The sequence below is a fragment of the Watersipora subatra genome, chromosome 10, assembly GCF_963576615.1.
Source record: "Watersipora subatra chromosome 10, tzWatSuba1.1, whole genome shotgun sequence".
Lineage (NCBI taxonomy): Eukaryota > Metazoa > Bryozoa > Gymnolaemata > Cheilostomatida > Watersiporidae > Watersipora > Watersipora subatra.
In genome coordinates, this window is record NC_088717.1 from 2,495,066 (window position 1) to 2,750,499 (window position 255,434).

General features: G+C 36.5%; 7 protein-coding genes across 9 annotated transcripts; 4 read left to right on the top strand and 3 right to left on the bottom strand.

Annotated features, from left to right (window-relative positions):
* Positions 1 to 28,055: 28,055 nt before the first annotated feature.
* LOC137405965 (growth hormone-regulated TBC protein 1-A-like) lies at positions 28,056 to 54,701 on the bottom strand. Its single transcript, XM_068092451.1, has 10 exons — positions 54,482 to 54,701; positions 53,817 to 53,974; positions 52,064 to 52,110; positions 42,296 to 42,407; positions 36,176 to 36,303; positions 34,928 to 35,024; positions 31,287 to 31,359; positions 30,553 to 30,661; positions 30,273 to 30,458; positions 28,056 to 29,004 (listed from the first exon to the last, which is right to left on the bottom strand). Exons 1-10 carry the CDS (start codon positions 54,499 to 54,501, stop codon positions 28,909 to 28,911), a joined length of 1,026 nt encoding a protein of 341 aa, XP_067948552.1. The 5' UTR covers positions 54,502 to 54,701; the 3' UTR covers positions 28,056 to 28,908.
* A 271-nt stretch (positions 54,702 to 54,972) lies between these two features.
* On the top strand, positions 54,973 to 65,068 carry LOC137406349 (mediator of RNA polymerase II transcription subunit 27-like). Its single transcript, XM_068092919.1, has 7 exons — positions 54,973 to 55,123; positions 56,979 to 57,157; positions 60,354 to 60,468; positions 60,702 to 60,875; positions 62,453 to 62,574; positions 63,278 to 63,373; positions 64,416 to 65,068. The coding sequence occupies exons 1-7, from the start codon at positions 55,021 to 55,023 to the stop codon at positions 64,563 to 64,565; spliced, it is 939 nt and encodes a 312-aa protein (XP_067949020.1). The 5' UTR covers positions 54,973 to 55,020; the 3' UTR covers positions 64,566 to 65,068.
* A 2,136-nt stretch (positions 65,069 to 67,204) lies between these two features.
* LOC137406210 (protocadherin Fat 4-like) lies at positions 67,205 to 147,881 on the bottom strand. Its single transcript, XM_068092745.1, has 56 exons — positions 146,339 to 147,881; positions 142,917 to 143,075; positions 141,363 to 141,516; positions 140,968 to 141,163; positions 138,370 to 138,642; positions 137,153 to 137,317; positions 132,051 to 132,347; positions 128,788 to 128,963; positions 126,992 to 127,140; positions 123,136 to 123,426; positions 120,707 to 120,870; positions 120,075 to 120,215; positions 118,892 to 119,276; positions 115,501 to 115,745; positions 112,638 to 112,814; positions 111,126 to 111,332; positions 107,325 to 107,525; positions 106,158 to 106,427; positions 105,323 to 105,515; positions 104,438 to 104,781; positions 103,498 to 103,702; positions 102,132 to 102,310; positions 101,067 to 101,276; positions 99,983 to 100,214; positions 99,157 to 99,296; positions 98,195 to 98,347; positions 97,223 to 97,424; positions 95,998 to 96,234; positions 95,200 to 95,312; positions 94,900 to 95,098; positions 93,405 to 94,426; positions 92,064 to 92,204; positions 91,282 to 91,519; positions 90,690 to 90,982; positions 89,937 to 90,126; positions 89,528 to 89,759; positions 88,579 to 88,795; positions 87,576 to 87,822; positions 87,105 to 87,344; positions 86,100 to 86,338; positions 84,536 to 84,700; positions 83,385 to 83,559; positions 82,479 to 83,220; positions 81,432 to 81,550; positions 80,205 to 80,488; positions 79,742 to 79,940; positions 78,812 to 79,075; positions 78,489 to 78,700; positions 78,178 to 78,388; positions 77,873 to 78,043; positions 76,036 to 76,312; positions 75,339 to 75,580; positions 74,653 to 74,908; positions 73,522 to 73,755; positions 69,755 to 69,920; positions 67,205 to 68,055 (listed from the first exon to the last, which is right to left on the bottom strand). Exons 1-56 carry the CDS (start codon positions 147,879 to 147,881, stop codon positions 67,714 to 67,716), a joined length of 14,718 nt encoding a protein of 4,905 aa, XP_067948846.1. The 3' UTR covers positions 67,205 to 67,713.
* An 814-nt stretch (positions 147,882 to 148,695) lies between these two features.
* On the top strand, positions 148,696 to 162,868 carry LOC137405717 (ribosome-recycling factor, mitochondrial-like). 3 transcript variants are annotated; one of them, XM_068092078.1, is made up of 6 exons: positions 149,220 to 149,242; positions 152,647 to 152,996; positions 157,040 to 157,223; positions 157,310 to 157,503; positions 161,465 to 161,590; positions 162,699 to 162,868. In XM_068092078.1, the coding sequence occupies exons 2-6, from the start codon at positions 152,718 to 152,720 to the stop codon at positions 162,771 to 162,773; spliced, it is 858 nt and encodes a 285-aa protein (XP_067948179.1). In that variant the 5' UTR covers positions 149,220 to 149,242; positions 152,647 to 152,717; the 3' UTR covers positions 162,774 to 162,868. The 3 variants fall into 3 exon arrangements, with proteins under 3 accessions (XP_067948181.1, XP_067948179.1, XP_067948180.1); XM_068092079.1 differs by lacking the exon at positions 149,220 to 149,242 and adding an exon at positions 151,398 to 151,508; XM_068092080.1 differs by lacking the exons at positions 149,220 to 149,242; positions 152,647 to 152,996 and adding an exon at positions 148,696 to 148,765.
* Positions 162,869 to 170,860: 7,992 nt separating this feature from the next.
* Positions 170,861 to 192,527, bottom strand: LOC137406666 (serine/threonine-protein kinase PAK 1-like). Its single transcript, XM_068093278.1, has 13 exons — positions 192,420 to 192,527; positions 191,647 to 191,732; positions 190,395 to 190,492; positions 189,092 to 189,248; positions 187,895 to 187,956; positions 187,663 to 187,737; positions 184,854 to 185,008; positions 181,369 to 181,648; positions 178,077 to 178,176; positions 177,817 to 177,913; positions 176,754 to 176,853; positions 175,319 to 175,456; positions 170,861 to 171,489 (listed from the first exon to the last, which is right to left on the bottom strand). Exons 1-13 carry the CDS (start codon positions 192,479 to 192,481, stop codon positions 171,409 to 171,411), a joined length of 1,491 nt encoding a protein of 496 aa, XP_067949379.1. The 5' UTR covers positions 192,482 to 192,527; the 3' UTR covers positions 170,861 to 171,408.
* Positions 192,528 to 194,914: 2,387 nt separating this feature from the next.
* Positions 194,915 to 196,789, top strand: LOC137406213 (piggyBac transposable element-derived protein 4-like). The gene is made up of 3 exons (XM_068092747.1): positions 194,915 to 195,013; positions 195,361 to 195,511; positions 195,630 to 196,789. The coding sequence occupies exons 1-3, from the start codon at positions 194,915 to 194,917 to the stop codon at positions 196,787 to 196,789; spliced, it is 1,410 nt and encodes a 469-aa protein (XP_067948848.1).
* Positions 196,790 to 238,643: 41,854 nt separating this feature from the next.
* Positions 238,644 to 254,758, top strand: LOC137406217 (uncharacterized). The gene is made up of 9 exons (XM_068092753.1): positions 238,644 to 238,886; positions 243,525 to 243,723; positions 244,228 to 244,291; positions 245,205 to 245,279; positions 248,016 to 248,131; positions 248,792 to 248,863; positions 250,724 to 250,843; positions 252,839 to 252,940; positions 254,316 to 254,758. Exons 1-9 carry the CDS (start codon positions 238,644 to 238,646, stop codon positions 254,537 to 254,539), a joined length of 1,215 nt encoding a protein of 404 aa, XP_067948854.1. The 3' UTR covers positions 254,540 to 254,758.
* The last annotated feature ends 676 nt before the right edge of the window (positions 254,759 to 255,434 follow it).

Below are 255,434 nucleotides of genomic sequence, written 5' to 3' on the forward strand. Positions count from 1 at the left end.
ATGTCAGTAATGTTTTATGTGCTTCTACCAACAATGTGATAATGAAAATGGCATATAAATACTAAATAATTAGCAATAACTCAAGTTGGAATCAATTATGATAACACTAGCATATTTATTATTGAAATATTATAATAGTATTATAATTGTATTATATAATATTGTATTCCCAGTTTGGTTGATATTGTGGCAGCTTTACAGTTTTTCCTTGTTACCCACAACTTCTATATCATTACAGATCTGCAAAACAGAATGAATAGTATTTTTAAAGACTCAGACCATGTATATATAATATTTTAGTGTACATATATTCATAATTAATGCTTATTATGTTCAACCGTGTACTGTACTTTATTATGGAAGTGTAATTGCAATTAGTCAGTCTTTTACACGGTATGACATACACGTATATGTATTCTAATCAAACATTAAGCACACCTCTGGTTACAATACCACTCGAATACTAACCTTCTAATTCTTGTCATCTGAGTCTTCTGCATCACTACTTTCATCTCTATCCTCTTTATTTCTATTGTTACAGCCGCTGCATCCACACATGTCTGTACACTTGAGATCTGTATTGTTGCACTGACAGCGACGAGATTGGCACCCAGTTTTGCATCGATAAAACATGTCCATGAGCACATCAGGAGGTGCTGGTTGTTGTGTCATCCATTTAGCTTTAAGCTCTCCACCTTCCATAAACCATACATATTGCTTGGGGGATGGGGCATTGATGATGGTTTGCAGCTACTAAAGGATGACACTGTTGCTATTTGTACTACAGCATCTAAACATCCCTACCGGTGTAGTTCATCAACTTAGTAGTCACAAAAAGAGACCAAAGAAGAGAACAGTTGTTGTACTCATCTCAAAATTCTCTCCATGGTTACAGTATCAAAAGTGCCATGTAAGCGCTCTCTGCACCCTTTTCGATTGCACCCCTCTCTGCACCCCTTTCAACTGCACCCCTCTCTGCACCCCTTTCTATTGATATAAAAATACTCCTATCTAGGCACCTAAAAAAGCAGGGTGCATAGAACAGGCCACAAAAAATGAAAACACACACACCCGCGCATGCACTTTTACGCACACGTGCAAACACACACATGCATACCTGCACACCCTCACACTCATTGCATATGATAAAAAAGTGCTAAAAAGCGCAAGGTTTAGATATAGCTTACGCTTCAATGGTGAGACGCCGTTGTCTGAGGTAAAATTCTCTAGCGCGAACATAACTGAGCGGTCGGGTTTGTGCTTCTATATGGGAAGGCAAGTGTTATCACTGGTGTAATGAGGCATATTTGAAGCACGTGCAAAACCTATACCTTGTGTTTTTTTTCTTTTTGTTGTACTTTTTTCTCTTACTGTATGCGATGAGGGTAAGAGTATATCTAGGTACAAATGTGTGTGTTTGCATGCATGTGTAAATGTGGGTAAACACATATGTAACTTTTGTTTTATAGTTCTCCTGCCTACAGCGGTATCTTATTATTTAGAGACCAGTACCGGTTCCATGTACCCTGTATTATTAAATAGCTGATTAGGAGCAATTTTGAGTGCACGGAGATAGATATAGACAGTGATTACGTAGTAGCTTTAGCTCCTCTCCTTCTCATCGTATGCTCACACTTATAGAGAGAATTCTGGGAAGAGTACAGCCACTTGTCTCCTCAACCGTTCAGCTCTCTCCATCAGTTTGCTTTTGTGGCTATCAAGTTATTGGAGTACACTGGTAGAGATACTTGGACAGTAGAGAAATGCTGTGTAAGGGCCCAGCGCCTGGACGTCGAGTATGACTGTGTTTGCATTTTATTGTAGTGTCATTTTCAGACCCAAGGGTGTAGTGCAAGCCCTAATGGCTTGATCCTATGAATTATATTCACCTTCTATTATTATTATTACACTCAGTGTTTTTTAGTGCTAGTACATTCAGATTAAGTGTGACAGAGAATAGGTATTCACCCCTTGCAAGACCGGCTAGTACAAATAGAGGAGGTGTCATCTTTTAGTAGCTTATTTGATGTATTTATATCCTTGTTGTGTTTGTATCTTTCACACAAGCACATGCACGCACGCATGTACGCATGCAGACACACACACACGCTACACCACACCACACACACACACTCATTTTGTCTTATATTTCCACAGAATGTCTACAATATTAATGCCACTTGGCGTAGTGGTGGAGAGGTTGAAAAAAGAAGCTCCCCCACAAGAGGAACGAAAATTTGAGGGGAGTACCAGTAAGCGCATCACCATCGTGAGTAGAAGCAGCTTCAGAAGCTATAATCTTGCTGCAATGAGGTAATTAAAATCACCGCTTATTGATTTTACAATGTATATTGAATGGTGTTAACTTTAGACATATCCGCATTAGTGTAGCAGTTGCCATTGTATTTGTTTGTTGCGGATCGCGACATCTTTGTTTGCAAGTGTGCTGCTCACCTTCACCTTCATTTAGAGCAACTTAAATGTCCATCAGTGAGAACAGGCACATGGTTGTTTAGCGCCAATGCCAGTGACACAACCTGCAGCAGTATGGATGCTCAGTAACTACACTCAAACAAGTACGTAATAAAAACGGAGATAAGGAAGCTTCAGAGATCAAACTGGTTGTTGGTCTTTAAAAGTATGTCGCTTTTCTAGCCTGGTTACTCTGAACAGAGAAAGGCAATGTTGTTGCTCACTTCCTTGACGAGTCTCCAAAACATCTCCTTTATTCATCCACATACGGTAGGTTAGAATTGTGGCAATCAGATCATCACTGGCCAGCCTATTCCAAGAGTTTCAAGTTTTGTACTGCCAATATATTTAGTACTGTTTTGTACTGCCAAAATAAAAACAAATAAATAAATCTACACCGTTTCATCACTTTATGAACAGGTGGATGGATTGGACTCATCATTTTAATTCCACGTATTTGGATCTGTCCTCTCCACCACAGATTCCAGACTAGGGGTACCATACAAAGCCATTCAAAAATCAGAGTAGTTCCCAAGCAAAAGTAGTTCAAGTTATAGAATTGAGCTAATCAGATTAGAGAAACAGTAGTTTCGTTTTAGAAAAGTGACCAATCAGAAATTTAAAAAAATGCTCACAAAAAATCAGGCTAATTTTATATTTAACCAAAACTAATATACGCTGATCGTGAATTTTAAAGATACAGCTTTCTGATTGATGACACCCAATCGGTCATCAACTGCTCTTCCAATAGTGCTAGGGCGGTTGCATTCATTCTTTTCATTAGCTATGGTTTACACACAAAATTGCTTTCGCTTTTCCAATCTAACCATATTTTTAAAGCATTTGCTCAATTCAATATATTTTTGTCAGTTGTCAGTAAAAATTTGTCAGTTAATTTTCTGTTTGGTTTTGAGAAATTTGGTAAGTAATTAGCACTGATAACAGAAACAAGATAACCTGCGTCAGTGTGAGGTTGGAGAATAAATATATTTGTTATAATGACGAAGTGATAAAAGAACAAACAAAAATGGAATAGCGGCAGGGCCCAGTTTGTAAAAATTGGTCTGTCAGTAGTCACATTGTCAGTCGTCATCTCCTTGTCAGTCAGAGTAGTCTGTCTGAATAAAATTATTTGTCATTCTAGTAATAGTGGTCATCTATGTCGTCTCCTTCCATAAGTCTAGTCCTCAAAGTCGGGTGCTAGTTGAACATTCAAGTTGAATTGGTCATCGTTGAGGGAAGATATATGCTGCAAAATTATGGAAATTGATGCAGTCATGATATATTTCATTAGACTGGGCTCTGCCGCTGGTGGTGGAGTAGATAGAAATGAGGAAAGCAAAGAGAGTGAAGTAGAGGTTGTTAGAGTTCGATAATAATTGGTTGCAGGTTGGTGTTATCACTGGCTCTCATATCTTCAATGTGACCCATCAATATAATGTAATAGTGTATTGATGCTGCTGGTCTACCCCTTTTTAGATGATTATTATTTAGTGTAATATAGTGTAATATACATTATATAAAATGTGTATATTAAATACAAATTTTATATATGTATATATAATATATATTGTGTATATATAATATAAATTGTGAATATATATAGGCCTATATATACAACATATGTTATATATACACATATACAGTGTATATATATATACATGTATATATATATATATATATATATACATGTTATATACATATATATATATACATATATATATATACATATATACTCATGCTACAGACAGTACTGTTTCGGCTATTGAAGCCTCATCAGTGCAGCTCAAAGCTTAGGCAAGGGACATGAATCCCATTACCAATGAGAGTTGACTTCCTGCCACGAAACAACTAAGTTGCCTCGCAGACTTTAAGAAAGTCAATGTGCTGGCACCAGAGTGCTCAAATCACAAAAGTGATGAGCTTTGCTATATATATATATATATATATATATATATATATATATATATATATATATATATATATATATGATGCACCTGAGACCATCCAACACATCATCAGTGGATGCAGACAGCTAGCAGGGAACGCATACACTGAGCGGCATAATCATGTCGCAGGTATTGTGTATAGAAGTCTATGTGATGAGTATGGCCTTAATAAACCACAACACTGGTGGGAAGCTCCTGGTAAGGTCAATGAAAATGACCGCGCTAAGATCCTCTGGGACTTCTACATCCAAACTGACAAGCATGTCCTAGCAAACCAACCAGATATAGTGGTGGTAGACAAGGAGAACAAGAGGGCTACTATAATAGATATAGCAGTACCCAATGACTACAATATAGCCAGCAAAGAAAAAGAAAAGGTAGAGAAATATCTCCCTCTTGGAGAAGAAATTGAAAAATGCTGGAATGTAAGAACAACCGTAATCCCAGTAGTGATTGGGGCACTGGGCGCAATAACACCGGCGCATAAAATGTGGCTTGCCCAAATACCAACAACAATCAACTCAGGTGAGTTGCAGAAAAGTGCGCTATTGGGAACAGCTAAGATCTTGAGACGAGTGCTCAAACTCCCAGGTCTCTGGTAGGAGACCCGAGTTAGAGCAGAATTTACCACCCATACGGGGTATCCGGGGTGAGGAAACAATTTTTTTTTTTTTTTTATATATATATATATATATATATATATATATATATATATATATATATATATATGATATGATATATATATGATATAGCAACTCGTAAACTGCTGACCATGCATGGAGCACTCCACCCAAAATCTGATACTACTAGATTGTATCTCGATAGGAAAGATGGCGGTAGGGGACTCAAAAGTGTACAGCAGACAGTGAAAGAAAAGGAGCAAAGCATCAAAGCATATGCAGCCTCCATGGTCATCTCAGATAAGTTGCTAGCTGAATTTCAATCGGCTGCTCTTACAACGGACCTACGCCCTGATGATGAGGAAATTGACTGGCACACAAAACCTCTTCATGTTGCTCACAACCAACAAATATCTAAGGTTGGCGATCTTCACCAGACATATATGTGGCTGAACAAAGGAAACCTATCAGCCATTACAGAGTCACTAATCATGGCAGCCCAGGAGCAAGTGCTCCCAACAAGGCAACTCCAAACGAAAATCTATCACACTAGAGACGATCCTAGATGCAGACTGTGCAAAGATGCACCTGAGACCATCCAACACATCATCAGTGGATGCAAGCAGCTAGCAGGGAACGCATATACCGAGCGGCATAATCATGTCGCTGGTGTTGTGTATAGAAGTCTATGTGACGAGTATGGCCTTAATAAACCACAACACTGGTGGGAAGCTCCTGGTAAGGTCAATGAAAATGACTGGGCTAAGATTCTCTGGGACTTCTACATCCAAACTGACAAGCATGTCCTATCAAACCAACCAGATTTAGTGGTGGTAGACAAGGAGAACAAGAGGGCTACTATAATAGATATAGCAGTACCCAATGACTACAATATAGCCAGCAAAGAAAAAGAAAAGGTAGAAAAATATCTCCCTCTTGGAGAAGAAATTGAAAAATGCTGGAATGTAAGAACAACTGTAGTCCCAGTAGTCATTGGGGCACTGGGCGCAATAACACCGGCGCATAAAATGTGGCTTGCCCAAATACCAACAGCAATCAACTCAGGTGAGTTGCAGAAAAGTGCGCTATTGGGAACAGCTAAAATCTTGAGGCGAGTGCTCAAACTCCCAGGTCTCTAGTAGGAGACCCGAGTTAGAGCAGAATTTACCACCCATACGGGTATCCGGGGTGAGGAAACAATTTTTTATATATATATATATATATGGCCTATATATACTTGACATGATTCAAGCCTTCTGGTTGAAGAAATTGACATCACTTCACACTAGAATGACTAAGCAGATGGAATGCCTAATAGAAGAAGGCGACCATCCGGAATGGCTGACCAAAGGACGAACTGTACTTCTGATAAAAGATCCAAAGCAGGGGCCGATTCCCAAGAACTATCGACCAATAACGTGCTTGCCCCCCACCTGGAAACTGCCCTCAGAAATAGTTGCAGACAAACTGGAAGAGAAAATGAGTCACTATATGACCAGTGCTCAGAAAGGAATTGGGCGCAACACTCAAGGAGCCAAACATCAGTTACTGGTGGATCGGGCAGTCTGTCAAGACAGCAGGAGAAGGCATACCAATTTTGCCATGGCTTGGATCGACTACAAAAAGGCCTATGACTCAGTTCCCCATAGTTGGATACTTGAGTGCCTCAGTATGTACAATGTTCACCCTGCTCTTGTGGCATTCATCAAAATTTCAATGACCAAATGGAAGACGGAACTGGAGGCTAATGGCAAAAAGCTGGCGACTGTAAAAATTAAGCGAGGCATCTATCAAGGTGACTCCTTATCACCGCTGCTCTTCTGCATATGCCTAAACCCTCTAAGCAATATGCTGAAGGAGACTCAATATGGGTACCAGTTTAAGAGTGGCACCAAGATAAACCACCTCTTCTACATGGATGACATTAAGCTGTACGCTAACAAAGAAAGGGACATTGATTCGCTAATACACCTCACTCAGGTATACAGCAAGGACATCGAAATGACCTTCGGTATTGAGAAATGTGGAAAGCTAATTCTTAAGAAAGACCATTCTATGCTCACAGATGGCCTAAGAATGCCAAATGGTACCATCAAAGATATAGAAGAAGGGTACAAGTACTTGGGGATTATGCAAAGCAACATCAACCACGAAGCCGAAGTACGTCACAAAGCCATTACTGAAAACAAGAAACGCCTTCGGCAGGTCCTACGGAGCCAGCTCAATGCCAAAAACCAAGTCATGGCAATAAATACCTACGCACTGCCAGTAATAAGATATCCAGCAGGCATAATAAAGTGGGCTGAGGAAGCCATCAAGGAAACAGATATAGCAACTCGTAAACTGCTGACCATGCATGGAGCACTCCACCCAAAATCTGATACTACTAGATTGTATCTCGATAGGAAAGATGGCGGTAGGGGACTCAAAAGTGTACAGCAGACAGTGAAAGCGGAAGAGCAAAGCATCAAAGCCTACGCAGCCTCCATGGCCACTTCAGATAAGTTGCTAGCTGAATTTCAATCGGCTGCTCCTACAATGGACCTTCGCTCTGATGATGAGGAAATTGACTGGCACACGAAACCTCTTCATGGTGCTTACCACCGACAAATATCTAAAGTTGGCGATCTTTACCAGACATATATGTGGCTGAACAAAGGAAACCTAACAGCCAATACAGAGTCGCTAATCATGGCAGCCCAGGAGCAAGTGCTCCCAACAAGGCAACTCCGAACAAAAATCTATCACACTAGAGACGATCCTAGATGCAGACTGTGCAAAGATGCACCTGAGACCATCCAACACATCATCAGTGGATGCAAGCAGTTAGCAGGAAACGCATACACTGAGCGGCATAATCATGTCGCAGGTGTTGTGTATAGAAGTCTATGTGACGAGTATGGCCTTAATAAACCACAACACTGGAGAGAAGCTCCTGGTAAGGTCAATAAAAATGACCGCGCTAAGATCCTCTGAGACTTCTACATCCAGACTGACAAGCATGTCCTGGCAAACCAACCAGATATAGTGGTGGTAAACAAGGAGAACAAGAGAGCTACTATAATAGATATAGCAGTACCCAAAGACTACAATATAGCCAGCAAAGAAAAAGAAAAGGTAGAGAAACATCTCCCTCTTGGAGAAGAGATTGAAAAATGCTGGGATGTAAGAACAACTGTAGTCCCAGTAGTCATTGGGGCACTGGGTGCAATAACACCGGCACATAAAATGTGGCTTGCCCAGATACCAACAGCAATCAACTCAGGTGAGTTGCAGAAAAATGCGCTATTGGGAACAGCTAAAATCTTGAGGCGAGTGCTCAAACTTTCAGGTCTCTGGTAGGAGACCCGAGTTAGAGCAGAAACTACCATCCATACGGGTTAACCGGGGTGAGGAAACAATTTTTTATATATATACAAATGTATATATATATATATCTGTATATATTTACACAATGTATACATAATATAAATATAATCCGTCTTGTCTCATGTTGTTCATTGCTACTACAAGTATAAAAATCAAGTACTGCAAACAAAACATTACAACAAACTACTATTATTGTCTTTAGAAGGTAGTTAGTTAAAAGATTCTTAACAGTAAATTACAAGGAGTTGTCTGACTTTCATATCAATTAACTTGATATATTCATCTTACAACATACATTACTAAATGGTTCAGTTATTACTCTCTGGCAATAAAGTAAGGAGGATTGACTCCTTGGCTATATTAGTCTACTACTCTAATTTGGTTTTTATCTAATTGGTTTGAATTTAGTAGGGATGGCCACTCAGTTAACATACTTGCTGGAGCAAGCCTTTAGGCTCAACTCACAAATGAATTTAATTGAATCAATTATCTTGTATCTTTTACTTACTCTGGAATTCAATTGAGTTGTCGCATCCTACCAGCAAAATTGACCAATTGACTTGGGTATCTATTTTCAATTAGCAAAATGACTTGAGCCCTTTATTATTTGATCCTCTACGATTATTTATTGCTGAATTCACAAAAATCCATCACGAACAGTGATATTCTATGTAAACTGACAAGCTATTTGATGAGCTCTGAGTGGAGATGTCAGCCCAGTCACGTAATGCCAGCCGCAAACTTTTTCACTTGACTTTGGTTTTTCATTTTATAAAATATATTTGCATATATTTTATTGGTAGATAATATGTACTATTTACCATTATAATATAAGCAATAAGCTTAGCTGTAGCAAAAAAATGTAACATCATCTCATTCAAACATCACATTTTGTCCTACACAGTTGTCTCAGGTTTATCAGTCAGTTGTTGGTTAGTTAGTTCACTAGTCTAGTAATTCTCTGTTTGTTGGCAAGATTATTTTCTTGTTTGATAAATATTCTGGGAAATAAGTAACTTATTCAGTACTTTTTATTAACTAAAAACAACATCCAGGCTAGCTAGTGGACATGTCTTAACTTAAATTGATGGATAAATGGTTTCATTTATTGGGTTAATTGAATTGAACTGATTTTTCAAAGTTTGTGGTTAGAATAGCTAGAAACATGAGTCTTGCATTGTACTCATTTTTCTTAAATAGTGAATTGAGTCAGTTTTTACACAAACTGTGATGCAAAAAAAGTTGAGAATTGAATTGTTAATTTCTTGATAAGAAATGAATTGATGCAAGAGATTTTTTTAAATCTGTAAAAACATTTCTGGACGTTAGCTTGAAACGATCTGCAGCATCATTAGGTGATAACAGCGAGTGATAAACCTGTCTCATTTTACTTGTCATTTTAGTACTCAAAGTTGAGAGAATTTTTAGAATTATTAAAACTAAAACTTTAAAACTAAATTAAAAGCTTTAGTGTTGTAAAGTTTTGTCAATTAAATTTCTGATATAAAACTGTTTTTTGCTTACACCTAATAGAGCAACAAATCTTTTTAAGGTTCTCTAACACTAGAGAACTCTCACGGCTCAGGAGACTGTCAAGGTACAAGTTTCTATAATTACTATCTATCTGAGTCATACTCTCCAGTTTTATACCATTCTGTAAATTAAATTTTTGTTGCTTCACAACGCTTCGTTTGCAATACATGAAGAAGATTTTTAATAAGCTAGAACTCAAGAGATATTATTCAAATTACAATAAACCAACAGCTTATATTTCAAGTATGATACGCATAGATCTATGCATTATCTCTAACGAGTGCATGGTATGAGTCTACACTTGAGCACATGGCAAGGTTTTGCAGTGCTGCACGCATTGTTGCATCTACAAGAGCAGAGCTGAGTAGCCTAAAAAAGTTCTTGTTAGCGAGTCCATTTCTAACTCGTGCAAGTAGAACAGCAGCTTTCGTTTTACCTCCCAAGTTACCAGAAGGTATATAGTACATCCATGTTTTGACTCTGGCTGTTCTTTTCGCTGCCTCTAGAGTAGAAGATGCTAGATATTCTTCAGCAGCTAGGTGACCAACTACAACTTGCTGTAAAGGAAGAGAATGAGTTGTATAGGAACTTGAGCATTTTTCAGCCAGTAATTGTCAACTGCTATTGACTAATTGACATTTGCTAATTGTTATTTCTTAAACTCCTGCCTTCCAATTGTCTAAATATTTTTTATGTGAAAACCAATCAGGAGTGAATTTTATGGTTTGGGATTGTTTCAAGCTAAACATAAATTTAGGCATTGAATTCGTTTAAAAATTGTTCTGTTTTCTGCGTGTCAATTAGGAGCGTCTCAGTTGCCTCCTTTTGAAAATATACAGAGTCATTTACACATGTCTAATTAACTCATTCACTACCGCAAGCCAATGTATCGGCTTGGGTTATCTTCTCTTTGTGGCCGGAAACCGATACATCGACTTTTAGACAGTTCGTTAGTTTATTTATAATTCCTCAGCTTACATTCCAGATAGACCAATAAGATCTAATCTCTATAAAAACAAGCTTGTTTCTAAAAATATTGACCAATCAGCAGGCCTCTCACTAGCAGCTCCAATTTTACACTGATTATCAAACAGAAAGATCATCCCAGAAAAAGCACGGACTAAAAAGAATACCACGATCGCTTACAGCTGCAGAAGCTTCTAATATTCTTAACCATTGGGACTCCAGTAACTTTATATCGAGTGATGCTGACTTTTCTAGCAATGAACCTTGCTATGAAATAGCCCAGTGTAGTAGTAGGAACAGCAGTACCAGTAGCAATGTTAGCAGTAGGAGTGCTGCTGGTAGTAGTAGTAGTACTGCTAGTAGTTGTCGTAGTAGTAGTAATAGTAGTAGTAGTAGTAGTAGTAGTAGTAGTAGTAGTAGTAGTAGTAGTAGTAGTAGTAATAGTAGTAGTAGTAATAGTAGTAGTAATAGTAGTAGTAATAGTAGTAGTAGTAGTAGTAGTAGTAGTAGTAGTAGTAGTAGTAGTAGTAGTAGTAGTAGTAGTAGTAGTAGTAGTAGTAGTAGTAGTAGTAGTTCGTGTCATTCTTTAATGAAGTTAATTTAAGATTTTTATCTATTTCCTAATAAAGTTATTTCTTCTCAACAACCAGTTTTTAAGTTAAGTGAATATTTTCATTCTTCCCAAGTTATCACAAAATTAGTAACGTTATGTGAACATTTATTTGTGTGAATAGAAAAAAAATTCAGTCAGAGCTAAAAATAAATTAGGTAGTGAATGAGTTATCTAAGAGCTGATCATTTGCACGTCTATAGCTGAACTTTTTTCCAAAATATTTTTACAGCTGGAATGTTATTGTATAATTGCTTGATCAGAGACTGGCATGTTTGTCATCTGTGGTGCTATTGTATAATTGCCATGTGAGAGACTGGTGTGTTAGTCACCCGCATACCTAAAAACCTTCATCTGGTAAAACTACTACTAACCAAGTCTACTAATAGCAAGGTAAATGCAGCTGCTATCTCATGTAGAACTAGTAATATACAAATTAAATTAGCATGACTTGGAGCTGGGTTCATGAACTGATTTATCAAACAACCTCTAGGTTTATAAACAAGTTTTATTAGCGACAAATCAAATAGCTCATGCTAAAAAAACCCTAGTAATTGTAACCATGCAGCTTCATTTTAGTTTCAAATGCTTTAATGTTGAAAAGCTTTAGAAATCATTGAATTTGAAGCAGGCATTGCTCATCCTCCTTGCTGACACATATTGTACAGAATGTTTCGACTTTTATTGTAAACAAGAAATGTGTGAGCTGCTAGAGGTCATAGGGTCAACTTACCTGGCCTTCTTTTGTATCCAAGAAGTTAAGAACAACATTTTGTGATGGCAGGTACATCAAATCACCATCTACTTTAACTCCTAGACTTGGATTAACATGGTTGTCTTCGATATCTCTTTTCCTTTTCTAAAGATTCAACCAATCTTTTAACTAGCAAATCCCAATTTATACTGTTTGAATAATATCTTAACGAACTATCTTAGCCAATTCTGTCTTAGCAGAGTCTATTTAATGAAGCATACAAGTGTCATCCAAATAAAGAAGCACAGGCTAAAGAATCACAACGCAAACCACGAGCAAGTTTGGATTGCCAAAGATTGGTCATAGAACAATATTGGAAAGAGGTACAACCAACGGTTATCACTCTAGAGAGGAGACAACTCTATGGGTACAACCAACAACAGTATAGACCAAAAGTTAAAATAGAAGGATTAAAATACAATACAAGATCATGAGGTGAATAGAACAGAAATGCAGTAAAAATAATGATAAAAATGAAAGTTTGTTGGCAGACGATTGCTGAGGACAGAATCGGACATTAGATTGTAGCCGACCCCGAGACGGCCGATGCAACGACCGGGCCGAGTATTGACTCGGTGGACGACAATGCCCCGGTAATACTTCCGGGTAATACTGCTGCTGATCCTTACTCGCAACGTAACAACTATTAAGCCATCCGCAAACACAACAATTGTTTTAGCAAAGATCACTAACTAGCTTACCAAGTGAACTGCTCAAATTTAGTGAGCAATTATTTTATTGCTTGGGCATTTGGCTAGTCGTTATTTATTTGCTGAAAAATATATGAATTCATTGCCTTGCACTCGAGTAGTTTGTTCCTTGGTGGAGCTAGCAGAGAAACTCAGTTACTTTACAGTTTGATAGATATAAGAAATAAAGAAAACCTGGAAAGGTATTACAAACATACAAACAGATACAAATAAAACAGAATTAGAAATATGTAGGAGTTTGAAGCGCTGTGGTGCTTAAAAAATAGCACAAGGTAAAAAAACAAAAATCTCCATAAAAATTTATTTAAAAATCTAAAAATTTTGAGAGAAAATCTTGAAACTTTCAAATCGCAAAATTTAAATGGATGAAATTTTGCCTAAGAAAAAGTAAGTAATCTTAAAGCATCAAAAATTTAAATAAAACGAAAAGTAAATATGGTGGTGAAGTTGGAAAGGTGATGACAAAAAGAGAGATAAAAGGAAAGATATGAGAAAAAGAGAAAGGGAGAATATAAAATGCAGGAGATGAATGTAAATAAACATAATTTATTATTTTAAACATACATACCCCACATTTCTTTTTTGACAAGGTATACTTTCTTGCTTGAATATTTGAAGCTGAGACCCGGAAATCATTTTCTTCAAAGAGTTTTACCAGCCCATTTCCTGCAGGTGATCGATATAGAAGCACCGTTGCTAACTTCAATAGCTGTCAAATAAGCAATACTAATAACATTTAGTAACAAAATTCTACTGTGAAATAAAATATGGATTTCTTTTACGGCATAGAATGCTAATTCTACTGTAAAACTTAAAACAGATGCTAGCAGTACATCAAAACATGGTAGGATGAAACAAACGCAGAATACTGAATACATTTACTAACTTGGGTGGCCTTGTTGTCAGCAGCCTGTGTTGTTGCAGTCAGCTGCAGGATTAGAAGCAGCAGAGGAAAACAGAAGCATTTTAGTGGAGACATTGCTGAGCTAGTTGATCAACTTACAGTGAGAGACAGCAGCAGATCAGACTGTGGGAACTGACATTTGTCGTTAGCAGATTCATCCGTTCTAATCAAGGCTCGTTGCAAAATTCATATAAATAGATTTTAAAAACTACTCTTTTGTCTTTTGTATTTAGCATCTTTTTAGTTAAGTACTAAGTTACTACTCATATTTCAATAAAGCAAGTTTCTTTAAAATAAAAATTTAAAAAGAATAGTTAAAATAAAATTTAATAGTCATAAAGCGCAAAATCAAATGAAGCTGTTGCATTTCTTTTACCTTTCCTAAAACCCACTGTTTCAACCCACTCATTTTTACATCTCAATCAAAGCATTTACAGCTAATTACTAAACATGTCTCCTTTATTATTCCTTTATTATCAAGTATTTTCACCATTCAGTGTTGCTGTTTCCTTTTTCAAAACTGAAAAAAAATTTTTGTAGGCAAAGTTTCATATCAGCTTTAGCTTACTGGCTATAGCTATAGCTATAGCTTACAGGTTATAGTTAGAGATTGCAGACTATTGCTATAGCTTACAGAATATAGCTAGAGCTTACAGAATATAGCTAGAGCTTACAGAATATAGCTTATAGAATATAGCTAAAGCTTACAAAATATAGCTAAAGCTTACTAACTTTAGCTGGAGCCAAAATACTATAAGTCAGGTAAAAATAAAACAAAACGACAAAAGGATGAATACAGTATTTTAATACTTTCTAAATGTTTAAAAACAGATCAACGAATCTTTTTTGCTTGAAATATCTTTGGCTCTGCAGCCAGACAAACCTAACAGTCATAACTTAGATTAGTGGTCAGTTGTTTAAATAATACCCCTATGAATTACTCTGAATACATAAAAAATTTTCCAGCATCATAACTATTACTTTATCAGGATGTTAAACTAATTTACCATCCTTGTAGGCAACTTTCGACTGATCCAAAAGCTAAAATACACTTTCTTGTTTGACAGATGATCTAAACTACTAATATACACATTTGAATTTAGCTGATTAAATTGAGAGTTATAATTTTAGAAAGGAAATTGAACGTACTTCATTTAAGCTGCACATTTTATTGCAAAGCAAGATAACAATTAGCATTCATGTTGTAAGTTGAAAATAACATATGTTTGTGATGAAGTCTGATTCTATGTTTTGTTCGCTGGTTTTTGCACTAAAATATCATTCACCTCATTGGTCAAAATAATATAAGAATTGAGCAAAATATGATGACTGAAGAATCGCTGTTGAGTGTGTACTGTTCCTAAAGTATGCATGTGCGTTTATGTACATAAAGATAAAGATAACTTGTAAAATCAGAAGGTTTCAATTCCTAAAGGTGTATCTAGTCATTCACTAACATCAAATGTCAAAATTAAAAGCAATATACAATAAAGTTACTCTCCGAGTATTTTACATGCAAGTTAGTTACAGTGATCTATCAATAAGACCCATTGCTCCACTATAGTACAGTTATTTGTACAAAAAACTTTGAAGCTTATAAAAGCTGACCAGAATCAAATACTGCAAAAGGAGAGGGTGGATATCCAAACATTTCCATCTCTATGCTATAGAACTTGGAAAACCGATGAATGAGTGTCTTATCTATAAGGTTACTATAGTATTTTGTAAAATTGCTAGATAAATTTTTCTTTTCCAAATCTCGTATAGTTTTTGCTCTCACCAGATTCATAGTTTTGACAGCGTTGGGTACACCTGCAGCTGTCAACAAGAAATCAGCTTCTTGTCTCATGTTTTCAATTGCTACTACAAGTATAGAATATCAAGCAGCGTAAACAAGACATAGTATAACAAACTACTATTATTGTCTTTAGAAGTTAGTTTATATATATATTTGCTTATATATATATATTAATTAACTTCTGAAGACATATATATACATACATATAATTATACGTATATATATGTAAATATATATATTTATATATACATATACTTACATACATATAAATTTATATGAACAAAGCCATAAAATCTGAGCATAGTGCTAGATGATAAAATCAGAGCAAGTTAAAGTTAGTTCAACAGACTAATAACTTTAGGTAAAACACTTCATTACTAATAGTTTCATGCTTGCTAAGAGCAATCTTCAGATAAAGATCAGCTTATAAACAATGAGAGGTAATGACAGCTGCCTGCCACTTGCTATTAGCCTGGTACATTGTCAATGGCTAATTTGAGTAAGCTTACTAATTAGAGCTACCACTTCTCATGACGCTGTGTCGTAACGGAAAGCGGTAGCGTATTTGCTCTCATATACCGACATATATCGCTTAACTAATCTATCATGCTCGTGTGGCTGAATTAGTAAGTCTTTAGACTGGCCTAAGTAAGCACACACGCATACACACACACACATGCACACACGCATGCACACACATACACACACGCATGCACACACATACACACACGCACACACGCACACACGCACACACGCACACATGCATGCACGCACACACACACATACACACACACACATGCACACGCATACACGCACGCACACACACACACATGCACACACGCATGCACGCAGATTGTGTCACCACAAAGAAGCTGAATTGAGTCTAACTAAAATGAATTTCCTACTTGTAGATGCTGTGGGTTTTCATGGGCTTGAAAATAAGAAAGACCTCAATGTAAGGTTGGCAATATATTTGCTGTGTTTTTTTAAACATAAACTTCGAGAGTAAACACACATAAAAAGCTACACTTTTTATTCAAGTATTAAGTCAATTTTATCAGATCTTGCGAAGAGAATATGACTCCGTCTCAAACAAAACTAATTGGGTCATGAAATTAGCTACGATGACTTTTAAACCTTTTCTATTTGAAGCAGACAAGTTGTCTTAACTTCTATTTGCCAAACTAAATTTGCTCTCGTTAAATTATAACTGTTCAAAGAATTATGTTGTGTTGTCTACCTTATTGTTAAAAATATGTCAGCGCTGGCTTTGAAATATGCACTTAGATGGGGTTTTTGCTGGCATGATGAGTTTTATATCTAACCTGACCATCTCTAGCATTATATAAAGTTATTTACAGAAAATTGAATAGTGATACATTTTTTCACCAGTAAAATATTATAAATTTATACAAATCTTTAAAGCACATAAATTACATAATTTTTTTATTGTATATTTCAATACATCAGAGTCTTGGCTTTCGAATGAGCTATTGTTTGCCATGGTGAGACAGACATTGGTTAGTGTTTATAGGATTTTCCCAGATATCTACCGCGAAAGGTTTACTGGCATAGTCTCGAAAATTGTGACATCACAATTCTCATATTCGTTGTTGTGTGCTCTTACGGCTTATTTATCAACTACGAAAGTGACGATAATGACGCTAGTGGCAGGCGAAGGTAGGACAACTCTAGAGAACGAATGAAGATAACAAAGGAATCAGTGTCATTAGTTCTCTATGTACATATTATTTCTATGATAAGTACCTCAGACTCCAAGAACGATACTACATTTTTCCGATGATATTATGCACTAGCTCTTTATTTTTATTGCGATGTTAAGGGTGACGACTGAGACTAATTAATTTCAAGCATTGCGTGATCTCGCAAAAGTGCGATTGACATTTAGGCCTAGGGCCACGCAACCGCAGGTCATAATTTAATCGATGTGATTTCATTACCTTTATCAACGACAGTACATTTATTGAAGCATAATCAATTAACCCAGAACATGTGTTTGTATTGGTCGGGCGTTAGCACGATCGCGGGCATTGTTGATTATCTAGAATCTTAGTTTATTATTAGCGCTCTCCGGGTTTAACAGCACCGATTGTCACAGAAAAACGCAGCCTCAATGGCAGCGAAAAGGATTGACGACCTAAGGCTAAATGAGAATTATGACGCCACATTTTGAGTACCTGAACCAAGTGTTTTTTTTGCAGGACGTACTTTTGACACCCCGTTTTTCATAGTTCTATTATTTTTTGTATATTGAATATAGGCTCATTCGAAAGCCAAGACTCTGATGTATTGAAATATATAATAAAAAAATTATGTAATTTATGTGCTTTAAATAGTATTCAGGCTTCGCTTGAGTTAGTGGTCATGCTGTATTATTCAGTAACCTGCTAGTATTAGCGCTGTGTGGTAAAATTGATGAAGTAATTATACTAACTTGGATGAGTGTAAGTGTGACTGCATATGTCACATCGAATGAAGACTGGCTCCCAGTGTCTGTTGAACTCTCCATTCTCCATCATAGAAACTGCACAGCGTAAGAATTCCTCAAAGTTCATATTGTTCCGTGATATTTGGTATTTTGAGCAGTGGTAAAGGAATTTGCGCTTTTCTTTTATCGGAGCTAAAACACAGACTCATCAATAAGCTGCCAATGTTCTGTCTCTTATTGATTATGCTGTCAGTTCTCATGGTTAAAGCACAGTTTACCAGCTGTAGAAAAGGTGAGTAAAGATATGCTCACACATTATTAAGAAAAGCTTTGTACCCAACAGCAGGCTAACTAAGCATGGTTTTGATGTGCCTACTTGTAGGTGTAGGTGGTTTGTGGTATACAGGAAATATTCACATTCCGATCTTTTACTTCTCTTCATTTTAGTAGAATCACAGTAAGTTTGATTTGATTAGGGTGCAAAAGTTAACAGCTTATATCATAAAACTCTCTATCATAGTTCATTCACAAGGTGGAAGCAAAACTCACCTTGTGGAGAAACCTTTTGCAGATAGACACTCACGAATCTGTGCCACGGGTTCCTCGTAAAGTAGGCTATACGGTTAGTCAATACACCATTAGCAGACGTTTTCTCCTGTGACAGCAGAAGACACCAGGTGAGAGCAGATACGCATATTAATGTGATATCAGTAATGTCAGAGAGGTAGAAATACTCTGAGCAAGCACTCGTGACATCAGTTTTACATAAGAACTGCAGCCCAAAGGACTCCGTTAATGTTAACACAGTCTCGTGACACATTGCTCTGGGTGCAGTAGAGTATATGGAGTAGTCCTTGTTACTATCATTAGTATCCCAGCAGACTCAACACATGAGAGATCAACCGCCGTGCCACTGCATGTTAAGGCTGGTACTCACTATATTGCTGTATCTCGGTTTTGATATCACAATAATTTGGTGATGATAACGATGTTTACACTATCCCAAATCAAATCCATCCGCGTTTGCATCAGCAAATACTTCGTGGTTTCACTTCTTTTGCTAAGAAAGCTATGTAAGAAACTGCAAGCTAGAATCAAATACAACACCTGTGAATTACTATCGCTAGTTACTATTACTGAAATGGTTCAAATTGTACAGGCGGTCGTCGATTCTCGGCAAAATATCACGAAAGTTTGACAGCTGCAAACTTTCTTGATGTGTCTGCATTGATTGTTGATGCCATCGACATAATTTACAGTTACAGTTCACATAATCGACGATGAGCGTCAAAAGGAAAACGCCCATATAAGGCGATATAATGTGAACCAGCCTTAAAGCACAGCAAATCAGTATACATGTATTCGTATTGATTCTACTGGCCTGGAAGGTGAATGCTGATTAAAAGTCTAAGTTAGAGTTCTCACCCCTTGTGATGCAATCTTTTTTCAAACATCCACCGTGGCTTCAGATGAACACAGCTTTATATTAGTAAAAATTACTAACTTCTATGTTGTTATTACAGTCGTTACACAGCACACCAGATTGGCATGATTCGCTGAATAAGACCTTTGAAGGCTTTTCTGGAATCTTTTTACAGGCGAGTAACCAACTAGGTCTCCAGCTAGTTACGCTCTACTATGAGAGAAAGGTCTATACGACTGCTATGCTCGTTCATAATTATGACATAAGAACCTGATCTTTGGTAATTCCTGTAGATAGCGAATATAACTGAACCACTTGATTACTATTACTAAAATTAATAGTAACATATGAATGTATTTATAACATTTCCATTGGTTCACTCTACTGTAAATATATTAGGTAGTTTTGGATTTTCCCAAACATAGTTGCCTGGCTAAGGACGCGATAGTTAGGGGCGGGCCTGAGGGTGCCTCGCAAACCATTATATTAGTGTGTCGCTATTATGGGCTTTACTCTTCTATCTCATAACCTTAAATTCTACCCTCTCTCTTCTAACTTATCTCAAAACTAACTTTACATGTGATATAAATTATTTTGGTAGCAGCTGAAGTCTCACCAAGGATCTCCAGAAATTATTAACACTCTGTCCAAACACTCTGGATATGGAACTTTGCCCAGGGCCAAGTACGCTTCCTAGATATTTCATAAGGCTTGTCCAGAAAGTACTTCCAGCTTTTGGCAGTAGGCAGACACTAAGTCGGTGCCTGACAGAAGTGATAACTCGCATCTACAGCACAAGCATTGACTTGAATTTTCAGCACCTACCAAATTATCATACCACATGTTTACAATTGTGTCAAACAATAGGTTGCTCAGTGTAGATGAAGAATGTAAATAACTCATCATTTTATAATCTTACAATCATGGACCTAAAGAAAGTTCAAGTTGTGGTTGTGGTAAAATAAGGAGCAATACTTCCTATTGTTAAATAACAGATGTTAAATATGTTAGATTATTTCCAGCTGTTGTATTGAAATCAAAAACAAAAATTATATTAAAGTTCATTTGGTGCAATTTAGAATAGCTTTGTATCTTTATAGTCATCTATATATCTACTCCTTGACAAGCTTTTGTATCAACAAGCTTATACTTTCACTCATCTGTTTTTGATGTGAAGATTAAGTGACATTAAAAGTCTCTTTTAACAAGTATTACTTTATTATTTTAGTTTCCTACACACAAAATAGTCTTTTTTATTTATATTTTACATAGTTTTATATAATACACTTGTTTCAATGTTATTATTAACTGCTTGAAAATTTATCATTAATTTATTGAACGAAATAGAATGTGTGCTAATAAGAATAATTACTCCAATGTGTGGCAGTCTTGATATTTGAAACAAACTGTGGAACAAATTAACTTCACATGTGTCAAGTTTTAACTGTAATATTATTTCAACAAATATTAAACCATTAAATGCATTCTAAAAAAGCAACTGCTTGCTAAACTCATATCCATTTGTCAATATTTGAAGCCAATGAGTTTAGTTTGGCTTTCAACGCTGGGTCCCGTCATGGAAAGCCCAGCAATTGTGTCACGGGCTTTTCACAATTAAGGTCAGTTCTCATTGGTCAATCTATTTATTAATACATCATTTAGTAGTGCTGGTGTGTGTAGTCACGACAAGTACCTTCACAACCTGTCATTATTGATGCATTTAGTTGGTGTATGTAGCCAGGCCTTTAATATGATGATGCAATTTGATTGGGTATTGAGCAACTTTTTGCCACTGATGTCTTATGATATAAAATGGATAGTACACTTACATCAGAGTCGAGAGTGTATGAGTACTTGTATGAATCGTTTACAAATGATTGTATCTTCCTCTCATGTGTTGTACAAACTTTTCTACAAGCATATCATGGCTTCTGTTCCTCAGACATATTCATTCCTTAGGTGCTAAAGAAGTCCTAATCTTAACACAACTTTAATAGCTTTGTTTGGTCTATTTGAGTAAATAAGTATAATAAGTATAATAATAATAAGGGTGCTTTTGACTTTTGTATTTGGGAACCAAAGAGGTAATCCTAAATTTTTCTTCCTATTGAATGATGTAAAAACCATTCAATAGTAAACAACAAGCAATGACAACTTTGCAACAAGCAAAGGTTAGGCTACGCTTCCATGCTTTTTTATGTTGTTCACTTATTTAGGAAACACCAAAACATTAAGATACTGATTTTTTAATATATACTTTTTCACAAATCATTGATTAAAGTTTGCTAATATTGTAAAACCTCTATTTGAATGCCACCTTTTAATTGAACGCCACCTCTGTTTGACCGCCATTGTGACATTCTTTGATCTTTACAAACTCGTTATATAAAGTGATCAATAGATGTATCCACAAAATATTACTAATGACTGGGTTACATCAATAACAATTAATTCTTTTGTTGTTGTTGTTAGTATTGAAGACTATTTTTTAACTCCAAAGCTTACGATGTTTTATTTTTGTTAACTTTATAAACTTTATAGAAATAATTAATAACTGTATCAGACTAATAGTAGATCATCGTTTAACCCGGTCTTGATGCTTTGATGTATGTGAAAAACGATTTACATTTATGATGGAATCTATAATACTACTTTTAGGCTATAACTTGTGCTAAGCGTCTACGCAGATAAAGGTTTATAATTATTTCCACCAAAAGTCTTTCAAATAGCAACGTGAAAAAATTTTGCTTGACTAAAAAATTGTTTGGACGTTAATATCGACTAGTTCAACAGTGCAAAAGAAGAATTGAGGTCAATAAATATTGAGGAAAATATTGAGCAGCCAGAAGAATATGAAATGATTCCATACGAAAGCAACAATCGGAATGCAACCTGCTGAGCAAATGATGCAAATATTTTTGTTTAAAAATGTTAATTTTTGTTTCTGCATATATTGTAATCATAGACCTATTAACTATAGTATAGTTAATAGGTCTATGATTGTACTGATGGTTTATTTATGTCACTGATTTTTAAATACATGTTGTAGCATTTGATAAATTATTGTTATATAACCTATAAATTTGCAGGCTTATAGCATAATATTTGATAGCATCATAGTAATTATCTAAAGTTGGCTTCCAATGGATCAGCGGTCATAACTCGTCTTCTATTGCACATAACAAGCCAGTTTTGGCTGAAAACTGTAGCGCACATATTAAAGAATGCAATGAGCTTTTATGCAACTTTGTTAAATATAGTTATAAAACAAAAATTTGCCTTGAAATGTAGAATAAATCAAAAAATTGAAAGCTCCAACAAATTGTAATGCAGGCTATGGGATCAATGTAGGTTAATTGCAAGCAATAGATATCAACTGGTAAAGATATTTCTCAGCTTACCTATATATACTGTCATTCCACTCGAAAGAGAGTGCAAAATATAGGTGACATTCATGTCGCCCGTAAAAGGGTTAAATTTGATAATAATAATATTAAGGATAATAATAATAATATTGATTACATTGATAATAATTAAATTAATAGTAAAGGGTCTAATTCATTAGTTAAATAATTAATTAAAATTAAATTAATAGAATGGGTCTAAGAGTGGTATAGTGTTGTTCCTCATCAGCGATGTAATAAAACCATGCATTGAGTAATACTATCTCATTTCATGAAATAAAGCAGCCACAGAGAAGTTTGAAATAGAACATAGTTAGGTAAAGGAAATTTCCATTTATTTGAGACTTTTTGCTCAAACTTGCCTATTTTCATTCACACCTGCTCAAATGTTTAGTTGGACATATATTATATTATATATTATATATTATAAACTTGAGTTATAGTTGAAAATAGTCTTGTAGTTTAAGTTAAGTTGATATCCGTTATCAGAAGAGTTTAATCTCACTTATTAAGCTGCTCAAAAGATATATTCAAGTGAGAATTGCTTTAAATTGCTCTGGCAAATGCAGCCATACGCCATACTAGGAGAAAGACAGTTGAAACACAATTGTTGCTGTCTATCCAATCAGTTTGCTACAACAGCACCTTCCCACCCTCTTCGCATGCTTTAGTGCAAATGCTATCAAACGCTAAACTTAACTACTGGTATAGGTAATCAATTAGCATCAAGTGGCGGCCTGAAGGCAGCGAGCTAATAATAATCATGAATCCATACAGCTTATGGCAGCGGCTGCTTATATATAGATCTAGTCTCGCTGCATATTATATTGCTACTATTTCAACTTTCTAAACATAGACAGGCTTAGCAGAGCAGAAATGCGTGCAATTATTTGCTGCAGGGCAACACCACATTGTACATCATTTGTGAGACAGTTTGGTTAATTTTTAAAGCCTTGTTTTGAGAAAAATACTTTGATTTGTTAAGGAAAGAACGTCTCCAAGTATGGAGTAACTATCGCATCTCTAGTCAAACAAGGAAGATAGTAGCATGTTGCAGAGAAAAAGACATGCTACTTTCAAATATATACAGTAGTCAGGTTGGTTGAATGAGCCTTTCTGTATTTTGTATACATGATGTTTCAAACAGGACGAAAGATTAAACTCACACATACTAGGAAAGAAATTTCTAGTTGCAGACAAGCATAATAGGGAATGAGCCCTGAGCACGACCTTTACGATAAAAGGTCAAGTTTATTTCAAAGAAACAGCAAAGAGTTATCAAGAGTCAAGTGATTTATGATGAAAGGTCAAACAAAGCTAGCAGTCACCTTATGGTCAACAGATGCCGTACTAGCTTGATCTTCAATCGAGATACAAAATTCAATATAACTTCAATATACAATGTACATTGTAGATAGTAATGTATTCATTTGCATTGTATATAATGACTTTTACTAATTTCAAAAATTCGTAGAGTGTTACTGATTTAAACTATTGTAATCCTGTCTACTAACAATTTGAAAGTACAAATTATTTTTGCAATAATTCCCTCATTTTATATTTTTTAGTTATATTGAAGGCTATAATGAATAAGTTATAACATACATTCAAGTTATTGCTACACGACCAACTTCAAAATCAAAATAAAATAAATAGAATAGTTTTTTGAAAAAAAAAACCGTTGAATGAAAGTATTGGTAGAGCAAAAATTAAAACAAAAAACCTTATCTGTGAGTTTTGCAAAGATAAGGTACTTATTTGTCACATGTTAATCTTTCTAATTGCTAATGTTTTGTAAAACTTACAAAAATAAATTTTGTGAGAAATGATCTAATGACCTTGACTACTGACCTTTACAATTTGTTACTAGCTTACTATTTTACTAATGCTATTCATAAAAGTTAACAAAAATTGTTTGCGTCTTTTTGTGACTTCCTGTTCTCATCAAAGAACCGTGGCCACAATCTTAAATATAATGTATCATTATATTGGCACCGGATAATCATCAACAAAATGAAGCTTTTCATTACATGCCAAAAGAGAAAAAATGAAAGTGCTGAAATCAGAAATTGTTGTGAGTTGAACAAATGTGTTTTAAAAGTTGGTAATCTATTAGTATTGCGGAGGATTCAAGAAAGTGAATTGTAGGTTGTAGTGACAGAAAGTTCATAAACTGATACAAACGATGGTGGATGCAGTATGTTGGCGTCACAGAATAAAAAGAGTCTTTTTTTAATAATTGTTTAATTATTTTCAACATACTCTGTAAACCTGCTACAACAGTTACACTAGTGAAGTAGTTCACACAATGCAGCCATACATTGAAAATCAAATTGCACAACAACCATGTGCAAATCTTACCTCACCCTTGCATTCCTCGTGTTAAATAGTTCCTGCAAATCAGATGCGTTGACCCAATCAGGTCTCCACTGTAGAGGCTGTTGGGTAGAATGTCGCAGGACTTGAGAGGGTACAACTCTCAAGTTATCTTTCAAGACTGTGAAATATCCAATGGCTATTGTTGCAAGAACTAGTAGGCAAAATGTTCTTCGGCTGCAGGTAGGATTTGAATAACTAGTGTTCTCCATCACTCCTATCTAAAGCTGATTTAGTCTCTATCTGCTCCCTACAGCTAGTGCTGCCGTAGCCAGATTACTACTGAAGACTGTACACGCATGCTCTCACTTCCTTTGATGGATCCTTTATAGAGGGAAATCCTTTGTGCAGTTCACCTGCTATTATTGATTTTTGAATAGCTCATATTTCACGTAGTGCCGCCCTCAAAGGCATTGAAAATTAGCTTCATGTGTAACGCAATGCAATCTGCTGTGCCCATATCTCTACTGATCCTAAACTAACAGACAACAAAGTCATATGGCTGTCAATGGCTGATATTATTTTTAAGCTTTCTTATGTTTCTATGCTTCGAAGTTTGTCAACTTCGACACTTTGTAGATGTCGTTAGTGTTTGGCTATTGCTAATTGGCTTGATGAACAATTTTTTAAAATTCTAGTTCATTATCATTCCAAAACCAAAATACAGTAAGTCTTCCTATTGTGCAGGGGCTAGAATGTAACTCGCGCAATGATAAGTTACGCGAAATAAAAACTACTTTTTAGGTATGAGCCATAATTTTAACACTCTAGAAAACTTGACTGCTTTTGAAATTTTAGCGCTTAATATAGAGGTAAGTACGTGTATGTGTCTTTCTACACGCGACGTACTTGTATAGTACACTGTATATGCAATACTGAAATCCGTAAGGGATTACCAAAAACTGAACTGAGAAGTAGGACTGAGAGAGAATCCAAAAGTCAATGCTAAATAATTTTAGCCAATCAGATAAGATTGGTCAAGAACCAGTTAAGATAATAAAATGACAGGAAAGAATTTAGTGGCAATTCTCTGAAGTTGTAGGCTAAATGGTCAAATTCCATTCAAAAGTTGAAAGACGGTTTTGAGCTACTCTTGTAATACTGTAAATTCAATTTTAATTGCCTTCATCGACTGGCACATTGCTAGGGGTTTTATACCATTAGACTGTGCACTCCATAATCATGCTTTGAAGAAAAGACTGACAATGTACCGTATTGATATATTTATCCAAAAGGAGGTCACCAAAAACTGCAATAACCGAAATAGCCAAGCACACACACACACACACTCACTCACACACACGCATGCACACACACACTCATGCACACACACACTCATGCACACACGCACTCATGCACACACGCACTCATGCACACACACACTCATGCACACACATACACACAAATGCATGCACACATGCATACAAACATACACACCCATACGCTCGCGCACACAAGACATACATAAGATTGGATTTATTAATAGATTATCTTTTATCATCTCTCCAAATGCAAATAAATATGAGTGTTATTTTAATCCTGAAAATATATAATTCACAGTGCTATTTAAACTATTCAAGCAGACGGAACTAACTGGTACTCGCATATTCTAGCTATACCTTAGCAAGAAATGATGTGATGAATTCCCTACGCTTTAATTTGTGAGAAGGGAACCAATAGAGAAGTAGAGTACAAGTACCTGCTAGAGGCAATCTGTTGACAGGAGTGTCTCTCCACACTTCATTACCAACTCTGATGCTTAAGTTATACAGAGGCCATCACATGTCATATAATTAAGAATGTCATACATCTGGGATAAGCTGGTTGTTTGTACAATACTGCTAGGAGGCCAGTATCAATACACTGCTATCGTTTTGACATGCTTACACAACAATTATGCATTACTATCATATACAGCTTCAAGTGTGGATCGCATGCAGCAACGTTGTTGTGATTTAGATGTAACATTTTTAGTAATATCAATGCAAGTAATTTTGGAACTTTGCAAGCTTTAGGCATATTTTTATGCTGGAATTTTTTACAATCAAGTTCAAATCCAGGAATGAAACTGCGTAAACACAGTAACCTTGACACCTTGTTTCTAGAAGATATGCTATTCCGAGCTACTCAATCACCATTCGCGATTATGAACACTGAGAGTGGTTGCTGTGCTGTGTGTGTAGCTAGCATATCCTCTCAGACTAGGTAGAATACTAGCCAACTGTTACAAGGTTACGATAAGGGTCTTACAGTGCGCAAGGCTCACATAGGTCCTATTATATAGGTTTGTTGCTCTGCTTTTCCTTTTCTTATATAGCCTGAGTTCTCGACTGATTAATCTTGGCTAGATTAAACTTATCAGTGGTCGTTTGTTTTTAAATATTTTAGATCACATGCCATGAGGAGACAGCTCGAGCAGAAACACGTAATGGTAGTGTTGCTGAGAGACAATCGAACATCTGAATAAAATAAACTACCAGCGCAGAAAGCACTGCCAAAATGAAGACTGTTCTGATTGTAGCTTATTTACTGATCAGCCGTTGGCCTGGTAATCCTAGACGGAGTTAACCTGAGCTTAATTGTAGGTTCGTCGATGTACAAGTAGGCCCTATCGCTAGATGCCCTGATGGTATTTTTCTGGCTCTCATAAATATGCTGTATCTGTATCAATTGTAATAAAAAGTGCTTAAGATAGTACATTATTTTATTTGATGTGGTTTCATTTATATAAAATGCTGTTAAACCTAGGAGCACGAAGTCCTGAAATATTTGTTCAACACAGTCACAAGAAGCATTTGCTGAGATATTAAGCATACAATATTGAACTAGTATGTTATTAGATCAGCCAGCCAGACTAAAAGCAGTTCCAGGGGTTGATATAGCAAAACTAAAAGAAGCCCACTACCGACCTGTCTACTTCCTTCCTAACAATGTCGTAAACGTTCCTAATGGAGGGCAACTCCATATGCTAGTGGTAGCTATTAGAGCTTCACAACGTGGTTGACCAATTCTTTGCGAATAACCTGAAGAATTACTTACTTTTTAGCGCAATTAGAAACCTATCACAGGTTTTGAAACTGTTAAACACCTTTCATATAAAAATATAAGTCAAGACAAGACAGGTTTCATGCTCTATGGAATATATCTCCACATGACATATAGTATCCTTGTCTCCTTAGACTCTAGGGAATGCTCATGACCAAGAAAAATGATTTGACTAGATATAAACAATTAAACGAGACCAGAGTTGAAATATATGTCGAATAAAAGTGTCAACTGCTAGGCTTCTTTGAGCAAATATGTAATAAAATAAATATCTTCACAACAGATTTTCTAATAAATATATATAATTATCTGACAATTTCTTGGATATTGATTTAAACAATTTCTCTATAATGCTGACACATTTGTCACAAAATTCAAAATATTTATAACCTAAATACATGTATGTATTGGTTCAAATTACCTAGATTTGGCACAGCAGTATTACTTGGACAAAGCCTATGGCTGAACTCTAGAAATGGAAATCTCGCAGAAAGAAAAGAGAGACTGGATGGTGAAGGCAGCACCTCTACTTGCTTGCCATGCTGACAGCTTTCAAGTAGTTCTGCTTGGTTAGTAGGTTCAGATGCTGACTCGTTATCTCTCCCGAATCATCATAGACTTTCTGTTAGACATACAGACAGATCAGTGATCTGTGGCAGGTGGCACGCTTAATCAGGTAACAATGTGGATGCACATCACATATTTTACAATTATGTTGAAAGACTTGAAACTATTGTCGTACTTTATAGGCAAGTTGTGTATATGACCAGCATGCCGCTGTTTATCTGCTGCTTTCCTTTCATATACCCGGTTGAACATCGAACTCTTAAGTTCCGAAGTACCATTTAAACACAACCTTAGAGTTAAACGAACGCGAGGCTGGACAGTCGTAATACGCAAACAATAAAATTAGAACAGATTAACTGTTATCTTTTCTCTCTTGGTTCCCTTAATTGTGACTGTATATAACTGCATATTAGCCAGCTTTAAGAAACTCCTCCATATGAGGCTTCTCATAAAAACTGACACAATAACAAACCTCTCAAGGCAGCGGTGTGATGATTGGACCAATAGCAACAAAATATCGATATGCAACACATTGATGAAAGCTGCTATTTTCTGAATTCAACTTTTATTGACACAAAGAAACTGCAAAGTTTCATATGACCAGTACAGATGAGCCACTCGATTGACCAATCATCACTACTTATTGTGATCAAGTGATTACATGAGTATTGAATGAGAGCTTGAAGAAGCACACTGAGCTCAAATAGATGGTATCACGTTGTACTACAATTATTAGTCAAATAGAGTATTAATTCACCAGAGGTAACATGATCTCATGTGGCCTCAATCTCCATAGCTGCTTGCATGATTTAGTGGTCTTATCAGTGACAGTACTCTAGCATCACAGAGAGTCATATACCTCGCATCACAGTGAGTCATATAGCTAGCGTCACAGTGAGTTATATAGCTAGCATCACAGTGAGTCGTATAGCAAGTGCCACAGTGACTCACTTGGCTAGTGTCACAGTGAGTTATATAGCTAGCATCACATTGAGTCATATAGCAAGTGCCACAGTGACTCACTTGGCTAGTGTGACAGTACTAGAGTGACTTACCTAATGTCAAAGCCCCGGATTCACATATTTCGTGTGCAATTCCCAGAGTCGCACTTCTAGTGTCATAGTCCCACAATCACATATCAAATGTCTATATATTATTTGCTTTGGCAGTAAATACCCTACGTACATGTATGTATTTATTTATTATATATTTGTATATAGAGCATTTTATCAGCAGACCAATTTCAGATAAATTTATGTACACAGGCACCTGTGACACCCTGTCACTGAAGGTTCTAGAAGATTAATATAGTCATGTATGTACCTCCATGAAGTGATGACTATACCAGGTATATATGTCACTGCTCGCTGTCTGAAAGGCACCAATCATATGGGTTAGTTCCGAGGTGGCTACTATCGTCACCTCGCCATTCAGTATCAGAGTGAGAGCGACGCGAAAAAGAACCTTTCTGCCTTCATTGAAAAAGGCATCCCAGACTCGAAGCACCGTCTGTAAAACACACGTTGCTCTAAACATTAGCAAGTACCACAAAGAAGAAACAGTCAGGCTTCAACAAATAAGTTCATGAATGAAAAAGGAGAACCTCAGTTGGCAGAGTGTCGATGAAGAGGCAGACAAACCACTTGGTGCAGACTAGACCCCAGTCGGCTCTCTGGGCTCGCATCAATGAGTCTACTGCAGGTGACTTCTCTCTGCAACAAATGTATGCTGGAGTAGTACTATGCACCACAATAACAATACAAACAATAAGATGAATAATAGCTCTTTAGATATTTAATGCAGACAGATTACTCCATGAAACTGTATATACAGTTTAAGTGCAAGAAAAAGCATAGCGAGGTATGCTTGTAGAAAAGTATAGCAAGGTATGCTTGAGAAAAAGCGTAGCAAGGTGTGCCTATGGAAAAGCATAGCAAGGGATGCTTGTGGAAAAAAATAGCAAGGAATGCTTGTGGAAAAGCATAGCAAGGTGTGTTTGTGGAAAAGCATAGCAAGGTATGCTTGAGAAAAAGCATAACAAGGTATGCTTATGGAAAAGCATAGCAAGGGATGCTTGTGGAAAAAAATAGCAAGGAATGCTTGTGGAAAAGCATAGCAAGGTGTGTTTGTGGAAAAGCATAGCAAGGTATGCTTGAGAAAAAGCATAACAAGGTATGCTTATGGAAAAGCATAGCAAGGAATGCTTATGGAAGAGCATACCAAGGTGTGCTTGTGGAAAACATCCCAAATGCAGAGACTGAGCAAACTAGTCAGATGAGCCGTAAAGCGAACGAATCACTTTTAGAAAAGTTAGTGAGAAATAATAGAAGTACTAACTTGACAAGATTAGAGAGAACACCAAGGTCGGTCTGTAGTCCTACCATAGCTACTGGTTCATGCACATAGTAGTCTGAAATGGGGCAAAATATTAGAGCAACCAGGAAGACAAAACTCTAACAATTAGAGATTCTTGTGAGGTTTCAAATGCAAGCTTAACACAAAGTATTAGAACCATGCTATGAATATAACACAACCTGAATATAGTGTAGTGCTCAGTACACTATAGTTATCAATATAACACAGCTATGAATATAACACAACCTGAATATAGTGTAGTGCTCAGTACACTATAGTTATCAATATAACACAGCTATGAATATAACACAACCTGAATATAGTGTAGTGCTCAGTACACTATAGTTATCAATATAACACAGCTATGAATATAACACAACCTGAATATAGTGTAGTGCTCAGTACACTATAGTTATCAATATAACACAGCTATGAGTATAACACAACCTGAATATAGTGTAGTGCTCAGTACACTATAGTTATCAATATAACACAGCTATGAATATAACACAACCTGAATATAGTGTAGTGCTCAGTACACTATAGTTATCAATATAACACAGCTATGAGTATAACACAACCTGAATATAGTGTAGTGCTCAGTACACTATAGTTATCAATATAACACAGCTATGAGTATAACACAACCTGAATATAGTGTAGTGCTCAGTACACTATAGTTATCAATATAATACAGCTATGAGTATAACACAACCTGAATATAGTGTAGTACTCAGTACACTATAATTATCAATATAATACAGCTATGAATATAACATATCCTGAATATAGTGTAGCACTCAGTACATTATAGTCATCAATATAACACAGCTATGAATATGACATATCCTGAATTTAGTGTAGTACTCAGTACACTATAGTTATCAATATAACACAGCTATGAAGATAACATATCCTGAATATAGTGTAGCACTCAGTAAACTATACTTATCAATATAACACAGCTATGAATATAACATAACCTAAATATATTGTAGCACTCAGTACATTATAGTTATCAATATAACACAGCTATGAATATAACATATCCTGAATATAGTGTAGCACTCAGTACACTATAGTTATCAATATAACACAGCTATGAATATAGCATAACCTGAATATAATGTAGCACTCAATACACTATAGTTATCAATATACCACAGCTATGAATATAACATAACCTGAATATAGTGTAGCACTCAATACACTATAGTTATCAATATAATACAGCTATGAATATAACATAACCTGAATATAGTGTAGCACTCAGTACACTGTAGTTATCAATATAACACATCTATGAATATAATATAATCTGAATATAGTGTAGCACTCAGTACACTGTAGTTATCAATATAACACATCTATGAATATAATATAATCTGAATATAGTGTAGCATTCAGTACACTATAGTTAACAATATAACACAGCTATGAATATAACATAATCTGAATATAGTGTAGCATTCAGTACACTATAGTTATCAATATAATACAGCTATGAATATAACATAACCTGAATATTGTGTAGTACTCAGTACACTATAGTTATCAATATAATACAGCTATAAATATAACATAACCTGAATATTGTGCAGTACTCAGTACACTATAGTTATCAATATAACACAGCTATAAATATAACATAACCTGAATATAGTGTAGTACTCAGTACACTATAGTTATCAATATAACACAGCAATGAATATAACATAACATGAATATTGTGTAGCACTCAGTCCACTATACTTATCAATATAACACAGCGATGAATATAACATAACCTGAATATAGTGTAGTACTCAGTACACTATAGTTATCAATATAATACAGCTATCGATATAACATAACCTGAATATAGTGTAGCACTCAGTACACTATAGTTATCAATATAACACAGCTATGAGTATAACACAACCTGAATATAGTGTAGTACTCAGTACACTATAATTATCAATATAATACAGCTATGAATATAACATATCCTGAATATAGTGTAGCACTCAGTACATTATAGTCATCAATATAACACAGCTATGAATATAACATATCCTGAATATAGTGTAGTACTCAGTACACTATAGTTATCAATATAACACAGCTATGAAGATAACATATCCTGAATATAGTGTAGCACTCAGTAAACTATACTTATCAATATAACACAGCTATGAATATAACATAACCTAAATATATTGTAGCACTCAGTACACTATAGTTATCAATATAACACAGCTATGAATATAACATATCCTGAATATAGTGTAGCACTCAGTACACTATAGTTATCAATATAACACAGCTATGAATATAGCATAACCTGAATATAGTGTAGCACTCAATACACTATAGTTATCAATATAACACAGATATGAATATAACATAACCTGAATATAGTGTAGCAGTCAATACACTATAGTTATCAATATAACACATCTATGAATATAATATAATCTGAATATAGTGTAGCATTCAGTACACTATAGTTAACAATATAACACAGCTATGAATATAACATAATCTGAATATAGTGTAGCATTCAGTACACTATAGTTAACAATATAACACAGCTATGAATATAACATAATCTGAATACAGTGTAGCACTCAGTACATTATAGTTATCAATATAATACAGCTATGAATATAACATAACCTGAATATTGTGTAGTACTCAGTACACTATAGTTATCAATATAATACAGCTATAAATATAACATAACCTGAATATTGTGCAGTACTCAGTACACTATAGTTATCAATATAACACAGCTATGAATATAGCATAACCTGAATATAGTGTAGCACTCAATACACTATAGTTATCAATATAACACATCTATGAATATAATATAATCTGAATATAGTGTAGCATTCAGTACACTATAGTTAACAATATAACACAGCTATGAATATAACATAATCTGAATATAGTGTAGCATTCAGTACACTATAGTTAACAATATAACACAGCTATGAATATAACATAATCTGAATATAGTGTAGCACTCAGTACACTATAGTTATCAATATAATACAGCTATGAATATAACATAACCTGAATATTGTGTAGTACTCAGTACACTATAGTTATCAATATAATACAGCTATAAATATAACATAACCTGAATATTGTGCAGTACTCAGTACACCATAGTTATCAATATAACACAGCTATAAATATAACATAACCTGAATATAGTGTAGTACTCAGTACACTGTAGTTGTCAATATAACACAGCTATGAGTATAACACAACCTGAATATAGTGTAGTACTCAGTACACTATAATTATCAATATAATACAGCTATGAATATAACATATCCTAAATATAGTGTAGCGCTCAGTGCACTATAGTTATCAATATAACACAGCTATGAGTATAACACAACCTGAATATAGTGTAGTACTCAGTACACTATAGTTATCAATATAATACAGCTATAAATATAACAAAATCTGAATATAGTGTAGCACTCAATACACTATAGTTATTAATATAATGGCTATAAATATGTCATACGTCTGCATTAACTATTGGTTAAAAAGTAATTATATGATTTATTCGATGAGAACTTGTGAATGTTTGTCAGCAAGAGACAGAGCGTATTACTACATACCCGGGAGCATAACTCCAGTAACTGTTTGCAATAACCAGAAAGTTTTTTCTTCATTGCGCATGACTAGCAACATAAGCGCTGCTATGTAGTTGAGACCCTGTAAGCAGATACGAGTCACACAATCAGAGGAGTACAATCAGAGGAGTCATAATATTATCACAATATAACAGCATATAATGATTATATAGAGCTGAGCTCAACAAGGAATAGTATACGCATAATATTTAAGGGTGTATGAAAATATATAGCAGCATAAAAAGGATATATAGAGGTATATACTAGATATAATTATACAGTATATACAAAATATGTAAAAGTATACACAGAACATAAAATGATATATACAGAATACATATTGCTATATATGGAATATATAGCAATATACACCAAATGTATCAGTATACGAAAAATATATAACGGTATAAACAGAATATAGAAGTAGTATACACAGAATATAGAATGATATATACATAATATAACAGTATACACAGAATATATAGTGGTATACACCGAACATTGAATGGTATACAGTATATATAACAGTATATAAATAATGTATAGTGGTATACACCGAATATAGAATGATATACAGAGTATATTCAGAATATATAGTGATATACACCAAATATAGAATGAAATACAGAGTATATACAGAATATATAGTGGTATACACCAAATATAGAATGATATCCAGATTATATAACAGTGTATACAGAATATATATGTTATAAAAGTATACACTGAACATAGAATGATATACAAAATATATAGCAGTATTTGCAGAGTAGAATATATAGCGGTATACACAAAATTTATTTACATTAGCACAAACTGAAAAACTATGTAATCATACAAAAAACACAACTTGAATTACTAGAAATTAAAGTTGTCCTACTCCGTATGTGGTATGTGATAACTCCAAACTATAAAACGACTGAAAACAAACACTTGTTTACTGACATTGAAATGAAGCGAAAGGCGTTGTACCCATTGGAAGTGAACGGTCAAAACTAGAAACAAATGGTCCAAAGTACAAAAAGCTTTTCAGCCTTTGGTATATAGAAACCTCTCTCATAAGAAGTTCTCTCTCCCTACCCAAAGAAGTTTCGCAACTAGGAAATTTCGTATGTTTTCGTTTGCAACTAGAGATTCCACTGTACTAATACATCAGCAGAACTTTAGTAAATTACAAAGTGTTTTAAAACTAAATGAGATTGAGAGTTCTTTGTAAAGTCATTGTAGACTCACCTGACAATAACCAATAGACGGATGTTTGATAGCGTGCGCTACCAAAACTCTGCGTAAAGCTGGCCTAAGGCTATCTGGACCCTGCTCATCCTTGAAGTGTAGGTTTTCGGGGAATGTACGAGGAATGTCTGTAAGCAAAAATTAATCAACTATAAAGACAGTAGTAGGTTAAAGAGAGGGTTAAATTTCTATAATGTTGTTTGAACACAGTACAAACGCTTCCAGAAGATAGTCTGAAACAAAGAAAACTGCAATTAGTTTATCAAATGTAATTTTCTCCTTGATCGACGATCGAAAATACATCATTCTGATGTCATTCTAACTACAAGAGTAAAAAATCCCTCATAAAAAATACAACCAAATATTATCTGAATGAGCATGATGTCATAAAGGTTGTAAGAATATTTAAACTACAGAATGAAATGCCAAGTTTGGGTCTTTGTCTTAACTTCCTGTTCAAGTGTTGTCAGCTTGATTTGATGCTACAAAAAGCGTTAAATAGCCATGGCACTGCTCAGCATTGATGAAACTCGGACATGACAAACTCTTTCCTACAAGTAGGATGAGCATCTTATAAGAAGAATAGATGAGATAAGAGAGGCCGGTCAAAACATAAAGCTATGACAATAGCTGTGCTCAAAATACAGATCGCAGAGACAATGGCGGAAGAAAAAGTCCGAGCTGTCTCTGGTTAAGTTAAAACCAAAGCCAACGTTAGATCTGTGCAGAGACAGCATATTAAGTTAACAAGCTCTTGCTGACACGGGTCAAGAAGTTATCATACAAACTGACAGGAAAGACAAGAGGATAGCAGCTGGCCCCAGCCTACTGATGCTTGTGAATGCTCTCTGCCAGCCAGTCTAGAGGGTAACAGATGGTGTTGGGTGATATAGAGATGAGCCTATTATCATAGGTGTGTCATAAGTCCTGGAGAGTTGTTGAACCCATCCAAAATGAATAGATAGATTATTGACAGACCATGGGTAAGTGCACCTTCTGCATGAAAGGGTATGAGAACCTAACAAGCATTAGACAGCATTCAAATACCAATTATTAGGATGTGAAACTCATATTTGAAAACTGAACAACTCAACTCTTAAATAGCAAACGTTTTCAAGTTTTTTTTCTATAGATATAAAGAAATTCCCGAACAATTTGACAAAAGATGTTAAGATTTGCTGAGCTCAAACTAACCAACCATTGCAGAATAGCATTTGGCCAACCAATCATTGTAGAGTAGTGTAGTAACTAGCCTATTATTGTAGAGTCTGTCCAATTGGCCAGGTGAATTTTGTTTCCATTTGGTAACTTGGTATTGGTGAGGTGATAAAAAATGGTGCATTACCAAGTTAGCAAATGTTTCTAAATAACTGCAAAACTTTTTACTACTTTCACAAGCTCTCGAGCTAAAAATATTAAAAATGAACCAACAGAGAGTGGTTGAAATGTTAACAAGACAGCTATTATTTGAAGCAGTGTTACAACCAATGCATTACACGTTCTACCTTGAACTTTGCGGGATAATAGTAGAACACAAAGGTTGATCGGCCAATTTTTGTAATTTTGTCAAAAATAGATTAATAATGATCCTTTCATGTATCTTACCATTGTAACAATTTGTTAGTGAAATATTGAAATATTGTATACAATATGAATGGCATGAAAACATCATAAAACTGCCTTACAAGCTAAAGCGCACCACTTTCTCCGCTTACTAGTAACTTGCCAGCTCTGACAAATTTCTAGAACATTCCAAAAACTCACTCATTCCCTATCAGGTCACCTCTAAGCACTTTTGTAGCAATGATAATACGAGTTTGCTGTCAGGTGACTACCTTCACTTAAATGTCATTGATGGAATTTCTGAAAGCACAAAAGCTTTTTTACAATAGCTTATCTACAATGTAGACTGTATTGATTTGTGTTAGAAATAGGATGCGACACTCTACGTGTGAGTGAGGCATCAATGCTCAATAAAATCATCTACGAAAGCAAATGAGAGAGCTGCCAACGATACTAAACTGTCAGAGGTGATGACCAGGCAGCCTGCAATGCGCTCTCTGACCAATTTATCAATACATAACTAGAGTCGGGTAGTAATTGTCAAGCGCTAATCATGTTATATTCAGCAAAGGGGCTGCCTTGTGTACAGCGAGTTACACGAGCGATGCTGCCAAGCATTCTACAACCCGACTTGCTAAAGTGCATCCTATGGATATTGAGTACCACAGTCCTTATAAACCTGAAATAAAGTGCTGTTAAAGATAAACATTCACAAACATTTTATAGATTTTATTAGAAAGTATGGTATCAGTATTTTCTATCATTTGTGATTGTTTTTTTGTATTTTTATATTTGTTTTTCATATTTATAATTTATACTTGTTTTTATATTTTATATTTTTATATATTTTTATATATATTTTTTATATTTGAGGTGATCTGATGGCCAAAATGTTTAAGATTACAATCAACAAAACTTGATCGCGGTTGAAACACTCAGAAAAAACTGCTGCAAGATGATGTCACTAGTTGTTATTGTTGCAATAGTTGATATCGGCTATTGCTTTCAAGTTGCAGCGTTACATGGCTCTATTCTCTCGGTCTCTTTGCAACTATACAGATGCCACACTTTCACATGCCACATATATCACACTTTCGATTAATCTGAACATTTTACCCGCTATCAGGTTTTATCAATTTTAACCATAGACCTATTTAACTATACTTATATAGTTAATAGGTCTATATAGTTATTAATATAGTAATAGCATAGTTAATAGTATAGTTGATAGGTCTATATAGTTATTAATATAGTAATAGCATAGTTAATAGTATAGTTAATAGGTCTATATAGTTATTAATATAGTAATAGCATAGTTAATAGTATAGTTAATAGGTCTATATAGTTATTAATATAGTAATAGCATAGTTAATAGTATAGTTGATAGGTCTATATAGTTATTAATATAGTAATAGTATAGTTAATAGTATAGTTGATAGGTCTATAGTTTTAATCTTGAAAAATCCAGGCAGTCAGATCACCCCAAACATAAAAAAAAACAATCGAAAATGATAGAAAAATACCAATACTTTCTGATAAAATCTACTGAAATTTTGTGCACGTACATCTTTAAAAACCCCACTATATAGCCTCAACTCACTAGTCACACCATACACGTATTATATAGCCTCAACTCACTAGTCACACCATACACGCATTATATAGCCTCAACTCACTAGTCACACCATACACGTATTATATAGCCTCAACTCACTAGTCACACCATACACGTACTATATAGCCTCAACTCACTAGTCACACCATACACGTATTATATAGCCTCAACTCACTAGTCACACCATACACGCATTATATAGCCTCAACTCACTAGTCACACCATACACGCATTATATAGCCTCAACTCACTAGTCACACCATACACGTATTATATAGCCTCAACTCACTAGTCACACCATACACGCATTATATAGCCTCAACTCACTAGTCACACCATACACGTATTATATAGCCTCAACTCACTAGTCACACCATACACGCATTATATAGCCTCAACTCACTAGTCACACCATACACGTATTATATAGCCTCAACTCACTAGTCACACCATACACGTATTATATAGCCTCAACTCACTAGTCACACCATACACGCACTATATAGCCTCAACTCACTAGTCACACCATACACGTATTATATAGCCTCAACTCACTAGTCACACCATACACGCATTATATAGCCTCAACTCACTAGTCAAACCATACACGTATTATATAGCCTCAACTCACTAGTCACACCATACACGTATTATATAGCCTCAACTCACTAGTCACACCATACACGTATTATATAGCCTCAACTCACTAGTCACACCATACACGCATTATATAGCCTCAACTCACTAGTCACACCATACACGCATTATATAGCCTCAACTCACTAGTCAAACCATACACGTATTATATAGCCTCAACTCACTAGTCACACCATACACGTATTATATAGCCTCAACTCACTAGTCACACCATACACGTATTATATAGCCTCAACTCACCAGTCAAACCATACACGTATTATATAGCCTCAACTCACTAGTCAAACCATACACGTATTATATAGCCTCAACTCACTAGTCACACCATACACGCATTATATAGCCTCAACTCACTAGTCAAACCATACACGTATTATATAGCCTCAACTCACTAGTCAAACCATACACGCATTATATAGCCTCAACTCACTAGTCACACCATACACGTATTATATAGCCTCAACTCACTAGTCAAACCATACACATATTATATAGCCTCAACTCACTAGTCACACCATACACGCATTATATAGCCTCAACTCACTAGTCACACCATACACGCATTATATAGCCTCAACTCACTAGTCAAACCATACACGCATTATATAGCCTCAACTCACTAGTCACACCATACACGTATTATATAGCCTCAACTCACTAGTCACACCATACACGTATTATATAGCCTCAACTCACTAGTCACACCATACACGCATTATATAGCCTCAACTCACTAGTCACACCATACACGCATTATATAGCCTCAACTCACTAGTCACACCATACACGCATTATATAGCCTCAACTCACTAGTCACACCATACACGTATTATATAGCCTCAACTCACTAGTCACACCATACACGCATTATATAGCCTCAACTCACTAGTCAAACCATACACGTATTATATAGCCTCAACTCACTAGTCACACCATACACGTATTATATAGCCTCAACTCACTAGTCACACCATACACGTATTATATAGCCTCAACTCACTAGTCACACCATACACGCATTATATAGCCTCAACTCACTAGTCACACCATACACGCATTATATAGCCTCAACTCACTAGTCACACCATACACGCATTATATAGCCTCAACTCACTAGTCACACCATACACGTATTATATAGCCTCAACTCACTAGTCACACCATACACGTATTATATAGCCTCAACTCACTAGTCACACCATACACGCATTATATAGCCTCAACTCACTAGTCAAACCATACACGTATTATATAGCCTCAACTCACTAGTCACACCATACACGCATTATATAGCCTCAACTCACTAGTCACACCATACACGCATTATATAGCCTCAACTCACTAGTCACACCATACACGCATTATATAGCCTCAACTCACTAGTCACACCATACACGTATTATATAGCCTCAACTCACTAGTCAAACCATACACGCATTATATAGCCTCAACTCACTAGTCAAACCATACACGTATTATATAGCCTCAACTCACTAGTCACACCATACACGCATTATATAGCCTCAACTCACTAGTCACACCATACACGCATTATATAGCCTCAACTCACTAGTCACACCATACACGCATTATATAGCCTCAACTCACTAGTCACACCATACACGCATTATATAGCCTCAACTCACTAGTCAAACCATACACGTATTATATAGCCTCAACTCACTAGTCACACCATACACGTATTATATAGCCTCAACTCACTAGTCAAACCATACACGCATTATATAGCCTCAACTCACTAGTCAAACCATACACGCATTATATAGCCTCAACTCACTAGTCACACCATACACGTATTATATAGCCTCAACTCACCAGTCAAACCATACACATATTATATAGCCTCAACTCACTAGTCACACCATACACGTATTATATAGCCTCAACTCACCAGTCAAACCATACACGTATTATATAGCCTCAACTCACCAGTCAAACCATACACGTATTATATAGCCTCAACTCACCAGTCAAACCATACACGTATTATATAGCCTCAACTCACTAGTCAAACCATACACGTATTATATAGCCTCAACTCACCAGTCAAACCATACACGTATTATATAGCCTCAACTCACTAGTCAAACCATACACGTATTATATAGCCTCAACTCACTAGTCACACCACTTAGCGGTGATAAGCGTCAGCTCTACTGCATTTATCATTCTAAAATCAACTGGAAGTAAATGAAGGTCATGGGTGTTAGCGTATACATGTAGATAAGTGGGACAGGTCAAGGACAGCTGAAAGACGTACACACCCATGTCAATAGACTCTGTCACTTCGCTGTCAGCAGTTTGGCCCTTTAATGAGTCATATAGTCCAGGGTTCTTCTTCATCAAGGCTTTGGCACCAGATAACTTCATCCACATCTACACAAGACAGATTGGGAGTTAAACAAGCCCCAGCCCCGCGAGTCTATAACTTTGTAGTACAATAGATGCTCCTATGACGTAAATAACCCGTTCCAGGAACGTTAACATTGTAGGGAATTTATGTTATATGAACAGTAAAATACATGTAAATTGCCTAATCTGTTTTAAGATCTTTACAAACTCACTCCTTCAGCCATGCTAAAAAAAAACTTCCTTAACTCTTTTAATTAGTGGGCTGTACCGTAACTGCAGTATTATTGGTTTCCATCGACAACTTTTCTCCTTTAATGATCATTCTCACTGGTTTTATAGACCATGAGTGCGGTAAATTTACAACTTGATAGGGACTGCACATATTCAACATTCATTTACAAAGAGTTGTTCATTTTTCTAAACAGCAAAGTCTATTCTGCAAGGAAAAGCTAATAACAAATATTTTGTACATCTACAGTAATCCAAAACAACAAAATCTTTTTACTATAAAAAGCAGTTCTACCTGTTCATCGTCTATCACTATTAATGAGTCAAGGTTAGGATAAAGATAATTTTTGACGATACTCGAACTCGTGACATTAAAATGGTAGACCGACGCTGTAACACCTGCACCAATCGATCGCCTTTGTATTTATGAACAATGCGCAGCCATCCTATTCGCCTTTCTGTCAACGCATTTAACAATCCATTATGACGAACTAGAATGTCCCGAAAGTTATATATAATAGATATAAAAAAAAACACATGGCGGCTTTTCTTCCGCAAGTGCGGCGAAATAAACCAACATTCAAATCGATTTGAAAACTCACGCGACGTGACACTTTACATTATATAGAACTTTTTTACATAGTAAGAAGCAAAACCTTCCCATAAATTTTCTACGTTATCTGGAATATACGTTATAGGAGGTATATGTTATAGGAGCTTCTACCGTATTTTAATCATGAAAACTTGGCTATAGGAGTGATTATTCGTCCGTATAAATATAAAAGCTGTACCATTATGGAAGCTGACATGGCCAACAACAATACAGTATTACAGAGATTAGACTTAGATTAGATTACGTGATTCGAAGCATCTAACTTCCTAATTTTATTCCACTGCAATAGCGAGCACCTAAATGGTTGCATAAACTTGTTTTCAAATAAACCACTACCATGCCTTAGCTTGTTAATACTTAGATAAAATAAATAAACAGTTTTGTTTTATTCTCCATAAAAACTCTTAAAAAAAGTTCCAACACCATCAAAAGAAATTAAGTTGAAACATTTCAAGCAAGAATGAAGGCTAATTTCTAGCAATATCTAGTACCAAACCACTTCTAGCTATACTGTACCAACATTACTAGACCAATTATACTACACCGACTATACTACACCGACTATACTACACCGACTATACTACACCGACTATACTATACCGACTATACTATACCGACTATACTACACCGACTCTATACCGACTATACTACACCGACTATACTACACCGACTATACTATACCGACTATACTATACCGACTATACTATACCGACTATACTACACCGACTATACTATACCGACTATACTACACCGATTATACTACACCGACTATACTACACCGACTATACTATACCGACTATACTACACCTACTATACTATACCGACTATACTATACCGACTATACTACACTGACTATACTATTATAATACCGACTATACTACACCAACTATACTACACACATGTGGCTTGTAATCAGATTCACATGCATCTAGGACAAAATATATAGCTAGTGACCAGCTATATGGCTACTGGCAAGCTATGAAGCTAGTAAAATCTATAGATCTAATACTAGGCTATAAAGCTAGTAGCAAGTGAGAAAGCTAACAACAAGCTACAAAGCTACTGGCATGCTACATAGCTAGCAGCAACTTGCCTCCATCTGGTGTTCAGAGAACTATCCCATCATGCCTTGTTCACAATTTTAATGCCAACACGTTGGAAAAAGAATATTGAAGACAATTACTCCGAACAACAATAAACCAATCCCTCGCTGTCGCATACTCTTTAATGCTATGCTTTGAAATATAATAATAATACGATGAGCATTGCTAAGATGTTCAAAAGTACATGTAACTAAGAAACACCGATGTACGGGAAACTAAATTTTGTCCTACTGGTTGACTAGGAGGATCTTGCACTAGTTATGAACAATTAACACAACATATAGTATAGAACTCATGATTAACACAACATATACTATAAAGCTCATGATTAACACAAAATATACTATAAAACTCATGATTTAACACAACATATACTATAGAATACATGATTAACACAACATATAGTATAGAAAAAATGATTAACACAACATATAGTATAAAACTCATTATTAACACAACATATAGTATATAACTCATGATTAACACAACATATAGTATAAAACTCATGATTAACACAACATATAGTATATAACTCATTATTAACACAACATATAGTACAGGATACATGATTAACACAACATATAGTATAGAACTCATGATTAACACAACATATAGTATAGAACTCATGATTAACACAACATATAGAATAGAACTCATGATTAACACAACATATAGTATAGAACTCATGATTAACACAACATATAGTATAGAACTCATGATTAACACAACATATGGTATAGAACTCATGTCTATCAAGCACTTAGACAAAGCAATATTTAGCTAAGCAATAATCTATAGATGCCATGAATTATGCACATTTTATTTACTATGTGATATTGTCACTGGCATTAATCCTATGTCTAGCTACACGACGAGCTTTACATTTCATCCATAAAACAAGTTTATAAATGCCTATCTAATCTGCAATGGAACTTGTAATTGTAAGCATAGAATGAGATAGACCAGGATATTAGACTATGAAATACACTGGCCACTAAGAGGAAGGGCCGACTCCAAATTAACATAACATGACCAGAAGCTAAGTTCCTGTTTAACTGTGACTTGTATTTTGGTGAGTTTTCTGCAATTAGATAACATCTCCCTTGTTCGCCGATGTTCATCTATACCACCGTGGAGACTAACTACCATAATCCATCCAATGTTTATATATATAAGCATACCGCAAAACCTCTAATAGAACCCCACCTTCATTTGACCGTCAATCTGACTATCTTTGGTCTTTATGAAATCACAATATCAATTAATCAGTACAAGTGTCCACAAAATCATAGTAACAATGAATCGTTTACATTAATAACAATGAATTCTCGCATTTTCAAACTCCACAGCTTTTCGCTTTGTCTCGTTAAAACTTTGAAAGCACACCATAGAAATAATCAATAACGGCCTCAGGCTACAAATAGTTCCTTGTTAAACGTGGTTTTGTTACTTCGAAGTACATGTACCTATATAAATAACAATTTAAATTTACGAAATTTACGTTGGTAGATGAACTTTGAAAGCAACACCATAGAAATTACTAATAACTGTCTCAGGCTAATAGTAGTTTCTTGTTCACCCCGGTCTTATTACTTCAAAAAACATGCATATAAAATGGTTTACAAGTTTTGGGCTAAAGGCAAAGGTTACGTTTAGCGAGTAAAATTTTACGCTTTGCTTTTGTGCTAAATGCAGCGTGTAAGTTTTGCTCCGCCAAAAAAATTGTTTGGACACTAATATCGACTAGTTCACCAGTGCAGAAAATGAGTCGAGGCAGGAAGATATTGTAGAAGGTATTGGACAACTAGAAGATGTGTGTTTCATCGAAAGCAACAATCAGAACGCAGCTATCCGAGCAAGCGATGCAAATATTTTTGTTTTAAAAACGTCCATTTTTGTTTCTGCATGTAATATAAGTATGGTTCGTTTATGTCACTTGTTCATGAATATGTATTTGTTTTATTTGATAGATTATCATTATATAACTTATAGATATGCAGATTTATAGCATGCTATTTAATAGCATCTTCGTGGTTATTTTAACATGGCTTACAATGGATCGACACTCATAACTCCTCTTCTATTGCACATAGAAAGCCAGTTTTGGTAGCAAACTGTAGCGGAAATACCAATGATCGCAAAGAGCTTTTTTGCAACATTTTTAAATATAATAATAAAATTAAAATATGCTTTAAAATTAAGAATGAAATAAAAAATTTGAAAGATCCAATGCTGGTTTCAAGATCAGGCAGACAAATTCCAAGGCAGGCTTTAAGATCATCATAGGTTAATTGCAAGCAATACATATCAACTGGTAGAGATATTTCTCAGCTTCTCAGTGCATACTTATTTAGAGATTTACCACAAGTTAGAAATAAGTTGTAGGAGATTTCTAGCATCCCAAAGGGTTATTGTCATTTCACCCATAGGACAGTGTAAAATATAGGCGACGTTCGCTTTGCCCATAAAAGGGTTAAAATTAACTTCCCAAAATTTTGATGGGCTATTCTAAAAATACAACGCCACCGTCTACTTGAAGATTACTGTTAATAAAAGGCCACTATAGGAGAAGGGTTGAAAAATAGGACGCTATGGCGATCAAATAGAGGTTTTCAATATATATATATATAAAATATGTATAAGTGAGAATTCACTCTATAAGTTAAACACTTTATTACTAATAGTTTCATGTGGTACAATAAGTATCACACTCTTCAGATAAAATGTCTAAAATGAATCTCATACACCAGTAATATGCTGTTATACAGAGTTAGATAAGCTGATGATGGGGGTTATAGAAGCCAAAAGCCAAATAGTTAAGTGATACAATTACGTAGCAAGAACTTGATGAATGTCTGCATGATGATAATAGCTCGTTAGGTTTATTAAGGGTGCCTGGTGATGGTCTGTAAATGATAAAGAATTTCTCCCATAAGCATAAGTTACACTTGTTGGAGATAGTGTTGTGTGCTTTAGCATGTCGTAGAGTTTTCCATGATATTGAGTAGTTGGTATTATTGTCCTTTAGTGACCATATATATTTGCTTAATTCAGTAGAGTTTCTCTTAGATGGGTGGTTGAAAGAAGCTTTATGGTTAGTGAATCGCGTCTTGAACGTGTTCTCTGTTAGTCCAATGTATGTTTGGTCTGGTGAATCGGTGATGATTTTCACAGTAGTCTGGTATATTAATGATGTTTTCAGGCATTCTCTACTCATCGGGCACTGTTCTCTTTTTCTACAGTTGCATGTTCGGTCTTCATTTGCGGTGTTGGTAGTCAGTATAGTTTTGTTGTGAGCATTGATGGACTCTCTTATATTGTTCATACAACTGTAGCTAATTTTGATAGTGTTGCTGTTGAATATTTTATGTAGCGGGTCCTTGTCGTAAATTCCTTCTTGACTAGTTTGATGAAGAGTTTACCGACGTTAGTAAACTATATACAGTAATACTTCAACTTACGAATGCTCCAACGTACGAGAAACTTGAGATACGAGCCAGCTTTTAAGCAAGTTTTAGCACTAACATACGAGCCATATTTGAGATACGAGCACGTGAGTCAGTTGCCAAGTATGCCGGAGGTGCTTTATGACAACAGCATCAATCTGTATTTTTCAACTGCACAGGTTATACTTTTGTACCGTGTTTTTGTGCACGCTTTTCAGTGCAGAATTATGTGAATTAAAAGTACTGTGCGTAGACCGAAAGTTTGCCAGTAAAATGAAAAATAATGCAAAGAAAAAACAAATGATAACAATTGATGTTAAACGGAAAATTATTGTAAAATATACGAAATGTGTATGCGTGATTGAGCTAGCTCAGCAATATGACAGAAATACATCCACAATTATCAAACAGAAGGATTATATTCAGGGCATTTAGCTCGGAAAAGTACTAACCGTAATTTCTAAACGGCGCGGCGATCTTCACCACCGCTGATGGAGAGACCGCTCAGGCATTGGATATAAGATAAACAATTGGCCGGTGACAGCGTAACTGAAACGACGCTATTTGAAAAGGCCGTTGCTATCTATCAAAACTATAAAAATAGACATTCGGACAAGTTGGCTAGTGATCGTGCATCAAACCTTTGTGACGACACCTGTGTTCGTCCTAATCGCGACATGTTGAAAGGGCGACAAAGGCAAACGTCCTTAGATAGGTTCATCTTAAAACGGCCGGCTAGACGTGAAAGCGAAACAAAGGAAAAATTAGCTAACTAGCGAGAAACTTCAGACTATGAACGCCGAAGAAATTTTAATTACGTTAAGTTAAAAATGATAGTTTGCTTTTAGATTTGCTTCTAAGTTTGTCTTTTAAGACTTTGATAAAATCCAAATTTATCAAAGTCAACTGTTGTAATGAAGGATAGCTTATATATCTCTCTCTGGCAAATGCTAGCGTTAGCTGCTATTGTATGTATTTAATTTTACATTTTAATTTAACACATTTCCTGGCATTATTTTTTATTTGTTGCTTTTTGAAAGCAAGTGGTAAGTTAGGACAATAACTAACATGTTCTTTCTGTTACAATATCTTGTTTTGAGTGTTTTATTTGCATTTTACAGAGTATGGAAACCAATAAATATATATTTAATTGTTCTATATATAAATAAATTGCACCAACATGCGAGTAAATTGACATACGAGCTCAGTCTCGGAACGCATTAAGCTCGTAAGTTGAAGTATGACTGTATACTATATATACAGTACATATATATACTATATATACTATATATATAGTATATATACTATATATACTATATATAGTATATATATATATAGTATATGTACTATATACATACTATATATATAGTATATATACTATATATATACTATATATACTATAAATATAGTATATATACTATATATAGTATATATACTATATATATTATATATACTATATATAGTATATATATAGTATATATACTGTATATATATACTATATATACTATACTATATAGTATATATAGTATACTATATATACTATATAGTATATATACTATATATATACATATACTATATATATAACATATATAGTATATATACAGTATATATATACTATATATATACTATATATATAGTATATATACTATATATAGTATATATACTATATATATAGTATATATAGTATATATATATAGTACATATACTATATACAGTCAAACACGGATAGCTCGAACACATGGTTAATTCGAGCGGTTTCTTTGGTCCGTTCCCACATAATGATAAATTGCTATAGATAACTCGAACTCAACACTATTAACTCAAACTGTTTTTTGCCCAACGGCTACCGAAACGGTTGTTATCGCTTTAGAAAATCACTTTATTCCAAGCCATAGAGGTAAACCTCAACTTTTCGTAATTCATAAGCGTCGTTATTACCACCATCGGCAAAATATTTTTGTCAACGACTTTTCTAAAGGTTTGGTGAAATTTGATTTATACCAAACATCCGCTTAGCGATCGCCCTTCGGAAGCAAGGTTAAGTGAGGTAATCTTTGCATAAACTTCAAGAAAAATCGGCAAAATTGATCATGGGTAAAACGTTCAAAAGAAAAAGATGTCTTTTCTTTTGAGCATTTCAACAACGATCAAGTTTTGCCAATGTCAATCTAAAAAACGTCCTGGCAATAACATCACCTCAAACAACAAACCAATCTCAAGTGATAGAAAAATCTCTATACTTTTTGATAAAAACGTTTTAAACTTTACATTAGAAGCGTTTAATTTGAAACAAGCCATTTGTGCTTTTGATTTATATTATAGTTTGTATATGTACATGTATCTACTAATAAATAAGTAAATACATGGACTTGTGACAGTGCTCTGCTAACTTGAACGCTCTGATAATTCGAACACTTTCGCTCGGTCCCGTGAAGTTCGAGTTATCCATGTTTGACTATATATATATATATACTATATATATAGTATATTTAGTCTATATATATAGTATATATAGTATGTATACTATATATATAGTATATATACTATATATATTATATATATAGTATATATATAGTATATATACTATATATATAGTATATATAGTATATATACTATATATATACTATATATAGTATATATACTATATATATACTATATATATATAGTATATATAATATATATATAGTATATATACTATATATATACTATATATATTATATATATACTATATATATACTATATATATTATATATATACTATATATATACTATATATAGTATATATACTATATATATAGTATATATAGTATATATACTATATATATACTATATATACTATATATAGTATATATACTATATATATACTATATATATATAGTATATATATATAGTATATATACTATATATATAGTATATATATATAGTATATATACTATATATACATATATACTATATATACTATATATAGTATATTTAGTCTATATATATAGTATATATACTATATATATTATATATAGTATATATAGTATATATATAGTATATATGTATATATAGTATATATATATAATATATATACTATATATAGTATATAGAGTATATATGTATATATAGTATATATACTATATATATAGTATATATACTATATATAGTATATATACTATATATATACTATATATATTATATATATAGTATATACATATAGTATATAGGTATATATAGTATATATACTATATATATACTATATATAGTATATATAGTATATATACTATATATACTATATATATAGTATATATATAGAATATATACTATATACATATATATACTATATATTGAAAAGATAAGTAGAAAACAAATAAACTTCATATATAAGTTCATTACTAAAGAAATTATCAACGAAGATCATTTTTATTGTTACTTTACACCAGAGACAAATGAACAGAAATGGTAAGTTTGGTGATACAGAAGATGGATAGCAAGTAGAAATGATAACATTGGTACTTACTATAATGTACTTTACACGACTTGACTATGTGAGCTTTAAATTAACTTACTTTATTTAATTTCATTCGATTCATATTTCAGATTTTTTATTTCTCCTTCATAAGTTACTTTTGCTTATGTTCGGTTATAGAGTCAGCTATGCGCTCGAGCCTTACGTTGTTATGTTAGAAAACTGAAATGCTAAGGCAACCACGAGTAGGGACTTGCCTGGATTCATATCCAGCATACGGAGCAGTCGTGGTTCAGTGTTTAGTGCGCTGGTATACAATCAGTAGGTCAGCGGTTCAAATCTCAGAAGGACCATTGTTGGTGTTAGGAAGGGCATCCAGCCACAATTTCTCATGCGCAGATGGTCACAGAATATTTAGATTCACAATAAATCTAGTTCAGAATAAAGTGCCGTACATGCAGTAGAGAGGGAATAAATCTAGTTCAGAATAAAGTGCCGTACATGCAGTAGAGAGGGAATAAATCTTGATAATAAAATAATAATAATAAAACACAAGAGTCATCCAGGAAGGAGTCTAATTATTTGAGACAATGGGCTTAAGTAAATCTACCAGCTGTGGCTTTGTTAACACCTTTGTTAGAAGTGTATTTACATGGCAATTTCATCTTAAACATTTTAGCGTCTACCTAGAAATGTGTTCAGAATAAATTGCTACACACGCAGCAGAGAGGGTAGAAATATTAATGATGCGATTAAAAAACCTCCTATATGTATATCGCTATACTTGATGAATATAACAGAGTAACAACTTTACAACAGACACTGTGTGTGGCTACTCACTTTGCAACGATATTCATTTGGAATTCCTTTTCGAATAAACCTTCGCACTAAAATAGAAAAGTATATTTAGGCTAAAACGTGATTATTTTAGTGGTGAGTATTCAATTGAGTGAATACTGACAGGCAGTGACAAGTGTGAGTCATGTGAGATGATAAGACCCTGAGAAACACAAACAAGTTGACTTTAGTAAATACATAATATATACAAAAACAAATGAATCATTTGAATTGGAGATAAGAATGGCTTAGACTCAATGTTGTGTATGTTGATGCTTATAAACATTCATGAACATGTATAACGGCTATGACTCTCTATAGTCTGTCAACAGAGAGGCTTTTTGTAATAAAATTGAGAGCTGTCATTGATGTCACTTACAATTGTGATTGGAATGATAACAACACACATTTATGAAAATAGACTTAAGGTTGTTTGAAAATGTTGAAAAATGGTTTTTATTCCACAAAAATCTTTAGCTAGCTAGTGAAAATTCTATACACATGTTGAAACAGAGACAGAAAAATGTGATATAGTCTGATGGTTAATTATCGCTGACTAAACTTTTTTATTAATATAAACAGATCTGAAATGTCAAAATGCTAAAAATAGAAAACTAATAATGAATGATTGGTCCAAATAAAAAGGAATCAATCATGATATTGTTATGTACACAAGATACTGAGTTAGGAAGCACTCTAATCAAACGGTCACCAATGTATGGAAAGGTCACCATTGCATCGGAAGGTCAAACAAAGGTGAAATTTCGGCTAGACACAGCATAGCTAGACAGACCCTAACACACGACTAGCGAATGACTGTTAAAAGCATAGGACTATTAAAAGCACTCAGTTAGCCTGCTACGGAACAGCCTACTCAGTTAATTGTGTTTGTTTCAGGATACGAATTACTGTTGTCAGCGATTCTAAAGCTTTTTGTGAAATGGCCAGTTTCAATCTTGTTAGTAGAGCCAGACTAGATCATTGAATTCAATTCTTGCACTCCAGCAAACCATAATAATGGATGGTCTCACTAATAATAATTAATCACCCATTAATAATAATAACAATAATCTCACCTAATTTCACGATAGCCTTTATTGGCAAACTATGTCTATTAATATTAGCTACTGGTGGACAGAGTTGATAGTTGTTCTACACAGTTGGACACCTTCTTGCTTTCTGTATGCTGCTTGGCTAAATAGACAACAACGGTAGGCCGAGTTTTAATTTTTTTTAAACAAAAGCTAAAAGATATGTCATTTCTATTGCATTGGCAGCATGGAAGACAAAATCTAATGATATAATAACAAAAAGGTCAGTGGTTACGTTTATGCAGGTAGTGAAGTTGCCTTCTCTTGTGATAAATAATACTAATAAAAACATAATACAAATACATAGTTACAGAAATTGGAAAAAGTCTGACTATCGTACAGCTTTTTAATCTCTTCAGATGGTGCACTAATGAAACATAATTGCTGTTATATTTTGCTATTGTCTATTTGCAAAATAAAAAATGAGGGTGAATGTAGAAAAGCAATTTTTAGTAAAAAACTACACCGAACTATCGCTTCAAATAATGCTTATTATACTGAAGTTTATGCCTATTCAATGATCTTACCTTCTGTTAAAATTCACAAACTGCTTCACAGAGTTCCTGGAAAAGGTTTACAAACTGTATTTGCGCGATTGTAAAAAATACCATGACAATTGAATTTTTAGTGACAAAAATTTTTTATGTTAACATTTATTTACTTACATTTCCTAGGATCCGTTTTGTCTTGTCCAATGCGTAAAAATGTTTTCCATCTCTGTGAACGTTTGTATAGAACTTTCAAATATTCAGCTTGCGACTTTTCATAAAGCCGCCAAGCGACTTCATCATCGATAGCAAACCCCAAATGATCTACTGTTTGTCTGAAAAGAAACAATCTATATCATTGGTGGTATTTTAGCAACAAACTGTAGTTTAATTAGCTTACAGATTGGAGTATAATAATCAATTTTATTTTTACTTGTTAACAATGTTTTGAGTCTAGAATTTAATGCAACAAAGGGTGTTGTGCTTTTGAATATTTATAGTACTAATATTTAATAACTTGACGTGTAGACTGCCCTTTAAAAAATTACAATTAGGGACTATTGAATTGAAATCTTAGAAAAGATGCATTTACAAGTTAATTAGAAGGAAATATTTTATCCATGTACTGCAACAATAACTTTTGCACAAAGATTTGTACCAGAAAATAACACTTGTATTTGTTTTGATAAAGACAGGCATTAGCTATCATTCTATCACACATATACGAAAAATTGGCTGGTTGTTTCTAAAACTGCAAAACTCACCAGGTTTATTATAAACTGTGATAATAGCAAACACATTGTCAAGCATTATTGTTCCATTTGGTTTGATAACACACTGACCTGTATGGGTGTGCAGTCATGATTTAACAGCAAATGTGTTCCCTTTATCACCATTTAGAAACACATGGGAAGTTGTTACGTAAGGAGCGCAATCAACTTAAATGTGCATTTTAAAAACGTCTGCGATTAGAAATAAGCCAAAATCAATACGATGAAAAATCATATTAGAGCGATAAAACAGTTTATATATTATTCTGTAGGCAGACTATAACTGACGAGCGTGATAGGAGCTTTTAAATGCGGAAATGTCGCATAGGTTAAGAACTTGCTGAACTTAGTGAACTTGTCTGTTATTAACCCACATGAAACGTCGCTATATAAAGTTAGTCTAAAAGATCACGAACTAAGGGCGAGGTTGCAAATTGTAATTTAGCCTCAGATCTTAGATATTAAATGGCGCTAGTGAGTTTTTTTATCGAACTGCAATAACTAAAATTGGTACACGAAATAAACTTTTAGCGATACTGTTTTTCTCAATGTTTAACATTTTAGCTTTATTTGTTTTTAAAGTTCGCCAGTTTCAGACATTTTTGTAAGCGATGGATAGCGACGCTGAAGCTCTGACAAACTTGAGGAATTCTTTGAAGTATCTTCATAAATTGAAAGTTTCTTTGCATTCATTGTTTGAAAGCTTAGCAAACGGTGCGTATCTACTAATTATTGTGTAACTATAATACACATAAAGAGAGTGCGTCTTGGATGCATACACGATTAGCAAACAACGATAGCAATAATCGTAATTATTACATACGCTCAGGCTTGCCAACCGTGGAGTGGGGAAATGAGTGAGAGTTTATGTTGGGGCAAAATTCATGCGAGGATTTAATAAGTGGGGTAATTTTTCATAGCGTGTAAAAACACCACAGCAAAAGATAATATAACTCCATATTGCTACTTGAAGATTGGGGCAAAAAACAGGTCTGTTTGGGTGGAAAAAGGCAATTGTGTGACACGGGCCGTATGTCAATTATTTTAAATACCTCGGAGTTATTATAGACAATAAACTCAACTTTAACCTTTACATAGAAAAGACTATAACCAAATCTTTATCCACACTATACATGCTCATGAGCTCCCTCAGAAGTTGCTCACCTAAAACAAAAACCCTTTCTTTTAAAAGCATCTGCCGCTCAGCTCTTGAATATTCATCCCCTGTCTGGTCTCCATTTTTATCCAAGCACATAGACTCCCTCGAGTCTGTGAACAGAAAAGCTTTTAGGTGGGTGTTTAAACTTAAAAAAAATGAGAGGATTTCTGTCCTCATGTCTGAGTGGTCATGGGCCACTCTTGCAGAGCGTCGGAGGACAGCCGACCAAAATCTAAAAAACAAAATAAGGGAAAAAATTGCAATACCAACCCATTTTTTCTCAAATGCCCACTTACACAATACACGCCACAAAAGCACTAAAGGTGCAATCAACACCAATGTTAAAAAACACTCTTTTTTTGTGCTAGCTCCCTTTTTTCTTTTTTTATTTGCGCAACCCTACTAAAAACCTTCAATATTTATTAAAAGTTCTTGTCCCCGCCTAATCCCTACCCTCCACTTTAATAACAACATTGCCCCAACAAACTTAATGGGCTAGATCGCGTGGCGTGCCAACCTAAACTATTAATAAAACAGCCAAAAGCAGATTGAGCTTTTTGTACTCAAACAGTCTTTTTCCAGACAATTTTTTGGCAGATATTGTCTTTTGTAGCCACATTTTACAACTATTTATGTCCTACAGTTAAGTTACTGAACATGAGTCAGCAGTTATCAGTTCTAGCTTTTATTGAAACATAAATTTACTCTACTCTATTTTCATTGTATTTTGAGTTGTCATCGTACTTCGTCAAGTTCCATCGTCTGTAACTGAGGCTTTTTTGCAATTATAGTGATGAAATTTTTAGACATGGTACAAAAACTGAGTAGCAAATCAAAAATTTCAACTTTTTTTTGTTTAACATTTCATGTACTGTAGTCTTACATTTAAAAAGTACAGTAAGTCTCTTACCAACTTAATCAGGAAATGCATTAGGCCTTGCTTAGTTATTCATACATTGAGTTAGTTGATTTCAACATTTGCCCCTTGCCTTTTTTGAAATGGTTTCTTCTGGCTCATATCTTATGCACTTTTATGGGTAGTATTTGGTAATTTCATTCGGGATAAAGGCATTCAGATTTTATCGCATTGATAGTTCAGAGTCGAAGCCGCTCCACACTCATTCGAAGCATTGTTAAATAAGGTTTTTGAGCTGAAAACAAGGCTATTTGACATTTCTATGCATTGATAGGCTTATCAGCAATCCTTGGCTTTTTACTATTCCCATGCTTTGGTTCTTTTGTTTTATAATTAGAAACTTTCTTGCCTTTACAGATGTAACTCACTAGAAACATGTGCGTATTTTTACAGGAAAATATGTGGTAGAAGGTTCCAGTATTTCGGAGTAGTGAAGTAGTTGTCATCAGCCATTTTGTGTTTTATTTTGTAAGATGCCACGGTATTTGTTTAAGGGCCATCCGAAGGACAAGAAAACAATGCATATCTGCGGGGCCTTCAGCAGAGGCTTCTTACCATGGATAATGCTTTCACCGACCTTGAAAACTCTGGCAACATGCTGCCAACTAGCAATCCTGCTCCTAGCACAAACACTATGAGTATTCCTTTAGAGCCAGAAGATGAAAACTACGAGGTTAGTCTGCTTTGCATGATTTATTTATAAAACACTTATTTATTTTTATTCATAGTTAAAAGTGTGCTGTAGTTCTGGATTATAGGCATATATATATACAGTCAAACATGGATAACTCGTCCACGGATAGCTCGAACACATGGTTAATTCGAACATTTCCTTTGGTCCGTTCCCACGTAATGATAAATTGCTATAGATAACTCGAACTCAACACTGTTAATTCGAACTGTTTTTTTGCCCAACGGTACCGAAACGGTTGTTATCGCTTTAGAAAATCACTTTATTCAAAGCCATAGAGGTAAACTTCATCTTTTCGTAATTCATAAGCGTCGTTATTACCACCATCGGCAAAATATTTTTGTCAACGACTTTTCTAAAAGTTTGGTGAAATTTGATTTATATTGCGATACGATGAATAGCACGGGCTAGCCGGGTCACGCGCGCAAGGATTTTCGCCACGCACATACAAAACAAAAATCGCATGTTGTTTTGTATGTGCGTGGCGAAAATCCTTGAGTGCGTGACCCGGCTAGCCCGTGATGAATAGTTTTCCGACGTTGATTCCGTGTTGAATCAACGTCGGAATGTTGAATGTTTAAAACGTCTTAAAAAATGTTGTAATTAAACGTATACGTTGTCTGAGCTACAAAAAACTATTCATCGTTTGACCTAAACACAGAATACATGTGTACATTCAATAAGTATCTATTAAAAAAGCGTGAGTGATATAGAATGTACTGTAAAACCTCGTAAAACTTCTAATTGAACTGCCTCGGAGTGTTGCTCTTAACGAATCCCAGGTAAAGTAAGGTAATCTGCATAAACTTCAAGAAAAAACGACAAAATTGATCGTGGGTAAAACCCCAAAAGAAAAAAATGTCTTTTCTTTTGAGCATTTCAACAACGATCAAGTTTTGCCAATGCCAATCTGAAAAACGTCCTGGCAATAACATCACCTCAAACAACAAACCAATCTCAAGTGATAGAAAAATCTCTATACTTTTTCATGAAAACGTTTTAAACTTTACATTAGAAGCATTTAATTTGAAACAAGCCATTTGTGCTTTTGATTTATATTATAGTTTGTATATGTACATGTATCTACTAATAAATAAGTAAATATATGGACTTGTGACAGTGCTCTGATAACTTGAACGCTCTGATAATTCGAACACTTTCGCTCGGTCCCTTGAAGTTCGAGTTATCCATGTTTGACTGTATATATGTATATATACACAGTGGAACTTTGGTTCGCCAACACAATCCGCTCCAGAAGGTTGGTTGAAAGACGAGTTGTTCGCGATCCGAAACAGGTTTTCCCATTAGAATTAATATATGTAAGTTTTAATCCGTTCTAAATCAATTAAACATGTCATATGCTTTGCTCTTAAAAGATGGAAAACATTAAATGTTACGATACCAAAAATACAATACAATACCAAAAATAGCAGAATTTGATAATGAAACAGCAAAAAAACGCAACAGATCTGTTACATAAAAATCGTGTGAAAAAGAAAATAGAAACAGCAATGGCTCGTTTACTTCACATCTTTGAAGAAGAATCCTCCTCCAAAACAATTTAGGGTAACTCGACTGGCGGAGTTGTTTCACTAGAAAATCTCTTCGGTAGAGGCGGCGTCCTCTCAGATGGCTCCTTTTTGTAAAGAATTAATGACGCAAAACTTCTCCCTTTTTTGAGAACCCTCCGTAAGTGGCTCATAACAACGTCGTTAAACGGCTAAACATGCTGTTTCCGGAATGTTCCGAGCGTTTTATTCAAATGTGCATGTTCCGGTTTGGTTGAGAGCCAAATTTATGGTCGAGATCCGAGACGAACAAATCTCAGATTGTTTGGTGGAAAACCGAAGCGTTCAAGAACAGAGTTTCCACTTTATATATATATATATATATATATATATACATGTATATATAAATATTAGAGCTGCACAATGATCGCGTTAATTAAACGATTAACGCGATCACTACAAATAAACGATCAACTGAGTTGGGCCAATTAATCTTCAATTAAAATGCAACCGAGGTGATGATCTTGATGTGGTTCCTTTCCTTTGTACTGTTTAGTACCATACGTTAGTAATACTAACGTAGCATGTTACTACCATTTAATTTACTAGCAAATAAATATTATGACAAGCAACAATTTCTTACCAATAAATTACAACCACACTTATTTTGCACTCAACTATGAAACCACAAATTGAGTCGCTAACGTTAAACTTGTTTATACAATGCAATGCCCAAGCGCCGTGCCGATCTAGCCGTAAGCGGCTATGTTGTTAGCTGTTCGAACATGTTTCTAGGTAATAGCAACAAAAGCGATTTCAGTATACACTAATTATTTAATACTTATCTTACAGTCTATTTTTTGTTTATTTTTAAAAACTTTCTCATGTAAATTATACATGTATTTTCATTTTTCAAAAAAATCACAATCATATTTCAGCTTCAGAATATTAGTCATATAAGATTGAGACTTTATTGGAACATGAAAGCAGAAAAATGTCTTCCACCCTAGGTAGCGAATTTCTGTAAGTTGTTGGAAGCGTAAACAAGAAAGCGAAGTATAGTATATGCCAGAAAGAATTTGCCTACCACCACAGCACATCATCATTAAGATATATTTTAACTAATTTTCATCCTACCGCGCAGAAATCATCACTGGCTGTCACAGACAATAACTACTACTACCGTCCCCTGCGAGTGGCTATTCTCTAAAGCTGGCAATATTGTATGTAGGAAGAGGGCATCTCTTTATTCAGATAATGTGAATAGACTGTGCTGCCGCAACTTTGACTGACTTAATTATAGCCTTCCATAGACAGTTTTCATACTCATAATAATTATTACATTGTAACTTATGTACATTGTACATAACATGTACTACTGCTAACAATTGTCTCAAATATAATTAATTTATATGTAGCTGTATTATGTGTTTTTGAATATGCAGGTTTTTGCTAGATTAATTTTAAGATTAATCGAAGATTAACTGGTTCAGACCAGTTATTAATTGCGACTAATTTTTATAATCGTTGTGCAGCTCTAATAAATATATAATTGTATTTATATATACATGTATATATAAATATATAATTGTATATATATACATGTATATATAAATATGTGATTGTATATATATGTATACATGTATATATGCCAGCAAAGTACGTTGTAGATATTCCGACAATTGACCAACTGCTATACATGGAACAGAAGGGTGCAAGAATACTCGACAAGCGTTCACAGTTTCCTCAAAGAGAACCAGTTAAAACGGACCGCTCCTTCCACTGGTTAGTAATGCCTTGTTATTTATAGTATTACAAGGTTTTATTCTATTGTTTAAGCTATATAATTATTAAACGACTCTGAAGCTAGTGGGCTGCAATGGCTCAGGAGTGAGAGTAGACGGAATGTCTTTAGTAATTCGTGAAAATTGGTTAACGTTTCCTTAAACTCCTAACTCTACATCTTAGCTGTACTATAAGAGCGTCATAGAATAAGTTGCTATGCTTCTATGACTCAGGATCCCTTGCAAAGAGAGCGAGAAAGGCTAGTCTGGACACACACAATATGCAGACTACTTCAGTAGATAAGGTGATATTACAGCTGAACCAAAGCCTCAATCAAAAACATCCTGAAACAAGCATACAGATCTACCGACCAATGGGAATGTCCACAGTTCTGCTTGTGACTATTGGTACGCTCTATCGGTACACTCTATTGCTTGCGTTGTAAGAGATCGTCATGTGTAATAACTATGTGTACAATTATTCCGAAATGCAGCAAGGTGGTTGAGTAGTGCAGTTGGTAGCATGCCGCGCTATTAAGCTGGATATCTGAGTTCGATAACTGTGTGATGAATTTTTTGCGTCCCTTGGACGGATGGCCATGGCTCTTATTATAGTAAAGATTATTTAAATGTGCTGTAGTTGTTGGCTCGCTAGTAGACATGAATTTTCACTGTCTTACTAATAGCTTGTTAAAGCATCCTTTAGTTCAACTGAATAACAGATGCCTTGCTGCCGCGTAGTTAGTACCGTCTCAACATCTTATGGCTCGTCAAAGCCTTCATGGAAAGCTAATACATGTAGTGCAATTATTATTTAGCTACCAAATTTTGCATTAAGCAAATTAAGCATTTGCTAATTCGATTGCAACACTAAAATAATCGTCATAAAACTTATTAAAAGACTACCATAACTATTTAGGAACAGTTTAGACACAGCCGCGTGTTCATTGCAGACGTTTTGGATAAGTGCTAGCATCAAAATCAAGGCCAACAAATTTTTTCGCTACTTAATATGTTCGAGGTTTGTTTACAAAGCTCGCAATAGTTGTTTAAGATGCTGGTAATAGAGTTGCCCTGTGTGTTTCCATTTACTACATACCGAGTCGCATTAGTGTGAAGGTCGAGTTTGAATAGAGCGCTACTGTGAGAACCACCTATCCTTGTTTTCACCGCGATATCTCAAGTCTCTTTTTTATGGATCGGTGTGCAGCTCCAGTTTGTGTAGGCTGAGGCGGTTCAATTGTAAAGTTCTTATGTTCAACAGTGGCGGTACTATATTGTTTTGTTTTGACTGCCTCCAGGCCAGTGCAGTTATTTGTCTTCAGTTGTCCAAGTGGCTCTTGCTAATCATCAACTTGGACAAAGCTTTAGTTGATTTTATCAGAAAGTATCAGTATGTTTCTATTATTTGGATTAATTTTATTTTTGAGATGATCTGACTGCCAGGATGTTTCAAGATAAATTCGACAAAACCGGATCGCGGTTAAAATGCTTACTAGGAAAATACGTGCAAAATTATGTCACTAGTTAATATCGGCATTTGCGTTCAAGTTGCAGTGTTATGTCTCTATTCTGTTGATCTTTTCGCACTTTCACCGACTATGTCATAGTTGGTGAAAGTGCGACTATGACGTCTTTTTAAATCAAAGTCGCACTTTCGCTTGATCCGAGCATTTTAATCGTGATTAATTTTAACGATTTTAATCTTGAACTAGCCATCAAAAATTCAAATCAATCGCTAATGATGGAAAATACCGATACTTTCTGATAAATATCGATACTTTCTGATAAATATCGATACTTTCTGATAAATTTTACCAAAGGTTGTGTGTAAGTTCATCCTTGAACACAAAAGACTTCTCATGCCAGGATCTGTAAACAGCTCTATCTTGGGAGTTGGCTACCCCTGTCATGCTCATGTTATCGTCTATCCCAGTGTTTATGGTTTTTTGATACTCTGAAATACTGAAGAGAACTTATTTCAGGAAAGATTATGAAGGTGATCATGGTATTCCGTGGGCTGCACACGGAGCGAATAATAGTCAAGGGTTATGGCGAAGCTGCCCAGCATGAGAATGGACAAGTGGACATGTGGAGCGAGTCTAAGGTCAGCCGTTGCTATGTAGTTCTTTGCTCGAATATGTGCTTTACATCCCTGCTTACTGTATCTGCAGCGATTTTTTTTTTCACAGCACTCTAAACATTTTAAGAAGTTATCATCTTTTGTAGCAGTAGTGCCTTGGCAGATGACATAGCCTAGACTCTAATTCATTCTTTTTAACAACTTCAGCATTTTACTCACTGCATGTTATCATGTGATAAGTGTTTCGATGGACACTTGCATGTTGCTTATTAATACGGGTGTTTTGTTAATAAAGATGGGGTTTTCTAGGTCATAGGTCATAGCAGCGCAGTGGAAGATGTTTAAAATGAAATAGCTTGCGGGGCATTTTTTTACACATCGTCTGCAGGTGTCATTTCCATCTTTCACAAGTTTGATACCTTCTGTAAAAATTGGAAAGTAGCAAAACTTGCTTGATTAGCAAGATTAGCAAGTAAAAATCTGAGAGTTTTTTAACCGCTTGAGATCTCATTATCTCATTCTGTATTTATCATTTGACAGCTCCTAGCTTTAGTTAACAGCCTCTTTAGCCTAGTTGTCTCCTCTTGATCTTACTGGGCTGTTCAGTTGTCTCCTCTTGATATTACTAAACCTAGCTTTTTATCTCCTTGTATACCGCTATTATTGTTAATAATGCATGTCCAGGTTGGAGTTGACCTCTCGTGTAACCTATCTGTCTTTGTTGCAGTACAAGGTCTTCCAGCTAGTCACACACTGTGCTCAGGCAGCCATATTGCACTTTCACTCGGCTGTCTTTCCAGAAATGGCCCTTTATTCTCTCGTGGTGAGCTATTTTACCACCTTCTTTGACTGACGTTTACTCAATTATGTTACTGTTTATTGTATTTTGATTTTCTTTTTTACTGACTTTGTGTATAAAACAACATCTTTGTTCTTTTGGATGTTGGCATTGGTTGCCAACATCTTGAAAGTGTCAAGCCAGTCTTTGATTTCCTTACCTACTAGCCATGCTTTTTCATACATAAGATGCATTGTTTGCTGATTAATAGAAAGTACATTTAAGTTAGTTCAGCTAATATGTATACTAGTACGCTGACAGTTCCGTGCACCATGAAAGATTGTCATATGTAATAAGTATATGCATAGTTATGCCCAACTGCGACAAGGTAATCAAGTGGTGCAATTCGTAACTCGATTTGCTAAGAATTTAAATATCGCGGTTCGATTCCTTTTTTCCTAACACTCCTATCATAGCTACGGACAAACTTGGCTTCAGACACGGCTCTTGTTATAGTAAAGAGTACTAGTACCCTGGCAGTATCGTGCGCCGTGAGAGATCATCATCTGTAATAAGTACGTGTACAAATATTCTTAGATATGAAAAGGTGGTGGAGTGGCGCAGATGTTAGCGTGCTTGGCTTGGAAGTCAACAATTCAGGATCAGCTCCTGCGAGATGCAATTTTTTTCCTAACGCTCTTAGCGTTGCTTCAGACTAACGAATAAAGTTCTTATTGTAGTAGAAATTACGTTTGACTAAATGACATTGCAATTCACTCCTGCTTAATACTTCAAGTATCAGCTCAGTAGACTTACTGATTTGGTGACTACTTGAAGTACAGCGTGCGAACTTGAAGTTCTGGCTGGACTCAAAATCAAAAAACTCTAGTTTACTAGGTGTCTTGCTATGTATGAGCGCCACCCCATTAGACTTGTCCATCAGGCCGGAAGTTTTTAGTTTATGGCAATTGCCTCCATCTGTTGAAGTTTTCATGGTAATAAAAATATGTTTGTCTTGTTTATATGTAAGCCGATTTTGTGATTTTCCTTTTTGGAAGGCATCTCCTAAGTCTTCCTGTAATTGTAGCAATGGCTTCATACATACACAAACCTTTTCTCTGATTGCTGCAACTACTGCCAGAGAATTCTCAACAACAATCTTCCTCCTACAGGAAGGGGCTTTGAGAAGGTGCCAATCCGATATCATCCACAGTGTGCATCTTCGCAAGCTAGGTGATACATGTATGAAACCCCTGGACACTATCAAGCGATGGCCTTGGCAACACCTGTTTGCGACTGTGAAATAATGAGTCATATTTATGGGTGGAAGTACAGTAGGCCGGCCACTCTTGAACAGCAGTAGCCAGCCATGTTATATGACAAAGGGATAGAAAGGAAACTTTCTATGATTTCAGGCCAACTAGATAACAAGCAATAACTAAACGATTATTTCCAGCATCGCTCACAGATTGAATCTAAGAATATTTTACTATGAATATAAATCACTTTCAGCGTTTTAGGTCTTGAAAATCATTTGGTTATATTCCTGAGCTGAAAGGCTCAGCTGCATGTGAAGAGGTCAAGTGAAGTTCTATCGCAGAATATGAGCTTTTGCAGTATTGTGTGATGTTACAACAGGGTAGTGGCTTTAACAAATTACAGCACATAGTTGTGAGAATATGCAATTTTACAGGTCAAATACAATGCTGTTAAATGACAAACTTTCTGTCTCTTACAAGCTTATCACAGCTCAGATAACATTTCATTTTGTGTCTTTTATGATTTGAATTAAACAACAATGATCGTTTTAAAGTTGATAAATTTCTGTAAATAGTGGTTGTTTTTAAAGAGTTTATAGCACCATGCTTGTCTGCTATTTGGATCGTATATTTGATACATCTGTGTTATAGCAATCTTTATTATATACTAGCCGAACGCCCGACGTTACACAGGTAATAAAATAATTACTCAATGAACTTGGGTAACTTAACTCATCAGCTAGCAACATTACTAAAACAATTGCCATGTTAGCCGACTGTGCTAGTTAATGACCCCAAGCGCTTTAAACGTTAGTATTCTAACCAACTTAATGAATGTCATATATCGTTTAGGTGCCGTAGTTTAATGGTTGAGTTTGCGGCATCAAGATCTGGAGAGCCAATCCGGTGCCAATTTTTCATTGCTAGATTCTAATTCCTATAAGTAGACACAATGATGAAAACAAGCTAACACCGAGATATATATACACTACCCGGCATTGTACGGGTAATAAAGCCTGGTGTTGCAAAGGTCATTTCCACACCATCCAGAAGGTAGACAAATGGCGCATTATCCATTTTTCAGGGTGGTGGGTTTCCCAGTAGGCACATTAGCTACCGACTTTTTATACGATTTGCTATATTTGAAGAATTTGGTTGGTGTACACGAGGTTTATTATGTTTATTATGAATATTAACTTCATTATGATTATGAAGTTTTAGAGGATTTCTTGAACGAATGAAAAAATTTACAGAAAAATTTAGACAACAGTAAAATGCTTAAAGGTTGACTTGCAACAAAACTCACATTACAGTTATTCGGTATCAAAGGATTCACCATGCCTTACTCTGCTGTGTTGTATGTGCCAAATATGTGGAAATGTGATTACAAGCTCTTAAAAGCTCAAAAACAAACAGTTAATCGCTGCCATCACAAAACTGCCATAGATTGGACACTGTAGCGCAAATAACATTTTGATGATAGATTTTTGATAATTATTCTTGTTCCATTACAAAGTCTAGATAAATCCAAATTTCGTAGAAACAACTGGGGCCCCAACGCGTAGTTAAAGATTATGAGGAGGCATACAGGCAGGCCGTAAAGAGTTTAAGAATGCAGCACAATAATTGACTGAGTCATTCTCCTCAACAACACAGTCTAGGTATGCTAAGGATTGAAGTCGTAGCCCCAAAAATTGTTTCGAGAAGTAGTTGATTTATATGGTCTACAATGTCATTTTTAGCCAGTATTACCCTTTTTATTAGCCATTGGTGCTGAAAATGATTTTCTTGAATATTTGGGTAAACTTTTTGTTGTAAGTCGTCTTCTGTGTATACAATAAATCCGCAATTTTCAGGAAGAGATATTAGCCCATTGTTAGCTGGTAGCTTTCCATCAGTGATATTTAAAAATTGTGCCGAAAACTCTCCCAAAGCACCACAGCCTCGCAAATGCACTCTTTCCTCAGTTTACTCACTTCTACTCGATGCCACATATAAGAATCCTTTTTTATTAGGATGATGAACTATTTTTAGTAGCATGATTATTTTCCATTTGTATATTATTTCAAATAGTATATATATATATATACATGTACATGTAATTTAAAGTTTTTGGCCATCTAGTTGAGTGGCTGTGATGTAATCATTGGAAAAGGATACTAACCAGTCTAGACGCTAAATAAAAGCCATACAGCAGCTTTCTAAATATGTTTCAGGAAACGATTGAGAACATTTTTGTCTCAAATGCTTTCCAGTGCTACTGGTTATATTCAAGAGAAAAACTAAATGCTTACTTGAAACTAAATAACAAGTAAAAATAATAAAAACAAATTAAAAACTTTACCAAAGATTTTAAATGGCAGAATAAAGGAAACAAATGGGACAACGACTAAACTAAAATGGATAAAAAGATTAATTTGCATCCCGGTGTATTTATATCTGATGTAATCAAAATGAGCTTATAGGCTTTAAGAGAAGTTGTTGAGCTAAAACAGAACTCAGTCTATTCAGATACTCAAACACTCATAGCTTTAAGAGACTCTGTGAACTTGTCAATAGAAAACAAAGAAGTAAACTCGGCGTATGATTTTTAGGCGTTTGAGAAAAAATGCAACCATTTCAGATGTTTTATTATTTTATTTTCATTATCAGACGTCATTGAGCAAGAGTGCTCTGAGTAAATCCTTGCATTGTACAACATATATATGAGAATACAATGCCTCCTGGTCAGAGTACAGTTTCATAGTTACATTACGGTTTGTTCATCAAGTTTAAAAGCAACGGTATGCATAAATAACAAAACAAGCAAAAATGTATTAGGAATGAAAGTACAGTATTCGTGTACATTTGGTTTGGAAGAATAAAAAAAAACGTTCAATGCATAGACCGTGTCATGATACAAACATTACAATTCACAGCTATATACAAAATATTTTACAAAGTAGCAAGCACCATGTATCATATTGATTAGGCTTTAAAGTCACATAATAATAAATAAAAAACTATTAATTTAATACTTGATAAACATTATGCAAAAGGTAACAGCTTACTTTAAAGAGTATTGCCCTGATCATGGGCAGCATCAATAATTTTTCATTTAGTCATGTGTCAATAAGTCAGCGATCATCATACATAATCGCTGCTGTCGTGTGTAGGTTGGGTGTGATACTCTTGAGGCAGTTCAGCGATATCTGCAAACACACCAACTAGCTTTTCAAAACTTGGTCCCCATGACAGGAAGTGGTCCCAGCGTAGCGTTGGTTGAAGTTTCTTTGTTTTCGTCATTGAGTCTAAATCAGTGTTGGAATCAGAATGGTTGATGAACCGTTGCAGAGAGTTGTCGACGTTACGTAGACCATCCCAAGAGAACGTGGTGCGATAAGCGTTGGGATCACCCGTGTCACTTTCATCTTCCACTTCTTGTAGTTTAGTAAACATCATGTTGGTAGGCTGGTAGTCATTCCGTACCTGAGGATAAACCAACTCAGACTCAGCTAAATCGTAACTAACAGAAGTTAGTTCGTGCCAGATCTTTGATACATGCTGGCTTTTTTCAACTGTCTCTTGCACCCAAAGAAATAAAACTAACTGAACACTTTTACATCTATGATATTATCCAGACAATAACACAAACATTGGCCGAGCTTGGGAACATTCTACAGGAAAAAACAATTGAGCACTGTTTTTGTCGACCATATATAGCTGGTTTTGTCATCAACGGATATTAATGCATGGTAATATCAAGCACTATATATCACATACAGGTAGTGCTAAATCTTTTAGCAAAAACATTCATATAATCAATAACTATAATAATAATAATAAATAATAATAATAACCCATAACTAATGAAGTGAAACTGCATTTACATTAGTCGATAATCTGCAGTTTTTTTGGCAGATTCTTTGCTTACAACTAATTTACATGGCATATGAGCACTTCGACCGATCGAAATTGACGACAGACATTGACGATGATTACACACAACAATTTCATTTATGATTAAGGTATTAACAAAAATTATAAAATTTATATTTATGTAGGCAAAGTGAAACTGAGCTTGTTCTTTGCGAAGCAGTGAAACCGCTATCGACCAATTATGATTGGTTGTCACAACTAAACAAGCATCAAGAAATGAACGAGTTCCAACTGCTGAGCGATTCCAACTGCAACGCTTTTCATCGATCATGCATACAGAGCTTTGAAAATTTATCGGCCGATAAAGTTTTGGATTATAAAAAATAGAAATAAAAATATGAAAATAAAAATGTGAAAATGATTCAAAAAGATTTCGACATTTTGATTAAATGCTGGAATAAAAATCAACCAAACATTTTTGCCCGCTCCGCCACAAATATGCCAGTTTTTTACAGCAAGTCTATTTGTTTTATGCATAGAAATAAGCTTTATGCCACAAAAAACTGGCACTTCAGTCCAACAGAAGGTATAGAATCTTTGATATTTCCTTGTAGCATGATCAGATAAAAGTGAGATAATCGCAACTACACGTAGCACAGCACATCAAAAACCTGATCTTAGGCTACAAGTGGTAGGACACAAAGTGGTTCACACGGTGTTTGTGTGACTATAACATAATATGAATCATAGATGTGAAATAATGACTATTTTTCAATTAAAAACTCAAAGTAGCCAATCAAACAGCGTGCAACCAATAGGCCACACCCCTACCTCCTCCATAATTCCATGTATGTTAAACTGGAACAACAAGTGCAACTTCACATGGTACAACTAAAGACAGCGAAACCAATAGCATTCGATTTTTTAACTACATATTACATCACACACTATTTCATATTAATATTATTTGATATTAGCCTATTTTTATTTTTATACTATTTTATACAATACGGGTATGTTATATACTATATTATACATTATTTTATTTTTTATTATTGTATATTGTACAGCAATATATATATTAATATGATCTCATATTATAATATTTTACACTATATATGTTGTTAAGAAGACAATAGCAGCTTTGTTCAGTTATTCTATCACAAGTGGATAGCTACAGTCTAACTTGGTTTTTATTGATTTTTTTAAAATATTTTGTGATTATCTTCCCTCGGCGACAACAATATTAATCAGGTATTAGGATCAAAGTTGCTCAAGGAATTTTCTCTGCTTGTCAATCAAAGCCTACCTTTGGCTCATCAGCTTCAAACTCGCTGGCGGTGAATGAGTCATTGCTGCTCTCATCGGAACTTGAATCTCCGCCTTCACTGTATATATTCCTCTCCATTGGCTGGCGCCTTGCCAAGTCGTCGTCACTTTCATCTATGCTACTAGATCCGGATCGATGTGACAGCCTACATTGACCAATCACATGTAGTCAACTTGAACAAACTTAGACTGATTTATGACCAAAATTTGCACTAATTGAATTTAAATTGACGAATGAAAAAATGGTTGTTTCGCTACCGACGCAGGGATTTCTCGATGCCTGTCTTAAGCTATGAATGAAACCAAATTTCAGCTCTGCAGTCAATATATTGTCTCCTATTCGGAATGAGTTTAGCCGACAAACCCTAAACTCCATCTAGTCCACATGTTTTCTGATGGATGTATTTGGTAAACAGGATGTTCACTAGCTTAAGAGGGAAGACGACTGCTGCATTCAAACACGAGGTTAATGAGACTTGTTTTGCACAAATAAAACCAATATTGCATAAAAGCTGAAGTTAGATAAATTTTGTACAATTTATTCTATTTTGTATTTACCATACATAGCCTACTGAAGCAATAATAGGGTAATTGTTATTTCAACTATTTATCATAGGCCAATGAATAGATCCACAGACTGCACGCAAAATCGTTGGAATATATATTAGTAGGAGCTGAAGCCAGCAGATATCTGCTATAATTGTTGCTGTCCAATTAAGTCATAAGGTCATTATGGAGGCAGTACAATCTAATTCCTCCTGAATGAATAGAAAACTGATTTTCTCCTTACTGCGAATCTGCATGATATAACTTTAAATTCTTTTTCTTGTAGTACTTTACGCGAAGTAAACTAAGGCGCCTGGTGATATTAACTGAGAAATATTTTCTTCCATCAAGAATTCAACCTATGGAGCTAGTGAACCAATAGTGTCAGTCAAACTTCAACTATAATTTTCTCTATATTCACATCAAAACTTTAGCATTTGTCACAAAATTGAACATTATTTTAATAGCTAATTTCTAAAATTTGTTAAAATGTTACAGTTATTCAAATAAAAAACAATTGAAATTAACAATAAAACACAGGATATAGTTTACATCAACTTAACTGTCCCACACATTAATATGATTTAAACCAAATTTTTTTGTAAATTACAGCAAGCCATGTCGAGTTTTTCCATCACTCACTCTTCTGCCAATTTAAGCGCTGCTGTGCCTGCACTCTTTTCACTGCTGTTTGCTTTATGAATATAGTTTATACATGATAGTTTAAATTCCTAAATTTAATTTTTTACGCAATTTCACAAAATACATTAGTTGTAAAGTTTGATGTAATATGTTTTTAGGCGTTAGAATAAGTCAAACAAACTGCAACATATGCAGCGCTCCGTTGCACCTTCGTGGTTCACCTTTAGCGACTTTCCGAGGGAAAATATTGATTAAAAAGTGGGGGTCCTACCACACAAAGCTGTCGTCAGAATAGTCACTTTTAAAATCACTGTCGTCACTTTTAAAATCACTGTCGTCACTTTTAAAATCACTGTCGTCACTTTTAAAATCACTGTCACCTTTTTCAAATTGGTAACCAAAACAACCTCTTTCTTCACATTCGTTATTTTAATACAAATATCTATACTGGTGGCACTGGGTTGCGTTAAAAATCTGAAATTCGCTAGGTTTGAACTTCTGCTAACCAAAAGCATGGCTCAACCAGCGACCTTCACAAACATATTAGTGATGTTTGGGAGCGTTGCTGATTACTCCGCGAAGAGTGACAGCCGTCTTAGGTTTTTAGAGCTATATTTCTTGTACGGAAAATAGACCGAGATTGCCTTTAATAATCACTGTCAGTCACAGACTTGGAAACGGATTTGCTGTCAATGTCGTGGCATTTCATTGCTTTAATTATTTGGCAGTCTATAAATGCTGGGCCAGATGCTTCAAACCAAAACTAGTGAAGTTTCGGTTGACCGTGGTGATTTATGAACAAATAATAAGTTAGTAACGGTACGGCAACACGTAACAAAATTTCCGTTGGTTCTAACCAAAATCACGAAATGATTGAAACACACAGAATTATTCTGCGCTGCTAGAATCGTGCTAACGAGCACGATCTCAGCAGCTTTTGCAATTAGTATAGTCAAAGAGACGTATAATGGCACACAATAGTAAAAGTATAAGTGCAAATCAACATAGTACACACGATGCAATTGCTTAAATTGCGTTATTGAATGATTTATTGTTTGGACACTATAGCTACAATTTGTTTATTTTTTAATTATATTTCCTTTTTAGCAGCAAAAGTTTTGTGGAAGAGAATGTCGACATATCTAGCGCAAACAAGTCAGTTGCATCGTATTTACTATCATAACTTTCTGTAATAATTTTCTTGTGTGTCGCATTATGTTTTCGGACTACGTATATCTTAAAATTTGCTAAAGTCGTGTTTGCTAACTAATAATAGCGCGACTTAGACAGTTACATCGTGTGTTCTATGTTCAAATGCTTCGGTATTTTTATTGTGTGTCACGGTACATGTCTTGGACTATACTAATTGCTAAAGCTGCTAGAATCGTGCTCGCTAATAATTTGTTTAATCTGTTAAAAGCGTTTCGTCGACGAACTCGGTGGGCATGCACAGCTCAAATAATTCTGTGAATTTTGACCGATTAATTCTGCGTTTTTCGTGATTTCGGCCAGAACTCCGAACCAACGAAAAATTCGTTACGGGCAGCCGTACCTTTAGTAATCCTATTTACGCAATCCTCGTCACCTACATTGGTAAATGGTCGTCTCGTCTGTCACTTTTTAAATATCCCTGTCGTCGGGTCGTCAGAATCGTCACAAAACATGGGAGGACCCCCAAAAGTTAAACATTGATGAAAGTCTATCTCATAGTCTGACCCTCCGCAAGCATCACTATGTCAGCAGCCGTAGAAATTCATTATCTTCCTGACAAGTTTCTGTTACATGAAGTGTTTAGGTGCAAAGTAATTGTCACACCCTTCATTATGACCATACCATGACTCTCAGTATTGTCTCTCGAACACAATAAAATTCTTTACGATTAATGAAAAAGTATATATATTATTATTAAATATTTATTAAATATATTAGTATTAAATATTTATTAAGAATATTAGTATTAAATATTAGTATTAAATATAATATTAAATATTTATCAAATATATTATTAAATATTTATTAAATATTTATTAAATATATTAGTATTAAATATTTATCAAATATATTATTAAATATTTATTAAATATATTAGTATTAAATATTTATTAAATATATAAGTATTAAATATTTATTAAGAATATTAGTATTAAATATATTATTAAATGTTTATTAAATATACTAGTATTAAATATTTATTAAATATATTATTAAATATTTATTAATAATATTAGTATTAAGTATTTATTAAGTATATTATTAAATATTTATTAAATATTTTAGTATTAAATATTATCATTATTAAATGTGAGTTTATTAGTCTCTATTCCGTGTATAGAAATAGGAGACTCATTGCTGGGAGTGCTGGTCCTAGTTAACCTCGAAAAGTGACTGTACTTACAAAAATATTTGCCTAAATATACGGTTTCAACGGATTCTATGTGTGAAGTGAATGTTGAAACAGATTTACTTTGTATGATGAGGTTTGATACTGCATCTCGCTGCAGATATTTACAGTATCAGGTCATCTTATAATGAAGAAAGAATGCAGACAAAATTTCTTACTTGTTAAGGTCCTGCTGTCTTTGAGTGGAGATATGGCCGGCCATATGAGGCGTATGCTGTCGACTGCCGGGTCGATTATTCTGACGGCTAGCAGACCTACTGTTTGGTCTTGATGTAGGAGTCGGAGCAGTTCTAGTGTGGGTCCAGTGAGGCTGGCGCGCCACTGAGCTGTCAGTTAGGCTTGACTCACTGTCTCTTCGCGTCACATCTGCACGCTGATCTATGGCTATCCTCCTACAAACAATAAAATGAAACAGGTGTTTCAAAATGGCAAACGAAGCACCTCTTAACCTAGATTAATTGCAATGATAGGAGATGCAGGGATAAAAAGACCAACACTTTGAGATATATCGATGCAGGATGATGATTAGATGGAAAGATGCTCCAATCGAAAAGACGATCCAATCAATTGGCCACATTCAGTAACAACTCACCTGATTCAAATACCGATCAAAATATGTTGTTGCATAGTTGATTGTTTTCTTAATTAAAGAAATTATAAAATAACTATTCATTTGGTAATATAAACAAAAATAATCCTCTTTAATTTCTTAACGCTAGTAAATAGAAGTATTACACTGCAATCCTTACTTGTGATTGGTTGTCATTATCTTTGTCGCTGTAAATGGGAAATAAAGCACATACTGTTGACATCCAGTTTAATGGCTGAGACATCCAGTTAGTGGCTTGGTTTTCAACAAAATTATTTTACCAAATATGTAATCCATAAGGTATTAGCATTTGAGTGATCAAAAACTTCATTTTATTATATTTGTTACTGTGGAAAGCAAAGATGCTTTTAACGTGATTCAAAGCTGATTTAGAAAAAAGTGTCCGAAGTTACAAATTTATTCGAGGATTTAAATATTTAACCTTCTACACTGGCGCATACAGCGATATCGTGATCAGGGCATCTCTAATGACATCTCTAACAAGCCATTTAATGTTGATGTATTCTATCAATCGTCCTACTGATACAGAACATGAGAAGCAACCTGACCTATATAAAGAACATGACTTATATAAAGAACATGACCTATATAAAGAACATGACCTATATAAAGAGCATGACCTATATAAAGAATTTGATCTATGTAAAGAACATGACCTATAAATAAAACCTGAACCCACCTATTCAGTTCATCTATGGGTGTAGCATGACGATGGTGTTGCAATTGGCTGATTGGAGTTTCCTGCCTGTTTGGGTCATAGCCTCCATTTATTAAATGCGGGCTATGTCTATGAACGGGAGACGCTGTATATTGTCTTTGTTGTTGGCTCTGAGTAACTGGGAGAGTTGGGCTAATTCTGTTTAAAGACCTGCTGCCTTGCTGCCTCATGTGTTGAGGTATCATCTGCATCTCCATGTTATCTCCTTTTCTATAGCCTGTGAAAGAGAAAATTTTGCATCAATAACCAAAGGACCAGCTCCAGCGCATATAATTGTAAAATTGTTTCCATTATCATATTATTTTACAATTTACCATCAAACAGAAAAAGATTTTTATGTTATCCAGCTCCTGTGAGCGACATAATATAAATAAAATACTTCATAACTAAAAATCCTAATGCTCTTTTCACATTGATTCATATGTGAACTATTTACCTTTCGCACAGCGGGATAAAATCACCCGCAAACACCTGCTATTTGTCGTACCCCATCATTCGCTGGATGATGCAGCAACCGATCTGATTGTTAATCAAGTTTGCATTCTTTAATAATTTATGCCAGAGTGAATGCTAAGGAGTCAAAATTGGCCACAGGAAGTGAATGCATGACAATAGGTTAAATATGATTGTACAGTAGCACCAACTACCTTTGTAGTACTTTCGTATGTCGACATCAGAGGTGGCTATACTCGAGGCTTCATCAAAGTCATAGAACTGCTCGGAGTTTAATTTGTTACTGTTTATGCCACCCTTCACGCTGCCAAGTCCTCCTGTAACGCTGCCTTCAATAATAACTGTCGAGTCTTCGAGGGGCTGGTATGGTGATGGGACAGTTCGTGATGCCTGCAGTGCTGGTATGGCGGGTGACATGTTGTTGAATGTTCGTGTCCTGCAAAATATAGCAATACATATGCAAGTATGCCTGAACACGCAGGTATGCCTGGACACACAGGTATGCCTGGACACACAGGTGTGCCTGGACGCATGCCAGTACACATGCAGGTATGTCTTCAACCTCTGGTTGAAGACATACATGCATGTGTATGTCTTCAACCAGAGGTTGAAGACGTACACATGCATGACATGAAAATACCATATTATGTTATTCTTTATCTTCAACCTATGGTTGAAGATAAAGAATAATATAATATGGTATTTATCACAAGTAAGAAAACATAACACTTTCAATAGAACTTTAAAGCTTCAATTTTCTGTGCAGATCTTTAATATTTTCAATTCAATTTTCAATTTTAATTCAGCCAATGTCAATAATCAAAAGAGGAAAATGACAATCTTAGCTCCAACTAGTTGAGATGGAGCAGCCATCTTGAAGAGAGAACTCACATCTTAGGCTGCTCTGAGTAAAGTATTTCCGAGTCAGCAAAGTTATCGTGTCCGTTATGAGAACAACTCTCACTGAGTTGCGATGTCATTATAGGTTCTGTCGGCTTTATCGTGCCTGAACCTTTCTCCTTGCTGTTTCTTTTGCGACAGCAGTTGATCAGACATACAGCAGCGAATATGATGGATAGGGTGGCGACTACAGCAACCACAATAATAATAGCGAGCAGCCATGGCTTCATGCCTTGATCCGAGGTACTTATGACGCACGAGGCCTTCCCTGAAAAATGAGAAAATAGCCTTAAAAACTAACTCTTGGAGACTCACTATGGTGAAGGTCCCGATGTCTAATCTGGAATGTTTAGACTAACAACTACAAATTTCCAAGTCAATATAATGCTAACAAATCAAAATCTGTCAAAGTTGGATTCACAAATAGATCTTGTTGGCAAAAGTTGCAATTTATAATGCTGAAGCTGCAGCAATGCAGTACATTTTATATGCAAAACCATAGATGAAGCCAAATTCTTGGTCGGTATTCATGAATCGGCTTTACACCAACCTTGAATGACATAGAGAAAACAACTCCGTAACACATAAATTTTTGACTCGTAATTATTTACATATTATTCATTATGTTAAGCAGTAAAAACCATACAGCAAGGTGTCTAAACATATACAATTACCTTAGCGTACAAAATAAAGTTCAGCCGAATCTTCGATTCTACGATTTTAAAGTAATTTTTCGGATACAGTGTTAGAAGTTTTGTAAAACTTCAGTTACATGAGTATAAGTGGAAAGTCTGACAAAAAAAAATTAAAAATAAGCCATAATGAAACATAAAATATTAAAATACTAAATACAAATAAAACCAGGGAATGGAACAAAACTAGAAGAAAAACGCCTCCATTTCTCTGTCTCTACGGTGACAATAAGACAAATTTATAACACTAATTTTTATATATCTTTTATATAAGCAATTTGTTTGACTGTTGAGTACTTTAAGGAAATATGGTATGTGTTTGAGCAGTGAAATGAATTCACCAAATTATGAAAATATTGATTGCTATACCAGTTATATTATGGTACTTATAATCAAAAGTCCAGATTTTTCAATAAGACACTAAAAGTTATTTTTACAGCTTTTCGATATAAAAAACCTTTAGTAAATCAACTCTGCTTGGCAAGCCATGACATTTACCCTGTCATAAACAAACCATTTATCAATCAGCATCTTCATCAGCTTATACAGAGCTGTATCAGTTTTAGATATATATGACTGTGTACACCAGAACGATTTATCGGAGTTGCTTCCACGTCAACAAAGTTCGTTTGGTGTAAAACAAAAAATGGTTGTAAAAATGATTTTTTCAAAGTGGAATGGATGTCGGGGTTGTATTTCCTTGGCTAAAAATATGTATTTTTTTATTAAGTAAATTTAGCCAGAGAATTTATCACAAGCTCAAGGGCAGTACATTGATCTCACCAAGTGGCTAAATAGTACAGGTTAGTAGCATTAGCAAGCAGTGCAATGTTGTGTTCCATAGGCTAAAACTGTGACCCATTTTGTAAAGTCATAGTATGAGTTGGTTTAGGGTAACTTCTTTGTAAACATGTATTTGAAATTGAAAGCCGACTAGCAGCGTTTTTTATTCTCACTTTTCAGTGGAAACACAACTCAGACAAATCTTTCTGGTGTGAAAGATCTTTCTGCTCTTTCCTAACTTTTTGTGAGATACACAACAGCTTATTCATGCAAGCCAAGCGAATTGTAAAAAAACTTCAATAGTCGGAAAATTCCAAGTGACAGATTTTTAACGAATAAAATTTATTACTGACCTGCAGTGTCCTCACAAGTTTGCTGAATGCCACAAAAATTTATATTTTTTTGGCAGCTGTCACATCCCGCAGAGACGGCATCAGATTGTCTCACGGTAATGTCAAACTTTTCAGTTACCGCACTCGACATGGGCAGTTGATCCTTGTTGATCCTCACACCCCTTATACAACCTAAAATCACAGCAGTTGTGTGCACCTGTTAAAATGAATACTGAGCCCATCTTGGAGCACTAATTTGACATGAAATATATGTACAGCTTAAAAATTTATAGATGGAGTTTAAAAGTTTGGAAACTAGTACACACCTTCATAGTCACCGGCTATGACTATCTCCGAGACTGTGAGTATATCTGAAAAGTCGACAGGAGTCGTACTGTTGTCAGATACTGGCTGGCTATCCACAGAAAGTACAGTCACTGAATCCCCGACCACTAGTGATACGTCATGCCAACTTCCGTCTGTTACTTTCACCAATTCGTTAGTCAAGCTTCCATAAGTCACAAAGCCATTGGTAATCTGAAATGAAAAATTACTATAAAAACTCTAAAATTAAAGTCTTGGCAGACACTAAATGCAACCACTTATACAATTGTATAGCCTAGAAGCTACGTCATACCGTGAGGGCTCGTGATGGATCAGCTGGAACTGTCTGCATAATATCTGCATCATTTCCTGTCCTGACACCTAACTCAATAGATTTTTCTGATAAAGTCGCTCTTTTACGACGGCTTGGCCCTGAAGCCAGCAAGTGGCTGCTCGTATAACTTTCCCTGTACTTGTAAATAAGCGCTGCCTTAGCCCCAATGGACACGTCTGCGTTTATCAATGCTACAAAAACAATAAGGTATTATAACTTGAAATATTTGAAAAAACTCATCATGCTTATCTGCAAATACTTTTTTGTTTTGCACTTTGAAAAGATTATAAAAACCAACTTACTATCATCGCAAGAACTAGGAGAACCATAACCATCACAAGCGCAGACAGTCGAGAACCAGGCATCGCAATCGATTCCTTGACCACACACGTCATTACATTCTAAAGTCATCAAGCGCGGGCAAGAGTCCTTGACATCCTGTTTCTGAACTGCTTGGTCGAAGCTTACAGAATTGCCATCCAACTGAAGGTCAGCGATACAGCCAACAAAGCTCCCAGACTTAATGAACCCGGCATAAGGCAGCAGAAGGTTAATACTGGATACTCCTGCAAGCAGTCAATACGCAAAAGGTAAAGTTGATTGCAAATAGTTGTACCAAAGCCAAACTAAATTAGTTTCAATATTACATAATCTATGGACTACTCGCTTCCAGCAAGTTATCAACTTCTCATGCTGCATCTGCACACTATACTAAACTAATGGCTCGTTTTCTAAAAATTACAGGCTTGAATCAATTATGCTAAGTTGTTTCTATTACTATACCTAACACAATAATTGACCTTGACACCGCCAGTATCCTGATATGAGCTATAATTTCTAGATTGATCCGTTATAGCATTATAGATAAAGTTTAATGTGTTGATCTATTGCACTTAGGGACATTGATTGCATGCAGAGAGCAGATATTTTTAGTTCTGAGTTTTCAACAAAGAAAAGATAACTCCTTAGGTTTAACTTCTAAGTATAAACCAAAGGCACAAAATTCTGATGGTTGAAGTGATAAAAAATCATTCGACAAGTATAAATAGTATACAGAGAGTAGATAACTCTTGAAGTTTGAGCAATATAAAGCGATTAGATATTTCTCCAGGTTAAATAACTTTTTTGTAACACGAATTGGAGAAACATTGAGGTTGTAGAAGTTCGTAATGGCTGCTATTGGCTAAAGGAAAGAAGAGAGAGAAAGCAAGAATGATAGAAAAGCTACTGACCACCGAGGCTGACATGTTTTCCATCAGTTTCTATCCTATTGCCAGAGACTTGAGGAAGACTGATAGATGAGTAACAGTCTGCTCGCTGTTCGCAGAGACTAGTGCAAGCAGTAAGCGAGTCACAGCGCACGACTTCTAAACTGGCTTCAGTAGAGCTGCGGGTGGCATGGATCCTGTACCAGTCCCCAGTGGAAACAGTCTACATGCACATAACAGTTGATATATACTGTAATTGAAAAACTTTGGCATATAAAAGCTAAATATTTTGTAAGTGTAAGTAGATAATGTCTACATACAGGTTCACAATAGCTGAGTGGAGGTAGATTATACCTTCATACAGGTTTACAATAGCTAAGAGTAGGTAAACTTTGATATAAATAGTTAATTGCTGTTCAGCATCGAGTATTGCAATTGATATTTAGACTCATAAGTTTAACAACTTTTTAGCAAAGCAAAAACTCACCTTTGAAACTGCTACTCCGTTCCTCTGAGAGCCTGTCAGATAGAATGTAAACACAACGCTACCATCGATAAGCTCTAATGCCATGTATTCCGACCCTACGCCTTGTTGGAAGAGCAGCAAGGCGTCCTTCGTCTTTGTTGATAAAGTCATGGTGATATCGTTGGATTCGGGATTCATAGGTAAAAACTCCATGTAGGAGCTTTCCTCAAACCCATAGCTGGAGAGCTCACACCGGTCACCATAGAACCCATATGAGCAATGACAGGTGTAGCTGCCAGAGGAGTCTGCGAAATACAAATACAAAGGCTGATTGAGTGTCGGATAAGGTCATAGTAGAACTGCCAATAATGCACATCAAATATGACATTTACAGCAATACCTCGAGATACCGGTGTCTCGACAGACGACAAACTTGAGAAGCAAGGAAAAATTTGAGCAAATGCTAGTTTTGAGATATGAGAAAAATTTGAGACACGGGGCGGTTCCCAATACGCCCGCTAGGTGGCTGAGTATGCAAGAGGCTGCTTATGGGAATAGCATAATTTGGTCTTTCTCGTCAGATCTAAACGGATTTAAAAATGCTGGCTAAAAGTGGAGGTGAAATTGTGTCTAAATGCTCGGCAAAAGGGACCAAATCAGAAGATGACACAGAAAGAATAAAAAAACGAAATTAAAATTAAGTTTGGTACAAAGATTAAATTTTATTTTAAATACGTGTTTAGTAAGTTAAATTCATTTGAGTTAAATTTAACATCCATATTATGATACATATTGCCACAAAAGTGTACTGTACCGAATGTGTTGCCATGAAGTCTCTCTCATACTGTTAACCACTACCATCTGTTTCGAAGGTACTATCTGTTTCGAAGGTAAGAACTTCATACAGTACTGTACATAATATTGCTATATTTTATTGCAGATCATAACTAGTAGATAAGTATTTGTTACTTTTTAAGCGTAGGTGCTTACCTAGACACATTCAAAACATGTTTTTCCATTGTAATATCCTGTTTTAATTGGTCTTTTTCCAGAAATTGGTAATGGATTATCTAGTATTTAGTTTTTTATATAGGAAAATTGATTTGAGATACGAGCGAATTGACATACATGCACGTGATCAGTTTTAAAATGCATTAAGCTCATATCTCAAGGTATTAGTGTACTTTGATATCAACATTAAAAACACCAAAAGCCTAAAATCCTGTAAATCATAGAGTTAACCCTCACCAGTGCAGCTTGCACCATTCTCACACGGATTCCTGTCACATTTGATTGGTTCCTCACACCGTGGGCCAGTAAAGGCTTTTGTGCACTCACACCTATGTGATCCTTGCTCATTGAAACAGCTGCAAGAAACACAAGAACCAAGTTTTATTGAAACATACTGCTAGAGCTTGTCCATACAACTGAAAGAAATAATGCATGGCCAGCAAGAGCCATCCCGGTATAAATCATTTAAGGCAAAATTTGAATTGCCTAATGAATGAGAATTTGCATTTAATTGGTGGTTGTAAGATGATTTGAATTGACTATTGTAAGATGATTTGAATTGAACAAGCTGCTGTTAATGATTTGAATTGAGTTGACGTGTGAGCCAATTTGAATGGAACTGGCTGTTATAAAAGAACATGGGAAGATGGTTGGTAAAGTCTTAGAAAATTGCCAGATGGGTTAAAAAATATCTGAACTTTAGGAAGTCGATAAGGCTGATAGTCACTCATCTGTCAACTTGGCATTAGTTTCTTCAAACCCAACTGTTTCAAGAACACATGTGGCAGAAACAGCTACAACCAAGTTGTTTTGCATGAATTTCCTTTGATACGCACATCTAATACAAAAGCTTCAAATTGAAGGAAGAATAATTTTTAGACATGTACATATAACAATTTAGTAACATGTTGTACAATATCTTGTAGCATTATCTTGTACAATGCTAGGAAGTGAAGCCATCACAATTTATATGAATAGTAATCATAAAACGTCACATGTCGAGGTCGAATACATGATAAATTTTAATTGTAAAATCCACAATCTTTTTGCTGCCCTCCACTACTTCATAATTAAAATAATGTATAAGGGGAAAATGAAAAACTGCAAACACAAAAACCCTTCTCAGAATTAACATCATTTGCATTAGTCTAAGTTATTCACAGTAAGTAACGCAGAAAAGTAAGTTAGAAAAGAAAACTGGAGACACGCTATTTATAGCAGATATTTATAGCCAATTCATCAACACAACAGAGAGAATAAATGACAAACACCATCATGACTCACCTTCCTCCATTTTGGCACATTTCCACGTTTCTGCTGCATTCATCTATGTCATGCTGACACAGGTTGCCAGACCATTGAGGAGTGCATACGCACTGGAAGTCACTCACACCCGACGGAACACAGTAGCCACCATTCATACAGGGAGCACTTCGGCACGCTCCTGCATCTTCCATACACTTTTCTCCTGCATACTCTGGCTCGCAGGTGCACTTAGGCATCAGCGAGGCTTGATGGTAGGCGAGAGTCAGCGAATCTGTAGACATGTATTCTAGCTGCCTACTCACAACAACTAGGGAGTTGCACTGCCCTCTGTTTGAGCAGCTCTGTGATGAGCAGACACTTCGCTTTACATTAGCTATAGTGACGCCAGATGCTCTCTCTATATCACCCTTGTTGAGAGACAGGACAGAACCAAGAGAGGCATAGGAGTAGTCCGCCCGCTGTAGTACCATGTACACATCTACAGAAGGTCCTGCATTTTGTATAGCGAGAAGACGACTTCTCTCTCCAGTTGCGAGGTGTTGATCAATTGCGCTGAGAAATGTCATGGAGCTTTCAACAAACTGTTTAGAGGTGATACCGCTGATCCTTGTTACAGTAGCTTTCTCTAGAGTGCTATTGGAGTAGGTCCTGACCTTAACATGCACAGACGAGTCGACTTGATCATGTACTCCATCGCTGCCAGACACTTGCATTTGCGTGTCTCTTGTTAGATTCACAGCTAGTAGATTGCAGGTTGAACCTGCAAAGACGATTAGAATGTAGCAAGGATGCTACTCAGTATCTGGCCATCAACGATTTCACATATGAGAAAGACTTGTCCAAGTGTTCAAGAAAGATCAATCTAATTATTGATATTGATTATTGATTCATTTAATCAAAGTGCAGTGATAAATTAAATCTGACCTTGAAGTTTAAAGTGAGGCTGATCGGGTAAACTACAGCTGTAGTCGCCAACCAAATCCACATCAGACGGTTCAACGGTGCCAATCAGACCGTTGACCATGAGCTCATAACTCTGCACAACAATTGTCAGGTCTCGAGAGGTCGAGGATTCGTCATTGATATCTTTTATCAGAACCTGAATAGAAATGGTTAAACATGAACTAATACAAAATCTTAGTCGATTTTATTAGGAAGTATCGGTATTTTTCGATCATTTGCGATTGTTTGTGACTGAGGTGATCTGACTGCGACGATGTTTCAAGATTAAAATCAACCAAACTGATCGTGGTTAAAGCGCAAAAATTCAAGCAAAAGTGCGATTAAGACGTCTACAGTTGAAACGAGACCGATAGAACAAAGACCCGTAATGCTGTAACTTGAACTCAATAGTCGACATCAATAAAGAAAGAAACAGGCAGCCCAGCAACTAGTGACATCATTTCAACAGCGACACCTAGTCGTGCCTGTGCAATAGCGCTATGCTAAGCTGACAAGCAGATCACATTTCCATAAGGCCCCTTAGCCGAGCGATGGTTGCGCGACGCCTTATGTCAAAGTCGAGCAAGATGCTGTCGATGCTGTTGGTTGCAGAAAGCCTCTCAATGACAGAAAGGTGGCGCATCACACGGGTGTCTCATTTCCAAACTAAGACACTGAATTATGACAGAATGAGAGTGACATGGTTGTTTCCGTGTTGGCATAGCAGCACCATATGGCGGTGTGTCGCTAAGCTATCGCTCCTTGGAAACAGTATATCAGGCATACAGCCAATCAAACAGCTCCTTAGCCACAAATAAAGCTAACTAGCTATCTACTAGTATAAAAAGTAACTCTATTCCAATAAAACAATTCCACTACTACAATTCTGCTTGACGAGCTGGAAAACCAACTATTGAACTATTAAAAAATGAAAAATTTTTAATTATAGAGCTATTTACCTACCATGTGATTAGCCCTCGAACCAGAGAATCAGAAAGCTATGTGATGACCATCGCATTAGCTACCTCATAAGGCATAATTATACATAGTTCAATTATAGCAATAGGTCCGAGGTATATTCTACCTCCAACCAGCACTGCGTACACTCAGTATCGCGACATTGAAAAACATACTTTAGCCTGCAGTTCTGCTAGCATATCTCCCCTGTCCTTGACTTTGACATTCAGAGCAAACTCTTTTTTAGCTTCATAGTCAGTATTTCCATTCATAGTGTAAACGATTCCACTAATAGAGTCAATGTAGAAATACTGTGAAGAAAGCTCATAGGTGAATGGACCCTGGAATATAGGAAACATTCAATCAAAACTTACTAAGAGGTAAATACTCAGCACGCATATATGACATCTATACAGAACAAACTTGCATGAAATTTACTCGGATGACTTTACTATCGACAGTATAATGTTAATGAGTTGATGACAAAAGTAGATAAAAAAGCTCATGAAAGGTACACATTGGTAGTTCTCTATTTGAGTTGTTGCATGTTTGTCATTAGGAAACATACAGTGGCGCGCAAACTTATCGCAACCTCAGTGTTCATCGTTGACTGAATGATCTTCTCTTCTCATATCTCAGCTTAGCTCTACGCGCTCGTGTCTATACATCATTTGCCATTTTAAAGCGTAACGTATACTCTTTTCATCTACTTGAATAAAGATCTTTTGTCCTTTGATTACAAAGAGTTACAAGCTAAGCTGAGCTCTAATCCCAAAACTTCAAAGAGACTTGTCAATCAATGCGTGCCTCGATAAGCCTCGGAGTGATACAAAGAATGCGGGAAACATCTGAGGAGTTTAGCAACATTGCAGAAATATCTCAAAGCAAAGAGCTGGTTATAAATTTGGGCTCAAACCCCTGCGAAGTCATTTCAAAGTTTGTTTGCAACACGAGACATGCATCAGGTTTTGTTGAATGAAAACAATAGAGTCGAAATATATAAAGTTTCAATCGCATATCTGAACTGCTCACAAATTCTGGATAAAAATGATATATAGAATTGCTTAGTTTGAGTGATTTTCAGCAGAGCAACCTTAAATGAAACAACATATGTCGTATTGTTTAGGGGGTTGCCATTATTTTGCTCACCCTTATCCCTAGGGGTGTAGCATAGTACTATTCATTGATACTCATATCAAAGAAGCTTTGTATATTAAAATTATTATAGCACGTTATTGCGTTAATATTATTATAATACAATGCTAAGTATACAAATAATTTCTATTTGTTTAACTAGATAGCTCTGATCTAGACAGAAGTCTTATCCACCGTTTTAAGGTTTCAAGCCATGCCTACAAAAAATTGGTTGCACCTGATTTATGCAACAACTTACACACACAGCAAGTTTACTAGTACAGAACCTTCTTTCCAGCCAACTGGGAATCAAGGCTACAGCTGTACTAGTCAGTTGCCGTTTGCTAGTAGCCTGTGGTCACACAAATCTGATATATCAGTACTGACAAGAGAAGACAAAGTTGAACATAGGCTAAACAAAAGCTTTTTGTATTGGAGTCGGTGAGATTTAATGTCTTCCTCTCCCCAGCCATAATTATTGAGCTAACACTGCACTCGACTTGATCTTGTATTTCATAAAAATCGACCAATCAGCTCCTGCCTTAGGTTTAGGCATGCTTGTGCAAATTAGTCTAGTATTAAAATAATATTCATAATAAGTCTCACCTGATTCGGAGCTATATCCTCATCAAATGTATACTGAGCCAATGAGAGAACAGGCGTGTTGACCTCTGACCCCTCAAGAACTTCCCCTTCTGGTATCGTTGGTTCAAAGTAAGGAGCATTGTCATTGACATCAAGGACTCTCACATTAACTACTGCCTGGCCTGTTCGAGGAGGAGTTCCTTGATCTATGGCTTGTACAATGACCCTATACACTTCTTTGCTCTCCCTATCTAATGAACCTACAACAGAGCAAACCTTCCTTATATATGAAACTACCTAATGAATTTGAGTAACTTACCTGGAAAGCTAGATCTTTATTAAAACATTTACTAAAACAATACCCATCTTTAGGGTCAGTTTAACAATCGTTACGCGTAACGGTCAATGGTGCTAGTTATTAATCCCAACCAATCAGCGCGAGTGTCTTAACCAATGTAATGAGACTAATGACTATTTTTCCAATCAACCCACTGCATTCCGTGTAGTTTTATGGTTAAGCTCGCCACCTCTAGATCTAGAGGTCCCAAGATCAAATCCAGTGCCATGTGGGTTTTTCATTGCTAGATTTGAATTGTTATAACTGGACACAGGGTTTAACAGAAAGACAAACACTGAGAATTAGTTATGTAGACTACAGGCAGTTTTTGTAGCAGTTGTTGACTGAACAAATGATTAAACAAGTTTCTGAATTAAACCTTCTTCTCATTTATATTAAAGGTAAATTAAATACCACAAAACTAGGGAAAATAGGAATGTCAATTTGAATTGCGCACAAAAAAGCGAATTTATTAACAGCTTAATTTGAAGAGACCATAAAGCTGAGCTATAAGCACAAAAAAGTTTATTTTATTATAATAAAAACTGCATAGTTTGAAGAGACAAAAGTGAACACGCTTCTATACAATACCAAGCCTATGTAATATTAATTTGGACAGAGTGCTCAGTTTAGGCAAGAAATTCGATATCATCCAATCAAGCGCCACTCAAAAACCTCCTTTCACTAACCTGTGGTGGTGAGCTTGCCATTGCCTGGCTGGATGTGAAACAGTCCGAAATCATTTTCGAGGGCATAACTGAACTGACGGTTGCTGACTTGTTGGTCCGTGTCAGTTGCCTTCACAGTAAGCACATCCCTTGGACCTGCGTTTTCCTCGATGCTTGTGTTGTACATTTCGTGTTCAAACTTAGGGCTGTCATTCGCATCACCAAGATTAATCCAGATTGCAACCGTGTCTGTATCATTTCCTGTGCAATGGGAAAAATGCACTATTGACAAAATGACAAATCAACTATTTCAAAATTAACCCATGCGCATTTATTTCAGAGATTGTTGAGCAAATCAGTTATGATGGCAGTAGCGGGAATAAGGTTTTGAGGAACTGGCATCCTATCTTGCTGATTTCCTTAGCATCTATATCCACATTGATCTTACTAGAACACAATAAGCATATTTATATAAACAACGTGCTCACTTACCAGTAATTGGTCCAGGATTCTTCACAAGGGCTCTGAGATAAATGAATTCTACCCTTTCCCTATCCAAAGTTCCTGAGACCAAAAGCTCTCCTGTTTCTTTATTTAAGGAAAAACCTTTATCATTGCTATCTCCAATCAGCAAGAATTCCAGCTCACCATAAACACCATGATCTAGGTCATCGGCATGGAGTTGTCCTGCCCTTGAGCCTATTTCTGCATTCTCACTCACATCGAATGAGTATTCATTCTAATGCAAAAAAAAATTTTTATATACTAGAGTCTATGTGTACTAATCTGTGTAATGACAGCAAATAAAAAAGAAAAAAAAATTGTCAGCAATGTCTTGAGCATCAAAAAGACAGCGCTGACAATGTTACAGATGATGAACAGTTAGTGCTTATTGAAACTACGTGAACATAAAATAGCGCCCATGCAAGTAGGTTGATTATACACATAAGTCAAGGATGAAACATTTTTATTTGATGTGCTCTAAAAAAATCGCTAGCAATCAACGAAAGACCTTAAAAATGAATTTTTCCAAACTTTTTTTAAATTTCTGTCAAAAATTATTGGAATTTTTCTATCATTTGCAAGCGTTTTTGATGTTTGAGGTGATCTGACTGTCAGGATGCTTATAGATAAAAATCGACAAAACTTGATCGCAGTGTAAATGCTCAGATCATTTGAAAGTGTGATTATGGCGTCTAAAATTGCAACAAAATTGACAGAACAGAAACGCATAATGCTGCAACTTGATTATAATAGCCGATATCAGCTACAGCAATGATAGCAACTAGCGACATCATTTCGAACATTTTTTTTCTGATATTTTTTTAACTACAATCAAGTTTTATTAATTTAAATCTTGAGACATCCTGCCAGTCAGACCACCTCAAACATCTAAAACAATCGCAAATGATAAAAAGTAGCGATATTTCCTGATAAAATCTTCAAAAATTATGTGTAAATTCATCTTTAACAAAATGTCGATAGTGACTCTCACCGAGATAAATCTTGGAGCAAACTCATTGACGCCCTTGACCTCTACTCGAACTTGGACAGTTGTCTGATGAACACTACTCAACGGGTTGTCAGCCTTTACATTGAGACTGTATTGAACTCTTGTCTCGTAGTCAAATGGAGTTGTTGTTGTGATTTGTCCCGAAGATGGGTCGATAGCGAAGTATCTCTGTGATTCTGTTGGACCCGTGATGGAATACCTAACAGCACAAATACTGGTTGCTAAAACTACAAGACATGAGTTGTGAAATACTGCAGAGAAGACAACTACAAGACATGAGTTGTGAAATACTGCAGAGAAGACAACTACAAGACATGAGTTGTGAAATACTGCAGAGAAGACAACTACAAGACATGAGTTGTGAAATACTGCAGAGAAGACAACTACAAGACATGAGTTGTGAAATACTGCAGAGAAGACAACTACAAGACATGAGTTGTGAAATACTTGAAAGAAACAACAAATTTCTAGGATTAGTGCTTATCCGGGTTCCCTCAATATGTGCCCAATAGACATAAACACTACTTTTCCATTGCGGGATGATGTGGATTTGCAATTGTACGCATGTGGAGTCACAATGTCATAAGTGTTATATGGATATTAGCATGTTGCACATTAAGCCTAGGACTTTGGTAAAAAATGAGGAATTTTATGTCAGAGGTCAAAGTGGCAAACTTCTGTCTGGCTTAGAAACACGGTTTCAAAATAAAATGCCAAAAATGTGGAAATGTTTAAAATTGAATAGCTTGCGCAGTATTTTCTCGCCCATCATCCACAAGGGCCGTTTCCATCATTCGCAAGCATGAAACATTGGATAAAAATTTGTGCCTAACAAAACTCGTTTGACTCGTGGGTTTTTGCCGTTTCATCCCGAGCATGGTTCAAACTTGTGGATTAACTGCGCCATAGAAACACAGACATAAATTAACACCTGATTCGACTGTAGGGCAGCTGATCAGCATCTGTCGCGCTCACTGTGATGACAGGTGTATCTCGCGGCTCATTTTCTGCCACAAATCCTGTGTACATTTTCTGACTAAATAAGGGTGGGTTGTCATCCGCATCCACTACATTAACTGTCAGAACTTTGGTTATGATTCTAGGATTGAAGGCACTGTCTCGAGCCTGTATGTTCACTTTATGCTGGATCGTCCTCTCATAGTCTGCAATGCAAACCACAGCATGTCGAATCGCTAAACGATACAGCCTTTAACTCTGTAGCATGACTTATGGCAGCCAAAAGACAAAAGCTTTTGTACGCTGGTAGTCTGGTAACAAAGTGATGTCTGCTAGAACCTCAGGGTGACATTGCAGAAGCAACAAATAGGCTGTTTATTTACCTAAAGGCTGAGAGAGGACAATCACTCCAGTTACAGGGTCGATGTGGAATAGCTCACTGCTAGGGTTGATTGAGTAGGCGACGAGGCCGTTGACTCCATTGTCCGCGTCTGTCGCCTGAACTGTGGCTATTTCATAGCCTGACTCCTCTGATTCTGACACACTCACAGTGAGGGCGGTTGCTGACACCCACTGTAATACAACCAATCATCAACAAGTACAAACATTTGTTTAAAGCAATACAAATAAAAAAAGAGTGACAAAAATTAATAAGCCTTAGATAATTTATGTTGAATCAGTGACCTACACATCAGTGTGAGTGAAAAGTTATACTAATCATAGCGATAGTATTTGATTCCTCTGATCTGAGGCTATGTTGAGATGCTACAAAAGCTCTCACTGTGATACCCTCTCATATTACCCTTTTCGTTCGTGTGACCAGGACTATTTTAGACCTTTTTGATTCTTGCGTTCAACCCCGTTCATGGTAACTTTTATTGTCAAAACTAATTCTTTGTTGAGAAAATAGAGCATTGGCACTGGATTACCAGTAGTGGTAATCTGCAGCAGAAACCGCTAATAGTAATAATTATGTTTTATATGTAATTCAACCATCAGAACACATCGGGATACTTCAAAATCTCAAGTGTCATATAGAACTTAGCAAACACAATTTTTTGTTAAAATAGTAACCTCTAATTATTCTCAGTGCTGCCGGGCACAGGCGTTAAAGAGAAGAAGCAAGAATTACGTACTGTAGGAGGTGACTGGTTATCAGCCGTGATCAACATTGTGACTGTGACGGTCGAGTGCAAAGGAGGTGAGCCAAGATCGATGGCTTTTACGAGGACTGATCTGTACTCCCCGGTAACGTCTGCTAATGGACTCTTTGCGTATACGGAGCCATTGGATCTGGTCACACCAAAGAGTGAGCTACCGTTACCCTCAGATACGCTGTATTCCACTAGAGCATTGTCTCCGTAGTCTAAGGCGTCTGATGCTCTTACTGTCAATATCTCTTGTCCAATAGTAATGCTGTCAGGTACCGCTACAAGCACAGGAGTGGACGTAAAAACCGAAATCCAAGATAAATTGACAATGTAATCGCTACAATGATTTAGGTGAAGCCAAACAGGTCAAGGAAAATTTACACAACAGTCATTTGGCAGTTACCAAGGCTTTGAAATCAGCCAGTTCGGAAGGAGGTAAAATTAGAGTTGCCCCTAAAAATAGTTGGTAACAGTGTCAATGTATGCTGGCAAATCATCAAGGTCTACACTTCCTGTCTGAAATATGTAGCTCTTCAAAAAGAGAAGACGGCAATGCGTGCTCATTGTCAATGTTTACCTGTAAAATACTCAGCCTTGGCAAACACCGGAGCATGGTCATTGGCATCAAGCACAGTGACGTTCACAGAGGCTATAGCTGAGTGGCTAGGAACCCCACTATCTCTGGCCTCCACAAATAGTGTATAGATATTATGCGTGCCAGTCACGTCATATTGGAGAACACCCTTGGAGCGAATGGCAGCTGTGTCCGCGTCGATCAGGAAGAATGAACTAGGGTTGACTAGCTGATATCGAATCTGAGAAAGGCATAATATTACTAATAAACTGCTCATTGTACTAGTGCTATTGCTAGTGCTATAGCTATTGTACTAGTGTTATAGCGATTGTACTAGTGATATAGCTATTGTACTAGTGTTATAGCTATTGTACTAGTGCTATAGCTATTGTACTAGTGCTATAGCTATTCCATATAAAATAACAGAATCTAGTAATGAAATTTTATATGCTGATTGAAATAATAATTGGAGTGGTCTGCATCGTATAGCACTAATAGTGGTAATCTGCAGCAGATACTATTAATAGTAGCGATCCGAAGCAGATAGCAGTCATAGCAGTAATAGTGGTAATCTGCAGCAGACAACACAATTAATAGTAATTTGCTGCAGATAGCATTAATAATAGTAATCTGCTGTAGATAGTATTAATAGTAGTAATCTGCAGCAGAAAACACTATAGTAATAATCTGCAGATTAGCAGTACCCGTCTGCAACAGTAAAATTTTGTTGTAACATCAATGTACACCTTAGCACACTGAAGGTACAAAAACAGATTTTCCCTTACCAAAGAGTTAGGGCCAACAGCATCAGCATCTGTAGCATTGATGACGGTGACAATGGTACCAGCTTGCTGCAGTTCAGCAAATGTTACACTGTACTGGGCGGAAGGAATGAACTGGGGGGCATTGTCATTTACATCACTGATCTGTAAAAATGTTAGTAAGTTGTAAATCTTTACTATAATAAAAAGTCAGGGATGAAGGTTAGAAAAAAGATTGCATCTTGTGAGATTCGAACCCACGACACTTTACTTGGCAGCCACCACCCTCACTAATCATTCACCTTCACGTATTTAAGAGAATAAATTGTGCATATAATTATTCCCTTGTGCTTTATCGGCCCACCTGACGATCTCTCACGAACTCGAGACTGCCAGGGTATTAGCTGTAATAAATTTACCACATGGCTAAGAAACAAGTTGTTCTATTAAACAATACAATCATTGTTGCATTATAGTGGTACAACAAACTCAATTAAAACAAATCTGTACAGCAATATTGTGATGAATAGTGATGACGGAACGCGGATTATTTATTTACTAAAAGTTACAGCAGAATGTATATTTCAATTATATTATAAAGCCTACAGAGACATAACTTTGTATTTTTATATTTCTGCTCAATATACAAATAAACAACCTGAAACAATATTATACAATATTTTTAATGTGAAGGACTCAACGATGAAAGATAGAAATGTTTTTGTGCTTGCCGTTACATGTGGTCCTTAGCATGGTATAACTTTTATCTGAGAGTGACAAGGCTGGATTATAACGTATCCAGAATGCTGCAGGCTCATAAATCAATGAGTTTGTATTTGAACACTGTCAATGTCATTTTAATAAAATTTTAAATTGTCCTAGCCTTTGCTCCTTCATCACGTAGCTTCTCCTACGTGTTTGACCTTCACACTGTTGAACTACGGAATGAAAAAAGTTTTTAAAAAAGTTTAAGATGTATTATAACAATATTTAATAGCATTCATGTCTTTTATTAAATTAAGGCAGATTATTTATCTATTTTTAGTAATTTATATATAAACCTTCATGAAATGCTTCCATGGTAGCCAACATATATTTTAAAGAGAATATTCAACATGATCCGCACATTAATTGATAATTTATTGGCAGCCTATAATCGTATTTATCGACAGCCAGACTAAAATTCATGCTCGCAACCTTCAGAGGTTATAAAAGTTTGAACAAATATTGCATCCAAAGTTGAGGCTGACATTTGTTTTATTTAAAACAGGAAATGAACCATTTATCTGGACTATCTTTACAAGAGGTTTGTCATAATTAGCTAGTTTCAATGATCAGGGGAATGAAATGACTAGAACAACTCACCGTAACTCGAACTGTAGTTGTGCCAGTTAGTGCATCAGACCCGACATTTTTTGCAATGATGACTACTTCGTACATAGCCTGATCTTCTCTGTTTAAGGGTGCTTTCACTGTAACATTGCCTGTTGAAGTAACATCAAAGTGTGTGTTCGGTACATGCATTGAGTAGCTAATTTCTGCATTAGGTCCGACATCATTGTCGATGGCGTGTACCGCCGACACTACAGTTCCTACTGGCGTATCTTCGGAAATTTCCCATCTGTATATCGATTCAAATTTAGGAAACATATCATTAATATCGTCGACGTAGACGATGACGATTGTTGTTGAGTTCAGTCCACCCCCGTCAGTCGCTCGTATGACCACATTATAACTAGGAATCGATTCTCGATCGAGTTTTTTCGTGAGCTTAAGCGTTCCGTCTGCGCTTAAAACAAATGGATTGCCGATGTTACCTTCAACCAGAGAGTACGTGATATCACCATTGACCCCGGTATCAGGATCGTTAGCTTGTACTTTTACTAGTTCTTGGGCTGTTACGATGCTTTGCTCTTCCAGTGCCCTTGTAATATACAAAGCTCTTTCAAACTCGGGGATGTGATCATTGATGTCTGTCACGTTAACCTCAATGTTCTTGTACGCACTTAAGCCGCTAACAGAATCTCTAGCTTCTATCCACAAGTCGTACCGAGACGCAACAGCATAGTCAAGTTTCCTGAGAAGAGTTACCTTACCGTCAGTTTTAACCGAGAATGTATCGGCGACGTTCCCTCCAACAATGGAATACTGGATGTCTCCACTGCCAGGTACAGCAATCACTTTTGTGAGTTCGGTTTCCAGACTTTGATCTTCACGCAGCTCTAACTGAGAAGGAGAGTCACGGAACTGAGGTATTTGAGAAGTGTCGAAAGAGACGAAGGTGACATTGATGGACGCATCCGCACGCCTGTGTCCTCCATCCGTAGCTCTAACAGTGAATGATATGGCATTCGGACCCTGCAAGCGGGTGCTAGCCCGTATGACACCTAAAAGAGGCAAATTTAAACAAACATGGAAAATATATATTTGAATGTGATGATTCTGTAGAGGGTTAGTTATGTTATATATATAAACAAAATGGAGTGATATATATATATAGTTATATTAATAATATTTATAAGATATTATAAATATAACTATATACATGTATATAGAGTTATGTAGTTTATATTTATATAGTGGCTATATATAGTTATAATATATAGAATATGGCTATATATAGTTAGATTATTATTAGTTATTATATATAATATAACTATGTATATATTGTTTTAACCAAAATACAAGTTTGTCAACTTTAATCTATAAATATTCTGGCAGTCAGATCCCCTCGAAACATCGAAAACGATGACATCACAAATGATAGAAAGATACCAATAACTTTGACAAAACTTTTTAATAAGCCAGAATCATCATGTTTTTCAATATCAACATTCTGTTCCGTTGGATGCCAACTCACCTGTTCCGGTGTCAATATTGAATGAGCTAGCGGCAGGCCCGATCAAGGAATATGAAACAGCGCCATAACTTCCATCATCTCGATCGACCGCTGTTGCGCCCAAAATGAAGCTGCCTGTCGCGGTGGCATCGTGTATACGAACACTAAATTGCTCCTGTATGAATGCTGGGGAGTTATCGTTCACATCAGTTACATATATCTAAAAACCAAACAGCAACATAAATATAAAAAATTGAGGCAATCCCTGAAGACAACCTATGGCAGGAGTAAAAGAAGAGGTGTTTAAAAGAGTATATATACCTTTACGCTAGCCTCTGAAGACTGAGAGACACCGCCCAAGTCATATGCCACTACAATCAGCTCAAACAGGTCTGAAACTTCTCGATCTAAGGGTACCCGGTTGCTTATCCATCCTGCAAAATTTCATTTTCAAATTATTTCAATGAATAAAAAACTATGCAGACATAACAATGTTATTGCGCATTTCGTTAATAGTTCTCCAAAAAGAGTAAAATATAGCAAAGCTAAGTTATGCACACTTGATCTATACTCCCAATATTTTTTTCTGAGCTATTCCTTGTGCCCTTCAGTGGCTCACACTTACTTCTAGTATTATTGCAATATATCTTAATCCAGTTACGTAATCAAGCATGAAAATATATATTTCACAATCATCAAATAAAAAAAATGTTGCAAAAATTAGCAAACTTTGTAATAGCATATTGTACTAATATATATAAATTCAAACTTTATGTTCATTTTTTTATTTTGAAATCCATTTCATCAAGACAGAAAATACATCACTTTTTATTGATCAAATTAGCCATTTAGATGTTAATAATGTCCTGTTCACCCGAGTATATAATTGGAAATAAAATTTATAAAATTTAATATAATTTTCATTTTAAACTCCATAATGTTATTAAGGTTTATTTTCAAAGCTGTAAAAGTGTATGAACAAATAAAAGCTAAAACTTGGCCTGATCAAATTGTTTTATAGGAAATTGTTTCAAAAAAGTGCACTATTCATTTAGTCAAACTCCTCTACGTACTTGACAAGCTTAAATAGGTGGAAAAAAATGAAACGAAATACTTTACCTGTGAGTGAGTCTATGTTGAAACTGTCAGCCACCGAATTGTTGACAAGAGCGTATCGGACCTCGGCATTGCTGCCGATATCCTCATCGCTGCTTGTCACTTGTAATATCCGTCGCCCGACTTCAGGTCCTTCTGTCTCACTTGTTGAGTATATGGGAAGATCAAAGGTCGGGGCGTGGTCATTTATGTCCTTGACTATAACATGTACTGTGGCTTCACCTGACAGCTCTGCAGACCCTGAGAACAAACCAACTACCTTAAAATAAATTATTACATTTCAGAGAGTTGCTTTAGCTCTCCTGAATGATATTATATTACCATAACTCAAAAGACTTTCCATTAGGCCCATAAACTTCATCAAATACCGATTAAAATAAAAAATTAATTTAATGTTGAAAGAGTGTGGCTTGAATAGGGTTTATGGTGACAAATAAGATTACATTAACAAGTTTTAACTCATCCAATGAAACATAAGTGATGGAGAGTTACCAATTCAGCCTTTCAAAAACTTTTGAACGGTTTTGAAAAGTTTGTGCATTTCAACTCAGTACTTCACAATTTATATTAATAAATATATATAAATTATATATAATATTATTATATATAATTTATTAATATAAATTAATATTAATTAATTTATATTAATAAATCTCGCTTTGACATTGTCTGTCTGTTAGTCTTTTGTAAACACTGCTTTTCCATTTTCCTGTCTGATTTCGTCCAAACTTTACGCATACATGCTCTGTGCCCTCCACTACTTGCCAAAAGTATGCGCTTTCAAAACTGTTTGGTTCCTGAAAACCAGCCTCCTAAAAATCTGATTAAAAACTCAAAAATGAGCCTTTACGTGCATTAAAGGCAATTGCCATCAATGAACACATTCATAGAATGTTGTAGTGAAAGCGGTGTAGTAATTTGCATAAAATTTCGCGTTTGCTGCTGGCTATCTGACAAAAAGAAATCCTGAGCAATGCCAGCCTAATGCCAGTTATGAATAGAGTTGAACAGTTTAAAAAAAAGTGTTTCATTGAAGACAACAAAGAAAACAAAAAACCGTTACTAGCATCTTAATTATCAGCATGTCAGTGTAATACATGAGTCTGCAGTAAGTCTAGCGCAATATTTCATTTTAAATAACTTTTAAACTTGGCAGCTAAAATCTGCTGAAAAGAAATCATCTATTAATTATTTTTAACACAATATTTTTTGCGATGAGTGTGTTTACCTGCAGCTGTGTTTCGAGCTATCACTGTCAGCGTAAAGCTTGATTTGGCTTCTCTGTCTACAGATCTAATAGCTGTGAGAACTCCCGAATCTCGATCAATAGAGAAAGTATTCCGAGCGAGTTCTAACTCATCATCGAGGTCAAAGTTCAACTCGTATGTCGACTGGTTGTAGATGTATGAGTCAGCATCTACGGCTTTCACCTAACAAAATCCATGGTCGCTGTCAGGTTGAAAATTTGTATCCACTTGAAAGCATAACAAATTAACCAAGGGGAAAAATAGATGGAAAATTATTTTTATACACCAAAATATTTTTTTGACCTTTGAATTTTTGACCTTACAATTCTAAAGAAGTGAAATAACATACCGCATCAGTAACTTCAACTAGTTCCGATAAACAAGGTTGTGAATTCATAAAATAAGAAGATGTGCCAAATTAAACTATCAGTTGATATCTTGGCAAAGGGTTTTACAAGCATTTAATTATCTAAAAGGACGTGAAGTCGCATTAAAGTTCTAAAATACCGAGTTCATCGTCAAATATTGTTCCCTAAATACTAATTATCTAGAGTCTTGCACATATCATAAGGAGGCAGTAAAAAATTTGAATTTTAAAATGAATGAATGGCTATTATATAGGCCGTCAAAAGTTAAATATATATTGTTAATCAATACTTCGATATCATTCTAACATAGTTTTGTACAAACATTAGTGTATAAAGCCCAAGGTTGGTGCCATGTTGAAACCTTCTCATTGGGTATATTTCTACATTTTTCCCCAGGAATCTAACTGTGGAACTTATAAGTTGGTATAGAACAAAATACAACAGTGTTAAAATACACAATTAAAATGTATGCCAAAACTTGTTGACTTGGTTATAGCCTTTATATGGTAAACAAACAAACCTCTCACTGTAGCATCTTATGAACAATTTTATAACGAACACCTAATAGATAGAGGCTAAACTTACAGTAATGAGCTCAACCGGAAGGTGAGTTGATTCCTCCTGAAGGTAGACATAATAAGGTGAGTGGTAAAAAACTGGAGGGCAATCATTTGAGTCGAGCACTTTCACTTGAATATTTAGAGTAGAATATCTAGCATTTTGTCCAAGGTCTTCAACCTATGAAAGAACGCAGTATATTACCATTTTCGGATCTGTAAAAACGATAACAAGTTTGTATAGCCGGGTATTTTATAAATATCCTAAAATAATAACTTTAGCATCAGCCAATAGACCAGCGGGTAAGATATATGTAACTAAGCTCAGTGATAATTTTTTGCGGACACTCGATCTTTTCCCAAGATACATAGCATCAGCCTTGCAGTAAATACATATTTAGAAATTGAAAAGGTTCCCTTTTTAAGCACGTATTCAAAAATATATGCGAAAAGATAAACCATAAATATGTTAACCTCTACTAATATACAAAACAAATGATTTTATATATTTAGAATATTAATGCAATTTCTGACCCATAATCCTCGGTAAGATCTAAATACTGTTGGGACAATAGCTTACTTAAGGTGGAAAAGAGCAGTAAATTAATCTACAGCTATCTAACGGAACTAAAGCTATTCGCTAGTACTAGCACTATTAACTACTAACTCCCAGCCTCAAACAGTTTAAAAAGCTTCCGCTTTCAGCCAAAAGGATTTTGTTATAAATGCTAATAATCAGCTTAACCTTGACCTGTCACCTTGATCTTGGAAATATCCCAATTAGTACAAGTAATTTAATTCAGTGAGTAGAAGCAAATTTAGGTAAAGATATTTAAAAACTCAGACCAACTCTACTTTTTGATCTTGACGTGACATACTTTCAGCAAAGAGAAGATGGTCAATATTGAGAGAACTTATATTTAAACAGTCAGCAAGTCTGAGACCCTCAAGCTGCCAACTGCCAGCCATGGCAGAGTTACGAGCACATACCTGAACTGTCAGGCTGTACTCTTGCACGCGCTCAAAGTCTAGACTACGGCTGACAGACAACGAGCCGGTCAGCTGGTCCAAATGGAAGTCTTCGTTAGGGTCTCCAGCTATTATGTAATAGCGGAGCTCAGAGGCCAAACCTAAATAACAACATGCAGAAAATTTTTCACTATCGCGTTGACAACAAAATTCGGTAATATACAAAAAATACTAGAAAAGAAGACAACTCCCAATAACAATTAGGTATTCTACAATTCAAACGTCACACAACATTCTTTATCACCCAGAGTCTTAGTGAATACACACAGCACGTCAAACCGTTATGACGTTTGTTGCATTGAGTTATATAGAATTCTTAGCCCAGAATGTAGAGAAATTAGAATGTGCCACGATTACTCAGCAGAATTCCACACTGTGACACGGTTAACAACTGGTTAACTCAACACACAGTTTAACGGTTAACTCTCCATCTTACCTCGCCTGTAATCTAAGCAAGATAAAACATCAATGATAGGGGTTAACATGACCAGCCGCTACTAGAAATAATAAACTAAGGCGGTGTTTCATATGATATGAAGAGCTTGAAACTAAATTTTAGACAGCTAAAAAAATCATGACATAGATCATTAAAAAAGCAAATTTAATTACATGCTATTTAAAAAGCAATGAAGTTCCAAAAACTCTTGATAACAACTGCAGACCAATTCTTGCATAAGGTTTACTTGAATATAAATAACACTTCTTTTCTCTGACTGCCTCTGTACGGCGGAAAAATAAAAACCGCAAATTCATATAAAGACTTCCATTGAAAAGAAATTCTTAATACCTGTGTCAGCATCAGTAGCGGAGAGAGTCAGCAGAGTTACTCCGGCAGTCTGGTTTTCCACAACTTCCACAGTTGTTAGTTGGTTCACATCAAACTGTGGACTGTTGTCATTGTCATCTTCCACAATTAGAGAGAAGATCGTTTCGGTAGACCTGGGAGACATCCCTCCATCTTCGGCTTTCACTCTGAGGCTATAGTTGGCTGTCGCTTCACGATTCAAAGAGCTAAGGATCTGGTATAAGCAAAGTATATATAAGCAAATGTGAAAAGATATGTCTATGTCTGTATGTTTTAATCCTGAATAATGAAGAAAGGCATTGTGGATCCTTCAATAGACCCTGACTACGCCTCAACCTACCAACTAGTGACATGAAATGCCAAGTTTCATGTATTTAAAGGATGTCGTTTTAAAAAGTGTACAAACAAGTATTTTAAATGTATAATTTTGTTGGAAACTTTTTCGGCATTTATGTAAGTCTCTTAGCAAGATTAAGATGACATAATAAAAACGTAAGAAGGAACTCCAAATTTCAAATGACTCAAATATTTGATAGCTCTTACGGATTCATTGTAGCATCTTGCTGATCTTACAGAAAAACTCTAATCAGTCTTGTACTTTTTTATGGCTTTTTTTTAAATTTCAGTTTTTTTCTAGAATAAAAAATAAAAAAGAGGGAAACTTGAGCATTTTTATTTTTGCGATTTAGGCCAAACTACATTCTAAATCTATATAATTGATTTACCTTAACATAGAGCCCATTGGACATGGGTTCTGTGATACCAGAGTAGATACAATAGATTGACTAGCTGCAAGCAAAGTGCTATCAGATGCTATAAAATTCATTTTTTAAGCTGAGTCGGAAACACATTTTCAATAGTATTTGTATTGTTATATATTGCTATTAAAATTCAAACCTAACCGGCACACTAGTTCGTCAACGTATTATTAAACTTTTAAACTGTTTATTGTGATTTGCACGATAATAAGGCATGGAGCCTTTCACATCCTTATAGAGTGCATCTGGTATTGCCAGAGGTCTGAGTCCTAACCACTTGTAGCAAAGATAATCATACTTCCCCTTACCTTAAGGTTTCCATTTGTGAAGCCAAGGCTAAATATGTCTGTATGGGAGAGAAGAGAATAAGTAACAGCGCCGTTTGCTCCGATATCAGCGTCTGTGGCTACGATGGTGGCTACGACAGCATCAACCTCAGCTGCCTCATTGACTTGTACAACATAAGGAGGAGTGAACACCGGATCATTATCATTTTTGTCCTCAATGCTCACAGTAACCTGGATACAGAACACCAATACAATTTCCCACATTTTGTATTGATGGAATTTCATATGTTATATATAGTCATGATCAAAAATTTTATCCCCCCTGCATATTTGCAACTGTTTCAGGTTTGTTTGTATTGTTTTGATTAGCAGTACCGAACTGAACAGATTTGGAAATTCGCTAAATACCTCACACTGTTTTCAGAGGAATACAAGTCTACCTAAATTTTTGTGTTTTATTTGTATGTGGTTAATTACATAGAACAGAATCTCAGCTTTCAGATGACATATCGAATGGATATTTTACACAAATACTTTCGCAATTATCGTTGATGCAATGCTGCCATACACACACTTATAATGGACGGGCTAAATTTCTAAGGGTGCATTTATGGTCGAGACTGTAGTTTGACAAAATCGTAATGCTACCATAATTCATAGTTATCTAACCAGAAGAAAGCTATTTGGTATTCGTCTTCTCCATAAACTAAATGGGTTTAGCTAGTATGTTGTCCGCTTAGTTTACTGCAAGCAGATGTTGTGTGTGTTTTAAGAACTTTATTGCATAAGCAATGGCTCTGCCATCATCACTAGACACGTCTGAGTCCAGTGGCAGGGAACCTCAACTACTGGGGACATGCCCAGTTGCAGAGAGCTAGTTAAGTTTGGATATCATTTCTGTCACCACCAGTGGCTTTTTAGAGGATTGAACCTCAACCTGTTGTTTGCAGGTCAGGTGACGACTGGGTCAAGGCTGCTCCTTTACTCATCCAAGGCCCAGCCTAGCTTTGACAGCTCTCTCCGTTTTGTTAAGTCATTTCCTAATATTTGTTGCAACTTCATGCTTAGCCCTAACTCCACACTCACCCGCACTGTGCTGCTTCTAGGGTTGATGAGAGCCAAGTCTTCAGCCTGTATGATGACATTATAGAGGTCAGCCGTCTCTCTGTCAAGCTGTCGACTAGTGTATACTGTACCGTTGCTGCTGTCGATGGTGAACGGCAAGTTAGTGTTCAATATGGAGTAGTGAACTCGCCCATTCATCCCTAGAATAAAACATTTTACTAGATTCTGGTAAGAAACTTGTTGGTTATCCAGCAATTTCCCTCAGCCTGCTAGTCCGTGCAAGTCAGCAACTCATAATGAGGAGGAAACTGCATTTTCCTTGTCAGAATGTAATATGGCTGAACATATTGTAAAAAGCTTTTTACTAACATCAACTACCCGTTTGCTCTATGTAGTTTGTGGCATAATAGCAGTCTAAAAATAGCCTGTAATCTACTAAAACACAGAAAATCTAATACGAGCTAGGGTTAAGCCAGGAACTGCTCGAGATTCGTTTATTTTCGCCAACGATTGCAACACCGCTTTCACGACAACAACTCATGGACCCATTCAGTAAAGGCAATTGTCCTTACTGCATTCTTGAGTGTCTTATCAGATAGATTATAGGCAACGCATGAATTATTTAACTCCATGGACCACCCTTATTATTATACTAAAGATCATTCCACAATTTTGAAAGGGGGCTGATCAGCCCAGCTGCTAGAAAGTCGGTCTACTAAGCTTGATGTAAGTAGTTCAATACCTGTGCACGGTTATCTTTTATGAAGCCCTCGATGGTTTCAAGCGAGATTACAAAATCATAATTTTATAATATAGTAAATAATTGCGGAATATATTATTCACGTTTCAGAATGTGTCACACTTTCAGTTGGTGACTCAGCATGAGTTTGAATGCTTTCCTCGCAAGCGGCTAGTGAGGTCGCAGTTCATAAACAACTGCATGCAAAGAAGATACATTGGACTTCTAAATTTTTACCCAATTGCAACATTTCATATTGTAATACCTCATATTCTTATCTGATATACTCAGCTTTAAGTTGATGGGAAAATACTCAACAGTAAAGTGGCACAAGGGCTGCTATCCGCGTGCGCTACTCTATTTGCACTCCCCACCAATAAGCAAACAATTATCAATGAAAACACAAATCAAATCAACAGTGAGTCAATGTTTGATTTGTGAAATAGGAAACCCTTTACGGCTCTCCTTTCATCAGCTGCTGCGAGAATACGTAAAGCTGGGTTACTACTGAGAAGTTAAATAACACCCGCTATTCACTTGTGTCGTTAACAAGAGCGGCGATCAAACGGGTCCTAAGGAGTACGGGACAACAATTCAGACAGCTAGGTAAATGAAGAGCAAATATTAAATGAAAAAAAATAACTTTACCGGCATCATAATCTATAGCAGATACTGTAACAACAGCGCTGCCGGTAGCGGCACTCTCGGTTATCACAGGGTTGTATGTTGATGGTATGAACACAGGCTCGTTGTTATTCTCGTCAATAACATTGATGTAGAGAGTGAAGTTGGTTGCAAGAGGATTGCTTGTATCTCTGTCTGTAGCTTGAATCTCAAAAATGTAAAGCTCCACCTGAAAGATCCATGAAGCAAATGACAAGCGAGAACTGAATTCTGGTAAAGTAAAATACTTGTAAATGCAAAGGTACAGGAGGGTAACACTAAGATAATATTATCAATGTTGAAAAAAAACTCATTATGATAGCTCGGCTGTTTGACACACTTTTACTATGTGGTGTGGCCATTGCAGTATTTATATAGCCTCAGGCCTAAACTAGTGAGGAGTTGAATATTTTTTCTTTGTAGACAATGAGTAGATGTATCCATTAGCTATCAGCATGCTGATGCAAACACGCTCTTAGAAAATACGTGACTGCATATAAATATATATTTATATATGTATAAGTAGTTATTCTACGCTATGTTCAAAAGTAATTTTAATACTAAACACAAATAAGATAACGTAAAATTCAAAGCTATAAAAGAACTTTACATTAATGCTCATAGTTGGAGTAATCGATTATGCCAAAACTTATCGGAAAAGTTGCATATTTCTTCAGCAGAGACCTGTTGCGCGGAGTCGCTCGTCATTTCAAACAAAGACAGCCGATGAGCGACACCGCAAAACAGGTTTGCAGTGAAGAAAAATTCAACTTTACAGATAAGTTTTAGTCTATATATAACTGTTATATCGAATTTTATAATTTTTTCGAACAGACTGAGAACATTTTTTGACAAATGAAAAATAAAAAATGACCAAAGTATAATCTATGAACTTTTTCATATTGATATTTACGTGGATTCTTACCATTTCATAGTTGAGGGAACCCTCAAGTCTGACAAGGCCAGACTGCTCATCGACACTGAACAGATCACTGCCCCACTGAGTGACCAACTCATATGCGACTTCACCCCCTACTCCGAGATCGGCGTCGATTGCAAGAACATAGCCAACTGGGTCGCCTGGACTCGCGAGCTCTGAGATAGAGAGAGGCTGCGATGGTGCAATGAAAACTGGCGCTTCATCGTTAACATCGATGATAGTTATAGTTACTTGAATCGATGTAGTATGGGTTCCATCACTGACATGGACTGTGAGCAAATGCTCGGGTGTAGTCTCTCTATCCAGAGTTCCAGCCACCTTTATTTCGCCTAAATGGAAATATTCCGGAAAGATATTACACTGAAAAATAATTGACTATTTTTTCAAACAAAATTAATAATTGCTATTTCATAAATATATTAGGCAAAATCTAGTAAAAATCATTTTTTTACAAAAGAAAGTTTTTGCTAAATTCATAGATAATTGAGAGAAGGCAGTAACCCTGCAGGTGCAGTAGAAGCCTGAGTATAAAACACAATAGACCATTAAGAATAGTAAAAAATTAAGCTGTTAGCTTAGTACCTGAAATAAAGTTATTAAAATAAACAATTTTAATCATTTCAAATAAAGTCTCAAGCAACACCTCCTCGTTCCATTCCAATAGTCACTGTGTATTTTTCCGTTTAAATAAATTAACAAACTGCTAAATCCGAGCCCAGCACCATGGCTAGCTGCGCTACTGTACATGTAGGTCCTCATTGCACATCAACTCTTTTCTATTTCTCACTATTCTGTTTTTTTTTTCAATGAAATAGAACAAAGGACCCAAAAACTTTAACAAGAATTAATCCATGTCAACAGATGCCCTACCGTTATTGTTGATGGTGAAGAGACCTCCGGTGCCAGAAACTGTGTAGTTTAAGTTGGACGATTTATCTGGATCATTAGCTGTGACTGTCTTTACTGTGAAGCCAACAGCAGCATCCTCCATGCAGCTGGCTTCATACGAATAAGAGGAAAAAGTGGGAGGGCTGTCATTAACATCGATTAGAGTTATCTCCACCTTAAATAAAAATATGCAAACAATAGTATAATACATAATATTCTAGTAAAGAGTAAATTTAAATTTAACTATTTATCAGGTTAGTGGGGAGTCTCTATTGAATTCTGTCCAAAAAAAGGTAACGTTTGGCGCAAAAAGATGGGGTCCTCAGGTGATACTGTGTTTATATGATCATCATCGCCAAGTACAATAGGATACCAGAGACTGGAGAAGAGCTATCTGACATCTGAAGCATCTCAAGTAAGTGGTGATGAGGCCTAAATGTTCCATAACTGTAGATAAACAACTAGACGCTACTTAAAACGATTCACACACCTCAGCTTGAGGCAAAACTATTTTTAGAGTATCAGTTGATTTATTGTTCTAATGAGCCAAACAACAAATCATCACCAAACAACACAAACGCTGTCGGCTTTTCAGAGAGATAGATATATGGATGAATCCATGAGACAAATTTTGGTTGTACAGCGTTTGTAAATATCATGTAAACAAAGTAGTGATATCGCGAATTTAATAAAAGACACTTTGTGAGTCTTCCAACTTTTCAAGGTCATTATTCCAACTTAATACAGAGATGCTTGTGATAGCTCAGTATTTCTCACGTCGCGCTAAAACCAATAGCGTGTTGACATATCATCATACCTCAGTTCTCGCAGTGTTGGGTGATACAGAGCTTTTCTCTCTCACATAAACCTCAACCGTATACTTTTCATAGCCTGAGTCCCTATCTAGTGGCATTGCGGTCTTCATCTGCGCATTTGACATTTTGAAGAATCCAGGCTGAGACACGCCCTCAGATGTAACAGCCGTGACATAGTACTCAGCATTGTTGGCATCAGATGAGAGCCGTATGACATCACTTCCTACTGGCAATGTCTCCAATAGAGAGTTTGAGGAGACATCATTGGTGAACTAGAACAAATGAAAGGAAATGAAGTTCTATAACTTCAGGAGATTGATTTCTTTTCTTAACGACAATAATTCCAGAGAGAAGGAAGTTATAGCCATGTAAACTGCTGAAAAGGCAATTAAATAAAAGTGTACCGCTTGTATGAAATGATGGGAAGTGGAAAGGTAGCCTAAGGTCTTTGAAATTATGGAAGTGTAGTAAAATCCTAGTCATTATTCATTATTGCGTAAGAGTATAAATGAGACCTTGCAAAAAAAACAAGTGGTGAGACACAGCTGAAACTGGCTCGTACAGCTATATTTTAATGATTGACTGTGACCACAACACACACTTGCACAACCTATAATCACTCTTAATTTCCGAATAAGGACATCAAATTTCAATTCCAGACAGCATTCTTAACTTGGCAAGTCTCAAGGACTGAAACCAAAAACTGTCATTAGCTTGGCAGGCCTGGTGTCAAGTCCTAGGGCCTCCAATATATCGCCCTAGCGCCTTTACACTAGGACGATATAACGGAGTTGCTTTCACGCCGACAAAGTCTACTTGGTGTAAATTAAAAAAAGATGGTTGTAAAAACGACTTCGTCATAGTCGGAGACGCAAAATCAGTAAAATGCTGCATACAATGCTGGTCCGTTAGAACTAACCAATCATATCTCGCAATGCCAATAGTGCCGAAAATACAAGCAAATGAAATGGATTACATTTCATTGGCTACAAAGGTGACTCATTCCATCTTCAACTATCTCAGAGGAAACACAACTCTGAAAAATCGTCCTGGTGTAAATTCACCCTAATATGTAAATGCATGCAGAATTCTGCTGCAAGTACTTCAAAAACTTTGGATTGCATGTCAACCCTCCTTGAATAATTGGGTGGGGGTTTGCTGGTACTTACGGAGAGACCAGAGGAGGCGACAGAGGAAAGTATGATCTTGATACTCTGCTCAGAGCTGCGTTGAGGCTCTCCCTTGTCGGCAGCCATGACCGTGATGTGGTGAATAACTGGAGTGGTAGAAACTGATCGTCTGGTGATGATGAGGCCCGTTGAAGGATCGATTGAAAAGTAACTTGTGCCTGACTTGAGTGAGTATTCAATCTAAAACATTCATCATCTAGTTATATATCCGATTATATGATACTAAATGTCTTTGGGTGAATTCTAGCTAATAGAGTGAAAATAAACTATTAAAAACACGATGGTGTCTATCCTACCAAAGACTTGTTCAACTGCATGTGATTTCTTCAACATGATTCGTGGCATGAGAATACTTAAGCTTGTTGTTGGACATTAAAATTAAATATCGTAAAAAGTGATCAGGGCTTGTCGTACATATTTCCAATTATATATCAATTAGTAATAAATAAACAGGGAAAACGGCAAGGCAACTAGCGAATGTAAAATAATACATATTAAATTGGTGAAAGATGATAGCAATCTATTAAATTAAGTAAATTATCTTAACTCAGTTTAACTTAACTATATTTTTGCAACGACATTCCTTGGTTGTATTTTTGAAAAGAATGAAATCTTTAGTAAGCTGTGTGCTGCCTTTATAACTAGAAGTAAGCTGTGTGCTGCCTTTATAACTAAAAGTGAGCTGTCTGCTGTCTTTATAACTAGAAGTAAGCTGTGTGCTGCCTTTATAACTAGAAGTAAGCTGTGTACTGCCTTTATAACTAGAAGTAGGCCAGACAATGCCTAGAATTTTTTTAATTTTCAATGAGATAGTCCTTAAAAGGCTGGTTCTCATGAACCAGACGATGGTTAGCGACGAAAGGCTTCTAGCGACCTGGTGGAAAGCATGCAGCATATGTGAGTGAAATTTGGAAAGGAAATGTAGAAACGCATGGCTTTTATGTGGACTAAATCACACATGCACAGTGGAATTGTGGGATTTATTAATATAAATAATATTAGTAATCTTTACTATAATTTATATATAAAAATCTTGACGTTGGCCCCTGTCTTTCTTCCTTCGGTGTTTTTCCTTCTATAACTATTAAAATCCCTGACCAAAGAAGATTTGATCTCAGAACCTCCCGCTCACAAGGCAACAAGCTAACCCGCTAAGCTAGCGGAGATTCAATCAGTTCATTGGACGATACGAGTCATTATCTGGGTTAAAATACACCTAGCGACTCTGCACTACTTGCAACGTCACAAAAGCTTGCTCTCACAGTTCTTATTAGTAAGTTTAGCAATATGTATACTAGCTTGCTCAAATTAGTCAATGGCAACTACATTACCTGCCACTGTTTATAAGCTGTTTTTAATACTCGTGCAACGCCGGACGTTTGACTAGTCTTTATTATAATAAGAACCATGTATGTCTGTCTGCCTGTCTGAAGCTATAGTTGAAAGTTGGAAAAAAGATTGTACCGCACATGATTCGAACTAATAACTTTCAGCAAGCTAAAGGTAGAGCCACACGTATCGTGTAATTTCAACTAATCTTGGAAATTCCATTCATACGAAATTTCTGACCTGCCACACGGAGTTTCCCCAATACGGATTCGTACGAAATTAACTTTCAACTAGCCAATCAGAACGCGGTGATAAATTGAAGCCGATTCCGTTTCAATCATTTCAATCATTTCAATCAACTAACCTTTTCAACCGACCAATCAAACAACGATTCGTAGGAATTTCTGACGTAACGTCCAATTCAGGATTCGTTCATCGTGCGCAACCAACGATGGACCAATTCGTTTAAATGTCAATTCGTACGAATCGTTTCGTCCAAATTTCGCCGATTTCGTGAGAATTTTGTCTTGTGTGGCCCTACCTTTAGCCAACACCCTGCACCAGTTAACCTCCTCCTGGCATTCAAGAATATTTGTACAAAAAGTTATCACACCCGACGACATCTCCCGGCAGACTAGACAGCCAGAGTACTAGCACTAATAATACTAAGAGTAATGATAATAATAACAGCGAGCAATTTTAATATTAATTTTACTTGTTGTAATAGAAATGTATATAAATTATGAGCCAACTAGTTGAGAGAACTTCTACCAATCATAAGCACTATACTATCATTAATTTAATTCTGTTAGGTCGGAAACTCACAACCGACGACTACACGTAGTTCAGTAAGAGACATAGATATCCTATTAATAAAAGTGTAATAACAACCAAAGTTAATTTTTCAGCTTCTCAGGAAACTTGGCCACAGTCAATAATAATCTCACCAGGTGAGACGGCTTATCGAATCAATTTGTCATAAAAACGATAACATTAATTTTGACAGTTTGAATGATGACATCAGAAATAAATAATATATTATTATTTGTCATCAGAGACCGGTGATTAGATAGAAAGAGGCTAGGTACTTATTACGCAACTGAATACAGGTTCTCAGGCTATTGATAAGAATTATGTATATAGTATTCTAAACAATGAATTAGAAAATAAACTGCTTTCACCTTTTGACCTTTTTAATCATTGCTGCCGACGCATTTCAGAATTATTTCTTAAACGTTATGAAGAAATCATGGCTAAACTTGTCTGAGCGGAAAGAATGCCGATAACCCGTAACCTATATTAATAAACCTCACATTGTCCTTGCGTGTGTGCTAGTTTCCCTATGTGTTTCTACATGTTCTGACTGAGTTCATTCGAACTGCACATAAATATGCTCGATACCTCCTTCAAGAACGGCATGAAAGGTTTTTCAAAAGCCAGCCGAATCCTGAAAACCAGCTTCTTAAGTACCTACTTGCTGGCTATCTGAGTGACAATGAGCGCACAACCTGACATCGCCGAGTAACAGCTAATCTAGTTGAAAATGGTATATCTAAGGCTATGATTTATTTAGACACAATCCATGCTAAAATGTATCGATGAAATATCTCAAAGCGGATTTGACTATGCCCGAACCAATCACAGATAAGTGGGAGACTATAATTACTCTTGCAAAATCCAAAACTGTCATACGCTTTAATCTGGTACATTCCTTAACAAGCGGCTGTATCACCGGAAGACAAGGTGTTACGAGTATCTCAGATTATGCTGAAAGGCCTGAGACTAATAATAAATGAGTGAACGCAATTGACATGACCCGGTGTCACTAAGATCGAGCTTTTAAACCGGTTGGATCTCTCTCTAAGTACCATTTCCTGTGAGGACGTAGTCACAATACTGTCACCAATACTCGAGTTGAAAAAATTATATTTTACTTGACAGTATTTATGTGTAACGTGATTAGCCATTAAAAGAAGGAAGCTCAAACAGTTGTCCGAAGACACTCAAATTGACCTCTAAAGGTGGCGGACCTGTCATTCAGCCAGCTATAAATTACAAAGAATACTGAGAGGACATCCTTGTAAGGGCTAAGTAGCCTACACAGTTGCTTTGAAAATATTTTTATGAGCAAAAAATGCTGGAAAGATGAAAAAACAAAGTTAGTAAAAACCTGCGCTTGTAGAAAGCTCAAAAGGTAAATATTTTAAAGTTAAACATTTAGCATTTTAAAATTAACTGATTTGTACCCACCTAACAAACAACTGGTGGTGACTGCATTCTAGGATTAGGAGCTAGTAAAATGACTCATCCAATAAATACTTCAAGTAAGTCAATGATAACAAATTGACCCATTTTATGGTTTCATAAACCCTTTAAACATTGAGTGATGGCTATGTACAATAGCTTGTGTTCCATAAGATACTTTGAGAGTGACCACGAGCTGCAGCCCACCTGAGCATTACGTCCAGCGTCCTTATCTCTTGCCCGAACCGTCATCACCTCTGTTCCGTCAGCTGAGTTCTCTTGCACCACGCCATTCGGCAGTGAGAGAAACTTTGGAGAGTTGTCATTCACGTCAGCAATCGAAATCAGCACTGACTTCTTTACCGAGAGCCTACTGGAAGGCGGTTCTGCCTGGTCCGTCGCCTTGATAACCAACTAAAAAATTCACAGCTACATGAAAAATGATTTTGACATCTCAATAAAACACGGTTTTTTTAAAAACATGCAGACACAAAAGCTAAAAACTCTCCGAACAACACATACGCGCAAGAGGTTTGACTCTTGATGCAGGCATAAAAATTTGGACGTAAATATGTAAAAAGAGAATAAGTCGGTCAAGACAATGTTACATTATGCAAAAATCACAATGAAAGTTTACACTTTATCAAAACCAGAGAAAGATGAAGGGTAAAACAAGGTGAACGTCAATTACTCCCCTTTGAACTGTCAAAAAATATTTCCTAGAACGAATATCAATCACAAGAACTGATGAGCCATTAGCATACGAGGGGTTCAGAATCCACACAAGTTATTAAATTGGTGTAAGCTTAAGGCCACTGAGTCAGTAATACTCTCCCCAACATGGCCGACGACTAGCCACTATTTGTATACATATGCCATTCAGTTGATCAATAAAGATTGTAGAGACTTGATACAACATACTTATTATGTAGAGACGTGTTTAAACAGGTCGTTCATCTGGGTACTTTCCCTTCGAGTGCTACTCGCTGTATATTGAATACCTTCTAGTCTAGTGATATGGCTAATATAGTCAAATACTTTGAGTACTATTATGTGAATGTGTCTACTATTGGCAGCAAATGAAATAAAACTGTAAGTCGAGGTCTGACTGCGTGCTACTGCATGTATATATTGCCAGTTACCATCTACTAGTCTAACTGGTCTAGTCTACTAGTAAAACTGTACCCTCTATATATGTTATAATAAAACACGAGGAAACTAATAGAAAACTAGATTGAATATTCAAAGATGGACTTACACAAAATTTTAGTAGATCTTACCAGAAATTATCGGTATTTTTCTATCACTTGCGATTGTTTTCGATGTTTGAGGCGATCTGACTGCCTGTATGTTTCAAGATTAACATCGACAATACTTAATGGTAGTTAAAACTCTCAGAAGAAGAATATGTGCCGAAATGAGGTCACTAGGTGCTCGGCTGCCTGTCTCTCGTTTTTATACCAGCTACTGCGTTCAAGTTGCAATGTCATGCATCTCTATTCTGTTGGTCTCTTTGGAACTATATATGTCATAATCACACTTTTGCTTGAATCTGAGCGTTTTAACCGCGAGCAAGTTTTGTCGATTTTAATCTTGAAACATCATGGCAGTCAGATCACCACAAACATAAACTAATTGCAAATCATAGAAAAATACCGATAATTTCTGATAAAATCTACTAAAATTTTGCAAAAAGTTTATTTTTAAACAACAACTTACAGTATATGCGTCGACGACATCGTACGAATCCTCACTCTCTCTGTCTAGCAGCGCATCTGTTTTGATCTCTCCATCAGCATTGATGACAAACTTAGGAGGCATCGGCTGGCTGACAATAGCATAGCTGACTTTCCCGTTCAATCCGCTGTCGCTGTCATTGGCAGTGACCTTCAGAACCTGCACAGTGAATAAGCAACTCGGTGAAACTACCCATAACCAAGTTTCGCGTTCACAGTCCTTGCGCAGGTAGTAATGCTTTATGAAGTGTTTAAATTATGAATCTATACTGTTGGTTGGTGACGTAATGGTGCCACTACAACTCACAGTTTTTTTGCCTGAACATTGGCAATTTCATAAAATTCTTCTTCAATGTGGCACTATCCGATGAACGTTGTTAAATTTATTGTTTGGTCTATTCGCAATATGACAGAGAAAGCTTGATGATAAGGCAAGTACAGTGCGCCACGGGGTTACGATGTCCCTTTTAAAGGCTTTTTACGCCTTCTAATATCAACAAAAAAAATTTCTCAAAATTAAAATTTGGCAGTTGGTGTGCTGAATACGTCGAAATTACAAAGATGCCGATATGCTATTTGCCGAAATTCCTCTCACAATGTCTAAAGAGATACGATTGTCGTTCTCTCTCAGTTCAGCGTTATTCGTTAAAAGTTACATTGAAAACGAAACCGGAAACAGGTAAGTGATAAAATTTTAGATGATGACAAAGTTGAAGTTTAGTTTAGTAAAATACATACTAAAGCTTAGCTTCAAGCATGTGTTTAGTAAACTGAATTCATTTGAGTTAAATTCAACATTTATGTTATACGTCTGTCTCTAAGGTAAGAACTCTCTACGGTACGTACTGCACGTAGTACATTGTAATGTTACATTTTATTGCAGATCATAACCACTAAATACACTAAAGTTACTGTAGGTACCTATAGTTACTAAGGTTAACATCCTGTTTTGTCACTAATTTTTAATATTTACAGCACATATATAAAATTTTGATGTTTTTTACCAGGGGGTGTTTGCATTACATAATTACTATGGGTTTCTATACTCCTCCACACAAAACTTTCGCCTACAATGCCAACACTGGAATGAATTAGAATAGTACGGCGAGGGTCACCTGTACTAAGCTTTGGAAGTGGAGATAATTTCAGGGCTGAACCAGTGATGAAAAATCGCTTTCATCGAAAAAATTTTCAGTGATGAAAAATCGCCAAACTGCCAGAAATTGACACTCGTACAGCTTATGAGTCTAAATAGAAATTACAGGTTATACTTGTACAGCTCTAGCAGCCTAGTATAGAAAATTCAAAAGAGACTAACTGTTTTTTTTAAGCGAGTTATCTCCTCGACAATTTTGTACAATGGATTCCAAGAATTTTCCGTTAAAAATGACAGACATCTGACCACAAAAGTCGGTTTTACACATTTTTCTCTCAATGATTTCCTCTCTGATTACCATTGTGTTAGATGCAGATGGTCAGACAACAATAAACAGGCTGGACCACATGAAAGCTGCCTCCTCCCCGAGAGCACTATATATAGAACTTGTGTTATCTTTAGAATAATCTAAGGCTTCCTGGCCAGAGAAATAATTGTCATGCTGTTAGTTAGGCCAGTTTCGATTATCAAACAAAGCTACATAAAAACCTACTTTTCCTAACAAGCCAAAGATAGTTCAATACTAAATAACATTATTTTTTGATTGAAGTCATATAAAGGAATAATTAATGCCGGTATTAAACATAATTGAGAATTTATAAACATACAAGTTACTAAATATTTTCTAAAAGCACTTCTGTTTGCGTGTTGGAAAAAAACATGCACACTAGTAGTTATCCCCACCTGAACATATGTGCAGAGTTCATGGTAGTTATACAGCACTGCAGCAGTTGAAACAGCATCTATAAACCACACGCTTGCTATGGGAGTCTAATGTCGACTCTGCACGCACATTCCATGATTAAATTTATATGAAACCAGACAGGTCATAGATTATTCATATTTTAAGGCTGACGATGTTATGACTATATACGACGTTTTGCTGACGTAATCAAACGTTACGTCACTGACTAGTTAGCATTGTAAGATAGAGTTTTTGCTCTGGATCCACTAGCTGGGTGTTTTGCAAGTTTCAGGAGCTATATATAATTATCAAAAAATTGCAATTTGAGTGCGTAGCAGTAATTTTTTATCAAACTAACTTGGCGCATTGTGTAAATTTCTACTATAATATGAATGATGGCTGTCCGTCTGTTCGCAGTCACATTTGACAGTTCGGATAAAAGATTGTATTATACAGGAATTGGAACTCGCAACTTTCAGCATGGTAGACCAGCATTCCAACAACTGTAATACTCCACTGCTCACTGTCATCTCCGAATTATTGTACGTACGCTTATTACACCCGATGATATTTCACGGCGCGCAAGACTGCCTGGTGCTAGCAAATGATAATTGAAAGCAAGTGCTTTGTGCTGACACAATCAACCAATCAGAGCAAACTTGCTGCTGATTTTCAGTTACCTAACGAATTATCATTTACAGGAGATGGTCTCTCAAACTTTTGAAAGAGGCTTTCACTTTAGAAACAAAATAAAGAATCGTCATCGACCGTGCCTTTAGACTGACTCCAGTTCATAATCTACCCTCCCCTATTACAGACCATTTATCAAGTTGATTTTGTCCTAATCTAAGCTCCACTAATATTTATCATTAAAGCCCAGCGCTATAATTATGATATTAGAAGCTGATATTGAAGTCAATGAATCATACAACCCAAACAGCTTAGGAGAAACACACTTAGGCCAACCATGTCACTGGTTTAACAAGGGCTAATATTACGACTTACCAGCGTCGAAATACTGCTGTTCTCAGAGATCGTAGCGGTGAGCAAATCTTCCGTAAATTTTGGCTTATTGTCATTTTCGTCTTCTATGTTGATGCTGAACCTCGTTTGGTGGTAGAGAACACTCGGGGGTCTGTTCGACGCCCGGATCGTCAGGGTGTACAACTGCCTATGCTCATAGTCTAAAGGCCTGACCAACTTTATTTCACCTGTCTCCCTCAAAATGTCAAACGTGCCGTCTTCATTGCCTGCATTCCAAACAAATCATTCGGCCAATTACTAACATCAGAGGCAATCAAATACTAATCACAGAGCATGATATGAAAGAAGAAAATCTTATCGCTACTCACTGCGGGCTACAAGAATTGCTTTTGAGAGATACTCATCTATGAAACGTGGCCTGAGGGCATCATAAGCCATCCATCATAACAATATACTTCCTAGAGTTCATTTGGATTCTGTTTGTTTAATAGATTTTCTTGATAAAACGTCATTTTGGACCATCTTTTTCTGTTTTATAATCTCATACAATTTGTCATCATTGAGGCAGAATCTGCTTTGGAAACTTTCCAATGACTGAAAACTTCATTAATACAAACTGAATTAGCCAATAAACTAAAGAACTAGGAGTGATGTAAAAAGAATCAAAAAATAATGAGGATGACAGATGCAGTCTGAAAGTTTGATGACTATGAAGTTACATAACACATCTGAGTGAAATGTACCCTTATTAGCCATTCCCCATGTAGTGCATTCACTTACTGTATTCCTGGTTATTTACAATCATATTGCCTTCACTACTGCCTGTAGAGACAGACCTGCACTACATAGCAAGCTGACAGCCTTGCGCTATATAGCAATCAGACAGTCCTGCGCTACATAGCAATCAGACAGTCCTGCGCTATATAGCAGTCAGACAGTCTTGCGCTACATAGCAGTCAGACAGTCTTGCCCTACATAGCAATCAGACAGTCCTGCGCTATATAGCAATCAGACAGTTGTGTGCTATATAGCAAGCAGAAAGTCCTGCGCTATATAGCAATCAGCCAGTCCTGCAGTATATAACAAGCATACTTTGAGCACTCAATGATTAGGTAACCCTTTCGACTATTATATATGATCTGCTAGACAAAAACCAAATGAATAAACGGTAAATTTCCAACACATTCAACTCAGTTCCTGTGGCAAAAGGGCTACATATTTCAGTTCAATAAGTTTTCTTCATACTTGGTAGTTTTTTGCAGCAATGACAATGAACTTAGTAATAAACTTCAATGAATTGCCCCGGTGACTTTTGGGATGCATTCAGATGGCGCCAGCCTCTCTATAGCTGTTTCAACGTGAGTATTAAAGAGAGGCAAAGCAAATTCACCTTTCTTGATTTATGACACTCCATGACTAGTAGCGTTTAGCAAGTTTGACTTGGTATTGGCTGTGCACAATGTAGCTTGCGACTCCCACACACTTATTCTAGTTCTGCTAAAGAATGAGACCTTCAGATCGACCTTGTAATCGAAAGAGGGACATATTGTGACATGAAAGGGGCTGTGGAGACAGGCCACAACTTGAGGCCGGAGTGACGCGGCACCTGTCAGTCAGACAAGCACATGCTAATGGAGGGGTTAAACTGGCAGCAGTTCCATTCAGTCCATTCTAATCTACTTATTTTAAAGAGATTACAAGATCGTTGCCATGTGACAGTAAACCTACACGCTGGCACCAACCTAATTTCATTATAACTATGGCATAACACTGGGTGGCACCGGGTACTCCTCTCTCTTCATCCCGTTTCCAGTTGCGCCATGGAGACTTGATAATGTCCTTCCATTTACAAGTGACACAGTTGTAAAAAGTGACCAATGCTTAGAAGGTTGTCATGGAGCCAATTTAGCTCACTCGTGATGGGCTAGTTCGTTCTAAGCAAATGCACCATTCACTTTTTTCAAAAAAGTTGTTTAAATAACTATCCAAAACGCAACCAATAAAATTATGTAATAATAAGACGAGAAATAGCTAAAACAATTTTAATTTTCTGACGGATGTGACTACTTTTGGCTGGTTTTTCGGAGTTATGTTCATTTGGTAGATTTAGTCTCACTACAGTGTTGCCACCAAAACCAGACAGAGTGTCACAGGTGGTTCTATCCATATACAATATATAAATTATCATATAGATTAATCGCGTTAATCGCGACTTTTGACAGCAGCGCTGCTAACCTCTCAGACTCCAAACTGGGAAATAATGCTTAATGTTCCTTCTCTAGCAACTGAATAATGGGACAATACTAGTAGTGAGTAGAGGTCAACTTTCAAACAGCAATCTCATCAAATATATATGCAAATTAATCAAAATAGGAACAAGTTTATAACCATGGTAACTGCACTAGTTAACCTAGCTTAAACTATAGATGATAAGTTGAAGTAGAACCATGGACTATCAACCCCTACCCTCATACATTGTTGAAAACATGGTCGTATATTTCAATAATTTTAGGTTGCAATTAATACGCATTTAAACACGATGTCACCATTTCACGGTTGGCTGCTAAAGATGGTACACGGTGTACCTAATAACAAAATTTGTAATTTGAATGAAATCCTAATTACTCGACAAAAAGTTAGTTGCGACCTCTTAAAAAAGTCAAGCTATTTTTCATGAATCATAATAACACTTTTGGCGTGTCATCCAGTCCAACAAATCTTTCGTAACATCACCTTCCAGCAAAAAAGGAGGTTGTTTTAGCTCGAAAACGTAATCGTAATCGTTGTTGAGAGAAAGGAAGGCAGCGGCTAACCATTGCTGCTTCTCCAAGAAAACAATATTTTAGTTAGGAAAGAAAACATGTTTATTAGCAGCTGTATTCCACAACAAACAATATTGTGTTTGTGACACGCTATTTACTATCGTTAGCCAACATGTGTGACATCACAAACCAAAAGGATATGATAATCTCAACACTGATACCTTAAGGTCACTGAATAGGTCAGAGTGGCAGCGCAGTAGAGCCGACCAAAGAAGACCTAATAACCGTATAAACGTTTTTGTACAAAACCCTTTTTCTGACAGAGGTAAGTGATATGAATACTTTGTGTTGAAACTGCAAAATTTCGCTTCATCGAGAGTTTTTACACAACCAAATCAGTTTACGAAGTGAAGGAATAAAAAATGGAAAAATGAATTTGTAGTTTCATTTGGACAATCTGAATATGGACCAAAGTCAAAATGATGTTCTCTATTGTTTTAGCCGACATATCAATGAGATATACTACCAATATCATCACACTATTGCCTACTCCTGACAAGATGAGCAACTACTCCTGTCCCAAGAGTAGCCGCCTGCATCGTGATGCGGGCATGATGCAAAGTTAACCAGAAGTGCTAATAGTTTCTTACCTTCAGTTATAGAGAAGATGATGACTGCATTGGCTCCGATATCATCATCAGTAGCTGTGACAGCTCCCACGATAGTGCCGATCTCTGCGCTCTCTTTAATATTTACTGAGTAACTCGATGGATCAAAACTTGGGCTACGATTGTTGGCATCAGATAGCTTTATATGTACTGTAGCCTCAGAATCAAGAGGTGGCAGGCCATTATCCGAGGCCTTCACCAAGAGTTTGTACTCACTCTGAATGTCACGATCGAGAGCGCTGTCTACTTTTATTACCCCACTATTCTCGTCTATTTTGAAGTTGTCATCTCCATTTCCGGCGATAATGGAATATTCAAGCATGCCATTTACGTCCAGGTCGGGATCAGTAGCTGTGATTGGGTTAATCTATAGGGTAAAATATCACCAATGTAACCCGCTGCTTTGAGATAGAAGCTATACTTTTAAATAATCCACTTTTTTGTTTTATAAATGACTAGAAACTGGGTGTGAACATAAAATTTTATGAATTAATTATTTCTTATTGCAAAACCGAAGCACATGAGAGGTTAGTAACATCAAACGCTTTTAAGTATATGTAAAAACTACATCACAAAATGTAGTAGTGAGCAGCTACTGTCACCCCCCATGATCTTCCCCAGACAAGTCCATTAACAACCAATAGAGTGGTCTCAAGGAATTCAGTCGCAAAAATATGCTAATCATCCTACTGTTTCATGTTGCAGGATTAATTTGGACATGAAAGAGTTTGAACTGTAGATGACAGAAACTGACAGACTTGGCAGAGGTCAGAATGCTAACGCAGTGGAAAGAATGTACCGACTAGCAGACAGCTGCTGATGTCATGACAACAACCCTTAACCTCGGCATAAACACTATGATAAAATGATTATCAACAAAATGCTTGCTGCCAATCTCAACACAAAAAAATGAGAAATTAATTAGACGTTTCTATCTACAGAGAGAAGCGCTGTTTAATAACCTTTGCCTCCAACGAAATGCTCGACTTTCACGAGACCCTGGTCAAAGGCTAAAAAAATCAATGACTGTAGCTACTGGCAGGGGATCTCTAACAAATAATAACAATTCTCAAATGCTATTCGAATGCATAAAAAAGTGAGTCGGAGATCGGATGCGCTGCCAACAACTTACTATTTACGTCAGTGCATGTTTTCGGAAACTTACCATATGTCCGACTTGAACATCTTCAGCGATGACGACATCATATACCGACTTGCTGAACGTCGGACTGTTGTCATTAACGTCTCCGATGATGATGGACACAGTGGTCTCCGCACGAAGTCTAGTGATTCCATTGTCTATGGCCTATTATATATAGAAATAGAAAACAATGTGTGGTGGAGTACCTGCTAGAAATACCATGCCACTAACAACCAAGGAGGTACTCACCTCCTCAAACTAAACAACATAAGCAACTGACGCTATCTATTATAGCCTTAGGCCTTAGCATAAATTAAACCGATTCTGATATTTATGCTAACGCGTTTGACTTGAAAGTAAATTCAGGGCAACAAATCAAGCACTACATGTTTGGAGTTCTGTTCTATTGTACATGGTACATTCAAGAGCAATTTTGATTTCAGTTTGTTGCTATAGTATCTATAATAAAACTTTTGTCTAAAAATGACTAGCCTAAGGGTATAAGCTTCCGAGTTCCAACTATCCAAATATATAATATTGAGAATCCCGGTTTACAGGAGCTTTCCGTTTAGTGAAAAGGCTTATCTCTGGTTTCGCTAATCAGCCATCAAGGAATGCTATCCATGCAGGTCATAGGTCATACAAGAACCACTTACGATGATAGCGAGCTGATAATTGGATCTAGCTTCTCGATCAAAGGTAGTCCTTGACCTCATCTCACCAGTAAAAGGGTCAAGATCAAAGTTTGGTTGATATGATGCAAAGAAGTACATTAGATCCGAGTTCCTCCCAATGTCAGCATCCCTGGCACTTACTGAGCCTGCAAGTAGACAATTTCATAACACTCAAATACTGAACAACCACTGCAACACGGCATATAAGCAGATGCTTTCTGTCCTTAGTGTTACATCATTAGCTAGTTTGGTTCAACTTGGATTCTGCTGATATTTTTTACTATAATAAGTGCTGTGTCAGTCTGTCCGTTCGTCTGTCTGAAGCCATGGCTGAAGGATGGAGAATAGAGATTGTGCTGTACAGGGTTGAAGCCCCTGACAATGGGATTGTACTGTACAGGGTTGGAGCCCCTGTCAATGGGATTGTACTGTACAGGGTTGAAGCCCCTGACAATGGGATTGTACTGTACAGGGTTGAAGCCCCTGACAATGGAATTGTACTGTACAGGGTTGAAGCCCCTGACAATGGAATTGTACTGTACAGGGTTGAAGCCCCTGACAATGGAATTGTACTGTACAGGGTAGAAGCCCCTGACAATGGAATTCATCATCCAGTGCCCTACCACCTGAACCAATTGTTCTCCTGTTATATTTTAGCATTATTGTCCACATACTTATTATCTGCGCCTGACAGATGCTCACAGCACACCGGGCTGTCAGGGTCTTAGTATACTTTATGAGGGCATCTAGCCTTCCCCTCATGAAAACGGTTAACTGCATGTAAGTTCAAAGCCTATAGGAGGCAGTTTATCATACAAAGAAGTTAAAAGATCTTTGGCCATCAACTACTAACTTTACTTCCTAATTTTAAAGCAACAAATAGAATTTACCAGGGTTGTGTTGAAAGCATTTATGTTACGAAGGTATTACACAATCTTTATATCTAACAGATTATATGTGACACGTAATGAACCACACCACAACTCTTCGTACATTTAGATGAAGTTGGCTTATGGCTGAGGTATTGCATACCGATTACATACATTATTTTGGTACATATGGCAGTGTATTGTATGTTATCTATGCTTTATAGTACCGTTGGATATAATGGAAATGTTCGGTAGCGGTATTTTATTGATGGTAATTTAAGACAACAGACGGACTTAAATCATATTTTGCATAACTTCTTTACAGCTGTTTAATTAAAGAACGTCACATCTATTTCACGTAAAATATGTAGGCAAAATTGAAGGAGCATTTGATTGAAGAGTTGACCGGGTCATGGTAATCTATCAAGAACCTAGACTTCAAGAAGGTTAGGTTAGTACAGGCTGAACGCTAGGTATTTCAGCTGTTGTTGATTCTAGCATAAGGGTGACCACAGAATACACCAAAAGTGTTGAGGCTAAAGGTCGGCCATACATAACGAATTATTCGTTCAATCTGACCGAATTCACGAATTTCACAGAATTCACAGATTTATTCGGCCGAATATCACAGAACTGTCTGAGCTGTGCATGCATACCGAATTCGTCAACGAAACGCTTTTAATTGGCTAACCAATTTTTTTAGCGAGCACGATTCTAGCAGCTTTGACAATTGGTATAGTCCAAGACACGTACGACGACACACAATAAAAGTATCAGCGCGACATGACCTGATACATACGATGCAACTGCCTATACGCGCTAGAGATAGCGGCTGTTTCTGCGACGGAGCTTTTGCTGCATAAAGAGAAATTATTATTATTGAAAAATGAACAATTTATAGCTTCTAAAACATCTAAAAGAAAATACTGGATACACGATGAGAAGTTCCTGCCATGGTGAACCAACAAGAGAGAACCAACAATAATGCATCTAGGCAGTTGCATCGTATGTATCAGGTCATATCGCGCTGATACTTTTATTGTGTGTCGTTGTACGTGTCTTGGACTATACTAATTGTCAAGCTGCTAGAGTCGTGGTCGCTAAAAAAAATTGGTTAGCCAATTAAAAGCGTTTCGTTGACGAATTCGGTGTGCATGCACAGCTCAGACAATTCTGTGATATTCGGCCGAATAAATCTGTGAATTCTGTGAAATTCGTGAATTCGGTCACATTGAACGAATAATTCGTTACGTGTGGCCGGACCTTTAGACAGCATATGAAATTTTAGATGTGAATATGGTGAGTTTCGCTATTCGATCTTGCAGCTTTGGGTGTGGCCCAAACTCACGAACTACATGAGAGATAAAAAGAAGGCTCCATTTGTTTTGCAGTCAAGCAGGATTAGTAGATATTTGTGTGCAAACCAAAGGTTAATTTCAAAGTAATTAAAATGGAAATTTAATGATTTAAGCATTTGCCTTATAAAACTATTTTCAAAATATAATCGAAATCAAAAAGTTTTTAGAAACTGTTCGAACTTACCAATGTATGTTCCAGAATCCTTGCCTTCTTGAACAGTGAACTGATAGAGTGATGTGCTGAACTGGGGAGAGTTATCATTGTCATCCAAAACTTTGACATGAACAATAACGCTGTCAGACCGACTCAATGGGGATCCGCCATCTTGAGCGGAAACCAGAAGTTGATATCTGTCTTTTACCTCTCTGTCAAGCTTCTGCGCTATGTATAGCCATCCATCAGGAAAAACCCCAAACTCTGGTCTGGTTTTGTTCACTCCACCAATGAGAGAATAGGTAATGTCAGCATTGGCCCCTAAATAGCAATGAGAAAACCTCAAATAATTTGCGAACAATTTTACAACCATTAAATGCTAGTACAAATGTATCTGCATGTAGAATATCTATATAGTGGAACCTCAGAGTTCGACCTCCTTACTCGAACAATTAGGTGCTTAACTAAATAATTTGAGTACAAATTCGAACAGATTTTTGGTTCACGAATTAGGCGAATCAAGTCGGAGAATGCCGAGTGAGAACAAAGAGAGTCGAGTCGACTCGAACGCACTCATTGGTTTTTCTCGACCATTTAGCGAGCGTCTAGTTAACTCAGACTCCTAGCAGAGTTTATTCAAGTATTTTTGCCAGTTTTCTACTTCTTGCATAAGTTTATTATGTACACATTTAGTTCTTTATTGCTGTGCGGATACATCCTTTTATAACAATAAATAAATTGTTTATCAAGTAATCTGATTTTTGTAAGATTTATAAAAAATTGTTCTTTTAATATTTAGGTCTTTTTCTTACGGTTGAAAACATTGTTGACGCACTGAGGTATATCGGCAAACAAACAGTATCACAAATTAATTTATGGTAAGACCCCATTTAAAGAGAATCATGGCTATTAATGATTATTTATGTAGAGTTTGGGTGCCCCACACTACATATGAGTAAATATACAGGAGGCGACAGATGGATGAGAGACTTGATATAGAGCCAAACAAGCTGCAGTCAGTGCATTGTTCAGTCTTTTGTCTTAGGGATATGCGCAGCATTGTGGAAAGTTGAAACTGATAAACAGTCAGGTTCCTTCTACGAACAGGCTACACAACTGATACTAAATAATTCTAAACACTGAATAGAGCTTATCGCTCTATCTAATGGATGAATGCAAGCTCACTGCAGATACATACTTTCTCAATGAGTAAGAGCCAGACATTGGCGTAAGGCGTCTCACTTCTACCCTCATTCAAAGCAACTAATATCGAAATAAAGAAGCATTGTTTAGCTGGAGCCAAAAATGGCCTAGTAATCAGTTGACTCTTTCTATCGGTTTGAATCCGTCAAAGTGCCGAAACATGATTAATAACACTTTCTTCGCGATCAGCATTTTCCTGTAAGTGTTTCTTGAAACCTGTTTGAATCGCAGCTTGGCAGGAATGACAAGTTTGACTGAATGCTACCCAAGTTGGCATAAAACATTGAGCATCACTCTGCCTCCACGTATAAAAAATATAATTTAGGATGTAGAAGAGACATAGATTAAAAACTAATTAGTACTTTTATGCTAAAACTTAGGAAGTGAGTAGGAAGAATAATGGACATGTGTCCTCAAGTAGATAAGTTGGTGGGTGTATGAGAAAGTCCGAGTGGTGAATCATGCAGTGCTCTATAGGCACATCATTGGCATGATTCATAAAGGTATGTTTATCATGATCCTGAACATTTTACCTATGACTTGTTTGTGTGCTTCAGAGCGTTAGACCTACAGTACATAAAATGTACTTCCAACAGAAAACTAATTGTTCTACTCTCAACCGGTGAGCATTAGAATAGCAAAAAGGATGAAATGATAATCTGTCATAAACTTTTCTTTAGATGTTTGGTAAGTGGAGGCTATCAGACCAACAAATGTTTTAGGCATGGCAGACATTAAAAATTAAAATGTGTCTGCGAAAACTCTCAGACAATTACCAACCAGGTATCTTGTCACTAGCATCTATGCGCTATCATCTGTGGCAGATGGACAAACCTGGAAAAACGTGTGTATGACCAAAAATGCTTGAAACATGGAGAATAATTTTACGAATTTTCTGGTTAATTACTCCTTATAGCTTGTAAAATACCAGACTGCATTCTTGTGAGATGCTATTCATGTAAGAGATCCAAACAGGCGCATATAAGCTGCAAATGATGGCAAATCATTTCCTTCTTGCGCAATTAACCGATGCTTGGATTGTGACAAGAGCATTGCTATAAGCATGAAAAATTACAAAAATTGAAAACATTACAATACCAAATTAATTTTTCTCCAGTTTTATAATCATCTCATTGATTGGAAAGTTACATAGTATCTTCAGAGTTGTATTAGAGACCGAAGGCTTTTTAAATTTTTAGAATAACTAACATATCGCTTAGTAAGAGGGTGATATAAAAATGAGAGGAAAACATAAAAGAAAAGAATGTTGACTGATTAACAGAACACTTGTAAATGACTATACAACAGAACCCATAACATGTTTACGAGCATTAGAAAGGTCTGTGAGTTTTGATATTGCAAAATACATAAATCCTAGATTCCACTATTCCAAACCTCATTATCCATTATGCCATCAAAACTTTATCAAGTGTTTGACAGACATTTGATTAGAACGTCTTTTGAAAGAATCTTTATGACTTATTTGTAGGAGAAATAACGGAAAGAAAATAGTCCATTCAACCTGAGACATCTGACAACAAGCTACTCAAGACGGTCTTTTCACTTGTGAATGCCACAGGCTAATCAATATCAAGCACCTATTACTATCAATAGCGCAATTATATCACTTTGCCTAGAGCCGTGCCACATTCAGCTTATTGCTCACGACCCTACAATTTTAGATGAAAGGATGGCCAAGTCTCCTGTATAGCTATTAAAGTATGGTAACTCTACGAGAGATTGTACTTTCTTTAATGGCTGATCAGACTACTAACTAGAATGTGGCAACAGATTCCTCAAAATAGCTGTGATTTATAGTCATGGACTGCTGAAGAGGTGATTTGTTTCACGATTAGTTAGGTGAAGAGAAGGCCTACGAGTGCACTTAGCGTGTTGACCATGTAGCATGATCTGTTGCAGACTGAAGTCAAGCACTAATAGCTGAGTATCGAGTGCAATGAGTGATAAGCCAAAATAGAATGATGTAGTGTATATCTCAATGGCAACATGCAATTAAGAAAGTGTTCCAAATTGCCAGAATGTGCTCATTTTCACTCTATTCAAAGAGTTTGTGAGAATGTCGAGTGGGTCTTATCTAGCCACTGTACATGACCAAAATGTGATCAAAATTTTTGATAAAAAAGTAGCGCTGAGATATTTGACAGTAAGTTCATGGCAGTTCGAAAGATCAATCTATGTTAGTCCAGTCTATCATGTCTGATTTAGAGATGAACGCTTCATTGATAACTAGTGGTGTATTCCAGTCGGTGGCACCAATAGAAGACTCAGTCTTGTAGTCTGTTAATTGTCAGCCATATTTAGCGTTCTGTGATGTTATGGCCACATTTGGCACAGATGTGTTTATCATCCAAGGTTGACTTCATCCCATGCGCAGCCTTCTCATGACAATATCAAATTTTCAAATCGTATCGGTCTTGAAATAGCAATTCAATTTTGTCTATCTTTTATGGTGCCATGACAGTCGACAGTTCTATTTTACCTATCGTTGATTCGTTGAATGGATCAACCGTTTGTCAATCAAATATGTGTCATATAAACCTCCGCAAGGAGGCACAACGGTGCTTGTAGCGGAGGCAGCATAACATTGACCTTATGCATACAACTGAGAATACATAGCGATGACTCTATAAAGAAACATAGAAAAATTGCATAATGGACTCACCAAGATCATCATCGACAGCAATCAGCTGCAAGAACCGAGAGTTAATAATGTCACTCTCATTCACGGCGATGTAATATTCCCTCTCAGCAAAGACTGGTGAATGATCGTTAACATCTGATGCCGTTATTACCAATTGCGCATTGTCCGACCTGCCAGAAATCAAATGGTAAAATGGTGCCGTCTTGCGAGGGAAATATCACATAGATCATAACCTAGCACCATGAAAACTTTTCCATCATACCATTAAAGAGCAGACCATAAATGATGAGTGGGAAAATGAATTTTGAAAGAGTTTGGATGGTTGCCAGATTAGTGACATCAATAAACAGGTGATGCCAAGAGCTGCCTATATACACTGGCAGCTAATGAGATATACCCATACATCTATTGCCATAGCAATAACACACAGTCATACAGAACAATGACTAACTTGATTTTATCTAGAATGGTGTTTACAAAGAGCGATTTGATGATGCAAACTATAGCCATCTGCCATACAAGCCTCTCAGTAGGTATGGAACCAGCAACTCCCCCATCATAGCCCAATAAGCATCTATACTGCCCGGTTTAGACTAAACTATTCTGAGGTGACATTGATAGTCAATGTATTGCTATGTCAGACAAGGTCATGCTTTAATGACCAATAAAGGGAAATTTTGGCAAAAGGAAGAGTCATAAACTTAATTGAGCGATCAAGACAGTAAAAACTAAGCGTTGACAGTTGTATGTCTGAAATTATCATTATCCTAGCTGCTATCAATTTAACTTCAAATAAAAGGAAAAAGCAGAGACTTGAAGCAATTCACTCATTGCTCACAAGAAGACAGCTTCAAGAGTGATTCTTCATACACTTCGTTTAGTATTTCATGCTAGTTAAGACAAACCACAAATCATATGACACTTTAGATTTACAATTGTCTTATACACTATGTTTCTATGACACGATGTTTCTATGACACGATGTTTCTATGACACGATGTTTCTATGACACGATGTTTCTATGACACGATGTTTCTATGACACGATGTTTCTATGACACGATGTTTTTATGACACGATGTTTCTATGACACGATGTTTTTATGACACGATGTTTCTATGACACGATGTTTCTATGACACGATGTTTCTATGACACGATGTTTCTATGACACGATGTTTCTATGACACGATGTTTCTATGACACGATGTTTCTATGACACGATGTTTCTATGACACGATGTTTCTATGGCAGGATGTTTCTATGACACGATGTCTCTATGACACGATGTTTCTATGACACGATGTTTCTATGACACGATGTTTCTATGACACGATGTTTCTATGACACGGTGTTTCTATGACACGATGTTTCTATGGCACGATGTTTCTATGAAACGGCAAACCCACAAATTTGTGCCATCCGCAAGATAGAAACAACAAAAATTTACAGGTAAATTCGCAGGTAAAGCGCATTTTATTACTCACAATTTGTTATCGAATGTTTCATGCTTGTGGCAGCACTTGCGAATGGTGCGCAAAAAATTCCGTGCAAGCTATTCCATTTTAAACATTTCACACACTTCAGTAGTTCCTTTTTTAAAAGCGTGCTCTTAAGCAAGACAGAAAGGAGCCACTATGACCTCCGACAGAGAATACCATATTTCTTTTAACAAAACGCCTGCATTAGTCTGCAACACGCTAATGTCTATCGAAACACTTCTCGCACGGTAACCCAAGGTGCGCACAATTTCAAACCCTCAGCATCCGCATCATGGAAACGTAGCAATTATAAAACAAGAAAAAAAAAGACAACTTACCGGGGATCATAGCCTCCATCGGTGGCTGTCACTGTGGCCGTTAGAGTCTCCCCTAGTCTTATCATCTTGCTCAGTCTAACGGCGCCTGTGTTCCCATCTATGGTCAGCCTATCAGCAGCCGATGCTGAGATAGTATAGGTCAATGTAGCATTGTTGCCAGCATCGATGTCATCAGCCTAATAAATAATTCAAATCTGTCAATTCTGCTAAATATCTATTGCAGAAATAACAGTAATGAAATAAAACAAGAATTTTTAGTAATTGTGTTTAGCCGCCATACTACGGTATGTAGATATTTATATTAATATACTTTGTATTAATATAAATAGCTACATAAATATAAAGAGCTATAAATAATATTTAGTATAAAATATTTAGTTTACTATGTTATTATTTTGTAATTATAATAAAGTATAACAGCTTTGACATGGCCACACAGTTACACAGATACTGTGAAACTGGAAGGCACATCATTCTGGATTAAGGGATGATGAGGGGGCTGGTCACTTGAGTACACCACAAATTCCCATGTATGATGAGAAAGATGGCCGCTATCATCCCAGAATCTTAAAAGCACTAAGTGATGCACATCGGTAACTCTTTTAAAAGAAATAATTCGTGCTCAGAACGATTTCGAAAGACACAAGTGATTCACATTCCAGTTTCAACCATCTGATTATAGACACGCAGTAAATAATAGACAAATAGGTACCTACTCACACCACTGTCACAACTGAATGTGTTCTTATATACAACACGAATGAAAATCTGCTGAATTCTAATACTTCACAGCCAGGTGATGAGTGTACTCATCGCAAGTTGTCACTTTTTTGTATCTGGCAGCGGGTATACAAATCACATCACCGTGTGATCTATATTGACGAAACCGATGTAGCTATACTATAGCTATACAATAGCTGTAGCTATAGTATAGCCTAGCTATACTACCTAAAGAGCAGTGTCTTGCGACAGAGTTAAGCGCCGACTTCTTGTTTCAGTTTAAATTTCACTGATAAGTAGAAAGCGAGTTGAGCCCAAAAAACTGAAGATTTTACTATACCTAAAAATTTCCATTCAGCTTGAACTGGCAAGCATTTCAGCGGATTTGAAGGTGATATAGTTGACCAATTAGCATTGGTTCAGAAAGTGAACTATGTTACGGACACAGAGATGAAAATTAGTATATCTATATTTATGATTTTTTCAAATAAAATGTAGTAATACATTAGCAAATAAAAAACTGCTTATTTTACGTTAAAAGCCAATTTTAAAAAAGTGTTTAATGGCATTCATTGATGTACTGATGAAAATATAGCACTATATCTTTTTTTGCAAATATAATAAAAAAAAAGATTTTGGTTCAAATACTTCTCGATATAATGAATTGTCATTAAATATATATAATAGTGACCTAGTAATATTTAGAATAAATTTATAGCTGCGATCCAACAACTTTGAATGAGGTATAAGCCTTTGCATAAGCTCCAAGGCTAAATACTATATTATGTACGGAGAGCTAGACCAGGAGTACAACCAATTACATGTACTTATCAGGTTGTATAGGGAGCGCTTATGGAGATGTGACAGCTTATAAACTTAATACAGTACAACCTTTATACAGTAACAACCTTTATACAGTAACATCCTTTATACAGCAACAACCTTTATACAGTAACACCCTTTATACAGTAACAACCTTTATACAGTAACAACCTTGACTCTTTCACTACCGCATTAAACTCTGACGGAATAATTATTCTGCCCAAATTAATTCAAAAGAATTTTCAAAAACTGATAGACTGCTAGTATTTAAGCAATATCTCGAGAATCAAAGCATATATCGTTTTACTGTAAAATGCATCTTATTCAGAACAGGGACTTATACTTATCTTGTAGAGAACAGAATTCTCTACAAGATAAGTATAAAATTGTTTAGTGAAGCCCACTCTCTCAAAACTTCTGACCTTTTCTTTGCGATGAATGAACTCGGTGAGTTTCTTATTGCCATGACGATAACGATCTGGTTTTCCCGTTTTAAAAAATAATTAGAAATGGAATTGTTGAACCAAAAATTTTTCTAATGGTTGCACTTGATTGGCAACAAGGTTGTTTCAATGGAGATAAAATTTTATTAGTCTAGCTAATGTGTGGGCTTCCTAATGAAATGAAAAGTGAAACCCTATTGATAAGCCGATACATCGGCTTACGCTCTGTACTTGTATTACCGCGAAAGCCGATACATCGGCTTACGGTAGCAAAAGAGTTAATACAGTAATGACCTTTATACAGCAACAACCTTTATACAACAACAACCTTTATACAGTAACAACTTTTATACAGTAACAACCTTTATACAGAACAACCATAATACAGTAATAACCTTTATACAGTAACAACCTTTATACAGTAATAACCTTTACACAGTAACAACCTTTATACAGTAATAACCTTTATACAGTAATAACCTTTATACAGTAATAACTTTTATATAGTAAAAGAAATTTGAGACTTTGATTATTGATATAACCAATACTACAGTTCATCTCTATATCTGCTCCACATACAGCGGTAAACTCCAATGCTGTTTGTTGTTTAGGCAATTTTACTGCTGCCTACTCAATACTTCATGAGATCTAATTCATAAAAAAGTTTGAAAACATGGTTTGTATTTTAGTGCAGTTGGAAATAGGGAATTTGTGTTCTATTTTCGGATTACTTAAGCAGGTTGAATAAAAATGAAAGAATTGACTATTAAACTGACTTTCAGGCTATCGAGCGCAATAATAATAATTCATGAAGAGACTATTCTTGATTAAAATAGAGTTGTCTGCTCAGCAACAATTTTCCCAAAATGGACAGACTTCACTAATTTCACAATTTCTTTTTTGTTGTTTGCTATTTTACAGCGATGCTGCCAGCTATGTTGGCGTGTGTTAGAAAGGTCATGAAACCAATTTTTGTAGGTCTAGACAAAGGTACATCACCAAAACAATTGTAGTACAACTTGGCACATCGCCATAAAAGCATTGGCGTTCTAGACTGCTTCCGACTACAATCACCAATATTTTGACAAGCGTGTTTGAGGATATGAACGCTCTACATACACACATCGTAGAACGTTCACAAGTGTGTAAAACTCTAACACTTAGATGATGAAAAATTGGCAAAAATCTAATTTCTTAATTGAGACTTTTCAGCTAAATATTTGTTCGCAAACCATTATGCTATCTGGAGAGGTTCTTGTGATATAGAGCGGTTCCTACCTCTGCGACAAAAACAACGCTATTTAGGGGCGTGTCCTCCGGAGTCTCCACGTAGTAAATTGCCTCACGGAACACAGGACTGTTGTCATTTTCATCCGATACTGTGATGTTGACCGACGCAGTGGCCATCTTGGAAAGACCTTCGGCCACCACAGTCAGGTGATATGCAGGCACTGTATCTCGATCTAGACGCTTGGTAGTGGTGAGAGTGCCGGTGTTCTGGTTGATGGTGAAGACTCTCTCTGGGTCCCCATCGATGATGAAGTAGTTGATCACCGTTGTACCAATTGCATTCACCTGGATAGAAATATCAAATAGAACAATTTCTTTAGGGGGCTTTATATTGGGGAAATTACATGCTAGTTAAATCACAGGCTATCTTTCTGATATTCCATACTTAGTTTTGTGTGCTATGATTATTCCTCAAGCATTATTCATATGGTTACATATAGCCATATGAATAATGATTTGTATTGCCCTAAGACCAAAATATCTCTAAGTAATTTCAGGCTCATATAATGTAAAACTCTATACATGTAACTAACATGAATGATAACTCTAATGCTAGTATCATGTAATGCCCTATGGGTATTGTTGTGAAAAACTATATGAATAGTGTTGTGTCCAACTCTATGGATGGTGTTGTATAATTCTGTATATAGCATTGTGTACAACTCTGTGATTAGTGTTGAGTACAACTCTATGGCATTTAATTTGAACCATTTGTTCAGAATCAATTCATTTCTGCTGTCCTTGTTTTAGCAAAAGTCGTGAGTCTACCTTTGGAAGTTCACATGCATCAGCGCTACCTTATCCCACATCTCATCTTTGCAGGCTACCCACGACAGCACTACCTTATCCTATATACTACTATAGGCTACCAACAGCAGCACTACCTTATCCTATATACTACTATAGGCTACCAACAGCAGCACTACCTTATCCTATATACTACTACTATAGGCTACCAATGGCTGCACTACTTTATCCTATATACTACTACTATAGGCTACCAACGGCAGCACTACCTTATCCTATATACTACTACTATAGGCTACCAACTGCAGCATAACTTTATCCTATATACTGCTACTATAGGCTACCAACTGCAGCACTACCTTATCCTATATACTACTACTATAGGCTACCAACTGCAGCACTACCTTATCCTATATACTACTACTATAGGCTACCAACGGCAGCACTACCTTATCCTATATACTACTACTATAGGCTACCAACTGCAGCACTACCTTATCCTATATACTACTACTATAGGCTACCAACGGCAGCAATCACTTATCTGATCACTTTCTGGCACTTTAAACAGTGGCTAAGCAATTAGTTGGTTGACAGTATAATGTTATTTGATATTTTAATGTAAATTCAAATAGAGATGGAAAAGTAGGCACATGAGTGTCACAGCTATAGTTATAAACAGAAGCAGCAATAAAGGAAAAAAGTAACAATTGGTGGTGTAAAACTGGTCTGTCACACGCTGCCTGCCGGTGGTTTGCAGATCTAACAAGTGGTTAGATTGTCTGAGAAGATTTCTAATGAGTATAGCTAACAGAGGCTAGGATGGTATAGCCTCGTATACAGCTGGTTGAACTGCAAATACCTTCATCATTGGCTATTACAAAGGTATTGGGTAAGTATTTGGTATACCACAAATGAACTAAATAGTAAAAATGATGAACTGGTATGTTTTTGGTGTGGACAACTAGGCTCATTCAAAGCTGCCAAGCACAAAAGATAGTTTACTCCGCCTACAGTATTGAATAGCATTATAACCTAACATGAACTTCCCTATAGCATTAGAACCTGCCTTGCAGTAGGGAGATAGAGCGGCACACCATTAAAAGACTACACAACATCCAGGCGGTTAAGAGACTAGACAACACCTCTGCTGTTTACTGCAATGTGACTAGCTACAGAGCTATCAGATTAATAGTACATCGTAACTATATGCAGCCCCATTTTGGGTGGTCAGCCCCACTTTGGTTGGTCAGCCCAACTTAGGGTGGTCGACCCCACTTTGGGTGATCAGCCCTACTTTGGGTGGTCAGCTCCACTTGGTGGGTCAGATGAAAAAATAGTTGAATGAATTACGACTGTAAAAGTAAACTTTCTTCCAATGTTTAGACAAATGTACACCCCGCATGTGACAGCACAGTAAATGACACAATGCAATTGTTTAGACACGCTGTTCACATAGAGTTCATGGCACTGATCAGTGTACTCATCATGGATCTATCCAACTGCGGTAGACTTGTCAACATTAATCCCTACCAAAGTTTACAGCTTGACCCTTCGATGAAGGAATAAGGAATGAATGCTACTCTAAAACACAAGTTAATATCCACCATTTTATGAGTTTACTTTTTAATGACAATCCAAAAACCTCAGATACAAGACCTCTAGCAACTTGTGATTACATCATTGAAAGGTTGTTACCTTCCAACATTTCAGCAAAAATCAAAAGCGAGTTTGCTAAGTTTAAAAAAGTAGAAATAACCTTCGTGCTAGTATCTTGTTGTGTTATGACATGGGTAAAAGCAGTTCGCTTGGCAAAAAGCTGGTCACAGAATAAACAGAGCATAGCTGAGTGGCACATAGTGCAAGGTGCCCGCTGTGATTCCTTGATAAGGAAGGCAATCTACCGATTTAATAGCTTGACAAAGAGGGCAAGGTACTTGTCGTAACCACCTGAAAGGAGTGCATCTGACTGGCAGCCTCTAGCAATGCAAATGAATAAGTGGAACTATTCACGTCAGAATGAAAGTTACACAAAGTCAACACGCACGCCTTTAAAATACATTTCAATAGCTACAGCCAACGGCGCACAAGCTGGAAGAATGCTCAATCACCTGTTTACCTAAGTGTAATTTTACTGTAAACAATTACTAACTCAGAGTGGGGTAGAAAAATAACAGCGAGTTGAGAGAATAAAAGAGTAATTGCAACTCCAGCGAACACAAATGCTTGTGGTTGAAGGTCGTCAGTAAAGGCAGCGTGTCAGCCTCTTGATCAGGCCTGTTTGTACCTCTTGATTATACAAAAGGTACATACAGTATAAGATATATAGATATAGTTACCAGATCGGGTATATCATAGAGAATATAGATTGCTCTGTCGACTATACTTTATAAAAGATGTGCATAAAAATTGAAGCTAATCGGTCTACATGAGTGATTATTAGCCAATGTGTGTATATGATAGGGTAGACAGCAAAGTACACACGCATGGGGTATATTTAGGGTTAAAGAATGTTACTCTCAAGCAACGCCAACGTCCTTGACACAAATTTGATCAGCAAAGTGTTAATACATTAGAAGAATAATAATAATATAGTCTGAAGCAAAATCGTGACAGCACAAATTCGCAAAAACGTGATTGACCTACTTAAATCGATACAAATTAAAATATTGATCCGGTCAAAAAAATATTACTCGTAGAAGAGAGTCGACCAAAAAAAAATTGAATGTTCTGAAAAGCGTTCGTAATGTTGTCAAGTAACACATATGGCTGACATTACACAGGTTAGGCTGAGTCATCCCTTGTTGTTACAGGCGTTGAGGCAATAGTTCTGTGACCGATACAGTTATTAGTTTGCCACCCATCAAAGCCCATAATGGATTAAAATGATCAATTTTGTGTGGCATCATGGACCAGTCGAAAAATAGGGCAACCCTACATTTTACCAAAAAACCGATATTTTAAAATCCAATTTAATGTTTGCCAAAGACAGTGACTGAATTAGAGAAATATCTATGTGATATTTTTATTTTAGTTCTGTTCCAACTTCCAAAACTGTTTCTTTGCATAAACACATCCTTATGTCGAACAGAGACCTTATCTCATGTCACTCTTATATACTCTCAATAGTACTAACATGATATCATATGGCAGCTGGCAGCAAGCTAGTCACTGCAAACTTCTTGATCTGTCTCATCTCGAGGATGCTGCTGGCACCCAAGAGTGCTGCCAGAGTCCTAGACACGACTCTGAGTAAGCCAGTAAACTAACATTGCTATCCACAAACATTTAGTTGAAAAAAAGTGTGTAGCTGTCTGTCATCTGTCTTAAAAACATCTGTTAAATAGTTTGTCTCTCAAACACCATTATCACAATGAATGACATGGCCTGACAAGTGTGTGCTAGTGCTACCACTGACATCTACCAACTGGCATCACAGAGCTTGGCTTTGCCTATTCACGTGTGTCAAATTATTGACTTTCTGGTTTGTGAATTATTTCTCACAACTATTAGCTCACGGCTACAAGCCGTAGTCGCTTACTTAGCATACAAAAAATTCAATAAATTCAAACCCTGCCGCTGACCAATGCTCATAATCATAGCCGTATTATAAACTTCCTGAAGCTTATTGTACACAAAAGCTGTGGCAATCTAGTCTAGTGCAAACACACATTATAGAGTTGAAAATGTAACGATATTTGGGCAACAGGCAGATAAATGGGAGGGTATTAGTGTTTTCAAAAGGTGACACACTCATGGTGTCACTCAAAGGTGTCCACGCAACAATCAGACCTCATGATTTTCTCAATCGAGCACTTTACAAAGGTTACGCATAGGTCTGTGAAAGTGACACAAGGATGTAAACTCAATAACTACATATGTGGCAGGTAGTGACAGGTGCCTCATAGCTTATATTTTTATTTCTTTTAGAAATTAATGATGTGGTGTGAATAATTAATTTGGTAGTTTTAAAATAAAAAAATGTAGTGTTTTCAGAGTTGTGAAAGAGTCACAAAAAACAAGAAACATAAAATATAAAATATTTTGTATGCAGATGTCAGAATAAAATGTTAACTATGGTAAAATGATGAAGATTTCCATGCCAATGATACACATTTTTGAGTTCGATGGTTACAGATTCGAATGATTGCACCAAAACTAAGTAATAAATGCCAATATAACACGGAATTTTAAACAAGTCAGAACAAGTCAACTTTGACGGTGGTTAAAAAGTAGCCCGCATAAAGGTAGGTGTGGCAGAAACTACAATGATTCAAGTCATTAGTGCATGCCAACCTTATCAGCTGATTGATTGACTAACATAAGCTCTGAAAGTAACTCACCCTGCCTACTTCTTGTCCGATCGATGGTGAACTGCCCTCTGCATCTTCAGCAACAGTGAAACTGTACGTCTGCTGAGTGAACTCTGGAGATCTCTCCTCAGGATTAGCAACCTTTAGATTTACGGTTGCTCTCGCTAGTTTTCCACCTCCATCTCTCGCTTCCACCTGGAAAAATCTCAGAGAATTGTAATTAATGTCTCAAGGTGCCTCTAGTAAGCAAGAGGTACGAACTCTCAGAATATGACAAAAAAAAACAGGGGACTGTTTATTGGAATTCTAGCAATTAGCCATATTTGCCTCTTTTACTGACTACATATTGATTGATTACATATTCACACAAATATTGGCAAAGAATTTGAACAACTCACACTGAGTTATGTTATGAGTGCACAGCTGAATATTTTCTGATCAAATTATGACAGGAGCGGCACGACAGGGTTGAGTGCAGGGTTGACATTGTTGAAATAAAAATTCAATAATAAAACATGGATCATCAGCAAGTGTAATAACCTTGACCTTCCTTACAGGTAGTAAGTGTGATATGTTTGTAAATAAAACTTCTGCTATTAAAATTGGTTAAATTGGGCTTATTATCCGAATCAATAATTTATAAAGCAAAAATATAACAAAACTGATTATCTGCTTTTCATATAAAACCCTGAGTACTAATACTAGCTCTATAACAGTCTGTTATTTCGCAAGGAGTCTTAGCCGTACACTGAATTAAATTGAATAACTACAAATAGCAAGCATTTGCAAGCTGAAAATGCACAGTCAGCGGATTACAGTAACTAAGTGTACCTAAAAAAATTTCCTGAGTTACAAATGGATGGTTTGATTTTGATAGATATTTCACTGAACCTCACAATTTGAATAAAGTATGAAATCAGTTGAGCTGTCAAGGTTGTACAGAGACAGCTACACTCCGTAACTAAAATGATGATGAGAAATGATGACTGTATTATCTGAATAACTTTACTAAGGGATTACACACACTGAATTTTGCAAAATTCTGATCAGCTGACAATCACTGGCTGTTCGAAAGAATTCGGCACATTTAGTTGAGCTTCAGATCTTTATTATAAGGGTGGCTAGTTAAATTATAAAACTCTGAAGGTGATAGGAATGTACTTGAATGTTATAAGATCACAGTAATATAGATCAGACAATGTACTTGAATGTTATAAGATCACAGTAATATAGAGTACACTGCAAACCTGAATAGTGTAAAATCTTGGTGAGCGAGGCAAGGATCTGGTTAGGGACACGACTCCGCCATCGCTACTGACAGCGAAGAGTCCACTAGCACTTTGTTCTGGAGGAATACTGTACCGCACAGCTCCTCCTTCTCCTAAGTCAGCATCGACTGCCTCAAGAGTGACTATAAGATAGCCACTCTCAGCACTCTCTGGTATGACTGCATAGTAATCGCTCGGGTAGAAGACCGGGGAGTTGTCATTACTATCCGTCACATTCACATAGACTGTCACCTAGTAGTATACACGTAAGCTCATGCAGACAGATCATGTGTGACCTCAAATAAAAGACGAAATGAGTCATCAATTATTGAGTAATATTTTATGTAACAAAAACAATAAATCATAAAAAATTGAGGATTAACAGTGATAAACGATGCACATGGATATTTTCATCTTCAGCTATGAAACTTACCGATTATTTACTATTAAACATGTGTTTTAGACTGTGATTAGGACTAAGTTTCAGACTACGATTAGGACTGTGTTTCAGACTATGATTAGGACTGTATTTCAGACTATGATTAGGACTGTACTTCAGACTATGATTAGGATTGCGTCTCAGACTACGACTAGGACTGGGTTTTAGACTGTGATTAGGACTGGGTTTCAGACTATGATTACGACTGTGTTTCAGATTATGTTTAGGACAGCGTGTTTCTATAAAAGTTATTTTCGTCCTATAGTTCTAGGCTAATAGATTCAGAGAAGAGAATTTCTCATTGAAATCAATTTACTGTTTTTGTCCTGATTATTATAATCAGCATTTTTATTAAAAATAATTATCATTTTGGCACAGCATGATTTGGACAGATAGCTGCACCAAGCGATAAGCAACTGTAGAGCCAAGAATCGTGCTCGAAATTATGCAAATGAGTCAATTGAAAAACTCTAGAGTCAGTCCAATGATTGATATGAGAAAACAGGTCGTAATAAATTGAATTCGAGTTATAATAACGGATATGAGCAGCCGGGGTAGAAACCAGAGTGTTAAAACCCTCCTACCTTAGCAACTATATGCACACATATCAATTCATATTTAATATATTCTGCCTATTGCCAAGAAATCCCGTTATTTAACTTTTACACAGACACTCGGCTGGACAGAGTGGCATCTCGACAAGCCGAACAATTCCTTTGAACTAGTCGATGCTGAAGCCACAATTTTTATCGACATAAATAACAATTAACTTCCTATGAGCCGCGGGTAAACAATGTAGCAAAAGTTTACATGTGGAAGTAATGAAGCGCTTGGGAATATTGCACTAGGGTAATTGCTAGTATACAAGCAGACTTAACAATAGCGGTGACACCTGGCTGCATGCGTGACTCCAGAGCCGAGCATCTGCTGTGTGCAGTAATTAGTCCTCCAAACCGCTTATCACACAGGGACATAGTTGAACTCTGTTTCGCTGACTTTGAAGTGCGGCTAGTATGCGATGAGGTGACAATATACAGTAGGTGGGAGCATACCATGGCTTAAATGTCTAAGATAATGCGGGGAGAAGTGGTTTGGTGTGAATATTTCTCATTGTGAATTGGACAGAAGTCAGCCGTGGTATGAATGGCGTGCTTGATTAAATAATTAGTAGAAATCTATTGCTAGTCCATCTAGTAGGGAGTTGAACAGGGTTTTAGTGAGTCAAACAAAAACATTCTACAATAGTGTTATATGCATGCGGTTTATTGAGAATAATTTTAAAAAGTTGGAATGAAAGTTTTGTTGACAAACTTGAACTTCTAGTTGTTTGCTGTGTAACGCCTTAACAAACTAACCCTACATAATTCAGAAGCCATATTTGCAAAATATTCGAGTACACACGAGATATACCCGAATTCTCACTATACAAAGGTAAAACTATTTTAAGCCAACTAAAACTAGTCCCACATTACTAACAAATAAAAAAGTTCCGTGACCCTAGAAAAAGGTCCGATTTTCTGCTACATTTTCTTCTTTGTAAAAACTGCATAAATTGGGTTCTTGTTAAAATGCTTCATCAAAAATTAGCTACTTTGAGAGCTTAGAGATGATTTTAAGCTAAATTTTTGTAGATTGTATCAGAAAGTGTATTTCCTATCATTTGAGATTGTTTTTTATGTCTGTGGTGGTCTGAAAGCCAGGATGTTTCAAGATTCAAAGTTGACAAAACTTCATCACGGTTAAAATGCTCTAATTAAGCGAAAGTTGGATTATGATGTGTATAGTTGAAAAGAGACCAACAGAATAGAGACACGTAACGATGCCATTTGAAAGCAATAGCCGATATCAAATATCGCAACTTTGACCACTACTGACGTCTTTTTGCACGTATTTTTCTTCTGAACGTTTTAACCCCCCATCAAGTTTTGTAAATTTTAATCTTGAAACATCCTACCCATCAGATCACCTCAAACATCATAAGAAATCCCAAATAATAGAAAAATAGCAATACTTTCTGATAAAATCTACTGAAATGTTGTGTAAATTCATTTTTAAGATGAAAGTTGAAGCGGTCAGACCAGTAGCATTTTAGCACAGGACTTCCAAGTTGTTTAAAATTGTCAGTTGCATGGGCTCACCTGAGAACTTTGGGATATGATAGATCCGAGATCATACGCCACAACTGTGATAGCATAACCGTCTTGTGTCTCTCTATCCAACGAGGTTGACAATTTCAATTCTCCATTTATTGCACCGATAGAAAAAAGACCCGGATATTCTCGTGTCATCTCATCACCTAATCTGTATTTAACGCTGCCGTTGGCACCCTTATCCCTGCAAGACAAAGCGCTGTCGCATCAGTCATTGACTCAAGGCAGCATTCCTGATACAAACGAATATACAAACCATACATTTTGTTTAATCTACCCGAAGGGACAGCAAAAAGAGAAACTACAAGTTTACAAACTCCTATAAGCATGACTGTAGCTACAGCACTTACTGACACATGTCAAAGTGCTGCAGTGACACTTACCGGTCAGTGGCCACAATGGTTAGTAAGACTAGGTCAACTTCATTGTTCTCCTGCACCTCCACATGGTACTCGGGTTTGGAAAACTCCGGAATTTCATCGTTTTCATCAATTATGTCTATCTCCAAGGTTGTTTCATTCTTTAAGACGTTACTTCCTGTCGACATAAGAGTTCTCTTGTATCAAAAGCTGAATGCTACATAAAATGGCTCCTAAAGTATTTTTCTGATAGCTTCACTCGCGTATCCATAGCTTAACGGCTGGCTGAGCACCAAAATGGGTGAGCATCTTTTTAGAATCAGTAGAAACATACATTTGTATGAAGAACTTTGTCATGATTGGCTAGCTGAGTGCTTTAAAGTGCAATACAAACTTCCAACAGGAAGTGATTTAATTTGTAGTCACTTTAAAATGATGAAGCACAATTCAGAACAGGATTGTTTAAAACATCACTAAAAATATATAGTAAAATTACACCAATTTTCATAAAAAATTATAATTAAAATTTATATAAACAAATGTCAAGGACAAAATAGTTTGTTGGAAGTTGATGCTTGCAAGACATTAGCAAGATCAATATTAGTTTTACCACGGCTTCCTTCCGGTATGCTGCAGGCTTTCGAATCTAAATGTCCTGAACAGCAGCCAAGGCAAGACAATGCTTGAGATTTCAGTGATATGGTTTTATAATGAACACTATTGTTCTCTAGTTAATCAGCTACAAACAGGCTCATACCTTCTTCTACAAAACAATGATACTGACAAAGACTCAAACCTGCTTTACTAAAACATTGAAAGTAGCCATTTAGCCATTCATTAAATACGGTCTGCCTGAGTTTGACATGACTGTTTAGCTAGATGGGTTTAGTGCTACAGTCGAGACACATTATAACGTCCCCTGTTATAGTTTTCCCTGTTATAGCATGCCTTGTTATAGCAACCCTTATTATAGCAACCCCTGTTATAGCTTCTCATTTTATACTAACCCCTGTTATAGCTTCCCATTTTATAGAAACCCCTGTTATAGCCACCCCTGTGGTAGCTCCCTATTTTATAGAAACCCCTGTTATAACCACCCCTGTTATAACAATCTCTGTTATAGCAACCCATTTTATACTAACCCCTGTTATAGCTTCCCATTTTATACTAACCCCGTTATAGCTTCCCATTTTATACTAATCCTTGTTATAGATCCCTATTTTATACTAACCCCTGTTATAGTTTCCCATTTTATACTAACCACTGTTAGCTTCCATAGCTTCCCATTTTATAGAAACCCCTGTTATAGCTTCCCCTGTTATAAAAATCTCTGTTATAGCAACCCATGTTATAGTATCCCCTGTTATAGCAAACCTTGTTGTAGCAATCTCTGTTATAGCATCCCCTGTTGCAAGAATTCCTGTTTTAGTATAACCAATATTGCAGTAACCCCTGTTGTAGTAACTCTTGCTTATTTCAACCTTGACTGAACTAAACAGTCAACACAGGAACAAAAATCATTCTATATAACTTGTTGAGAATCAAAGAGGGCCATAGTTAATAGAGAAGGCTACTAACCATGGTCTGAAGCTGATATGTTGAGCACAATCTTAGAATTGTCAAGCCCGTCGCTGTCGACCCTTCTGTTGATCGTCACGAGCCCTGAATCGCCATCAATTTTAAAAAACTGTTGGTTATTACCATCGGAGATTTGATAGGTAACTCGTCCGTTCTCGTCTGCAGAGATAAGAATGGTCAGATAAGACGATGTATTTACAAAACTATCTTGACAAAAAGTAAACAAGTCTATCAGAACCTGGGCCACTAGGACTTCATATTGAAAACATTTTGAGAGACTAGTAGATGGCTAGGACCCACCATCAAGGAAATGCAAATGTTTTGATAACACAAAAAATGAAGACATCAGTTGAGGCCTCCTCATCATATACCTATTGAGATCAGCGTTTCGTTCCTTTCGTTATAAGGAGGGACTCACCACTAGTAACTAATTTTAGCTATATCTAAACCACCAGACTGATATAATAATTTTCTCATCACTAAGCCTAACCGATATTAAATAGGATTTCCAACTGCCAAACTTCCGTATACGAGATTTGCATATTTTACGCAAGGGAATGAGAAATATATTGACTTGGCAATGTTGGCGTGAGAATTATCATTCTTAATTTGTCTCAACTCTTAGTAAGAATGCACCACAGTTACTGTAGTACCATGACATTTCAGGCCATGTCGTCTGATGTGTTTTCATCGAGTTATATTACCAAGAGAGTTGTAGCTACTCAAATGTAATTGTATACCAGAACGGATCTAGTGTGTGGTGTCATTGTTATTCATACTGTTTATAAATCAATCCTTACTCGGCTGCAAAAAACTGGCAAGTGCAAAGGATGTGCCATCCAGGAGGACACGGAGCGATTAGCAAAAGCTAATGGGGTATTAAAGTCATAAGAGTGGCCTGAGATTAGAGTGATCCTAAACAAAGGGAGGTCATTTAGCCAGCCCTATCACACGCAGGAGCCTAAAGAAATAAACATGAAGAGTACGATTGGTCGCTAGGAGGGTGATGAAAGTTTTCACCGTGAATATTCTAGAGACGAATAACAATACACTGATATACGCTAGCAATACGTAATGCCGTTCTTGTTCAACAGCTCTCAGCGATACGACCTAAGAAATTGCGTGTCAGACTTGACCCGGTGTCACCAGTCTTCATTCTGCCAAACCTTGACAGACCTTTTGTGTCCCAGCGTATGGCATGTTAGTCGCAACTGATCAGGAGTCACACAATAAATAGACTAATCCGTCATCAAACGAACAAGACTAGATAATTACATAATCGAGACAAGCATTTGGGCTTAGAATCGGTGCACATGTCAGACATCACCTTTGAAGAATTTTCGGGGAAATTGTATGACAAAAACAGATGAAAATTTTGAACTAGTATTTACGGTCACAGTGTCTGAAGAGGATGTTTGAGCAGAGGGCATACAGCTGATGACACTTACTAAAATAATAAGTGAGTCCATCCATCTAAAATGTCTCTGCTTTTTCATTGCACTTAAGCCTTGACTTTAAATAACCTTTTCATTTGAATTTTTTAAAACTTGAGCAAATATTATATTGGTTTTGACATATCAAATAACTTCCAACATGAAACCTCTATAATATCTCAAAATTCTACCATTTTTCAGGAAAAGAAACCGGTATAAGTCAAAAAATGTAAAAATAGAAAATAATATAAAAATTGAAGTTGTGAGTCCCGTGAAACAAGTCAAACATTTCAGAACCTCAGAGTGGAAGAGTCTTGGTGACCGGAGAAACATCATGGTAAAGCTTAGATCCAGGCAAGACTGCTTTTTGCCAGAGTGTTTTGAGAGTTTTAGCTATGGCCTCAGGGTGAGTACAAGATGTTTTACCCAGTACTAAACACTGGCGCAGTCCAACAAAACCAATCAGACTCCGAGAAGACAAGTCAGGTATCATGGTAACATTGTGTTCATAAACAATATATCAGCATTTAGCGACAAACACGGAGACAATGGCTGGTGGTAGACACTGCAACGCCGTGTTTTCAAATACTGATAATCACCGAGTTTCACGAGTCATCCAAATTGAGTTTCTTCCACAAAGAATTCGCAAATAAAAGAAAACAAGTGAACTCATTGTAGAAATTCTATAGCTGATTACACTCTTTCAATTTGAATGTTAGTATTTTTGTTCTGTTGCGAGTTTATCTGATTAAAACGTATTATGGCTGTGCTCAGGCGAAAAGAAATCAAGCATGAAAACTTTCACTAGAGGCTTGGAGGTCCCCCTGTACCTCGCCTACCGTCTTCTTCAATCCAATAAGCAAATTATAAAACTGGTACGAGTGTATATCGAGTGTATATCGCAGCTGAGTGTAGAGTAGGAGAGACCTCGTCGTCATTTTATCATGATCGTTGACCAGCCACATAGTTCGCAAATAAAAATGGTTACACTCTCGCTTTTTCAGAGACAACTAAGAAGATCGCCATAAAGTTGGTTTAAAGAGGAAGCAAACAGCACCCACAATCAAAGAGAATACATTTTTAGGCGTACATTGTCTCATGAAAGAGTTTTTGTGATATCGAGAGATGATTACACATTTTAAAATCACAGCATTATATGAATTGCCTATTATGCACACGTCGATGTATTGCTTCCACGTCTCTTTAACGGTTTGTAAAATTTTTAAAGAGCGGATTTTTTTTAACATGGCACCAAATTAAAGGCTCCGCAAATGGGCAAAAGTAGACAGCAAGACAACCCCATTATCAGGGAGATTTCTGCAATGCGTCTCGATTTCTAAAGCATCGAGGATGTGGCATGATTCAATGAGAATTTGAAACAACCACATGTCAAGACACAGTTTAGATAGATGGGCAGCTAGCGTGTTTTTATAATAATGTCATGGAAATACTTTTGGTAGAATAAGCTCTGCAAGAGTGTGAAAAATAAACAAATGAAGCCAGTTATAGATAGAGATCAGCACACGGGCAAACAGTAAGCCGCCAATAGTATAGCAGAGCTGCTGATAAAGAAAGTGTATGGGTAAGAGCGATGTTAGCTAAAATGATTTGGCTGATGTGCGAGCAAAACTTCTACTACAAAAAGAGCCGTTTCAACTTATCCGTCTAAAACCACGCTTAGAAGGTGAGAAAAGAAAAGCATCGAACGAGAATCGAACTCAAAAATTTGGCGTTGTAGCCAGGCATACTACCAACTGCATCGCTCGCCTACCTTATAGTATCACAGAATAATTGTGCTCATACTTATTCCACACAATGATCTCTCACGGCGTACAGGACTACCAGCGTACTAGTTTTATCACAAAATGAAAATTTTTCATAAAAATTTTTCGAAAAACTTCATGAAATTAAGTTGAAAGGGCTAGTTATAAAGAGCAAGAAACTGGCAAACTTGAAGAGTTTACAAGGTTTAACTTAATGACTTGTTACCTTGGTCTTCATCGGTTGCTGTGACAGCAGCAACAAAGCTGTTGACTGGGTCCAACTCGCTGACAACTGCTGAATAAGAAGGCGACGAGAATTGTGGGTGATGGTCGTTTGCGTCAAGAACAGTAACGATCACACTGGCAGTTGAGCTGAGTCGTACTGCTCCCTCGTCTCTCGCCACAAACGTTAGATTGTATTGAGATACTTGTTCTTTATCTACCAGAGCCTTTGTGTATATCAAACAATATGACAGTAGGCAAACCGGCTCCTTGAAGTGTCCGAGTTCATTACCAGAGAGATATTCGAGGCTCCATTCACCATTGGGACCTTTGTCTGCATCAGTTACTGTCAGTCGGAAAACATATGTGTTAATTGTAGCTGATTCAGAAACGGTCGCGTCCTTGTTTCCCGCGATGACTGGGGCATGATCATTTACATCGATGATCGTGATCTTGACTCGACTTTGATCTTGCAACATGGATGAACCTTCTCCTTCTTGGTCGGCCACTTGTATCTCGAGTACACAGACAGCTATACAGAGTGATGTGTTGCAATAGCTGGCTTGGCATAGAGTTTCCTCATTCGAATAAGCTTCATTTAGCGAGTCAACTTCCAAACTAATCGCACCTGTCATACGGTCCATAGAAAACAGGCTATTTCTTGTCATGGAAAAGACAAGCGCACTGTTGAAGCCACTGTCAGAGTCGGAGGCGCGTGTCTCGAGGATCTCAGTGCCTGCGGTGGCGTTTTCCAAGACATTAGCCGTGTAGAGGGTATAATCAAACATTGGATGATTGTCATTCAGGTCTTGCACATTAATCTGAACAGTAATTTCAGCTCGTTTTGGAGGATTTCCACCATCTCTTACTTCTATGACAAGCCGGAAGGATCCTATGTCTTCCCGATCTACCGCTTGGAGTAAACCTAGTGACGCGAATTTAGGACCTGCGCTGGAGCTAGTAGTTAAACTCCAGTAGCCATTTTCATTTCCCGATAAAATAGTGTAGACCAACGACGATGAGCCATTGTTACCAGCATCTGAATCCGTCGCTGTGATAGTAAATGGCTGCAGAGGAACGTCATTCTCAGCAATAGTAAATTCTAAAGATCTGGACGAAAACTTTGGCAAATTGTCATTTATGTCTGTCACTGTAATTATAACCTCTATTAGCGTATTAGAAGGAACTTGAGCATTTGCAACTTTTTGTTTGACAACAAATTTAATGTCGCTATTACTTAGCTGTTCTCGATCAATGACTTGTTTGATGCTTATTTCTCCTGAGTTTTGATCAATAGTGAAGTAATCCGTCTCGGTAGCTAGTTCATAGGTATATCCCGGATTGCTGTCTACTAATCCAACTACGCTTCCGATTGGCAAGTTCTCTTCAACGGTAAAATATTTTTTTGTTCCTTGGCAATGAACTTGAGGGAGAAGTGATTGAAATACGCTCAAGAATAGAATGAAGTTCACGAATGTGCTTTTGAAAAGAAACACTCTTCGGATCGTGTGTGTGAAATTAGATAGTAAGGATAATTCCCAAGGCATAGCTTTCCACCTAGTATGAGGTAATAATTTATAAGCTTTGCAGTCCATCGTTTGTAAACTGTCAGTAGAGTATCTTTGAGTGACTCATCGTCAAAAACTGAAAATATATAATCCTGTTAATAAGACGTATCTAACTTCAACAGTTGGGGTATGAAACAAAGTTATTACAACTTAATTTCTTCACACTAAAATACAGAAATATCACTAAAAGTATAAGCTGACTTGAAAACACCATTATTTAAGGGAATGCTGAATTATGTTAATTTTGAAATATTATGAAACGTGGCTGACTAGTAGACTGAACTTGAGTCAAATCGGATATCGTATCATGAAAATATAAAAACTATGTAATAGGTTGTTGAGTAATGACATTTTGTTTCACTTCAATATAAAACATTTCTAATATCTAAACTTAAATTGCCATTAATCGATTACTAGTTGGCTTACGGTAAACGCGATATGAAGCAAGTTGAAAAACAAACTGATATAATTTTAGAATAATCTGCATTTTCATATGAAAAGGCAGTAAAATAACTCACTGTGTCCAATAGTATGGCTTGGCTAAATCTATAGGAATACCTCAACTAGTTAAACTAAGATTATGCAGTAGCTCTTCAACTGGACGGTATCCTATGTACACAATGAAATTTCAGGTAGCAGCAACTACCTGTTGAGGTCAATGATTGGCTAGATTAATTCCAAGTTTCTTCTTTATTCTCCGCCCACTGTTTTGCTATTCGTCAAACTTACACTCTCCAATTTTGCGTTAGCAAAGATGTCAGCCCCCATCTGAAGTTTCCGGTCGCTGCAATTACCTATTTGAGGGCGCCTAGCTTTTTTACGATAGCGATATTATATTACATCATTTACATGCTTTTTATTAGGTAACTAATTTGTAACATTGCTAACTAATTGAATAAGTTATGTGAAATGTTTAAGAGTTAAACGATGTCATCCTATTATTTGAAGTGCATGCAAATCTTGCGTCAATAATAGCTTAAAATTACAAAATAGTTGAAAATCGCTAGATGCTGATTTCGAAATATGTGGACTATTGGTACATTAAATTAATTGTTATGTTTTTGGATCAAATAATTAAAAGAAATGAATTCATATTTAAATGTGTAGTATAAAAATAATTGGATAATTTTGCAAGTCTTTGTATTTAAAAACATTGCTTTTTCGGTAAACATAGTGGGTCTAACCAATGATATACAGCCCCCATTGGGCTGTATATCATTGGTCTAACGCATAGTACAGATTAATATAGCAGTTGTTATTTTGAAGCATTGTCGTTAAAGTTGTTAGCTAATAGTTGCAAAGGTGTAATAAAAATAGTTTTTTTTCATCTTCTAATTCAGGTTAGGTAAAACTCTTAAGCAATAAATGATATATACCTAAAGGGAAACAGTCCCAACATCGACAAGTCCGAACCTAGACAAGTCCCGATCTCGACAGAGGTTGGTCCGAATCTAGTCAAAGGTTGGTCCGAACATCGACAAAGGCTGATGCAGTTTTACAATAATTTAATCTTCAACAAATAATAAATGTCTTTTTGCAGTTGTATCCTCACTTCAAAAAATAAAAATCAAAGCTACTCACTGAAGTTTAGATTTCAAATAAAACATTTTGCTAGCATAACAGTCAACCATATTTATGATTGTTACTTGTTTTAGCATTCGTTCTATATTTAGGTTTGGCAAAATATTGTTAGGCCTACATAAGCTGGGGAGTGCTGCATCAAATGGATCACAAGATATTTTTGCGCAAATAAATCTTTTACATATAAATCGCTCATTTACTATGAAAATAGTAGATGGTAAAATAGTAAAACTGCTGTCGAGATTGGGCCAACCGTTGTCGATATACAAACTCATCGAGTTTCAAACCAGTCGAGGTTCGGACTATAAACCTACCTAAATCTTATTGAAGCCTTCATTTTTTTATTTCAAGTACTATACTTTTGTAAAAGTCTATTTACTGTTTAAGGTTGTTGCATCATGGTTGGCACCTTTTTCATGTGCTTACTGGTTCAAGGTAGAGAACCTTGGTGGCACACATGTTTGTTTGCAGCAAAGGCTATCAGTTCTTTTGCGGTTTCTACGGTTCTCATCATGGCATGTAGTTTTGTTTAATCTCATCATTTGTTTTGGAAAAGGCATAGTGATGCTTCTTGTCCTGAATAATACAATGTCATCTCTATTGTGAGTATTGAAATTTTGGCAGGATGTTCATTTGCTACATAAGCGTATTCTATGAATGTTTTGTACTAGCATGTATATGCAAGCAGCTTGGAGTATTGAAGTAGTTCAATCTATATTGTTATGGCATGCTTGTACGACCACACCAAGATATTTTGTGTTGTCATACCATCAGAGGCCGGAAGAAAAGGAATATGCTGCTTTTGTTGCTAAGTTTCATTGAACAGACTTATGAATGACCATTTATGGACAGTATTGATGGTATATGGTTTATGGAATCTTTTGGTGTCTTCAGAAATGTCGACAGTTAAATAAAGATGTGTAGCATCCGCTTTAAAGCAGGTCATTCATTGTAACAAGCAAAAATTGTCACGCCTAGCGCAGATTCCTGATGAGATATCACACTTGTTTGAGCATAATTCCCTCAGCGAGACTGTTTCTTTAAAAAAGTTATGAATTTAGTAGAGGTTAGGTTGCAAGCCTGGGATTCTTTTAATTTTCATAAAAATAATATGCGACATTAACAGATGTCTTTTTTAAAGTTTATTACCATGGCATGTGTAGCATACCCTTCTTCTGCGGTTTTTATAAGGCTATTGTAAGTAGCACGCAGTGATTTTGGCAGTGCAGTTGCTTCTAGAACTATTGTGTTCTCTGTGGGATTGAGATAGCCGAGTTTCATAGAAGAACTGCAGTACAGTATGCTCTATTGTTTTGCATGGAGCAATCACTAGGAAGAGCGTTCTCTATAGCTGTTAACTGATTCAAAATCTCTGACTTTGCTTGTGGGGGCAACGTTTGATTGTCTTGTGAAAAGGGTGGTGTGGAACACTATAGCTATGTATTGTGTATTTGTAAATAACTAGTCAGGTATCCGGCCTGCTAGCAGGTGCATGGAAAGTAGCCACTAGTATTCTAACAGCTGGAAAGTGAGACTAGAAATTTTGGCAAATTTGTATGTGCTCGACCATGGTAGCCAGTAGTACATCACAGGCACTATCATAGAGCAGGAAATAACATACTTGTCTACTGGTCAGTCACTGTAACAAATAACGGAATCAATCTGTCTTTGCTTGACCATTTCACCGACGATAGTCCTGCTCATTTCTGCTAAGTAACTCAACTAGTAGCATGAATAATTTTTTAGCATTACAATCAATTTAAGTAACATTCACACTGATTCGTTTACATTCCGGCGGTCATAAAAAAGTATGAATGTTAGTAGGAATGAGACCAATAGCGAAGTACCGCTATGTATGAAAGATCCTTCAAAAATCGAATTATGACGTCTGCTTAGCAGAGACTGCATGGTTTTAAGAGCATTGTTGCATAAACAATGGCCCTGGGATTCTAGCTGGACATGTCTAAGTCCAGTCATAAAGGAACCATGAGGACTGGAGGTGGCCCAGTCGCAGAGCAATCTAAGGTTATATGTCATTCATGTTTCCGCCAGTGACTTTTTCTTGGAGTTGAACTCTAACCTGTCATTTCTATGTCAGTCATTTATACTATGTACTAGGCCATGGCTGCTATCTGACCGTTATGTATTGCAGAAGGTGCTGCGCTCACACTGGTAGATAGGATAGCACCAAATTTCTTAAAGAGGTGAACTTTAGTTGCAGCCATTTAAGTGTACAGATATAGCATAGTATTGTAAAGCTTCATGGTTTTATAGTAAAAAAATGATAATTTCCATCTGCTGGCAAGTCTCTGAGTTTGCCCACAAAAGGTGCACCTTTATATGGGTATTCTGGTTCATCGAATCTTCTCGTTCCATTTGCCCGAAAGTTTTAGAGTTTTGAGTTCAAGGGTTAGAACCTGTTCTAATTTTTACAAATAGTTTGTTTAGGGTTATTAGCTTAGAATTAACTTTTTGGCATAGCTCACTGCAATCTTTTTGTCAGTTGGCTGGTTATTTCATAGCTATTAAGTAAGTATGCAAGCTGGAAATCTCTCAGCAGAAATCGAGGTCAATGAAGAAGTGTGGTTCATCAGAAGTCACCTTCAGATACGGGCGATCGCTAATATTTGTGTTTTTTTCTGTTTGTTTTATCTTACATTGAGTCATAACATAACAAGATGATAGAAAAAGTTAGGTGCAATGAGGGCCCATATGTGCAGTACCATGGCAATTCAAGGCTATTCAAATGTATATATTAATTTTGAGTAAAACTTGAAAAACAAATGTTTCCATTGTTTTATTCTGTTTAATTATTTGTATCCTATCCCTGAGTTTTATGTGAAAAAAGGTTGTTAACAATGACTATTGCAAGGCATGAGGTCAGTACAAGTGCATCTATGCACATAAATGTGCATGCCAATAGACTATACATTGGATATATATATGCAATATTCGTACCAATGTAGGATTGATAACTCATCATTGACATCAATCAGCTAACAAGGCAGCAGCTGTCTAAAGCTTTTCCATTTAACAAGTTGAGTATGTTAGTCTGTTGTATTTACACGGTAGATAATGTCATTACTAAGTGATCTAAAATGGCTTTTATATCACCTAACTGCCATGATTAAATAGTAAAAACTGTATTTTTTGTACTTTTCAGGTTGAAAGCATTTCCAGAAAATAAAGTCAACACCACCATACAACTATTCACTTGAAAAGCTATCCCTAAAGATGTTCGGTCTCTGGAATAAAATATTTTTGATCAAACCAACTTGTGTGCTTCTACATGTTCGCTCAGCTTCAAGATTACAACCAAACTCACTAGCCTCTATGCAACTTTTATCCACACCACATACTTATGGACGACTTTCAGCGAAATCAAGTACTTTTGAAAGCTGTATGTACCAAAGAGACATTCACACTTCAAGCTATCTGTGCAAAAAGAAAGCAAAAAGGGAGAAAAACGTAAAGAAAAAGTCTGCCAGCCAAGATGATGAATTTGAAGCTGAAGTAAGTTGTTTGTGGCTACCCTTGATGACCCAGCGCACTTTCATGCATAAACTGTGTTTTTATCTACACTAAGTGACACGTGTCACATTGGAGAGTATTTCAACACAGTCATACCTTGACATATGAGCTTAATGAATTGCAGAACCGAGTTCATATGTCAATGCACTTGTATCTCAAAGCAATATTCCCTATATAGCTAACTAGATACAAATTATTCCATTATCATCCTCGGAATAAACACCTAAGACAAAATATTGCGATGTAAAAATGTGTTTTTATTGTTCTAATTGACTACCTATGCTCACAGAGTAATAAATACCCGCCTCTCTAGTGGTTGTAGTCTACAAAAAATTTAACATTTTCATGTACAGCACTGTATAGAGTTTTTACTATCGAGACTTAGCGGATAACAGCCATGTGAGAGAGACTTAGGTAGGTATGCTACACTTTCGTGATGCTACGTAACATAGCATAAACTTTAAATTTAATAGAAATGAAAGTACCATAGCTTATTAAACACGCACTAAAAATAAGTTTTAACCTTACACCAAACTTAATGCTAATTTTGGCTTCGGTTTTATTTTTATTATTTTCCGGCTTGGTGATTTTTGTTTCACTTTTAGATGGCTTTTTAAACTTTCAAACTGATCTGGAAAAAAGACCGACTGATGCTGTTCTCGAAAGTGGCCTGTCGCATACTTGGTCACCTATCAGCCGCATTGAGAACCGTCTCATATGCTCGTATATCAAATTTGTCTTGTAGCTCAAAGCAAAAACCTGCTCAATATTTTGCTTGTACCTCAAATTTCTCGGATGTTGTGGCATTTGTATGCCAAGATATGGCTGTAATATAGCTAACAGTTTGTAGGTCATAGTTGTAATAACCTAGACGTAAACTTAATAAGCATCTCATTTTGTTGTTTCTTTCAGGTGAAGATAACTCCTACTACCGCTTACACGATTCTACTAGCTTGTTTCAGACATGCATAGTAAATATCAACCTTTTTTATGTTATTGCTTGGCTCTTGTATGTTTATTATGTTACGGACAGAGAGCTTCTAGTATATATTATATATAATATATATTAGAAGCTATATATATGTGTATATATTATATATATAAATCTCTAACTAGAGTGTTGGAATAGGTTAATGTTACTTATCTTAAAATCAGGGTTGTTCTTTTTCTCTGGTGTCACAACCGGTCTGTTTCGTGCTTCTGCACTCGTCAGGTGATTTGCGTTAATTTTAACGTAAGTCACCTAACGAGTGCAGAAGCATGAAACAGATCTGTCGTGACCCCAGAGAAAAAGTACAACTTTGATTTTAAAGGTTGACTCGCAACAAATTTCACATGTTACAGTTATTTAATATCAAAAGTTCACCATGCAACATCAGGTTTACCTACAGCACCCCGTTGTGCTGTTGGTGCAAAATATGTGGAAATGTGATTGCAAGCTCTTAAAAGCTAAAAAACGAACAGGTAAAAAAACGTATTCAACTTGACGTGGTTATTGTTTTGACACATGATGTTATCATGTGAAATAAAATGCCAATAAAAGGCTCAATAGAAAGATTTCGTAGCACTATTTTATGACAAACACTTCTGGGTTTACCGGAAAGCCCTTATCAAATATGGATGCTTGCTACTCTAGAGTTTCGTTTTAGCTTGGTCTAATCATTTATTCGTAATCTGATCTTGTGACCCATATTTCCCGCCAAATGGCGCGAACAATTTTTTCAGCATTTTTCGACCATCACAGATTGGTTTATCAGAGAATGATATGCACCCCCTCGAGCTAAGGTTAAAAAATTAAACTGATTTTCAGGCTAAGTTTTAAGATAGCAGTGCTCAAAGTGAAAGCATTACAATGATAATGCAATAGACGCGTGAGGACAATAGATATGGTTTTATTGAATGCTGTGAAGTTTATTCTTGAAAATATTTTGACGAATGAGGTTGCATGAAAGTGTAAACAGAAGCACATCGTGTTCAACTACGTCACAGTTGAGCCATTTTGAATGGGATTCCAATCTACGGCTGTTTTTGTGATGGCTGCAATTAACTGTTCGTTTTTAAGCTTTTAAGAGCTTGTAGTCCAATTTCCACATGTTTTGTTCCTACAACACAGCAGAGTAAGACATGGTGAACTTTTTGATACCAAATAACTGTAATGTGAATTTTGTTGCAAGTCAACCTTTAAGATTAGTAACTTTAACCTATTCCAACACTCTAGTTCTTTACAACAATCTGCACTTTTCAGAGCGTAGAGTGCTGTTAGCATTAGACCTGACTACTTATCTATATCTACATGTATATACTAGCTGTGCCTCCCGGCGGTGCCTGGGTATTAAAAATCAGCTTATAAACAATGAGAAGTGATGAAAGTTGCCTACCTCATGCTATTAGTCTGGCACACTGCCAACGGAAATTGGTAATATAAATCAATTATAAGCAATGATAAGTGATGAGAGTTGCCTACCACTTGCCCACCTACCACTATTAGCTTGGCACATTGCCAATGGAAAATTACAGCAAGCTACCATAGTAAATAAGCACTAGGCTCGTAATGACAGTAAGCTATGACGTTGCCCAAGCATTGTCCAGTTAATGTATTCTAATAATAGCTATAGCTGGAGGGACACACATACACACATACTTTGAGAAATATATATATAAAAATGTTTCTCGATGTTGGTCACCTGTTTTCTGTCCTTCGGTATGTCTAGCTATAGCGATAAAGTTTTAAGAATGAGAAATCTGCTACAAGCTGGATTAGAACTGACAACCTCCAGTTCTGGGGACAGCTATTTATCCAATACACTCACGGGTACTCCAAGCGTTGCGATAGGCGATGGTAAAAAGAAAGAGAGGAGGGTATATTACAAAAAAACACACCATCTCATTCACTTTTAGAAATGCTCTCAATTGGAAATATACATCATATAACCTAAAAACCAAAAATTTTACCAATTGAAACACTCACCTTTTCTAATTATATACAACTTTCAAAAAACACTTTGTGGGTGGAAACGAGCATTTAATGTAGACCTTTGGATATCGAGATTCGCTATATAAGGGCTACAGGACAAGCTTACGCAATGAACTTTTCACCTCGTCGTTGGATTGGCCACAAACACGTACATGTATTTACCCAATGCAAAAGCTGTTTGTGGCCAATCCAACGACGAGGTCAATGGTTCATTGCGTAAGCTTGTCTTGTAGCCGTTATATATCGAATCTCGATATTCAAAAGTCTACATTAAACGTTCGTTTCCGCCCGCAAAGTGTCTTTTGAAAGTTGTATATTGTTAGAAAAGGTGAGTGTTTTAATTGGTAAAACTTCTGGTTTTTAGGTTCTTTGATGTATATTTTCATTTGAGAGCATTTCTAAAAGTGAATAAATGCTGTTTTTTTGTAATATCCCCTTCTCTCTTTCTTCTTACCATCGCCTATCGCAACGCTCGGAGTACCCATGAACATAGGCTACTACACTGTTTAACTGGCTATACCATGGGATAAATTGGGCACGTACTCAAAACACATAGCAATCTTTCATCGCTTCAAACATGGCAGCTAGCAATATGTGTAGAGACATACCAAAAGAAAAATCTGTGAAGTCATACCAGAAGAAAAAGGTATGCCTATACACGGAGAAAAATGCTTTAATTCATATAGCCAACAAGACTATTGCAATCAGTATAGACCTGTAGTAGGCACTGCAGCCGGTGCGGTTTGAATTACACAAAAATAAACACAGTAAACAAAATAGCGCAGGACACAGAAATAAACAAACACCTTTGGTTTTAAAGTTAGAATGGTAAACCTTGTACATGTTGTTTAAAAATAAATTTACTGTACAAAAACCCTTTCATTACCAGTGCAACGCCAGGTATTCAACTAGTATATATGTACACAGCGGATTTGCTATAGGTTTCTTGCTCATTAGTTTCGCTAAATTTCGCTTATTTAATTTTTTTGGGTAGACAAGAGTAGGTTTAATCAAGAAGCTATAGTGACTTGTGGTAAATATCTTTTGCTAGGACTTTCCCCAGAGTGTTGATGAGCTCGTTGATATGGATGCTTTGCAAAGTTTGTTTACCGCAACCATCAGTGATCTCCAACAAGAGTTCGCCAGTCAGTTAGCTTTAAGAACTAGTTTGACATCATTTAACCATCTACCTTTGGAGCTTGACAACGGAAAGTCGGTGAACCTGCAATATCTAGGTAGGTCATGTCGATTTGTTAATTTTGTTAAATGCATAGGGTCAGGCTCTATACTCAGGTGTATCTTACTATATATTCTTCTCTAGCTCAGGTCTCTATGAAGAATCCTCGTCAGGTGCATGTTAACCTCAGCTCTAATCCTCAGTATCTTCCTAAAGTAAGAGATGCTCTTCAGAGCTCATCATTCAATGTCAATCCAAGGATTGAAGGAACATCAATATTTATTGAGACTCCCCGAGTTACCAGGGAACACAGAGAAAAACTGGTGAAGTCTGCCAAAGTAAGAGAATCCTAAAAGTATTTAGGCTTAAAAACTGCCAAAAAGATGTTGATGTTTGTGAAAAGGTGCGAGCGGCTGCCCTTCTCCACAAACTTATGCAGTGGACTGTCTTGGTAATTACGAGCTCTGAGATGCACAAAAATGGAAACGTTAATATTTTTATTCATTTGAGAGATTTATATTGTTGTTATTATATTGATATATATATCTATATATATATATATATATATATATATACATGTATATATACATATATATATACGTATATATATATAGGTAGGTGTTGCCTACCTCTGCGTATAGATATATAATGTATACCGTAAAACCTAATTGAACGTCACCTCTATTTGAACGCCACCTCTGTTTGAACGCCACTATGAGAGAAGGGTTAAAAAATAGATCGGCATCTTTTATTTGAATGCCACCCCCATTTGACCGCCACTTCAACAATCTTTAGTCTTTATGAACCCATAATGTCAAGTGATCAGTAGAAGTGTCCACAAAATCGTATTAATAATGAATCAATACAATCAATTTACATCAATAACAATCAATTCTCTCATCGTCCAACTCCAAAGCTTTTCATTTTTTTTTCGTTAAAACTTCGAAAGCAACCCCATAGAAATCATGAATAGCCGTCTGAGGGTAATAGTAGTTCCTTGTTTAGGGCGGTCTTGATACTTCGAAGTACATTTATATAAAAGTGGTTTACATTTGCTGTGGTAGATGAACGACTAGTTTTGGGCCAAAGGTTACGTTTAGCAAGAAAAACTTTTACGCGTTGCATTTGTGCTAAATGCAGCTGTTTAGTTTTGCTCTGCCAAAAGATTGTTTGGACACTAATATCGACTAGTTCAGCAGTGCAGAAGATTTGAGGTCAGAGGACATTGTGGAAGATATTGGACAACCAGAAGATGTTTGTTCCATCAAAAGCAACAACAAAACGCAGCTATCCGAGTAAACGATGCAAATATTTTTGTTTTAAAAACGTTAATTTTTGTTTCTGCATGTAATTTAAGTATGGTTCGTTTATGTCACTTGTTCATGAATATGTATATATATGGAGCATTTGATAGATTCTAATCTAATATATACACGTATGTTCAGAAATGAACTGGTGCTTAGCGTTTCGAATCACCGGATACTTGGAAATGTTATTACTATATAGGATGAAAAGTGAACTCCAGATTTTCTGGTCTGTTAAACTAATATACACTAGTATGAGACGCCTGCTAATGCGAGCCAATCTAACAGTTGAGAATATGTGCTATTATTAAACTCATGTTACGCTGAATGGTGACAAATAATTATATGTATATATTAAGTGTGTTGTAGCTCATTTTATAAATAGACTAGCTGTGCTTCTCTGCGTTGCCCGAGTATTAAAATCAGCTTATAAACAATGAGAAGTAATGAGAGTTGCCTGCCACTTGCTATTAGCCTGGCACATTGCCAATGGAAAATTTGAGTAAGCTTACTAATTAGAGCTATTCGTCTCCCTGACGTTAAGCAATCACCCTGCGTAGTACGCAAAAGCCGTTGGGTATTTGCTCCCATATAGCGACATGTATCGGCTAGCGAAGATATCAATCTCTGGGGCCTAATTGGTACGGCGTCGGACTGGCGAATGAGAGGGTTCGAGATCAAATCTTCTTCGGTACAAATTCTTTATTTCAAGATTCTAATAATAGCTATAGCTGGAGATCTGAAAACAGATGACAAACTTTGAGAAATATATGTACAGTGAAACATGGATAACTTGCCCTCGGATATAGCGAACACATGGTTAACTCGAATAGATTTGCTTGGTCCGTTCCCACGCAATGATAAATGGCTCTATATACCTTAACTCGAACTCAACACTGTTAATTCGAACTGTTTTTTGCCCAACGGCTACCGAAACGATTGCTATCGCTTTAGAAAATCACTTTATTCCAAGCCATAGAGGTAAACCTCAACTTTTCGTAATTCATAAGCGTCGTTATTACCACCATCGGCAAAATATTTTTGTCAACGACTTTTCTAAAGGTTTGGTGAAATTTGATTTATACCAAAAATCCGCGTAGTGATCGCCCTTCGGAAGCGAGGTAAAGTGAGGTAATCTTTGCATAAACTTCAAGAAAAATCGGCAAAATTGATCATGGGTAAAACGCTCAAAAGAAAAGGGTGTCTTTTCTTTTGAGCATTTCAACAACGATCAAGTTTTGCCAATGTCAATCTAAAAAACGTCCTGGCAATAACATCACCTCAAACAACGAACCAATCTCAAGTGATAGAAAAATCTCTATACTTTTTGATAAAAACGTTTTAAACTTTACATTAGAAGCATTTAATTTGAAACAAGCCATTTGTGCTTTTGATTTATATTATAGATTGTATATGTACATGTAAATACTGATAAATAAGTAAATACATGGACTTGTGACAGTGCTCTGATAACTTGAACGCTCTGATAATTCGAACACTTTTGCTCGGTTCCTTGAAGTTTGAGTTTTCCGAGTTTCACTGTATATAGAAGTAATTTACCATGTGTTCTCGCATATAAGCTGAATTTAAAACCTTGAAAAAATGTTACCAAATTAAGAGGTTGGTTTACATGTATACATCTATAATTCTCACGCAAAACTAAATGACATTCTAATTTAATTCCAACAACTTCAACTCAAACAATGCTAAATATGCGACTGGTAGCCTGCTACACTTTGTTTTACACAGTACTGGGGGCTTGCGCTCGAAGAACAGCTGCGAGTGAAGTTACCTTGAAAAAATGCAACAAAACCAACATATTTCACAATTCTCTATTCAGCTTATGTTTTCAGCAGTGTGCTGAAACGCTAATACTTGCGGCAGCGACTGTTTGCTACTAGTACGCTATGACAGCGATAACCGTCTGTGAGTGGATGGTCATACACTTGATCGATCGCGTGTTTGCTCTCATCGCATACAACTTTATATGCATTTATTTATATACATAGTTCCGCTACTACAGTTGAACATCTTACTGTTATTAATACAAGTGAAGCAACAACTATGGTTATCATTTTCATTAATTCTCTCAAACTGTTTTATGTGATAGGTACATAAGGTGCGTTACGATTTCTAGGGTTGGCTTCCATGAGAATGCTTATAAATTCATTGTTTTAACGATGTTTTTCTAGGATGGGCTGATATGTGAGGATATGCGGTACTCATTTCATAATACAACCGAAAACCAAAGCCTGTAGTTCACTGTCAGATTTGATATAATTTTAGATGTATTTTCTATGCAACTGATGTATAAACAATTACCACTTTTCTGCAGTTTCGTGAATCTGTAACAAGCATTTATGAAAAAAGTAATTTACCATATTAGAATTTTTTTGCCTTTTCACTGAACCAATACATTTACCTCATTAGTTCAAGAACATGCATTAAGGTTTTTACTGCTGTTGTCACCACATTATACTGTTGTTGTCACCACATTATACTGTTGTGTACTTTTGCAACTTCCTCCATCACCACTTCTTCCTCTACCGCTTCCTCTATCCCTACTCTTTCTCCTAAAGCTGCAAGTTACAAAACATTCATTTTTTCGCTTGCTTCGCATAGGAAATAGCCATAAAAAATTATGTTTGTTTTCTAAGGTATACAAAGTCATCTTTTTCCGTTTTTCTTTTTAGTGCATTTGCCTATTTGCTGTGTAATTATCTGCTGTAGTTTTTCAGGTGTTACGCTTTTTGTCCCGGAATGAATTTCAGGATATTTATGTTAGGTTATTCGATGAAATATTTGAAGGTTGCAACATTCGAGACAGGTCCCAGAACAAATTAAATTTGCATTTGTCACTTTGAGTTTGTTTCAGTGTGGGTTGTCTTCAGCTCTCTATAAAGTTAGGATGGAAATTACCATCAAAAGCAGCGAGTTCCCTTCCATTATGCTGGTTAGAGGTTGATGTGCTAACTGAAGATATTTATGGCCATAGAGACTCGGAGATGAACACAAGAATAGGATACGTGATACTCAGAATTCTAAGCTAAAAGTGGTGAAATCTGTGGAGAAGATGTTCAGCAAGGATGCTGTTAGGAAACTCCAGGATGATATTTTAAAGGTCAGTTGTTAGCAGGTACTTGTCTTGTTGCTACTGCTCAACGCATGCCACTGTTAGCAGGTACTTGTCTTGTTGCAACTGCTCAATGCATGCCATGTTAGGCATATTCTGAGCTCAATCCGCATTATGTTGTTTTAATCATTGCAGGAAAGTTTTGCTTTGTAGTTTTATGTTTTTCCATTTAAGTTCATGCACTCTTATTCCTAGAGTTTATTTGTGACTTGGACTGTCTCATGACTTTGTAGTTGTTGTCACTCTCACTGACTTTTTCGTCTAAAAGCTTCACAGCCTTTTACCCCATTATTTTATTTATTTATTTGTCAGCAGTTTAATCTCAGACTTGATGTCAAGGGATCCTTGATTATGTCAGACATAACTAGTTATTTTCGAGCAGGTAATCCTACCTTGTTTCTAATCTTCCAACTTGAAAACAATGTTACTTTTAAAGGTGCTCTTGCAACAATGTCGTCTCATTTTCTAGCTAGTATTTGTCTGCCTTTTCAAAAAGATCACATGAACAATAAACGTAGAATACTTCGATCATACATCTGTGACAAACCTTTTTCATAGACCTCATAATTTCCATATCAGTCACCTTATATTTACCACAAACTTATTATTATTACTGATGCCCGACATGCTAGTTTGTTTTCTGACAGAGAGATGCAAAGCTGAAGATGAGCTTGAATATCTTATAAATCATTTGAAATAGCTTTAATATACACGTGTAACTTTGATGGAAAGCTTGTATATATGGTAGACTATCTCTTTTAAACAGTCTGGAAGATACGTGTTCGTATTATAAAAACACTACATGTGCACTTGATGAACAATTAATACTGCTGTTAGCATCAAGTGTTTTCATTGTGAAATTCTCTTGTTATCAGTTATGTACATCACAGAAATCTTCTTATGCGCTACCTGCAATGTGCATTGCCACCTTACAGTAAAACTATAACCAGTTGTCCGCTCTTGCATCATCAGTATGTCAGAAAGCAGACAACTCTATATAAAGCTGTTGCTAACTCAATCCACACATTTCGTATAATAGAAAAGCTATGGCATGCATATTACTTGACGTTAAATCTTTTGTATTCATTGTTTTTAGATGGGAAAAGACTTCAACAAACAAATTGATGATGCTGTGAAACAAAAGCAGACAGAGTTGCTGAAGGAGAGCTGATTGGCTAGTTTACACCTTAGTTTGCACAGCAAGCACCTGTTTCTCATTAGTTTTTTACATCAAATGCCCTTCGACGCAGTAAGAAAGAAGCTAGCGTTGGTCTCAGAGGAAGTGTGAACTTGTCTCAGAGGAAGTGTGAACTTTAATAAGTTCGATGATTAATATCTTGCCAGAATTCTAGAAAAGAATGCGAGATGGTTAATATTTATAACATATAATGTAAATTGTGTAAATATAATATACACTGGTTGGTGGCATGGTTGAGGGCCTGATATGTAATTAAGGACAATGCATACTCCTATTTTCATGTTTTATTTATACCAAAATGAATCTATGACAAAATATACAATGATACAGCGTCTTATGTTGTTCGAAGTCATGTAGTTGGGCCATGTTTGTGTGTGTGTGTGTGCGTGCGTGCGTGTGTGTGTGTGCATGCGGGTGTGTGTGTGCATGCGGGTGTGTGTGCATGCGGGTGTGTGTGCATGCGGGTGTGTGCATGCGGGTGTGTGCGCATGCGGGTGTGTGTGCATGCGGGTGTGTGTATGTGTGCATGCGGGTGTGTGTGTGTGTGTGTGTGTGCGTGCGTGCGTGCGTGCGTGTGTGTGTGTGTGTGCATGCGGGTGTGTGTGTGAGTGCATGTGTGTGTGTGTGCATGCGGGTGTGTGTGTGTGTGTGCATGCCGGTGTGTGTGTGCATGCCGGTGTGTGTGTGTGTGCATGCGGTTGTGTGTGTGTGCATGCGGTTGTGTGTGTGTGTGCACGAGTGTGTGTGTGTGTATTCGCGTGTTCCTATGTATATGGGAGTTCCTGTCTGTGTCAGAGTTCAAGTAAGCATTTCTATGTGTACAAAAGTTTCTGTGTGTACCCGCATTCCTGTGTCTACACGGCGTTCCTGTAAGCATGTGCATGTCCAATTTCCAAGGCAGACTACCAGTTGCAAAGGATCCCTGGCTGCTAGGCACTGACTTGTTTCGCGAAGTATAACAATGCTCTCACAAACGCACAGCCTCCACATGCGGCAAGCCTAAAATATATCATACTGGAGTCCCCACATCATAACTACGTGTGCATGAATGTGTATGCGTCTGCACATCAGTGTATGTACACATCTGCATGAGACAAGAGATAGGTGTGTTGGGTAAAGTATGTACAGGTGTGCATGAAAATGGTTGTACACCTATTTGCATGAGTTTCTGTAGTATGTGTGCATGTACATATGATGGGTTTGTGTTAGATGATCACATTTAGCATGTGATCACATTAGGTCAATTTAAATACGCTAACATCTGCTGTTCACAATATATACTAGGGCCAACTTCTCTCAAAAGTAATACTCAAGTAAATTGGTACTGTGACGTTTTACATGTATCATAAAGCTGTATATTGCAACAGTTTTACCTTCAATAAGCAATGTGTTTTTTATGACAGTTGTTTACAAAACAGCGTGAAATTGAAAGTTATTTGCCAAATGCAAAAAATAGCACGCTCTAGCAATATGTTATTTTCTATTGCTGCCGATTGTTTCTCTTTTATTGTCAATAACATTTTGGTAGATAAGTGCTGCATCCACATGCATCACCATGAAATAGATGTTGATCTTATCGTAGCGAATCCTCAATTTGCATTGTTTCTGCGCATTAAATTCCTAAGAAGTTAACAAAGTAACAGGAGAGAAGAAACACTCGTGGAATTGAGTAACAAAGCATTGCTAGAATATTTGAGAGCTGAGAAAATATCATCTATCTGCATAGAAACAAATGGCGCATTTGTTAACCATTATTACTCTACTGGCTCTTAAGATGAGCAACGCGTTGTCTAGTCCAGTCATTCGTTTTAGCGGCAGCCAAGAAGGTATGTTTTTATATTTGTCTGCAGGACTTCTTATCGAAAGGCCTGGGACTCTGTGGTGCAGCTTTTCTAGGCATGTAATTCTAAAAAAGACATGTTTCTTTTAGCTGATATTTCCAAGCTCTGTGCATTCTAAACCAACATTTTTCTCCATCTCACTGACTTTTCACTGGATTTGCATGCCGGTTTGTTCTTGAGCCACTTAGCATTGTTGGATCTTATGTTTATATCCCATTTGTGAAACACTACATACATGTTCGTGTTAGTTGGCGTTGTTCTTCTCTTAGAATACCTCATTATTTTGTTTACTGTTTCTTTGCTTGCAAGTTTTTATTTTTAATCTCTTAGATAATGCGTCAGGGTCACAAGGTCACTTGCAATTGCTGAATGAAGCATATCCATGAAGGGATGAACTGAGTCTTTAAGCTAAACGCTTGTTTCAAAGTACAAAGCAAAACTTAATTTTTGCTAAGAGATGACAGCTATAATTCTGCTGTGCTTTTAAATGAGTGGGAATCAAAATTATTTCCTCTCAGAGATAGCAAAGTTGCAATAATTATGATAAACCCTGGATGCCCACAAAATGGTCAATTGAAAGTTCTATTTTAAAATATTTTTTAACTGCATGGTATCACAGCAAAATTGAATTTAACTGCCCACATGAAAAATTTTTAATTATTTTAATTTTATACTACTAACAACTAACTACCATTATTTTATTGCTAGCAATACAGACATCTCATATATACGGTTGCGCCAAAACCAGTGTCAAGCTACAGTGCTCTTTTGAAGGCCACAATAGTCAGTATTGCAACTGTTCTTATGAAACCGCTTCCTCTTCAAACCCATATTTAAAGTTTCAATGGGTAAGTGCATAACAGTTTACAGAACAGGGTCACATTTGTCCTTTTATAACTGTTTGATAAGAGAGCCACAGACAAGTTGAACCAGACATGGTAAAGTCTAGTACTACCTTTTATGTCAGTTGATGACTCTAGCTGACAGTATGCTCAAATAACTTTATGGAATGTATGACTCCGATCAAGGACAGTGTGGTGATCGATGAGTGCTGCGTAGCCAAAGATTTCTCTTGCTTTGAAGTCTCTTGCAGACCCTTGACTACACAGCATACAATATTTGCTTAAATCAAAAAAGCAAACTATAAGTGGCAGTTTTTGGGACTGCTTAGTTTTTAGCCCTTCACTCCGCTCTGTGGGCAGCAGATTTGAGATGTGCTGGAAAGACTGAAATATAACGAGTTTTATTTGCAAGACTACAGTCGTATTTATTATTATGCAGTTTTGTGTAGGCAATTGTTATTAGTTCATACAATATAGTGCTGAAAATGAAAGTTCTACATACAGTCTCTCAAAAACCCATTGTGTAATTTTAATCTATACATGTGAGTGTCTATCCTTTGTGTGTTCGATTTTAGCTATAAAATATGTTCGAACAAAACCAGGTTCGTACTGAATTTGAACTTGGAACCATCAGTTTTGCAGACAGGTGAGCTAACTGCTACACCAAGCATCCACATTGCTATACAATGGAATAATTGAGCACAAGCTTATTACACCCGCCAATGGAGATTGGTATCTTTAATGATGATTGGTTCAAATATCCCCGCTTCAAGCTTTAAATAATTTACTAAAAGAAAAAAGTTTCTGGAAAAAAAATACATGCCCAGACTTTCTCAAGATGCCATAAATCTATGTATATGAATCTCAATGTTTGTCTTTTTGTTAAACCCGTGTCCAGAATAGCAATTAAAATCTAGCAATGAAATATCCGCACGGCACTGGATTTGATCTCGGGACCTCTAGACCCAAAGGTAACAAACTTGACCATTAAGCGACATGGAATACAATGAATTCGTTGCGCAAATAGTCATTACATTGGTTAAAATACTTACAACGCTTGCTTGGGGTTAATAACTAGCACTGTTGGCCATGATGTGTTAAACTGACCCTAAAGGTGGGTAATGTTTTAGTAAATGTTTTAGTAAAGATCTAACTTTCGAGGTAAGTTACTCAAAATCATTAGGTAATTATTCTATTAGCAATGTAATGGCGGACATTTGGCTAGTATATGTATATATAGCATGAACTTAATTAAACATATAGTGCACGCAAAATAAACAAACACCTTCATTTAAAATGGTGTATGTTGTATATGTTGATTAAAAATGAATTTTTTGTGTAAAAATTATTCGTGCACTGCTAAGCATTCAGTAGTTTCATATTTTTACAGTTGTGTAATTGTTCAAAAGCTGGAAAGTACAATGTAGTAGGTAATATATATACCTGATGTAACATATATTGTTGCAATAACATGTGTTATATTGATATTCTGTAAATATTAATGTATCTATTATATTTAAATATATATACAAATAATTTAATAAATAGTTTGTATACTTAGTTTTCAGCTATCCGTTTCAAGTGATCAGTCTTTTGTCTCACCAGACGGTACTCCAAAAAATGATAGACTTAACTCCACGCTTTGTGTTGAACTCTCTTTGTTAACTTATTTAAGTAATTATTTGTTTCTAGAGTATATACCTAGAAAATGTGGAAGACTGCTTGCGTATGGTTTCACCTATACTATCCTAGTTTTCAGTAACATTGAAAATAGCATCAAAGTTTCTCCTTGTTATCTGGTTCATCACCCATTAAGTGTGGTGATCTCTGCATTGTCTCGCATGCTATAAGCTTCTAAAGGTTAAAGGTCAAAAATGAGACTAACCATTAACAATTTTTTAGGCAGACTCATACAGAAGAAACAGAAGAACCTGCACGCAGGGAGCAGGAGAGGCAAACCTTTGCCTCACTCAGACTGTCAGCTTTCTGCTAACAAGAAGATCAATGGTCAGCTGCTCTCAGTGGCAATATAATCGTCAAGTCAGCATCACCCAGCTCACATTAATACCCACTTGTGGCCCACTGCCACTGAAGACAACCAAGGTTAGAATTGGTGGAAAGGCAGGAACAACAGACTATTTTTATACATGCCCGACGGCGATGGGTACAACACAAGATTTCGCATATACCTGGTACAAACATGCCATAACGCCATCTAATCTGGTGGCAGACACAAAAGAGTTACCCATTGACATGAGTGAACTTCCTGTAAAATATTTTTGTAGAATCACAAATGTTCTATCTAAAAGCCAAACCACTTTTCAGCTGATTATTTTTGATAAAGTACAGGAGACACAAGCTATACTACTCTGGCTACTCGCACCGATGTTGGTAGTATTGGTGGCGTGTCCAGTCCTGTATGCGTGTTATGTGAACCTTATCACTAATCATAAGTACGTCCCAAAGCATCGTGAGTATCATAATATTAGTGAAGTTGACTATATTATCTCACAATCTCCATCCGATTCGAGCTCACAAGATGACAGCGGCGAGCATAACGACTTCAGCCATAAAGCCTTGCGTCGCTTGAAAGGAGCTCTAGGTATACTTCCTAATGGTCAAATCAGAAATGAAAGAATGGACTCGGAACCAACAGATATCATCAGTCTGCCAATAACAGATGAGCAAGCAAAGGTTAAGGAGTCCATGAGATATCGGGCCAAAAGAGCTGAACTCCTAAGTGCGATGAATCACTCTACCAAATTCAATCGACAAAATCGACGAATCAGAAGAAGAAAAATTGAGGATGATGCAAGTGAAATTAGTCAGCTTGTGCACACCCTCAAGAAAACCATTGACTGGCAAAAAAGGAATAATCATGTTCGAGTCCTGTCAGAGCTGTCTTTAGACAGCGTTGAGCATAGCATAGAGATTCAGCAAGGAATTAACAGATATAAAGATAGACTTGCACTACATGAAGACGCGATAAAAACTGCTACTCTTTGTGGAGAAGAAGAGTGGTTGAAGAGACATCGTGTACATGAAAAAATGCAAGCGATCAGTGAAAGGTTTATTAACGAAAAGGAAGTAGAGGAGGCTTCTGAAGATCTAGTCAAGCTTTTCCGAAAAGTTTATCCGCAAAAGGAATATTTTCCAAAAGTAAAAAAGATAGACGATGTGTTTAGACATATACTAAATAATAAGGAGCACCGAAGTTATAAATTGGTAAAGAGCGTTATGGAACCTCTAATGGAAAAAATATTTGTGATCACCGAGGATGGGAGATCCCTGAACAAGTTTTCTAAAAGGGTAATAGAGCGGACCATAAAACTTCATGGCAAACCCAAAACACCCAATCTTACAGAAATCGGCAATTACTCTACTCATAATAATGTACATGATTATGGCTATTCATAAATGCTAGCGATTTCGTACCTTCAGTGCATGAGAGCCAGCTGTTTCCCTTGAATCTTGCAAGTTTTCTAATTCGATGAATGGTTGCTGGTTAAAATCAACTTTTCTGTCTACACTATATTCATATTTGAGGTGGCTAGCTATTGCTGTTCGGTTTCTTTATCTCTGTATATACAAGTCATAAACCAATGTATCTGAAAACACTTTTATATAAAATACTGCACTGGAAGTTTGAAATTTTTTTATCCTCATCCTGAATAACTAACAACTTAAAGAAATACTGCAAATGAAACTACACAATAATTTGTTAGCAGTTCACAAAATTTCCATAATTGCACAAATCTCAATAGCTCCATTATCCATGTACACGATGAATCAGACATTTTTTCGTAACTTGCCTGTGAGCTTTCTCATTTATATATAAAGTGAAAGCTAACTAAATACCATATGTACAGCGATTAATATCAGCGGATGAAACTATAAAGGAACAAGATGTTAGGCCTGTTATAAAACTTATCATCTTGGAAAACTGCTAGAGGAGCTTAGACTGACTAAAGCTAGCAGCTCTGCACTTGGTCGTAGTATCAGAGCTCGACATGTCAGGCTCAGCAACGTCAGTGCAGCTTTAATAATATATATATTTCTCAAAGTTTGTATATATGTATGTGTCCAGCTGTAGCTATTAAAATCATGGGATAATAAATCCGTATCACAGAAGATTTATCTCGGACCTTCCCGTTTGCCAGTCCAGTACCCTACTAAGTTAGCTACACGAGCTTGATAGACTCATTTGGTGATATATGTCGCCTATATGGGAACAAATACTCTACCGCTTTAGGTTGTGATGCAGGGTGATTGCTTAACGTCACGAGAAGCTGGTAGCTCTTATTAGTAAGCTTACTCAAATTTTCCAATGGCAATGTGCCAGACTAATAGCAAGTGGCAGGCAACTCTCATTGTTTACAAGCTGATTTTTAATACCCGGGCAGCTCATCTAGTATATATATATATATATGTATGTAAACCTGTGTTTGGCGATCATCTGTCATTCGTGGGTCTAGATATAACAATAAACTTCTAGGAACAAAACATCTTCTTCACACTGGAATTAACCTCAGAAATTCCAGTTTTGCAGCTAACCGTGCTATCCATTACAATACATTTCCAACAGGCAATGCAGTGGAATAAGTGTGCACATCATACTAATTACACTTGCCAATATTTAATGCTTAGTGGTTAAAATAGCACTCTCCAGTAGCATGTTGAGGATCATGATTGCATGAGAGATCATGACTCAACCTTTTCCGTAACGCTGGCTTCAAAGGGATGAACGCAGCTGTTATTTTAGCTTAAGTTACTCAAATTCATTGGGTAAAAAACTAAAATCAAAACTTAAAGACCATTGGAAATAAATTTTCCATGCAAAAACTTTTGTATTACCAGTGCAGCCGAGTAATATCAATCTAGAGATTTAATAGTTTGAAGAAGTTCCCTTTTCTGAACATTCAGATTTAAGTGAAAGTGCAATAATGATGTCTATAGTTGTAAAGAGACCAACAGAATAGAGGCGCATAACACTGCTACTTGAAAACATTAGCCTTATCAATAACGAGAAACAGACAGCCGACAACTAGTGGTGTCATGATAACTCACTCTCAAGTAACAGATGAATTCACTTATCTGCCTGATCAAAAAGAAAAGCAAATGTGTATGTATAATTATTGCTCAAGTGTCGAGCTCATCGCATTGAAGCAGTTATTGGTTGTAAAAAAAGTAGATAAATGCATCAATCAAACCTTAAGATATTGCACCTGCCTTGTACTTATGTAAGAAAATTCTTTAGCTGGCTGTATCCAAAGCAGCAGAGAATCCTTGATGAGAATTCATGTATGCATTAACTGAGACAAACAGTTTCTGCCAAAATTGAATGCATTAGGAAAAAGAATTAGTCAAGCTGTCATGACAAGACGCGTATGAAAATGCAAATTTGTATTGTGCTTTTTAGCGATTAGTGTTCCAAGACAGTTAGGATTGATGACCAACAATACTTCAAAAAATAAGTAAGTTTGCCTTATAAAAAAATTTCCCAATAAGGTATGGGTAAATAAGTCATTGTTGACCCTTGCTGACTCAATCAACATTAAAGACTGGAGAATTGTGCTTTGGGCTACTACAGTCTGGTGAGATGACAACTAGCTACTAGAATAGTAGCCAACTAACTAACCATGTTGTCAAAGCAAATGTATAAAATATGAAAAAAATGGCAGATACGTGAAGAAAATACTAGAAAATTGGACAGCAATGGAGGAGCAACTCCAAAAGTATAGATAAACTATAAATTTACTCAAGGATAGCAAACTAGCTAGGGATGGGATCAAGAAAGCAGCGGTAATGAAAGTAGAAAAAGATAAGCAAAAAGGAAGAAAACTCCTGCACGTGCATCATGTTTTGTCGCAGCAGGCGGAGCACCTGGGTCCAATCACAAAAGTCATACTGAGCCAATAAGAATAGTTAATGCATTCGTTGATTCCTCACTTCCCTAATGACGTGCTTGAGGCTTGCCAATGGAACAGATAGTCTCAGGAATGGGTGCTGAAACATTAAGTACACACTTTATTCAAGATATGCTGTGGATGGCTGACCTTATTGGTCATGCAAGTTTAGATGGCTGACCTTATTGATCATGCAAGTTTAGAGAGGGATTAAGCTCGTATAAATATTATGATTGCAGCTGCACCATAGATTATTCATTGCATCTTCCTAGTGATTTGATTTACTTCCACTCCCTAGAATAAATCACTTATGACGACTAGCATATCCTTCCAATACAACAGCCATTGAACTCTTCGCTGGATGGCCAACAGATTACACAGAGAAAAATGTTGATATTGATCCCTTCAAGCAACTTTTAGCCAAAACCCGAGAGCACCAGATCGGTTATGACTAAGAGCCTTCATCTAGTCTTGTCTCAACTAAATTGTTACAAGCTACCAAACCCTCAGCCAGACTTGCATCTTATTAGATTTAAGTCATCAAGGGTCAGCAATGATTTTATTAGTCCATATCTTGTCTCATGAATGTACTAAACTGATCACATACCAAAAATAATCTTATAGCAACGGTTAGTTGTTTCCTGTCAGAAAAGTTGACCTAATTATGACACGGGAAGGTTTACTTGAGCATGGTCCAACAAAAAGGCAACAGTGATTGAGTTTTAACGAGTGAGCTAACCATGCAGGAGTCAATCAGAGGCCTCTGACCATTACTCAGGTACAAACCAGAAGAAGAAATAACAGAATATCGCTAGAGATAATTTAGAGCGAATTATTTTGTCATTCAAATGTGATAGCAATAACTTAACATAACAATACAGCTGGTTCATAGAGTATTTGTGAAATACGACGTAATCCAAGTACTGTAAAACCTCTAATTGAACACCACCTCTATTTGAACACCACCTCCAAATGACCGACCCCCTGAGGGAAGGGTTGAAAAATAGACCGCCACTCTCCAATTGAACGCTACCTTCATTTGACCGCCACTTTGATATTATTTGATCTTTACGAGCCCATATTATTAGCTGATCAGTAGAAAAGTGTCCACAAAATCGGATTAATAATGAATCATTGATATCAATAACAATTAATTCCATCGTTGTCCAATTCCGAAGCTTTTTGTTTTTTTTCGTTAAAACTCTGATAGCAACAATATAGAAATAATCAATAACGGTCTCAGGCTAGTAGTAGTTCTCTGTTTAACGTGGTCTTTCTACTTCAAAGTACATGTAGCTTACATATAGAAAACGGCTCAATTTTACGATGGTAGATGGAACTTTGAAAGCAACACCATAGAAATAACTACTAACTGTCTCAGGCTAATAACAGTTTCTTGTTTAACGCGGTCCTAAGACTTCGAAGGACATGCGTATAAAAACCGGTTCACAAGTTTTGGACCAAAGGTTACATATACTAAGCAAACTTTTACGCATTGCATTATTGCTAAATGCAGCGCGTGAAAGTTTTGCTCTACTAAAAAAAATTGTTTTGACGCTAATATCGAGTGGTTCAGCAGTGCAGAAGAAGAGTTGAGGCCAGAAGATATTGTGGAAAGTATTGGACAACTAGAAGATGTTTGTTCCATCGAAAGCAACAATCAAAACGCGACCATTGGAGCAAACAATGAAAATATTTGTTTTAAAAATGTTAATTTTTGTTTCTGCATGTAATATAAGTATGATTCGTTTATGTCACTTGTTCATAAATATAAATTTGTATCATTTGATAGATTATTGTTGTACAATTTATAAATATGCAGATTTATAGCATGTTATTTAATAGCAAGCATCCTTGCGGCTATCTTAACACAGCTTATGACGAATCGATGCTCATAACTCCACTTCTATTGCACATAGAAAGCTAGTTTTGGCTGCAAACTGTAGCAAACATATCAGTGAGTGCAATGAGTTTTATCCAACAGTGTTGAATATTGATATAAAATAAAAATGTCTTCAGACTTACATGTAGAAAGAAATAAAAATTGAAAATGCCAGCAAATTGCAAAGAAGAACACAGGCATATCATCGCAGGTTAATTGCAAGCAATAGATATCAGCTGGTAGAGAAATTTCTCGGTTTTTCGGTGCACATTTATTAAAACACATAAATTACATAATTTTTTTATCATATATTTCAATACATCAGAGTCTTGACTTTCGAATGAGCCATTGTTTGACATGGTGAGACAGACATTGGTTGGTGTCTATAGGATTTCCCAGAGCTCTACCGCAGAAATGTTCGATGGTATAAGGCTAGAAAATTGTGACGTCACAATTTTCATATTCAGTGTTGTGTGCTCTTACCGCTTATTTTATTGCTTACCGCTTATATTTATTAACTGTGATAATGACGCTAGTGACAGGCAAAGGTAGGACAACTCCAGAGAACCAATAAAGATGACAAAGGAATCAGTGTCATTAGCTTTTCACGTGTAGATTATTTCTATGATAAATAACTCAGATTCCAAGCACCATAATATGTTTTCCCGATGATATTATGCAATAGCCCCATCTTTTTATTGTGATGTTGAGGGGCACAACTGAGACTAATTAATTTTAAGCATTGCGTGATCTCGCAAAAGTGCGATTGACATATAGTCCTAGGGTCACGCAACTGCAGGTCACAATTTAATCGATGTGATTTGATTACCTTAATCAACGACAGTATATTTATTGAAGCATAATTAACTAACCCAGAACATGTGTTGGTATTGGTCGGGCGTTAGCATCCCGGGCATTGTTGATTATCTAGAATCCTAGTTTAATATTAGCGCTCTATATGTTATAATCTATTGTGTCAAAGGCTTTACTAAAATCTAGAAAGACGCCAAGAACACATTTGCCATCGTTTAAAGATTTAAAAAAATTATTAGTGAAGTTAATTAGTGCGTCCTTGGTGCTGCGCTTTCTCCTAAAACCATATTGCCCATCGTTAAGCAGTACCTTACTCTCAAGGTATTCCATAATCTGTTTATTTATGGCTTTTTTTCTGATTGTTGCTTTCGATGGAACGAACATCTTCTAGTTGTCCAATATCTTCCACAATATCTTCTGGTCTCAACATTTCTTCTGCCCTGCTGAACTAGCCCATATTAGCATCCAAAAATTTTTTGACAGAGCAAAACTTTTACACGCTACATTTAGCACAAACGCAACAAGTAAAAATTTGCTCGCTAAACGTAATCTTTGCCCCAAAATTGCAAACCTTTTTGTATGCATGTTCTTCGAAGTATTAAAACTGCGGTAAACAAGAAACTACTATTAACCTGAAACAGATACTAATTATTTCTATGGTGTTGTTTTCAAAGTTCATCCACCATCGTTAATTTAAACCTTTTTGATATAGGTACATGTACTTTGAATTATCAAGACCGCGTTAAACAAGGAAGTACTATTAGCCTGAGACCATTATTGATTCTTTCTATGGTGTTGCTTTCGAAGTTTTAACGAAAAAAGTGAAACGCTTTAGAGTTGGACAACGAAATAATTGATTGTTATTAATGTAAACGATTCATTATTAATACAATTTTGTGGACACTTTTCTACTGATCACTTGATATCATGGGATCATAAAGATCAAAGATAGTCAGAGTGGCAGCCAAATGGAGATGGCGTTCAAATAGATGGTGTCGCTCTATTTTTCGACCCTTCTCTCGAAGTGGTGGTCAAATAAAGGCGGCGTTTAAATAGAGGTGGCGTTCAATTAGAGGTTCTACACTATCTACCCATTGTAATAGCCTAGCTCCTTTCCCTTCCCTGAACACTACTGATAACACGTAGCTACCCATTATAATAGCCTTGCTCCTTTCTTCCCCTGATCACTACAGATGACAAATATTCAGCTACACCAGATGCTGATCACACTTACGCGGAGAAGCTCAGAAGCAGAACACCTTTTATCTGTATCCACTTCGAGGCATTTGTCAAGAAAGTCTTGAAACACAGGAGATAACTTATGCTTGTCTTTTATCTCTGGCTTCCCATTGGTTGCAATCAAGTAGAGTGCCTAAATTCAGAAAGTTTAATAAAGTGGAGACAACTGGTGAGAAACAGATGGTAAGGGATAAATTATCCCACTATATTACTAGCAAGCATATAAACTAATCAGCGAACATGGTCTTTTCTGATGAAGATGAGATGAACAAGGCTTTGGCTTCCGTATATCGGAGCTTAACAACAGAAGGAGAAGGCAGTTCAGCTGCAGAGATGGAAACTCAATATTGAGCAATATCTGTATATATATTTCTCAATGTTGGTGAGTTGTTCCCGTTATAGCTATTAAAATCTTGGAATAAAGAATCTGTATTGCAGAAGATTTGATCTCGGACCCTCCGGTTCGCCAATCCGATGCTTCACTATACCAGTCACACAAGCTTGATAGATCTCTAGGCAATATATGTCGGCTTATGGAAGCAAATACGCAACAACGGCTTTTCGTTACTCTGCAGGGTGATGGCACAACGTAACGAGAAGCTGATAGCTCTTATTAGTAAGCTTACTCAAATTATCCATTGACAATGTGCCAGACTAATAGCAAGTGGCAGGCAACTCTCATTACCTCTCATTGTTTATGAGCTGATTCTTAATACCCGGCAACGCCGGGTAGCACAGCTAGTTAAATGCATTTTGTAAGATCCGGGGCTAAAAACAATGCAGTAGCCAGAGCGAACAACTTGTTCTGAAATCAGGTTTTGAGAAAAAACAAGCACTGTTCTTGTACTGACTACAAACAGCAAAAGAGTGTTTAATAATGATACGATGCAATGTTGAATATGCAGAAATGGCATGACTTTGGTGAAAATCCACGCATGACCTACGTATGTGCTTACTAACAAAAAATTAGCAAAGAGCAGATAACTTTTACATTTAAAAAAAATTCATATTGGATGAAACATGCTACTCGGCAAAATCAAACAAGTATTTGTCCTACAACTGGTATGAAACTAAAACAACGTCAGATAATAAAAGTAATTGTGCCACCCAACACTCCATTTCAACTCTGAATCTCTGTCTCCTTAGACATGTAATAGGCATCTGGCCCAACATCTTACAGTTACCTTGGCATATGTATTTCTAACATAGAATAACAGATTTGAGCCAATTCCCAATTTTACATATGACTTTCATATGAAGTTTATCTAAGCATCGCCATTGGATAAATCAAAGGGCAGAGACTGAAGGCAAAAACAAAAAATATAAAACATAGAATGATAGAAATAAAGCAAAGATATTGCACCTTATTTAAGTAAGGACTTCTGGTGTGTATTTCTACCATGCAATATTTGGAGGCATACTCAACATACCCTTAAAGGCGTTTCATTGAGGTAGGGAGGCTCAGCTTCAATCATCTCAATGGCCATAATACCAAGTGACCATATATCGACCTTAGGACCATACTGCTTTCTACAATTATATAACCTTGCATTTCTACGCAACATTTAGAAAACTATAACTGTTCCTCAAATAAAGAAATACACATCTAATATAAAATTTGCAAAATCTGAATTGTATAATAGATGTAAACAAAAACAATCACAGTAAATAACTTCACTCCGCAGGGCTTGATCGCCCTTCACGAATCGTAAGATGAAGATGGTGATAGCTACAAAGGCAGACCACTGCTAGACACGTGAATCACATAAGCAATGTTTCTTCAACAGAAAGCAAAAATGGACACCCTGCTGATTACAGGAACCTGTACACCCTGCTGATTACAGTAACCTGTACACCCTGCTGATTACAGGAAACTGTACACCCTGCTGATTACAGTAACTTGTACACCCTGCTGATTACAGGAAACTGTACACCCTGCTGATTACAGTAACCTGTACACCCTGCTGATTACAGGAAACTGTACACCCTGCTGATTACAGTAACCTGTACACCCTGCTGATTACAGGAAACTGTACACCCTGCTGATTACAGTAAACTGTACACCCTGCTGATTACAGTAAACTGTACACCCTGCTGATTACAGGAAACTGTACACCCTGCTGATTACAGTAACATGTACACCCTGCTGATTACAGTAACCTGTACACCCTGCTGATTACAGGAGCCTGTACACCCTGCTGATTACAGTAACCTGTACACCCTGCTGATTACAGTAACCTGTACACCCTGCTGATTACAGTAAGGTAGCAAAACTGAAGGATGGAAAACAAAAGAATTTTTCATATCTAATCAATATCCCTATTCTCCTACTTAAAATGCTGGCAAACACAATACCTGCATGTATCAAATGTGTTCTGTATATATCTGATATATACAGAATATATTTTATATACAAGTTTATAAAAATATACTCTGCCCCACATCCTATAGGCAATGCTACAACCATATTCGCAAACTGCTTGAAGAACAAACCTGGTAACAACTTCTGGCGCCATCCAATACGGTGTTCCAACCATTGTATCCCTGATTCTCCTCTCAGGTGACAGCTGAGCACAGAAACCAAAATCGGCTGGAAGAGAAAATGAAAACAAGTATGAGGAGGAGGTATAGTTGGGCATTTGAACCGTCTAAATTTAATGAAGGTACCTATGAGTATGTAATGATTAGCTTATGTGACATAATACACAGCACAGAAGTGATATGTCCACTAGTAGAAAAACCTGAGAACTCACTTAGTTTAATGCTGCCATCCATGCCAAGGAGTATATTGTCACTTTTTATGTCTCGATGAATGACATTATTATCATGAAGAAATTCTAGAGCTTGACACACCTGTCAACAAATGTCAAGACAAACTGATGCATTGGCCAAGCAAAATTGGCTAACTACTAGCTAGTATATCCCACCAAGATTCAATGTCTAAGGGATTTTACATTTGAAAGAGTCAGCCGAGAATAAAGCCGTGTAGACGTGAGTTACAAAGCTATAACACAGTCCAAGGTGAAACAGCTGATTGCAAGAGATTTATATTTAGACCACCTCTTCTTTGCACTGTGGTTTTAGTCGGTGATCCCACGATCAAACATGAGTGAAACGATTGATTGGGAAAATTATGATAAATGCACATGTGCACACAACTCCCGAAAAATTATCCGTTAACGGCAGTCACCAAACCCTTGCAACGAAATCCTATCGACAAATTTAACTATTTTTCAGTAAAGTGGTTTAAGTATAATAATGATGCAAGACGCATATAAACCTGTTTAAATATGTTACCAAGCCTTTGAAAGGTTACCGCAAATTCCTAAAACTAACCCATCTGATCGGATTATACATAAATAGACAGATTTATTAGGACGAAAATCGTCACAAAACGCTTGAAAAGCTTCGTTTAATAAAAGTTAAGACCTTGGAAAAGGAAATTGAAATGCCGAGCGACAGAGAATAGAACGATAAAGTCTTGCCACAAAACGCTTGAACAGCTTGGTTTATTAATAGTTTCGACCGACCTACGAACGCCTATAAAGCCGTGCGACAGATAGTAGAACTGTTTACTGTGTACTGTTTGTGTACTGTTTGAGGCGTAGACCGATTTACAGGTACGAAAATGTGGTACACAGTTTATCAGCCTACGTTTTTGTCCAATTACCGAAGGTTTTTCAAATTATCTAGAACATCAGCCAGATTTCTTAACATTTTATCTACAAGGTAGGGCGTTACTACAACGCCCTTTTATGACAAGAATATTTCTTTATTTCACTCCAGTTTGCATAAAACTTCCAGACGCGTAAATGCCAACGCTTGCTCTCTGTTACATATCGCTGTCAAAACCATTCTACATTCATCACAACACAACCAACTTTCAAACTGTATATTACACATCAGTTTGCCGTTTAACTTTTAATATTGCATTTCAGAGATATAATAAACATATTTTTTTATTGTTGGCATTGTTGTTGTTAGTTAAATTACGTACAGTAGGTTAGGTCTACAGCTTGAATTACCGCTTGAATTACAGCTTGGTAATATTAATTTTATTATTGTAAAACATAAGTTTGAGATAGTTAAATATTTATTTTATTAATATTTATTTCTGTTACATATCGTTGTCAAAACTGTTCTGCATTCAACACAACCAACTTTCAAACTGTGTATTACAATATATTTTACTTGTAATATTGCATTTCAGAGCTATAATAAACATATTTCATTATTGCTGTTGTTAGGTAAATTATGTACAGTAGTTTAGGTCTACAGCTTGAATTAATATTTATTTTAACCAACAACCAACTTTCAAATTGTGTATTACACAGCAGCTTGCCATTTTACTTTTAATATTGCATTTCAATATAATAAGAGATTTAATAAACATATTTCATTATTGCTGTTGTTAGTTAAATTACGTACAGTAGGTTAGGTCTACAGCTTGAATTAATATTTATTTTATTATTGTAAAACATAAGTTTGAGATAGTTAAATATTTATTTTATTAATATTTATTTCTGTTACATATCGCTGTCAAAACCGTTCTACATTCAACACAACCAACTTTCAAACTGTATATTACAATATATTTTACTTTTAATATTGCATTTCAGAGATATAATAAACATATTTCATTATTGCTGTTGTTAGTTAAATTACGTACAGTAGTTCAGGTCTACAGCTTGAAGTAATATTCCCACGACCAAACAAGAGTGAAACGATTGATTGGGAGAATTATGATAAATGCACATGTGCACACAACTCCCGAAAAATTATCTGTTAACGGCCGTCACCAAACCCTTGCAACGAAATCCTATCAACAAATTTAACTATTTTTCATTAAAGTCGTTAAAGTATAATAATGATACAATACGCATATAAACCTATTTAAATATGTTACCAAGCCTTTGAAAGGATACCGCAAATTCCTAAAATTAACCCATCTGATCGGATTCTACACAAATAGACAGCTCTTTTTGGACGAAAGTCGCCACAAAACGCTTGAAAAGCTTGGATTAATAAAAGTTAAGACCGGAAATTGAAACGCCGAGGGACAGATAATAGAACGATAAAGTCTTGCGCGTTTCACGAAAAAAAAACGTGCACTTTTCACCAGTCTATAGCATTGTCGAATTGCCAAAGGTTTTGGCAATTAACATAGGAGTACAGAAATCATTTCATTCTTGCCGATTTCAATTTTTTCATTTTCAATTTCATTTGCTGACATATTTGGATACTTTCGCATTTTAACTGATGTCCAACGCAGTGTCAGTAAAGCAAATGACGATGATATTTTTTTAACGTTTCTTATGAGATTATTACAATAATTAATTATAAGTTTGGATGACTACGGAACAATGACTACGTAGTACAGATTTTCTAAAAATCTATATAAATATCACAACTTCGTGATATTGTTAGCTATGCCGTTTTGAAATGCAAAAAAAATTGTGCTTTGGTTTTATATTATTACTATATAAATAATATTGGTTATTCTAATAATATCAGTGCATTTTACTTCTAATATTGGCCAACATTGCATTTCTCTTTTTGCAGGAGAGATATAAACATATAATCTTTTCCTTTCATTATTGCTATTTGTTGTATATAATAACACCCACACCCAGTACATTAAAGCTACCATTGCAGTTATCCTATTTGACTGCTAATATTGCATTTCTCAACCATCAGTACCCTTTCTTTTTCCAATATCACTTTGGTCGTGGGCTGTATAACAGTGGAATTTCTAGTTTTAATATTCTTTACTATAATAAGAGCCATATCTGTCTGTTCTTCTTTCTGAAGCTATAGTTGCCACGGTGACACAAACACCGCCATGGTGTCATTCACCATACACGGTGACACAAACACAAAAGGCTTGTTTCTAAGCCCAAAAACATTATAATAGCAAACTTCTGAGATAGAGGATAATGGAGCCAATATGATACGCATAACATCAAATAAATAATTATCGGCCAACCATGGACACAATTAGGAGGGAACATGAAGTGAACATCAGCTGAACGAGAGTTGTCCTACCTCCCTCACAACTGCTGCAATCTGTCCTTCATTCATGACGGCTTCTGTGACCAAATCAGTGAGTGATCCCCCTGCTAAGTACTCCATGACCACCCAGAGCTCTTCCCCAACCAGATAGCTGTCGAGGTAGTTAACTATGTTAGGGTTCTGGTTCTCCCTCATTACTATGATCTCATTGATAATAAGTTCTTTCTTTGGCTGCTGCTGCAAATTCATCTGTTTAATGGCAACCTCTCGACCAGTAGACACCTCATTCGCTATATACACTGTCCCTGAGGCCCTGCCAAAGATGTTACAACACCATTTATATACTAGAATGAGCCTCTCGGCCAGTAGACATCTTATTTGCTATACAGTGCACCTTCGGGATACGATTACCCTGTTATACGATTTTTTTGCCTTACAAAATTTTGTCATCTCGCCATACAAATCTTACTTCACCCTACAAATTCAACAAAATTTTCACTCGAGTTCAAATTTGGCAGTGCTTATTACGTATGACGAAATGACAAAGACAACGAAATGCTATTCGCCAAAAACATCTTCACAATGCCTGAAAAAGACACAATGACCGACTTCTCTTGGTTCAGCATTTTTTGTGTGAAAAAAGGCAAGATTTTCCTTCGAAACCAGCAGCAAAGTTGGAGTTGTGATCCCTTCAAACAGAAGGTCAGTGGTCAGTCAACTTCTCTTCATGAAAATCCACTAACGAAAACCCACTGCTAACGAAAATCCACGAAATCCACTGCTAACGAAAATCCACTTCATTACGTGTTGAACAGAACATTTTCGAGAACAGCATCGCTCGGGGCTTTCTTGGTGAATCACGTTGAAAAATGTTTTATGAGATCCGCTGAAGTTATAGCGAAAACGAAGCCAGAAACATAACTTTTAGTGATAAAAAGTTACAGTTTCGTAAAATAATTAAAAATACTGAAACTCAGCTTTAAGTGTGTGTAGTAGGCTAAATTCATTTAAGTTCAATTAAAAATTTAAGATATACATATGTCTGTCTCTAAGGTGAGAAATCTCTATGTTACGTACTGCACATAGCACATTGTAACGTTACATTTTAATGCAGAACATAACCAATAAATACACTAAAGTCACTCTAGGTAACTATAGTTACTAAGGTTAAAATATTTTTGTTCCTAATTTTCAACATGTATAGTACTTACATAAAATTTTGATGATTTTAACCGGATGTTTGCATTATATAATTACAATGGTCTCTATACCCCTCCATACAATTTTATCGCCATACGACGCCAATCTCTGGAGTAAAATCGTATCCCGAGAGTGCACTGTATATTGGTGCACTGTATATTGGTACAATGTGTCCCTGAAGCCCTGCCATAGTTGTTACACCATTTATTTAATAGAATTAAACTAAAACTAAATCGAGGGCAAGGAAAATAGTTGAGAGACAAAATCTTATTACTATTAAAAAGGATTTTGAATGTTAGTTTTTGATCTTAAAAAGGTATAGACAAATATAGTTCAGTTCTCAGGAACCATGTTAAATAAAGAGAAGCCCTTTTTACACCTAGACTAAGGAAAGTTATGAATGCTTCTAAAGTGCTCAAACTTTTCTACTTCACAACTTTGTACGAGTAATTTTATTTTTTGTGACATGTTTGGAAAAAATGAACTATATTAATCTTCTTCCTTTGTGAATCTAGTTCAAATGTAAACACAAATATTTTCAAGCATCATAAAAATGCAAATCGTGTATAGTTATAAAATTCCTCAAAAAAAGCTGAGACAACTGCCTAAAAAAACAGCAAATCATAAAATTACAAACAAATAAAGTCCTTCAATAAAGATCAAAAAAGCGTATTTTCTTCACAAATATTATATGAGTAATATCACTAATATTATATGAGTAATATCACCAAAATTAATGAGTAATATCACATATATCATATTATTAATATCACATATATTATATGAGTAATATCACATAAAATATAACAATCACTTATTAACTTGATAATATTATAAGACTTCTATAAATTTAGTCTTCACATTAGTTAGGCTTTCAACTTCCTGATCAAACACTGTTAGTTTTTATTAACAAACCCGCTTCATGATCATTCAGTGAATCTGTTGAAGAAACTTCAAGAAAATACCAAATCAATTTTTAAATCCGAATTAGTGATAACATAAAATTGAGCTTAAGTGAATAAAAATTTTGCGCTAACAAAAACCTCTATTGCCACTGCACCCTGAGCTATACCTCTATACCACTGCACCCTGAGCTATACCTCTATGCCACTGCACCCTGAGCTATACCTCTATGCCACTGCACCCTGAGCTATACCTCTATACCACTGCACCCTGAGCTATACCTCTATGCCACTGCACCCTGAGCTATACCTCTATTGCCACTGCACCCTGAGCTATACCTCTATTGCCACTGCACCTTGAGCTATACCTCTATTGCCACTGCACCCTGAGCTATACCTCTATGCCACTGCACCCTGAGCTATACCTCTATTGCCACTGCACCCTGAGCTATACCTCTATTGCCACTGCACCCTGAGCTATACCTCTATTGCCACTGCACCCTGAGCTATACCTCTATACCACTGCACCCTGAGCTATACCTCTATACCACTGCACCCTGAGCTATACCTCTATTGCCACTGCACCCTGAGCAATACCTCTATTGCCACTGCACCCTGAGCTATACCTCTATGCCACTGCACCCTGAGCTATACCTCTATGCCACTGCACCCTGAGCTATACCTCTATTGCCACTGCACCCTGAGCTATACCTCTATTGCCACTGCACCCTGAGCTATACCTCTATTGCCACTGCACCCTGAGCTATACCTCTATTGCCACTGCACCCTGAGCTATACCTCTATACCACTGCACCCTGAGCTATACCTCTATGCCACTGCACCCTGAGCTATACCTCTATTGCCACTGCACCCTGAGCTATACCTCTATTGCCACTGCACCCTGAGCTATACCTCTATGCCACTGCACCCTGAGCTATACCTCTATTGCCACTGCACCCTGAGCTATACCTCTATGCCACTGCACCCTGAGCTAAACCTCTATTGCCACTGCACCTTGAGCTATACCTCTATTGCCACTGCACCCTGAGCTATACCTCTATGCCACTGCACCTTGAGCTATACCTCTATTGCCATTGCACCCTGAGCTATACCTCTATTGCCACTGCACCTTGAGCTATACCTCTATGCCACTGCACCTTGAGCTATACATAGAATATTTGTAACTCTGGCAAAATATCTCATATGCAGTGGAAACGGTCGAGCTTATGGATGCAAGTGACAAAGATAAGCCGACATTGGGCGTAGAGCACAAAGGGCGTAGTGCACAAAGGGCGTAGTGCACAAAGGGCGTAGTGCACAAAGGGCGCATCTCCACTTATTTGTATCAAACCGGTCAGCATCAGCATTGAGCGTTCCAATGGGATTTTGAATAAGCAGAGCAGCAAGGTCACTCACCCTTGACCTATTTTCTGCAAGTCAGTGTATTTCTTGTTAGGGTCACCCATAGTCACAATAGTTCTGAGTTTTTCCAATATTTCAGCATCTGTCATCTTTTTTTTCTTCACCTTCTCCCCAGTAGCAGTTGGTTTCGCCTCAATCGGTTGTGTATACTGAAAGTAATTTATACATCAGTGATAGTAGAGAAACTTTCAGATGATTGCATAGTTTCCTACATACTCTAACTGGCTGCCCGCCTTTTACAAATGAGATTCGCTAAAGGATACATACAAGAGAAGACAACCTTTGTACTTGTTGAACATGTACAACACAACATGATCTATAGAAAGCACATAACGCATGATTTTGGCCACTGTAATGCAGTCCAACTGATCAAAAGATGTACAAATACATCATCCATTTGTGTGTGGAGGAAGTGAAAGTCTCACTACCTTATCACCACTTTATAACTACCAGACTATCGAACATAATGTTTGTAGCATCAATTCCATAATATATTTACGATTCGCATAGTTGATCGTTTGGCCATTTAGTTTTGGGCAGTATTCGCTAATAAGCTTATAATTGCCATGTATGTTTAACCTTGAGAACTGCCTTAACTTACAGCATCACCATGGTTTTCACATACAGAGCGGGTGACACAAACTTTATCAGGTAGCCATTGGTGAGGAATAGTGTGCAGGAGCGAGGAACAGGGATCGGTAGTATTGACACTACTCATTGAAATTATCGCTTTAGCTATTTGTGTGTGATCACCTGGGTTTATTTATGCCTCCAGTGAAACATCAGGTACTAAAGACTCGGGTTTACAAGTCAGTGTAGCATTCAACCAAACTTGATGAGTAGAATAATGTACAGTTTGGATAGATTTAACAAAGACACAAGTTAACTTTGCTCGCTATGTGAAACACTTCGGACTGTGGAAATATTAGCATTAAACCCTGAATGACGTGGTAACATGTGATGTCTGAAAAACCAACATAGAAACACACCAGTTGCAGTGTCTGTTAGGGAAAAACTAAAATACCATATTCACATCCACTTTATCACTTCATTTCAACAGCTAATATCTTTATATTCCTGCTATTCGTACCCTAAATGTAACAACCAACAGCGCCAGAGAGAGGAAGTCTAACAGTCTAACCATATCGACCACCAGTAGTAACCGTAGGGTTGTTAATATTAACATCACACTTTTGGTAGTGTGGAGGTGACAACTCCGACTATCATGACACAAGCGCACCATTATAATGTAATTTAATTTCTCAATGTCGACTATTACTATTTAGTATTTACTAGTTGCGGATTGCATAAAAGTTTTATAATAATTTACAGGCTCTCACCATGACTGTAATTATGTAATTGCCAGTAATATTATAAATATGATATATCTGGAAACCAGCTTACCAAAGCATTACATAGCTTACCTACAAAATATGATATAGAAAATATGGCATTTTCCCTCTACTTAAAACAAAAACCCTTAACTTTGATATTTTGGCATCACTAAGAAATTTATGGAGCTGAAAATAAGCTCATTAATAGGCTTCCGGTTTAGATGTATCCGTGACCGTGACAAGATGTCATGAAGCAGATTATGTTGGATTCACTAAAAAGTGCCACGATACACCAACTCTAAATTGAAAGTAACTAAGTCTTGGTAAAACCACATAGACCACATATTCTCACACTTATGCCCTATCTATGCTGAATAATCAAGTTTCAAGTTCATAAACATGAAATCACAACCAATCATTTGAATGCAAGCACCAACCTGATAAAATAGCATTACTAACCCTATTGATAAGCATTTGAGATTTTTTTTCCGAGGAGAAATGACCAATTAATAATATTCTTGTTACACTCAACATTAGACTTATTTATGACAGCGATTACCTTTTTCCTTCGTATGAGTGTTTACTAACTCTTAAACATGTTGATGCCTATTTCATGAAGATAAAAACTATTGCTCAACGCAAAGTTGCTGACCTTAATATAATCATGAGCAGCGCATAGATTGGGAGTTGCATACCCTGTGTTATTCGTAAGTAATTTTTGTAGACATAGCTATTCAATTTAAGCTATTTCTTGGTAAATAAAGTATATTACGACTAACAATATCAGAGTTTTTCATAAATATGGAAACGAAGATATTTTTCACTTGCAGAATCAATTTGGACAAATCAAGCTTAATCAATCATTAACAAAGCAATCCTTAAATCCTTTAAATTACTTGATTTTGTAATATAGCGATATTCTATTATTCGATGAAGCAAGTAGAATGAGGTTTGCTTAGTAAATATATTAATATCTGTTGTTTGGGCTTTCGGAAGTGAATTGTGTTGATTTCCTGATCATAAACCTGTAATGAACAGCTTCATGATTTGATCTTAGCTTTAGTTAAATGGCCAATACCAATAAAAGCAAATCAGGCCTTGTAGAAAAAATAAAAGAACAAATAACAAAATAATAACACAGGATATTGATAACATTTAAAAAAATATATATATGATATATTTATCTTTTATATATGAATATATTATATATATAAAATTATAATATACACATATATTATAGTTATATAATATATATTATACATTTATATATAAATATATATAATGAAACGTGATATAAGGATTGAATTTGAACTGTAGAAAATGGGCACTTCAGCTGTGGCCCGTTTAACAACTTGCACCACCTTGTCATGTTTGCTGACGCGGCATCACCAAAATGGCTGACATTGGGCAGCATTAGTCAATTGTAAGACCTGACAGTGCAGAGATTAGATATATGTAAGCAAACTTACTATAGATTTAGTTTTATCTGGACGCGAAGCAATAGGTGGAGGAGCATCATCCCCACCCACAGGCTCATTGGTTTTCTACAAAATCATCACAAAGATCCGTCTAGACAAATCTTGGGAGTAATAACACCCTGTACTATCGATAGCAAAGTGTTAAATTCTGATTAATAATGTTCAACAGTCTGTTGCAAAATTGAAATAGTAAAAAATAGCTCGTCGTAGATGTAAAACTCACAGGTGTAACAGCTATGTGCGACTGCTGAAGTTTGGGACCGGCAGCTATTTTCCCAGTTGGTCCTACAAGCAACATTAAACAGCTGTTTACTAAAGGTTTCTACATAAAAGTTGGGTGCATTGAGCTCTAGTCTTCCAAAGACACATCAAAAGGTCATTGCAACCAACATTACCCTATTTAATGTTCTATCCTTCAAAGTCATCCGTGTTCTGATCACAAAAGATTTACACAAAGTAACTGTTGTGTTTTAACCTTTATGGTTTATTGCGCAGAAACGGACTGCCACAAATGTTCTAGATAAAGCTTTCATATACATAACATGACTAAAAATTTGGTATAACACAGAGAAGATTTTGTTAATAACAAAATAGTGTGTTTATCCTCGAGCTGTAAGCTTTGCTATAAAGCCATATCTGACTTTCTCATATTAGCTAGAAAGCGAGCCTTGTAACAGTATCGCCACTGAACCACACAAACAGCCATCATATGACAGTAGTCTATAATTGCAGAGAACATATTCAGACGACAGGCAAGCCGATAGCTCAGCCAGCGAGGAAAAGATCATTTAGTGACAAGCGGATGGTTTAAACATAAAAGAGAGACTCAGGAATAAAATAGAGAGGCGGCAAATAGAGAAAAGTGACTCAACAAACATGAAGATGATTTGACCGGAGTTCATGAGAGTAAATCTGAGGTTCTTAACCTTGTTAGACGTTCTGAGCCCACACCAGTTTTATATGCGCTTCCACCGAACCCTTCTATATTGAAAAGTAAAATGTTTTTACATTTATGGCGTGGTTCTATATGTGCACAGAATGAACTGTGCATTAACATTACGGTGTTCGTAGAACTAAACCAGTACAATGCATGAACTCACAACAAATTACATCTTTCGTTAATACATAACCTTAAAAATCAGTGTACCTTCTGCTGTTGCCTTTGAGAGACTACTTAAGTGTTTAGGTCTACGTCGAACCCCTTAGGCTAACTCACCAGAAAACTAGGATTCGATCAAACCACGCTTAAGAACCCCTGATCTAAAGCAAGCTGATGTCTTGACACAAGTATGAGAGATCAGCAGCCAAGCATCCAGATGAAATGTAACCATGGCAAAAAAGAAGACGACTTCTCTCGCTAGTAAGAAATCTCAACAAACAAATACTTGACGCAGACATAATAGCATGAGACAAAGGGCACCTCCTTTGAAGTTGGTCATGTACTTGGTCGTCTCCGGCTGTTTGCTGCTGCCATCATAGAACCTGAGGACATCGAGGACAGCTTGAGGATGCTGCTGTTGCTCATTTTTGGAGATGTTTGAGCCCTGCAGCAGTTTGGCCCATGACTCAGGCATCCCCTGCAACACAATGGTGTATGATGGTATACGTGCAGCCTTTGAAACAACAAACTGCATATCCTTGAGTCTACATCAGTTAGCTACCACCTGAAGTTTGCTAGACATTACGTCTGATGTCACAGGGCACAATTGGATAGATTTTTAGGCTAAAAGCTGATTCACACTATAGCGCCGTTTGTCAACATTTCTTTTGGACGATCATCGTCGCTTATGTAAACCGTGAACTGATGGTATCGACGAAGCAACGTGGACAAGTCGTGAAAGTTTGCAGCTGTCAAACTTTCCTGATATTTTGCCGAGGATCGAGGACTGCCCTTACAAATGTGAACCATTGCGGCATTAGTAATTCGGGGTCACGGATAACGTGATTTATTCATATTCGTTTATGATAGTCGCTGCGGGACTAGTATTTAATTCCAGCACGCAAAAACAAAAATTTAAAATCGTGAACATTTAAAAAGAGAAATGGGAACACTACATCACAGCATATTTCCTGATGCAAATAGAATAGGTTTGTGATAGTGTGAACATCTTTATTATCGATGATTACCGCAGTATTGTGGCATCAACGCTGAAATACGATGGTATAGCGTGAACCAGTCTTTGAAAAAGTTTAAGATGTATTTCTCTTAAAATGTCTCGGAGTGACAAGCTTGACTTGGCATAGTAACCATAATAAATTTTGATTGTCAGTTTCCAAGCTCGCCCCCTGTTCACATACTGTGATAGTCGGTAATAATACTAATAAGTGTACTGGAGAGACATTCGCATTCATCGTACTAACATTAGCTTTACTGATTATTTGCAGCGATGAAACTGTTACTAGACAGCCTCAACCCATCACACGGCTTGTCTACGCACCTTTGACTGAGTTCTCATGTCGCAGAGCAAGGCAACAAGAATATTAGTTTAGACGCATAGTTTTAGAACCCTCCCGACATGTAAGAAAGTAGCATCCCAGTTAACAGAGGTTCTGCGTATTTTGTATTCTGTAGCGGAATTTGCCATGCTAAGTTTGTTTTTTGTGCCGTAAACACTCTCCAAGTCTTCACTTGTAGGGTCATTCGTAAAATAAAATCGTCCATTTGTTTCTCAATGTTTTCTAATGATATTCTAACAAAAAATGGACTGAGGCAGCAAACTTACCGTGAACTCGCCAGTCAGCGGGTCAAAACCAACATGGATGGTGTGTTCAAAGTTGGAAGGTTCGGAAATCACTGGTTTTTCTTGTTTCTTCTGATTAGCTAAAATATACACCGATTGGCTTATCTAAAATATGCACTCATTGGCTTAGCTAAAAAATAAATTTTAGTATATTTCATCATTGATATATGATGACACGCCAGCTCAGACATAAACAATATAACAGAAGAACCTGGGCACATACAATGTAGAAGGATATCGTTCACAAATAACCTGACCTCACTCGACCATGCTAGCCTCGACACTCAAAAACATTTGTTACAAAAAGTGCAACGACAGTTAGCTTACAGCAATATGGCTAATATATCAAATAGAAAATAGTTTCCAATAATATGTTTTATCAACATGAAATCAATATTTATAAGAGTCTCTACAGTCTATATAAGTGTTCAGGAATCCCCTTGAGTAATTCTCTTGCTTTTCATAAAACTTATTGTGATTCATAACATTGTAAATCCACCAACAATTTTACAAAATACGTTATTATAAAACAAATAAGACTTTCAGCAGTACACGCAGAGTACACGCAGAGTACATCACCTAAAAGGTCAACTCGCTCTGCACAGTGTTAATAAAACCTGAAAATATTCTACCATATTAGCAATTACACGTAACAGCTATCCAACGCTGACTTTTTTTCACTTTCTATTGCTAATGCTTTACTTTTGGGAGCACGGTGAACCTCACAGCAGTTGTGACCTTACTGAAGTGTTTTTACTACTAAACACCTGCTATGATATCCATGAATAAAGATACCTATCACTACTTGTATAGTATTACGGCCAGCAACTCAAATTTCGACCATTGTTATTCTAAAAAGCTGACCAAAATACTGCCATACACTATTTGCTCAGCTTTCACCAAAGCAAATGAGCTAAACAGTTTTACGATTCAACTCATTTGATTTTATTTTTATACAATTTTTTTTGTAAGATTGTTTATGTTCAAGACTCATGATGGCAATGTATGTAATTGAGAGAGAATAACTCCAAATGAGCGTGATTTCAACATGAGCATCATGGTATGCCGGGTAGCAATCAGATGCAAGCCTACTTATGACTGTTAAGACAAAACTCTACGCTTGCCAAAAACAGTTCTGTAACAGGAATCATTAGGGCAGAATTGAACTCGCAGCTGACAGCTTGCGTGGAACTGGACAAACTTAGTCTGAAATAGTCTATAGCTCTTCAGTTACATTTCACTTGTTTCTGTTTTTTTGGTTTTTTCTCCTCCGACTCAGGCTCCTTGGGCAGTGGCTTCTGGTCTACCGGGATTGGATCCCTATAACAAGCCAAAGTTATTCTAGAAAAAATCCTAGCATACACCTAAATGACCAGAGAAACTATTACTATGGAAAAGGCGACCCTACTCTCTCTGGGTCGAACCTAGACAAGATACTACAGCCAGTATATATACTGTATACATCATTATAAATAAATATATAATGATGTATATATCATTACAAATAAATCCAATTTTTACCAAATACTAAGCTTAAAAACATTTGCTTATTTCAATCACTCACACATAGACATTAAACTGACAGTCTATCAACAGCAGTCAGATGACAATATGCTACGCAACCTAGAGAGTCTGCAGAGCAGATGCAAAGGGGAACAAGTTTAAGCCGTGAAACAAGAGTGATAAAACGACGGAACTCTAGTCTACAAAGATCAGAGGCTACGTGAATAACATCTACCAACCAATTTACCAAGCATTTGTGGAGATAGCAAACTACACTGACAGTTAATCCTAAGAGAAGAGTATATCTGTCTAACAGAATGTATCTCAAAGTTACTCCTTCAAACAACTCAAAACCTTCGCTTTGACAAAAGTTTGGTTTTATTCTTTTACCAGGAGAGGAGTAAATAGTATAACAAATACATGTTTTACAATTCCTCTAGCAATAAAAATATCATTACATCACGACATTAAACCAAAAAGTTAACTAAAATATTGTTGCATTACCTAGCGGCGCTGGTAAGGCGCACAGGAGGGGCCGGGGGAGTATCCCCGTACTGATCCGCCATCACTCTGGCTATTGTAATCTGTTCTCTGTATGCCAAACTGAGAACTGTCTACTAAAAGAAACATACTTTTGACAATGTGATTGGGCTGATTGCTCATGCGAAGATAACAAGGTACTACATAGTCATTGCTCACCCACTGCATTCAATTATGAGGTGATCTTACGAACAGATTGTGTGTATAACTATGAGAATAAGAACTCCAACGTTGGATCAGTCATTTGGATGACAAATCTGATTAATGATCAATTCACATATGAAATAGTCAGCCATTAGGCTGAGAGTAAGATGTGACGAATAAATAAATAGCAGCGAAATAAGCCCAAAACCTGGAAAAGCCATGTGTTATTATAGAATGTCTGCAGCTTAAATCCTTCTGATATGAGCAAATTGTCTTGGCTATTTAGATTTGGCTTGTTTTATGATACCATGCCAGAAACGAAACTAACAATGTTACAGATTTGTAGCCTCTGTAGCCTGAAACTGAAAGCCAGCTTTTTGTAAAATCATTTGTAAAACATCTTTCAAGATCAATCTACATGTAGAAGTTTATTATTGATCATAATAACATGGCTAGTTGTATCAATTTGTAACAGCCTGTTAACTGTTAGAATAAAATATTCGAAGCGATTAAAGCCTCATATTTGAAGTAAACACTGACTCCCAGGCTAATTAACCAGTTTAAAGAAAGACTTGTTTGATTTGAAACAAAATTTAATTTTGGTAAAAAATTAAATATCATTTTTCAAAGAAATAAGTGGCAAAAGTGAAAGCAATAACTTATAAGAATAAACTTTAAATACTTTATATACCTTTCGTAAAAGAATGAGATTACTTTGAAGGCTTAATTTAGATAATAATGAGTTTAAGACACCCATCTCTATTATTCTAAATCAGACCAAACATCTCTAACCTCCGTTCCTAAAAAGCTAGGCTACGTTACATATTCATGGGTGGAGCTTGTTGTGACGATTGTGTTGTTTTCGAGACGGATATTGAAACGCTTTAGAAAAGCCTTCATGACTTTGAAAGCTAGTGGACCAATATTTATTTTAAGTACAAAATCGGAATCAGCGTGTCTGATTTATCTAGATACAACAATAAAAGTTCTACATGACAGTTATGGTTTAACTAAACATGATTGCCCCAATAAATTGCACTACAAACCTATGAAGAATATATCAACTCCTAATATATACAATTTATGACTACTAACTATACATAGCAAGCAGTTCAACATAAGCAAACTAGGCTACATAAAGATCTGCCGTCCACCGCTGTAGCCGACAATCTTGCATAAGCCTTTCTTGAACATTGTCATGTTCATCGTCAGTGTTTTCATGAACTTCTTCACCCCATTATTGTCACTTTTACTTCCATCACCCCAAACTAGCTCATGGCTAATCACACCATCCTGTTTGTGACAACCATCTACATCAACTGTGAGTTCAAAACAGGAATGGCTTCTGCGGTCACTGTTTGCACAGTGTTTTAGGTACTTCTAAGGTATCCTTTTCTCATTTAATTAGGGTAAGATCAATTTGACGACATGTCAGGCATTCTTTTACTACTTTTTCAACAGTTTTCAACTGTATATCGGTACTCAGCTTGCATTTAGCTAAATAGAATGTCTTTTTCACTTCAAGTTGATGCCCGTTATATATTCGCTGAACATCGTATTCCAGACCACACGCTGCACTGCTATGTTTACACACGGCACGCCACGCCACTAGCCAGCCACTTTCTTTCTACTTTTGTCAACCGACCAGCACAAATCTCAGCAGAGTTGACCAACTGCATGCTTACTGTCAAACTATAGTCTACTTGTCACTGAGTTGGGTAATTGTTCCTAGCCACCTAACTACCATCTGACTGTGTCCAGTCTCTTTAGGCCTATGTGTGTTCATAACTACAGATTTCACCCATGCTAACATAGTTGATGAGTCAGTGAAAAGGGTATTTTCTCAAGTTCCATTTGTGTGCTAAATTGTTGTAATTAACTTGTAATCCTTTTTGGTTTCCTCTGATAGCTACTCAAACACCTCAAAGGCTGGTCTGACCATGAAAAAGTGAGATGAAACCGACGAGTCTTCAACCTTCTGCAACTTAGCATATACATGCAACTCCAACTTATCACACCAATCACTAAAGTCTCTCAACCCATTCAGCCCGGCAAGCCACTCACAGTGGCTTGATGTTTTATCAATAATGCCGGCAAGCCACCGTCAGTGGCTTCGTGTTACCATAGAGATGTTAATTAATTAATATTTTATTTGAGGCTATAATGTTTTGGTTTGAGGCTGTGCTGGAAGATTGCCCAAGTTTGTATGTAGTTTACATTTAGTTGGGGTGGTCATAAAAAGCCACAAACTGAAATATTCTGCTCACAAAAGTTCAGGAGTCGTCCTTGAATTCACTCCAAAGCCATTCTCTAGCATGGCTGATGCAAACGGGCCACGCAAAGCTTCAGCTGCCAGAGCATTACTGAATGCTTCATTTGCTCTAGATAATATACTGGACAGTTCAGATGATGAGGTAAGCACACAGTCATTGATTAGTGGTGGTTAGTATTGTTGCTAGTAGTTATATTGTAGTTGATGAGAAATAAAGTATAATAATAATTGATTGATCCTTCATCACTCACCACTAGCAATGCATTATAAGTAATTGGTGTAGTAATAGATTGTTGCTAGTAGTAATGTTTTAGTAGATTGGAATGGTGGCTAGTTGTTAGTACACGCAATGAGTAATGTTACTACTAACATTCCTACATCTATCAAATGAGCCACAAGTAACAGCTACAGAAGTATGTAGCAGCAATCATGTGCAATAAGCATAGAGTTATTCAGTTTTAGCAACTCTTGTGGTGAATATAATTTTAGAATTACAAAGAAGCCTCCAGTACTGATAGTACTGATGATACTGATACAGAGGACATAGTGCCACTCACTTCTACTCCTACTACTGCTAGTACTTCTGCAACAGCAACCCAAATACCTAGGCAAGGCCGTCGAGGGCGACCAAGGTTGCTAGGTATGTATATAATTTTTTGACAGTAGTATTCTGAATGGTCTTTCTGCTGTTTATTGCTGACCAAATGTATTTCCTTTTTATGTTGGTTTCATTTTATTGTACTGGAACCGGATTGCAGGTCAGCGACAAGCATCTCAGTCGCGTAATGCTGCTCCGTTGCCTCGCTGGACTGTTGCTGATGACAATTCTGCTCCCGAGCTAGCTTACCGATTCATACCTGCTCGGCCATCTGGAGTGCAGCAAGACCTCACCAATGCTAGTGTCATTGATTGCTTCAGAACCCTTGTTACAGACGACATCATTGATGAGCTAGTGCAAAACATCAATGACTATGTGACAGAGAAACTTGCAATGAACAGACCTGCCAAAAGGAGGAGTCGCTTCAATGAATGGACGCCAGTGAACAAGGAAAACATCCTGAAACTGATGGCTGTGCTAATAGCTATGGGAATCACCCAAAAGCCTAGGATGCGAGACTATTGGACGTCTGGTGCAGTGCACCAGACACCTTGGTATGGTAGCATGTTTTCCAGAGACCGGTTTGAGGCAATTTATTCTACTATGCTGCATGCATCTGAGGTCGGCTCACAAGGCAAAGCAAAAATAGAACCATTCGTCAACAAACTGATAGAATCATTTCAAGTAGCATTCTATCCATACAAAGAAGTAGCTGTCGATGAGATGGTGATTGGCTATAACGGCATGTGGTCTAGCAAACAGTACAATTCGAGCAAACCTTCAAAATATCACATCAAGACGTTTGGTTTGTGTGACAGCAACACCTCGTATGTGTACAACCTGCTGATTTATTTTGGTGCTGACACGTCATATGATCCGGAATTGGATAAAGACTGCGGAGAAGCTGTTAGAGTGTTCGACTATCTTATCAAGACACTGGGCCCTGGACACCATATCTACGCTGATAGATACTATACATCTTTGAAACTGATTACCTTTTTGAAAAGCCACTTCATGCATTACACCGGCACCCTCAATGTCAGCCGAATTGGTTTTCCTTTAGAAATAAAAAAAACGCTAAAGCTGCAGCACAGAGAGCACAGAAACTACCTCAGGGAAGACAAGTCCATCCTATGTGTCGCTTGGAGAGATAAAAAGGCGAAAAAGTGCTGCACCCTAGTAACAACTGCTCATCACGCTGGGCAGACGGAGGTTCAACAGCATCGAGAAACTGTCATCATGCCTTCTGTCATTGCCAACTACAACAGTTTTATGGGCGGCTGTGACAAGATGGACCAAATTCTGTCATACTATGGGTAGTATACACGCAAAACCATCAAGTGGTGGAAGAGGGCATTCACATGGATTTTAGAAGTAGCCCAGGCAAACAGCTACATCCTTTACTGCCTATCACATCCAGATGCAAAACTAACCTTGCTTCAATTCAAGAACCGACCTGTTGATCAACTGTGCGAGGCTGCTGCTGACATTGGGGCTGCTGAAGAACCAGCAAGAAGATCAGGAAGACCTTCTGTACATCTGATGGAACGACTCTCTCACAAACCTCATCTGGTAGCTCATCGGTCAGAAGCACGGAACTGTGAGGTGTGCAGCACTCCACAGGAGAGGAAGAGAACTAACTTTGTTTGTTTGTCATGTCAGGTGTATTTGCATCCTAAATGCTGCTTTGGCCTGTATCATTTCATTGATTACAAGAAATAAGATGCTGATCGAATTGTTTGACTGTTTTTTTTAAATTTGTTTTCTACTGATTTTCATATATCAACATCAGTGCAATAAAGGCCACTTATCTCTAGAAATAAAAGGTTTACAGCAGCTAAAATTTGCATGCACATAGGCAACACATTTATCAATAAGTACATAGCCAGAAATTGGTGAGAATCAGTATATTTCTATTTTTTGTTGATAGATAAATAACAAAAAATACGTGCTGGGCAGCTTGTTGGTAAAACATGTGTAAGTTTCATATAATGTTAGATACTAAACTAATGACACAATAAAAAAACACATAAGCTGTTGTTATAGCTCAAAGTGTCTAGATCATGTTGATATATAGTTTTATGGGGCTAACGTCGGCCAAACCCAGACTACAATGCACCAAAGTCGTGTAGGTACAGTTTGGAATTGAGAAAGATAAATAATTCCGGCAAAACTAATAAATAATCCCGGGCTGAATGGGCTAAGTTGCTATCCTCGTAGCACCATACAAAATCAAATAATTTCACAGCCATTTCATTACTTAGTTTTAATAAAACTGCCATGTGACCTTCTAATGCAAGTCACACACGAGTGATTACTCATGGTCCTAGCATTTAACTTGAACGCAAGGACGACATGCTACGTACAAATGAGTTATTCAGCAGGTCCACAGTAACTGACCGGTAAAATGCCACTGCAATAATAAGTCTAAGCAAGAACAATCCACTAACTATACTCATGCGGGCAGTTCCAGAGCCCCTCATACCACTGCTACCTACGTTTGGAGCGATAATTTTGTTTCACTAAAAAGCTGTTCAAGTTAGTGTAGTGCCATTGTCATGGCTCTTTTGTTTTTCAAATATTTATGAACAGACATAAAAATTGAAGAAGAAAAGTGGTGTCAATCATTTGGTCACCGAACTCAAATCAATAGAAATGAGGTTAATACGCGATCATTGTACTAAGCATGCACTAAAAAATTGCAGCAGCCTTGCATACAAAATAAATATGAATTATTTTAAAGCCTTTTTAGAGCTTAATAGAATTTTGTAAATTCATGATATGTAGTACGTAAGTAGCAAACAAAAATACAATACGGTATGCAAACGCATTAACGTGTGTGCAAACGCAGCCACGCTGTGTTTGCTGAGCCACAGTGTGGCTCCGACAAACGCCGCCACGGTGTTAGAGATGCAGAGCTTTTTAAATAGTAGTACAGATGCTTCCTTTTTACTTACTTAGTTTCTATTTTTTTGGAAAATAATGCAAACTTTTGTCAAATATTGCCTTTAGCAAATGTCGAATTTTGGATTGGGTGTTACATTGAATATATGAATGTTCCAGCATTGCACACAAAGTTCTTATAACTCTTCGGCACATTCCAATCGTTTAGTTCTAATTTTTGTTCATTACAACACTTGCTGTCAGTCTGGTTTCAATGTTTTGTAGTTAGTTTAAGCTGTTAATGTAATAGAAACATAATCTACAGTATTAAAAACGAACTCTTGGTTCGTAGCTTCTTAGCTGTAAAACAACGAAACGCTCTAAAAGACTACAAACTGTTATAACATATCTAACTGAGTAGGCCTATAGTAAGCCAGTGCCTTTAATCGGTACTATTGTGACAAATCTAAACAGAACTCTCCTAATAACTGGAAATTCCGCATCTGGACCGTCGCATGTTAACTTTAAGTTTACGTCATAAAATGAAAAAATAAATATATCAACGACCGCACAAAATATTGCTTAGATAGCCTTAAGCTAAAAGTTGTAGAGTCTAAAACACTTCGCAATCCTATAAGAAATAGGAAGCATTCTGATTTACATTTTATGTTCAGAAGCAAATTTTAATTTTCGCCTGCGATTACGAACGGCTGTGTAAAATCATACTTGGTAAAAAGTGTTACAAGGACATTTATAAGAACCAAAGCTAAAATAACTAGTGCGCATTGACTCGCGCACTTTTCTGCGGATCTACCGCTTCCGTCTGCGGAAATCAAGCTAGGTATCGCGTACTCTAGAAAAGAGTCGACAACTTCAAAATAAAGCAAATTTTCATGTTTTGTAGATTACTGCAGTATTTAGTAGCTAAATGGCCAACGCTACACGATTAATCTAAAAAAGTTTTTGTTACACAAACAAGTGTACGTACATACATGATGTGGCAGTTTTAACTGGGCTGCTAATACCGCAAGCTGTCATTCATTCAAATGTCATTCAGACCAAATTGAGGCTTGCCAAAATAAAGCGGTGCAAAGCACCTAAATCCTTCTCAGTAACTGATGGTCGTCGATTATTAGGCCTACATACTCTCGCCAGTCGGCGTTCTTTCATTTACAGGCAGTTGATAGGCAAAGTGGAGGTAGCTACAGTGGCCAGTGCTCTATACAAATATGTTCAACAGGATAGTGAAAAACACCAAATAAGCCTAAGATCACAATGCTCATTAATAACACCATCTATTAATAAGAACTATGGCAGACAGTCTTTTAAATATAACGCTATCAAGATTATGAAAGAAGAGGTATTAGATCCTGTGAATGAGCTGTCATTTGATATTGATTAACTGGCCATACTGTGACTACTGACTATTCTATATTTTATTTACTAACACTGGTATACTAACAACATTGAATTAAAATTATTAAAAACCATCGGTTGTTACTTTACAACCATAGCTGACATAAGAATAGTAGAGTATTGTGTCACCCGCATTAAAAAATTAAAAAAAATGACTATACTAATTACTAACTTGGAATCTAAATACTCAATCAACTCAGCTTGCATATATGTATATGTATATATATGTATATATATGTATATATATATATATATATATATATATATATATATATATATATATATATATATATATATATATATATATATATATATATATATATATATATACTCAGCTCAATCAACGACCTTATTATCCTCTTATAGAAATCATATTATTGTAGCCACTATCAATTTTATTCTCAATTATCATATTATACCACATTATATTAGCTTTAATTTTTAACTATGAGGTCAACAGAACACTATTTTCTCATGAAAACGTCAATAAATAATATTCACAAACAAACAAGCTACTGACTGAAGCGTGAAACTTCACTGATGGATGTTTGTTTAGAAAAAGATATGTTTCTTTATTTATACATATTTCCAACTTCCACACAAATAGCTTTGAATGAAAAACTGTGAAATCTGCAAGATAACGAGTTTAACATAAGATGAGTCCACGCAATAATATGAAATTGATAAATTGATATACAAATCATGTATCGTATAACATAGTAAATAATTTCTCACAAAGAATAATAGCCGAAGTATGGCATGAATGTTTATAAATAATTGAATAACAATAAAAGTCTAAACAAAACAAACCTTTTAGCTCTTGTTTAATAGCTTGGTCTATCTTGTTGACTATTATTTCAGATGTACTTGTGAATATCAATACAGTACTGCAAGCGCATCCTTTTCTGATGGCTGCATCCAAACTACTGCTCAAATAACCAAGGTTACTAAACTATTTTGGGTTTGTAAAAGATAAAAGAAGTTATTTACTTGTTCCTAATTGGGCTGCGGAGGTGGCGTCATTTAATTTAGATCAATGCCCGCCTGGTTGGCCGCCACATGATAGTTTTGGCAGACTTATCTTTATACAAAGGAAAACATTGGGATAGCTTTTTAATGAGTTGTCAGTGCAGTTGCGACTACATCTTGTAATAGAGTAAAAAATAAGAATTCAATTCCTTACACATGGAGTTGTAGCAAAGAAGAAAGGCTCCATCTGTTATATGTAGCCTTTCTTTGTTGAAATGTAGCTACATAAATATTTCGTGTATCACACGAAACTGTATCACACATGGAGAAAGCATGCAAACCTATGAGGCTTTTACGTTGGTAGAATATCTCTCAGCTTAGTAGCCATTGCACTGACATCTATAGTAGCCCTTTCTCATCCCTCTGTTCAATAATAAAAACATAGCCAGACATCAATATTCTTACCATGGACAAGTGCCATGATAGCAAGGTCTGCGTCAAAAGATTTGATTGCCACCTGTGATAGTCATCAGCAGCATGACATGAATGCAGCTCCTCATATTCACAAGCCCAAGTAGCCGCCTCTGTAGTGGTCAGTTTAGCAAAAGGGTTATTACCATGTCAGTAGCATGATCTTGTTGTAGTGTGGAGTCTTGGAGTATCATGTCTGACTGTAGTCTTCCAGTGCGAGACAATGAATGCCAACATCACTTCCTTATTGCTTCCAGATTTTAGAGAGACTTTTCAGTCTGATACTTTCACAGCTTTGTTACTAATATAAAGACTGCTTTGTATACTTGACACCTTTTGCTTTACATAATATCCTTGATTCCCTTTTTGTAATGTCTACACAATCCACTCAAGCAGTCTTGTACTTTTTAGTATTAGCAATAAGTGCACCAAGAATGGTATCAGAAGGTTGTCTCAATGTTGAAGGAGTAGCCCTGGTAAGCAGAGCTGGGATAAGCGCCATAGCATCCACAATGATGGCCCCACATCTTCAATAGTTTGAAGCCATTTCATTTATGGTAATTTGAGCAATAGATGGGAACTGGTTCCCTAAGAAGTTTTCTGACTTAGTTATCCTCAGGTGGCCTGAGCTGAAATATCCAAAACCTACAGTTAGACTCACAGCTTTTTGCTTGTCTCTTTACGTAAGAAGTTTCAAGGTACCATCAGTCAGTGTTGGTCAATCTATATATGGCTCTGTTGAAGCAAAACTTTTTGATATTCTCACCACTTCCGCGGTAGCAGTTGTGTAATGAACATGGTACAGATATACTTGTCACAACACTTGTTATGATAGGTCATCCCTATGATAAGCATAAGTGTACATTCCTCTTGATTGATAGTGGCAGCATTTGTCAATCCACCTGCATATGTAGGCAGGTGCATCTTGCAAAATTAGCAAGATGTTTACACACAACCATGCTTGAGCATGTCGATAGGAGTATAAATCAGCTGCGGAGTCATAACTGCTTGCAGGGTGATATGATGGCAATCATTACAAAGCAATACTCAGCACCACTTATAAATTACTTATCTAAGTCAAAGCAACTGAGAAAATCAAGTGAAGAAAAAATGCCGCTAGAAGAAAAGAAAGAAGAAATAAATCAAAGAAAAAATGCCTTAAGGTAATTTACAGGATAGATGGACCAGCAGACTCAGTTTGTGTTAGAGTAGTCTCTAAAGGCTATACCTTTGACTTGTCTGACCCTGTACCACTGCCAAAAACATTATTTTAAGCTGGCACCATTGCCAGTACGCACTCGCTTCTCCATCACCCTGACCACTGCCACCATCAATACTTCCACCATGACGACCATCCCTGCCACACTGCTGACTAGCCCGGACCCTGTTAGTTGGGTCAATACTGATTCGTCAACCTTATCTTCTGTCCTCTCCATCTTAACCACTGTCTCAACAATAGATGTGGGCTTGACAGGCATCCCGTGGGGTCACTCTTCCTGAGTCATACTCAACTGCACAGGAGGTCCAGCCACAGACCTGGGTGTTGTTATAGGCCAAGATCTATTAATTTCAGCCCGACTCTTAAGTGGTGTAGGCCTACTCTCTGCAACCTCCTTTTAAAAGTCAGCTAGCCGCTGTGTAGCCACCCTGAATGCCTCGACATTCTTCAACTCATTGCCGACTACCTCACACTTGGATTTCAGCCGAGGATTTTTCTTCTTTAACTTCCTCTGTACCTCTCCTCTATTTCAATCTCCGCTACCTTTCTCTCGTAACCATCTCTGTTCAACATTCTATCGCTGAACACCTGAGCTAAAAATGAGCATGTCTTCTATATTATGGATACGGGTCCAGCTATTTTCTTAGCACCTTCACTCCCCTCAACTGGACTGTCTTCCCTACCTGCCCCATAGGCACTTTCACCTCACTAGTGCCTTGGGCTGTCTTCTCTTGACTACCAATCTTTCCACCACTGTCTTTGCACTGGTTTCCGATATACTTTCCTATTACTTTACTTCGTTGACTAGTTTTATCAGTCTACAAATCTTGACTTGTACGTACTGATTTTTTTAACATTGTCCTCCCTGTCAGATTTATTTGTCCGGTTTTTCAACTTGACATCTTCTGAAAGAGAGCAACTTAACCTGGCAGTTATGGTCTCGACAAAAGCAACCCAAGTAGCTTAATATTACTAAACTCATCAACAGGCTCAAACTTGCTCTTGAATAATACATGTACAACAGCCAATAATTTTAGATGGTTCAACTCAGTTATGCCAAAAAAGAGTTTTTCTCAATTCCTTCACGGCATGTACCTCAGCTTCTATAGTCTTGTGTTTATTTTACAATTAATCTACTGCTATTCCAACTATGTTCAACTCACTACCATCAGCATTTTCTAAAGCTGTTGATGGTTTCTTCAACTGCAACTGTTTTATTATGGGATTTTTTAGGCTCAGGCTATATTGGTGTCTGAGCTCAAGGCAGTACAGGTGGTCTTGGTAATTACGGTGAGTGCATAAAGCTGGATAAAGCTAGTGGGTAGAGCTAGTAGATTAGCTAGTGTAAGGCAGTATGGGGGAGGATATAAGGAAGTGTAACGAAAGACAGAGGCTCTTCTTCATCATCACATCAGTACATGTGAGTACATTGATTTATACAACAGCAACTTCAACCTATTGGCAGTTCTTTCAAGTCTAGTTACTTTCAGTCTAGTTACAATCAACACCTCAGCACCGCTATCTAACGTAAAGTAAACAGACTTTTAAAAACTGCACAACTCTTTGGCCGAGTTATTGGTCTTCCCCATATTTAGCCCCAGAGCCAGAAAATCTTACACTTCTACTCCTACTAGTGTCACTGTACCTCTCATATCACACTTTTCCGTCTCCCATTTCTCATTCCGACTGTCTTTTTTATACCTGTCTATTTTTTAATCACTTGGTCTCCTCCACTTATCCCTTACATCACGAGGGCCGTCTCTGCTCCAATACCTCTCCTTACTGCTATCTCAACTACCATTTTTTCTATCACTACTGTTATGGCTACCTCCTTGCCTCCTGCTGCTACTTCAACTTTTGTCATAACTCACTTTTCTGTCCTATCTCTGCAGTCCTGAAATATATGGCCTTATTGCCTACAAGAATAACATTTAATGGTATGATAACTCAGCACCTCATCACTACTACACTTACAATTGCAGCAAACTCTATCTCTACTATATACTCTACTACCTGCTCCATATCAAGATACATACTGCTCTTCGATATCATCACCATACCTCCTACTGCCTCTGTTTTCATACTAATGCCACGCTCTTTACTGCTATCACCATAATACTTCCTACTGCCTTTAGGGCTACTTCTCATAGAATAACCACCCAAATTGTATCCTCTTTTACCACCCCTGAGGTACCGCTCAAAGCTGTCGCACTCTGACACCTTTGCTACCTCTTGCCTAATCTTACTTCTCACGTCACCACTTTTTCTTTCATCTCACCAGCCCTCAATGCGTCATTAACATACATACATTAACATACATTAACCATACGTCAAATCAGCATTCTTCATCAAGTTTCAACTCACTTTTCTATCTCTCAACCAATTAACAGCCACTATTCTAGCAAACCTTACTCTATCAGCACTATTAGCTACCTCGGCATATTTGCTCAAACTCTCAGCTTGTTGCAATAACTTAATTACTTCCACCCCAGCCTGTCTAGCCGTCAGGAACTTATGTTCATCAACAAACAAAATCTCCTGTCTACCATAATACTCTTGTAAAATCTCCATGGACCTTTCATTAATAGAGTTTGCATCATTCACATCAAACCCTGCACACCTTAACACTTGTCTACCACTTTGTTCAATAGCTCTCAACAATGGCACCAACTTATCTTCACCTCTCATAATAAGACGTCTATCACAATCTTCATCTTCGTAACTTCCTCTCAACTGCGCTCTCGATACACAAATTCATCTCCTCTATAAATCTTTCTCACAAACCATCATCGTGTTCACCAAATATCAGCTTCAGATAGCTGAACTCCATCACATCACACCACAATTTACTCAGCACCACCACCACAATTCAGTCTACAACTATCTTCTCTCACTTTTTATTTCTTCTTCGCCTTCTCTTACCACTACACAAATAATATATCTAAGCGCTCATCTGTATCTCTCCAACTGCAACACCTCACTGATCCGTCACTTTGTCACTCATTTTACCACTCTGACAACTTGCCACTTCAACACTTTACCTACAACACATGCTACCTCACCTGCATGCTCATTTAAAGATACTGTCAACCGTTAAACTTACTACACTACCAGTACCTGCACTCTTTTGTTAACCACCGCTAGAGAAAAAATTGAAGCTTTGTCAGCTGCGCCATGGTTCATAAAAAAGTGTACGTACTTACATGGAATTGTAGCAAAGAAGGAGTTTTTCTTCTTTTCTACTTACTGATATACTACTCAATGCTGCCTATTACTACCTAATTCACTGGCTTTATCTACTAGCTTTTGACACCGGCTTTATCTATTGCCTTTATCCACTGGCTTTTTCCACTCATTCTAACTGCTGCGACTACCCGCAACTGCTTTAAGCTCAGATAACAACATAGCCTGGGCCCCACAAATCCCATGATATATACCTAACAGTTTTATATACATTCATATACAACGTTTACTATTCTAACTTTCAAATGAAGGTGCTTTGTTTGTTTCTGCATACATGTACTGTATTTATTTCTGTTCTTGTATGGAAATATCAGCAAAACAAAATATCGAAAGATAATTTGAACAATTTACACAATTTGCTTAATTATCACAACATCTACTATATTAAAAAGATTCAGCCAGAAGAAGTACACTTCTCCGCAAATTAGAGAAGCTTAAAAAACATTTTGAAGGTACAGCAGATTGCAGAACCATCAAAGAGCATTGGTGACAAATCATATGCTTACAAGTATACAGCTGTCATCCTTTGCTAGACACAACCTAGATACTAGGAGTTAGTCACGAGCTTCACCTTACATGTCTACATCACGCACACCAGCTGGAGATTCACGCAAACAAGATATCTTCGCACACCTGACACAAAAAAAGCATTGAACCTTAACATTCAACTTACTCTCCACAGGATAAACTTTCCATATTCTAAAGAACTATAAAAGAGAACAACTCCAATTACTCAGCCTCTTTCACGGGTGTTTGCTGAGAATCTTTTTTCCTCTGCCTGTGGAGCCTCTCTCTCCCCCTGCCTGTAGAGCCTCCTTCCTCTCCCCCTGCTGAGCTCGCTTTCTCTTGCGTCTGCAGATTCTCTTTCCCTGCAGGTGCAGCCTTTTCCTCCATCATCAGTTACGCCGTTTCTCCTTCACTATTTCAACTGCTGAGACTCTATATCTGTAGACTGGTATAACTCTTGTTCAACTGCTGAGACTCTATATCTGTAGACTGGTATAACTCTTGTTTGACTGTTGAGACTCATAGCCGTATGGCACTGAGCAACAAACGCAGATGAACATTACAGTAAGGTTGTAACTTTTATTGGCAGTTTTAACCGTGTGTCATTAATATTATTGTTTTAAAATTTATTTATTTATTTAAATTGTTGGACTTATAATTAAAAAAGTAGCTTCTACTAATAAATATTAGTATTGCTTACAATAGCTTAACACCTTGACCAGTACCTGAACCCGTAATAATCAAATTAGTTCACACAAGTTAAGCAAATGTGCGCCAACTAAACATTGTCTAAATGAAATAATATGACAAAGCAAATTCAACACTGATGTTGTGTATGGGTTCGGATTAATTGTGCCTAACATAATTTCTTCCTAAACACACATAACACTGTGTAGTCTGTTTATTTCTATGTAATTTATACTGTACCGGCTGGAGTGCCTACTACAGATTTATAATGATTACAATAGTCTTGATGGCTATGTAAAATTAAGCATTTTTCTTCACTTATGGGCATGCATTTTTCCTCTGGTATGGTTTCCCATGTAACTTTACCTGTAGTGTTAAGCTTGAAGCTATAAAAGATTGAGTATGTGTAATAGGAAAGTGTAATAAGGGTGTGCCCAATTTATGCCATAGTATAGCCAGTTGGACAGCGTAGTGTATTGGATGCCTGTCTGTGGAACTGGAGGTCTGCATTCAAGACTAAAGTGCAGCAGAATTATCATTCCTAAAGCTTCAGAGCTGTAACTGGACACATTGATGGACAAACGGACAAACGTTGAGATTTATAATGATATACGGATGGCTAAACAATGAATAATATCTTCGTGCTGACAAGAAAGCATATTGCCATGATACAAACCGATAGTTGTATGGTTTAATACACTTTAGTGTATAAACGAGAAACAAAGGATAGACTGTATTTTTATCATGCGTAAAGGGCTAGAGCATTTAAATAAAGGTTTTTTTATTGTTGTGCAATTGTAGAAACCAGGTATGTGGTTTTTAATTTGTTTAAAATTATATTTTATTGACTTTACAACTAGTTCAGCTAATATAGATTGAGTAAAATATACTAGGACATGTAAAACAACATTGCATTGAAGCTATCGCAGTTGTAGCTCGATTTAACCTCCTTGTACTGCTTTTCCTTTACAGTAGTAAACAAGGTGTTTCAAAGCTGTATTTTTGGTATTTTAGCTACCTGAAATGCTTTACCAAGTCTTTCAAGGTTACTTAGAGAATAGTAGACTGCCAATACAAAAATTAATACCTTGTATATTGTTTCATTCACATTTTGTATAGTTAACCTGTAGGCACACAAACAAAACCTGTTTTTCAATTGGGAAAATTTCCATCTAATTAGTGTAATTTGTATGTTAGTCCGCAATCTGTTTATAAACATTAATTTAGTCCAGTAATATAACTGTTTTAGCTTGCTTTTTACTTGTATAGTCTAAAATTTACAGAACTTGGCATTATCATATCTCAAATTGTATTGCTGCCAATAAAAATAGATTGGTGAAAAACTTAAAAGCCAAAACTATTTGTCACTTATATTGGCTTGAACCACATGTACTCTGCCACCACCTTCTTAAAAATTCATCTTTAGCTCATATGCAAATCAAAAATAATTGAATTTTAAGGTTGAAAAGCTATCAAATTTTAACTTAAAAGTTGAATTTTAAACATTTGTCTTGACATATAGAAATTTTATGGGTAATTATCTTCGGGTATTACAACTAAATCATCAAGGTGTTTAGTCGTCAATATTGGTTTTCGGACGGCTTTGCTAATAACCGGCACTTTTAGCTGAAGTTCTTGGCTGTCTTCTTCATGATGTAAGGAGGCTTTCTTTTCTAGCCTCATTTTGTTTACAAGACCGGTTAGTCTTTTCCATGTTTCAATGGGATTTGACTCCGACTTCTCTTTGTTTGTCGCTATCCGAGTTTTAAGACTGCGCTTTGGTAATTGGACCTCTCGACTAGAGGCAAGGACCATAGAAAGTTTATTTATGAGCTCATATTTTCCTGGCAGTTTCTTGGTTTCAACACTGCCACTTGGCCGCTTCGATGCTTGCTCTTTAGTAGAGAAAGGACAAAAAGTTTTCTGCAAACTACGAGTTTTGCTCGTACTGTTTGTCAGAGGCCTTTGAACGAATGACAGTGATCGTTTTCCGCGACGTTTTCTTTGTATTTTCATATTTTTTAGTACCATCTCCATAGCTCTTTTGTTTTTCTGATGTCTATGAGTTGCCACAGCTATAACAGTGGCTAAAATTATAGCGGCTAAAAGACAACATATAGTAAATATTGCTGCGTTTCCAGCAGTTATTTTTTTGTACTGTATTCCAAAGTGAACGTAAAAACTCGGTGTTTCATTCTTAAAGAGTGTTGCTTCACAAACCAAGTATGGATTGGCAAGGCTTATTTCTTCATATCTAAAATATAATTAAAGGAGTTTAGCCGTACAATAGATTTGAGTTATGCTAATTCGTATGCTTTTATATTTTACATTTAGAAATGAAATCCCGCTGATAACAACTCTGACAGTTATACAGTTGTGAATATTATTTATTGAGATTTTCATGAGAAAATAGTGTTCTGTTGACCTGATAGTTAAAAATTAAAGCTAATATAGTGTGGTATAATATGATAATTGAGAATAAAATTGATAATGGCTACAGTAATATGATTTCTATAAGAGGGTAATAAGGTCGTTGATTGAGCTGAGTATATATATATATATATATATATATATATATATATATATATATATATATATACATACATATATATACATATATATACATATACATAGACATTCATAGACATTTCCGAAGAGGAATGTTAGCGACAAAGCAAATTAGTTGTGTTTATCAGAACTCATACTAAAAAGCATGAGTCAATTAGGGTCACTTTATGATTAAATTTGTAATTTTAGTAGTGATTACTACAGTAACTAGTAGTGAGTACTATAACAACTAGTAGAGAGTACTACAACACTAGTAGAAAGTACTATAACAACTAGTAGTGAGTCCTGCAACAACTAGCAGTGAGTACTACAGCACTATTAGTGAGTACTACAGCAACTAGTAATGAGTACTACAACAATAGTAGTGATTACTACAGCAATCAACAGTGAGTCCAACAACACTACTAGAAAGTACAAAAACAACCAGTATTGGGTACCACAGCAACAAGTAGTGAGTACTACAGCAACTAGCAGTGAGTACTACAGCAACGAGCAGTGAGTACTACAGCAACTAGCAGTGGGTACTACAGAAACTAGTAGTGAGTACTACAGAAACTAGTAGTGAGTACCACAGCACTAGTAGTGAGTACTACAGCACTAGTGGTGAGTACTACAACAATCAGTAGAAAGTACTACAAAAACTAGTAGTAAGTACAACAACCAGTAGTAAGTACCACAGCAACAAGTACTGAGTACTACAGCACTAGTGGTGAGTATTACAACAACTTGCCTCTTTACTAACAACCTTGAGCATTACTACTTTCACAGACTTGATTATTATACAGTTGTGATTTGCATCATTCATTATTAACACTTAATGGCTGAGCTCTTACTTAAGGGTGTACTCATCTCCACTCAGAGGCTCAAACGTCTTGCGAGGCGATCCAAACCATTTAAATGATATTTCACCATTCCAGTTGATATAGTCAGAGCATTTTAGAGTCACACCTGACAAAGCCCACTCTCTTATAATGACATCTTTCACTTCCACTTCGTTTCTCTTAATAAATTCACTATTAACATTGTCTGCTACTCTTTTGTAGCGTTCTTTGTTGTCTTCGAGGCTGTCTACACTCAAATAACCTCCATCATGTGGTCCTGCATAACAGAACTCTAAACTGGATGATTCTAATCTACTGAAGTGCAATAGAGTTTTGTTGTCTTTGTTACGGAGAAACAAAGTGGCAGAATAATTATTTTCAGCTTGGCATTCAAATGTATAAGAAAGACTTGCAGAAATGATCACCTGACCAAGATGCGGTAATATTAATTTTGCTGGAAGTTGAGAAACATAGAAGATAAGTGGCTGACTCTTGACATTTTTGTGTGAGAGATCAGATTTAACAGAGCTGTAGCATGTAACTGCGTGTTCTCCTGGCTCTTTCACACTAATGCTAAACTTCCAGACGATGGCGAACCGTCCGATGTATTTAATCTGCTCATGACAAGTCGAGTTTTCCCACTTGCACGTCTCTATCAGTGCATTTCTTTTGAATGTATGAGTATAAGAGAGAGATATCAAGGTGGTCTCTGGTGCAAGTTGAACCTCGCATCCCAACTTCAGCTGTGTATTTCCGTTTAATTCCAGCCAAGATCCATTTTTAATGATTAGTGAGTCTAGCTTGATGTTTACACAGATAAAACTCCGTGAAGGTCTATCGATTTCGTTCGGTGATTCGTTAAGCTCAAGTCTGAACATCGCGATCTGTTGAAAAATCAAAGGATAAGCTAACAAGAGTAGCATGAGATCATTCATCTTGCTCTTTTCAATTTTTCATATATAGAGTTGTTACTCACTGTTTTAGTATAGTAAAATAAAATGTAAGGTATTTCAACAATAAAGTCTGAGTAACTTATATGAAATCAGTTTAGTTTGAATTCGTATCTTTTTTAATCTTTGTGAAAACCATTAAATTCTTAATTTAAATTTAATTATTATAAATTTTTGTATAAGGTATCTCAAATTTTCAATAAGGTCTGATCCTTTCAAAAAAGGGCAGAAACAACATTTGGTGTCATCGCGTGACAAAAAACTAAATGATTTGCAAGATCAAGCAAAAACGGTAGCCATTTTTTGTGGCACCATTTGTAATGCATTGTTTCTTTAAAAATGAATGTAAAATGCCCAATAAAAGTATACATATTGTATATATATTTGTTTGCATATGGCATGCGTTTTATTAAACACAATACAGACATGTGCAGTAAAAGATTTTAAAATCCTGATGAACCGTAATTCCTACACCAGCTGTATATTTGTTTTACTTGTACTTTGCGTAGTACTTTTTCAATATATTCAGCCTTGGATAAAACCTGCTTTAAATATTTCCTTCTTGAGAGATCTGCTATTTGCATTATTAATTTCAAGTTATAATCAATTCAAATTAAACTTTATTATTTAAAGTTGCAAGTTATGACAGCAATGTCAACTAATTAATTGGTATCCCATTGTATTGAAAACTAATAAATGAAAGTTAAATGCTTTCATAATTATGCTTTTGAGTCATGCAACTAGATATGGACAGTTATGATCAGCGTTTAAACGCCTTTAATGCTGATGAGATAAATGCGTTTTTAGACATTTGCTGTTTAAATTACTCAAATTGTATCTCCAATCTGCCGTACCATCGATTACATTTATACTTTCAGAAAAAAATCACTGCATCTTATACCAGACACCAATACATTGCTATTTGACATTATAATACAACGTTATACAAACAGAGCTTGTTCTTTCAATATACATAATTTACTTTGCAGTTTTTGTCTCATGGTCTAATTGGTTTAGAACGTCCTTAAAATGTGATAGTGAAGTTCATGTTTAGCTATATATCGATCTATCTAAGAGTACTACTGTTTCCAACAAACAATTCTTTTTTTAATTAAAAAAAGCAGCATATACAATAAAATAGACTGAAGAACCTATTGAGAAAATAGAGAAAGCTGCTTGCAAGCTGCCAGCTTCATTTCGATATCAAAGTATCCAAATTTAGTATTATTTTGGTAGATTTCAGTAAATGATACTGTAGAAGGGAGTTCAAGGAGTGCTATGCAATCTGCTGACAAAGCATAAAGCAGCGTGAGAGAATATACTGCTCATTTTGGCTAAATAAGTTATTAACAAAGTGGCTATGAACAATCTGATTAACGCATTAAATTGTCTGCCGCCTACAGCTATCAAGAACTGATAACCTCAAGTAAACCCAGATATGACCAACCAAAGGCAATCCAGTGACCAGTGCAGAATTTCTCAACTGGTCTGTCCAAAAGTGCTCCAAACTATGTGGCGGCAAAAACAGTTCTACATGACATGTCTCACAACATTCTACTAACTTTCTTAGTTATACATTCTTCTTTTCCTTCTAACTCTGTACTTCTGTAAGATTTTTTTATTTGTCAAATTTCTCCTATTTCTCACCTCTATCCTTGCTTTGCTATGGACTCATATAATCATGATGTCGTCACTCCATAGCCTCAATTTTTCTAGAAAGATTTGCTCTTCAAGTGCAAGGAGTGAACACATTAAGGTAAAGATGGATAGAAACAGGCAGATATTTGTATTCAGTGAACTAGCTGTTAGCTAGTGAAGGAGAGAAAACTAGTGATTGCATGTCTTCCTTTCTATTGCATACTTAATACTGGCGCAGACAGAAGTATAAGAGATGAAATCATTTATAAGGTCACCATGTTATATATGTTTTAGGAGTTATTTTCTCATGCGTTGTGATCAACCAATTGGCTGATTGGTCAGTCTCAACTTAAATTAAGAAGGGATCTTCTGATAGGCCATTAGAACTGGCTAGGCTGCCCTTCGAACTAGAGTCCTTTCTGCTAGGTTTTTCTTTAGTTTTACTCTTACTGCTGTCGCTGCTGTTCAGGTTCGTCTGGCTCTCAGTTTCATCACCATTTTCTCTGAAATAAGAATCGCTCTTAAGAAAAGGCTGATTGCGTCACTTGTATCATTTTCAATAAAAACTAACTGAAGCTGATTTAAATGTGCCGATATCGTGTTTGCTAAGTTTTGCAAACTTCATTTAGCACTGCAAGTTGCAACATTAATCAGTTTGAAAGAAGATACATGAAGCGAAACAAAGCGATACTAAGTTTAAAATACTCAGTGATGACAACTTCTGACAAAATAAATCACAGCCTCTTTCACACTTGTTTCTCCACCAAAAGATAAGCTGATTTTTTGGCTCGGTATAATCTCTTAAACCATATATAAGAGGTCTGGAGGTATTATAAATACAGTAAAATCTAAACCATATATGAGAGGTCTGGAGGTATACAAGTACTGTAACAACTAAACCATATATGAGAGGTCTGGAGGTATACATTTACAGTAATAACTAAATTATATATGAGAGATTGGGAGGTATAAAAGCAGGCCCGTATTCTCTGGGGTGGCTGGCCGGCTGATCCGTCCCAACTTTTTAGTGATTTTTCAGCAGCTTAATACTAAAAATTGCAGTCTAAGCTCATTCACTTGGAATTTCCCACAACTAATTTACTAGCAACTAGCATTTTATATTGTCTCCATGGTGGTCTCGCCAAATGAGTGATCTTGTGAGATTTTGTTAAGACTTGGAAACTGAACTTTATTGCTTATAGTAGGGGTGTGAAGAAAACCACTAAATTTTCATTTACCATAACATAATCAAATCAAAACATCGATGAGGAGCACTATGGGGCAGGCTCGTCTAAATACGTAATCTTCTAATACTACACATACATAAAGATGTTGAAATAGATACAGAACAGTTGTAAAAGATTTCTGCCATGGAAACATTGACAGAACAAGAGCTATTGCAATAAAAAAATAATAGCTCTTGTTCTCTGTCAATGTCCCTCACAGAAATCTGTAGTGTCATGAGTTTTATATCGTAATTTTATTATCATTCGTTGAATAAAGAAAAAGTTTTGCCTTCCATGAACCATAAACAAAAAATTTATGTAGATTTTGATGATTACAATTGATTGCATTTATGCATACTTTAAGGGTTGTTGATGCTTAAAAGGTCTAGAGCTTCGGGGCGCTGCCCCCAACCCCGTTGGGGGGCTTACACCGCCCCCAAACCCCCAGGTGTTCATAACTAGCCGCCTAAAATTTGCCGCCCCAACTTGCAAGCAGGGAATACAGTCCTGAATAAAAGTGTTGTAACAACTAAACCATATATGAGAGCTCTAGAGGTATACAAGCACTATAACAGTAGCAGCAGTCACTGTTATAGTGTTAGAGAGTTAGAGAGTTCAACAGTTGTAGAGTTAGAGCTCTGTGCCAGAACTTCCTTTCTGGTTTTGCAATTCTGCAGAAAACTATTGGTCGTTGTTTTTATGTTGAGCAAATACTAGATCGGTTTTTAATTATTGGGTTTTTTTAAGTTGCTGCACATGTTACAACTCGGTCGGTAAGATCATTATTTTAAAAAACTAGCCTTCTAGTTGGCGGGAAGCAGTAAACGTAACAACTATAACATAACGTGGATCTACTTGAGAAGTCTTGCCTCTCATGAGTGTTAACTGTGTCACTTATGTAAGAGATAGTGTTTGCCTGAGTAAAAATTAGAATTAAAGTTTTCATTCTAGCGGACAAATCAACAAAAATTTTCAACTAGACAGTTTATATACCTACTTCTTTCCTCTCAAAGATGCCCCTAATAAAAGCATCCCGATAAAGCCACAGGCCACCGAGGAGTAGAGTATCCAGTCCGGTATGGCGCTGCTTGGCAGCTCTCCGGAAGCTATCCTATCTTTTCCCTCCTCACCAGCTTTGCCGGCTGTCGGCATCATATCATCCGTTGCTAAATTAGAAAAATTAGTTAATAAGTATAGCTTTAGTAGGCTATTTTACTTCTTATAATTTTGTAATAAAAATGGAAATAATTTAAGGGTTAATAATCCTATGTTTAGATGCATAGAGGTGTAGATGTGATTGGGTAAATGAGGTAAGTTTCAAAGTTTTCTGTTGTGAATTTTCTGCTGCCCATCTAGGTTTATTTTTGAGAAGGGCTTAAAAATTTTGGTTTTGATGGTAAAAATCATCTAATGAATTTCTGCACTATATACATATATATATATATATATATATATATATATATATATATATATATATATATACGTGTATATATATATATGTATATATATATATATATGTATATATATATATGTATATATATATATATATATATATATATATATATATATGCTTAACATCCTTTTGCATCATGAAACTTTAAGTAATAAACTATTGCTAAAACCTTTTTCCATCTTTGTATTTATACAGGCTCGGTGAACAACTTTGAGCACTATATCAGTGAAGTCTCAACTATTATATATATATATGTGTATATATATATATATATATATACAGGTGACAAACTTCATATACTCTCGTATGAACTATCTTTTAACCCAACCTTTGACCATGGCTTCAGACTGTCTGTCTGTCCACCCATCTGTCTGTCCATCTATGAAAGGATGGACAGACAGACACAACTTATATAACAGTAAAGATTTTACTCCGCAGACTTTCTTTTTCCGCTGTAAAGTTAGTTTTCTTTAGTTTGTGTTTCAGTAACACAAGAGAAGAACGTCAAACCGAAAAAGGATAAGTGCAGCCAACCTATTTCACCACTCTAGTTTTATAGATATATAGATGTGTGTGTATATGTATACCTATACGTGTATATATACATATTAACCAGATATTATCTATATACTATCTACATATATATTTCTCAAAGTTTGTCATCTGTACAGTTATAGCAATAAAGTTATAGCAACGAAAAATCACCTTCGTCCTGGATTTGAACTCCCGACATTGAAATCGCAAGTCGTCTAACAAAGCTAAGCCATTCTTACCATTCCCTTCGCTCTTACCATATACATGTACTGTATATCCTTTTCGCGAATGCACATGGTAAATATGGACTTTTGTTGTTTATTAGAATTACCTTTTGCATTTTTATTAAAAATACTTTTAAAAGCTAATTTTTTACCATTACCTATTTTTTTAATTTGTAATCATTAAATGTAATGTTTCAGTTTTAAATATCATATTATCAGCTCCAATTTATTATTCTTCTTTGGGACGATTGTTCAGAGCTATTAAATTTGCTTCAGGGCTATTAATATACAATATTACTTGCGCAAAAATACTTTTACGCAAGTAATATTGTATTATCTCAAGTAGGAGTTGCATCTGAAATGGAATTGGTTATATATCTCAAATAAATATCATTCCAAATCAAAAACACGGGTCCTTTGTCTAGTGAGTATTTACTTTATTACAAATGAATACTATCTGGGTTGTACAACAAGTTGTAGAATCAACCCAGATTCAAAACATACAATACAACGATACAATACAATACAATTTACAATTACAATTACAAATACGACAAGGAAAATTAACAATTCCGATGGAATTCTATTTACCTCTAACACACTCTTCTTAAAACACGTCCGAATTGACTGAATGATCATCAAAAAGAGAGTGAGTTAAACGCAAAACAAAAAGCTATCTCATTTAAAAGTAAAGCTAGCCATCTGATCACAAAAGAAAAATCACACAATACAAAAAAAATAATTCTAGGAACATAAGCTATAAAAATTAGTATCATTGGACTCGCCAAAATGTAATTTCATAACATTCTCCGCCCCTAGATGCGACACAGTATCAACATGATCTTAGCATCGATTGCCAACAAAAAGAAATTACATATAAGTTTGTTCTTCGACAATTCGTCGAAACTTATTAATAGGAGAAGTTGTTAAGTTTTACCCCAATTCAACATTGGAAACTCGTACAACTTTAATTCTCTATAAATTTGTGAATCAAATCTCTAGCCATTCCCAGGTGTCTCCCAATTTGCTGGATTTGGGAAAGGTGCTCTTGTACAGTTCCAATCGTCTGTCGAGCGCCTTGGTTTTCCACTCGCAGAGCAATGTTCTCTTCGCGGAGGCGATCACGTTCTGCAGTAACCCTCTTTAACTCCTCTCGAAGTACCAAAACTTCAGCATTGCAGTGTACATTGGTAGTAGCCGTATTTAGCGTAGTTGGTCAGGGAACCGCTGTGAAAGGAGTCGAGGGTCTAACAACACTACCGCTCATTGTTCGTTTCAGGGCAGGTCGGAGGGCAGCAACACATGCCGAGGATGGTTTATGGGATTGTTGTTGCTTTTGTTCCCGACCAGCACGAATGCTTGCTGCGGCAGCAGTCGACTCCTCTTCATTCATAAGTAGCCGAACATCCCGATTCCGTTTGTTGAAAGTCACACTGAGGGATGACGCATCATTAGAAGTGGTGGCTGGGGCAGTTACTGTTTCCACTTTGATGCTGCGAGCACCATCCTTCCTGTGCACCAGTTCTCCAAACGCTGTAGAATCTGGTAACCCCACAAACTGTAGGAAATTCTGGAAAAGCGTTCGGTCCACTTCATAACAACTCGTTATGTCCTGGTGATCGGCGGCCAAGTTCCTCTTCTGCTGTTGAATATGCATGCCGATCAACGATTTGATATTTTCCGACACACCACAGGAGCAGAAAAACCTTGTGAAGTGGGTGCGGATATGCTCCGTAAGTTTGTCAGGGATAGATATGGTAAACGAACACAGTTTGCATCCATTAGGGTGAAGGCGGGCATTCTTGACTTCCACGGATGTTTGTTCATCGACAAACTTTACAGTGCGCAGTCGCTTTCTGACGGGGCCCGTGGTCGTAAGCTGAGTTTCGGGCTCCTCTACATTGACCACCGGTTCTTCAGGTTCCGGTGATACCGTTAAATTTTCGTCTTCATTATTATCCAGCACAATCTGTTCCTCCTCTACGTCTACTTCAATTTGGAGTGGGACCGATTCCGCCATCTGTAGTAAGAGACGTAACCAACTTCAGAATTGGAAGCAAGGAAGAGTTGCTGGTGCCATAAGTAGTTGTAGGTGCAGCATGCTGGTGTGTGCAATGATAGACAGAAAGTCCTTCACCTCGTGCATAGGGAAATAAACCAAACAGTCTATGTTAACAATTACATATGAAAAGAGAATTAGATCTACATGCTCATAATTATCACAACTGACACTACCAAAGAAGTCAATCTACTTAGTTTAGTTTTGCACCGCTACTCAAAACTAATACAATGTGTAATCAAATAAATGCCTCGGTCGGCGTCGAGTCCTTCCTAACCTTCCCGTAGGCAACACAGGTTCTGGAACAACAGGATCACCAGCCAAGTCTGAGTGAACAGACCTGTTGTCAGGTTCATCTGTGTACTCTAGAATAGACTGATGGGTGGTTTGTCCTAAATGAGGAGTTTGTCGACCGTCCGCGTCAGCACAAGGAACAAATAATTTCAATCGACATTCGTTGACTACTCCTCGGCCGTCTATTTTATAGGTGCCATTATTAAATGACTTGCGAATAAAAAAAGGACCCTCGAACTTTGGCAGAAGCTTAGGGTTAACTCCTTTTTTCTTTCGCTTGCGTTGTACCAAAACCAACTCGCCGGGTTTAAATAAGGGTTCCTCGTCAGAGTCAGGCCATCTCATGAGTAAACTCTGTTGGGACCTCAACAGATCATGAGCTGACTCTAGACGCTCCTTTAGTCTTTGGGCATACTCTAGCCTTGTGTTCAGCTCACATGAATACGTACCACCAATCAACTGATCTGGCAGGCGACATTCCCGTCCAAACATGAGAAAGTTGCTAGTTTCCTCAGTTTTTGAATGCGGAGTAGCTCGCAGAGCTCGCATAATTTGAGGTAGCAAACAATCCCAGTTATTCTGTTCTTGTCCGGAACTGAGGAGCATGGATCGAAGTGAGTCACCAAGAGTTCGATTACCCCGTTCCACCACTCCATTAGACTGAGGGTGGTACGGTGTAGTACGTGTTTTAGTTATTCGCCAAAAACGACATAGTTCGGTCATAAGTTCACCTTCAAACTGCGAACCACGATCGCTATGAAGTTCTTCAGGGAGACCAAAATAACAAAAAACTCGACTATCTAAAGCTTCGGCAACAACGGGTGCGGTTGCATCCGAAAGAGGCAACGCATCTTGCCACCGAGTAAAGTGATCGGTAAGAACTAAGACCCACTTATTTCCTCTCAAGGTTTCTGGCAACGGTCCCACTAAATCAATAGCAACTTTTTGCCATGGTCGACCAACCCAGAGTGGCCCAGCCCTGGAAGAGGGAAGAAGGCCCCCGGACTTAGCACGTTGACAAATTTCACAAGTACGTAACAGCCTACGTACATCAGCGGTCATGCCCGGCCAATACCAGGTTAGCCTCAACCTTTTTAAGGTCTTTGTCCGACCGGAATGAGAGAGGGTATGGGTGGACCATATTAAATCCTTTCGCAATGTCTTAGGACAGACAATGACCTCTTTAGTTCTTTGGCCATTGAGAATTCGAACAACCAGGACACCATCGTCTCGAATTCTCATTAATGACATCATTGAATTGAGTTTTCGTAGTTCCCAACTTCCCAAATTGACGATAGATGCATCAATAGCTACCTGGTCATCAACAGCCTTATATACCGTTGAAACTTCTCCTTGTTCCTTCTGAGCGCCACTCAGTACAAGGTTGGTTTCGGTAGAATCAGGCGTTGGTAGCGGTAGAGATACTTGTTCTTCCCCGCTGTCTTGCAGATTGTCTCCATTAACTGGACACACAAGAGAACCATCTCTGGCTTTTTCCTGCAAGACACTATGGCACTCATTAGAGGGATTATCATAGTGACTAACAAAGTCAGAAGCACCATACAGTTGCTCGCCAATAATATCGGTGACAACCGTATCTTCCTGGGTTCTCATGTCTGAGAGTTCTTTACGAATATCAGGTAAACTAGGGCCCCCACCAGTGCGATCCATTCTGTCACACTGTGAACAGTCGCGGCATGGGCGGCGTGACAGGCCATCTGCATTACTGTGGACTCCGCCGGGCCTATGCTCTATACCAAAATTGAATTCACTTAGAATTTCTAGCCATCTAGCCACTTGTGCTGAAGGAGTTGTCTTCCGGCACAGCCAGAGCAGAGAAGCATGATCGGTGCGAATTCTAAATCTTCGACCGTATAGATAAGGTCTGAAATGGATTACCGCCTTCACAATAGCTAGGAGCTCACGACGTGTGACACAGTAATTGCGTTCTGCCGATGAAAGAGCTTTGCTGTAATACGATATCACTTTTTCCTCACCCTTTTGAATTTGGGATAACACTGCGCCCACACCATTTAGAGAGGCATCCGTGTCTAAGATATACTCCAACTGAGGATTAGGATAAGACAGGACAGGTGCGGTCATCAAAGATTGTCGAAGAAAATCAAACGCTTTTTGGCATTCCTCTGACCACTGGAAACGTGTATTTTTCCCAGTTAATTTAGTTAAAGGGCGGGCTTTACATGCAAAGTTGTCGACAAAACGACGATAGTACCCCACGAACCCGAGGAACGATTGCAGCTCTGTCAAGTTCTCTGGAACTGGCCACTCCTGCACAGCGGCTATCTTATCCGGGTCGGTAGACACTCCTGCATCACTAACCACATGACCCAAATATTTCACTTTTTGTTGAAAAATGTGACATTTCGATGGTTTGAGCTTTAACCCGGCAGCGCGAAGACGTGATAGGACCTCTTCTAGATGCAAACATTGTTGCTCAAAGGTTTTACCAATGACAATGATATCGTCTAGATAGAGTAACACTGACTTCCAATGAAGACCGTGGAGAACCCGCTCCATCGTACGTTGGAAAGTGGCCGGGGCGGCGGTCAAACCAAATGGTAAGACTTTCCATCGCCATAACCCTCCCCGAGTACAAAAAGCAGATTTGTTCTTCGCGTCTTCATCTAAAGGAACCTGCCAATATCCACTCATTAAATCAAGAGTAGAAAAATATTGACTATCAGCTAAAGCTTCTAAACTTTCGTCGATTCTGGGAAGTGGGTAAGCATCATGTACCGTGACGGCATTAAGTCGTCGATAATCGATACAAAATCTCCAGCTTCCGTCTTTCTTTTTAACCAGCACCACTGGAGAACTCCACGCCCCCTGTGCTGGTTCAATAAGATCTTGCTCGATCAACTTCTTAACCTGCTTATCGACCTCCACCTCTTTCTCCGCCCCTAGACGACGAGGTGCCTGTTTAATGGGTCTAGTTCCCGGTTCGATAGGAATCGAATGTTGAACCAGAGTTGTGCACCCCATATCGTGATCTCCGGCAGAGAAAACATCTCCAAACCGGTCTAGTAGGCCGGCAATCACTTTCTGTTGTGATGTCAGTGTACAAATGCTACTGGCTTCTCTGTATAAATTTTCCAAGTGTTCTGGTACAGGTTTATCAGATAGCAATTCCCCTTGCTTTGAATTCTGACCTGTGTCACACTCGACTGGCGTTTCGACAAGCTGGTCACTTTCCACACTAAAACATTGACCAATAATTGACCCAGACGGAATGAATACCGTCTTATTTTGTGGATTCAAACATCTGACCACAAACCTATCTCCCTTGGTGCATGCTACAACACAAGAAGCCAAAGCTAAACCTCTGGAAACTGTCGCTCTACTCATTTCTACCATTCCAACAGAAGAATTGATAACTCTTGATAATTGGCAATCCAACAGTTTTTCAGATTGCGGAGGAACATCTACGTCAGACACTACCTACACAGAGCTAGTGTAGTCCACTCCATGGCGGTCAGAACATCGTAGAGTTTTACCATTCATTACTAATGTGAAATTACTACAGAAAAGTTGACAATTATTACCTAGCAGAAAAGGCATACCTAAAATGGCGTCAGGTTCAATGTTGGCTACTACCCAAGACACATTGATCATTTCTGATCTAAGTCTACTATCCAACTCTACCTGACCCTCAATTGGCAACCCTGACCCATCTGCCAAGGTTCCAGTATTGCAATGAAAAGGCTTCATACTCTTCTTAGTAACCTGAGGAAGTTTATTAAATATTCTTTTGGAGAGAATGTTGAGGGTACATCCGCTATCCAATAGATAGCGAACTGCTATACGCCCAACTCTTCCAGGCAAATATAACGCAGGTGTGCATGATGCCATGTTCACGGAAAAGTTTTCCGATATTGTGCAAGCAGTGGTTTGGTTCGAAGTAGTCGTAACTGAAGAACCGTACGTTGACGCAGGTAACCTGTTGGTGAGTAGGTGATCAGGCACCTCAACTGGCTCTTTTACCACGTCTCGGCTATCAATGTTAACTACTGTTTCCTCCCCACCACTGTTTATGCGGAAATATGATTCCGGTCTACCACCAGCCTCCGCAGTGTTCTGTGCAGACCTACTTAGTTTTCCGAATTGCTAGAATTTTTAGATTTAGCACTGGTTAATTGTGGACACTCTCGCTTAAAATGCGATGTACTGCCACACTGGTAACAGGCCCGACTATTCTTTTCTGCATTAACACGATTTGAAGAAGAATTAGGCCTCAACAAATTGTCAGTCTGACGTCGGTTACCTTGCTCGTAGAGAGCAAGACGACGTGACTGTTCCTCAATTTGCTTAGTCTGTGCATCCAACTTCTGGGAGAATGAAGCTAACAGTGTTTCAAATTTGTCGGGTTTCGGGCAACCGGCTTTGAATCTTGAAGTTTCGTCAGGTGTGGAGTCCACTACAGCCACTCTAGCACTTCGCTCCAGTCGTGGAGCAGGTTTAGGAGGTACTTGTGCAAGCATTACATAGCGCTCTGCAGCTTTAACAGCTCCATCCAATGTATTGACTTTGGCTAGGGATATATATTGCCTTAATGCTGGGTCGTCTAGCGCTCGATCAAACGCTTCCACAGCAAGAGTACTTTCCACCTCAGAACCAAGACCCCCATAACTAAGACGAGCCAGTCTTCCTACCCGGTTTCCCAAGTTCATATAGCTTTCACCAGGCTCACGTCGGGTTTGATGAAGTTTCTCACGTGCTTCCTCTGGTAAAAGACCAAACATGTATAACAACCGTCGAAACACCTCTTTAACACTATCAGCTCTGCCGGCTTCTTTTGCTCCTTTATCGAGAGCACCTCTCAGCTGTGCTAAAGCCACCCTTTCCTCCCAACCACTCAATGCGCATACATCATTATACTGTTGTATAAACAGATGTACATCTCCTGTACCATCAAAGCGAGGGGTTTTCAATGTTGATTTGACTACATTTGAAGTTGACCTTTCCTCTATAGCGTGGGTGAACTCGTTGACCAAAGTCCGCAACATATCTTCGGTATTACTATTAATTTGAGCTGAGGTTGAAGAATGCAACGGCTTTGGAGCCGACTCAGCAGCACTGGGTTTATGTAACACAGGCAGCCCTGTACTTGCGTAGGCGTCGGAAACACAAGGAGTCGTTTCAAACTTATTTACAGTTTGGTTAGGCCTACTCAATCTCTTCCCTAAAGAATCAGGATATTGATTTATCCTCACTAATTTTGACCTAGCAGTGGGCACCGGAGAAATGTTTAGGCCTATCTGTGGCTCTGAGCTGGGAAAGCACCTATTATAGGCATCATCTATCACAGTCTCAGCAGATAACGTTTCTCTGGGGGTGACAGAAGGATAAGATGACCCAACTACTACGGTAGATCTAGGCCTAGGTGTAGGAGGAATAGTTCTCTGTGGAATAAATGAAGGTATAGTAGGTAAACCTACAGTGGTAGATTGGAAAGTGTCTTCCCTACTGTCATAAAATATGTCATCTCCATCAATATACCCAGCCTCAACAGAGTCATCATGGTTTGACATAATTGCAATTAGCTACTGCTAACACAGACTGACAAATTCACTAGACAAATAAACTCAAAGTTAAGAATCTTAAATCCCAACTCTAAATTTAAATATCCCGGACAAGCCCCCAATGAAATGGAATTGGTTATATATCTCAAATAAATATCATTCCAAATCAAAAACACGGGTCCTTTGTCTAGTGAGTATTTACTTTATTACAAATGAATACTATCTGGGTTGTACAACAAGTTGTAGAATCAACCCAGATTCAAAACATACAATACAACGATACAATACAATACAATTTACAATTACAATTACAAATACGACAAGGAAAATTAACAATTCCGATGGAATTCTATTTACCTCTAACACACTCTTCTTAAAACACGTCCGAATTGACTGAATGATCATCAAAAAGAGAGTGAGTTAAACGCAAAACAAAAAGCTATCTCATTTAAAAGTAAAGCTAGCCATCTGATCACAAAAGAAAAATCACACAATACAAAAAAAATAATTCTAGGAACATAAGCTATAAAAATTAGTATCATTGGACTCGCCAAAATGTAATTTCATAACACATCTACATTCTCTCTCCATTTGGTCAAACAAAGAATTTCACAAAAACAGGCCAATATCTCATTTTTACATTTGTGCCAGTATCGAGGGTACCAGTATCGTCGTATTTAAAGGTTGGATGGATAGCTTCGGTTACAACAGTAGCCTTTTTATACACCCACCTATATTTTATCATTGTTATTGTTAATTCAACACATTCATAATTTCTATTTTTTCAGCCCAGAACAATTGTATCAATGTCCAATCATTTTTTGTTGTAATCATTGTAGCAAGATAAACTATCAAGCCATTACTCGCTAATTATTTTAAATTTGAACACTCACCACCGTTTTATTTTTCTGTTAGTTTATTTGAACTGAACATAACACTTTTCCCATGATATGAAGTTTGAAAGTTAGAATGCGCAATGTTGCACATGTTAAATAAAAACAAGTTTTCTGTCTAAGATTTTTTTATTACTTGGGCAACACCGGCATTCAGTAGTATGTATATGTATATGCATAGGTATATGTATATATGTACATATACATTCTCAAGCATGTTTATTTGTTACTAAATAAAATAACGGAATCAAAAGATTTCGGATCATAGTGTAGCAATAATATGGCCAATCATTAGTTTTTTTAGCAGCACAAATAATGAACAAGCCATGATTTTCTAAACTGTTTTTAAATTTAAAACTAGTGCGATGGAGTCTAAGCTATACTTGACATAAGTAACAAGCAACATAATGATCATTAGTGTTTCCTACAGAGCAACAGGTGAAGTTCAAATGCTTACTTGCCAAAATACAGTTGGTAGTTGCCTCCACATTGTGTGCTAGTCTATGAGAGAGATGCAAAACGCTAATTTGGTGCTCATACCGTCTACTGAGCTGTCAGCCTATGCTAGCTATAAACACTGATGTAGAATATTGTATTTACCAAAGGCAAAAAGCACAGCTTATAACCAAAATGTTTTTGAATATTCCTTGCTTAATGTACAGATAAGAAGCTATTTCAACCAAACATATTTCGACTAGTAAGACTTGGTGTTTGATTGTGGAGTTATTGTTATAACACAACGAGATGTAAAGAGGCTACACGCAAGCTCTAAGCTACAACACCTATTCGGTGGTCAAGTTTAGGAGTCGACTACCGACTAACTAGATTCAATTTGTATATTTCAAAAGTGTTAAGTATATACACGGCGTTGTTGCCATCAGCTGGTAACTTACGGAGGCATTCGTTATCACTAAGTTTAATGGCTCCAGGCAGACAGTCACAAATTCCAAATGAGCAGTAGCTGAAGCTCTCCTCTGCGCAATCTTCGTCTGTCTCGCAATAAACTGGGCAGATAAATAGAAGAGGAGATGATGAACAGGAAGATTGACTAGTGACGAGGAGGGTCAGAGGCCAGAGAAAATAGTAAAAGTAAACATATAGTGAAAGAATTTTTATTACCGAAGATAAATATCTAGAGATTGGGAAATGGAGCCAAAAAATCTTCAAATTAATTTTTTTCACAAAACATCTGCTCAGGCAATTGGCTAATCTGCATTGTTGATTTGATTTTGTCACTATGAGCAGCCTTTTTGGAACTTGTATTTTTGCCTGTTCCCTGTCACGACTGATTCCTTCATCAATAGAAAAAACTTGCCTAAAACCATGCATGATGAGAGGTGAGCTCTGAAATGGTGTTCGCAAGAGAACAAACTTTGTGCATATAAAACAAGAACTTTAAATGGCTACGATCAATAGCCTTTTCAAAAGTTTTTTCATGAAAATCAATTCTAGCAATGGAGTCCAATGGTGCTAATAATACTACAAAGAGTTACTAGTAAATCAGCTGAAACTCACCTGCTGGCACCCCTAGACTGCTTTTCACTTTATAGAATTCTGATAGGTATATTATCAACAAGGTTGCAATGAGTTTTTGGCTAATTATAGCCATTTTGGCTTCACACAATGTAAATCGCTACATTATCCATAATAGCCATTGGAAGTAAAAAATTTATCTTTCTTCAGCGCGACTCAAAGTAACTTTTTAATACATTGTTGAGAGTGAGGGTACTTGTTGATACAGAATTGCTTATCTACTAAGCAGCAAATACAATATGCTCATCAGCATAGCTACATACCTAGAGATCTGCCGTGGCATAGTAGTTTAGAGCACTTGACCTGCAAGCAATATGTCAAGGGCACCATTCTCGAAAAATCAGTGTCAAGATTGCCATCCCACCTTAAGTTGCTATCTGCAACTCTTAAGTTGATCATGGATCCAGTGTTTGTACAGTCATAACACTCGATTGCTCAAACGCATTTCAATATAAAGCATAATAAAAGATTGTCAACTCAGATCTTGTCAACTCAGTGATTAGGAAAATTCTTAAATTGGTAATGAAACCAGCATGCGCCCACACACGCCATTAGTGTGCGCAAATTAGATTGATTAGTGATGAGGACAGTGACCTCACATTTCACCTCACAGCTTTCAATGAAAACCATCCATACATCTCCTTGCCATTTCACGTAACAAGAAACACGGCTACATGGCTCTTCAACACTGCTCCAACATGGCTCTTCAACACTGCTCCAACACTAACACAACACTGCTCCAACGCTAACACAACACTGCTCCAACACTAACACAACACTGCTCCAACATGGCTCTTCAACACTGCTCCAACACTAACACAACACTAACACAAATATTAAAGCACAATAAACTACAAATTGTTTTTCTAGCGAGTTTCAAAATTCTTTGAAATCCAGCAATAACATGTTCAAGCTACTGCAGAGCTTTGATAGAAACAATCTGTTGTTTTTATTACTCAACGAAAATATTAGCAAATGAACGTGGCTTTCCCAAATCTTTATAACTTTCAAAAAGCTCTATAACCTTCACAAAGCTTTATAACTTTCTAGAATGCTTTAGCTCACTATTGTATAGAGTATTTGAGAGTTTTCTGCTCTTCAAACTGATTAGTTGCATGACAAACACTACTATACATGTTTTTGGAACAACTGACCCTACTTTGACATTTACTCTACTTTAACATTCGCTTGCCTTCTGTAGAGACTATCAAAGATGTGATTGCACTATTGAAGTCATTCAAATGAAATTAAAACCAAAATAAGGCTAAAACATCAGCTACAATTTAATTTACTAAGATTTAATTGGCTGTTTAGCCAATGTTAGGAATTTACTGAATTACTACATCGCGCATCGACATCGTTGTTTATTTTTTTGACTTCAATGACATAGTTAATTTACTGAATTACTAGATCGCAGCATAAACACAATTTATTGACAAACGACAGAATTTTAACAATGCTTTCAGCTCAGGCAAAGATTCCTCAAAGTTTCTTGAGCAAGAGGTTCATGCCTCTGTTCAAAGCCATTCTTCGAGCGTTAGGAAAAAATGCATTGCAAGATAATCAAACTGGGCTCATATTCAGGTTGGCAGATAAGCGCAATACTGACTGCATCACTCTAACACTTTGCTGTGTTGTGGAATAATTGCACACATACTTGTTACACACCGATCATTCACGGCACACAGGACTGTCAGTGTACTAGTATAATCAATACTTGGTAAATATTTCATTGTTTGGCATCTCAAGGCAACAGCTAACATCAATTGCACTGAAGAGATCTGTTTCATAGCTTATATAGAATCAACTGCAGTGTTTGTTTAGTTAAGGCTAAAGTTGTGTGATTGTTTCGAAATGTTTAAAGGTTGACTTGCAATAAAATTCACATTACAGTTATTTGGTATCAAAAGATTCACCATGTCTTACTCTGATATTATGTAGGTGCAAATATGTAGAATGTGACTACAAGCTCTTAAAAGCTAAAAAACGAACAGTTAATCGCAGCCACAAAGACCGCCGTAGTTTGGATTCGCTTTCCAAAACGGCTCAAATATGATGTAGTTGTGAGAGATGGTTTCTGTTTACACTTTCATGCAACCTCATTCGTCGAAATATTTACACAAATATACTTCACGCATTCAATAAAACCATGTCTATTGTTTTTACGCGTCTGTTCTATCGTCATTGTAATGCTGTCACTTTTAGCACTGATATCTTATAACTTACCGTAAAAAATCGTTAAACTTTTTAACCTTACTTTGAAGGAGTATATATCATTGTCTGATAATCATGACAAGCCTGTTGGTTACTTGTGATAATCGAAAAGAGCTGCAAAAATTATTTGCGAAGTATTGGGTCACATGATCAGATTACGACTTGACGATTGAATAATGCCGAAAGAAAACCGTAAAGTAGCGAGCATCTATATTTGATACGGGGTCTTCGGTAAAATCCGAAGTGTTTGTCATAAACTAGTGCTACAATAAGTTTTACATTAAGCTTTTTATTGGCCTTTCAATTCGCGTGAAAACATACATGACAAGACGATAATCAAACTGAAATGACTACATCAGAGAAATAAACAGATTTCAATCTACGGCGGCTTTTCGTTTTTGAGCATTTAAGAGATGGTAATCACATTTCCACGTATTTGACACCTACAACACAACAGAGTAAGACATGGTGAATCTTTTGATACCAAATAACTGTAATGTGAATTTTGTTGCAAGTCAACCTTTAAGTTTTTCTATTTTTAAGTTTGTGAATCTTTTATTAAAATGTACAATAATTATAACAATAAAAATAGTATTATGCTTTTTTAAACATTTGTTCAGTTTGTAATTTTACACTCTCGATCTAACTCCCAAATTGAAAGCTTTCGGTAGATACACGTTAGAACGACATATCGATGAATGACATATATTTATTACATTTATTTTATTGATTACATAATGTTTATGTGGTGCCAGCAGCCGTGTCAGTGTGAAAAGTGTCATACACTGGATAGAGAGACATGATTACATGCAGTACAAACCATGATATGTGGCATTCTGTTTCTCAAACTGGTCCCAAGTGCTCTTGGGACGTGTTGCAGGAGTGCAGGAGGTTACAGGCCTTATAAAACCAGGTCCATTGAGAGTAGCCTGTTATAACTACCAACACTACCATGGTAGGTTCTGTAGCTAATTGTATTTTTATTACTGATAATTTTACTAGATGTCATATCACCCCCAAGCGACATCCATGAAGTTATCTAAACATAATAAAAATTTAATATTTTTTGGTACTCAAGTATCAAGATGTGGAGTGTCTGAAACTGTCTTAAAGGCTGCAGGAACTTGAGATATACAACATGGTATGTAAAGACAGAGGAAATCATGCGCCTACAGATCATTGGTAATTTGGGCATACCCAGAAGGATTTACAAGAGCAGAGTGGTGATCACTACCAACCTGCACATACAACATAGTGACAGCTACATATCTTGGGACTAAAGATGAAGAAGAACATCCAGATACAATACATATAGAGTTTGACTTTACAGCAGTAGAGTAATTTGTCCTATTATATGAGCTGAGACTATGGGAGTGGCAGCGATTTGGATGGATGTTTTTTAATGAAAACTTTTTGCTGAGATGAAAATTTTTTGGTTTGTAAAAGTTATATTATAAAATAATAATGTTGAAGATAATACAAAAACATGATTTGCAGAACATATTGAATACATAATCGCCCCTTTGTCACCTGTGCCAAAATCTTGTCTGATAGATGGGTTTACGAAGTGTAATCAAGGCTATATTGACCGGTACTTTTGCATGGCTCGACTCAATTCCAACAGACCAAATATTAAGAGCTATTCAAAAATGTTTATGCTCCACGCTACTAAGTGAAAAAAGGTGAGTCTATACCACAAACCCCCAACCAGGTGCAAAAATGGCTTTATTAACCCTTTGCCAGAATCAGTGGGTTAATTGAAGTGAAAGAAATTGAAGCTGTTTTGCATTCCCTATTTTGGTCAACTCAAAAAACCATTTGCTGTGTACTTGAATCAACCAATCAAATGTGACCAGTAAATTTGTTTCCAAAAATTGATACAAATAATGGCTTAATAATGTTGACTATACATGACTTTTTTAGGGATGCAGTTGGTTTTGCCAGATATTCGACATATTATTTTCCAAGATGCGGCTTGCTTATTTTTTTCTAGTAACTAGTTTCTGGCGTGGGTAGCAACTGAGAACTTATATGGAGCTGATAAAAAGGCCTCTATGAAAGAAGTTAACTCGACGACCTAATTACCGTCGACTAGCAGAATCGTGGTCAGTACTCAGATGTTTACACAGCATTCAATTGAAACTAATATGACCAATTTTAATTACACTTATTTGAAGCGTTTGAGACATTTATAGTAACGCATCTGTAGCTGGATTAAAAATTTTATTCTAGCAATCATCAGCAAATCCAACATAAATACCTTGACATCGCTGTAGCCCTCTTACAACAGCTGCTGTTGTAGTTGCTAGTTGTTCTACAGCGTACTGCTCAGTGAACCTCGTAGTTCATTCATAAATTATAGCTAGATAAATATTTTCTAAACATCTAGCCTTAGTGTAAAGATCTGAGGCTAACCCAATAGAACTGATACTGATTGAGCTGTTGAAATATTTAAAGCATTTGATTAGCTATTGATTCTTTATCAAGTCAACACATTCTAAATCTATGCAGCATTTTAAAACAATTCAGCCTTTCAAACCGTAAAATCAATAGCGTTACCGAGCACCTTTTGTGTTCTTCCCGTTGCAACACTTAGCCACTTGCATTGAGCGTTGAGACAGCACTTTAGCGGCTAAAAAAAGGCTCACTGTAAGGGGAACGTGGCTCCACTTAGCAGATAGGATTACCAAAAGAGCTGTCATGAAAGCACAAATTCCGCTTGTGTTTGTGGTAAGTCTCCATTCTTTGTAACTTAGCAGCAGCAGCACTTAATGTACATGATTCATCGAGTTCGTGATTGAAAGTAAAAACCTCTAAGTGCAGTCTGACTAGATGATAAGTCTCAACAAGTTCTTGCAAGTTGGTCAGCACACCAGCTGCTGGCTTTCCCTTTTGCTGTAGATGCAGCCTGCCAGTATCTTGGTGCACTTATTGCATGTTGGTCAATTATACTAATCATTAAGTCTAAGATTGAAGGTTATCCAAGGTCATCTAATGTAGTCTATGATAATCTTAGATCATCTAAGGTCATCTAATGTCATATAAGATCATCTGAGATCATCTAATGTCATCTAAGATCATCTAAGGTCATTTGAATTCATATGAGGCCCTATAAAGTCATTTGCTGACCAAAATTCCTTGCATAAAGCTGTGAAAAATCTGGTTCAAATGATTAATAAAAATGTATTATAATACAAGACATAACATTATCCGTTAACAACTATTTAAACACTTTTTGCTAGAGTCAAATATATTTTAAAGAACAAGTGGCTTCGTCTAAAACGGTTCACATTACAAATGTAGAAAAATGACATTTGTCATGCTATGAGCCGAGCAGGCAAAAGAGCTCTAGAAATGATGTTCCGTTGGCACCCCCTTTCAGGGGGAATTTCTGCAGTGATTTAGACTAACTTGGGTATGAAGAATTCAAAACTGAAGAGTTGCCGCAGCTGCCATTCCCACTTCTATGAGAAATTTGATATTTTAAGATTTATCTCCCCAGTAAATAATCCCCTTCTTATTATTTTCTATGATTCATCAGTGTCAGGTTATAAAACATTATTATAATGTTTTGATTTTTTTTGTAAAATAAAGCTAGTAAACCATACAATTATATACACATGTACATATACATATATACATGTATATAGTTTACATGTGTGTGTAACAATCGTAGGATATGGAATGTTCGAACATAAATAGAAAATGAATTTTGACTTTACCACTGACATTCTAAATCACTGCCAAATAATTATGATAAAAGTTGCAAATCTGATGCTTCTGTGGAAAGAATCTTATTTACAGGGGAGATAAATCCTAAAATATCATTTTTATCAAGTTTCTTATAGAAGTGAGAATGGCAGCTGCGGCAACTCTTCAGTTTTGAATTCTCCATACCAGAATTAGTCTAAATCACAGTAGAAATTGCCACTGAAAGGGGGTGCCAACGGAAATGCAAGATAAACTGCCTTGGCCCATAGCCTATGTGAGCTTCATTACAAAAATCCTAGGAGAAATAAAAGTGCTCTGTAGTATTCAGCAATTTGATTCACTGATATTATACAAACTAATATTTGCTAGCAGTTTATACGATGAGGTTTACATGTACAGCAACTCTAAGAGCTTACTGTACTCTCACACATTCCGTTGTTTCATCAGTTCTTCATTTCATTCTTCCCATAGACCTATTAACTATACTAGACTGGGCAATGCGAAGCCACGGCGTCCTACATAAATAGCCACATTCATCGCGACGTAACGTCAACGCTTTGTTCAATTGCAGCTGGTCAGGCAAGCGAGTCATCATTGTTTACATTGAAAGAATGGCTGAGACAGCTTTGTTGCTACATGTAATTTGACATAACTACTAAAGTACACAAGATATTGGTTTAAAATTTTAGATGCAAAGCTTATACACTATGCTTTTCCTACCCTACAAATTTGTAAACATAAAGTTGAATATTTCATATGTAAAGTGCCAGTAAAAATGTATATATCTATTCAAAAAATATTGCAAAATTATCAATGTTGCCCTATGCTATGGGCTAACATGTCAGATAGCTAGGTGTACAAACTGATTTCAAATGCATACACGCTGGTAAATGGTACACTGATCGCAGTCTGCCATGAACTTAAATGTTGGGTCTTAGGTGTTATGCAAACAGCATCAGAAAAATCATAGAAAACAAACGACAAATGGTACACTTTTCTAGACATAATTATTTTGACAGGCTACACATGACTAAAGATGACCAGTCGGCTGAGCTTTGATCTAAGATTACTTTTGTTAGCTGCTACCTTTGTAGCCTCGTGGTGAATTCTAATTCTGACATATCTGGATGTGATAGTTTTAACTAACGCTGGCTGTGCTGTGACTTGAGCATGGAAATTCCTGATGCAAATTGCTTTGTAAAACCAATAAAAGAGTCTTAGTGACCACCAGCTTGTGTATGTCCGCAGTGATTCCTTGTAAGTCGACACACCGCCGGATAATCTGTTCTGAGCCTAGACATATCTTTGTGATGACAGGATGAAGTGTAAACAGACCACCTCTATCTTTTACACTGATTAGTGTCGCATCATCCCTGGTGCGTAAACCTGAACAGGAGGCTATAAAGCTGGTACAGTCATTGCAGTTGAGTTTTAAGCTCCGTACCACATAACCTGCTAAATAAATATTATATGTTAATATTATTATAAAAAGTATATGTGTCAACCGTAAAATAAATTTACCTAAATCTCACTGATCTGCTGCAGTATTATTTCAAGCCACTCTGCTACCTGTATATCTGTTCTATAGACTAACAATAAGTGAAAGTAGCTAATACCAAAATACATGTACATACCTAAATCATGTACCACAATATGGGCAGTCATGCAGTTTAGCACATGCAGCAAGGCTGCAATGTGTGCCAGATCTCTTGTATTGTAGAAAATTTGGAGGAATTGGTTGTATTTACCTACCGATGTACTCCACTATGTCCGAGACAGATTTTGACAGATTGATTTCCAGCCGTTCGCTTGATTCCAAATAATCATGGAAGTCATCGTCACTTTCTACAAGAATTTTTCTTCGTTTAGATGAGAGAAGTAGGGAGCAGGGGCCATCTGAGCTATCACAATCAAGACAGTTAGCACTCGTGCTTGGTGTGATGTGTGTTTTCACTAGTCGAGCTTTCAGTGCAGATTTGAAGCTACGGATATCTGGATTATTGTTGAAACCTTCCTTGGCCCGATTCTTTGAGGACAGTGTTTCTATATGCTCTTGTCTAAGCTTGTACAGAAGTAAATACTTGGCCTCGCGAAATGTTTGAAAAATTTAATTCCCTATTCCAAGGTATGAGGTATGCTTATGTAGAGGGTCGGAAATGATCTCTTCAGATTGTTTGGCGGCTGTTGGCTCTTCATAGCAAAGTGAAGGTTCCAGGACTGGCTCATTGCGGTCTGGTGGAGATGATTTAGATAGTGTTGGTCGGCATAACAGTTGTCTATGCTTTGGTTGAGTCGGTTGTAAATATTTTGGCGGAGAATCAAATACCCTTAGTACAGCAGTAGGTTCTAGTATGGCAGTCATCACCATACTCATTTACTAGCCCGTGTCCACCTGCCATGGTCGTGAATAACTTCATGAAATGGGCAACACTTTGTCTACTTCGCGGTTGGCACCTCTTTGTGCAAAGCAACTTTTCAAATATTAGTGCCAGCAATGAACTTTAGGAAAACATTTTGGAATAACTATTATTTGTATGCATATCTCGAAAAAATCCGCAAGATTTCTTGCTCTTCATATCTAGGTACCTCTCACAACCACACTTGAAAACAATTTAAGTAAAATTTACCTTTGAATCATTTCCAGTGCTGGTAGTTGCTCCACTCTCCATGGCTTCCTACTTAAAAATATGGCCTGGACTAGGCAAAGTGAACAAAGCAACAAAGTGAACATAGACCTATTTTCTGATGCTGTTTGCATAACACCTAAGACCCAACATTTATATTCATGGCAGACTGCGATCAGTGTACCATTTACCAGTGGGTATGCATTTGAAATCAGTTTGTGCACCTAGCTATCTGACATGTTAGCCCATAGCATAGGGCAACATTGATAATTTTGCAATATTTTTGAATAGATATATACATTTTTACTGGCACTTTACATATGAAATATTCAACTTTATGTTTACAAATTTGCAGGATAGGAAAAGCATAGTGTATAAGCTTTGCATCTAAAATTTTAAACCAATATCTTGTGTACTTTAGTAGTTATGTTAAATTACATGTAGCAACAAAGCTGTCTCAGCCATTCTTTCAATGTAAACAATGATGACTCGCTTGCTTGACCAGCTGCAAGTGAACAAAGCGTTGACGTTACGTCGCGAGGAATGTGGCTATTTAAGTGGGACACAATGCTGAGCCGTGATGCAATGGATTGCCCAGTCTAGTATAGTTAATAGGTCTATGATTCTCCCACTCATTGGCTTTATCTAACGCTTACCTGTCCATCTACTTACCTGTCCATCTACTTACCTGTCCATCTATTTGCCTGTCCATCTACTTAGCTGTCCATCTACTTACCTACACATCCAGCAAAGAGGTCACTACACAAGCTGCCAGTGTATACCCTTATAATAGCCTTTATCCTATGTAAATCTTGCTAATCACCTTGACTGTTAGTGGTTGTTATAAGTACCTTTTAACTGGCTAATTGGAAATAGTTACTCAGTAATTATGATTGTATTTTGACACTGACTAATTGTGAATCACACTGACTAATTGTGATTTGTATTTTGAAAATGTACAAAATTTACAAGTAGTTCTTATGTGTAAATATCGTTAAGAAATAATTGTAACTGCATGTGTAGCTCTCTCAATACATTAGTACAATATATATATATATATATATATATATATATATATATATATATATATATATATATATATATATATATCTCTTATCGGGCATTGAAACACTTGCATGGGCTCTTTTAATCATTCAATATTTATATCGTTCATGTTCTCGTGGCCTCACTTACTCACTCTCTCACCTACTCACTCTCTCACCTACTCACTACTCACTCTCTCACCTACTCACTCTCTCACCTACTCACTACTCACTCTTTTACTTACTCACTACTCACTCTCTCACTTACTCACTACTCACTCCCTTACTTACTCACTACTCACTCTTTCACTTACTCACTACTCACCCTCTCACTTACTCACTACTCACACTCTCACTTACTCATTACTCACTCTCTCACTTACTACTTACACTCTCACCTACTCACTACTCACACTCTCACCTACTCACTACTCACACTCTCACCTACTCACTCTCTCACCTACTCACTCTCTCACCTACTCACACTCTCACCTACTCACTCTCTCACCTATTCACTCTCTCACCTACTCACTCTCTCACCTACTCACACTCTCACCTACTCACTCTCTCACCTACTCACTCTCTCACCTACTCACTCTCTCACCTACTCACTCTCCCACCTACTCACTCACTCTCTCACTTACTCCCTACTCACCCTCTCACTTACTCTCTCACCTACCCACTCTCTCACCTACTCACTCTCTCACCTACTCACTTTCTCACCTACTCACTCTCTCACCTACTCACTCTCTCACCTACTCACTCTCTCACCTACTCACTCTCTCACCTACTCACTCTCCCACCTGCTCACTACTCACTCTCTCACTTACTCCCTACTCACCCTCTCACTTACTCACTCTCTCACCTACCCACTCTCTCACCTACTCACTCTCTCACCTACTCACTTTCTCACCTACTCACTCTCTCACCTACTCACTCTCTCACCTACTCACTCTCTCACCTACTCACTCTCTCACCTACTCACTCTCTCACCTAATCACTCTCTCACCTACTCACTACTCACTCTCTCACCTACGCACTCTCTCACCTATTCACTCTTTCACCTACTCACTCTCTCACCTACTCACTCTCTCACCTACTCACTCTCTCACCTACTCACTACTCACACTCTCACTTACTCACTACTCACTCTCTCACCTACTCACTACTCACTCTCTCACTTACTCACTACTCACCCTATCACTTACTCACTCTCTCACCTACTCACTCTCACCTACTCACTCTCTCACCTACTCACTCTCTCACCTACTCACACTCTGACTTACTCAATACTCACTCTCCCACCTACTCACTACTCACACTCTCGCCTACGCACTCGCTCACTGGTCACTAGCTTTCTGATTTACTTATTACCCTGATCTTTCCTGATTGAACATTTCTTGTCAGCACTAACTCAGTATGTCTATGTGATGATAGGGTGCCAAGTTACTCACTGCTACACCTAATATTGTAGATCTGTGCCCTACTACAAAGAAGAGCGCATGCAGGTAAATATGGAATATGTCTTGAATCACCTTGTTGTTCGTACCTTTGTACCTACAAGTTGGATCTGTGATGTGCAGAACCACTCTCGGTTTCAAGAAAGAAATAAAATATCATAAAAAGAAATGTTCAGAATAATACATAGCAGTGGCAACAGACAATGTCAGACGAAACTAGCATTACGTCTATACTTAAGCAAACTTTGGATTTTACGAACGCAGTTTGCATGCGCTTGATGTAAATAGGAGTTGCACGAGATGAGGACCCTTTAGCACTGTGGGAGTCCCATGACACAGTTTCACTAAAATACTAATAAAAAGAAATGCTTTTTATCTCATCTTGAAGTCATAAAGATTGGACAAAAGGTCTTCAGCGTGATTTCAAATGTTGTATTTCATCTTACTCTGTTTTTTTTCTATAAGTCAAAATAAAAGACCAATAGAACTAACCGTAACCAAAGGTGTTATACAATGACAACGATTTAATTTTTGGGTTAAAACCTTTGGCCTCTAGTAGCTCCATTGTTTGGCAGCGTTTACTTGACATTAAGTTTGTGGAAACCTCAAATAAGAGTTGCCTACCTCTTGTCTCTCACCAACCAAACTTTGTAGACTAAAATAGACTGCTATAGTTTTATCAAAGGTTTACAATTTAAACCATCTGTCAAACCATGTGGTTGTTAAAAAAGTTGTTAAATAAAGTCTTGCAAGAGGCAGCTGAGTGGCAGCGAGCATCAGTTAGTCTAGCCTCAGATCATGCCAACCTTACAAGCGCTAACTCATTCATCAACAGCAGACTGAGCAAAAACTGCTTAGAATTTCCCGCAAGTTTTTGTTTTTAAGTATGCTTTCAAGAGTTATCATACTATGCTGGAAGTCATTGTAACCATAATGTTATGAGTTTTGTGACAGTTGCAATTATGCTAATGGGTTATAAGTGTTTATATAGTATATGCTGGAGGTACTGAAGGTGCCAAATAATTTTGAAGATTGCTCAACACCAACTTATGACAGTCGCAGCAGTGGAACACTGACTTCTGATGGATACGATGGCTCTACCAACTACAGCCCTGATCTCGACTGCGAATGGAATCTCGTAACACCTAGCAGTGCAAAAGTTATTGTATTAAACATCAACAATATGGATATATACAAGAATGACAGCCTTACATGTCAGCAGGCAGATTATTTGAAGGTGAGTGAACTATGCTGTCTTGTGGCAGCAATGGCATGCAACTCTTGTCTTATCACAACAGCATAAATGTATTTCTGTTACCATTTGGAAGCCTAACTTTGTATATACAAGCATTTCCTCTGATTCTAGACCATATTAACAACTTTTTATCAACTGTGAAAGCATGTAGGAGAGCACAATTCCTTCTGAACTGAACATTCCTTTGAATCTTCGAGCTTTTAAAACTCAATAAAAAACTGAAATCAAATATAATAAATTAATTTTTTCATGATCTTTCAAAGATTTAATGTGTTAAAGGAAACATAAGTAACATAATGGTTGATGAACACCGAGTCTGATAGAGTGTGCGTATTTTATATGAATAACAAAACTAATGTTTTATGTGAAGCTCTGTTACTGAGGACAAAGCTTTCTAGTTTTGTCTAGTTTTGATTTTTCATAACTAAGAATTTTAATCAATATGTCATTAGAAACCAATATCTTGTTGGCAGCCATTTCTTATTTCTCGGTCGGTTAGAAGATCCCTCGGTATTTCCGCGATGTCTCATGTACTATGTCCATTCACCTTGAAACGTCGGAATTACACTGAAACCGTATACTACACAGCGACCAAAGTTTTATAAACGTAAACCAGAAGTACTAAAAAACTAATCGAAACTACGAAACCGAGTTTACTCAGGTGAAGTATCAGGTCGAAGACAACTCTCAAATTACCTCGGGTCCAGGTTTGAAAGTGTTAAACTCTTTAACCACAAATACACCATATGTGGTGTGCACACTGCATGTACTTTCGGTACAAGTTTACACTTCTTTGTACACTTGTACACTTCATGTACAAGTACACCCTATATGGTGCACACACTGCAAGCGCCTTCAAAACTTCATCCCTGTTGTAATTGGCACATTAGCCTTAGATCTGCTACGTATGACACGATAACACTAGGTTGATAGCCCAGCCATGGAAGTACACTCTATACCTTGTATTTGTATTTTGACTTGTAAGATACTAACTAGCCTTATGACCACTGCTTGTGGTGTGATAGCTTTAGAATGCTACACACTAGCCCTGCAGCCCTTTGCTTGACAGATTGGAAACAAGGTTAGAATAAAGAATAATATTTTTATTTTTATTGTCCTAATTGCTATGCATTTTAATAGAAGATTCAAAAACTTAAAAATAGAAAACTTGAGCGCTTCGAAACAATCACACAACTTTAGCCTTAACTAAGCAAACACTGCAGTTGGTTCTTTATAAGCTATGAAACAGATCTCTTCAGTGTAATTGATGTTAGCTGTGGCCTTGAGATGTCAAACAATGAAATGTTTACCAAGTATTGATTATACTAGTACACTGGCAGTTCTGTGTGCCGTGAATGATCGGTGTGTAACAAGTATGTGTGCAATTATTCCACAACACAGCAAAGTGTTAGAGTGATGCAGTCAGTATTTCGCTTAGCTGCCAACCTGAATGTAAGCCCAGTTTGATTATCTTGCAATGCATTTTTTCCTAACGCTCGAAGCACGGCTCTAGATAGATGGATGAACCCGATTTTTTGTACAGTAAAAATTTAGTCTTGACTTTGGGCGATAAACGTTAACTATTGTTTCATCAAAGAAAAGTTTTACTTTGAATAGAAATAAATGTCATAGGTTTCTATAGCTGGTAGTACGATTTGAATAGTTAGACAAACATAGTGTTTAAAATTTCCTAAAACAGAGAATTGAGCACATTACAATTTGTTGTGTTTATACTATAAGCAACAATAACTGGCTTTAAGAATGAGGTCTGTTCATATGTTCTTAGCATAGGTAGAGCATGACAATGATTGAACAAAAGCGTATGAATAGTCAGTTATTATTGTAAGCAAAACAACAAAAGTTGTTACCCAGCATCAAGCTGCAAAGATTGCACGGCGTTACATGTCGACACTGCAAAACGCTGCAACAAATCTCACGACTGTCCCTACTGCCAACACCTCGAGCAATTCAATGATGACTCGGCAGCCTTCGTTGCTACACAATGGTCCCTCATGCCTAGATCACCATACAATAAAGGTTTCTTGTCAGCAAAAGCAAAAGGCGCAGCAACTCGATAGTTCATCTCACTTGCTCTACTGACGCATTACTAGCTGGGGACCTATTCACCCCATATATCGCGAGTCTGCTGATGGATGCCCTGGCTTTCTGTGAAAGCCACACACTGCAAAACTGGCTTTCTGTGAAAGCCAGCTTTAGTATTATTGGCTAATTACTTGAAAGCCTTGTATATACACATAATATATCCCACAATTAATTCGTGCTATTTTTATTAATCTTAAGATCAAGGAAACCACATTTTCTCACTAGTGTTTTACCAGCTGTTGACAGGGGCCACTAAGTGTGATGCATTCAAAGTGAACGGACAACTCCAACAAAAGAAAAATGGAATTTCCCATGAATTGTAATTAGATCTCAGAATTGTGGATGCTAGTTGATACGCGAAAGAAATTTTGTGAATAATTATTTTGCCATGTTATTACAAGCATGAAATGTAAAAAGAAACTTTCAAATTGTCTAAACTTTGTTTAAAGGTTGACTTGCAACAAAATTCACATTACAGGTATTTGGTATCAAAAGATTCACCAAGTCTTACTCTGTTGTGTTGAAAGTGTCAAATATGTGGAAATGTGATTACAAGCTCTTAAAAGCTCAAAAACGAAAAGCCGCCGTAGATTGGAATCTCTTTATTTCTCTGACATGTTCATTACAGTTTGGTTATCTTCTTGTCACGTGATGTTCTCACGTGTTTTGAAAGGCCAATAAAAAGCTCACAATAAAACATCTCATAGCAATAGCTTATGACAAACACTTCGGGTTTTACCGAAGTCCCCAAATTAAAGATAGATGATCGCTACTTTACAGTTTTCTTTCGGCATTATTCAATCGTCAAGTCGTTCTCTGGTCATGTGACCCAATACTTCGCAAATAATTTCTACAGCACTTTTCGATTATCACAAGTGACCAACAGGCTCGTCATGATTATCAGACAATGATATGTACTCCTTCAAGCTAAGGCTAAAAAATTAAATGAATTTTTACGGTAAGTTATAAGATGTCACTGCTAAAAGTGACAGCATTACGATGACGATAAAACAGACGCGTAAGAACAATAGACATAGTTTTATTGAATGCGTGAAGTATATTTGTAAAAATATTTCGATGAATAGGGTTGCAAGAAAGTGTAAACAGAAACCATCTCTCACAACTACATCACATTTGAGCCATTTTGGAAAGGGAATCCAAACTACGGCGGTCTCGTGTGGCTGCGATTTTCTGTTCGTTTTTGAGCTTTTAGGAGCTTGTAATCACCTTCCCACATATTTTGCATCTACAACACAACAGAGTAAGACATGGTGAATCTTTTCATATAAAATAACGGTAATGTGAATTTTGTTGCAAGTCAACCTTTAAAGTTTGCCAAGTTGTAAGAACAAGCATTGCAAAAATATTCATACTCGGTAACATCAGTATCTCTAGGTAACAACAGTAATCCTATGTAACAACAACAAAGTTTGGTAACAACAGTGTTCACAACAGTAATGTCTGGTAACATCAGTATTTCTAGGTAACAACGCTAATGCTAAATAATAACAGTACCCCTAGATATCAACAGTATATCAAGGTAGCCATAGTATCATGTAACATCATCCCCATGTAACAAAATCAATGTTAGGTAAAAACAGCAGTATCACTAGGTAGCAGCAGTATCCCTAAGTAACCACAGTATTACTAAGTAACAACAGTATCTCTAGGTAACCATAGTATTATAAGGTATACCTTATACCAAATTTAAGTATACGAAGTACTAGTTTCCTTAAGTTTGTCTATGCTGTAAAGATGAGTTGTACATGAGCCACAATTAGAGCTTCACGATTTCCAAAATACACCAGACGATTCAATATCGCAAATAAACGATTCACAATATTATTAGTAGGTAAAAAAACTTGCAATTCTTTGTCGATGTTTTTGTAAATTTTAATTTATGAAACTATTTTGCGTTTGTGATAATTAGAAACATTTGTTTCATTAATGTCTGTGTGTGTGGAAAGTCACGGAATGAGCGTATTATAAGACTATAAAGCCTGTGCGTTTTAGTTCCAGTATCATTTACTCTGAAAATTGTCATGTGTGAGATATATCGCCATTACACAATTATATTGTTCATACGATTAGCAATATCTTTTTAAATGGTGGCTGTTTTTAAATCATTTACCCAAAGACCGCAACCGAACAAATACATTGCCATATCATGAAGCTCTAGCCACAATACTCTGACAATGCTAAAGCAGCATAGAGGATTAACAGCTGAAAACCAAGACCACGACTTATTATCTTTAACAGATTATTTATGATTGAAAAACAATTAATAAAATAAATGGGCTGTACCTCAACCACCCGCTGCAATCTGCTGATTATGACAGAGCTCACAGTCTAAAACGCATTCAATACTGTGATTATCCTTGAAAGAGAGAGAAGACAAGTCTTACGAAAAAGGATAACTGGCTGATGATGAAGTCTTCATATTGTTTTAGAAAAAGAGAAAGAAAAGTGCTGATACAGAGCTCTGCTAGACTCTCTCAGATAGTATCTGTTTTTCAGATAGAAAACTACGAGGATGCATCAGATGTATGGGGAGACCATCTTTGTGGAACACAGACGGATAGCATTATAGGAACTTCTCATAAGGCCAAAATAATCTTCCATACATCCTCTTTTGGAGGAGGAACAGGTTTCTCACTCACTTGGTCAACACAAGATCCTCCAACTTCAGCTTCTGAATCTTCTGAATCCACAACAAGTAACAATTTACTAATAAAATCTCATGATGTTTATTTCTGAGCTGATTTAAGACTTTGTAACAAACTGCCACTCAAGAGAAAACCTAGCCATCAATATGTTATCAATATGTTATCAATATGTTAGCTACTTAATTTGACAATTTTTGTCAAAGATGAACTCACACAAAGTATTAATGGATTTTATTAGAAAGTATTAGTATTTTTCTATCATTTTCGCTTGTTTTTGATATTTGAGGTGATCTGGTGGCCAGGACTTTTCAAAATTAAAATCAAAAAAACTTGATCGCGTTTAAACTGCTCAGAAAAACAATATGCGTGCAGACTTGCCCAAAATAGTGTACAAATTCGCGAGGCTGCTTGGCTCTCTATCGTATACATCGCTATTCTTGTCCACATTTTCTGTAAGATCATCTTTAAGGTGGGTATTCTGATATGATTATTTTATTGTGAGTCTCTGTTGTCTAGTTAGATCTACATGTATGTTGCTCAAATTCTGTTTCCAGCTGCTGCAACTAAAGCTCCAGTACTAGACACGACCTACATTATCCTCATCGCTGTTGGTGCCGCGTAAGTTCTACCACCTTATCACTACCAAGGCTGCCTCTTCTTGGCTTAATACATATTTTGTTGTATTCTAGTATGAGAAAAATCAAGGAATATTTTAGTTAATTATAGATATACATGAAAGTACCTAGCTCTGAATGTTTAGGTTTTTGGCAGCCTTAGAAAAATGTTGTCAGGCTACACCTTTGCTAGTGTGAATATCATCACAAAAAATGCTTTTTTTACCAATTTTTATCAGTCTGAGTAAATCTTTGTATGAGAAAATATTATCTGATTTAAGTTTTATTCTATTGACTAGAATTTCATCATCTTGTTGCAAATAATCAGATGACTTTCTGAAATAATTGCTGGCAGAGTCAAATATTTCGTGATATGTGTTTAGCTGATCAACAAAATTAAGCATTGATTTTTTTAGTAAATGTCTTTAAAGATGGACTTATACAAACTTTATGTATGTTTTATTAGAGAGTATCAGTATTTTTTATCATTCAAAATTGTTTTAAATTTTTGAAGTGGTCCGACTGTCCGGATGTTTCTAGATTAAAATCGAGAAGACGATCGCGGTTAAAATGGTGAAAGGAAAATAATAACGGTACAAATAATGTCAACAGTCTATATCGTTGCTCTAATTGGTATCGGCTATTGCGTTCAAGTTGCAGCATTACAGATTTATATTCTGTTGGTCTCTTCGTCAGTTCGCAGACATCATAATCGCGCTTTTCATTGATCTGAGAGATTCAATCGCGATCAAATTCTGTCAATTTTAATCTTGAAACTTTTTGGCAGTCAGATCACCTCAAACATCAAAAACAATCGCAAATGATAAAAAAGTGCTACTGCATTCCGATAAAACCTACATAAATGTTGCGTAAGTTTCTCTTTAACCATGAGGTAAACTGGTCGCTATTATTTTTAGGATCGTTATCTTCCCACTTATAGGGGTCGGAATCAAAAAATGCATGTCCTCGTCAAGCAATGACTTCTCTTCAAGGTAAATACTGAAATATAAGTTCAAAATCAATCTAAGACACGGTAAAGGTAAGTACTATCATTAGGGTATGCTAATCAGTTATGAGCTAGTTGATAGCTTTGTCACATTTCATTATAATCAACTTATGTTTGCATGTATAGCTTTTTATAGGCATTAGTCATCAACAAAATGATGTTTTTCATTACATGCCGAAACAGAAATGAGAAAACAGAAATTAGGAATTATTGGGTGAGTTGAACAAAATTGTTTTAAAAGTTGATAATCAAACAGTATTTTAAAAGTTGGTAATCTGATAGTATTGTGGAGGAGTCGGGATAGTGAATCGAAGGTTGTAGTGATAGAAAGTTCATAAACTGAAACATATGATGGTGCATGTAGTTTGATGGCGTCACGGGATAGACAACAACGTTTGTAATATGTGAGGGTAGAAAAATACAAATATTCTGGGTGTAGTTGGCACGGATCTTTGTCTGTAAAACTAATGTAGATATATTCTCATCCCAGAAAACTTTGTTTATGACACAATAATAGCTTTGTTAATATTACTAGGGTGTAAACAATATCAACAAAGCTATTATTGTATCATGAATTCTATATACATGTATGTATATATACATGTATGTTGTTGATATATATAAAACATCATTTTTTGATATATATATATATATATATATATATATATATATATATATATGTACATGTATCTAAAACGAATTTTGCCTATTTTGCCCATAAATCAAAAAAGGATTATTGACCCAATTTCAATTGTTTGTGACATATCTAATCTGCCAAGCTGAATTTCAGGCATTCACAATATAGCAAAATATAATTATTTAAAAAAATACTACATGTAGTTGTCACAAATAATAGAATTGCAACTAAACTTTCTGTTCATCAAACACCAACTACTAGTAGACTGGGTTTGTTTTAAATACTATACAAAAACTTGAAATAAAAATTATTTGCATCTTACTTGCAAGCTAAAGCAGCTAACATCTTAACAATATCAACTTATAACTGATACTGCTAGAAGCATTTGTCACTCTCGGGATCTTCTGGCTAAAATATCCCTCAGCAATCAGCAACATGTATATCTTTATCGAATTAAAATAACAATAACAATAACAATAATGATAATAATAATAAATAAGCATTCTTGTCACTGGTGGAGACACTGGTGGCCATATTGGAAAATAGAGAGTTTTTGCTTGTTAGATAGTATTTAAATGCTGCAAAAACTTTGTTTTCGATTTTTAAACTAAAATTAGTTGTAAACAAAGATATAAATAGAGATTTGATATCATAACTCTAAAACAAGCATCTTTTCATTAATTAGAATCAATACAGAGAATTAATTGAAGTTTCAGAAATTTTGCGACACGCGCTTGATTTTTTCATGACTAATCTGCCTTTTTGTAATGCTTACTATCCTGATTTAAAAACCATCAGAAGTCTTATTAAAATATTGAGCTTTTCTCACTAAAGTCGACTGATCTGTTATGATGTCGCTATGTAACCATAACTACATGTAGTCATACGCTGGCAGACCTGCCTACCTTAAGAGATCGTCAGTGTAATAAGTAGGTGAACAAGTATTTTTAGTTGCTAAAAGTTGATTGAGTGGAGCAGTGGTGGTGCTTTTGGCTCTGTAGCTGAATATCTGAGTTTGATTCCCAAGTGAGGCAATTTTTTCACAACACTATCAGCGTAGCTTTGGACCGACGGATGGACAGACAAACAGACAAACAGACAGACATGGCCCTTATTATAGTAAAGGTTGCTTTATTAGACTTAAACGTAGACTTATCCCTTTTTATATCAAAAGGTAGTTTGTGCATATATTAAACTTTTGTTATCAGTTAGTTATTCAGGTTTAGAAATATAGTTAAATTAGACAAACACTAAAACATGTTAATTAAATCCTAAGGAGTTGTCCAACTACAAATTTAAGAAGTTTGACTAAATCATTGAGAATGAATAATTTTAGACAGTCCAAAATAAATGTTTGGAATCTACGAAATGATGAGGTCTTTTTGATTTATGTCACATGTTACATATAGAAAAAAGTAACATCGCTAATAAACAAACTGACATGGCCTACGACTGTTACGCTGCTTAGAATGTGGTCAGAACATCGACAGTTTGTGCTATCAATGTCGCTGCCCTGACTGCAAGTATATTTAATACCAGTCCTACAGCCAAGGGCTTATGGTCAAAGTTGAAGTTCAAAGTTGGTCAAAAGTCAAAGTTGCCGTGTGACAACAATATAGCAATATATTTGTAGCAGAGGGCAGAAAATTTAAATTTTTACAAACTGCAGACCATTGAGCATTAGCCAAAATTCTGTGTTCACTGGTGATCTTTACTATAATAATGATTACTATAATTAGAGCCATGTCTGTCTATCTGACTGTCCAAAGCCACACTTGATGAGTAGGAAAAAAATGCATCGCGCGGGATTCAAACTTAAATATTCAGCTTAGCTTCCGTGTAGATTTTCTGGAATATTCAGTTGATAGTTGTAGACACACTACCCACTGTAGCTCTCAACCACCTTGCTGCATGGCAGACCAACTGTATCCACCTGATCCACCTATATTCTATATATCCACCTATATCACCTATATCCACCTGATCACTCACAGTGCACGGGACTCTCAGCGTAAAAGTACAGATAACCGCAAACAATCATTCATGGCGTTTATTCTTTAGTTACATTGGATAATTTTATGGCAGGGCAAGAGTATCTGATGAACCGACTCGGGTCCAAAAACCAATTCCCCAACCTCAAGTGACACAATACTCGAGTCCAGCTACTAGAGCATATTCAACAAATGCTGGTTGGTCTCCTGGTAAGACCGTCAGCCTCTTATATACTGTATTATGTATGAGCATAGGCTGTATATGTACGCATCTATAGATAAAGATCTCTGTGTTTGTTACTTGCCTGCTGATCTATTAGTCTGTCGTGCAGCCAAACATAGTAATAACCTTTTAGCAACACGCTGGATGTGAACTTGAATCCTCAGATCTACAGGCAGGCACACCAACCCACTAAGTTACGTGTCAAACTGCCCTAGTGATGAATAATTGTCCACATATTTGGTTCAAATACTGCAATACTTAAAGTGTTTGCAAAAATACGATTGATTATTAACGAGCATACTTGATCATTGCGAGTAATGATCATTAAGCTGGCTTCATATACGGCTCTTACTATAGTAAAGATTTAGACTAGCTTAAGTTACTAGCTTTTTAGGTAAGTTACTCAAATTTATTGAGTAATTATTTTATTACCTGGGCAACGCTGGGCATTTATCTAGTATATATACAACTCCTGGTGTTACATATATATTTATTTATAGTTATATATTATAGTTATATGTATAATACATATGTAACATATATATATAACTATATATATAATTGTACACATGCATACAACTCATATACCAAACAATTATACATCATATGCTAGCCGGATATTAAACTTTAGTTGTGACGTGTTTCAGGTATGGACCTGACACCTGCTCCGATTAAACCAAAAGCGGAAAATAAAGTCAAGGCTGATGACTTGAAGCCTGGTAAGAACATACTTTATAAAACTAATTTAAATGATACAAAGAAGCAAGTTTAAATAAATTAAAACAGAATATCTTTCAATTGTAACAAGTAAAGTTAAAAAACATTAGAAAGAATTATCCAAAATCAAAGCTTGCATACATAGCTTTCTATTGCTAAAACATGTGAGTATTATATTTGTATAATATCCTAGTTCTCTATCACCATGAAATTAAATAAAAACAATAAATCAATGCTCACTATCTTAATACCAATTAAAAATTAATGTTTATGCTAAATTTCAATCTATTCCAATCATAGTTGTTTAAAGGTTGACTTGCAACAAAATTCACATTACAGTTATTTGGTATCAAAAGATTTACCATGTCTTACTCTGCTGTGTTGTAGGTGCAAAATATGTGGAAATGTGATTACAAGCTCTTAAAAGCTCAAAAACGAGCAGTTAATCGCCGCCATCACGAAACTGCCGTAGACTAGAATCTCTTTCCAAAACGGCTCAAATGGGACATAGATGAACGAGATGACTTCTGTTTACACTGTCATGCAACTTGATTCGTCAAAATAGTTTCACAAAAATACTTTACGCATTCAATAAAACCATGTCTATTGTCCTTACGTGCCTTTTTTTCCAATCATCATTGTAATGCTGCCATTTTAGCACTGATATCTCAAAACCTACCGTAAAAATTGGTTAATTTTTTAATCTTAGCTCGAAAGAGTGCATACCATCCTCTGATAAACATGACAAGCCTGTTGGTCACTTGTGATAGTCGAAAAATGCTGCAGAAACTATTCGCGCTGTTTGGCAGGAAGTATGGGCCACATGATCAGATTACGAATAGACGATTAGACCCAACTGAAACAAAGCTGTAAAGTTGCGAGCATCTATATTTGATACGAGCTTTTCGGTAAAACCCGAAGTGTTTGTCATAAACTAGTGCTACGAAAAGTTTTATATTGAGCCTTTTATTGGCCTTTCAATTCACGTGATAACATCACGTGTCAAAAAAATAACCAAACTGTTTGAGTACTTCAGAGAAATAAACTGATTCCAACCTACGGCGTTTTTGTGATAGCGGCGATTAACTGTTCGTTTTTGAGCTTTTAAGAGCTTGTAATCACATTTCCACATATTTTGCACTTACTACACAGCAGAGTAAGACATGGTGAATCTTTTGATACCAAATAACCGTAATGTGAATTTTGTTGCAAGTCAACCTTTAATTCGTATATGTCACTTGTTCATGAATATATATTTTAAAGTAGTTTTTAAGGAAAGTTTTAGTCACAAGAATCTGTGCTGGTTATTGTTGCTCTATAAAAAATACTGTGAGAAAAATCTTGGCAATCAAATATGAACAAAATATCTTTTTATAATATGTAGTTAGTTTGGAGAGCTCCTACACCTGATCGATTAACAGCGTAAGTGCAATCAACATGTCAAAGCAATTTTGCACAAGACAAAACCATCGATAATAATAAGGCCCAAAGCTTTATTGTTTCAATACTGTTTACTAACACATGTTATGCGTAGGCAAACAGCTTCATGTATTGCTTATATATAAATTTCAATGGAAACTTATTTTAATTTAGTTTTTTAGATACGGGTTTTTTAAAATTTGAATTGAAAACATAAATAAATGCTGTAAGATAAGTTAAATTATCAATTTCTTTTATGCAATTGTCAGTTTCATGGCTTTTCAATCCATATCTTTAGCTAGCAGATGTTAAAAAGACTCTACACTTGAACTGTTAGACAAAATACAGGAGTTGTCTTTCTTAGAGCTGATCTCATATCATAGCAACTAATGCTGATCATAACAGCTGCAATGGACAGTGAACCATGTATCCTATAATTGCAGTTTTGCCCCACATCATGATCAGCTATCAGTGGGATGTTAAACCAGAGATACTCGAGTTTCGAGAGAAACTGGGAGAAGCTGGTTACAGAGTATGGATTGATGTTGAGCAAATGCACAAAGGTCAGCCTCTATTCATCTTTATTAGATAGTACTGGATATTACCTAGGTGTCATCCAATACAAGCGCTTCAATATCATTCAGCATTTGATGTGTATTCACCATGTTGTACGCTACATTTTAATAACATTTTGAAACAAGTCTTTCCGAGTACTCTGTAGGCTGTGCTATTGTCATATATTCTTGGTATTTTTCTACTTACAAATCCTTGAGTTCCGTTAAAAATAAACCATCTTAATGTTTCTCAGCTATTAGATGACCTGTATGAGTAGCTCTGAGAATGTCTAGCTCTACAGTATATTAAATTTTCTAAATGTTTACAAGCAATCTGTGGGAGTAGCTCACTACACTAATAATTTATTTAAAAAATATAACATCAAGTAATCCTCTGTAATTTTTGAAATGGGATAGCCTAATATCTTAAAAACTATGCTAGTTACATTTCACTCGATATTTTTTTGTCTAGATAACCTGCTTCTGGACATTTTGCAACTGCTTGCGTGTGGAGAGACTATTAGTGGCTGGCTGTAGAATTTTTACAAACTCTAGAATTACAGTAGAGCATCCGCTAACAAATAACAGTGAATATGAACTTTTGAAGTTATGAAACGCCTTTTAGTGAAAACAATACCTTGAATAACGAAAGATGCTTCTAAATACAAAAAAATTAACAACGCACTGCTGGCCCGTTTGAGTTCTACTTTGCCATTGGGTGGCTTCCAGTTTCTTCTTTCTTCCCTTGTCGGCCAACACTAAAGGTAAAAAGGATACAGTTCATAGTTTTTATTTGCTATTTCTCTGTTTTTTTTTGTAATGTGCCATGAAAGTACGAATATGACTTATTGATTATCTGTGATGATGTCTGTTGTATTAGTATTGGCTATCAATCTCGTCGGTCTATAACCACTCTCAAGCTCCTCTATCCAATTATTTTCCAGTCTCATGGCATTCAATCTTGTTCTCAAACCTTTTCCTCCTGATATTCCCATTTTCTCACCTACCCGCCTTAGTTCTTGCAAGACCCTCGTCCTGTATAAATATGCTCTCTCTGCTAATAACAGAAGGTCAACTCTTTATACTGTCTTCTTTTTATGTGTTTTGGTTTTATTTATTATGCAGTAATGTAATTCTAACATGTATTTGTTACTGGTTTTAACCTATAATTTTAATTTATATCAATACTAGATGAATGCCTGGCGTTGCATGTGTAATAAGGAAGTTTTGCACAGAAAATTTATTTTAATCAACATATACAACATTTACCATTCTAACTTTTGACTCGAGGTGTTCTGTTTAGTTCTGTGTACCGTGTTTATTTCTGTGTAATTCATACTGTACCGGCTGCAGTGCTTACGACAGATCTACTCTAATTGCAATAGTCTTGTTGGCCATTTGAGTTTAAGCATTTTTCTTCACGTATGGGCGCATATTTTTCTTCTGATATGGCTTCATGCATAACACGAGATGCAGGATTGAAAGTGAAGCCATGAAGAATTGCAGTTCCAGAATAGTAGCCAGTTCCACGACGTAGTGTATTTGATAAATGTCTGTCTGCAGAATTGGAGGTTCTGAGTTCAAATACAGTGCCAGTAAAGTTTTATTCCTAAAATTTTATCCTATAACTAAACTACAAACAGACAAACAGACAGATATACATTGTGATTTATATATATCGATTAATTATAATGTCCTAGTTTTGTGGGGCTTGGAACGGATTAGGGCATTTATAGAGTGAAATCCGTTCTTGCTTACAAAATTTTCTAATAACAAAACGGCTTACAGAATAAACTGTTTTATAAGTAGAGTTTTCACTGTATTTGGTTGTGCAACTGTATTTGTTTGCTATTACTGTCACATTTCCAGAAATCGTTACTGCTGCCAATATGGTCAGAATTACTATGAGTCAAGAAACCAGCTTGGAAAAACAAACTGATGAAGTTATAGATTTAGATATGCTGAAGTTTTATTTTGTTGCAAAAACTAGTTACTACGTTTTAGGTACATCCACTTTTGAGTCGATGGCTAGAGCTGTGAACAACGCAGTGGTGGTCATTCCTGTTCTGACCGACAAGTATCAGAAGAGCATCAATTGTAGGAAAGGTGAACATATTACAAACACGTGTTCTACTTTGATAAAATTGATCAGCATGCACGACGTGAGGTAGCTTTATATGAGTGGTCACACAGTAGCTGAAGGTTTTATTGTTGAAATCTTAGATTGGTAGAATCAGCTGAAGTGTGAAACATGTGCAAACAGCTGAATTATGCTTAACTTTGTGTGACTACATGTAGATACAACCAAAGCTTACAGTTGATTGTACAACATATTAACAACAAATGCAGTATATGCTAATCTTTTACAAAAGCATCCATAACACATGAAATGAATAAAGTAATGGCAACATGTTTAGTTCACTTCTGGCTCGTATGACTCTTCTTTGCCACTTGCAGCCACCTGCAGCCACTTGCAGCCACCTGCAGCTGTTTTAACCTGTATATACCTAAACCTGAGGTTATTAGTGACGTTAAACTAGCGTTGTCGGTCTCAGTCTGTATTACCACTAGTTTTTGTACCCCAAAGTTTGAGAGGCATGTAGTAGTTAAATTTATAAAGCACATCAATGCAAACAGCGGGGTTGAACGGAATCAAGATTTTTTTGAAAGAAAATCAGATTTTTTTGCTCATTTGCTCATTTTTTTACTTAAGTCAATGGTCTGTCTAGTGCATTGCACATGAGAATGCTGGTGAACCCAACTTTTAGTATTAGCAAGAAGGTGCTAAGGCTTTAATGCACCTCGCATGCTTTAATTCGACAAATCCTTATGTTTCCTACATTCAAAAGCCATAGAAAATTATGTCATACAACTTATACATCATAAGTTGGAAGAATAGAGCTGCTGGCAGCTTAACACAGACTACAAATAACATCTAAAGACACTGTGAAATATTTAAGTACGTTCTTCTTTGGGTGTGACCAATGCAGTTGATCATGCGAGACATAAAAACTGGTTGCTAGCCAGGTTTTTCAGTAACTAACTGGTTTCTTATTTTTGTATGAATGAAACTAAGTGTCGAGAAAACCTTATTAAAGCTTCGCACTTGAGTTGCTTTCAGCAAAGAGTTTGGTATCATAATGTTGTTTATTAAACAGGGTAGAAAGGAGAAACTGTGCCAGTTACAGTTACATTTACAGCCACAATTAATTCTATTTTAAAGTGTTTTAAACAAATTCGCATATTCTAACTTCAAGGGTTCTTCTGTAGCATTGCACAACACATGCAGCCAATCACCTATATCAAAGCAATATTGTTTTTCAAGAAACGCTGATTTTAAAAAATTAACAAAACCATGATTTTAAAAAAGTTCTCATTTCAATCAGTTGATTCTTTTGAGTTAAAAAAGTAGAGAACTTTTGTTCCGTTAAAAGCCCTTTTTGCACTTACTCTTCATTTACTTTCTGTTGTGTTCTGATAGAGATTGAATTTGCTGACAAATGCAACAAGACACTGGTGCCGATACGGATGCAAGAGGACTTCAAGATGGAGGGCTGGCTGGACTTCCTTATTGGTGGATCTTACGCTCACACTTTGTGTAATGATGACATTTATGATGAGGAACTAGAAAAGCTTTTCAAGACATTAAGTGTTACGGCAAAGACAGCGAGAGAGACACCAGAGGAGGACAAGAGTGAAGACTAAGATGTCTATGTTATAATTATAATGATCATTAATGAATTGATGTCAAATTTCTTACAGTTTGAAGTTATTTTTTATTTTTTTGTAATGTTCACCGGTATAAAAAGATTTTTCATATGTAAACAAACAGCTTACATAGGTTTTTAGCAGTTTTGGAATAGTCCTGGCAAGCTTTACAAAAAGGAGCTGGCTATGCCAAGAATATTCAATATAGCTAATATTTTTGTACAACACAAATTATAGTAATAATAAAGCTTGTGTACAGTCGACCCCAGTCGACCATTACTATACAGGCGACCTGCTTTTTTAGATTGGACTTTGACAGGCTTTCAATTGTTTGGACTGCATCTAGAGTTCACACAATTGTCTGTTGCAGCCATTTGTATTTGAAAAATGATATTTTGGCCGATAGTTATCTTTCGCGACAGAGTCTTGATTCAAGTTGATTCGCACTTGAGTCAAGTTGAGTTTGCCCCAAACCTGGCTGACCTAGAGAGGCCATGCCCTGTTGACCACACAATCATAACATATGTGCATAAAAAAATTATTTGTTCACTAGTCTGGGAAGAAGCCTTCCACTTAGCTTCACACAATGAGGATCTTTACAATCACAAGAATACATTCCCGTTATAGAGTATGAAAATATGAGTATGAAAATTCTAAAACATCGGTAACTTGGAAGTTTTGTATTCGATAGTTGCAGATTCTATTAAGTATGCTACTAGGTGAATAAACATCTATCATGAAGCCCTGAGTATGCAGGGTAACATTTAGAGCTGTGTCCAAGTCTCAGAAAACCTGCCTGTAGGACTTGAGTTGAGGCAGTAGAATTACCTTGATAGAATTTAGCTAATGATGATCTGTGGCTCTTCATTTTTGAGGAAGGCTTGTGAGAAAC

Coding starts and splice junctions, on each gene's coding strand:
- LOC137405965 (XM_068092451.1), bottom strand. CDS start 54,501: ATGACTGCACACCCATACAG. Junction 53,975..54,481: donor ATGACTGCACACCCATACAG/GTCAGTGTGTTA, acceptor GTTTCTTTTCAG/ACAAACAGTAGATCATTTGG. Junction 30,459..30,552: donor TCGACACTCTGCCAACTGAG/GTTCTCCTTTTT, acceptor TGTGTTTTACAG/ACGGTGCTTCGAGTCTGGGA.
- LOC137406349 (XM_068092919.1), top strand. CDS start 55,021: ATGGATAGCGACGCTGAAGCTCTGACAAACTTGAGGAATTCTTTGAAG. Junction 57,158..60,353: donor CAGAAGATGAAAACTACGAG/GTTAGTCTGCTT, acceptor AGTACGTTGTAG/ATATTCCGACAATTGACCAA. Junction 60,876..62,452: donor AGTTCTGCTTGTGACTATTG/GTACGCTCTATC, acceptor AACTTATTTCAG/GAAAGATTATGAAGGTGATC.
- LOC137406210 (XM_068092745.1), bottom strand. CDS start 147,881: ATGCCTTGGGAATTATCCTTACTATCTAATTTCACACACACGATCCGA. Junction 95,313..95,997: donor CAACATAGACTCACTCACAG/GTAAAGTATTTC, acceptor GAAATTTTGCAG/GATGGATAAGCAACCGGGTA. Junction 68,056..69,754: donor TTGAAGCTGATGAGCCAAAG/GTAGGCTTTGAT, acceptor GTTTATCCTCAG/GTACGGAATGACTACCAGCC.
- LOC137405717 (XM_068092078.1), top strand. CDS start 152,718: ATGTTCGGTCTCTGGAATAAAATATTTTTGATCAAACCAACTTGTGTG. Junction 157,224..157,309: donor GGTGAACCTGCAATATCTAG/GTAGGTCATGTC, acceptor ATTCTTCTCTAG/CTCAGGTCTCTATGAAGAAT. Junction 157,504..161,464: donor AACTGGTGAAGTCTGCCAAA/GTAAGAGAATCC, acceptor TTATGGCCATAG/AGACTCGGAGATGAACACAA.
- LOC137406666 (XM_068093278.1), bottom strand. CDS start 192,481: ATGGCGGATCAGTACGGGGATACTCCCCCGGCCCCTCCTGTGCGCCTT. Junction 189,249..190,394: donor CGCTGACTGGCGAGTTCACG/GTAAGTTTGCTG, acceptor ATTGTGTTGCAG/GGGATGCCTGAGTCATGGGC. Junction 187,738..187,894: donor CGCACATAGCTGTTACACCT/GTGAGTTTTACA, acceptor ATGATTTTGTAG/AAAACCAATGAGCCTGTGGG.
- LOC137406213 (XM_068092747.1), top strand. CDS start 194,915: ATGGCTGATGCAAACGGGCCACGCAAAGCTTCAGCTGCCAGAGCATTA. Junction 195,014..195,360: donor TGGACAGTTCAGATGATGAG/GTAAGCACACAG, acceptor ATATAATTTTAG/AATTACAAAGAAGCCTCCAG. Junction 195,512..195,629: donor AGGGCGACCAAGGTTGCTAG/GTATGTATATAA, acceptor ACCGGATTGCAG/GTCAGCGACAAGCATCTCAG.
- LOC137406217 (XM_068092753.1), top strand. CDS start 238,644: ATGCTGGAGGTACTGAAGGTGCCAAATAATTTTGAAGATTGCTCAACA. Junction 238,887..243,524: donor AGCAGGCAGATTATTTGAAG/GTGAGTGAACTA, acceptor TCTGTTTTTCAG/ATAGAAAACTACGAGGATGC. Junction 248,864..250,723: donor GGCTGATGACTTGAAGCCTG/GTAAGAACATAC, acceptor CTATAATTGCAG/TTTTGCCCCACATCATGATC.